The 262886-nt window shown below is 46.5% G+C and overlaps 4 protein-coding genes and 1 pseudogene across 9 annotated transcripts in view; 1 reads left to right on the top strand and 4 right to left on the bottom strand.

Annotated features, from left to right (window-relative positions):
• The first annotated feature begins 4937 nt into the window (after window positions 1-4937).
• LOC133062643 (large ribosomal subunit protein eL20-like) lies at window positions 4938-48040 on the top strand (annotated as a pseudogene).
• FBLL1 (fibrillarin like 1) lies at window positions 11383-12709 on the bottom strand. The gene has a single exon (XM_061149494.1). It carries the CDS (start codon window positions 12441-12443, stop codon window positions 11448-11450), a length of 996 nt encoding a protein of 331 aa, XP_061005477.1. The 5' UTR covers window positions 12444-12709; the 3' UTR covers window positions 11383-11447.
• Window positions 28642-55893, bottom strand: RARS1 (arginyl-tRNA synthetase 1). Its single transcript, XM_061151907.1, has 15 exons — window positions 55801-55893; window positions 54325-54459; window positions 49918-50106; window positions 48702-48810; window positions 48049-48149; window positions 46714-46835; window positions 45267-45387; window positions 43400-43529; window positions 42302-42406; window positions 38656-38834; window positions 38174-38283; window positions 34174-34279; window positions 30068-30240; window positions 29683-29930; window positions 28642-28869 (listed from the first exon to the last, which is right to left on the bottom strand). The coding sequence occupies exons 1-15, from the start codon at window positions 55843-55845 to the stop codon at window positions 28760-28762; spliced, it is 1983 nt and encodes a 660-aa protein (XP_061007890.1). The 5' UTR covers window positions 55846-55893; the 3' UTR covers window positions 28642-28759.
• Window positions 55894-64222: 8329 nt separating this feature from the next.
• WWC1 (WW and C2 domain containing 1) lies at window positions 64223-220175 on the bottom strand. 2 transcript variants are annotated; one of them, XM_061151904.1, is made up of 23 exons: window positions 219889-220174; window positions 144780-144889; window positions 136721-136924; window positions 124579-124655; window positions 122894-122973; window positions 116012-116141; window positions 114277-114423; window positions 113026-113099; window positions 108406-108648; window positions 100970-101059; window positions 99712-100247; window positions 96590-96698; window positions 96159-96239; window positions 95422-95508; window positions 94446-94638; window positions 88577-88729; window positions 87773-87864; window positions 80003-80126; window positions 78512-78676; window positions 71936-72028; window positions 68870-69103; window positions 66596-66717; window positions 64225-65262 (listed from the first exon to the last, which is right to left on the bottom strand). In XM_061151904.1, the coding sequence occupies exons 1-23, from the start codon at window positions 220005-220007 to the stop codon at window positions 65196-65198; spliced, it is 3330 nt and encodes a 1109-aa protein (XP_061007887.1). In that variant the 5' UTR covers window positions 220008-220174; the 3' UTR covers window positions 64225-65195. The 2 variants fall into 2 exon arrangements, with proteins under 2 accessions (XP_061007889.1, XP_061007887.1); XM_061151906.1 differs by lacking the exon at window positions 108406-108648 and having other exon boundaries at window positions 64223-65262; window positions 219889-220175.
• A 31934-nt stretch (window positions 220176-252109) lies between these two features.
• The window catches only part of TENM2 (teneurin transmembrane protein 2), a 1030924-nt gene continuing 1020147 nt past the window's right edge, over window positions 252110-262886 (bottom strand). For all 5 annotated transcript variants that reach the window (XM_061149488.1, XM_061149489.1, XM_061149490.1 and 2 more), the window contains 2 exons: window positions 254517-254647; window positions 252110-252871 (listed from right to left, as the gene is read on the bottom strand). In XM_061149488.1, coding sequence (XP_061005471.1) covers window positions 252110-252871; window positions 254517-254647 — 893 coding nt within the window. The remainder of the gene's footprint in view (window positions 252872-254516; window positions 254648-262886) is intronic.

Genomic DNA, 262886 nt, shown 5'->3' with positions numbered 1-262886 from the left:
CAAAGAAATAGAGGAAAACAATAGAATGGGAAAGACTAGAGATCTCTTCAAGAAAATTAGAGATACCAAGGGAAAATGTCATGCAAAGATGGGCTCAATAAAGGACAGAAATGGTATGGACCTAACAGAAGCAGAAGATATTAAGAAGAGGTGGCAAGAATACACAGAAGAACTATACAAAAAATATCTTCATGACCCAGATAATCACGATGGTATGATCACTCACCTAGAGCCAGACATCCTGGAATGCAAAGTCAAGTGGGCCTTAGGAAGCATCACTATGAACAAAGCTAGTGGAGATGATGGAATTCCAGTTGAGCTATTTCAAATCCTAAAAGATGATGCTGTGAAAGTGCTGCACTCAATATGCCAGTAAATTTGGAAAACTGGATAATATCAGACCACATCTCCTCATGTGACATTTTCTTCCTATTATGGTCATTTCCCATTTCCTTCTCATTTTCTTTTTTATTTATCCTCTCTCCTTTCCCCGTTGGTAACCATAAATTTGTTTTCCATGTCTGTGAGTCAATTTCTGTTTTGTTTTGTAAATAAGTTCATTTGTATCATTTTTTTTAGAGTCCACATATAAATGATATCATATGATATTTGACTTTGAAGGACTCAGTATGAAAATCTCTGGGTCCATCCATGTTGCTGCAAATGGCAGTATTTCATTCTTTTTAATGGCTGAGCCATATCCTATTGTATATATATACTACATCCTCTTTATCCATTCATCTGTTGACAGTCATTTAGGTTGCTTCCATATCTTGACTATTATAAATAGTACTTGTATAAACATCAGGATATATGTATCTCTTTGAATTAGTGTTTTTGTCTTTTCCAGATATATGCCCAGGAATGAGATTGCTGGTTCATATAGTAGCTCTATTTTGAGAGTCTTAAGGAAGCTCCATACTGTTCTCTATAGTGGCTTCACCAATTTACATTCCAGTCAACAGGATAGGAGGGCTCTGTTTTCTCCACATCCTCTCCTGCATTTGTTATTTGTAGACTTTTAATGATGGTCATTCTGACTGATATGAAGTAGTACCTCATTGTAGTTTTGATTCACATTTCTCTAATAGTGATGTTGAGCATCTTTTCATGTGCCTGTTGGTCATCTGTATGACTTCTTTGGAGAAATGTCTATTTAGGTCTTCTGCCTATGTTTTAATTGGATTGTTTTTTGGATATTGAGATATACAAACTTTGTATATTTGAGAAATTAATCTCTTGTCAGTCGCATTGGTTGCAAATATTTTCTCCCATTCCACAGGTTGTCTTTTTGTTTTTTATAGTTTCCTTTTTGGTACAAAAGCTTTGAAGTTTAATTAGGTCCCATTTGTTTATCTTTGCTTTTATTTCCATTACTTTAAGAGATGGATGCAAAAAATTTGCTGCAATTTGTGTCAAAGATTGTTCTGCCTATGTTTTCCTCTAGGAGTTTTATAGTATCTGGTCTTAAACATTTAGATCTTTAATCGACTTTGAGTTTATTTTTATATATTGTTTTTAATTTTTAAAATTTACTTATTTAAAAATTGTAATTTTTTTTCTTAGAAAAAATTGTTACACTCCATTTATAGTTATTTCAAAATACTGGCTTGATTCCTTGTGTTATTCAATACATCCTGTAGCCTATCTTACATCTAATAGTTTGTGCCTTTCACTCTCCCATACCTAAGTTCTCTCCTACTAGTAACTACTAGGTTGTTCTCTCTATATATGAGTCTGCTTCTTTTTTGTAGTATTCACTAGTTCGTGTATATTTTAAGCTCCACATATAGATGATATCGTACAGTATTTGTCTTTCTCTATCTGACTTATTTCACTTTAGCATAATGCTCTCCAGGTCCATCCATGTTGCTGCAAATGGGAAACTTATATTCTTAATTTCCTTCTTAATATCAAGGACTCCTGACCAGTATCCGTGGTCTTAAATTAACACTATTATTTTTCCTAAATAGAATTTTCTCCAGTGACTTTTAATCCACTTTCATTTCAAGGATGGATTGTCAATTTTATTAGTCTGCACTTTTCTTGCTGACCTTGTATATATTAATTAGATTTAGATTTGACTAAGTGGGCTTCCCTGGTAGCTCAGCTGGTGAAGAATCCACCTGTAATGCAGGAGATGATTCCTGGGTGGGGAAGACCCCCTGGAGAAGGGATAGGCTACCCACTCCAGTATTCTTGGGCTTCCCTGGTGGCTCAGATGGTAAAGAATCCACCCGGAGCAGACCTGGATTTGATCCCTGGGTTGGGAAGATCCCCTGGAGGAGGGCATGGCAACCCACTCCAGTATTCTTGCCTGGAGAATTCCATGGACAGAGGAGCCTGGTGGGCTACAGTCCAGGTGGTTGCAAAGAGTTGGACACAACTGAGCAACTAAGCCCAGCACACAGCAAGGATATTAGTAACCTGCAAAATGTGAGGCTTAAATTAGATGCTTATTTTCCTTTTGCATTAACAAAATTTGCATTAATGTTACATTTTGTAACATTAACAGACACAGATTTCTAGGGCTGCCTTAGAACTCTGTTTTATGAAGTCAACACAGACTTTGGATCCTTCTAGCTTTTTACTCTGTCAGCTGTAGCCTCTATTCCCAAGGTCACCTCATGGTCCAAGATGGCTCTTCAGCTCCAGCTTACACGAGTCATTTGACCCACTATGTCACTTTCTTCTTCCTTGCTGGTTGAAATATGGACATGATAGTTGGAACTGAAGAGTCGTGTCCTACTCTTTTGTAGCCCCATGGACTGTAGCCTGCCAGGCTCCTCTGTCCATGGGATTTCCCAGGCAAGAATACTGTTGTGGGTTGCCATTTCCTTCTCCAGGGGATCTTCTCGACTCAGGGATCGAACTCACGTCTTCTGGTTAGCAGGGGGATTCTTTACCACTGAGCCACCTGGGAAGCCCTGCTACAGGATACTCTTGCTTATTTGCATTGTTTAGGACTTATTCCCCTGGTCATATATAATTACAAGGGAGACTGAGGAATTGTCTTTAGTTTGGGAGGCCCTGTGCCTGGCTGAAAATTCTAACCTGCCTGGGAAAATGGATATTTGGAGGAAATAGCAATTTCTGCCACATTCTAATTGAATCATGGTGCCATTGGGAGCTGCCTTCTTGCAGGAACACAGATTCATCAAATAATATTGATCTGAACAGTCTCTGCATGATAACTGCAACTCCAGAATAAAGGCTGACTTCTCAACCACACTGGGACATACAGTTAATTATTACATTGTCAATGCAAAGTCAAAAAACAAAAACTGTCCCTCCACCTCTCAATGTATTTCTTCCCCTCATCATAGTTTTAGGAGAGTTTGCTCTTACTGACTCACTTCCTCACTTCTTGTTTTTATCTTCAACCTTCTCTAAAATGGATTGTCCCTGACTACTTCACTGTTCTTGCAAATACTAACAGTGACCCATGAAGCCAAATTAATCAGGTGCTTTCTGTCATCTTCCTTGGTTTCTCAGCATCTGGCAAAGCTGACACTTCCTCTTTCTTGAAATGCTGTCTTCCTTTGGATTCCATGACACAACATTGTTCCAGAAGCTTTGTGTAAATCTGCTTTGTGTACTTCTCCTCTATCAGAACAGAAAATGGTGGATCTCCTAAGAGCTCAGTTCTAAGTCCTTCTCTCCTCCACAACTATACATAGATAAACTCATCTATTGCAGGCTTTAATTATCACATGTGCTGAAGATCCCCAAAACTCTATCTGTAATTTGATCTTTATTCTGTTTTGCAGTCTTTTCCTTTTCTTTCAGTGTCAGAGTAAACAAGTAACTTGTATTTGACTAGCCAAAGCTGGTTATTATCCATCTGAACGCACAGAAATTTTAAAACACATATGAGCTTGTCAGCAAACCATAAACCGTATGCCATATTAAGACAAAAAAATACTATTATAGCTTATAATCATAGTATTTAGGCTTTCATTTCTTAAACTGTCAACCAATATGGCTCCCTTGTGGTTGAGAAGGTTCATGTGACTGGTTCTAGCCCACTAGTGAGTGAGTTGTGGTTGGAACTACCACGCCATGGCTAGAACACATAATCACCGGCCTGAGACCTTCTGGAGCCATCTTTTCTTTCTTGACAGCCAACAGTATTCAAGATGGTGGCTGGTCTCTTAGCCTAGATCCTTAAGTGACTAAAATTAACTTGGTCACCCCTCTAAACCTCTCCCTCAACCCCCCACAAAGTAATGAAGGTAGTGTAGTATGAGGAAGAAAACAAACTGGTCATTTAGGCACAGACTTTGGGCATTTGTTACCATGACATAAGCCATCTGAGATACCCATCCCAACTGATATAAATGTTGGTACCAGCAGTAAATGCTATTGAACAGAAACCTAAACAAACTTGAGGCGCTGGATTAGGAACTGGCAGCAGGTGGCAAAGAAACTGCTATCAAAGGATGGAAGGATGGTGATTGATCTTGTGAAGAAGTGAAACTTTGGTCACCTGACAACTTGGAACGTAGGTAACATACCATTGAATGTGTGACCTTAGGAGAAGTTGGAAAAGAGTGTTAGTAGCATATACTGGCAGCTGTTTCCATTTGATAATTTACGATGAGAAACAGGTTCAGGAAAGAATTGGCCAGTTTGCCAACAGAAATGCAGACAGGGACAGAACTTTAAGAGAGGAAGTGATTATAGACCATGAAATCAGTAAAGAGGGAAGTGAAGACTTGAGCAAGGGAGTTGAAAGGATGGTGAAAAGACGGTGGGTGAGAGAGTTGGAAGTCCTCAAGGGGTTGAATGATTGTTGAACTTGAGGTTCCTGAAGGCAGTGAGGTGGACAAACAAGTGGGGAGGAAAAGTGGGGGAAGATTAAAATCACATGAAAAGTAAGAAAGTCAAATATGCTCCATAAAAACAACATCAGCTCTTCTGTGTTCTGCCATGCTCAACAGCTACTGCGCACAGCAAGAATTCCTGTGTGATGTTCTTAGGCAGCCAAGTTCTCCAGGCAGAGGCTCGGCTGGAGGCAGTGGGCCTGGAGCCACAGCTGATGATGTGGGGCTTGCTGGCCCCCAGGGAGTGGAAATAGAAGAAAAATGGAAAGGTAAGTTTGGGGGGAAAGAAAAACCCAAACGCTTTTGCTCAAGAAACAGGAAAGACTGGGAAAACTATTCAGAGTTTGGATGAGGATATAGGCATTGCAGAATCAGCTTCTGGTTAAGGATCGATGTGTGATTGATTTTTCAGGCCTGACCCCAGGCGATTAAGAAGGCTTTATCCAGAATACCTGGTGGGACGAGGGAGGAAGCTGCCCTCCCCTCACCAGACCTGGGGCACAGCCTGTGAACTTCTGTTTCTGAAGGCGGTTGCAGTCAAGGACTTAGGGCCATTCCTATCCGTCACTTTCATTCCAGAATGTTTTTTTGTTTTTTGTTAAATGTGAGTGGCATGTGGGATCTTATAGTTCCCCGACCAGGGGGAACAGCCTTGCCCTTGCACTGGAAGTGCTGGTCTTAACCACTGGACCACCAGGTAAGTCCCTTATAGGTTTCTATCTGAGGACCTCTGCCCCTTATGAGCGAAGGGGAGAATCTTGAAAACTTTTCCATTCCCAGACTTTCCCCCTCGTCCCCTCACCAGCAGTGTCAGGATCCATAAAATGCTGGAGCCTTTGGTTCCAGGACGCCTTCAGCAGTAAGACATCCCCATGTAGCTCTGATGCCACTGACTCTCAGCTGGGGTGCCTTTCCATGGAGGAATGTGGAACAGGGGAGCTGGCACTTTCTCAAATTGTAGCTGCTTGCTTATTCCATCACACTGCGTGTGAAGTCACTTCAGTTGTTTCTGACTCTACAACCCTGTGGACCGTGACCATCCAGGTAAGAATACTGGAGTGGGTTGCCATGTCCTTCTCCAGGGGATCTTCCCAAATCCATATCTCTTACATCTCCAGCATTGGCAGGCAGGTTCTTTACCACAAGTGCCCATTCGATCACAGAAGTGATTAAAGACCAAAGTCTCTCATTTTGACTCCTTGCCTTTTGAACTCCTCCCACACCTGGCAGCTCAGCTGAGCTCCTTACAAACAAGATTAGCAGGTAGTCCTCAATCAGGGACTAAAGAGGCAGGAACACCAGTAACTTCATTCACAGACTCCAACCCTTCTCCTCCTGGGAATCTCAAGGGGTCTCCTGGGCTGTCATAGAGACCCCGCAGAAAAGCTCAGCTGTCATCTTCCAGTGATTCAATGTGCTGTCCTAATTCTGCCTTTCCCAATTGACAGCAAGAACTGTATGGGATAAAATAGTCGTGTCAGCCCTGGACGCACATTAGAATCAGCTGGGGACTTACCAAAAACATGCCAGGCCTTCTTTCCCCTAGAACGTCAGGTTTTAATTTCACTGACTTAGAGAAAGAATACAGTTCTTCACAACTGTATTCTCCAGCACTCCTATTCCCAGATCTATTGTATTCCTATATGTATTCCCAGATCTCCTCTTCTCCAGCTCTGTCGAACCTTGGGTGATTCCTGTCGCTTTCCTGACCCTCAGCTTCCTCCTCTGTGATGTGGGAATGATAACCCTTGCCTCCCGGGGGGTGCTGTGTGGCTGAAGTGAAGCAAAGTGTCTAGAGGTACCTGGAACATACCACGGGCACAGTAAATGTTGTCTCCATCAGAACGTGAATCAAGAGGAATTTCCTGTGAGCCCAAGAGCCAGGAAAGACTACTAGGAAGAAAGAGTTAGACTTGCCTCCTTAAGGAGGAACACAGATTCAATTAGGTGGAGGGGCCACTCTCAGATCTGAGCAATCAGGGCCCCAGTCCAGGGCCCCACATATTGCGGGCTGCACTCTGGCCTTCCCCTGTCTGCACCTTGGCCAACAGGGCAAGGAGTCCATAGTGGCTGAGTGCCGTGCCCCCAGGAGCTCACGCCTCCACCTTCTAGATCATGCATCGGGGCCAAGTCTTCCCCAGGCCAGTCCTCCTGAGGGTACCATCCTCCCAGTTAGCAAGTCCAGCCCAAGGGGCTTAATGGAGGCTGTTTGAGGGGCAGGATCAAATCTTGGATTTGAGGGCTGGGAGTCTATTTACAGACATACGTGTGCATTCCTTCAGGTTGTGGGGGCAGAACCAGGGGTGGGAAGAAAAGGGGGCAGGTCACCGGTCAGGGGCTCTTACACGCTCTGTCACTCCAGCAACACAGACGTTTCGAATGGTGCTGACACCAGTATTCATTTTACAGCCAAGATTAATCTGAACATTTCCGTTTCAGTATTTTCTGGTACGTTTGTTCTTGTGATTAATTTAAAAACAACACTTTGCAATCAAATAAGTGCTTTATCTCTATGCCTGAGATATCATAAGTGGTTGATAAATACAAGTGTAGTAGAATTCAAATGTATTCACTGCAGCTCAGATGGGGTTAAAGCATCTTGCTTGGTCGAGGGTTTGCAGCTGGGAGGGAAACTACCACTTGAAAAGAAATTGGTTTCTTCTGGCTTAAAACAGTCCCAAAGGTTTTCTTCTCCCTCCTCATTCTTCCTCCCCTCATCCCCAGAGGCATCAGGGTGGAGGAAGCTGACGGACATCATAGTGAGGGTGTGTGGAAAGCTGAGGTCTATGGGTTCCCCCCACTGGTTTCTGCTGACACTGTTTGCGTCAGGGTCCATCTCACCTGGCCTTCGAGCATCGGCCTCCAGCCTGACTGCCTCTGCTGGGCTGGGCTCAGCCATGGCTCTTGTCACTCCTCATTCTCTGAAACTAGCAGCAGGTTCTACCCAGCTTCCAGCTTGAAGCAATCCCTCTTAGAAGCTCAGCTCATTTCCCTCCCCACCACTGCCACCCCGCCCACCCACCAGCACAGGCTTTCTGTTACACTGACGACAGGAGGAGAGATGGGAGGAAGGGATGATGTGCCAAGCTCTGTGCAGGTACTTCAGCTGTGCACTGCTTTCCACAATCATTTCCCGGAAGCCAGTAAGACAGGCATTTTGACAGGAAGTTCCCATCCAGTCCCTAGCGTTATGGGCCGAATTGTGTTTCCCCAAATTAAAACGTTGAAGCCCTAACTGTCAAATATGGCTTTATTTGGAGATGGGGACTTTATGGAGGTAACTAGGGTTCCAGGAGGTCATAGGGTGGAGCTGTAATTTGACAGGGCTGGAGTGCTCCTACAAAGAGGAAGAGACCAGAGATCCCACCCTCCTCTCCTATCTCTCTCATCTCCCTTGCGCACTCAGAGAAGAGACCATGTGAGGACCCAGGGAGAAGGCAGCCCTTGACAAGCCAAGGAGAGATGCTTCACCAGACACCAACCCTGCTGGCACCTTGACCCTGGGCTTCCAGCCTCCAGAAATGGGAGAAGGTGCATGTCTATTGAAGCCACGCAGACCATGGTATTTTGTTATACAGCCTCAACAGTCTAAGATGCCTAAGCACCCCAAATTTAATGCCTTCTGGGGACCCAAGCAAGTCAGGTGCTACCTGTGTCCTGAACCTTGCCGGCCATGGGAGTTACAGTCCCGTACTTCCTTCCTGCCATTATCCTCCAAAACCAGCTTTCATCTTCCCTCCCTACATTGCCTTAGTCCTTGTTCCCATATTTCTCCTGGGATTTACCATCTCATCCCATTTGCCCAAAGACCAATCTGCGGCTCAGAGACATTCTTTATGAGGATTTTTTTTTTTAATGCCATTTCTCCACTGATGGTCACATGTCAAGCAGCTTCACACATGAACTATAAATTGTTTGTGTATATGTGGGAATGCTCACACCAAGGAAGGAGGCCAAGGTTTCCCTGCCCTGTCCTCAATCTGGAAGGACAGAAATGCTCTACGGAGGCTCTAAAAGCTCCTTATCGAGGCTGAGCTGACTCTGAGGAAGGACTGGACCCCTTAAGATTCTGGAAGCAATCATCCTGTTTTCTGGGAGTCCATTCTCAGCCTGAGGGTTTTCTCTCTCTCTTTCTTTTTTTTTTTTTTTTGGCCACTCTACCCAGCATGTGGGGTTCCCTGACTAAGGATTGAACTTGTGCCCCCTGTAGCAGAAGCATAGAGTCTTAACCCACTGGACCAGCAAGGAAGTCCTCTTTTTTTCTTTCCCTGTTTTTTTTCAGCCTCCAGGTTTCATCTCAGCCATGAATCTGTTAGCTTAGGATTGTAGAAAGGGCTTTTCAAAGTAGAGGAAGCAGCACAGACCTCAGTGGAAAGGCCAGTGATTTTGGAGTCAGACTCCTGTGGGTCTGGTTTCTGGCTGTGAGTCTTACTGGAGGACCTTAAGCAAGTCATGTCATCTCTCCAAACTGCAGTTTCCTCACCTGTTAAATAGAAATGATCCTGGCTTTGCAAGGTTTTAATAGAGTTCACATTGTGTATGGAAATGCCTGGTTTGGGGTTCTGCAGACATTTACTGTATTCACCCTCTTCTTCCTGAGTCAGTCTGGCCAACAAATCTGAACCGTAGCCCTCCCCCTGCATTGTAGCGTGTGTGTGTGTGTGTGTGTGTGTGTGTGTGTGTGTGTGTGTGTGTGTGTGTGTGAGATAGGGAAGCGGAGGGGAGGAGCAGAAGGGGTGGCTGCCATTTAAAAATCTGATTTATATTTTTCTTGTGTGAAGGAAGTGTGTCCTCAGAAAACGCAGACTGCCCATAGTCTCTGTGTGAACACACCTTTAGGAAGGTGGACCCGCTTTCTAAATGATACTTTAGGGACCAGTCATTCCTGGATGAAATGTCCAGGACCTTGGCAATCGGCAGTGGGGAGTTCTTGAATGGATGAGTGAATGAATAAATAAAAGGCCTTTTAAAAGCATGATTTGGAACATTCACAGCTCTCCTGGGATTGTTCACTCTCCTGCTCCCTTTGGACTGATGTGGAGAGCCAGAATTGATGTACTGAACTTTAGGTCTGCAGGAAATGCCTCTCAGAGACAGGTACTTTCTGAGAGTCATTTTCCTGGTTATTTCTCAGACCCTTGGTGATGCCACTTTGAATGTGTTATGCCTTACATTGGGAATACTTTGTTAGGTGGACTCACAGCCTACCTCCATACCCTGTATTACTATTTTGAAATCTAAGAAAAAGGGGAATTCCCTGGTGGTTCAGTGGTTAGGACTCCACACTCTCACTGCCAAGGGCCCAGGTTCAATCCCTAGCCTCAGAACTAAGATTCCCACAAGCCACATGGCATGGCCAAAAAAAAGTAAAGAGTATCATCAGGAGGGAGAGAAAGAACAAAGAAATCAAGAGTCCTGATCCGTGTCTTTGTGTCAGGACTTGTGCGGTCTCTTTAGCATGGGCCCTGTGGGGGCGAGGTAAGATCCTACTGGTGTACAAGAAATAGCAATGGATAAAGAGCTCCAAAGACTGGCAATTGAGTTCCATCTGGCTGTGCAAACTTGAGCAACCAATTTACCTTCAGAAGCTCTGTTGCCTCTTGTGTAAAAAGGTAATGGTAACAAAGCCATCTTGGGGCTGGCATTCTCACTACATGCTGTGTGCTCAGTCACTCAGTTATGTCCAACTCCTTGCCACCCCATGGACTGTAGTCTGCTACGCTCCTCTATGAAATCTTCCAGGCAAGAATACTGATGTGGGTTGCCATTCCCTTCTCCAGGGGATCCTCCCGACCCAGGGATTGAACCCAGGTCTCCTGCATTGGCAGGCAGATTCTTTACCACTGAGCCACCTAAGAAGCCCCATTACACATAACAGCAAATGCAAAAGGTCTTATTTGAAGAGGAAAGTTGTTGTTGTTGTTTAGTTGCTTAGTCATATCCGACTCTTTTGTACTCCTATGGACTGTAGCCTACCAGGCTCCTCTGTCCATGGGATTTCCCAAGCAAGAATACTGAACTGGACGGCCATTTCCTTCTCCAGGGGATATTCCAGACTCAGGGACTGAACCCACATCTCCTGCATTGGCAGGCGGATTCTTTAACAGTGAGCCACCAGGGAAGCCTGAAGAGAAAAGTATTGACTATTTATTATGATTAGAACTCTGGCTTGGAGTCAGACAGATGGTTAGTCCCAGTGCCAATACCCAGTGTCACTCCCTGGAGTCAGGCTTGGTCACATGATGTGGTCAATGTGTAGGAAGTGCTCCCCCCAACTCTACCCCCCCTTCCAAAGATAACTTTATAAGCTCATTTCCCCAGCCCTTGTGATGAGGAAGTACATGTGAAGAGGGGCCCTGAACAGTCAGGATTTTGAGTGGGTGGAGTAGGCACAGTCCCCAAGCTGTTGTTCTTGATTGACCCCTTTCATCAGGTATCTTAGCTATTTTAGGGTTTGGGGGATTTGGAGATGTGGGGATAACTCAGTGTAGCCTCACTGATACACCTGGGTACTGTTTCTTTATGTCATTTAATAGAAAAACAGTGCACGAAGAAAATACACAGTAACACGGAGCACAGTACAGTCTTGGGCACATCTCAGGGACCGCCCGAGCTGGGTGGCTACTTGCCGCCGCTCTTAGGAAGGGGCCGATAGACCCCGACCACCACAGCGTGGTCCCTTTCGTAGGGCTCCAGAGTCAGCTGTTCTTGAGGCTTTAAATTCTCCTGCTGCAACTTCCTCACCTCAGAGGCGAACACCGCCTCGGCCGACGCGGTAGAGTCGATGCAATTGGCCTTGATGGAGATAAGAAAGTGGCCCCCGTTGCGCAGGAAGGTATGGGCGTTCAGAGCCACGATGCGGGACTGGTCCGGCTGCGCCACGTCGGCGAAGATCACGTCCACCATGCCGATGAGCATGCGGTACTTGAGCGGGTGGCGCGCATCTTCGAGGACCGGGATGATGTTGGTTCGCTTCTTGGCCACGTTGACGAGATCGCGGCCGGCGCGGTGGGAGAACTCGACCGCGTAGACCAGGCCGTCCGGGCCGATGATGTCGGAGACGTGGGACACAGTGGTCCCCGAGGCGGCACCCAGGTACAGCACTTTGGACTTGGGCTTGATGTGAATCTGGTCGACCCCGCCCAGGATGGCCGCGGCCAGCTTGGAGCGGAAGGGGTTCCACGTGCGGTATTCCAGCTTCTCACCACCCTCGGTCACCGTGACCCGCCGCTCGCCGTACACCGACTGGCCCGGTACCATGTTCAGCGTGACCAGCGCGTCCTCCGCCCCGCGGTAGATGAAGACGCCCTCGTGCCGGTGCGGCTCCACCGACACCGTCAAGACGCTCTTCCTGCGGCGGTTCTTGCTCTTGGCCACGCCGCGCAGCTGCCCGCCGCCTCCGCGGTCCCCCCGGCCGTCTCCTCCGCCGCCACCGCGCCCCCGGCCCCGGCCGCCACCGAAGCCGCGCGTCCGCGCCCCGAAGCCGCCCTTGCCTCCAGGGCCGCCGTCGCCTCCTGCTCCCTTGCCCGCTCCGCCTCCGCCCCCGCGCCCTCCGCCCCAGCCGCCACCTCCACGGCCGCCAGACCCACCACGACGCAAGCCCACCGTCGACTTCATGGTGCGCCTGGGGACCAAGGTGGGGGTGGGTGTGGCTGGTGGCGGTTGTCAGGGGTTACCGATGGCTTGGAGCAGTTGTCTGGGACTGCTGGTACCTGGGCGTGGTTGTCAGGGGTCACCTGTGGCAGAGAGAGGTTTTCAGGGGTCGCTGGAGGTCCCAGGCGGTGGTCCTGATGCCGGAGGAAGGTTAGCAGCAGCGATTGCCTGCTGGCTTAGCCGCGGCAGGCTGCAGGGGCGAGGTGGGCGCGGGCGGTGGGGACCAGCTCTGCCGCAGTGCCTGCATCCCTGGAGCCGCCCTTTGACGCAGCGATGGGCGTCATTGCATCACACTCGCTATGGCGACCCGGTAGCCCCGGAAGCCCCTTTTCCCAGCCCTCTCCCGCTGCCTGCTTCCTTGGAGGCATCCCTTTCGCACTTCCCCATCTCTGCTTTCTCAGGGACCCCTGGCAGTTCTCCAGGGGTGCAGGAAAGGGGAGAATCTCCTTGGCAGGAGAAGGGGAGACAAACATCGGTTTCTGTCCTTGCTCTGCCGCTAGCTTGCTGTGTAGTCTCAGAAAGCTTTATCTGACCTCTGAGCGTCTTATCTGAACTTGAGCTAGTGTCTTGACATACCTGGGTCTCATTATTCCATCTGTAAAGCAGAACCTACCTCAAAGGTTTGTTTTGAAGCACTGCAAACCCTTGCCTCAGCTATGGTATGTTAAGTGCTCTATATAAGCATTAGCATTTTCTTAAAATCTTTTTTAAAATTAATATTTATTTTATTTTTGGCCGTGCTGAGTCTTCGTTGCTTTGCTGCTTTGTGAGGGTTTTCTCTAGTTGCGGTGAGCAGTGACTTCTCTTGTTGCTGAGTGCAGGCTCTAGACAGTATGGGGGCATCAGTAGTTACTGCAGACCCACTCTTAAGAGTGGGGCCTCAGTAGTTGTGGCACATGGGATAGCTGCTCCCAGGTATGTGGATTCTTCCCTGACCAGTGATTGAACCTGCATCCCCTGCACTGGCAGGTGGATTCCCATCCACTGTGTCACCGTGGAAATCCAGCATTAGCATTTTAAAAAAGATTTTTAAAAAACTTTTGGCTGTACCATGCAGCTTGCAGGATCTCAGTTTCCTGATTAGGGATTGCATCCAGTCCAGTGCAGTGAAAGTGTGGAATCCTAACCACTAGATCACCAGAGAACTCCCTGTTTAGTTTCTCAGTGTACTGAGTTGGCCAAAAAGTTCATTTGGGTTTTTCAGTAACATGGAAAATCTGAATCAACTTTGTGGCCAACTTGTATTTCTTTCGGAGAAGGCAATGGCGACCCACTTCACTACTCTTGCCTGGAAAATCCCATGGGCGGAGGAGCCTGGTGGGCTGCAGTCCATGGGGTCACTAAGAGTCGGCCACGACTGAGCGACTTCACTTTCCCTTTTCACTTTCATGCATTGGAGAAGGAAATGGCAACCCACTCCAGTGTTCTTGCCTGGAGAATCCCAGGGATGGGGGAGCCTGGGGGGCTGCCGTCTATGGGGTCGCACAGAGTCGGACACGACTGAAGCGCGCAGTCGCAGCAGTATTCCTTTTGGTTGATTTTTAATTGAACTGTATTGCTGGTAGTGCTTTTGCCACCTAGAAGTGGCTCTGGCCCTGTTTTATGAGGTTGGTGGAAATGCTTCTTGGTACAGCTATCAAATCCTTAAACAACACACCTATACTTCGCTTAGTTATTCCACTTGGAAGTTTTTATCCTAGAGGGATGATTCCAACAAGAAGTGATGGTAAGTAGAAGCAGGGGAGTGGGGGTGTCTGGTAGTGTGATGATCATCATTGTCATGGAAGTGTTGGTGGAGGTGATGAAGCAGCCTAATCTAAGAGCTGTTTAGAAGATAGACTCCACAGGACTTGCTGCTGGAAAGGAAATGGGAAGTCAAAAAGAGGACAGTTCCAAGCCAGGGATTGCCAAAGGAATAGTGGCTCCCCTGGTGTGATTAATAGGCTGCAAGCTACAGCCCTGGTTTCTCTTTATTTAGTTCCGCTCTTTTCCATCAGCTGTGCTAAATCCTAAAACCTGTTCTGAGAATATGGGACAAGAAAATATTGACTCTTCAGCATGAATGGGGACACATAGGCCAGAGTCCTAAATCCTGTAACACATTGTGTGGAATCACTTCAGTTGTGTCCGCCTCTTTGCAGCCCTGTGGACTGTAGCCCTCCAGGCTCCTCTGCCCATGGTATTCCCAAGGCAACAGTGCTGGAGTAGGTTGCCATGCCCTCCACCTGGGGATCTTCCCGACCCAGGGATCACACCTGCGTCTTTAACGTCTCCTTCATTCGACAGCACCACCTGCGAAGCCCCTATAATACATCAACAGGAACCAAAATCTCATGTTTATAGTTGAATTTTAGTCTGTGTCTCAAAAATCTGCTCTTTAAATGTGCAGCATCTTCCTGAGCATAAAAAAAGAACCATTAGGCAGCACCACAGACAGCAAAACAGGTGTCAATGCAGAGGCATACTCGTTCTATCAGAACCATGGACAGCAACACCAATGGGGCCAGTTAAGCTACTGGAGCTGGCTTCGGGCTCATCTAGGAGCCATGGGAGATGGCGTAGGTAGGTGGTGTAAGCAACCAGTGGACCTCTCTATGAGTGGGACTAAATGTTTGGTCCAGCTAGAGACAAAACGTACCTGAAAATTAAGGCAACTGTCAGGCAGGGTGCACACAGAAAAGCTTTCATTTCATCCTGGATCAGGAGTCTTCGTAATTCAAATTCATGGATAGCAACACCCACAGGTCTGGTTTTCTCTTCTGGTCAAAATGCCTCCTGAATGTGGGCTAGAAGTCTGTGTGCTGAAATGTGGACAAGGAGTCAGAGAGTGCAATGTATGGTTCCTAAGATGGATGGTTCACATAAAACACTCTCCTTAGAGGTTCCTACTCTTCTCACAAGGGGTGTTTGTCCAAATTGAATCTTCCTGCATCAGGGATCAAACCCATGTCCCCTACATGGGCAGGTAGAGTCTCAACCACTGGGCCACCATGGGAAGTCCAGAAAGGAGTCATTATTGAGTGGATTAGCACCGTGCATGATTAGAGCTCAGTTGTTCTGATTACCCTCTGAAGAACTGTACAGGTCATCTCAGAATTGTTCCAGCACAGGCTGGGAGGCTGGGGCAGTCATCCACCATTCTTCCTTCCCCCATTGTCAGGAGTTGTTTCTGAGGCATTAACTGTCTTATCCTTTGAGTTGCTCCTGTGCATGGTTCAGCAGATTCCCCTGATGCTTCAGACAGCCCTCAGGTGGGGAAGCCAGCATTCGGAGTGGGAAGCTGCAACCATACTGGAAGCTGCTTACCACCCACAGCTGCAGGTGAGCTCCAAGGTGAGTCTAGGCGATATTAGGCATCAACAGTGCCTGCTTCAGTTGGCCACCGCATCTCAAATACAGCCAGAAGTTTGTTGTGCAAACAGAACTTGGAAGAAATACGTGACTCATAAAGCTTATTACATCAGGAGATACTATAAATGTCATACTATAAATATACTGTCTGTAAAATAGGCTTTCAAGTTAGCAACACGAAGCTCTCATCAATAAGCATTAATATTGTCCCCTCTGGCTCACAGTATGATGAAGGTATGCAGTTACACCTGAATAGCTTATTCCTTTTATTCTCTTTTATTAATATTTGGGGGTGCTAAAGCCCAGTCTTCCACAATGAACCCTCTCCACTATGCCGCCAGGCTACTGAAGGAGATCAGAATCCAACACAAAGAGATCTGCCAAACTTGTAAATAGTTTAGATAATTCTGTTTGCCCCTCCAGGTATAAGCCTTTGAGGGCACAACTTCTGACACGTTCTGACTTTGTCATATCACTTTCTGTTGTGTTGTCATTAATTCTCCTTTACCACAATACCAGCATCTCCTAGATGCCTGTTCACAGCCTCTGTTTTAAATGAACAGTGCACCTGCTATTCATTTCAGAACTGATTTTGTTGTTGTTCAGTCCATAAGTCATGTCCCACTCTTTGCAACCCCATGGACTGTAGCATGCCAGGTTTGCTCAAACTCATGTCCATTGATTCAGTGATTCTATCTAACCAGCTCATCCTGTGCCACCCCCTTCACACCCTTCAATCTTTCCCAGCATCAGAGCCTTTTCCAATAAGTTGGCTCTTCACATCAGTTGGCTTTTCAGCTTTAGCATCAGTCCTTCCAGTGAATATTCAGGGTTGGTTTTCTTTTGGATTGACTGGTTTGATCTCCTTGCAGTCCAAGGAGCTCTCAAGAGTCTTCTTCAGCACCACAATTTGAAAGCATCAGTTCTTCGGTGCTCAGCCTTCTTCATGGTCCAACTCTCATATCCATACATGACTATTAGAAAAACCATAGCTTTGACTATGTGGACATTTGTTGGCAAAGTGCTTTGCTTTTTAATACACTGTCTAGGTTTATCATAGCTTTCCTTCCAAGGAGCAAGTGTCTTTTAATTTCATGGCTGCAGTTACCATCAGCAGTGATTTTGGAGCCCAAGAAAATAAAATCTGTCACTGATTTTACTTTTTCCCCCTATATTTGGCATGAAGTGATGGGACCAGATGCCGTGATCTTATAGTTTTTTGAATGTTGAATTTTAAGCCAGCTTTTTCACTTTCCTTTTTCAGCCTCATCAAGAGGCTCTTTAATTCCTCTTCACTTTCTTCCATTAGAGTGGTATCATCTGCATATCTGAGGCTGTTGATATTTGTCCTGGAAATCTTGATTCCAGCTTGTGATTCATCCATTCAGCATTTTGCATGATGTACTCTGCATATAAGTTAGATAAGAAGAAAGAAAAGAAAGAAAAAGTCGCTCAGTCATGTCTGACTCTTTGCAACCCCATGGACTGTAGCCTACCAGGCTCCTCTGTCCATGGGATTTTTCAGGCAAGCGTACTGGAGTGAGATAAGCAAGTTAGATAAGCAAGGTGACAATATACAGCCTTATTCTCCTTTCCCAATTTTGAACAAGTAAGTTGTTCCACTCCATACTGGGGTGGTTTGCTATTCCCTCCCCCAGGGGATAACATTTTGTTAGAACTCTCCACTATGACCCATCCATCTTGGGTGGCCCTGCATGGATGGCATGGTTCATAGCTTCATTGAGTTACGCAAGCCCCTTTGCCACGACAAGGCTGTGATCCGTGAAGGGGTCGGAATTGATACTCTCAAGCAATTCATGCATTCCCACGTGAGTCCATTAAATGGAATCAACTGGGAGGAGTGGCTTGTGATTACAGTAAATTCTAAATCTAATGATTTGTGCTTCCCTGGTGGCTCAGTGGTAAATAATTCACTTGGCGATGCAGGAGACATGGGTTCGAGCCCTGGTCCGGGAAGATCCCACACACCCTAGAGCAGCTAAGCCCGTGTGCCACTAGAGCCCAGGAACCACAACTACTGAGCCTGCCTGTCTCAACTGCTGAAGCCTGCAAGCCCCAGAGCCCATGCTCCACAACAAGAGAAGTCAGCACAACGAGAAGCCCATGCACAGCAACTAGAGAGTAGCCCCTCTCCCCACAACTAGAGAAAAACCCTCATAGCAACGAAGAGTCAGCACAGCCAAAACAAATCTAATGAGCAACATCTTCATGAATTTAGAGTTGTTCTTGGGGGAGAAATTACTTTAAGCTAGCCACAGGAGTGTGCCATCTTCCTGGGATGCCTATTTTCCCAGGTTTTGTTGGTCCACCGTTCTCCCTAGATTTTATACCGGGACTTGAAGCAGTGATAGTTTCCCCAGATATCTTCCTACCCCTTCCCTTAGCTGCCCACCAGTTTCTTTACATTACTGATAACATGTTCAATAATCAGCTGTCGGTTCTAGCACCACTCTCCCTTAAGGTATGCAAGCCTAAGGTGGCTTTTTCAGGCTTTTCCCCACTGCCTTATTGCTGTTGACAGCTTCGGAGATATTACAAACCAAGTTTTCACATCTTGCTTCTGATCAGAGTCACCTTTCCCCAGGGTGATATTTGATGGCTCCCACAGAGATCTTTTCTGCCTCCTGGCTTTGATTCCTACCTTGCATTGCCTCTCTCTGTTGTTACAGGCTCTCTGTTGAGATGCTCTAGCCTGAGAGCACCCATCACCAGCAAGACTTTCAGCCCAGTGGGACATGTTCCACTTCTCCTGGGCATGACCCCAGAATGCAACCAAGGCAGGGACTCATGACAAGCACTGGCATCATAAAGAGATTGAGAGGTCAAAAAAACAAAAAAGAGCTCTGCCACTCAAATTTCATTTGGGGCCACTGATAATATTAAACTGTGTCTCATTTCCACAGGTTCTTTAGTAGTGGATCTTACCTGCTCCAGAAATTTATTTCTTTTTATTATGTAGTTTAATCTTTGGCTGCGCCGGGTCCTCATTGCTGTGTGCAGGCTTTCTCTCACCGTGGTCTCCCTCGTGGTCCATGGGCTCCACAGCGCATGGTTTCACTAGTTGTGGTCCATGGGGTTAGTTGTTCAGAGGCTGTGGGATCTTCCCTAACCAGGGATTTAACCCATGTCCCCTGCATTAGCAGGTAGGTTCCTAACCACTGGATCACCAAGGGAAGCCCCAGAAGTTTCTTAAAGGGATAAGTTGGCATTGTGATCCACACACTTCTCTCTGATAGCCAAGAACAACTATAGTCACTTCAACTTTTGCTTACCATTGACGTATTATTCCGGCATGTATGCCCTCTAATGATATTCATAATTTTATCTTCAGTAGTAACATGGAGTACATCAGTCCTACCCATAGCCTTAACAAGATATATGAGGAACTTTGCTCTATTTCTCTCACACAACATTCCAAAGAATTGCCTAAGGATGACTAGTCATGACTGAGGTAAAACCAGCTGGAAGGTTGTGCAGCCCCATCCCCAGTCTCATTGGTACTTAAGTGTTCATGCCCAAAGAGGCTTTTAGAAGCCATGGTTGACTTCCAAGAATGACTCCAGGGATTTCCATCTCTACCCCCCAGAGATAGCTGCAGTTGTATGTGGTGGAGATGGACTGGGCTATGATGCAGTAACATATTACAACCCCCAAATCTCAGTGGATTAATACAACATTTCCTACTTTCCTGTGTTTCATGTCCATTGAAGACCTATGGAAGGTTTGTTCTACAAAGTCACTTGCGAGGCTCAGCACCAACATCTTGTGGCTGTAACCTGAGAAACAAGAGGGTTCCCGTTGTTACCACACTACGGCGAGGGAAGAAATGACATGGAGAGCTCACTTCCCTTTTCCTGTGTTGTGTCCCGGGGCTTCACACAGTCATTTCTTCTCACAGCCCATTGGCCAGGACTAATCACATGCCCTGTCTAACTGGTGGGTGGGGTCTTTGGTGAATGGGAAACCTTTTGGCCACAGGTATCTACTGTAGAATGTCAGTCTGGCACACCTGAATCAATGTACCCACAAAACATCACAGACAAAATTTACTGTTAAGTGTGCATATATATAAATGTATTCTTCAAGGCAAATGTAATACCTTTTACTAACACATGACTAAAACCCAAAGTAGTACTCAATTCCCAATCACATATCTAATATAACATGTTAAGTGAAAAAGAGAACTGTCTCTTGTTTTAGTATCCGGGCCTTGGAGAATGATTCAGTTCCTTTAGTTGGGATTCCACTAATGTTTGCTCACTACCTCACTGGGTGAAGAACTTCATCTCTCACTCCATTCCCCCTACAGAATTAGTGACTGACACTCAAGAAATTCTCAAAAAGCTTTTTCAGTGTTATTCCAGAGAAGCAAGTTTTCTCACAGTTCTGGAGGCTGGAAGTTCAAGGTGAGGGTGCCAGTGGGTTTGATGGTTGGTTTCTGGTTGACCACCAGAAAGAGAGCTGTCTCTTTCTGGCTTGTAAATGACCACCTTCTCACCTTGTCCTTAGCTGGTAGGGAGGGAAAACAAGCTCTCTGGCATCTTTTTTCTTTTAGTTTATTTTATTGAAGTGTAGTTGATTTACAATGTTGTGTTGATTTCTGCTAGACAGCAAAGTGATTCAGTTATATACGTTCTTTTTTGTATTCTTTCCTATTATGGTGTATCATTGGATATTAAATGTTGTTCCCTGTGCCATACAGTAGGAGCCTGTTGTTTATCCATCCTATATATAATAGTTTGCGTCTTCTGATCCCAAACTCCCAGTCCTTCCCTACCCCACCCCCACCCACCTTGGCAACCACAAGTGTGTTGCTCTGTCTGTGTGAGTGTTTCCGTTTTGTGGATAGGCTTGTTTGTGTCATACATTAGATTCCACAGATAAGTGATATCATATGGTATTTATCTTTCTCTTTCTGACTTATTTCACTTCGTGTGATAATCTCTAAGTCCATCCATGTTGCTGTAAGTGGCATTATTTCATTCTTTTTTGCGGCTGAGTGGTATTCCATCACACACCTTTATCCATTCCTCTGTCAGTGGACATTTAGTTTGCTTCCGTGTCTTGGCTATCATGAACAGTGCTGCTGTGAACATACGGGTGCGTGTATCCTTTCCAATTATGCTGTTGTCTAGATACAGGCCCAGGAGTGAGATTGCTGGATTCTATGTCAACCAAGGGTTCCTTTGTTTCTTTAAAAAATTAATTTATTTGACTGGATCAGGTTTTAGTTGCAGCCCAGGGGATCATTGCAGCACACGGACCCTCTAGTTGTGGCTCGGAAACTTAGTTGCTCTGCTGCATGTGGGATCTTAGTTCCTTGAAAGTGAAAAGTGAAAGCTGCTCAGTCGCATCCAACTCTTTGTGACCCCTTGGACTATACAGTCTGTGGAATTCTTTAGGCCAGAATATTGGAGTGGGTAGCCATTCCTTTCTCCAGGGATTGAACCCAGGTCTCCCACACTGCAGGCAGAGTCTTTAACAGCTGAGCTACCAGGGAAGCCCAGGGATCAAATCCATGTCTCCTGCATTGTAAGGCGGACTCTCAACCACTGGACTACCAGGGAAGTCTCCCCAGAGGGTTCCTTTTTAATGGCTGAATAATATTCTTCTGTGTAATAACTTCTTTTTTTAATATATAGTTTTATTTATTTATTTATTTTTGGCTATACTGGGTCTTTGTTGCTGCATGGATTTTCTCTAGAGAAAGTGTCCGACTCTTTGCAACCCCATTGACTGCAGCACTCCAGGCCTCCCTGTCCTTCACCATCTCCCAGAATTTGCCCAAGTTCATGTCCATTTCATCAGCAATGCCATCCAACCATCTTATCCTCTGTCGCGCTCTTCTCCTGCCTTCAGTCTTTCCCAGCATCAGGGTCTTTTTCAATGAGTCAGCTGTTTGTGTCAGGTGACCAAAGTATTGGACCTTCATCCTCAGCATCAGTCCTTCCAATGAATATTCAGGATTGATTTCCTTTAAGATTGACTGGTTTGACCTCTTTGCTGTTCAAGCAACTCTAAGGAGCCTGCTTTAGCACCACAGTTTGTAAGCCTCAATTCTTCAGCGCTCTGCCTTTTTTTATGATCCAGCTCTCACAACCGTGTGTGACTGCTGGAGAGACCATAGCCTTGACTATATGGACCTTTGTCAGCAAAGTGGCTTTTTAACACACTGTCTAGGTTTGTCATAGTTTTCCTGCCAAGAAGTAATCGTCTTCTAATTTCAAGGCTGCAGTCACCATCTGCAGTGATTTTAGAGCCCATGAAAAGAAATTCTGTCACTGCTTCTACCTTTTCCCCTTCTATTTGCCATGAAGTAATGGGGCTGGATGCCATGATCTTAGTTTTTTTTTTTTTTTTAATATTTAGCTTTAAGCTGGCTTTTTCGTCCTCCTCCTTCACCCTCATCAAGAGGTTCCTTAGTTCTTCTTCACTTTCTGCCATTAGAGTGATATCATCCACATGTCTGAGGTTGTCGATGTTTCTCCCGGCAATCTTGATTCCAGCTTGTAACTCATCCAGCCTGGTGTTTCGCGTGATGTGCTCTGTGTACAAATTAAATAAACAGCCTTGCCATACTCCTTTCCCAGTCCTGAACCAGTCAGTTGTTCCATACAGGGTTCTAACTGTTGCTTTTTGACCTGCATATAGGTTTCTCAGGAGACAGGTAAGATGGTCTGGTATTCCTGTCTCTTTAAGAGTTTTCCACAGTTTGCTATGATCCACACAGTCAAAGGCTTTAGCATAGTTAATGAAACAGAGATAGATGTTTTTCTGGAATTCCCTTGCTCTCTTTGTTATCCAGTGAATGTTGGCAATTTGCTCTCTGGTGCCTTTGCCTTTTCTAAACCCAGCTTGGACATCTGGAAACTCTCAGTTCATGTAATGCTGAAGCCTAGCTTGAAGGATTTTGAGCATAACCTTATTAGCTTGGGAGATGAGTGCAGTTGTCTGGTGGTTTGAACATTCTTTAGTACTACCCTTCTTTGGAATTGGGATGAGGACTGACGTTTTCCAGTCCTGTGGCCACTTCTGGGTTTTCCAGATTTGCTGACATATTGAGTGCAGCACCTTGATAGCCATCTTTTAGGATTTTAAATAGCTCTGCTGGGATTCCATCACCTCCACTAGCTTTATTGACAGCAGTGCTTCCCAAGGCCCACTTGACTTCACACTCCAGAATGTCTGGCTCTGGGTGAGTGGCCACACCATCGTGGTTATCCGGGTCACTGAGATCTTTTTTGTACAGTTCCGTGTATTCTTTCCATCTCCTCTTGATCTCTTCTGCTTCTCATAGGTCTTTACTGTTTCTGTCCTTTTTTGTGCCCATCTTTGGATGAAATTTTCCTTTGATATTTCCAGTTTTCTTGAAGAGAAAGGTACACCAAACTAAATGCAGAGTTCCAGAGAATAGCAAGGAGAGACAAGAAGGCCTTCTTCAATGAACAATGCAATGCAATAGAGAAAAACTACAGAAAGGGAAAGACTAGAGAGCTCTTAAAGTGACCATTACCACCACCTAAAGTGAATACATTTTTATCATCCTATAAAGAGAGTATATATCCACTAAGCAGCCACTTCCCATTTTCCCTCTGTTTTTAGACCCTGGCAACCACTAATCCCCTTTCTGTCTCTGAATTTGCCTATTCTGGACATTTACTATAAATGTAATCATATAATTTGTGTCTGGCTTCTTTCATTTAGATAATTTTTTCAAGGTTTTTCCATCTTGTGGCATGTATCAGTATTTTATTCCCTTTTATGGCTAAATAATATTTCATTGTATAGATTACCACATTTTATTTATGTATTCATCAGTTGATAGACACTTGGGTGTTTCTACTTTTATCTATTATGAATGTTGAATAGTGCTGCAGTGGTATAAACATGCATACAAGTTCTTGAGTGAGCATGTTTTCAGGTCTCTTGAATATATACCTAGGAGCATTATTTTATGGTATTTCTGCATTTAATTGTTTGAGGATAAGAAGGTTAGGTAGCATCACTGACTCAACGGACATGAATCTGAGCAAACTCTGGGAGACAATAGAGGATGGAGGAGCCTGGCACGCGATGGTCCACGAGGTCACAAAGAGTTGGACATGACTTAGTGATTGAACAACAAGAACAGTCTAGTTATTCCAGCACCATTTATTGAAAAGATGTCTTTTCTCCATTAGTACGCTTGTTGAAAATCAATTAACCGTAGAATATGGGTTTATTTCTGGACTCAGGTCAATTCCATTGATCTATGTCTATCCTTAATGCCAGTCCCATGTTGTTTTGTTTACTGTTAATTTGTAGTAAGTTTTGAAATTGGGAATTGTGAGTTCTCCAACTGTTCTTTTTCAAGGTTTTGTCTAATCAGGGTCTCTTTCAATTCCATATGAACTTTAGGATCAGCTCGTCAGATTCTCCAAGGAGTTAGCTAGGGTTCTACTGATCATGAGTAGGCTGAATCTATAGATTAATTGGGGAAGTAATGCCATCTTAACAATAAGTCTTCCAAACCATGAATATGAAATATTGTTCCATTTATTTAGACGTTTTAAAAATTTCTTTCCATGTTTTGTAGTTTAATTCAGCATACAGGTCTTACACTCCCTTGGCTAAATGTATTACTAATTATTTTATTATTTTTGATGCCATTGTAAATGCATTTCTTAATTTTTGTATTGTTTGTTGTAAGCAATACAACAAACAAAATAGGAGTACAACTAATTTTTGTGCTTTGACTTCGTGTCCTGCAACCTTGTTGCTTTTACTAGCTCTACTAGTTGTCTTTGTCTATATGTGTATGTGTTCTTTAGGAAGTTTTTAAATATATAAAATAATATAATCTGTGAAAAGAGAATTTTACCTCTTCCTTTCTAATCTGAATGTCCTTTAGTTCCTTTTCTTGCCTAACTGCCCTGTGGCTAGAGTTTCAGACCAAAGCAGATTTCCCTGTCTTGTTCCCTATCTATTGATATATTCATGTGGAGTTTCCCCACACCCTCAATTGATTACTATGATGTATACTTTATTTTCAAAGGTTGAACCATTCTTACATTCCTGGATAGTCTCATTTGCTCATGATAACTTTTCTAATTTTTCCCAGTTCCTCCTTATAGTTTCTAGTTCCTTTTTACAGTAATCTTCCAGAGAATAGCAAGGAGAGATCAGAAAGCCTTCTTAAGTGAACAATGCAAAGAAATACAGGGAAATAACAGAATGGGAAAGACTAGAGATCTCTTCAAGAAAATTGGAGATACAAAGGGAATATTTCACGCAAATTTCTCCCAATAGCCTTTCTTAATTCCTTCAGTATTTTCATTAACCCTTTTTGAACTCAGTGTCTATTAAGCTTAAGAGGTCTGTTTCATTGTTCTTTCAGGGAAATTCTCCTGATCTTTTGTATTTGGGAAAGGTTCCTCTGCTTTTTCATTGTACTTGTATTTCTCTTGCTCTATGAGTTTAGGAAAAACAGTTATCTACATTGGTCTTGGAGGTCTATGCTTATGTGGGAACACCCCTGTGTAGCCTGCGTAGGTTTAATATTTCGGGTGTGAGGACTGTTTTGGTATGGATGGCTGCAACCTCTCAGTGTGGGCCAGCTGTTAATCCCCTTGATAGGAGGTGTGACTGGTGCTGCGGTGACCAGACCCGCCCTGGTGGTGGGAGGGGGCCTTCTCTTTGCCCTGTGGCTGTCACTACCCTGCTAGGGGCAGGGTCTGCTCTTTAGTTGTTGGGGCAGACGTCCCCAGATAGGTTTCTGCGCTGTGGTGCGAGGTGGACGGGATGGGAGCATTCCTACTGGGAGGGGCCCGCTGAGCTGTTCACCGGGGAGTGTGCCCTGCTGTGTCCCATGTCCCCCCAGAGTTCACAGTCGCGGGTACTGCCTGCTGCCCACCCCACCCGCCCGGCCATGGGCGTGTTGGCAATCAGCCCTGGTGTCGCTCAAGTCTCTGAGTTCCCCAGGACTGCAGAAGTCCCGCCCCCGGACCTGACGTGGGAGCCCACAGCTGAGATCCTGGCCTGGCCCAGCCCCCGGTGCAGGCACCCTCAGAGCCCGCAGCTTCGGGAGCACCCCTCTGCTCGGGTGTCCCTTAGGCCTCCGTTTTCAACTGTGCTTTCCACCCCACCCTGCACGTGGGCAGCCCGCTGGCGTCTGCTCCCGTGGTGGTGAGCCGGACCTGCAAGCCTGCCCGGGCCGGGCACACTCTCCTGGAGCCCAAGGCGGAGGGGGCTGACGTGTGGATAAAAAGGCTGTAATGGGCCCCTTATCACTGGAGCTTCACTTCTGTGGTGGGCCGGGCTTCTACCCCTGGTTGCGGTCAGCTGTACCACACTCCAGCCCCTTCAGGATGTCTCCAAGCAGCCAACACCAGTCCTCTCCCCAGGTCTGTCCTCAACCCTGTTTTCCAGCCCGTGCCTTTACCAGCGGATGCGCATTAGGCTGGGGTCACAGGGCGGTGGCACGGGCCACCTCTGTCTGTTCTGCCTTCCTCAAACTACCACGCCCTCCTGTGAGCCACTGAAGCTCCTTTTCTGTCCCAGCTCTCTCCCCACTGGTGAGGGGTCGTCCTAGGGTGTAGCAACTTTTCCTTTCTCCAGCTCCCTCCCAGGGGTGCTAGTCCTGTCCCACTTCCTCCCTCCTCCCACCCCCTTTCTTCCTACCCAGTTGTGTGGAGATCTTTCTCATCCTTTCAGGTGTTTGAGGACTTCCATTGGTGTTCAGTAGGTGTTCTGTAAGAATCCATTTGTAAATGTATTCTTGATGTATTTGTGGGAGGAGAGTTCCATGTCCTACTACTCTGCCATCTTGACTGGAGCCCCTCCTTTGCTCATAATTCTTTTAAAATTGTTCAATTTGATTTCTAGTACTTTTGAGGTTTTCTTTTCCATTTGTATTCACAAGGGATAATGATCTGTGCTTCTCTTGCCATGTTTCTGGCTTCAGTATCAGGGTGCACGCATGTGTGCTAAGTCGCTTCAGTCGTGTCCGGCTTTGTGACCTTATGGACTGTAGCCCACCAGGCTCCTCTGTCCTTGCGGTTCTTCAGGCAAGTATACTGGAGTGGGTTGCTGTGCCCTCCTCCAGGGGATCTTCCTGACCCAGAGATTGAACCCAAGTCTCTTACATCTCCTGACTGGCAGGCAGAGTCTTTACCACAAGTGCCACCTGGGAAGCCCTTGATGCTGAGTGGTTTACAGAACCTGCCTGCCAATGCAGGAGACCCAGGTTTGACTCCTAGGTCAAGATTCCCTGGAGAAGGAAATGGCAAGTCACTCCAGAAGTTTTGCCTGGGAAATCCCACGGGGTCACAATCAGACACACCTGAACAAATAAACATCATGGTAATACTGGCCTTCTAGAATGAGTTAGGTAGTGATTCTTCTTTATTTTTTGGAAGTTTGAGAACTGATGTTAATTCTTTTTATCAGAGAAGTCACCTGACCTTGGAATTTTATTGGAATTTTTTTGGTATAATTGACTCAATCTCTTTGTTTTAGGTCTACTCAGATTTTCTATTTCTTCTTCAGTCAGCTTTGGTATTTTGTTTCCATATTTTTTACATTTCACCTAGGCTGTCTATAATTTTTTTGGCATGCAACTAGACTATGTACAGTTATAATACATTTTATAATGTAAGGTTAGTAGTAATAGCTCCACTTTCATTTCTGATTTTAGTGATTTGAGCTTTTTCTTACCAGTCTAGCTATAAACGTTTGTCAATTTTGCTGATCTTTAGAACCAAATTTTCTTTCGATTCTATTGTTTCCCTATTCTCTATTTCATTCCTCTCCAGTCCGGTCTTTATTATTTCCTTCCTTCGGTCTTCAAAATGTTAACTAATTAGGAAAATGCAAATCACAACTGTGATACCACCTCACACCCAACAGGATGGCTACTATCAGAAAGTGTTGACAAAAATAGAAAAATGAGAACCCTTGTGCACCGCTGGTGGGAATGTAAAATGGTAGAGCTTCTGTGGGAAATGTGGCAGTTCCTAGAAAAAATAATTACTGTGATTTCTTTCTTGTTGCTTTCAAAGTTTTCAATTTGTCTCTCCACAGATTGTTTTAAAAAGGCTTTGTTTTTATCCTACTCGGAGTTTACTACACTTCTTCTATATGTACATTAAAATTTTTCATCAAATTTGAGAAATTTTTAGCCATTATCTCTTCAAATATTTTATGCATCTTTCCTCTCACCTGGGACTCCTGTTATACATATGCTGGTACTGCTGATGGTGTCCTAAAGGTCATCTTAGTCTCTCTTCATTTTTTAAAAATTTCATTCTAAGCACTGATGTAATTCTTTCTCAGACTGTCTAATTTAAATTTGGCCTCTCTTCAAGTTCCTTTTTCTATCTGCTCAAATCTGCTGTTGGACCCCTCTAGCAAATCTTTAATTTCAGTTGTACTTTTCACCCCTAGAGCTTCTACTTGGCTTCTTCATAATTTGTCTTCTTATTGCTATTCTCTATTTGGTTAGATATTTATTCCCAAGGTATCCTTTATGCTGTGGATACAGGCTCTGTACAGACCAGTTTGTAAATGGTAGCTATGGTCATAATTCATTAAGATCATATCCAAGGCTCCTCTGAGCGTGGAGACCCTTGGAAGCAGCATGGTGCAGTAACATTCGTATGTATATTAAGCATTTGTTTCTCCAGAATAAATGGCAGTGAAGGTTGTGTTCTTGGGGACTACATTAGGGCTTAATAAATGGGATTCCTTATCTAATTAAAGTTAGTGAAAGTACTTTTCAGAAGTTTAGTTGTGAGAGACAAAGAACCACAAGTTCTATAGATAGTTGATAAATTCCTTTTACTTGTTCTTGTATCCACATGATTGTAAAAAAGCAAACAATGCTAATGGCCACTTTGGTGAAAACACACAGTGTTCAGACCTTAGGAGGATTACATTCTTTGGACAGGTTTTATTCCCAGAATATCAAACCCCTTAGCCATGACAGCAGCAACTGCTTCACATAGCAGCATACGCCACATGTTCACCTTCAGTACTTCTCCTGAGAATACAGAGAAAGACAGTAATTACTTCTTCTACAAATCACTGTTAAAGAATACGCTTTTTCTGGACTTTACTGAGAAGTAAATAGCCTAACTCAGATGTTTTGGGGGCTTTAACTAGAATCATCTTTACTTAAACTGTAGAGAGAGACTCTAAGAAAAAAGGTGTTCTGTTCAAGAAATCTGTTTTTAACTGATAAGAGATATAGAGCCTGAACTATTAGACTGTAATTTTATCTTTTTCTTTTTTTTTATTCTGTTCTAGGCTTCATGGTCTGAATTAACTTTAAACACCATAATGATTTGTTTTCCTAATGAAATTTTAAGTTCTCAGGCATGATTCTCAGAAATGCCTACTTGCTGTATTATTATTAATCATTAGTTCAGTCTATTTCATTAACTATGTAACACAATAGAGCAAAAAGCCTAAAGGAGGTATTATTTCTTTCCTCCAAGGGTAGTTTTCATTATCAAGAACTCAAAGACTCACTCTGTGACTATCAGTCACACTGCTTTTGTTGGAAATGTCCTACTCCTAGTGACCTTCCAATTATTTGGAGTTTTATGGTTCCATCCCATGTGCCTGAGGGTGGGGAAACGAGTCTGTTTGGGAATGGGAAGAATTCCATTTATGCTTGTATTAGAGTCAGTGCAATTCTGTCTGTTGTATATGATATGGATTACTGTGTAACTAGGGGGAAATTGGGTGTGGGGGGTTTCCATAAATAAATTGAAAATTATCCACTTTCAACTCAAATGAATGCCTCTGTTGGTGCCCAATCCCCAACATGACTACTGGATGAGCCACTTACCACTCTGCCGATCTTTTTCCACACAATAGCAGCTATCATAGAATTCTGTGAAAGTAGTTGCCAGCTCATAGATATAATCACACAGAGTGTGGAGAAGTAAGTCATCTAGAATCTTCTGCAGAACCTCAGGGAACCGCAAAATGCACCGGCCTAGTTTCCATTCCTTCTCGTGGTCCAAAATGATTTTGGTCTCTTGAGCGGCTTTCCGGAGCATCTCTTCATCAATATTGGCCAGACGTGCAATCGACCTGAAAAATTAGGTAACAGCCATCATTCCCCTTTGTTAAGTATATTCTTCTCCGTTGAAAACATATAATAAGGAATGACTGATCCAAACTAGAAATCATCATTTGACTCAAAATAAAAAATGCTGCACTCCAATTACCTGATTCTAGTGAAGGCATACAACAAGTAAGCCGCTGTATTTCCTCTGTCATCCAGCATTTTGTCAAAGGAGAAGATATAGTCATTCAGCCGGTTATGGGAAAGATCAGCATATTTGATACAGCCATAAGCAACAGATGTCTGAGCAGCCTTCAATTCCTCTGTGGTTAAGACCTTTTGGAAAAGCAAAAAATACTTAAGTTACCAATCTTTGTTTTGTTCCACCATCTCACAGACAAAGATGGTGGTAAGAAGCATCTAGGGTGGCGATGGTAGTAAAGAACCTGCCTACCAACGCAGGAGATACAAGAGACGCAGATTTGCTCCCTGGGTCAGGGAGATGCCCTGGAGAAGGGACCGACTACCCCCACTCCAGTGTTCTTGCCTGGAGAATCCCATGGACGGAGGAGCCTGGCAGGCTACAGTCCATGGGGCTGCACAGAGTTGGACACGACTGAAGAGATTGAGCACGGCACAAGGAGCATCTAACGGTGCGCTTTAATCAATATCAACACTGAGGCAGGAAAACATAGACCACTCTACACGGAAGGGAATAATGAAAATAAAACTCATTGGCTCTGCATAACAAAGAATGCTTCCATGAGAAACCTGATTTATAAATATGAAGTGTCAGCTTGAGTACTTTTTTCCCAGTGTATTCAGTAGATATGAAACCAAAGCACCAACTGTTAGTTTTTATCTGCTTCATTCCATAGACTATTCTGAGGTGGGTTATAGGAAACAAAATTAGGGTCAGGTAATTAACTGGAATGAAAACAGGGTGTCAAGAAGTGGAAAAGAACTAACACTGTCTTGGTAAATTTGGTCATATATTCTGAAGCATTATTAGGTCAAGTAAGTAAGTAAGGATTTCTGGTCTGGACATGATGCAGTAGCTTGAAGCAGACTAACCCCTTCCACCAGAATCAACTACTTAAAAGCTGAATAAATTATAAGAAGCAACTGTTTGAAGTCTCCAGAGAGCATCAACACAAGGACATCATTAAGACAACTAGCTGGTGTGCTATCTGTCAGCCAGAAAACTTAACTAGGAAGATGACATTATCTAGAACTATTACAACTTTTCACCCACCATGTCAGATGAAATGACTGAAAAACCCAAGGAGGTGAGGTAGGGGGAGGGGGAACAAGACAATACAAACAACAGAAACACAGCAACAGCAACTTTAAAGACTGCAACTGGAGTTTCCCTGATGGTTCAGTGGTTAAGAGTCTGCCTGCTAATGCCGAGGACATGAGTTCGATCCCTGGTCCAGGAATGGACAAGCTGTGCAAAACTACTGAAGCCCACGCTCCCTAGAGCCTATGCTCCACAACAAGAGAAGCCACAGCAATGAGAAGCCCACGCACCACAACGAAGACCCAGCGCAGCCAAAAATAAAATAAATAACACATCTTTTAAAAGTCTGGAATCATTTAAAGAATACTTATTAATTACAAAGAGGAAAAACCGTAACTTCACAATGGAGAAAACTCATAGTATCACCGTAACAAAAGTGATCAAAATGAATGTTAACAATCATGAGACATATCAACATCGTGTGCCTCCTGAAATGAATGTTAACAATCATGAGACATATCAACATCGTGTGCCTCCTGAAATAATTATGTGAGAAGGAAACTTGTCTTCCTAAGACTGTATAACTTGAATTTAATCACGAAGAAATACCAGATGAACCCAGCTACAGGACATTCCACAGAAAACCTGACCAAAAGTGTCAAGATGATGAAAGAGAAAGAAAGAGCAAGGAACTGCCCAGATTAAAAAAAGATTAAGGAGACATGAAGACTAAATGCAACATGTGATCCTGGACTAGAAAAAGGAGACAAATGGCAAAATCTGACTCAGGTCTGCAGATTAGTGAACTGTACTGTAGCAATGTTAATTTCCTGGTTTTGAAATCATACTACATCTATAGGATGTTAATATTTGGGGAGGCTGATACAGCAATACTTTGTACTATTTTATAATTTTTTATGTCTGAAATTATTTCAAAATGGAAAACTATGATTAAGGTATTTAGAATATCCAAAATAAAGCATATAGAGGAGAAAAGTGGAAAAAAAAAAGTGAAAAACACTCTGGGACACAGTCAAAAGTTCTAACATAATATATGTACTTAGATTCCACAACAGAACAGGGCAAAGATGCAATGTTTGAAGAGACATGCCTGAGAATTTTCCTAAACTGATGAGGAACCCAATCCTCAGAAAACTCAGCAACTCCAAGCAAGATAAATACAAAGGGAAGAAGGAAACACTCTACCTCCCTCTCCAAACCACACCTAGGCAATTAAAAACTGCAAGGAGGAATAAAGTTCACAGCAAAGTGTAAATATGTGGATAAATATAAATGGATGGTCTAAAACAAACACTACGCAAAAGACTTGAACATATCATTCACAAAAGATACCCAGATGATCAATAAGCAACAGTTAACATAACTACTCATTAGAAAAATGCAAATTTTAACCCGTGAGATGCTAATACATATTCACCAGAAAAGCTATTAAAATAAGACTCACAAAATCAGTTATGTGGAAAGATAGAGGGCAACTGGAACAATCCTATTAGTAATGGGAGTATATAACGCTTGTAACTCTCTCCTTGGCATTTTTTTTTTCCTCCTTGGCAATTTTTAATACAGTTAAATGTAAGCCCACCCTACAACCCAGAAATACCATTTGTAGATATACATCCAAGAGAAAAGTGCATGTACCCAAAAAGTAGCTTGAACAGTAATGCTGAAATTATTAACAGCTTCTTATTCGTAACAGTCAACAAACAGAAACAACCCTAATGTCCTTCAACAGAAGAAACACATTAAAACTATTATCTATTTTATCTATCAGTAAAAAGAAATGAACTACTGATATACCTGGAAAACAGCACATACTTTATGATTTCACTTAAAGTCCTCAAATAAACAAAAATGATCTATGGTGATAGGAAACTTTCTGGGGTGATAAGAGATATAACTTGATTGGTTGATGTTAGCATGTATACACGTGTGTAAAAATTCATCAAGCTTTACATTTTACTCTATATAGATTAAAAAATAGTAGCTGAAACGGCCAAATAAAGAGTTAAAGCAGTTTTTGTTACCATGCAGACTAAACAAACTGATTAGTGACTAAATTTTCCACTTTTCATCTGACTTTGCCACTTATACCTAGGCCAGGACTAAAAGGCAAAACTGTTCTGGAGATACCAACTGGGTATACTTGACAACCACCAACTGGAAACAGAATAAAAAACAACTTCATGTTTCACTTTGGAACAATGGAAATGGAACAGGTGGGGAGAATGTTCCCTTAGAGCCTGCCTTCATGCTCTCTGTATTATCAGTGATCTGCCCAAACCAAACCAGAGTATGTCCTCAAAGAACCTTTTTTTGTTTGGCTCATTCATGTCTACATTTAATCCTAATCTGTGTCTCTTTCTATAATTTTACTCTTCTGTTTATAGTAGCTTTGTTCATTCCATTTGACTGCTGGAATGGAAAAGACCTAAGATCCGTTGACTCACTCTCTAACCTCTGTTTATTTCTATATGAAAAAAAATTTTTTTCCCCCATTTTGATGCAGTTCCTCCAAATTTCACACAAATCCAACCATAGTCCTTTCTAAGGGTGCTATGAAAGGCCATCATGTTTGCCTACTCTGTGGGCTCACGGGAAGCCTCGCGTGGTCAGTGTTTACTGCTAATGATGACTCTTCAAATGCTCCCAGAGAAAGCTCAACAGATGTACACTCTAATGTAGGGATTCACTCAAACCGCCTCAGTCTTCAGTATTCTCCTATCATTGGTTCAAAGCAGTGACAGGTAAACTGCCAAGAAGCAGCAGAGATTCTATGCCACATTAACAAAGGAAGAAAAGGCCATGGTCTTTTGAAATAGCTAAGAACTATATTTTCACAATAAACACTCAGCAATTCAAGAAACAAACTGTGCAATAAACCTGAGATATAAGCCTGTCAGAAGTTGACTGACTTATAAACCTTCCCAGTTCTCTCAATAAAAACAAAAATGAAAAACCACAGCAAAATGCATGGTACACAATATACAAGTAAGTCTTTGGATTACCTTGTCTCTTTCTTTTTCCTTCAATTTGTCCATGGAGCGTTTTAGTCCTTCTTCCAGGAGGTCAATGAGGCGCACTGTTTCACCTGATCGTGTTTTAAACTTCTTCCTAATAAAATTTAGATGTCCTAGTTAAACAGGTTTTGAAGCAGACCTTCCAACTTAGAAATCTTTAAAAGTTAAGTCTGACACCACCTTATTCAGGTGATAACCAGGGAGGATGACAAAAGAAAGCAGACACTTCCAAGTGTCTATCATCTATAACCCTCAACTCCAAGCATTCTATGCTTTAGGCTCCTAATAGCATTCTCTACATATCCATCTTTAATACAGTCCCTAAAAGGGAAAGAAAGAAGGCATCTGTTAATTTGTTCATTTTCCTGAACACGAAGTCTGGGTCAGTTGTTTTGCCTTCTTAGAGAATTATTAATTAATAATACTTTTGCTTCTAGAATTGTTTGGGAAGAAATTCTTAACTGGAATCTCACTTGCATTTTCCTAACTAGTAATTCCACCTTTTTAGTGGTAACCAAGCCTAAGAACATATCAAAATCAGCCTGAGAACTTTAAAACTGGATGTCAGGGCCCCACCCATACCCACTGAAATCTTTGTGGATGGGTCAAAAGTACTGATAAGCACTGCCCTGGGCAACTGCACTATTAAAAAGCATCTCATGAAAATTGGATTTTACCTATTAAATAAGTTTCCAAGATATTTAATGTCTTTTTCTTTCTTTTAAATTAAAAACACTGTTCGATCCCAACAATGATACAAAGGAAGCATGCTTTTCTATCTAACACAAAGTCAGCCAAAGTGACTGTGATACTTCCTGTTCAAGTTGTATGCTCAGAGTTGCCTTTAAAAGGGATCATCTTGCCCTTTATTATGGAATTAAAACTCCTTTATTATTCCAAAACTACATGATTTCCCAGCCTTTCCTTATGTAATCCCCTCCCATCCTTGAGAATCCAACAAATTCCAAACCTCCTGTGTGATGAAATGATACCCATCATAAAGCCTAGGCAAAATGCTAAGAAAGCCTTCCTTGATGTCTCCACTTGGCAAAACCTGGTCTTTTCCGTTACTCCCTACCTGTGCCTGCCTTGAGTCTTTATTTCTCGTGTGTGTGGGTCCTCTCCTCTCACCTGTGGTTCTAATGAGAGGGATGCACAGCTGAGTATCAAAAAGAGCTTTCAAAAACAGATGCCTAATACCCACCGCAGACCTAGAAAGTCAGTAACTATTCTGGGAGGGCCTGGCATGTGTATCTTAACAGGTTCCAAAGGGAACTGCTCTGCTTTAGAGGACAGGCTTCTTCAGGAAAGAGGACGTGCTTTATGTTATCTTCATGTACACACTGTGGAGCACCCAGCCAATGCCATGCACAGTGGGTGCTCAATAAACAGGAAGATGATAAAAAAATGATAAATTATTTACCGTAAAAAGCCTTAAAAAAAGAAAAATTCACTAAAAAAATAGATGGCAGAATCTGAGCATTTTATTTTTTTTTTTGGCCGCACTGCACGGCATGTGTAACGTCCCTGACCAGGAAATGAACCCATGTCCCTGTAGTGGAAGCATGGAGTCTTAACCACTGGACCACCAGGGAGGTCTGAATTTGAGCATTTTAATATCAATGTTTAAAATATGGTAGGATGCCACTGGCTAGCTATCACTGATAGTTTTCTTTTTTATGGTGTAGGACACCATAATTATATAAATGCAGATATCTAAAATAATACCACCAGGGTCGGAAGAACCAATATTGTGAAAATGACTATACTACCAAACGCAATCCAAGATTCAATGCAATCCCTATCAAATTACCAATGACATTTTTCACAGAACTAGAACAAAAAATTTCACAATTCATATGGAAACACAAAAGACCCCGCAGAGCCAAAGCAGTCTTGAGAAAGAAGAGTGGAGCTGGAGGAATCACCCTTCCTGACTTCAGATTATCCTACAAAGCTAGTCACGCACCTCTGGGTACCTTATCTTTGACAAAGGAGGCAAGAATATACAACAGGACAAAGACAGCCTCAATAAATGGTGCTAGCAAAACTGGACAGCTACATGTAAAAGAATGAAATTAGAACACTTTCTAACACCATACACAAACATAAACTCAAAACGGATTAAAGACCTAAATGTTAAGACCAGAAACTATAGAACTCTTAGAGGAAAACATAGGCAGAACATTCGATGACATAAACCAAAGCAAGATCCTCTATGACCCACCCCCTAGAGTAATGGAAATAAAAACAAAAGTAAATAAGTGGGACCTGATTAAACTTAAAAGCTTTTGCACAGCAAAGGGAACTATAAGCAAGGTGAAAAGACAACCCTCAAAATGGAAGAAAATAATAGCAAATGAAACAACTGACAAAGGTTTAATTTCCAAAATATGTAAGTAGCTCATACAACTCAAAACCAGAAAAACAAACAACCCAATCAAAAAGTGGGAAAATAACCTAAACAGACATTTCTCCAAAGACATATGGATGGCTAACAAACACATGAAAAGATGCTCAACATTGCTCATTATTAGAGAAATGCAAATCAAAACTACAATGAGATATCACCTCACACCAGTCAGAATGGCCATCATCAAAAAGTCTACAAATAATAAATGCCGGAGAGGGTGTGGAGAAAAGGGAACACTCTTGCACTGTTGGTGGAAATGTAAATTGATATAGCCACTACGGAAGACAGTATGGAGATTCCTTTAAAAACTAGGAATAAAACCATCATATGACCCAGCAATCCCACTCCTAGGCATACACCTTGAGGAAACCAAAACTGAAAAAGACACATGTACCCCACTGTTCACTGCAGCACTCTTTACAACAGCTAGAACATGGAAGCAACGTAGATGTCCATCGACAGGTGAATAGATGAAGTTGTGGTACATATACACAATGGAATATTACTCGGCCATAAAAGGAACACCTTTGAGTCAGTTCTAATGAGGTGGATAAACCTAGAACCTATCATACAGAGTGAAGCAAGTCAGAAACATAAAGATAAATATCGTATTCTAACGCATACATACGGAATCTAGGAAAATGGTACTGAAGAATTTACTTACAGGGCGGCAATGGAGAAACAAGACTTGTGGACATGGGGAGAAGGGAGGAGAGGGTGAGATGTATGGAAAGAGTAACACAGCCAACGGGCATCTGCTGTATGGCTAAGAAAACTCAAACAGGGGCTCTGTATCAACCTGGGGGGTGGGGGTGGGAGGAAGCTTCAAAAGGGAGGGGACACATGTGTACCCACGGCTGGTTCATGTTAAGGTTTGACAGAAAACAATAAAATTCTGTAAAGCAATTATCCTTCAATAAAAAAATAAATAAATTATATAAAAACAACCAAAAAAAAGAAAACCAAAACAAAACAAGAAAATAAGATCCTATAAAGCAATACTCAACTCATGCGTTTGATTTTTAGCACTTTCTTAGGATCATGAATGTTTAAGGGCCAGGTGTCTTCCAGTTACAAAAAAAGTGCAGCTATACAGAATTATATGTTTGATCTAAGGTATTTTGTCTGCATATAACCTTACATCTAAAATAAATACCCTGACATTTATTTGGGTAGGGGCTAGGCCTTTTATATGCTTAGCCTGCCTTTCATATGCTTAGTTAGCCCTTTTGCACATTGGCGTGTTAAGCATCTTAAGTTACTTCATGAAGCTTTTAGAAACACCACCCACATTTATGTGATGGTAGAATCTAGGCCATGTCACCAAATCAAAAATGATATGGTAATTAAATAACTAAGTGATCCTAAGACAATATTAAATGGAAGATGTAAAAATTTCTCTCAATTCTTCCTAAAAGGCTACACTCTCTGGCAGTGATAAGACACAGGTACAAAACAGCTTGGCTGCATACATACTACAGCATATGTAGACTATGGCATCAAATCAAATAGTCTCTATTAAAGAACTCTGGCTGTCAGGTATGTTGTTATCACCTTCACATTTTCCAGACTTACTTGTCTTCCCCCAGCACCACGCCAAATCCAGCATGAGACACTCGAGTTACTTCAGGGTCATACCAACCAATCATTTGAGCAGCACCAAATATTGTCTGGAAGTGTAAGGACTACAAAGAAATAGAAAGAGAAAAGTTACTTGCTAAACTTTCTAACTTAAAAAATGACTTAAAGCTCTTCTACTTAGGAATAAAGATTTGTAAAATTCAAATCACTCACTAACCTTTTAAGGCAAGTAAAGTTATAGAAGCTCTTCTTTATTCCTTATATATGAGAATAAGGGAACATCCTTCCTAGTTTATAGAGACAAGTGGGAAAACTGAGAAGTGAACAAGTTTGGCCAAATCCAAACCCTGCTCTCTCTCTCATATCACTTTTCTGTCTTTGAAGAAAATTTAGAGGGTTTTTGAATGCCAAATGCTTCACCATACTGCCTTACCTCCAATCAGACAATGCAAATTGATACAAATGTACAAACTTACTTGTCCATTGTCCACCACATAGATGATCATATCTGCTTTTTCCTCAAATAGTCTTTGTTTAATGGCAGCCAGGTCAGATGTATCATAGGTATAACCTCCATCCGATTTTACTATGGTTAATGGTACAGAACATCCTGGAACAAACACAATTTTTCTGCCATCGTCCACTTGCACAAATCCTAGAAGAAAAAAGAAAAAGAGAAAATTGTTGTCTGGGCACCCAGGGTGTGTTCCTGGTAGCTTCCCAAACTAACACGACACCTGGCTCCCAAATTCTTCATACAGCATTTCATTCTATGAGGAGTCCACCTGCTCAGCAGACACAAAACATGGAAATCTGTGCTTTGTTTTCAAGCAGGAGCCATAGCCTTCCTTTGGGAGAAAGATGCAATTTCTTTCATTACCTCTTAAAATGTATTCATTCATTTACAGTTTTCGAGTTACAGCTACAACAGAGTTCAGGGCACAAACATGGCAGGATTCAGCATTGGAATGACTAGTAAAATGGAAAAATAAAATCACGTTCATACACTCATGATGAAAAAGGCAAAATTCTTGGATGCAAGAAGGGACAATAAGGAACATGATGGTAAAAACAGCCATATTTCAGTGTGTGCTGCTGCTGCTAAGTCACTTCAGTCGTGTCCAACTCTGCGACCCCATAGACTGCAGCCCACCAGGCTCCTCTGTCCCTGGGATTCTCCAGGCAAGAACACTGGAGTGGGTTGCCATTTCCTTCTCCAATGCATGAAAGTGAAAGTGAAGTAGCTCAGTCGTGTCTGACTCTTCACAACCCCATGGACTGTAGCCCACCAGGCCCCTCTGTCCATGGGATTTTCCAGGCAAGAGTACTGGAGTGGGGTGCCATGTCCTCCTCCTCAGTATGTGCTACTATATGCTAAATACTATATTGAGTCTTATTAAATTCAACCTTCACAATAACTTTATGCAGTAAATACTATTACTAATGCCTTTTCCCTTTCTTTTTTTAAACATTTTAGAAAACTTATGCTTGGTAGGGTGAAGGCAGTATAAAATCCTGGTTAAAAACAAACTCTTGACTTAGCAGTTATTAGCTATGTAACATTGGGAAGTTACTAAATTCTTTGTGCTTTTCTTTTTTTAATGGACATTACTTTTCTTGTTATGAGTACAAAATAATTACACAATTAAAGTGTTTCTCACATTATGACAATCTGGATTCTCATCTTCCCCTCACAGCAAGGAATACAATACAGTTTCCCTCCAATATCCTAAACTATTTCTAAGGACCCCACACTTGCTTTGCCTTACTTTGTTGAATTCCTCCTTTCTGCTAGCATGGCTAACATGGCCAGCTTCTTTTCTCATTATTAAAATTTTTTTACCTAAGTCTACAAATAACAAATGCTGGAGAGATTGTAGAGAAAAGGGAACCTTCTTACACTGTTGCTAGGAATATAAATTGGTGCAGCTATTATGGAAAACAGTAGGGAGGCTCCCCAATAAACAACAACTAGAGTTGCTGTATGATCCATCAATCTCATTCCTGGGCTTATATCTGGATAAAACTGTAATTCAAAAAGATGCATGCACCCTTGTCTGCACAGCAGCACTGTTCATAATAGCCAAGATGTGGAAACAACCTAAATAGCCATTAACAGATGAATGGATAAAGACGACGTGGTATAAACATACAATGGAACACTACTCAGCTATAAAAAAGAATGAAATGCCATTAACAGTAACATGGATAGATCTAAAAAAGACTGTCATACTGAGTGAAGTAAGTCAGACAGAGAGAAACAAGTATCATATGATATAATTTATATGTGGATTCTAAAATATGACACAAATGAACCTATCTATCAAACAGAAACAGATTCAAAGAGAACAGACTTGTAGTTGCTGAGGGAGGGAGGGGAGTCTAGAGTTAGTAGTTGCAAACTATTATACATAGAATGGGTAAACAAGGTTCTATCATACAGCACAGGTAACTAAAATCAATATTCTGTGATAAACCATAATAGAAAATATGAAAAAAAAATTTATATATATAATTGAGCCACTTTGCTGTAAAGCAGAAGTTAACTGTAAATCAACTATATCTCAAGTTATAATAATTTAAAAAAATTCCTTATCTTAAAAGTATGGTCCCCAGATTCCAGAATGTGATTAGTAAGTATCATTTTCTCCTTCAAGGAACTAAGTTTCCCTGGAGATAACAGACTGGCTGAATCCACAAGTGAGGCAGGAAATGTACAAACTTATCCTGAAAACAAGTTTGTGTCCAGAAAACAAGTAAACTATCAAAAACTGTAAGGGTCAAAGGGGAAAAAAAGGAAAGCCACTTGAGACTACCATTAGCTAAATACAAGACAATTTGAGTATTAAAAAATAAAGGCAAACAGTTGGAAAACATAAAATACCTAATTTACAATAATGCTAAAAATAATCCAGTTGTTACATCTGGAAAATATTAAGAAACTTATTTATTATTCTGAAAATTGGTAAAGAAAAATAAGGAAAGAACCAAGCATTTATACTGTTTGCCTCCTATGAACCATACCTCAGGTTAAACCAAAATGATTATGTGACAAATTTCTGCACAGAATTCCAGGTAACAAACAAAATAAATGACAGAATGCTACATTTCCCAACCTCTAATAAAATAATGGAACCAAGTCATGATCATCAATAGCTGCTACAACCACTAGAGAAAAGTCTAATGGAGAAATTAAACGATAGATCAGGCTGACAAGACCTGAACCCACTAATTCATCTTAACATCCTAACAAGAGAGCCAACTAAAAATTGGCATTCTCACAAATAGACAAGACAAAACAAGTGAAGAAAACAAAACACAAACCAGAGTTTAATCTAGCCTCTTTAGAAAATACAGATAGAGGAATTACGCCACACACCACCATATGGAAATCTCTGTAGGACAAATGGCCTAGTTTCTTCAATAATAAATGAGTAAGAAGTATGGGGCTATGGAGAGGAACCCATGACTTAAAAAATTTTATATTAAACAAATGTAATGTGCAGACTCTGAAAAAAATACTCAAGATGAAAAAATATGAATCAGCTTGGAAAATCTGAACTCATGACTTGCAATTAAGAAATCACTGGGACTTCCCCCTGGTGGTCCAGTGGTTAAGAATCTGCCTTGCAATGCAGGGGCATGGGTTCAATCCCTGGTCAGGGAACTAGGATCCAATCCTTGGTCAAGGAACTAAGATCCCACACGTCACAAAGCATCAAAGCCAGCAGGCCACACTACTGAAGTCCCCATGCCACAAAAGAGTCTGTTCACGGCAATGAAAGATTCCACGTGATGTGACTGAGGCCTGACAGAACCAAATAACAAATGAAAAAAAGAAAGGAAGGAAGTATTAGTTGTCATGGACTGATAATGATATCATGGTTTTGGGGTGGGATGAAGGGTCTGTTGTTTCAGAGACAAATCAAAGCAGTCACAGAAGAAATTATATAATACAAGCAGTGTACACAGGAAGGTAACAGACACAATAAGGTCTGCCTGTGTTCATAACTAAGTTGGTGACTAGCACATGAAGCTGGGAGGTCACTATAATACTCTCTCTGTTTTTGCCTATGTTTGAAAATTTGTATAATAAAGTTTAAAAAAAAGTAGAGTGCTTACCTCTATCTTCAAATTCCTTTACAATATCATGCATCTTATCTTGATAGAAGGATTCTCCCCTCTCTATTAAAGAGATGTCCAATGCCTCATAGATTTTATTAAACTCTAGGGAAAAAGTCATAAAGAGAATGTATAATTTAAAAAGAGACACGCCTCTTACCTTCAAAGAAACTTATTATTTAATTGAAATATTTGGAAGAAAATTAATTACATTAAAATGTATGATACAGAATATATACATATTGCCATTTTCAAAATGTGAAGAAAATATTGCAAGATACACATCAAAATTATTAACAGTGGGTAAGAATACAGCTAACTTATTTTCTTTTTTCCTGTCTACATTTTTTTTCCCTCCAAAGAAATACCTCATGTAATTTTTAAAAAATGCACTTAGAAAATGTAAATGATAAGGAAAAAAAAAAAAGCCTTTCCTATTTGGAGATCAACTGTTCACTGAATTTTCTTATAGTTTTTCCTAATTGGTACCATTTATTTTTTTGTCTAGCTGCACATTAGTGACACGATAACCTACAGCAACACAACACATTTTACTGCCTAGTGTGGCAAAACAGCCTTTTCCAAACACCTACTGGCTATTTTTTCCAAAGATCTACTGGCTATTCGTGTTCATCTGTTCTTCAAAGTGACCTTTCAAATAACAGTCAAGTCTGTGAACACTCAGAACTGTTTTGAAACCACAAATGAATATGGAGAACAAGGGGACTCGGCATGACACTCTACCCAAACACTCTGTTCCACCCTGGCGTGTATTTCCCTTCATTTCAGCCCTACACATTTCTGGATAGAATTATCTGAAAGGATTTTATAGCTTTGGATGCTTAATGTGAATAGCATCTTTTTCCTTTCTACTTTTTTTCTAACTAATTTTTCCTGACTTCTAAAGAAATTAAAATTTGCACCTGCCTGTCTTTATAAACTTTCTTTGTAGTTTCAATTTCAGAAAATAAGTAAGAAAAAAAAATTGATTTGCTAGCCCTTGAAAATGTAATACATCATTCAAAGTCAATTCTGAATACTCAAGAAACTACATGCAATAGTATTCGCTGGATAAACAAACAAAGCCCAGAAGTTTACCTTGGCGGGAGACATCACAGATAAGTTTCCAAGCTTTTATGATGTCTGGATTTTTACTCTGGAGCAAAACAACACACTGATATGCTCGCTTCTTAAATTCCTCCTCAGTATCAAATCTCTTCTTGGATTCCTATATTAAAAAAGGTAAGGTTTGTAAACAATCAGCCCTATATTTCTAGATAAAACACATTTCTTAAAAAAAAAAAAAAAAAAACCGGAGGAAGTAAAAATTTAGATCTGTTGAACAACAGAACAAGTGTTCTAACTCAACAGTCAAAGACGTTGTTACAAATGAATGTGCTAATAAAACCCAATTATTGCTTCTGAAATAATTTTCCTTAAAAAATGTAAAATTTGCATCACAGTGCTACCTCTACCTTTCCAGTTCACACTAGTGCTTGTGTTCCAAGAGAATTACAATGTACAGCTAACAGATGAGGCTGAATTTTCCAGGCTCTATTTTCCACTCTGAATAATTTTTTTTTGTTGTTGTTATTAAAAATAAAATCGTGGACTTCCCTGGTGGCACAGTAGATAAAAATCTGCCTGCCAGTACAGGGGACACAGGTTCGCTTCCTGGTCTGGAAAAACACCACATGCCGTGGGGCAACGAAGCCTGTGTACCACACCCGCTAAAGCCCAATAGCCCAGAGTCTGGACGCTGCAACCAGAGAAGCCAGTGCACAACAACCAGAGAGTAGGCCGCTGGCTACAACTAGAGAAAGCCCTTGTGCAGCAACAAAGACCCTGTGCAACCAAAAAGATTGCTTTCACTGGTTCATATCTACTTTGAAAGCAATAGGTGCTTATCAGAAAAATATTATTGTTAACCCTATCCCAGACTAACCAGCAATAACATTCTGATGAAAATTCTAGATATTTCTTTGCAATCACAGATCTGTATGTTTTAAAAACTATAAATATATGGTTTTTCTTTTATCCTTGGTATTAAAATTCAGCAGTGTATTTTAAATATTTTATGGCATTAATAGATTTGCCCATTCAGTGTACAGAATCCCAGCAGATTACAACAGCTATTTCACCTAACTGATATCAGTAAACGATTTTTAATTTTTTCATTAGAAAATACACACCAAAAGATAAAAAAAAAAAAAAACCTCTAAAAAAGCCAATTACCAACCAACCAAAAAAAGTTTTAAGTACTATATTATTTCTTAATACAGTAATCCTATTCTAGGACTCTATCATAAGAAAACAATTTTAAAAGCAAGAAAACCTACATGTAGAAACACGTAGATACAACCTACAAGTAAACCTACAAGTAAAAACATGACGTTACTTAGTGAGCATCCCCAAAATGGGGGGGGAAAAATCCAATAATAAGGAGTATACACTTTGGTCTACAAATCCAAAATAAGATGTGGTCACAAAGTAACATGAAAGAGTATGATAAAACTTTAAATAGGTACAATACAAAAATGATATTATAACCACAATTGATATAATAAATGTTTATATATGGATAAGTGAAAGAGTCAAAGACTGTTTACTACAGTGATTGATTTAAAATTATGGTTTATGGTAAATTTGTCTTTAAAAAACTGTTTATACTTAACTAATGCTTTCAAAATATACAGAATCAGGAAGATAACAACAGCATCAAAATTTTTAAAAACTAAAATGTATTTTGACTAACAAACTCCTAAATTCATGTAAGAATGGGTAATGCTGTAGAATTAAACTTTTAGCATACACTGATAAAAGCAAACATGCTATACTGAGGAACAGAGGATGCAGCAACTTTTATTTAACCCCATCATAGCTTCAAATACCATTTAAAACTCCCTAAGGAAAACTATGATAACTGATAGACACACAAATAATACAATAATAAATGGCACCAAACCTTATAAAAAGCCTGAAGATCCCCAATGGGAGGCGAAACTGTTAGGTAATCTGGAAATTTATCTTGCAGGTGAGCAATGAGCATGCCAAACTGAGTTCCCCAATCTCCTACATGGTTTAATCTAATATCAAACACAGAACAAAAACCACTTAAAAATGATAAACATGAACTGGACTATAAAGAAGACTGAGTACCAAAGAATTGATGCTTTTGAACTGTAGAGTTGGAGAAGACTCCTGAGAGTCCCTTGGACTGAAAGGAGATCAAACCAGTCAATCCTAAAGGAAATCAGTCCTGAATATTCATTGGAAGGACTGATGCTGAAACTCCAATACTTTGGCCACCTGATTCAAGGAGCTGACTCATTTGAAAAGACTTTGATGCTTGGAAAAGACTGAAGATGGGAGAAGGGGACGACAGAGGATGGGATGGCTGAATGGCATCATGGACTCAATGAACTTGAGTTTGAGCAAGCCCGGGAGTTGGTCATGGACAGGAAAGCCTATCATGCTGCAGTCCATGGGGTTGGTTGCAGAGTTGGACACAACTGAGCTACTGAACTGAACTGATATTCCGTTAGGAACCACAAACATTAAGTGCCAATACATCATGTTTAGTATTGTTCTTTTTATGGAGGTGTTTCCTCATCTGGTCTGAGACAAAGACAAGGTCTGTTATGTCTGTCATTAGATACCCAGTAATGGAGCCTGCAAACACCTGGCCTACAGGATTTGCTGAATGAAGTTCCTATGAATGGACTGTGATCTGTTTGTTGCGTAGTTAACTGGGACAGTGGCAGTCAGGTCAATGTTGATCATTACCATAATTTTATGAAAACCTAACTCTTCAACCAATTATTTCAGTATAATTTAGTAGTTCCCACATATCAATGGACAAAATTCTTCAAAATATATCAATACAATCACTTCTCATTCCTCACTGCTTTCATCTAACCTTAAACCATCAGATCATCTCTTGCCTGGATTATTAAAACAGACTTCTAATTAATTACTATAGTTCTTTTGCCCTTCTTTGCCTAGTTTCTTCAAAGTAACCAGAGTAATCTCTAATCATATTATATGCCATACTAAGATTCTCCAAAAGCTTCCCACTGCATTTAATAAAATCCCAATTTCCTATCATGGCCTACAAGGTCCAGTACAATCTGTTTCTTGCTTACCTCTCCCACTAAAATATATACTTCTAGTATACAGAAAAGGCACTCAAGAAATATTTGTGCAATAATGAAGGAGCTTTTTCCTTGGTTCTACATCCACCCCAAGTCTAAATAGCTATTAGTCCAAAGGAGGGGCCAAGGACATAATTTAAAAGCCTAATGGGTGATTATGAAGCAGACACTTAAGAACCACTGATTTAGTCAAAGATTCTTTCTCTAATGACATTTTCTCTTCTATAGAAATCTCCAAAGAAAGACAAGAGTACATACCTCAGCACATTATATCCTGCGAACTCAAAGAGGCGGCACATGCTCTCGCCTATGATTGTTGACCGGAGGTGGCCTACATGCATCTCTTTAGCTATGTTGGGAGAGGAAAAGTCAACTATAACCTGGGATAAATAATAAAGATTTTTTAGAGGGGGGTATACGTATAAATATTTTCTTTTGCTAACACATTCATTAATAACATTTAATAATAAACAAGGCTTAAACATTAGCTTGGACTGTAATTCAACTGTTAGGATTTCTGATGGAACTTGTCCATCATTAATTGAAAAATAATCAAATCTGTTTAAATAAGTTATCTATTCTTTATTTCAGAGACAACTCATAAATATCAGCTGGCAACCTCAAATGACTTGGGGAATGAAAACAAAAATCACATAGCAATCAAGACCCAGGGGAGCTTTCTCAAGGGTGCTGGCGATCGTGGGCAGAGCGCCATGAAGGCCTCCGGGATGCTTCGCGAGTGTGAGGTGGTGGGGTGCTGCCTGCCGACCCCAAATGCCGCTCCTCTATCGTAGGAGAATTTTTGCGTCTAATCACGCTGTTGCCAAGTCCCACTCCTGGTACTTTTGTGTCTCCACTGAAGACGATGAAGAAATCCTAGGGGGAAATGGTCCACTGTGGACAGGTGTACGAGAAATCCCCCCTGCAGGTGAAGAACTTCGGCATCTGGCTGTGCTGTGACCCCCACAGCAGCACCCACAGCATGCACCGGGAGTACGGGATCTGACCACAGCCGGTGCCATCACCCAGTGCTACCGAGGCGTGGGCGCTGGCACCGAGCCCGGGCCCTCTCAATCCAGATCATGAAGGTGGAGGAGATCGCAGCCAGCAAGTGCCACCAACCAGTGGTCAAGCAGTTCCAAGCCTCCAAGATCAAGTTCCCACTGCCACACCAGGCCCTCCGTCGCCAGCACAAGCCACGCTTCACCACCAAGAGGCCCAATGTCTTTTAGGTGCAGGCCCTCTCTGTCCCCAGGTCTGCCCAAATAAAATTCAAGTGGGAAAACAAAACAAAAAAAAAGACCCAGGGGAAGGGGGACTTTCAAGATAGCAGTGGACTAAGATATGGAGATTGTCTTCCTCCCCACAAATACATCTGCATGTGGAGCAACTCCTACAGATCACCTACTGAACGCTGGCAGAAGATCCCAGACTTAAAAAAAAAAAAAACGACCCAGTGGAAAGGTTACTTCACAGCTATGTTCATAATCTCAAAATATGACTAAATCTCAATATAAAAAGTGAAAACCATTCTTAGCTACAGCTAATAGAATTCTAATGTATTATGCTATCAATCAAAAAATATACATATACCTTTTTGTTCTCTCCAATGGAAGGTATTTTAACACCATTCACCAAGAGATTGGTCAACTGTTGTGATACAAAGCCCTTTCTTAAGTGGATATTAATAAAACCTAAAGAAAAAGAGAGAAGAGAAAAAAATCAGACAGCCTCCAAACTTGAAGATTGCTCACTCCCAAAGCACTTCTCAATTTCACTTATGCTGGCTCCAGAACCCTAGTATGGCTCTGATAAAACTTTTCAGGCTCCCAAAACCACTTGGGGCCTTGGCTTGAGCCCTCTTATAAGCTCCCTATTTCCAGATCTAGTTTCACCACTTTCCTGAAAGCTTCCTACTTAATGCAGGACCCCTTCACTCCCAGCCAATGATTTGTTTAATTCTTAACAGAAAAGAAACGATCCTTTTGCCACAGAATATCTGCCATCACTTACCTCCTTTTTGCTGATGAGAAACTGAGTGACAAGGCAATAAAGTAACTCATCCACAACCAGGTGAGTAAGTCTAGTTTAAAACCTCCATTCCCTAACTCCCAATCCAAGGTGCTTTCATCATCTTGTTCAGTACATGAGTTTTAACCTTATATTTAAAATGGTTTTCTTTTCTTATTTCAAAAGGACTCAGCAATCAACAGAACTACTTAAGAAAAGAGTACATTATGACATACCAGGACCAGCAATTTCAACTTTCTCAATATATTCATTGTCTGGGAGGTGTTTGACAATGTTTTCAGCAATTTCTCTTGGATTAACTTTCTGTTCCTTGGTTTTAAGCATCTATAAAACATAAATGATTGATTACACAACAGGTCTCAGCAGATTACTAGGAAATGTACAGCTGACAAAGCATCAGATTCACCTGACATTAAGACTCATCAAAAGACAGAAGCAGAGCCCAATGACCTTGTAAAGAGAAATTAAAGCATCAAATAGCAACAGTGCCAGGAGGAATGGACAAGTGCCAAAACCACAGCATCTCTTTTCAGAATGAGCTGCCACAACGATCTAGAACTTCTTAATGAAGACTTTTAAAGTCTTTAGTTATAATGCCTGTTTCCAGGACATTTACATTTGTAATTTTCAAATCATGAAAGTGTGCAATATTCAGATTTGAGTAGTAAATAGCACCCTCATAAACCTAACTCCAGCACAGACACACAAAAATTATCTAGAAAAAAATCTGATCTCTTTAGATGAAGCCTTTCTATTCAACAATGAAAAGAAATCAAAAAGTCCCAAACCAAGGGCAATAAACTACTAACACATTAGCTATTAAAAACAGGGAACTCCTCTGACTGAATATGAAATACACAAGCCTATCTCAAAGACACATCTCCATCATATATTTGATGGGAATGCTGGTGCTAATTAGCTAACTTCTAATCCCTCAACAATAACTCAGTTATCCTGGACACAAAAGGAGGAATGTGCCAAAACAAAACAGTATCAGCTATTTCCTTAAATACTGAGTATATATAATTTAAATATTAAAATTTGTGCTTTTTAAAAATTAAAACCATACATTCCCTTTCCTCAAGTTTTTCAGAACTGTGGGAAATGTTTTCATTGAGGATACAAGGCTCTATTATTTATGTAAATGATAATGATAATTATGGGCTTCCCAGGTGGCTCAGTGGTAAAGCATCTGCCTGCTGATGCAGATGTGTGGGTTTGATCCTGAGTCAGGGAGCTCCCTGGAGAAGAAAACAGTAATGCACTCCAGTATTCTTGCCTGAGAAATCACACGGGCAGAGAAGCCTGGCGGGTTACAGTCCATGGGGTTGGAAACAAGACAGACACGACTGAGCATGCACTCAATGATAGTTGTAACGCTTAAGAAAAATCAAACCACAAAGAATGCTTTATAATAAATAATATAATCACCTGACAGATGCCCATAGCACTATTACACTGATAGTCCCCAAACTTGGGCTGCTGACTTGGTGTCACTATCAGTGGAGGATTTTCCAAAACTGGATAGGCAGCCTTAATGGCACAACCAAAGACCTCTTCCAGGCAGCTATTGATGTTAATCATATTCTTGGTTGGTTTGTTCCTTTCTGCCTGAAGACTCTGTAAGAAAAGAATGTAAATGTTAATAATCTTTAAATTATATAAAAATTCCTCAAATATTTTGAGAAGCCTTCAAGTACCTTGAAACTGAAAGGTAACACACACTCATAGTGTAACACTCTCGTATTTAGGATGTGCTGAGAAGCATTAATAGGACAAGTCTGTCCCACAGCATCTAAGACATACATGTAAAAATACCCCATGTACGTTTTACTACAGATATTTAACCAGAACAGAGGCCAGCAATAGGGAGTAAGGGACTGATGATTTTCTCAGCTTCCTAAAGTACTGAGAAAATAATATAAAATCAATCCTAAATAACTTCCTATCAAATGCAGGAACTGAAAGCTCTATGGACAAAAACAACAAAAACATTTAATCTCTCCATTAAAATGCTGACCCTTTCAAGTGTGAAATGAAACAGGTCAAAAATACTGATGAGTACTATTAATATATCAGAGTAACAGACTGTTTTGTCTTACTGCTAAATAACCCTGTGGTACTTCCTATTTCTTACCTTCTCAGAAATGGAATACACTCATTTAAGATGGTATATAATCAATCAATTACCTCCATTATTGCACTTTTCATACTTTCTCCAAATTATCTGCCTATACCACCAGACTTCTGATTGCAAAGAAAGTGTCTATTATGGTTCTATCCTGGTAGGCGACAGTCCATGTGGTTGCAAAAGCATCAGACATGACTTAGTGACTAAACAATGAAACAAGTCCTGGCACCTAACACTGTACCTGCCATGCAGCAGGTCAAGATGACTGGTGACTGAACAGATATGCTCTTAAAGGAACACAAGTGAAAATGCTGTCTACACACTAATCACGAATTTACATGAGTAAAACATCAATGATATGTAATAAGAACGGCAACAATCACGAGAACTATTATTCGAGCAGTACTGAACTGGGTACTCCTGAGTGATTCACGTGTCAAGAATGGAGTCAAGTGCTTTATTTATGTGCATTACCTCACGTCACCTACATAACAAAAACGGACGTCATGACTGCCATCACCATTTCCCTGTGGGCTAGAGATTAAGTAAGTTGCTAAAGATGATAAAGGCAAGAGGCAAAGCCAGGATTCAAGGTCAATACTCTTTTCTCCCCTAAAATGTTAAGTTCCATGAGGTGAAGAAATACTACATGTGGTACAAGCATCTTTGCTACAACTCAATATAAACATTCTGAAACTTCACATTATGCAAAAAAAAAAAAAAAAAACCCTAAAACACCCTTCTAAAACAACAGAACTTATACTAAAATCAGCATCAGAAGGAGATAACTCAAAATCTGAGAGTTTGTAACAAAAGCACCATCACAAAGCAACCTTAACATTGTCACTGATGAAAAAATGTACCTGTCATTCTAATAAATACTAATGTTAAGACTTAATCTTGGGGGAAAAAAAAAAAGACAGCTCAATGGGAGGGGGTATAAAGAACAGTTGAGGCTGCCAAGTTAATGAAAACAAGGGCAAAATGCATCTCAGACAACCATCCAAGACGTGTTTTTAAGTCAGGGCATGTGGCCAAAGTGAGCCAGAGGAAGAGGGTAGGGGGAGAATGGGCATCCTACACGACTTATTCTTCCATGGCTTGCTGTTTCCAGTTGTTTACCTATCTTGTGTTCAGTGCTGTTACTCAGCAGGGCAAAATATCTGTGAAGAAAACAATATGCCTTCCACATTACGCTGACAGAATTCTCCTATTTACACACTAGAGCTAGTGTCCATTATGAAAATGTGTACTAAAATAAAAACAAAAATAAATGGGAACTAATTAAACTTAAAAGCTTTTGCATAGCAAAGGAAACCATAAACAAGAGGAAAAGACAATTCTCAGAAAGGGAGAAAATATTTGCAAACAAAGCAATGGAGAAAGGATTAATCCAAAATATACAAACAGCTCATGAAGCTCAGTATCAAAAAAAAAAAGAATAAAACTCCAATCAAAAAATGGGCAGAAGACCTAAATAGACATTTCTCCAAAGATGACATGCAGATGGCCAAGAGGCACATGAAAAGATGCTCAATGTAACTAATTATTAGAGAAATGCAAATTAAAACTATAATGAGGAACCACCCCACACAGGTCAAAATGGCCACCATCAAAAAATCTATTAAAAAAGAAAATCTACAAACAATAAATGCTGGAGAAGGTGTGGAGAAAAGGGAACCCTCTTTCACTGTTGGTGGGAATGTAAATTGATACAGCCACTGTGGAGAACAGTATGGAGGTTCCTTAGAAAACATAAAAACAGAACTACCACATGACCCAGCAATCCCACTACTGGGAATATACCCAGCCTGAAAAGGTTAGTCGCTCAGTCGTGTCCGACTCTTTGTGACCCCACAGACTCTAGCCTGCCAGGCTCCTCTGTCCATGAATTCTCCAGGCAGGAATACTGGAGTGGGTTGCCATTTCTTTCTCCAAGGGAGCTTCCTGACTCAGGGATTGAACCTGGGTATCCTGAATTGCAGGCAGATTCTTTCCCGCCTGAGCTACCAGGGAAGCCCACGTACCTGGAGGAAGCCCTAACTGAAAAAGACACGTGAACCCCAATGTTCACTGCAGCACTATTTACAACAGCCAAGACATGGAAGCAACCTAAACGTCCATCAACAGATGAATGGATAAAGAATACTGCATTCCATAAATACAACAGAATATTAGCCAGCCATAAAAAGGAAAGAAATTGGGTGATTTGCAGAGATGTGGATGGACCTAAGTCTGTCAAACAGAGTGTAGTAAGTCAGAGAGAGAAAAACAAATATTGTATATAATGCATGTATGTGAAATCTAGAAAAATGAACCTAGTTCCAGGGCAGGAATAGATAAGCAGAGGTAGAGAATGGATGTGCAAATATGGAAGAGGGAGGGTGGGATGAATTGGAAGACTAGGTTCAACATAAATACATTTCCATGGGTAAAACAGATCGCTAGTGAGAGCCTGTTGCGTAGCACAGGGAGTGCAATTTCTCCATTGTGTACACCAACAACTTACTCCTAACTTGTCTAATGCAGGGGGGAAAGGACAGGGTTTGAGTCCTTTTATCAAATTTCAGAATCTTCACTAACAAGGATTTTTTAAAAGACACTGTAATTTAAATTGTGGGATGAAACCAAAGCCCAGAGCACTCACTTTTTGAAGGGTCTAACACGTGTTGTAAAGCAGAGGGTTGGAGGGGTGGGAAGGAGGTCCGAGAGAGGGTGGGTATGTATACACACAGCTCATTCATAGTCGTTGTGCAGGAGACACTAACACAACATTCAGCAATTATATTTCAGTAGAAAAAAAAAAAGAAAACACTTCCTTTTGTATCTTTTCCCTCCTAGCTTCCAGCACGTATCAGGTATTTAACAATAGTTCTGACTTGAAATAAAGACAAATGAATATAAATAAGTGCAGAATGAATGAGATGATCAGAAGGTGAGATATGTTGGGGAAAATTCCCTGGAAAAGGAATTTTTTTATTTTAGAAGACTCAAAGCTTTTTCAAGCATAAGAGATCACAGTAGGTAATAAAAAACGACTTCATGGCAGTGGGGCAGGCAGAGTCTAGGACAAATAAAGAGAGTAAGCTTTGGAAAAAGGGTATAATGCCAGTGCAGCCTGCCTGAAAGTAGTGGAGCACACACAGAGCAGAACAATCATGGGAGTGAGGCCATCACCCAGGATGTGTCATCAGCAGACCTGAAAGGCAGGCCAAGAAATTAAAGCCCCAACGGAAGCACGCTCAATCTTTGACAAAATCGATAAACACTGTTAAGATTATGAAGTCATGAAATAACCAATACAAGCTTCATGGGAAAAAAATGTTCCAAAACATTAAGTGGAAAAGAACCTTCCCACAAATATGACACCATAAAATACAAAAATAAAACTGTAAAATAACCAACTTAAAGCAGAGAAGGATTGTGGGTGTAGTTAAAAATATTTTGATTTGATATAAGCAATTACTGAAAATTAAGGTGGCTAAACAACTTAGTATGATGAAACATTTCAAAGGGTCCCAGAAGGAAAACAGCAATTTCTCTATTATCTGCACCAACAACTTACTCCTAACTTGTCTAATGTAGGGGGAAAGGACAGGGTTTAAGTCCTTTTGCCAAATTCCTTTCAGCATCTTCTTTAACAAGGATTTTTAAAAAAGACACAATAATTTAAATTGTAGAAGGAAACCAAAGCCCAGAGTACTCACTTTTCGAAGGATATTCAGTCGATACTTTAATTTTAAATTTTCTTCTCGCAAATTCTCCAAATCTGAAGAAGCTTCTGAACAGCTGTAGTTTTTCAACCGGTCAATTTCAGCAGTCAGAAACTTTATCTCTTTTTCCTAGGAAAGAACAGCCACCTTGGTCCATCATGACTGATGACTCCCAGATGTGATAAACTGAACCATAAACTTACTTCCTCATCTCCCCTCCTCTCCACCTGAGCATGGTAGAGGTATAGCAATTAAGGACTTGTGGTTTTTGATAACTTGTGGTTTTTCTTTGAGTTTTTTGATGACATTATCGATCCTATCCCTCGTAAGAAAAAAGTATTTGTGTGTGTTGGAGAGGAGAAACAGGGGTGTTAAGCCTGCAGTGGGATCACCTTCAGATCGCTTGTTTCTTTGGTTCAAGTCCCTCTGCTTATGCCTTTTCTGAGACAAAAGGACTTTCCCCTTTAATCCTCTTTGTTTCCAGTGTCTTAAGTCCTAGATCAGATGTTTCACTCTAATACCCAGAACCAAAGACATGTCAATTCAAGAGAAATAAAGCTACCAAACTGCGTTATTCAAGGAAAGATTCCTCACTTCACATTTGATTGTTTACCTGGGCATAATTACAGCAGACAAAAAACACAATATGCCATAAATGAGCATACTGTGCTCCAGGCACAGAGCTAAACACTTTTCAGAAATCATCTCTATTATTCTTATCACAACCCACTGAGAGTATACCTATGTCCCTACACTGAAAAAGACCATATGACTCGAAACAATAAAGAACGTGACAATTTACTTGACCAACTTGTAACGGATCTAGCAATGAAGCGGTCCCCATCCTCCCACCCCGCCCCACCTGCACCTAGAATGTAAGGAAACTGTCACTTCTTGACAAGCTCTTGCAGTTCTTTCCCCACGAATACTGATGGCAAGAAGCAAGCCTCAGCTTGATAATCGGCCCCTGCACGGGCCGAGAGGAAAGAATCTCCGGATTCCTCTTGCACAGTATCGTGGACAGAACGGGGTGCTGAGCGGCAAACAGGGCCCAGGGCTCCTGCTCTCACCCTACCCTCCTCTGTGTGTGTTCCCGCGCTTCCCCCCGACAGAGCGCGCTTGTTCGGGAAAGGACACTGGCCGAGGCGGGTCTCGACACGCCAGGCTTCAGCCCCCTGTAGATGCTGGCTTGGGGGTGTCAAAGAGAGGGGGATCCTCCGTCTCGCTGGACCTCACTGTCACCCGGGCCTAGGAACGCCGGGTTCTTCCTCTCCCATCTCTTGGAAAGCGTTCCTGGGAGGGCATTAACCTCCGAGGCAGCGCAGGCCCGGGAATCGGGACCCCGCTGCCCCTGTCGGAGGGGCGCAGGCCGGTCCCCGCCTCGCGGCCGTTCTTTGAGTGCTGCCCGGGCGGGAGCCGGGCCCTAGGGCCTCCCTTTCAAACCTTCCCACCGGCCCCACGCGGTACTACCTGCTGCAGCAGCCGCGCGGAGCAATGAGCAACTAAGGCGTCCATCCTCGCGTCAGCGCCCTAACCTCCAAGTCGCCGGAAGCGGAAGCAGTGAGCACTCTCGGAAGCGGAACCCCTCCCCTTCGGCCCTCGCCGGCCCCCCAAGCCACGCTGGGCTGGCTGGGTGTCGTTGACTCCGCCTCTGTTGCCCCCTGGTGGAATTCTGGAGAAACTGCAGGGAAAACTCGCGGGGAATTTTCTGCCTGAATGAGGCTGCAGCCTCCAGAGTCTCATGTTCGGAGAAGAGCAAAGAATTTGAGGAGCATCGGACCAGAGCTGCTCTGTGCTCAACGGATTTAGAGAGAGGATCTTACGAAAGCCTGTGTCTCTTAAGGGCTTCATTTAACTCTCCGTGAAATGGGTACTGGAGAAGGCAATGGCACCCCACTCCAGTCCTCTTGCCTGGAAAATCCCATGGGCGGAGGAGCCTGGTGGGCTGCGGTCCATGGGGTCGCTAAGAGTCGGGCACGTCTGAGCGACTTCACTTTCACTTTTCACTTTCACGGATTGGAGAAGGAAATGGCAACCCACTCCAGTGTTCTTGCCTGGAGAATCCCAGGGACGGGGGAGCCTGGTGGGCTGCCGTCTATGGGGTCGCACAGGGTCGGACACGACTGAAGTGACTTAGCAGCAGCAGCAGCAGAAGTGGGTACAGAACCAACAAAACTAATTCATTTACCCAATAGCGTTTATTATGCACATTAATATGCCATCACGATGGAGAAACAGTGGAAACAGTGGCAGACTTTATTTTTGGGGGCTCCAAAATAACTGCAGATGGTGACTGCAGTCATGAAATTAAAAGATGCTTACTCCTTGTTATGGTTATGTTAGATTATGGTTAGGTTATGACCAACATAGACAGCATATTAAAAAGCAGAGTCACTACTCTGCCAACAAAGGTCCGTCTAGTCAAGGCTATGGTTTTTCCAGTAGTCAGGTATGGATGTCAGAGCTGGACTTATAAAGAAAGCTGAGCCGGGAGGAATTGATGCTTTTAAACTGTGGTGTTGGAGAAGACTCTTGAGAGTCCCTTGGACTGCAAGGAGAGCCAACCAGTCCATCCTAAAGGAGATCAGTCCTGGGTGTTCATTGGAAGGACTGATGCTGAAGCTGAAACTCCAATACTTTGGCCACCTGATGTGAAGAACTGACTCATTGGAAAAGACCCTGATGTGGAAAAGGTTGAAGGCAGGAGAAGAATGGGCTGACAGAGGATGAGATGGTTGGATGGCATCACTGACTCAATGAACGTGAGTTTGAGCAAGCTCTGGGAGTTTGTGATGGACAGGGAAGCCTGGTGTGCTGCAGTCCATGGGGTGGCAAACTGAACTGGACTAGCTGCCTAAAGAATTTTATTTTTTACCAGCTGAACCACCAGGGAAGCCCTAGAGTTGTATTTATTTAAAAAAAATATTTGTTTATATGGCTGTGCCAGGTCCTGGTTGCAGGATGTGAGATCATGAGATGTGGCCTGTGGGATCTAGTTCTCTGACCAGGGATTGCACCTGGGCCCCCTGCATTGAGAGTGTGGAGTCTTGGCCACTGGACCACCAGAGAAGTCCCCAGCTCCCTAAGGAATTTAGATAAAGGGCCTGTTCCTGGCATAGAGCTACCTCCAGTGAACTCTGCAAGGAATATGGGCTAGGTGTGCTGGGGGAAACTTGGCAGGGTCTAGAGATCACAGTCCACACTCATCTCAAATGTTTACTTACCCAACACTTGCTTTTCCACTTCCATGTGAATTGCTTTTCTCTGAACTCCCAAACCATGACTCCCAACAGCCTCTTTTGTCTTCAGCTGAAGGTGGTATTTAAGGTGAGGGTTTGGGCCATTTGGGGAGTTCCTCATTTCTCCTGAGTCTTTCCCATGTATACATATTATTAAATGTTTCTGTGATTTCTCCTGCTAAACTGTGTCTCTTTAATTCTTAGACCAGCCAGCTCAAAGAACCTAGAAGTGAAGTGAAGTGAAAGTCACTCAGTCGTGTCCGACTCTTTGCGACCCCATGGACTATACAGTCCGTGGAATTCTCCAGGCAAGAATACTGGAGTGGGGAACCGTTCCCTTCTCCAGGGAATCTTCCCAACCTAAAGATCAAACCCAGGTCTCCCGCATTGCAGGTGGATTTTTTACCAGCTGAGCCACCAGGGAAGCCCAAAGAACCTAGAGGGTAGAGGAAAATCTCTTCCTGACAAAGTGTACCTTGTTCAGTGCCTGTTAGTTTACACCCAGGGCTGGGGAAGGAGTGTTATGGCTTTCTCTGTGGAAAGAGAGCTATAAAAAGAGAATCAGATAACTGAATTTGCAAGCAAAAATTTTTTTAGAAAGGAGTATACAAAAACTCACAATCTGTAAATAGATTCTTCTTATGTGTCCAGGCCTTAAGCCTTCTTAGAATGTCTTCCTACACCCTGAATTACACATAACTCAAGTTTGTCACAGGATGTTGCTAAAAAACTTTTTCTTAATGTAATGAATAGGAGGGTTGTGAATGAAAAATGTCTCCTGCCATATCAGTAAATAAAGGATGTTGCAGCCATCAGGCCATCACAGGACAGCCACCCCGGACAGTGAACCCTGAGGGAACTCAGGATGCAGGGGACACAGGTTCTATTCCTGGTCCGGGAACTAAGATCCGAGATGCTGTAGGGGCAGCTAAGCCCCCCATGCCACAGTGAAGATGCAGTGCGACCAATAAAAAAAAAGTTTAAATAAAAACTAAAAACTGGACTTCCATGTGGGTATAATTGGATAAGAATCTGCCTGCCAATTCAGGGGGCATGGGTTCAATTCCTGGTCCAGGAAGATTTCATATTCCGCAGAGGAACTAAGGCCAAGGACCACAGCTACTGTGCCCTAGTGCTGCAACTACTGGAGCATGTGCGCCCAGAGCCTGTGCTCCGAAACAAGAGAAGCTGCCACAATCAGAAGCCCACCCACTGCAACAAACAGTAGCCCTCCCTCTCTGCAACTAGAGAAAGTCCACATGCGGGTTGTGCTTTTCTTTTCTCCAGTCAACAGGGTTCTAGGCAGAGCGGAAAGCAAATGCAAATAGTTTCGGACAGGAACCAGGTCTACTGGAAAGCAGAAAGAGGGATTGGGTGTGAGCAGATATGGAAAGATTGGCCAAACCAAAGCCCATAGGAATTTGTAAGTGAAGGTGAGAGGGGTGGGGGCCGGTTTCATTTTGTTCTAAGCAGAAAGTGAACCATTGGATGGTTCTGTCTTTCAAAAGGAAGTTGAGTTGTTGCAGGGTGAATTATATTCTCTCCCGAATCCATATGTCAAAGGCCTGACCCCTTAGTACCTCAGAATGTGGCTATATTTGGAGGTAGGGCCTTTCCTTCCCTTGTAGCTCAGTTGCTAAAGAGTCTGCCTGTGATGCAAGAGACCCGGGTTCCATCCCTGGGTCGGGAAGATCCCCTGGAGAAGGAAAGGGCAACCCACTCCAGTGTTCCTGCCTGGAGAATCCCAGGGACAGAGGAGCCTGGCAGGCTACAGTCCATGGGGTCGCACGAGTCAGACACGACTTAGCGGCTAAACCACCACAAGGGCCTTTATAGAGGGAATTAATTTAAATGAGGTCATGAGCCTAATCCAATATGTTCGGTGTCCTTATAAGACAGGACACACACACAGACACACAGACACAGACACACAGACACACACAGAAGGAAGACTGCCATCTACAAGTCAAGGGGAATGGCCTCAGAAGCAATCACCCTTGCCCACAGACCCTTTGGTTTCAGACTTCTAGCCTTCAGGACTATGAGAAAATAAACTGTTGGTGAAGCCTCCCTCACTGCCTGCCTCCCCGCAGTCTTTGACAGACCATTATGGCATCACTAGCAAACTAATACAGAAGGTTTGCAAGTGATCCAGGTGAGGGATAATGAACCCAAGTGGTAACAGGGAAAAATAAAATGGATAGATTCATGATAAATTTTGGAGGTAGAACTGATGGAACATGCTCTTGGACTAGGAATCCAAAAATAAAGGTATGGGGAATGAGAAATAATGAACTAAGTATGAGCAGAAAGAAATGAAGAAGGTTATATAGGGAAGGAAAAGATGATTGGATCTTTGAATTTTCCTTCCTGGAACAAAAGTTTAATGACCCAACATACTTCGTTTCCATAGTGAATAATATTTACTTCAACCATCTCCACTGTAAATGCTGTTAACGGTTCTTAATTTTCAAATCAACTCATAATAGGAAGCTGGATGATCATTGCAGAGGAGCATGTAAATGTGACTGTCTGTTTTAAACTACATAAAAAAATAACCATGTAACTAACAAAAATTAGGTGTTGCTAAGGAGAAAGGGAAGTATGTGGCAGAATCTCCTCATCTTTATGGCAGGGAGGGGACAGCTCTTGCCTGCAGATGATGAACAGGGAATAAAGGTCAATTATTTAAGTGGAAACCACCTGATTAACAATTATTAATTGTAGATTCCAGAGGGTAGGGTGTCTTATTTTATATCTTTCTGTAGCATTTGAGGGTTTTTTTTTTTTTAAACCTATAATTACATAGTAACTGAAAACAAACTGAAAATTCTAAAGTGAAAAAGATCAGGCAGCAAGCAGACTGAAACTCTAGGGGGGGCAGGCCCCCTTTCTGAGCCTCCACCTCCCAATGAGTGCTGCCCCGAGCACAGAGTGACTGGCTTCTGAAAAGGAGAGGAGGGGACTAAGACAAAGTTCTGACCCAGCAGGAGGGGAAAGCCTCTCCGTGTCTTCTCCCTGCTGTCAGAGAGATGGTGGGGAAGTCATCGAGGGTCCCGGGGTCCCTGGTCCTCATCATCCCCACCTGCACAGCACCTGGGTCCAGTGTCACACCAGCCTTAAGCCAATACGAAGGCCTTTTACTGTGTGTAAAAGCAAGGGGTTGGCAATAACACAAATATCCATCAATTAGTTCAAGTTATTTAATCCATTTCATTTAGTGGAATACTATATGGTTGTTGAAAAGTAGCTTACAGATACCTAGCACCATTCTAGACATATTGACTCAATCATTGTCAGATAAGTTTCTTTGTTGATTATGTGATTTTTAAAATTTATTTTTTTTGGCAATGCCACTAGGCTTGCAAGCATTTAGCTCCCTGTCCAGGGTTTGACCACTGCCCTCGTCAGTGAAAACACAGAATCCTAACCACCAGACTGCCAGGGAATTTCCTAAGATAGGAAATTAAATTAAATCATTTTTTAAATCAATTCCTTTCTGAATTTAAATGCTTGTTCATCCTCATCCTCAGGAGTAGTAGCTGTGAATTCAGGAGTTCGATGGCCAAGTTAAAATAAACATATGATTATAATTATACGAAATCCACCGAGGCACACTCTAACAGTGCCTCCTGTACTATGCTTTGGAAAACTCTGCATGAAACCATTGGTTATCAAGACAGCCTGTCAAAGGGTCAAAAATCCCTGAAAAACAAACAAAACACAAAAAATCCCCATGAACAAACAAAAAATAAAACCGCTGGAAATTTCCCAGGTTCATGCTATTACTTAGCAGGACTGCAGTCCGAACTTTGGTCTTAGACTAATTCATTCACAGAACAATTGTTTGAAGCTCTGCCATCCGTCCAGACTGCTCTGGCCCAGGGGCTAAAATGGTGCACAAGACAGGCATGATGCCTGCTCCTAGGTGTCCAATACCTTCATGATCACAGGTTCAAAACCAAAATATGAACTACGTAAATGCAAGTGGCAAAAACTATTATAAGGTTAAGCTGAGGTCATTTTGTTATTTCTGATTAGCTTCATGTATATTTATGGTTGGGAAGTCTTAGAAATATATGACCTAGATAAATGTTAAACCAGTCCCAAGTGGCCTGGGAGAAGCCTTACTGGTGGTGTAGGGCAAACGTCTACCGTTAGTTATTCCCAGGAGCATCTAGAATACAGTAGGAATATAATTTCTACTGGAATATAACAAGTTCCCTACCATTCATTAATGACTGAATTCTGTTCAGTGCCTATAATGTATTACGTCCTTGATCTTCATGCCACCTAATAAAGCCAGCAAACATACTGAGAAGAAATGACTGAGAGGCACTTTTACAGTTTTATGTGGAGCATTTGAAAAATGCAGGTAATAAGACACGAAGCCTCAGTGTCCATTGACACAGGAATGGATAAAGAAAATGTGGTACGTACATACATACAATGAAATACTATTTAGCCATAAAAAGAATGAAATAATGCCATTTGCGTCAACATGGATGGACTTGGAGATTTTCATTCTAAGTCAGACAGAGAAAGACAAATATGTTATCACTTATATGTACAATCTAACAAATGATACAAATAAACTTATTTACAAAAAAGAAACAGACTCACAGTATGTAGAGAATGAACTTATGGTTGCCAGGTGGGGAAGGATAGTGGGGAAGGGAAAGTTAAGGAGTTTGGGATGGACATGTACACACTGCTATATTTGACATGGATAACCAACAAGGACCTACTTTATAGCACAGGGAACCCTGCTCAATGTTACATGGCTGTCTGAATGGGAGGGGATTTTGGGGGAGAGTGGGTACATGTATATGCATGGCAGAGCCCCTTGCTGTCCACCCGGAACTATCAAAACACAATCGACTATACTCCAATATAAACTAAAAAGTTAAAAAAATTAAAAACATAGGTGGTAATTTATCTACAGATACTTTCATAAACTTGTGAAAGGCTAAATGGAAAAGAGAGTAATTAGACGCTGTAAAATCAAGGAATTGGCAACAACATAAATGTCCCTCGCTTCATTTGGACATGCAGTGGAATACTCTGTAGTTGTTAAAAATAATGAAATTTCTTACGGATATCTTACTAAGTGAGAAAAGGCAAGGTTTAAAATAGTCTGGTTAGTATGCACTTTCAGGTAGAAAAAAAGAATACATATGTAAGATTGTATATGCATTGCCTATTTCTGGAAAGACAGGAAAAACTGGCAATACAGGATGCCTTCAGGGAGGTAACTAGCTGGTGGGGACAGAAATGTGAAGACGTGTCACTGTGGTGAGGAGTCTTAAGAGTACACTCTAGGTTTATTCCTAGCTATACCACTTACCAGCTGTGTGATGTTGGGCAAGTAACTTAAGCTGGAATGATCTAAAATAGTAATGACCATGATACTGTCTACCTGAAAGGGCTACTGTAAAGATAAGTGACTTACAAATAAGTAAGGCTTCAGGACCATGCCAACACCTGTAGAAGTGGAAGGCTTTGCTACCACAGTACTTGAGTGCCCTTTGGACTTTGTCGGACTCAGTCCTGTCCGACTCTTTGCGATCCCATGGACTGTAGCCCGCCAGGTTCCTCTTTCCATGGGATTCTCGGGGCAAGAATACTGGAGTGGGTTGCCATGCTATCCTCTGTGGGATCTTCCTAATCCAGGGATTGAACCCGGGTCTCCTACATTGCAGGCAGATTCTCAACCATCTGAGCACCAGAAAGGTTCCTTCTACATAAGGGATAATACACAAGCAGCAGCCAGGTAAGGAAGTGGGGGAGAGCCTCTGCAGCCAAGAGGGGGAGGGGGGGTGTCCACTCTATCACCCCTCCAGCAGTGGTCCTTAGCGGCCTGGAGAGGGTCATTCCCATTAGCGTCCCCTGTGTGACTTTCTGCTAGGATGTGGAGCTGCTCCACTCTGCCTCTGCCTGGGATTCATTCACATTAAGCCAGTGGGTCCCTCGAACTTTTTATTGTAAGACTGACGTGGGAGTGTGGATAAAAGCAGGTCTCTGGGCCATCCTGGTTGAGGGAGGGGTCCAGGAGTCTGTATTTTCTTTAATTTTTATTTATTGATCTCTGGCTGCTCTGGGCCTTTATTGCTGCATGGGTCTTCTCTAACTGCAGTGAGCGAGGGCTGCTCTTCACTGTGGTACCCAGGCTTCTCAGGGCGGTGGCTTCTCTTGTTGTGGAGCATGGACTCCAGGCAAATGGGCTTCAGTAGTTGTGGGGCTCGGGCTTAGTCGCCCCAAGGAATGTGGGATCTTCCTGGACCAGCGATTGAACCCGTGGCCCCTGCCTTGGCAGACGGGTTCTTAACCGCTGGACCACCATGGAAGACCCCTGTAGTTTTAAAAGATATTATTTACTTATTTGGCTGTGTCAGGTCTTAGCTGGCGCATGAGGGATCTTCATTGTCTCATGAGGGATCTTCTGTGGAGGTGCATGGATTCTCCAGTTGCAGCACGTGGGTTTGGTAGTTTTGGCATGTGGGTTTAGTTGCCTTGAGGCATGTGGGATCAAGTTCCCCAAACAGGGGTGGAACCCGCGTCCCCTGCATTACAAGGTGAATTCATAAGCACCGGACCCCCAGGGAAGCCTGCTGGCCCAAGATTCTGGTGTGGCGGGTAGCGTGACCTACTCTGAAGACAGCTGCAGCGCTCACTTCAGAGGAAGGGAGGAGGAAGAGATTCTGTGACTGGGGTGTTGAAGGCTGACCTCGGATGTCTGCAGCAGTCCCCGCTCAGCAGACATTTGCTCCTTTCATGAGCACGTGAGAGAACAAAAAGGAAAGAAAAAAAAAACAACTCTCCTGGCCTGGGGATGGGTTGGGAGGGAACGAGTGGGAAGCGGAGTTTCAAAAAACCAGGGGAACACGGATGAAGGGAGGGGTAGGGGAGAGAAAGCGAGTGAGGACGTTTGTTCAGAAAGGCCACTTTATTGATGGAGATAAAACTGAAAGGTGTTCTCCACAGCCCTCCCTCACTCGCGTCAGTGCTTCACTGGGCATCAGACCAGCGTGGGCAGGCCCGTCACCAGCCAGCCCCATGCTGCCCGCTCCACGTCAGGTGGCCACATAAAAACACATCACAGCGCGTGAAGATTCACGGACGCACCTCAGAAGCCCTGCACAGTTCCCGTGCATCTTTTTAAAAAGAGTGTACAAAATACGTTAAGTACGAAAGGTCAGCTGTGCTGTGACACCTTCAGGACATCCTTTGAGGATTACTGTCCCCCAAACATTACTTCTTATTGCAGTGAAACCTCTAGTAGGTAGATCTGTACAAAAAAAAAAAAAAATCTAAACAACTTTAAGAAGAGCAGCAACTTAATACTGCTTTAGTTCATTTAAATTTTCTTTCTCAAAAATACATTCCTAAATATACAAACTATACAATCTTGTCATTATAATGCTGGTTTTTTTTTTTGTTTGTTTTTTGGTTTTTTTTTTTAATAATAATAGAACCCAAACTAAAAAATTCTGTTTATCTTCAAACGGATAAGAGTGCTAGACGACTCATGACTTGGTACCTTCATATAACACCACATAAATAACTTTAGCCACAGTCTACGTTCACAGCGTGATCAGTGGGACAAAAGAAATACTTTTCTGGCGATTAGACGTCATCTGCAGAGAGGGTCGGGATATTCATTCGAGGCCGCGTGAAAAATGCCATCTTCTCCCTGTAAAAAAGGCCATTCCTTTATGTATTTTTTTTTTCCATCCTCGCCATGAGGCATGCAGACTCTTAGTTCCCTGACCAGGTACGTGCCCCCTGCGGTGGGAGTGTGGACTCTTAACCACTGGACCACCAGGGAAGTCCCAGGCCATCCCTTTAGAGCAGGGCTTTTCAACCTCACTTTATAGATATTACGGACAGGATAATTTCTTCATTGTGGGGCTAATCCTGTGCAGGTAGGGTGTTAAGTAGCATCCCTGGCCTCTACCCACAAAACATCCGAAGCATCTCTGCCAGCCCTCCTCTGGTTCTGACAATCAAAAATGTCCCTGCTGCTGCTGCTGCTAAGTTGCTTCAGTTGTGTCCGACTATCCGACCCCATAGACGGCAGCCCACCAGGCTCTGTTGTCCCTGGGATTCTCCAGGCAAGAACACTGGAGTGGGTTGCCATTTCCTTCTCCAATGCATGAAAGTAAAAAATGAAAATGAAGTCGCTCAGTCATGCCCAACTCTTGGCGACCCCATGGACTGCAGCCTACCAGACTCCTCTGTCCATAGGATTTTCCTAGACATTGACAAATGCCCTCCCTAGAGGCTCAAGTAGCCCCCTGGCTGAGAATCTCTGCCTTGGGGGAACATCAGCAGGAACAGTCACCTCCAGTTCCAATCAGGGGCCTCTGAAGTCTCAAAGGGCCCTTGGCCATTTCCACTGGTGGTCTGTTTTAGATTCCCAGTTGGTTAAGAATGAAAAGATGTCCAAGTGTGGTTAGACAAAAGATAGTATATTTCACATCTTTATATTCCACAAAGGGATGCATTTTAGTACATACACAAACGTGAATACCTTTTCCAAGAGGACAACACAAGCCTAAATGCAAAACCCTCTGTGAACGGGGAGGCCCAGGACACGCCTGGGTTCGGGGTGGCAAGAAGGCATCTCCCCAAGATCCTGGCAGGTGGCAGGCAGTACCAGGGAGGCCCAGCAAGCATCTGTCAGTCCCAGGCTGATTTATCCCTCAGCCAATCCTCCGCAGTTACCGGTGATGGGAACACTAAGAGGAAAGGTCGGAGCAGGTGGCTCATCCATTAAACAAAAGGATCTAACAAATTAGGTTGAGTTGTGTGGGGACCGATAAAGACAGCCGAGGGGAAGCACCATGGGGCTCACAGATCATAGGGGAAGACTCGGCAGAGGACAAACATCTGCTACAGAGAACTGGGGCTCAGCTCCGGCAGGGCGCACGGACAGGGAGCAGAAAGACGGAGAGGAGGAGACCGAGGCTGGGAGGGCAGGGTGGGAAGGGAAAGGCCGCCTGGCCCGGCGCCCACTTTCTGACCTGAAAGACTGCACCTCCGGGGGCTCCTTACAGCTCTGGCCTCGAAGCCTGTGCACGTCCTTGGCGGCCGACCTCATCATCTTGTCTGTCTGAAGCTCTCCCCTGTGCTCTGCTCGGTCCATCTGGAGGGCAGAATGAGGCAGAAGGGAGTCCTTAGGGTCTCTAGAAGTGGGTCAGCCACGGAGACCCTTCTAGCATAAATGAGTCTACTGTGGTTAAAAGGTTTGAGGGTCATGGGACAGACACTGTGATGCTTCCTGTTCCTCTTTATTCTGAATGATGATGAAGGGAAGGGATCCCAAGATGTGTCAGACAGGATAGGTTTTCGGGGCCAGGGAACTGAATACCTATGTGCACCTGTCAGAAGAAAGGCAACATGGTCTACCTGGTAAAATGCATGTTACCTCACTGCTCCTCGGGGCCACTTAGGAAGGTAGGCTTTATAACAACCTCTATATTACAGATTTGGAAACGAAGCCTCAGGCATGTTAAGAAACTGCTTTAACGGCATACAACTAAGAAATTGTAGAAACCCAATTTCAAATCATGCAATTATGGTCAAGGGTTTGAGGAACAATACAGTTTTCCCTCCTGATACAAACCTAAGGAAGCACTTTAGAGAACAAACCAGAGAGCCCTCAAATATCCATGTTCTACATACTTGAAAACATAGCAAGAAGACAGAATTTTGGCTAGTGAAGCTATACCGTTTAAATGACTCTTTAACAGAATCATCATTAGATAGTCATAGATTTACTATTAAAAAAAAACATCTATTTGAAAGGTCAGGTTTTCTTGGTAGGTGCTTTCCTAAGGCAGGACACATATATACTTGTTTGCTTACCTCTTTTTGCCTTGGCTACTAGGAAGCTCCAAGATAAATGTAATAGACAGCTACCATTAGAGACATATTTGGTTCCTTCTCTTCCTTAAAACTTTCTCTAATTTTCTATTTTCTCTTAATGCTGCTATTATAACTCTGATATAAGTAATAAACAAGAAAGAAAGAAATGTTTGGGGAACTTATGATTTACCAGAGTCAATTTGAGGCTCCCAAAAGTCCAGACCTAAGAAGCCCAGCACCACCTTCCTGCTTTATGTTCTCATCACCTGAATTGAGAGCTGGAATTTCAGCTAATGGCCCTCCCAACAATCCAGTGAGGCACCTTCTGGAAGGTGCTCTTGCATTGCTTGGCTGTGTGCAGAGAAAACTAGCAAAAGCTTGCCATTTCTGCCATGGACAGCCATCCTGGCAGGTATGAAAGGAATGAGTCAGAGATGGCCTCTGTGTGTTAGTCCTATGGTGTTTATTTCTTCACCACAGTCTGGGATGTGTTAGCTCAAGAGCCCACTGGTGTTGAAGACAAATTTTTACCCATCCAATTGTTTTAAATGAAGCTCAAATAGCAGTTGTGTTTTTTTTTTTTGTTTGTTTGTTTTTAGCCTTTTAGAGCCTGCCTGTTACGTATACCCCCTAAAACTGCACCCAAAATCTGCTAGCCATAGATGTGTTAAACCCCAGGGCTATAAGAGACCCCAAATTCCTGCTGCTTTGGAGTTCTCCAACCCAAGACTCCTCATGGTGCTCCAAGTGATATCATCTCCATGTCTAGGTCCCCTCTCCAACCCCCTTTTTCCCTGGGAGTTCGCCTGGCCTCCTCCCCTCTAGGTAGTGGCGCCAAAACAGCTGCCTTTTGGAGGCTGGGGTTGGGGGTGTCTCATGCAGTGTGAGACCTTCCCAAATACACACGTGTGAAAGCAGCAGCCACCCAAATCCAACTCATCGTCTGCTCTGGCCCCTTTGTGGTTGTATCTTTTTCCTTGAGCAGCGCTGAGATGGCTCCAGCTCATTACGCTAGAGATGAGACGCCAGCAGGCTTGTATCTTCAGGCGTCTTCATCAGGATAAAGCCCGGCCAGGACCCACTCCTCTCCCCTTTGGAGAAATGTGCTCTGTGGGACTGGGTAGGCAGGCACGAGGGCAGGTCAGCGTTTGTATTTATTCTGTGCATGTGTGTGCCCCAGCGTAGATAAAGTGTCCCCCAACATGTCTGCTGAAGGACCAGCTGGTGGAATAAACGTGTGAGTAATAAAGGCTTGCACGCAAACACTGGGCGTGCAGCAAAAGGACCTGGCAGCCAGTAAACCGTGAATTAACTTTCCTGGGGGAGGATGATGAGCTTGAGGGGCTCTGGGAGCACGCTCCGTGAGTCACAGAACTGCAGGACCGGTTCAGAGCCCTCGCGGCCCGCCCTCGCAGCTGCGCGCCACTCACCCGCTTCTCCAGCATCCTCAGCAGCAGGCGGAAGCGCTCGTCCTCCCGCACCCACTGCGGCAGCTCCTTCTCCCCGTGGCTCTTGGCTTGTTCTAGCTGCTCCTTGAGCTCCTTCAGCACCGAGATCTCCTGAGTCAGCTGGCTGTGCCAGGTCCTGGTGGCCTGCAGGTCCAGCTCGAGGTCCAGCGAGGTGCGCGGCAGCCGCTCAGCGCGCAGGGACTTGACGGACGAAGGCTGCGGGGGTGGGGATGGTGTGGACTGGTTAGCACCGGGCCAGGTCCAGGGAGCCGCGCTCTCCCCTGCCCTGGAGCCCAGCTACCCTCCTTCGTTCATCCGCGGGCTTCCACTGCAAAAGTGGGGCTCGCCCAGCCCCTGGGAGCCTGTCTTGATTTTTTCCATGTCCACCCCTCTATTAGCATTTTTATGTCCCAGTCACGGTGCTGGGCGCTTTACTTCCGTTACCTGAGTCCATTTTCATGACCCTGTGAGGTCCTGACTGTTACCATGTGCACAAATGAGGCTCCCAGAGGTTAAATCACACAGGTCATAAGCATTGAAGCCGAGACTCCACCCAGGCAGCTGACTCCAGATCCCACCCACTCACTCCCTACACGCAGTTGCTTCCCTTACTCTGTCTTCTATCTGCTGCCGGAGCTCTGCCTCTCTCTGCATCCACATGTCCAGACAAGTTTCTGAGACTGGCCATCGGCCAGAGCAAAGCAAATGGCAACCCATTACGGTATTCTTGCCTGGAGAATCCCATGGACAGAGGAGCCTGGCGGGCTATAGTCCACGGGGTCACAAAGAGTAGGACATGACTGAGGATAGTACAGGGGCAGCAGAGCTAAGCAAAATCTTCACGTGAGACCTGGAGTCACTCAGATCACTCAGCTGGATCTCCCGGCCTTGCTCATTTATAAGCACAGACTAGACAATGGTCACCCTAGGAAAGCACAGAACCACTACATTGAGTGGTTTCCCATCCCCAAAAGCATGCTGGCCAGCTTGAAGTGAGGGCAGGTCTCATAGTTAATGTCTTTTGTATTAATACCATTTTTGAAATCACTTTATTGGGCGTTGTGTTGGTTTTCTGTTACTGGGCATCCCTGGTAGCTCAGGCGGTAAAGCGTCTGCCTACAATGTGGAGACCCGGGTTCAGTCCCTGGGTTGGGAGGATCCCCTGGAGAAGGAAATGGCAACCCACTCCAGTATTCTTGTCTGGAAAATCGCATGGACTGAGGGTCCTGGTAGGCTACAGTCCATGGAGTCGCAAAGAGTCGGACATGACTGAGCGTATCATATATATATATAAAACAAATTATACAAACTAGCAGCTGAACATAAAGCAAATCATCATCCCACACTTTCAGTGGATAGGAGTTTAGCACACAGGTTGGCTGAATCCTCTGCTCAGGGTCTCATGAGGCTGAAATCTAGGTTTTGACCGACTGAGTACCTATCTGGGGATTTGACAAGGGGATGATTTGCAGCCAGGCTCCCTCAGGTCCTGGGTAGGGTTCGTGTCCTTGCATTTTCTCACTCAGCTGCTGACCAGGGGCTGCTCACGGCTACTAGAAGTCCTCTCAGGCCCTTGCCAGGTGGCCCTCTCCACAGCATGCATTGCTCAGGCAGCTAGTGGAGGAGGCTCTGCAGTGTGCATGGGTCCTGGCCTCCTCTGGACACCCCTGTTCCTCAGGACATAGAAAGGACCTGAAGGGAACATGGGCTCAGGCCAGCTCTCAAGGGTCCCCTTTGCAAGTCATCCCCTTGGCTGAGGGGAAGAGGGGGTGAAGAAGCAGGAACTCCTGTGGGGCTTGCCTGCGGGTAGGGAGTTGTAAGACGTGTAGTGGGGACCGAGCAGGAACTCCTCGGTGTCACTTCTCCAGGAATGGATCTCGGAACACCTGCTCCAGAATTCTCGGAGGAGCCTATAAAAATGCTGCTTCCAGGGCCCCACCCCAGCCACCTGGATGAGGCGGTCTAGAAGCACACAGCCTTGGAATCTGCATGATCAACAAGCTCCCAAGGTGACTCAGTGCTCCGGGGACTGGAGTACCGGCCAGCCACAGCAGGCGGGGTGGGGCCGGGGATGCCCCCGTCACTTGCAGCCATGTCCACATTCTCAGATAGCCAGCACTCTCTCCTTTCTGGGAGAGAGCCTCTTCGGCACTGCCTTCTTTCTCCTGCTGTCTCTGGTTCTTTCTGGGGGACTTGTGGGGGCAGGGTACGGCCAGGCACAGGACCACTCCCGAGGCCGGCGGTCAGCAGCAGGCCTGCCAGAGATGCTAAGGGGCTGCCCCTACATGGGGCTATCAGCACGCTCTCCTTTCTCTGCATTTTTGCTTCGCTGTCTCTGCTTCTCTTTCTGACATTCTGACTCTTGGGTTTTTTCTAGTTCTGTAAACTCACCAGAACTGTTGTCGAGTCTGCGCTGAAAGCCCAAAGTGGGGAGGGCCCCCTGCCCCTCCTGCAGCCCTGACTAGTGAAAGTCCCTAGCAGGAGTCGGGCCTTGGCCTAAGGCCTCTTGCCAGCCCCCATCCCGCAGCCACCTTCTCCGTAAGGAAAGGCCAGGTTGCTCCGCAGGGACAGCTTGGGGCCTCTTCCCTGGGAGTTTCCAGCTGGATTGAGTCCTGTTCGCACCTCCTTGCTCCCAGGTCAGCTCTCGGTGGGGAAGCGTGGGGGGCAGGGGCACCTGGCTTCTCTTTCCGCAAGGAGGCTGTTGCAAGGGACCTTCAACTGCTCGGTCAGTTGGACACAGGGAGCAGAGACCTGCACGAGGCAGGCTCCCAGCGGTAGCTGTGATGTCTTGGGTTGATTGGTTCTTTGTGACTTTGATTTCTACACAAGTATGCCCACTCCTGACCTAACTTATTGGTCACAAAAACTATGTTACATTGGCACTTTCCCCCGTGCCTACCCAGGCCTTACAGTTCACCAACTTCCATTTGCAAATACCACCATGCTTTCAAGTGCTTTCTTCCAACCAGTGGCTGAGGAGAAACGGTCAGGCGTCAGGGGATGTGCGTGTAGGACACCAGACTTGGGGAAACAAAGGGGCCGTCTTACCCGCTTCATCCGGACGCTGCGCCGCTCCAAGGAATTTCTAACAAAAGGTGGCTTCTTGGACAGGGTGGAGCTGTCGCTATCACTTCGGTTCAGCTGCAAAGAGAAGAGGCGTGGGATGCTCATGAAGGTGCGAGCGCATTCGAAAGGCTCACTGGGGCCAGGAGGGTGGTGGGGTCCCCAGCCCAGTCCTTCCTCTCTGTGTTCCCCGAGGGGACTGCGTGCAGGAGGCAGGTTTCATTCGACCTTCTTTTTCTCTCTGGGTGAGCATTCACTGAGTGTGTATTCAACAATGCACGCCCCTGCGTGCTAAACACAAGACTTCATTCATCCTTCCAACAGCCCCATGGGAGAGGACATCACTACTTTACTAGTGAGAAGACGGCAGGTGAGGGGCTACCCAACTTGCTCAAGGTTGGAGCTGGTAGCAGCCTGGTGGGGTGGACACCAGACACGGATGACTCCAGGGGTCACGGCCCCCCTGATCTCCTATGCTAAGGCCTGTTTGGATCAACTCTTTCCTGTCACCCATAAAGCCCACCTTCAGGGCTCGAATGGAGCCCCTGTCGAGACTGACACATACGTGAGAAGGCAGCCCACAGGCCAGGCCTGGGGACCGTATCCTTGGAGAAGATGGGGAAGACAGGTTCTGTGAGGGCTGTGCTGGTCACAGCTCTCTCCTCGTCAGAATCCGTTCAATCCCACAGTTATCTAGACTCTCCCTGGAGGGCTAACATTCCTCATCTGTGGCCAAAGATCAGGGCTACGGTCAAGCGGATGCTTTTCTACTGACAGCTCGTGTCCCCAGCGGGAGGACGGGAGAGGGAGGGGAGACGGGGGTCTCTCTCTCTGGAGTCATATTTCCAGGTCAGTGGGATCGTCACAAGCTGATGCTCCAGAGTCTATTTATTCCGGCAGCTGTCAGCTCACTGAGGTGGGTCTCCTCTGAGAAGCTGTCCACACTGTCATGTTTGTGGTTATTAATAATTATTAGTAATAATGATATTAATAGTCCTGCTACATTTATGAAATAGCTACTGCACTAGGCAGAGTGTCAACCAGAATGAGAAATAGATGACAGTAACAACAAAAGCCACACTGGGACTTCCCTGGCGGTCCAGTGGCTAAGACTCTGCACTACCAATATAGAGGGCCGGGGTTTAATCCCAGGTCAGGGAACTAGATCCCACATGCTGCAACTGAGAGTTCACACGCCACAAGGAAAGATCCTGCATGCCACAACTGCAACCCGGTGCAGTCAAATAAAAACAAACAAACAAAACAACAGCCATATGGACAGAGCCCCTGCTATGTGCCACGGGCTTTACTGACAGTTTCATTTAATCCTCAGACCATCCTAACTGAGGGGACTGAGGTTGGGAGAGATTACCACACTTTTATAAGCCATACAGCTGGTAAGCATCAGAACAAGAGTTCAAGGTCCCATCCAAGGCCACGTCCTTTTCAGGATGCATGTAATGCTCAGAGATGAAACTAATATAAAGACAGAGCAGTGGACAGTCTTGACTGGGGTGGATTCATACAAATGGACTGGCTGGGTATCATATCAGAAGGGGGCTTTATTCTGCATTGTTTCAATCCAAAGGTGGCACTCACAGAATATAAGTCATACCAACTAGAAATACGTGTCAGGACGATTGATACTTAAGTCACAGTTGTTTATATGTTAAAGACCATGTTATAAAAGAGCGATGAAAGTTACATTAAGTCCTTGAATTTAACTTTTTCTTAAAGATGTTTTAGTGCATTTGATCTCAGACATGGTAGAGAATATTGTTGCCTTTTTGTTATCTCCATTAGAGGGAAATTGAGGAGTAGAGAGGTGAAATAACTGGAAGTCAGAGGGATCTACTTGGAAATGAGAGTTTTGGAAGGACTGTTTCCTTCCGGTCAAAGTGAGCCAACCAACACATGTGACCACGCTGCTGATGAGTATGCAGGTGTCAGAGACACAGGGCTTGTGGGGAGCTGTGGAGAGTAAAACACACTGTCCTCACTCCTCATGACTTAAAGTCCAGTGGGAGCCCAAGGCCAGGAAACTCACCAGGTCACACAGGCTGTGCTGAGGACCAAAGAAGGGGACACCCAGCAGAGGGCTCTTGATGGCCAGGAGAAGGGATTGCTTGTGTTCACAACAAAGTGCCCTGACTCTCTGCATCTATGAAATGGGATTAACGCCACTTGCCTTACAGGGCTGTTTGTGAGACTAGATGACATAGGAAAAATAGGGATTTTGGGGGGGTGGGGCAGTGGTGGGGGATGCTCACCTAATTAGCATATGAAACTCCATCCTCTTATGACTCTCAGTGGGAGACAAAGTCCACTTTCCACTCCTGAGGCAAAAGTACCAGAGTCTTGCCTTCATGGCCTCCCTTGCAGCTAGAAGCCGGCACAGGACTCAACTATGACAATTCAGTGCAACCGCCCTGGTCTTTGAATCATAACCTGGTCCGCTGGACCAAGTCTCTGTCACTGTGCCTCTTGGACTCAGCCAGGCCATTCTCTTCTGTTCCATGCTTGCTGGTTGGTTTGTTGCATTTGTGTTTGTTGGTTTCTCAGGGAGAAGCAGCCATTAGTGGTGATAGTGGCGGTGGCAGCAGCAGCTAGAACCGTCCTGGCCTACTGCAGTGTCAGGAGTCTGGTGGGGGCATCAGTGCTGAACCCCAAAGGCAGCTGCAGGACCCGCGGGGGCCACGCTCTACAGTGCACTTGTGTCCTCACCTGTCTTTATGGTGGCATTTTGGCTGTGGTCTGGCCCGCCTTGTTCCTGCCTGATTTCTGAGGTTGCTTCCACAGCCTTCTAATGAATCTGTGAACTACTCAATTTCCTGTTCAAACATTTCTTCCGCACATATACTGCTCCCAGTCTGTTTCTGTTGCTTGCTGTTAAGAACCCTGACCAGCATAGGACTTGGTACTAGGAAAGTGGAGCGCTATAAACCACGGGCTGGAAAACAGGGAGCTGGCTGTGTACTGGAGGTGGGGGGGGGCACAGCACAGACACATATTCCCTGCTGGGAATTTGAGAATGCTCATTTTATGGGTGAGAAACAGAGGGATACATTATTGTTACCTGTTGAATCTTGACAGGCAGATTGCACACCCCTACAGAGTTTTAAGGGAAATGACAGGAAAAAAAAATTCAAGATGTTGTACCATTGGTTACTTCCTGTAACCTTAAGTGAGAATCTACCAGAAACAGATAAGCTTGGGCTGAAGTGTAGTCAGAAAGCAAAAGAAGAAAAAATACACATCTTTGCTAATAAAGTCCTTTTTTGCCTGTGGCAGGTGATCCATGCAGATGGGGAATTTCTTTACCTTCAGCCCTGAGGTTGGAGACTGGTCCAGGGAATAAAATATGGGACGGGCTCAACATAGTGTTAGTTGTGTTAAAAATGCTTGAGACATGGGACTGAACCTCTTTGTTATCAGGAATGCCAATTCTGGGAAAGGCCATTTAAAGTTAATTCATTTACACAGGAGACCAGAATTTTATAGTAAACATTGGGGGAAAAAGTTTGACTTTTTAGTTGGAAAAGAGTAACACTTTTTAAAAGATTTATATTTCATATCTTCCATTTGACAAAATTACAACTGCATTCTAAATCCTGATGACAAAGGATAAATCAAACATTCATTTCTTTTGCTGTGATTTTTCCAACAAGTAACATCCTTCATTTTGTGTTGATTTCCACTGCGCGTTCATAAAGGCAGTAATTTTGCCAAAGACAGATTATCTATTATCCTGAGGGCTTTTCTAAATCCTTCAAGTTATTCACATTTGAAACATGGATTGGGTTTTTCTCTTCTTCAGCTGTGAGCTGGGATTAAGCAGGATTCTTCACTTGTGGTTCAGGAAGTCCCTTGCATTAAAATCACACTCAGTGACTGTAGGAAACCCTGTACCTTTTGCAAGATACACAACTATATTACATGTACTCACACTGTCTTTTCAGACGTTTAGAAGCTCAAACATTAAGTAGAGACTTCACACAGAGAGGAGAAGTTCACATTATTTCTGGGAGGTACTGCAGGGAGTGTTCTGGGGTGGGCACTAATTTGAAAAGTAGCTGGTGCATTTGTAAAATTGCCACGTTATGAAAAAATTAACTTCACTACTACTAGCTTAGCAGTAAAGAATCTGCCTGCAATGCAGGAGACGCAGGAGATGCAGGTTCGATCCCTGGGTTGGGAAGATCCCCTGGAGAAGGAAATGGCAACCCACTCTAGTATTCTTGCCTGGAGAATCCCATGGATAGAGAAGCATGCAAAGAATTGGACACACCTGGGTAACTGAGCACACGCACACACACACACACACACACTCAAGCTTATAACTGGAAGCCTTGGATACCAGATAGTAGATGCTGAATCCCCCCATAGCCCCTCCCTCTGTAACAATAGACAAGTGGATGTCAGTTTGATGAGGTGTTCCAGAGGCCTCTCCTGCACAACTTAACTGGAACACAAGGCAGGAAGGTTCTGTTTATTATTCTAGTTATTGCTTGCTCATTTTGTATGGTAGGAGATAAGGAAGGAGGTCAACGTGTCATCTGAACCTCAGAAACAAGGTCTTGGTTCTGTAGCCCAGCAACTGGCATGACTCCTCAGATGGGGTAGACTAATTGGATAGAAGGCAAGGGGATCCAGAAGCCACGACCGCTGCACGGCTTCTAAATCTTCCATGGCCTGCAAGAGCAGGTCATTAAGTCAAATATGTTAAAGAGGGCCAGGTGGAGGCCACAGTGAACTTGAAAAGGCTGGTCAATCCCTCCTCCAAGGGCAGTGGCCCTCACTGCTGAGGTCCAGCCACTCATCACTGTGACAGAACGTGTAACCCTTGGGGCCAGACAGTCTCCCTCCGCCCCGCCCCCCTCCAGAGAAACTGGAGTTTTATGTGAAATCGCTGCATTTTAAATTTTATTTTTAATTGAATTTCTTAAGTTTTCAATGGTAGCCAAAAAGTTCGATAAAAAAAGCCCCTAAACCCATGGCTAAGTAATCCAGGGCTGTTGCTATTTTGCAAACTCAGTCTACATGCTGCCATTGCCCTGGAGTGGGGGGAACTGTCCCTCAGGGACGGTGAGGGTCAGTCCGATCTCAGCAAGGGGTGAGGAAGGGCAGGGCCAGGTGTAAACAGAGTGGAGAGTTGGTTGGAATTATAAACAGTTCCAAATAGGAAAAGGAGTATGTCAAGGCTGTATGTTGTCACCCTGCTTATTTAACTTATATGCAGAGTACAACATGAGAAATGCTGGGCTGGATGAAGCACAAGCTGGAATCAAGATTGCCGGGAGAAATATCAATAACCTCAGATATGCAGATGACACCACCCTTATGGCAGAAAGAGAAGAGGAACTAAAGAGCCTCTTGATGAAAGTGAAAGAGGAGAGTGAAAAAGCTGGCTTAAAGCTCAACATTCAGAAAACTAAGATCATGGCATCTGGTCCCATCACTTCATGGGAAATAGATGGGGAAACAGTGGAAATAGTGGCAGACTTTATTTTTCTGGGCTCCAAAATCACTGCAGATGGTGATTGCAGCCATGAAATTAAAAGATGCTTACTCCTTGGGAGAAAAGTTATGACCAACCTAGACAGTATATTAAAAAGCAGAGACATTACTTTTGCCAACAAAGATCCATCTAGTCAAGGCTATGGTTTTTCCAGTGGTCATGTATGGATTTGAGAATTGGACTATAAAGAAAGCTGAATGCCAAAGAATTGATGCTTTTGAACTGTGGTGTTGGAGAAAACTCTTGAGAGTCCCCTGGACAGCAAGGAGATCCAACCAGTCCATCCTAAAGGAGATCAGTCCTGGGTGTTCATTGGAAGGACTGATGTTGAAGCTGAAACTCCAATCCTTTGGCTACCTGATGTGAAGAGCTGACTCATTTGAAAAGACCCTGATGCTGGGAAAGATCGAAGGCAGGAGGAGAAGGGGATGACAGAGGATGAGATGGTTGGATGATATCACCGACTCAATGGACATGAGTTTGAGTGAACTCCGGGAGTTGGTGATGGACAGGGAGGCCTGGCATGCTGCAGTCCATGGGGTCACAAAGAGTTGTACATGACTGAGCGACTGAACTGAACTGAACTGATAAACAGCCTTGGCTGCAAATTTCCTGGTGGCCCAGTGGTTAGGACTCCTCACATTGATAGCAGGGGGCACGGGTTCAGCCCCTGGTCGGGCACTGAGATCCCATGTGCCATGTGGTTGGGTAAGTAAGTAAATAAATACACATATTATATTTATATAATAAACAAGTAAATAAATATATATGCTATAAGTAAGTAAACAGACACACACACATGTAAAAGTGTTGGCCATGTACTGGTTACTGAGCCGTTCCCACGCTTTAGCCAGTTCAGCCCTTAGAGCAACCCCATAGAATTGGTCTGTTAACTCCATAAGGAAACAGGTGTTAACATGCCAAGAATGACTGACAACAGGGGCAGGACCAGGACTTGGACCCAGAACCGCGCGAGGCCCAGGGCTCTCAGCTGCAGGCCGAGAAGCGGGTGCTCTGGGGAGGACGGCTGTGCGGCTGCTTACCCTGCACACATACTGGCTCTGGGGGCCTGGGGAGAAGGTCTTGGAGCGGATGATGGTGCTCCCTCGCAGAAATGGCCCCGGGGAGGGCGTGCCCACCCGCCGGTCCTTGGGCCGCACCACCGTGGGAGATGGGGCCGGGGTCTCTGTGTTGGTCTCCTTGTCCACCTGAGGAAGAAGGCACGGCCGTGAAGCTGGGAGAATCCAGAGTCTCCCTGAGAATCCAGCCACCCACCCTGAGACTCACTGAAGCTGCTCCCCGCTCCGATCACCTCGCCCCTGGCCCTCAGACACAGCCGGGGGCTTCCGCAGACCCAGGCCTGCCAGCATGGCACCCGAGGCCCCGTGTGCTGGCCCCCAGTCCTGCCTGGCACCTGCGCTTGGGGTCAGAGGGAGATACTCAGTCCCCTAACAAGCTCACATAAGCAGTAGAGGTACGTCAGGCACGGATGTCCTGGGCCTCACCCCCTCAAGAATAATGTGCCAACCATATTTTGACAAAGCCACAGCCAAGGCTTCCATCACCCCAGCCAAGAACTGCAGATGTTTTCTTGGAGTCATGGAAGCAACTAGCAAACCTCGTTTTTTTAAAACTAGGTGATCAACATTTCTGTTGTCCTTTCACAGTAATTACCAGTAAAGATCAACAAATAAAAACACCCAAATGAAAAGCCTTGGTTAGCCTAAACAGTGCCTTTGTGTGCTTTTGAAAAAGGCACCCCCTTTGGGTGCCTTTCTCCCCTTTGGCTGGAGAAACTGCAGCAAGGTTTCCTCTTGGTGTGGAGTAGTTAGAAGGCAGGCCCAGATTCTTCTCCAACACCCCTACCTCCCCCGACCCTGGTCCGGGGGCCAGGCACCTTTGTGCAGTGTACAACCTGTACCTCCACCCCTGTGTACTACACTCCCAGAGGTCCTGCAGGTGAAAGAACATGGAGATCTCTCTCTGTGGAGCATGAAGCCTCTTATAACATGTCACCCTAGTGCAGCAGCGGAGCAGAAGGCGACAGTGACTCAACTAGACCCCCTTTCCTACTGTCCTTCAGGTAGACCCAAATGGAGAAATCCACTGCTTTGAAATCTTCTAGCCCATCTTCAAGGCTGACATTATGTACCCATTTTAGAGATAAGAAAGCCAAGGCTAGAGAGGGATGAAGTCATTGGTCTAAGGCCACCCAGCTAGGTAGGAGCAGAGCCAGTATTTGAATCCAGGCCAGCTGACTGCACAGCCTGGGGTCTGCCCAGAGAACTGAGAACCACAGAGGGTGGGAGAGAAGAGAGGGTCAATCAATTCCTCTTGATTTTCTGTCACTGAAATGACTCCAATTCCAGGCAGGGACACCCCTACACAGCCTTCTGCAGGTTATCCCACTATGAAAGCCTGTCCCCTGATGCTTGGGCATGAGACTTAGCCCCGAGACTTTTCTGACTGCCCAGGTTCAAGACTTGAGGATTATTTCCCCAAAGACAGCCCTTCCCATTCCCGGCCCTCCCTACCTTTAATGCTGGGCACCCGTCCATGTCAGGGGAGGCCTCCTCTTCCCCTTCCTCCTCCTCTTCTTCCTCCTCCTCCTCCTCCTCGGCTGCGGCCTCATTCTCGCTGGTCCCCTCCTCATACCTCCTTGATGACAAGACACTTTGATTACCCACAGCACCCACTCTCATATGCTCACTTGCCTTTAAGTGCATCCAGGGCAGGGTTTCCAAGCGTTTTCCGGATTGAGGACACTTATTTTTAAAAAATAATCAATTTTAAGGAGGTATATTTACATATAACAAAATGCATTTCCTGTAATGTTTGATGAGTTTTGACCACTGTGTTCCCCCTGTAACCACTACCACACTCAAGAAAAAGAATGTCCCATTGCCTTGAAAGTTTCCCTTATATGATTTCCCAGTTTATCTCCCCCCACCCTCAGCCCATCATTGATCAGCTTTGCATGACTAAAGATTAAATCTGATTTTTCTCGTATTTCACAGAAGTGGAATCAGATGATATATGCTCTTTTGTCTCTGGCTTCATTATCTCAGCATCACATTTGGCTTACAGTATCAATAATTTACTCCTTCTTATTGTCGAGTCATCTTCCACTGGATGGATGGACCACAGTTTGCTCGTCAGGTGATAAACATATGGGTTGCTTCCATTTCTTAGAAATTATGAATAAAGCTTCTGTAGACATTCACCTACAATGCTGTGCAGAAATAGGATTTCATTCGTCTTAAGACACTGGATTAGTTTGCTAGGGCTGCCGTAACACAACACCACAGACTGGGTGGTTTGAACAACAGAAATGTATTTCCCACAATCCTGGAGGCTAGTAAAAGTCGAGATCGAGGTGCGGGCAGGCTTGGTGACTTGTAGATGGCCACCTTCACGCCGTGTCCCCATCTGGTCTTTCCTCTGCGTATGCGTCCCTGGTGTTTCTCTGGTGTCCCAGTGTCCTCTTCTTACAAGGACACCAGTCATGTTGGATTAAGGCCACCCTAACTTCAACAGCCTCATGTTAACTTAATCAGCTCTGAAGACCCTGTCCTCAAAAACAGTCACATTCTCAAGCACGGTCAGAGCTTCAATACCTGTAACTGGGGGAGACATAATTCAGACCATAAGATATGTATACATACTCAGGAGTAGAACTGCTGGGTCAGACAATAAGTATAAGTGGTGAACTGGTTTACCCACGTGGTTATATCATTTTATGTTTCCATAGCAATGTTATGGGAATTCTGGTTCCTCACCTATGCTTGGTAATATCCATCTTTAAATTTAGTCATTCAGCTGTGAAAGTGAAAGTTGCTCAGTCGTGTCTGACTCTTTGCGACCCCATGGACTATACAGTCCGTGGAATTTTCCAGGCCAGAATACTGTAGTGGGTAGCCTTTCCCTTCTCCAGGGGATCTTCCCAACCCAGGGATTGAACCCAGGTCTCCTGCATCGCAGGCGGATTCTTTACCAGCTGAGCCACAAGGGAAGCGGCCATTCAGCCGATGAGTACTCAAACCTATTGTGGTTTTAATGTGTACTTTCCTGTTGAGAATTTCATTGACCATTCAGATTTTCCTTTGCAAGATTTCCATTAGAATTTTTAGCCCATTTAAAAAATGGGTTGTCTTTTTATCACTGAGTTGCAAGAGTTCATTATTTATTCTAGATAGGAATCCTTTGCAGATATTTTCTCCAAGTCTGTGGCTTGCCTTCCCTCTTCTAAATGGTGTCTTTCAAAGGACAGAAGCTTTTGATTGTGACAAAGTCCAATTTATCCCTTTCTCTCTTTAATGCTTTGAGCTTTTTATGCTGTACCTAAGAAGTCTTTGCAAAGAATTTCTCTTGTACTTTCTTTTAAAGGCTTTTTAGTTTCAGCTTTTATGTTTAATACTATGATCCATTTCAGATTAATTTTTGTCCATGGCACCCAACATTTATTTTTTTCTGTACGGATATCCAATGGGCTTGCAGCACCGTTTGTTGAAGAGACTTTATTTTTGGTGATATTTTTCATAATTATCCTTTCCCCTTGGACTCTGAGCCTCGAAAGAGTTGGTGTGACAAATGGATGGCATTTGTTAATTAGTAATTTATCTCCATTCCCATCTTTACTTTTCAAAGACATACAGAACCGCCAGGCTTCCGATCAGCATGAGGCGGTATTACCATACTGAGCTGAAGGAATTTCAGCCAAAAGCAGAGAGTTTGACATCTCGTTAGCTGGCTCAGTGAGACTGTGGATAAACACAAAATCTCCCTTAGGATTTTCCCAACAGGGAAAACAGATCTTGGCTCTCCACCCTCAGCCCTGTGCTGAAAACCTCCCTGGCACTTAGATGGGGACTCTCACTATGGAAGCGCCTCTTCTTTTCCTCCTCTGCCTCTTGATCCACTCATGAAAGAGCCACTAAACATGGGTACCAGAGGCTTCCCTGGTGACTCAGAGGGTAATGCAGGAGACGTGGGTTCCATCTCTCTGTCGGGAAGACTCCCTGGAGAAGGAAATGGCAACCCACTCCAGTATTTTTGCCTGGAGAATCCCATGGACAGAGGAGCCTGGCAGGCTACAGTCCATAGGGTCTCAGAGAGTCGGACATGACTGAGCAGCTAACACTTTCACTTTTCAAACATGGACTTGATGACCTGCAGGTGCCATTCTGAGCCCTTTCAACAACTGAAAGCCACTCTTGTCTCAGAGAGTGAGTAGGCCTTGCTCAATGGTGCAGCCAGGTTTCCATTCCATGAAGCGCTCAACCGCTAGGGAAGTCTCTTCTTTGTGACTAAGAAGCTGATCAACATATTTTCCAGGAAAGGGGAAAAAAAAAAACCAAACCCTCAATTGCAAAGAGAAAAATAATTAGACACATCTTTTCACTCTTTGGAAAAGTGGCCAAAAATAAATAAAAATTTAAAACTATGTATTTGATATTTGTAATATGTATTTGATATCAAGTGAGGATTTGGGAAAAAGGTGTATCCCTGTGGGGAGTGTTAATTACAGCAGCCAATGAATACTGTGAAGTCAGTTTAGCAGTACCTGCTAGAAAAAAACATGTACATGTTCTTGATTAAATACTGTTAGATTATATTGTATCAGAGAGGACGTAGCTTTAGGGGCACTCTCAGTCACTGCTGGTGGGAGCATTTACAATCTTGTTTGAGAACGATGCTGCAGGACCCGGTAAAATATAAACCACATATGCCCTGGGACCCAGCAAGGCCACTTCTCAACCTTTGTCCTAGACAAATACACGTAAGCTCACAAGGAGGTAAATACAAGGGTTTTCACTCTAGCATTGTTTGTGATTATATTTTCCTGCGTGCGTGTGTGTCTGACTCTTTGAGACTTTATGGATTGTAGCCTGCCAGCTCCTCTGTCCATGGGATTTCCCAGGCAAGAATACTGGAGCGGGTTGCCATTTCCTCCTCCTCCAGGGGATCTTCTGGTCCCAGGGATCGTCTCCTGCAGCTCCTGCATTGCAGGCGGATTCTTTACTGGTGAGCCACCGGGGAAGCCCCTATATTCTCCTACATTTTCTAATCCTCTGAGAGTTTTGTTTTGTTTGTGGATCTTAAAAAAAGATCAAGTCTTCTGATTAAACGCATTAAAGAAACCCAAACAAATGAAAGGAGGGAAGAACAGCGGCCTCCTCCCCTGGGCCTTGGGTGCGGAGGGAGGAGAGGAGATGGGAAGAGAGGACCAGTCTGCGGAGCCCTCCACTCCAGAGCTGAGCGGGCAAAGCAGAGCTAGTTAACATTCCGGGACCAAAAGAAGCCTCCAGTGTTGGGGGAGGGGGGCTGCAGATGCAGTCACCCCACTACTGCAGCAGCTCCGGGGGATTCCCAGCCCTCTTTGTAAGTCAGTGTCTGGGGAAGTTTGAATGGCCAAGGGTGGGGAGAGAGGGGGCCACAAAGGGTGAGAGAACAGAAGGTGGTTGCTAGGAGACAGTGTGAAAAGCCTCAACACAAGCTTGGAATTTGGTGGAAAACCACTGATCTTGTGCCAGGGTTTTGGAAGACAGGTCCCCGGCCGATTTCCGGCATTGGGACCTTTGCAGAGTGTCAGAGGGCGGGGAAGAGAGGGAGAGAGAAAGGGGGAGAGGGAGGGAAAGAGAAGGGAGAAGAGAAAGGCACGGGAGGGAGGGAAGTGGGGAGGGCGGAGGGAGGAAGAGGAAGGGGAGGAAGGAGAGAGGCAGTGGGGAGATAGGAGGAAGCAGGGAGGGAGGGGAGGGAAGGACAGTGGGGAGAGACAGAGGGGGTGGGACAGAGAAGAAAAGAGAGAAATTGAGGCAGTCGAGAGAGAACCCTAAAGCAAACATAAACACAAGAATTCAGGAACCTTGCCCTATTCTTTATCACGTGGAGGAAGAGTCAAGAACTGGAAGGCAGGAGTCAGCCTAGGGGCCAAACCCAGCCCATTGCCTGTTTCTGGACAGTCCAAGGTCCAGGCTGTGAATAGTTTTTATATTTTTAAATGGCTGGGGAAAAAAAATGAAAAAGAGAGTGATATTTCATGACATGTGCAAATGATGTGAAATTCTAGTTTCCGTGTCCATAAATGAAGGTGCAAGGACAGAGGCACGGTTGGCTGGTGTGCCTCCTGTCTGTGATTGCGGTCACACAGCGATGGCAGAGTTGAGTAGATGCCACAGAACCTGCCTGGCCCACCAAGCAGACATTTAATATCTGGCCCTTTCCAGAAAATACCTGCTGACCCCGGGAGTAAAAGCTATTAAGGAAAGACTTCTTGTCAGACCAGACGTAAAACTTAGGGCTGTAACAGAGAAGTCCCTTCATGCTGTCTGTGGGTCAAGGTCTGTTTTGAGGGCTTCCCATGCATAATTTTCAGAGTCTACAAAATACCCCATGTGTATTGTGTAATTTCTTCAATCTCTATTTCACAGATGGAGAAACTGGGTTTGGAGCCTGGTTCTCAGCCCAGGCTTCATCTTAGAATTACCTAGGATGCTTTTTTTCCCTTTTTTCCCAAATTAATTTATTTTTGACTGCCCTGGGTATTTGTTGCTGTGCATGGGCTTTCTCTAGTCGTGGCCATCAAGGGCTACTCTTCGTTTCGGTGCATGGGCTTCTCAGTGTGTGGTGGCTTCTTTTGTTGAGGAGCACAGGTTCTAGGCGTGCAAGTTTCAGTAGTTGCAATTTGTGGGCTCAGAGACCAGGCTCGGTAGTTGTGGCGCCCAGGCCCAGTTGCTCTGGGGCATGTGGAATCTTCCCAGATTAGGGATCGAACCCATGTCCCCTGCCTTGGCAGATGGAGTCTTAACCACTGGGACCACCAGGGAAGTCCTCCCAGGATGCTTTTAAATGTACTGATGCTTAGGCCTCACCCAGACCTAGGATCCCACAAGGAGCTGGCTGAGCGAGATTTTGTGAATTCACATTTGTCTGGATTCAGAGCACATGCACTTAAGCACAACTACACACACTTCCTCCAAATGGCAAGGTTCTGAGACTGTGCTCATTTCCGAGATGGGATTTGCTGTCTCCCTTTCCAGCTGGTACTTAAGCCGTGTTCCTCCTCCATTTCCTGATAAGAATCTCTATTGTGTCTTGCGTGTCTACTACAAGTTTTGCCCTTATACTTCATCAGTGGCTGGTCCTTCCATCTCTTCTGATGAGCCTTCACAGTCAGTGTGATGTCCCCACTTTTGAGCCAAGGATCAGACAGGGTCAGAACGACTTGCTTAACAGTGGCTGCTCTTGAGGGGGCAGGCATGACCGGAGGAGACATGGTGTGGGCTTCTGGAGAGCTGGTGATGCTCCTCAGTTTGGACCCACGGGCAGTTTGGCTTCTGAAAATTCACTGAGCTGTACACACACATCAGCTTTTCTGAATGTGCATGATGTTGCAATAAAAAGTTAAAAAACGCATTGCCTAAGGTTACACCAAAAAAGATAAAGCTAGGGTGTGAACCCTAGTCTACATCACTGTTTCCTAAAGTGTGTGATGAGACCTTCTGTGGACAGACAAGGGACTAAAGGGCACTGATCACACAGTGGAAAAGCTGTGTCCTGTCCAATCCTTCAGACTTGATTACATCAAGAAGGAAGTCTCTCTTGGGCAGTAGCATGTCTTTAACATTGCTGACACATGGACCTTTTTTTTTTTTTTTAAACTGGAGTATAGTTGCTTTACAATATTGTGTTGGTTTTCACTGTACAGCAAAGTGAATCAGCTATTGTTGTTCAGTCACCCTGTCGTGTCCAACTCTTTGCCACCCCGTAGACGGCAGCACGCCAGGTCTCCTTCCCACTGAGGTCCCCAGAGAGCAGTGAGCAGTGTTTCCTGTGCTATACAGTAGGTTCCCATTAGTTATCCACTTTATACACAGTAGTGTATATATGTCAATCCCAATCTCCCAGTTCATCCCCCCATCCCTTCCCTCCTTGGTATCCTTGCATCTGTTCTCTACGTCTGTGTTTACACAGATGAACTTATTTGCAAAGCAGAAATAGAGACACAGAAGTAGAGAATGTATGACCTTCCTTTTTAACAGTAGGAGAGATCTTAGTCTTAGAACCTTGGCAAGCAATATATCCAGGTAGATTTTAATATTCTTGTTATATTTTTATTACATTTAATCTTCCACAGTTATCTTCTAAGGCAGGCTTGGCTCATGACCTACTCAATATCCACTCCTACATTCTTCCTTAGTAACAGAATCTTCAATTTTATAACAACTAAGAGACCTCATTTCCCAGCTTCCTTTAGCTACTGGGTAGGCCAGGTAGCTAAGCTCAGCCCATGAAAAGCAAGTGGAAACTGCTGGGTGGGACTTTCAGGAATGCTTGTTGGTTAAAAGGCACTCATGGAGACTCTGTTGTCTTTCCTCTTTCCTGATGCCTGCCTGATGGCTGGTGACTCTGCAGCCATTCTGTGCTTAGCAGCCTTGATGATGGAGGTCACACAGTAAGGACAGCAAAGCAGAATAAGAAAAACAGCCTGGGTTCCCGGTAACATCATGGGGCTGACAGATGAGCCTTGGATTGCCTTTTTCCAAGTCTTCTTTTTTAAGTAACAAAGAAGTAAAATTCTATCTTGTTTAAGTTTGTTATTTCTGCTCCCTATTCCTAGCAGTCAACTGAAATTCCTTACTGAGGAATTTTCAATTTATGGCAAATTGTACTTATTTCTGCTTCCCTTCTGGCTCAGCTGGTAAGGGATCTGCTTGGAATGCAAGAGACCCCAGTTCGATTCCTGGGTCAGGAAGATCTGCTGGAGAAGGGATAGGCTACCCACTCCAGTATTCTTGGGCTTCCTTGTGGCTCAGCTTGTAAAGAATCCGCCTGCAATGTGGGAGACCTGGGTTTGATCCCTGGTTTGGGAAGATCCCCTGGAGAAGGGAACAGGCTACCTACTCCAGTATTTTGGCCTGGAGAATTCCAAGGACTATATAGTCCATGGGGTCGCAAAGAGTCGGACACAATTGAGTGAGTTTCACTTTTGTGCTTATTTCTACTTCTGGTAATATAAAGCTTCTTAGGAATTTTTTTGAACCAAAATAAATGTAAGTGCATCATGATAAACATTAACATGTGAACCAGTATGAATAACTGCTAGAACACAAAATCACAAACTGGGAAGGGACTTGGGAAACACTGTACCAGACTACATACTGCCTTGTTGCCTATAGAGAAGCCATGAGAAAGGATCTCTGTTTTCACAGGGGAACACTTCTCTTGGTTGCCCTGGTGTCTGAGGATCTCAGCTCTGGGCTCAGATCCAAACCAGGTCAGTTCCCAGGGGCAGCCTCACTTACCAGTTGTCCTCCAGGGTCTGTGTGCTGCTCCTCTCCTCCTGCCTCTTCTCCAGCTCCACGGCCGTCTGTTCCAGCAGAGCAGACACGGCATCCTGTGGAGACAAAGGCCGATGAGTCCTCTGTGCGTGGCAGGCAGAGCCCCCTGGGCAGGAATCAGACCCCATCACCCTCACAGCGAATGGAGGATAAAACTGAAGACCAGGGTGTCTTGCCATAATATTACATCAACTGGAAATATTGTCCCTAGTTCTTCTAACTGGCAGTTCTACTGAAAATAGCCTCTGTATACATGGACAAAATTTGGAAGATGAGGTTAGTGTTTGCTTGAGACAGAATTACAGGTCTATAGCTATAAGGAGATTATCAAGTAGTCACGGAGACGGTCCCACTGAGTGGTGTCCATGCTGAGGAAGCCTGTGTGACATGAGGAAATTATTTAACGTCTCTGAGACTCAGTTTCTTCTCTAATAATTACTCCACATCTGATGTCCATGCTTCCCTGCTGGCCCAGAGGGTACAAAAATCTGCCTGCAGTGCAGGAGACCCTGGTTCAGGAAGATTCCCCTGGAGAAGGACATGGCAACCCACCTCAGTATTCTTCCTGAATACTGGGGTATACCCCTCCTGGGGTCGCGCAGAGTCGGACACTGAGTGACTGAGTGACGTGCGCGTGCACACACACACACACACACACACACACACCCTGATGTCCAGCCATCTCCAACTCTGCGAGAGGCTTTCCCTTCCAGCCAGCCAGGTGCTGCCTTTTATGGGAGAAGGGTGCACAGCGGTGGTCCAGCTCACCGTGCCTGCAGGCCCTGGGGTGGGGGCCGTGGCTCCCGCTGGCCTGGGCTCCCGGCTCTCTTTCTTCAAGTATTTGTAGCTCAGGAGGTTGTACCAGCGAGTCGACCTCTCGCCAGACCGGCAGACCTCAGCCAGGCTGATCTGGGCGCCTCCCTGTGGAGGATGGAAAAAAGCATAAGCAGGGAGTGACAAGGTATTCTGGGGAAGGTAGGTGAAACACCACTCCAGGTGAGAGAGAAGCTTCCTGTGAGGAAGAAATGGCTGGGTACTGTTTTCTAATAACTCACTCATTCACCGCCTTATTTGTTCACCGAGTTGTACAGGTTAAGATCTATTTAAATATTAATTTTAAGGATGGGTTCTCTGATGGCTCAGATGGTGAAAAATCTGCCTCCAATGGGGGGAGACCCAGGTTCGAACTCTGGGTTGGGAAGATCCCCTGGAGAAGGGAATGAGCACTAACTACAGTATTCTGCCTGGAGAATCCCCCTGGACAGACGAGCCTGGTGGGCTATAGTCCATAGGGTCGCAAAAGAGTCAGACATGACTGAATGACTAACACTTTACTTTCATGGGTTGTTTAGATATTAACTCTTTGTCAGATATACAATTTGCAAATATTTTCTTCCATTCAGTAGGTTGCCTTTTCATTTTATTGATGCAAAATGAAAGTTCTGCTATGCAGAAACTTTTTAGTTTGAGGTAGCTGCATGTGTTGTTTTTTGCTTTTGGTATTAGAGTTGAGAAAGATAATCGCCAAGACTGATGTCAAGGAAAACAACTCAAAGCTCTAGCAACAGGAGACTGGGGGAATAAACTATAACCTATATCTATACAGTTATTACATAGCTATGTACAAAAAATAAGGAAGATTTCTAGGTACTGATGTAGAGAGCTGTCCAACAAGATACAGTCTAATTCCGACAAGATGCAGTCTACTGCAGCCACGAAATTACAAGACTCTTGCTCCTTGGAGTAAAAGCTATTGACAAACCTAGACAGCATATTAAAGAGCAGAGATATTACTTTGCCAACAAAGCTCCATATGGTCAAAGCTGGGTTTTTTTAGTAGTCATGTATGGATGTGAGAGTTCGACCATAAAGAAGGCTGAGTGCTGAAGAATTGATGCTTTTGAACTGTGGTATTGGAGAAGACTCTTGAGAATCTCTTGGACTGTAAGGAGATCAAACTAGTCAATCGTAAATGAAATCAATTCTGAATATTCATTGGGAGGACTGATACTGAAGCTCCAATACTTTGGCCACCTAATGTGAAGAGCCAACTCATTACAAAAGACCCTGAAGCTGGGAAAGATTGAAGGCAAGAGAGAAGGGGATGACAGAGGGCAAGATGGTTGGATGGCATCACCAACTCAATGGATATGGGTTTGAGCAAGCTCCAGGAGATGGTGATGGACAGAGAGGCCTGGCATGCTGCAGTCCATGGGGTCACAGAGAGTCAAACACACCTGAGTGAACAACAACAACTATTTGGGGCTGCCTCATAAGTATGAATGGTCTGCCTCGTAAACTGGATGCACTTCGACAGCATCTATGCATTCATTCAATCATTTATTTGACACACACACATTTGCCCAGTTGCCTCTATGTGTCAGACACTGTTCTGGGTTTTGGGAACACAGGAGGATTTAAGGCAGAGAAAAATCCCTGCCCTCCTGAGTTTATATTCCAGTCTGGGGGAATCAGATAATCAGTAAGTAACTTCTATATTGTGTCTCATAGAGTCTAAGATGCCATCAATTATAGAGTGTACTATTATTTCATGTATCACTAAGAAAGAAAAATAGTTACCAATTAGGCTATGGCCTGCCAGCTAGTACACACTGAATCTTGATTTCAGAGATGATAAAAATGTGAAAATAACAGGCTCCCTAATACCTATGATATGGAGAAATATTAGGTGATATAAAGCGCTGCAGAGAAAATGATACAGGCAAAGTGGAGAGGTGGGGATAAGAGGGTGGAGGGGGCAATGTGACTTTATGTAGGGTGGAAGGAAGTCCTCGCAGAGAAGGTGACATCTGGGTCAAGAACAGAATGAGGCGAGAGAGTGACTTTTGCCCATCAATATCCAGGAGAAAAGAATTACATTCGAAAAGGATAGCAGTGAGAAAGGCCGGAGAAGGGGTGTGCTGGGGTATTCAAGGGGCACAAGAAGGCTGGAGGAAGAGTCTCAGGGGTTAAATCTGAGAGATGACAAGGAGCAGACCTCAGAGGACCTGGGGAGAGCAGGCCAAGGCCCAGCTGTTGACTCTGGGTGGAGACAGAAGCCTTCCTGAGGATTTAAAGAGAGGGCTGGATGGACTCACCTGCGATTTAATAGGATCACCCTGGCGACTGTGTTGGGAAGAGATGAAGGGCGGCAAGAACAGAAGCAGGGAGACCCAGTAGGGGATTCTGCAACTATTGGGTGAGAGATGGTGCTGGTCAGGAGCATGGGGAGAAGTGGCTGGAATCTGGAGATCTTCTGAAGGCAGAGCTAGGAGTTCCTGAATGTGGGGTATGAGAGGAAGAAAGGGGTCCAAGATGACCTTGTGGTCTCTCTCTGGCTTGGGCAATGCATGAATGAATGGGGTTGCCTTCAGCTGAGAATGAAGACATGGAAGGAAAGCTCAGGGTGTGCTGTGGACACATGACTGGTGATGCCGACTGGATATGCAAGAAAAGATACGGAAGAGACAGCACTGAGATGAGTGGGGAGGCCCAGGATGGCGCTATTACATGGAATGGTGTTTGAAAGCCAGGGGATAGGACAAGATCAATGAAGCAGTGCATGCAAGTAGAGAAGGAGAGGAGAGCAAGGCCTGAGCCCTGGGGCCCTTGGATGGGGAGAGGTCAGGGAAATGAGCAAGAATCCACAGAGCAGACAGACAGAGAAGCCAGTGATGGGAGAAGGTGGCTAAGAGAGTGAGCGGTCCAGGAAGCCAAGTCAGGATAAAGGATGTCGAGGAAAATGAAGTGAGCAACTGATCCAACCACAGCAGACAGGCCAAGAGACTCGAGGATGGAGAGAGCTGGCCACTGGATTTAGCAACGAGGAGGTCCCCGATGACCTTGATGAGCACATTTTTGGTGGAACGATGAGGGCCAGAGCCCATGTGGTCTGAGATACAGAGAGAACACACACACCTCGTTCACGTGTTGCTACAGAGAAAACAAAAGAAGTAATGTAGTAGCTGGAGGAAGAAATGGGGTAAAAAAAAAAATTTTTTTTTTTACAGCATGGGATTAATAACAGCATATATATGGAGAAGTATATCGAGAGATTCAATCTTGCGGAAGAGGGAAAATTGGAGACAGAAGACAGAGCAGAAGGGTGAGGGTTGGCATGACGACATTGAGCAAGGATGGCCATGGATGGGAGTGTGGAGGGCCCACCCTCCCACCCTGAGCTCTGGGAGGAACCACAGAGCCTGCAAGAACAGCTAACTGTGGCGGGGAAGCTATGGGGACTCCCTTCTGGTTCCTTCTACGGTTCCAGGATTGGGTGTAAAGTGAGGGCCTCCGCAGAGGGACAGTAAGGGTGGGGAGAAAGGAGAGGATAAGAATTTGGTTCTGGGAGTGCTTTCCTCCAATGGCGTGGGCAGAAAGGAGGGGAGAGTTCACTTTGACAGGGCTGGGGTCTGGCCAAGTGTGGATGGCAAAGTGAAAAAGGAGCAAGGGAGGGTTATGATGGTTAGCTCTGGGGTATGAGTGGGCCTGGGCAGTGGGCCGCCTTCACAGAAGCTGCACGGTTGAAGGGTGAGCAGCCAGCACCTGGCTGGAAAGCCTGTGACCCTGTGATACCACCATAAAGTGACTGTAGAACTGCTGCCCATGATATTGGGGAGGGTAAGACACATATTCCATCCAAACCCATAATCCAGTATGGTAGTGTGCTGGCTCCCAGGTGGCACAGTGGCAAAGAGTCCATCTGCCAATGCAGGAGACACCAGTTCAATACCTGGGTTGGGAAGATCGCCTAGAGAAGGAAATGGCCACCCACTCCAGTATTCTGGCCTGGGAAATTCCACCAACAGAGGAGCCTACAGTCCATGGGGTCGAAGAGTTGGACTTGACTGAACAACTGATCACACACACAGTGTGATGGAGACATAAGGAAGTTGGAATCTGTGTTCAAATCCAGACTTCTCTACCTACTTACTGGATGACCTGAGCTGGTTAATTAGCCTTTCTGGGCCTTGATCCCTTACCTGCCAAATGGACCTAATGCTAATATTGCTTCCCTGTTATGAGGATTAAATGAGATATTGCACTCAAAGTTCTTAGCCCAGAACTAGACACACAGACGCTGCTCAGAATGAGTACTGGTGTCCTTGCCCGGCTGGTTACGTGGCTCAAACCAGACCAGGGATGCCACCAGCTCAGCGGTGCAGGGAGACAGCACGCGGGAGCCGACAGCCCTCACTCCACGCGTCTCACTTCCATGCCTCCTCCAGCCACCAAAACGACAGCCTGACACTCCACGTCCCCATGGGACATGGGAGACGGAGGCTTCCGGTCGGCCATGGATGGACACAAGCCACGGTGGGATGAGCACTTTGGCTGCTGCCATGGCAACCAGCAGTGGCCAGACTTCAATTAGGAAGGAGGAATAAAAGGCATCCAATTAGGAGGATAAAACAGGGTTGAGTCTCTTCTCATTTAGGAATGCTCGGGGCTGAGGAAACGCTTCACTGGAGGAGCCTGGATTTTTTTTTTTTTATATTGTATTTAATTTCTATTCAATCCTAAAGGATATCCTAAAGAATAGAATAGAAATTAACATTATAGAAATAAATATAGAGGTATATTTTTGGGCATGCCATGCATCTTGCAGGATCTCAGTTCCCCAGTCAGGGATTGAACCTGGGTCATGGCAGTGAAAGCCCAGAGTCGTGACCATTAGGCTAACAGGGAATTTCCTGGGGGCTGGATTTGGAAAAGCTTTCTGCTCCATCCTTCAGCAGCACCCACCCTGCTTGCCAAATCCTTGAGTCACCATCTCATGGATTGGGTCCCTCCAAGGAGCACTGTGCTGGCCCAGAGAAAACTCCAAGGTCTGACACGAGTGGGCCCGCCTATGTTCTAGCTCTGCTCTGACCTTGAGAAAGTTATTTGTGCCTCAGTTTCCCAACTGGTGTAACAGTACGGTACCTAGTTTATAAGACTGTAGGGAAGATCATCAGAAATAATGCAAGTAGGGAGTTCAGTTCAGAGCCCACCATATAGACTGCATCCAACTAATACAAGCTGTTGCATTACTGCCAGTAATAACAACAACAATATAAGTGGCAATGAAGCTGTTACGAACTCCAGCTGAGCAGGAAGGTGATGGGAAGTGATTTCTAGCGAGAACCAGTGTGCGCAGACACTTCAAGTCTTCACATCCTTGCTATGGGAACCAGAAGCACCGGCATTGCCTCTGAGTTTGAGAGAAATACAGAATCTTGCTGCCCAGACTTGATGATCAGAATCTGCATTTTAACCAGAGCCCCAGGTGACTTGTGTGCACGTGAAAGCTCGAGGGGCACTGGTTTAGCACTTCAGTCTCCCGAGAACCACCTGTGAAGAAGCCAGAGTTAGCTGGTTTTACAGATAAGAAAACTGAGGCAATTAAAGCATCTGAGGCCACATGGTGGGGAAGGCTGGTGGCTCAGCTTCAGGCACAAGGAAGGGATGTGGCCCTGCAATTCCACGGCAGATAAAGGAGCTCCCTGCTCTCTCTTGCCTGCTCCCAATAAGTCTGCCTAGAACCCATGAAGAGCTGGGCTGATACCGCAAGCTGTGTTTGCCCCAAGCCTTCTCCCTGAAGTACAAAGGTGGATCAAGAAGGACAGAAAGCTGGACAGACAGACAGAGCTCTCACCAGGCACTCCTCCAGATGGCACCTGTCGGTGGTACAGACGTCGACTCTTAAGGTCTTTTGGTGAAGGGCTGGGTAGGACATGGACACCCAGAACACCTCGTTGAACACCAGGGTGTCCGCGGCATCCAGGGGCCGGGTCCGGAACAGGCAGGTGGTGCTCTCGGAGCACGGAAGGATAGCCGCTCGGATGTTCCTAGAGGGGCAGGCATGCACAACAGCCGGTGTCAGGTCAGCCCGGGTCGGGGGCTCAGGCCTTAGGCTACACGGCTGCTGCAAATCCCCCAGGAAACCACAGAGGACAAGAGTTTGTCATTTCCCCAGTCGCTGTGTGTCCAATCTCGTCTGCCTTCTGTTTTGCCTGCTTTCGGGCCTGCCTTCCTCCTTCCCACATGTCACACCCCAGGCGCTGGCTGGGTGCAGACCACAGAGACAAGCTCATACTGCTGCCCTCGAGGCCTACGGTCTAGCACAGGAGGGGCATGGAGGCAGATGAGCTCAATGAAATATAAACCTGTCTGCACCGGGCAGAGAGGCTGACAGTGCAGGTCTCTGCCGTATTATCAGCGGTAGGGTTAACACCCATCACAACCTGCCCACAGAATCACGCTGATGGGAACTGGCTCTTGAGAAAGGCAGGCCTGGCTCTTTCTGCATGGAACACTAACGCTTACAGCAGACAAAAGGGGCCGTGACCTCCTCCTTCACCAGGCTTCAAGTTCACAAGGACGGGGTTTGCTCACCACCCCGTTCTTAGTGCTGGCACCTGGTCGGAGCTCAGGACACATGTGGGAAGCTGTCTGGGGCGCTCCTCTTTATACTGAGCCTGTCTTGCCACCCTGCCTGCATCCATGCTCATGTGCACTAACCACCCACAGGGGTCTAGGGGGCCCATGGTCGGAGCAGGGCAGTAAGGAGAGTGTCCCCTGGGATGGGCGTAGGGGGCTAGAGGATGATACACAGTCAGCTACACACTCACACTTTCTGGTCTTGCTGCAGCAACAAAGCAGAAAGGTTGCTCAGCTGGATGATGAATATTGCAAACTGCTTATTCTTCTCATCATACCTGAAATGAAAAGGGGGCATACAGAGCACCTGTTGGTAACCCATTTATCTCTCTCTCCCTTAATCATCATGGATGGAGCTGCGACTGCTCTGGGACCATGGTGAGCTGGAGATCACAGACCCAGTGTTTGTGGCCATGCAGGGACACAGGTCCAGAGCTGTCAGTCTGATTTTTTAAAGGGAAGCCAGAGGCTGTGTAAAATTTCCTGAGAGCTAAATGTAGGCAATGAATTCCTATTTAAAAATAATCAAGATCATTCCCCATCAAGAGATGACCAATAACAGGAAATCTAGGCTGTAGCCCCCTAGGGGTTGACTTCAGTCCAGATGAGATGATAAGACAGAAGCTGTAGTAATGATGATGACCAAACACATCAAGCGGCAGGCGGTCTTGGTCCCTGCCTGGCTTGGCCACTGCCCAGCTCAGTGACACTGGGCAAGGTACAAAGTCTTCAAACCTTGTTTTTTTCTCTTTTGTGAAATGGGGAGCTGGGAGGCATAGAAAGAGACCCCCACCTTTAGTTAGGAGCCCACAGCTGTCAGCGGGGCCTGCTGGTTCTGGAGGAGGGTAAATGCTGGACACGCTGCAGAAAGGGGAGGAGGGCACCCAGTGCAGACCACGCCCCCTGCCCCGCCCTCCCTGCCACTTACTTCAGGGCGACCTGAACCCGGGTGGCACCCACTGCTTCTGATTCATCACTGTCGAAAGCAGCGGCTTCCGAGACACCCAGCCTGGAAGGCAACACGGGGAAGACAGAGAGAGAGGGTCAGGCTGGCCTGCAGTGACCTGGGGCCAAAGTCATTTTCCAGAGACAGGGTTCTCTCTGGGAGGGAGCAGCAGATTCTTGAGGAAGAAGGTTTGGGTCTACTGAGCCTCCCTGTGGACCCTGCCTGCCCAGAGCGACTCCGGATCCCTCTCTCGAGGGGGCTGTTCTTTCCCCAATACTTGCTCCCCTGGCCACACGACCCTTGATGGCACTCAGAGAAACCGGCAGTCTCCCAGACGTGAAACTTCTCCTGCCCCCCACCCTCCTGTGGGTCCCTCCCACACGCCGGAGCAGACCCAGGGCTCAGGGACCCACCTCTGCACGGAAGCCTCATACACACCACTGTCCCCAGCCACGGATTCATCTGACACGGCAGCAGAGACACAGGCCACTTTCAGGCAGCACCCCTGAGCCGTATTCACAGCTGGAGGAACAGAGGGGGAAAAGGCAGGCTTCAGAAATCAGGATACTGTCATCCCAACATGTAACTATGGATCCCCTGTTGTTTTAAGATGGTCCCCCCAAAATCCTACAACTCTGACCTTTACACAAGGTCCTGCGTGTTTTAGGGTGAAGGAAAGGGTGGCGTCTAACACCTCAGACTCCACAGGCAAACCACCTGGGTTCAAATCACACACTGCTTTATGACTCTGGGACGCTGATTTATTCCCTCTAGGCCTTGCATTCCCTATCTCTAAAATGGAGATAATAACACCTACTTTGTTGGAAGGACACAATAAGATGATATAGGGAAGTCCTTAGTATAGAGACTAGGGCAGGGGAAGTGCTCTAGAAACTGTACTGCTATCCTTAGTTACTATGACTACCATTCCCATCACTATAGTGATGCCTTCCAGATCAATTCCTACACACTTGGGACAATAACACAGACCCTGGGCCCTTGCGGGAGGACAAAAAGGGGAAGAAGGATTTAAGCACTGGCTCTCCTACTTGCCTATCCCGTTGCACTCCTAAGTCAGCTCATCTCCCCTGCCCTTGACAGAGGCCCCCTGAAGTCTCTGACCCGGGACTCAGACTTAGCACACACTGCACATTCCTTCCCTCCCCAAGTAATGGGCGCACACAGTGTGCCAGGGCCACTGCCAAGTTCAGAGCTGCCAAGATGAATAGGACAGCTCATGACCTCCACGCAGCACAAGAAGGACAGATTCAGGTGTTCCAACCTCAGGGCCAACACTTCTGAGCACCTGCTGTGTGCCAGGCACACAGGTGGGGGGGTGAGGGGTGTGCTGGCTGGGCTTGGGGATGGTGACCGTGACTGGGCGTGGTTTTCCCAGCCTGCATCCCACATCTGCAGCCCTGGAGCCCTCCTGCCTTCAGACCCACCCCGCTCCACCCTCCACGTAACCACTTAAGGAGATTAATTTGTCTGCTGACTGGACAGTGGCACTAATCGCATAACCTGCTTAGCGTCTGAGCTCAGTCTGGCAAGGCTTCTGGAGATGCCATGAAGAAACGCCGGCATGAGACGTGAGTGGCCCCTGGCTCCCAAGCACTGACGCTGTGGGATGGGGGTGGGTCTAGGGGAGGGGTCACTCCCCACACCCCACTGTGGTCCGAGCATCCCTGATCCAGCTGATCGCAGCCCTTTAGACAGGGAGCACCAGGAACCCTTCTTGAGCCTCATTAGAGGTTCCGCCTGCACCCCCTCCTCCCCAGGGAACAATTTTCTGAAGCTTTCCACCTGCTGCAGTAGGAGGCCTGTTTTTATTTTTGTTTGAGAGGACTCGGCAAGACTGCCTTCCTGATGAGGGAGCCCCAGGGATCTCCCAGCTCTTCTTCTAAGGAAGTGGCTGGCATGCACCCAGCAGAGCCTTTAATTAACCAGGAAATCGTGTTGCTTCTCCCTTGCTCCCAGTGGCCCTTGTATATGAAGGAACTGATATGTCTGGGTGCTGCAGCTGTCCCCGCCCCCATTCCTGGAGCTGAGATGGGTTGAGCTTCTAGCTGGCTTCATGGGAGTCAGAAGCAGGAGACCTTTGCCAACACTGCTGGCATCTGGCTCAGTGTGGGCTCTGGATAGGTGGTCCTGGGGCCAGACCTGACTCTCCTGCCTTAGCGCAGTGACACTGACCTCAGACAAGTCACTTAACCTCACTGAGTCTCACGCCTTTCAGTCTGTAAGATGAGGATAAAATCAATACCCACCTCATAGTGCTGTTCTGAGGTTTACATGAATCAGTATGTGCGACAGTGCCTGTATCTTGTACACCTGAACTCAATAAATCATCCTGCTCAGTCCTGACTTTCATACCATATGCGAGATGGGATCAGCAAGCGTCAGGGTATCTTAGGAATAAACACACAGAGCTGCATCATGTCCTAAGGGGACCGTGGTGATAAAGAGGTTGGGCGCTGGGGTCAGAAAAACCCAGATTCCAATCCCACCTTCTCCACCTGTTGGCAAGTGATAGCACCTCTCTGAGCCTCTGTCTCCCCATCTGTGAAATGGGTATAATAGAAGGAGCCTATTTCACCATATCAAGCATATTGCCCACCACATCAATGCACCCCAATAAATATTCACTATTATAATTTATTATGTGGTTGCTGTTACAGATGAAAATTTTTCTAATAAACCTAAGCTGTCATTATCAGCATCATCTTTTACTTTGAAGCTTCTGACCTGAATCTCAGTCTAGACTACAATGCCCTTTTTGACCTCATAACAGGAGTGATCTTTTTTCATTCCCTGGCTTCAATCACAAGGATCCTTGCTGCAATTAGCATAAAATGTAAACTCCTTACCTTACACAATTCGTTCTCTGCCTGATTCTCTGCCTTGTTGGTAACCCCCCCGCTCTGGTCTCTCTTGCAGCCCCTGTTTCAGCCTCAGACACTTTGCTCTTGCTTCTCTGAAGGCTGGCTCTTTCTCACTGTTCAAGTCAAATGTCACCTTCCTTCACCACCCAGCCTGAAATGGCAGCCCCACCCCAACCTGAAAGGCTCCATCACACCCTGTTTTATTCTCCTCCTAAGTGCTTTCCCCCGGTCTGCTTGTACAGTTATTATTTATGCCTTTGTTTGCATGCAGGCTTCATGGGAACCAGGACCTTGTCTGTCCTCCACACTGTATCCTCGTGACTAACCCACATGGCCTATCTGTCAGATGAAAGAATGAATGAATCCATGCCTACCCATTAAGACATAGTTTCGATAGGTGCTTAACATCTGTTGCATGAATGAACCCACCATGGAAAAACCCTCTGCTCAGGATCTAGACAGTAGTAAACACATAATAAATACCTACTGCATGAATGAATAAATCGATATACCGTGTATAGATCTGGCACATAGAAAGCAGTAACTGTTGCCCATAACTGTTGCCCGACCCCACAATTATCACTGGGGTCGGAACTCGGGCCTATTGAGCACAGTCCCCACCTCCCTCCCTCCTGGGATGCAGCGCTCTCTACCTTGGCCCAGTGGCTTGCCCTCTAGGCCAGGTTCCTCCAGCTGGTATCTCTGCCGCGTGCTGCCGGCAAGGCTCAGCTCGCAGAGAGCGGCACTCAGCTCGGGGTCTTCAAACTCCAGGTTGCTCAGGAAGGCGTCCCCAGCCAGGAGGGGGTCAGCGATGAGAGGCGAGCAGGGTGGGGACGGGGAGGAGAGTGAGGAGCGGGGGGACAGCGAGGTCATGGACTTGGGAGTGCCCGACAGGGAGCGCAGGGCCTGCAGGCGGCCGCCCCCCTCCGCCCTCTGGGTCTTGGCCACTTCATCCTCATGGATGGTGGTGATGCAGCCGGAGGGCCGGAAGCCCGTGGCCCCCTCCAGGAGCAGGAATTCCACCTTGTTCTGCAGCTCCGAGTCCAGCTGCTCGAAGGGGTCATAGTAGAGGTCGGTGAAGCTGGCTGAGGCCGAGGAGTCCAGGCTGGAGGCCACCAGGGAGCCCCGGCTGGATGTGAGGGATCCTGGACTGCTGCCGGAGGACAGGCTCTGCATGCTGCCGGAGAGGCTGGGGCAGGGAGGGAGCGGAGGACACTGAGGGGGTGGGCCGCCGGGAAGCTCCCCCAGAAAGCACTCAGGATCCCCCTGATGGGGTCCAGGGCAGACCACCCACCCCCGCTTCACTGATGGGGCTATCCAGAGAAGGCCGTGTAATCAGGAGCTGGCAGAGTTGGGATTCGAACCCAAGCCAGCTGCCTTCTGAGTCCACTTCCTCCTCTGTATCCCTGTTTCTCAAACCTCCACCAGCTGCACTCCATTTTCCTATTTTTCCATATTTGAATCCAATGCCAAGTAATGAGGCTTAATATTTTTTTCCAAATCAACTCACTTTTTAAACATTAACATAGTTATCTTCAAAAGGAGCCTTTATATCCTAACTGTAATTTGAAAAGCCCTGTCAACTGATAAAAATATCTGATAAAAACAAAATGTTGTGATAAAATGCCGGCCACACTGCCCAGCAGGGCCCTGGCCTGAAGCCAACTCACTGTGTCAAGCAAGTTGGCTGGCAGGGGTGAGGGATGTGAATGAGACTCACTAGAACCCAACTGGGGCCTTCTGTGAGCTGTCAGAAAGGCTGAGGAGGCTGCGGTCTGGGGAGGTGAAGGACCCTGCCCTGGGCCACACCTAGCCAGCACAAGCCCCCGCAGGCCATCCACGGACCTGCTGTGCACTCAAGTGCATCTGGCCATTCCCTGGGGAACACTTACCCCACTGCCCACCACTCACCTCTTCAGCTGGGAGTGCAGGGCCGCGACCTGCCGGGTGGCTTCCTCCAGCTCCCTCACCAGTTGATTCCTCTTACTGTTTAACTTCAACCTGAAGGGAGCAAGAGAAGGCATGAGGGGGAAGCCCTGGGAGATCCAGCCTCTATCTCCCTGAGAGAGGAATCGCAGGTATGTACTCATGAAGATGTCCACAGGCCTACACACACACATACACATACACACACACACACACACAAAGGAACATCCTGGGAACATTACACTATAATGTTTGGAGAGAGATGGTCTTTATGTGCAATCTTATAGTAACTGCTATATGCATCGCCTGCTCTATACCAGGGGCTGACTAGGAGACTTATGTTGTTGTTGTTCAGTCGCTAAGTCGTGTCCAGCTCTTTGCGACCCCATGGACCGTAGCCTACTAGGTGTCTCCGCCCATGGGATTTCCCAGGCAAGAATGCTGGAGTGGGTTGCCATTTCCTCCTCCAGGGGATCTTTCTTTCTCAGGAATTAAACCTGCATCTCCTGCACCTGCAGGAGGATTCTTCACCAAGGAGCCGCCAGGGAAGCCCTGATATTGCCTTAAATGGTTTGCACATGTAACCCTTCTTGGTAAGAATTTTATTGTCTCACTTTATACCTGAGAAACCTGAGGCTCTTCGAGCTAAATGGTTTACTTAAAGCTAGAGAGTGAGTGGCAGAGTTAAGACTCCACCCAACCATCCCTTCCTGTGGAGTGCACAGGTGTGCAGAGAGAGAGAGACGACCACGTAAAGATGTGTAGATGACCATGTGCAGGCCCAGAAGCCAAGGAGAGAGGCCTCAGAAGAAACAACCCTGCCAACACCTTGACCTTGGACTTCTGGCTTCTGGGACTCTGAGGAAATATTTAATACATTTTCATTGTTGAAGTCACCCTGTGTGTGGTGGTTTGGCAGCCCTAACTAACAAATGTACCATCTTAGGGCAAAATATAGAAGGAACAAAAAAAGGTAGGGTCCATGACCAAGCTCTGAGTCTAAACAGCATCTCAAGGCTGAACAGGCAAGAAGCAGTCAGCAAAGGAGCTTAAGAGAATGGTTCCAGAGCACCTGGGGAAGATCCTGGTGAGTGTGATGGAGCGTCACAGAGCCGGGGAGAAAAGGCCTGCACCCAGGCATGCCGACAACAATGCTCAGTTCTGCAACTCCCTTCCTGAGGGAAAAATCCTTGGGCTTTTATTTATTCTTATTTTTTGGCTGGTACAGTACAGCTTGCGGGATTTTAGTTTCCCGACCAGGGATCAAACCCAGACCCTTTTAGCAGTGAAAGCGTGGAGACCTAACCATTGAACAGTCAGGGAACTCTTGGGCTCAGGAACATGCATCTCTCTTTTTTGGGGGGGGCCACGCCACTCAGCATGTGGGATCTTAGTTCCCTGACCAGGGATTGAACCCAGGCCTTAGCAGGGAAAGTGCCAAGTCCTAACCACTGGCCCACCAGGGAATTCCCTGGAATCTGCATCGTTATTACCTATCCCAGGTGACTTTTTGGCACATTGCGGTTTCAAAGTTGCTTCACTGGCTTAGTATTCTAAGTCAGGAGCTGTGCCTTGCTCTCCCAGCCCCGAGGACGGTGCCCACCACATGGATGAGTTTGAAAAGGCATCACTGAAGGGAAGACGCCTCCCCAGTTGACACAGGGAAAGCTCCTTTGCTCTCCTGAAAAGACCCAGATGTTCAATCTCCCTTGGGACTCCTCTGGTGGCCCAGAGGTTAAGAAGCCACCTGCCAATGTAGGGGTCACAGGTCTGTCAACTGAGTCCGTGTGCTACAACTACTGAGCCCATGCTCTAGATAGAGCTCGTGCTCTGCAACGAGAGCAAAGAGAAGCCACAACGAAGAGTAGCCCCTGCTCGCTGCAACTAGAGAAAGCCCGGGTGCAGCAGCAAAGACCTAGCCCAGCCAAAAAGTAAAAAATAAAATAAAAAATTAATCTCCCACGGACAGATCTTCATATCCCCTTATGCCATCCTACTGGACGAGGAATGACTGACTCATTGCTCCCAAAGCACATCCAATCCAGCCTGGGGCATGGGAGAAACAGTCATTCCCATGGAAAAGCTAACCATGCCACCCCTCCACCGACATGCCCAAGGCCCCCAACACAGGCCCTGCCATGAAGACCAGAGACACAAGTGGAGGGTGATGAGAGATGGGCAGGATCTGTCACTGGGGAGCTGGTCTTGTGAAATTTCAGAAAAGACCATGGGAACAGCGGGCGTAGTGGCCTCGGCATGGTTCTTAGCCAGTTCAACCCCTGGCGCTGTTATTCCAGAGTCCTGTCTGGGGCTGGGGGTGGGGGCAGACAGCAGGCCGGCAGATGGAGCCAGTAATGAACAAAAGCCCGGTTTTCAATGGATTGGACAGGACTGTGGAATGTGACCCTCTGTAAGAGCAAGACCTTGAAAGGGTGTGAGATCTGGGGGGCGGTGGGAGGGGGTGCCAAGGCACAGCTGGGGGTCACCATTTCTACCTTCGTTTTCCTCTCCTCTGGGAGGAGATCACAGCACATGCACTAGGAGTAAAGGCAGGTTCCGCGGCCCCGGAGGCCCAGCCGGAGGCTTAGGGGACTGGGAGCCAGGTGGCCTTGACTTCGTAAGCACAGGGGTTTCGCCACCAGTAACAGCATGCAGGTGCCGAGGCCACCTCCCAGAGGCGACGGGCTTCGGTGGCCATATGGCGTTTGCGTGTGATGCCCGGCACATGCTGGGAGGCCAAGGACACATCAAGCGTGGAAGCACGCAGAGGACCCAGGGGGTGGGGCTGGAATCCCCACAAGCTGCAGCTCAGCACCTGGGGTGCTGGTTAAAAATGCAAGAGCCTGGGCTGCGTCTCAGGTCCAGGAGGTGGTCCTTGGGGTGGGGGCAGAGACCCCACTCTAACAGGCACTGCAGCTCTCTGAAGTGGGGGGGAGGGTCCACAGGAAGGGAGGCGGGAGTAGGGGGTAGGACAGGGGTTGTTGGGGGGAGGTTTGTGCCTCTCACTGATTCCTGATGGGGGTTTGGCAGGCCCTGTGGTGTGCTGTTCCTGGATGTGTCTCTTTCTGGCCTAATCAAAGCCATCTTGAACAGAGAGGCTGTTGTGTGCGGGTGAGGAGTACAACTATTGTTCAGCTGCTAAGTCATGTATGACTCTTTGTGATCCCATGGACTGCAGCACACCAGGCCTCCCCATCCTTCACTATCTGCCAGAGTTCACTCAACTCATGTCACTGAGTCGGTGATGCCATCCAACCATCTCATCCTCTGTCCCACTTTTTTTAAATTTATTTATTTAATTTACTTGGCTGTGCCAAGCGTTAGTTGTGGCATGTGGGATCTTCAATCTTTGTTGCAGCATCCAAACTCTTAGTTGTGGCATGTGGGATCTAGTTCCTTGACCAGGGATCGAACCAGGGTCCCTGTACTGGGATCCCAGAGTCTTAGCCACTGGGAAGTCTGCTCTGTCCCACTTAGAGAGAGAGAGAGAAGAAAGAGTGGAGCATGGCTTCCCTGGAGGCTCAGTGGTAAAGAATCCAGTGAAGGAAACACAAGAGACATGGGTTCAATCCCCAGGTCAGGAAGATCCCCTGGAGAAGGAAACGGTGACCCATTCCAGTATTCTTGCCTAGAAAATTCTATGGACAGAGGAGCCTGGTGGATTACAGTCCACGGGGTTGCAAAGAGTCGGACATGAATTTAGCAACTGAGCATGCGTGCCTGAGAAACAAAAAGAGAAAGAAATCTAGATAGAGAACAAGAGAGTCAGAAGATGGACACAGACAGTCAGAGGGCTGGAGGCAAAGAACACAGATGAAGACTTAGGGGTGGGCTTTTTCCTCTCTCTCCTTCCGGGGCTCAAGCCATCAGTCCTGTCCTTCCCACGGCTTTCCCCTGGCTTCTCTCTGTGTGACCCAGGGGACCCTGCCCTCTGGGACCTCAAGTCGCCTGCTCAGCAGCTGCCATGGATTGGAGGTTCTGGCTTCCCTGTGCAGGCTGTGTGAACTCACTGTTCTAGGAGAGCAGTCAGACCTTTGAAAGGTGACGCTGAAGGCAACAATAAAAGGTCTTCTAAGTGGGCAGCAGCCTGGGGAGTAATCCCCGCTCTGTGCCTCAGTGATATTGGGTGAGCCTCAGCTTCCTCACCTATGAAATGAAGATAAATCTCAGGGTTGCTGGGAGGCTTAGATGAGATGATGTAGGTTACAGAATCTGGTACATAATGGTTCCTTTTCATGTAGTATAGGCTTCCCAGGTGGCGCTAGTGGTCAAAAACCCACCTGTCAATGCAGGAGACTCTTAAGACACAGGTTTGATCCCTGGGTTGGGAAGATCCCCTGAAGGAGGGCATGGCAACCTACTCCAGTATTCTTGCCTGGAGAAACCCATGGACCGAGGAGCCTGGTGGGCAACAGGCTATAGGATCACAAACAGTCAGACATGACTGAGCGACTAATATTTCACTTTAGGGAGTTCTAAGAGCATATCCAATCCTAGTTTCAAGAAACTGAAGTTGTTAGAGAAGAGCCTCAGTTCACAATCTGGTCTAACCACCGGCCTTCAGAATATATAAATATTTGTATATAATGTAATTATCTTGTTTTCCCGCCCCCCATTAGGCAGTTGAAGTCCATATGGTCAATGACTTGCTCAAGGTCAGTGGTAGGGAGGGTATTTCTACTGACCCACCAAGGAGTAAGGCTGTCATGGATCTGTTCTTTTCAGCTGCTGGCTGTGAGCATGATGAATAGCTGAGGGCTTCCCAGTGATAGCTGTAGGGCCTGGGAGCAAGTCAGGAGCCCAGAGGACCAGCAGACACATCAGGAGATACATGCAGAGGCCGGTAAGGGTCTGCTCAGGTTGGCTAACCATTTATTCTTTCAAATGACACTAAAGGCAAAAAGGTGTCTTGTCCCCAAGCTGCACAGCTGTGGGGAAAGGAGGACAGGGTCTTGGCACTAAAGGAGATTTCTAGAAGGCGCTTCCTGGGGCTATAAACCACCCTTTCCTCCTTCTCCCACCTGCCTGGTGGTGTGTCAGCAATCAGCCACTCCTTCCAGGGAAAGGAAAAGGCGAGAAAAGTGACACATCCCTGTGAATAGTTCTGACAAGGGGCTTGGTGGGGAAAGGTTTCCCACCACTGACAGTCAATGGGCTCTTTGATGTGCTTACAGGAGGCCAGGCAGAGGCAGTCAACTTGACCCATCTGGCACCCTGCCATATGCAGACAGAGCTCACTCAGTTACCAGGGGGGGCTGCAAGCAGGGTGCCTTAGCACAGAGGAGGCTCCCTGAAAACATCCTCGCCCCCATCATGGGGTGATGCAGAGAGCACACTCAGGCACCTAGGACACCTGGCCTGCTGCTGGCCCAGACAGCTTCATCTGCTTTATACACTGGGCTTCTGCCTCTGATTACACTGGAAAGAGGAATGCCCCTGCTCATCCCTTCCCCTCGTGCCTAGGCCCACCCCACAACAAGTTTGAAAATCACTGTCTTCAATTCTGGGCTTCCCTGCTGGCTCAGACAGTAAAGAATCTGCCTGCAATGTGGGAGACCTGGGTTCGATCCCTGGGTTGGGAAGATCCCCTGGAGGAGGGCATGGCAACCCACTCCAGTATTCTTGCCTGGAGAATCCCATGGATAGAGGAGCCTGGTGGGCTACAGTCCATGGGGTCGCAAAGAGTCGGACACGACTGAGCGACTAAGTACAGCACATCTTCAATTGTAGCTCCTTAAGGGCAGGTGGTGGTGCTGGTTTAGTCACTAAGCCATGTCCGACTCTTGCTAACTGTAGCTTGCCAGGGTCCTCTGAATATTCATCAGGAGGACTGATGCTGCATATTCCTGAATATTCATTGGAAGGACTATTCATTCCTGAATATTCACTGGAAGGACTGATGCTCAAGCTGAACCTCCAATACTTTGGCCACCTGATGCAAACAGCTGACTCATTAGAAAAGACCCTGATGCTGAGAAAGACTGAAGGCAGGAGGAGAAGGGGACGACAGAGGACGAGACGGTTGGATGACGTCACCAATTCAATGGACATAAGTTTTAGCAAGCTCTGGGAGATGGTAAAGGACAGGGAAGCCTGGTGTGCTACTGTCCATTCCATGGGGTGGCAAAACATTGGACACGACTGAGCAACTAAACAACAGGCTCCTCTGCCCATGAGATTAAGGGCAGGGACTTTGTCCAATAAAGTCTGCTGCCAAAAAAAAAGTGAAAATAACTGAATACACTTTAAGAGTATCAGAGCAGAGATCATGACCTATTCACTTCTGGATCCTCCAAATTGCCTTGCATGCAAAATATGTGCCACAAAACCTCTCTTGCATGAATGGAGAAGCTGGGGGTTGAAGGACCAAGTGTAGGACTCTGTGAACACAGAGATGTGCTCTGTAGTGTGGGTGTGGAGGCTGGTGAGACACTAAAGGATTAAAGTCTATTGTGGCTCAGACGGTAAAGAATCTTCTTGCAATGCAGGAGGCTTGGGTTTGATCCCTGGATTGGGAAGATCCCCTGGAGAAGGGAAAGGCTGGCTACCCACTCCAGTATTCTGGCCTGGAGAATTCCATGGACTGTCTATGGGGTCGCAAAGAGTCGGACATGACTGAGCGACTTTCACTATACAGTCTAAACCGGAGAATGTAAACCGGTGGCTTTCATGTTAAATCAAGCCCACAGATGAAGCTAATTTAGCCTCTAGGGTATTAAAATTTTTTTTGGATTAGTTGCCAATATTAAAAAAAAAAAAAAAATCAAAAGAACTCTTTTCTCGAAAAATGGGACCTCTAGCAGCCTGGGGTCTGTGCTCACTTCCTGGAGGCTGCAGATAGCACCTGGGGTCTGTGCACTGCAGTCTAACATGGCCCACGGCCAAGCGGCCCCTGGCATTTATATCACCTGCCTCACCCCTATAAGCTTCTCAGTTTGCAAGCCCATCTAAACCAGTGTTTTTCAAACTGCAAATTGCAATTTCTTAACATGTGGCAAAACCAATTTAGTGGGCCATGACCAGTGTGAAGAGAGACGCAATATAAAAGAAACTATCAGAGGACTGTCACACAGAAAGACTACACACTGTTTCATGAAACTTTTGTCCATTAGGTAATAATATGTGAGTCACTGTCACAAAGCTGGAGAACAACTGCTCTAAATTACATAGAGCTTATCTCAGAAGAGAATTTCTGAAAATCTGCATGTGAGCAGACGTTTTGGTAATGTGATTCCCTCTGGTAAAATTTTGGGATGGTTGGCTGGTGAGTCACTTCCCTAGATTTGCTATTCTGGAAAGTAATGAGCTCTCTAAACTGTGCTCTCAGTGGAGGCCCCGGCGTCCCAGGTTGTCCCTCTCGCTGTGGGGCTGGAGGATGACGAGCAGCAGGGAAGGGCCCCATGCCCCCAGCCCAGCCCCACCTCTCGGTCAGCGCCTTGCTCTGGGTGTCCCGGGCTGCCTGCAGGTCCTTCTCTAGCCGCTTGCGAGCCATCTCCAGCTGCTCCACCTCCCCTTGGGTCCACTTCCGGGGGCTGATGAAGCGCATCTCCTTCAGCAGCTCCTCCTTCTCATTGATGAGGATCAGCCGGTCCCTCTCGGAGTCGAGTACTCCAGGCCAGGCCTCGCTGTCGAGCTTGGCGAGCTGGATCTTCAGGTTGGCGATCCTGCGGGCCAAGAGGGTGAGCACTGACTGGTGTGTTCAGTGGCAACCCAGGAGCAGCGGGACAGACTGTGTCACCAAGGTTACATGGTCCGAGGAGCACTGCCATTCTCAGAGCATCCTCTTTGACCCTGACTGGCTTCCTTTTGATCAGTGTGTGGTCTCTAGGAACAGATTTTTATCTAACAAACACACGTGGTGCCTACCACCTGCCAATCCTGGCTCGGCAGGGAGGAGGGTAGAGGCAGTGTCCTTGCCCTGAGGGACATGAAGCCTGAGAGAACAGAAGAGGATCCATCACCAGGCAATAGCCTCCTACCGCTAGCTATGTGACCTTGGGCAAGTTGCTTCGTCACTCTGCAGGGAATAACAAAACCTCCTTCCTTGTGGGGTAATGGTTGCAGGTTTTAGGACATAATTCATAAAATGTCCAAGCGCAATATTTGGCACATACTAAGCCAGCACTCAATGAATGTTTCTGCTGCTACTGCGCTCGTTCCCTGATTTAACCACTTCTCAAGCGTGTGATGTGGGGCACACCCCCTGAGCCTTGCATAGAGGAAAACAGTTACTTCTGCGTCAGAATCGGTGTGAAAATGAGCAATTATGTGTTCTGTATGTCTGGCAAGTAAGTGCTGAACCAATGGCAGTCTCGGGCCCACTATGCTGACAGCAAATACTGCTGTTGCTACCCTGCTGTTCTCAGTCCAAGCACCCTGTGAACAACTGCAGACTTGAGGCCAGAGGCTGCCCGTTAGAGTCTTGGCTCTGACCTTCTTAAGAAATCATTTAGGTAACGCAAGCTGCTAGCGCAGTGCCTGCTACACTGCAGGCCATTAAGAAGTGTTATGGGAAGGAGCTGGGAGCCCTTTACTGCTTTGAGACTCAGTATCCTCATCTGTGGGCTTCCCAAGTGGTAAAGAACCTGCCTGCCAATGCAAGAGACCTGAGAGACGCAGGTTCATTCCCTGGGTGGAGAAGACCCCCTGGAGGAGGGCATGGCAACCACTCCAGTATTCTTGCCTGGAGAATCCCAGGGATAGAGGAGGCTGATGGGCTACAGTCCATGGGGTCACAAAGAGTCAGACAAGACTGAAACGACTTAGCACACACGCATGTGTCTTCATCTGGTGGGGATGATACTGGTACCTGCAAGGTGAGTTGTGAGGACCAAATGAAAACATATCATTAAGAGCTCTTTACACAGATGTAAGTGAACCCTTTTAAAATTAATATATTTTTCAAAAAATTGGAACAATCCATTCCTTTAAAGAAGACTTGAAAAAGAAAAGAAGAGCTCTTTATACAAGGCCAAGTGCTACATAGATATTTGGTATGATTATTATTGGATCAAATTAAAATTCACAGTATTGCTAAGAGTATTGCTACAAATACTTAAAAACAATCATGTGTATTTTTATTAATAGGTATCACTACCAGGCTCCTCTGTCCATGGGAGTCTCCAGGTAAGAATACTAGAGTGGGTTGCCATTCCCTTCTCCAGGGGATCTTCCCCACCCAGGGATCGAACCCAGGTCTCCCGCATTGCAGGTAGATTCTTTACCATCTGAGCCACCAGGGAAGCCCCTTCACTCTCCTACCCTGGGGTGGACAGGACCTAGTGGTAATCCTGTGGGACAGGTAGCCAGAGAGGATACGGTTCCCCTAAGACTGCAGGGTCATACAAATGACCAGTATTTGTTGGGGACCCAGGCCTCCAGACCCTCAGTTTAATCTTACCTGCAAACCATGTGGCCAAATTCTTATTTTACCAAAAACACTGTTGGAGACGAGACCTCCAGGCTGTGTAGTGAGAAGTTCACATGGAGAACCACATCTCCATTTGCTCCTTCCCAGCCAAGTGTCTCAGCAGGGACTCTTAGAGTGAATTAATCTTAACCCCATACTCACATATACAGCAGTCCACCAAAACCGGCTTTGGGATAACTGTAGCTGTTATCCAGCCAACTGCTTGAGAATAGGGTGGTGTGGCCAAGTCAGGGGGTGGGGGCACTTTACTATACATGGGGCATTGAAGGGGTGACTGATGCTTCTTTTTTTTTTTTGTCCTAGATCCACCAGGGTCAATCTCCGTATCTTTTTAAAACATATTTTAAAAGTCTTTATTGAATTTTTTTACAATATTGCTTCTGTTTTAGGTTTTATCTTTTGGCCAAGAGGCATGTGGGGTCTTAGCTCCCCAGCCAGGGATCAAATCTGCACCCAAAGCATTGAAAAGACAAAGTCCTAACCACTGGACCACCAGAAAAGTCCTTAAAAAAAATGTTTTTTTAATTTCAGTATAGTTGCCTTACAATGTGGCATTAGTTTCTGCTGTATAGAAAAATGAATCAACTATACATATATACATATCCCCTGTTTTTTTTTATTTTTCTTCCCTTTTAGGTCGCTAATTGAAGTTTTCTTGAATGTACTTTCTGGTGGTGCTTTCCCTGTGTCAGTGCTCCTTAATGATGGGCCACACATCCTTAGGAGAATCTGAAGAAATCTGCTAGACTCACTCCCAAGAAAGGCACACGTGACCAAACTTGGCAACAATCAGACCTTGCGTTACGGCCACCTACCCTCCCTGCCTCAAGCCACACAGCCTTTGCTTCCCCATTCAGCAGGCTACTTTATTCTTTGTCCTTAAACTACTTTTAGGTGAAAGAGGAGGCACAATGTTGGATAAAGGTAGATGAGTCAAAGGCTCTGTAGTGAGAAGTTTAGTGGTGCAACCCTAAAGGAAAGATTCCAGCCCTTTCATGTCTCCATAACTGATCATCTAAGATAGCCACCACTGCAAACTGCAATATATACAGAGTTCAGAGGGGCCAAGAAGTGGTTGTCCCAAGCAGAAGTCATGCCGTTCTGCTGGATCTCTAGGGGGAGCTGAAATAGTGCACAGGCTGTGTTTTCCCCCACCTGGACAGTATCCACTTTCTGCTTCTTTTGTTAACAGTATTCCAAGTTTTCTTTGGGAAACTGAAATGTCCTCTCATACTTTCAGGTCACTTGGTTCCCACAGAGCTGATTTCAGTCCTCTTCCTATAGTCGGGCACATGACTCACGTCTGGACCTTCAGAGAATTCCAATTCCTCCCACCCTGCGACAATGACTGGCTCTCCCAGAAAAGCCAATGAGTCTCAAGCCCAAAGCTTTGTAAAACTGTATGGGGAAGGTAGGCCCTATTTCTGCTGGGATTGCTAGCCTGGCAGTATGTAAGTCTAGAAGAACAGGGGTCATTTTTTGCTTTGACAGAAAAACCTGTTGACACAAAGGCAAGCAGGAAGGAGAAAAGGAGATTGAGTTTATGTGACATCATTTGAAACGCTGGATCCAGCTGTGCCTGAAGCTAGATTACCCCTGCACTTTGCTTCCAGTTTCTATAGGATTCCTGTCATTGCTGCCAAGGGTTTCTGCTGCTCACTCGTTGTTGGCAGAGGGGCAGGGCTGGGTATTGCCACACTCTCCCTGGCCTGACTTAGAATGTCCACGGGCTGGGCAATGTAGCCTAAGGAGGAATGGATGCAATGTGCTTGGTTTCATTTACCATCAGACCTTGAGAGTTTTTTCTTAGAAATACAGGCTCAGTGTATAGGAAGACCATGGACTGTCCAGTTCAAATTCTGAATCTACCTTGAAAAGTCATGAAACATCTGAGATCTTACTTGTCTCTTAACATGGAGAGAATATGAGAGAAGCTATGCTATAAGGTTGCTTTTAAAATTAAGTGAGATGATGAATATACAGATGTTTTAGCACACTGTCTGGACTGTTACAGATTCTCTAAGAATGTCAGCTTTGATTACTATTTTATTTGCGGTAGTGGAACCCAACTGCCTAGGATTCTGTGAAGTCACAGAATATCTAAAGTCCCTGGTGTCTACACAGTTTAAAAGCACAGCTTGTTCCCAGTTGGGCAGGAGACACTGAAGTGGGTGGTAACAGGTTCTAGCCTATTGCTAAAACCCCAGGTGTGCTCTTTCACACACAACTATTTACATGATTGTTGGTAAGCCTTGATTTTAGAGGTTGATTTTTAGGCAGGCAAGTGGAAAGATTACTAGGTTTGAGGTTTAAAGTATGGTTCAAAGCATAGTTGCACTCTTTATCTAAGTGTCCCTGGTTCAGTCATTCCCAGAATTTCAGAGAAGACTAAAGTATGAAGATGATAATACTTACTTCACAATCTTTGTGCGGATTAAACATCAAGAAGTGTGTAAAAAGCAGGCACAGAGCAGACACGCTACAATAGTACTGGGTTGGCCAGAAAGTGTGTTTGGATTTTAAGTACTTACAGAAAAACCTGAACAAACCTTTTGGCCAACCAGTTATTATTGTGGGACCATCCTGCCCCCAGGCCCCAGCCTCTAATTACCTTCTCTTGGCCTCTTCGTATCGAAGGCGCAATCTGACCTTCTCTGCCAGCTGATTGTTGCTGCTGGTACCGAACTGGAGGAAAGAACAGGTCAGGAATTACATGGGTATGCTGGCCAGGGCTGAGCTGGGTTTCGGGGGCTCCTGGGAGACTTGACAGCTTGTGTGGGAAGGAGCTAAAAATAGTATCCCATTATTGAGCTGGCTGGGTGAATCGCAGGGAAGCTAGTTAGGAGAAAAACATTTTCTTTCCTTCAGGCATGGGAAGAGCCCCCAAAGCACACATTTATTACTTCGAGAAGAGAAGCCGAGGGCTCGGAATATCATCTTGCAGCCCCAAAAGGCTTGGAGCTCATTCAGGTCGTAGGAGTCTGGCGGCCAGCTGGCCAGGAGGAAACGGGCACGGCCACCACACAGGAAAGCCACTCTGGGCCCGCTGGGGAGGGCTCCACCATACTCAGGGAGCCTGCAGTCAGCAGTGCAACACCCAGTGACAAGAAGGTCCTAGAACTTGGAAGAAGGCACACGGTTCCTTCACCACAGGTGGCCTGTAGCTGGACAATGGGTAGTGTGAGGATGGAGGGGGCAGCCCCACTGGCCATGCCAGTTTGTCAAGAACTACGAGGCTCACCCCATCAGACATGAATGGAGCTTCTCCTCACAAGTGGGAACACGACTGTAGAAACCACATAGAAGAGCATTTAGCCACGGAGCCTCGTTCACTCCATGTCACCTGCTCCAAGAAAACGAAAGCTCTTCAAAGTTGCAGATTGCCGTGGGTCAGTCCTGCTCTGAGGCTTTCAGAAGCCATGTCTGGACAGCACTTGTGCTATTCATTACTCTAACCAGGGCTGAGCTTTTGAACTGGGAGGCGAGCAGCTGTCTGAAAGCCACATGCATTGCTCTGGGCTGAACAGGAGGGAACTATCTTCTGCCTCTCAGCTGGTGAGACGGAAACAGAATGGCGCTGCTAATCCGCACAAGGAAAACCTGAGAAAGATCCCCTGGTCCTTCAAACATGCTTTCTGTGCAGCATCTAGAGATGCATTCCCGTGACCAGCAAGTCAGGGCTGGCTACCCCTCCACGTCGTCATCTCATGTCATCAGGAGGCCAAGAGGGCTGCAAGAGAACGCGCTCTGGAAGGCTGGGGCAGCACCCAGGCTCAGAGAGAGCCCCGGGCAGCTCCTCGGGCGAGTAACAGGAAGGGTACTCTGTCTCTCGGGGCCCCGGTGGCACGTGATGTGTACTCACGCCTCCCGAGATGTCCGTCTGGGAGCTCACGTCCAGGTACTGTTTCGGCAGTGGGAAACCCGAACTCTCCAGGGAGCTGCTGCTGGACCACAGGTCAGAGTGGGAGCCTCTGTCCGTGCGGAAGCCGTCCTTCAGCATGGCGAGGCTCTGGAGCAGGGAGGGCAGGCTTAGCAACACCCCCTCCATGGAGGGTGCTCTGGGTCTGTCTCTCTAGGAATCTACAAGGGGCCCTGACACCCCACTTCTCCTGTAAAGAGCTACCAGTGGGTGGGGGTATCAACTAGGTGCCAGGCACTGTGCTGGGCCCCTTACAGGGGAGAAACTAGTGTGGACAATGGCTTCGGAGCTGCATGGCCTGAGCTGGGATCCCCTGCTCTGCCACTTCTAGCTGTGTGCTCTGACCTTGTTGATTAACCTCTCTGTGCCTCAGTTTGTTTTCCTGCAAAATGGGAATAACCATGGGTCCTATCTCATAGGGTGATCATATTGACTTTCATATTGTTCAAACAAGATGACCAGTGTAAAGCACTGATTTAGTCAATACTTAATAACTGTCCGTTTTACCATGATCTCATTTAATCCTCACTGCAATCTTACAAGGAATAACCTGTGATTATCCCCATTTGGGGCTTCCTCGGTGGTGGCTCAGTGGTAAAGAATCTGCCTGCAGTGCAGGAGCCGCAGGAAGCCCGGGTTTGATCCCTGGGTCAGGAAGAATCCCTGGAGAAGGGCATGGCAACCCGCTTTAGAGAATCCCATGGACAGAGGAGCCTGGTGGGCTACAGTCTATAGGGTTGCAAAGAGTTGGACACGACCGAAGTGACTGAGCAGGCACGTGTGCACCCCCATTTTATCCATGAAGGAGCTGTTACCTGGAGAAGCTGGCAACTGACAGAGCCAGGATTTGGTCCTGGTCTGTCTGACTTAAGGCTTGGCATGCATAACTGCTCGGCATGAATGGAACATGCCTCACTGTCCACTGATGCCTGGGTTCAGTGTTTGTGCTGGGCTGCGGTCCTGGCAGGGGCTTTGAAATTATCCTCTTTGTCAGAGTGTAAAGCTTCCCTCATCAAGTCATTTACAACACCCTGAGCTTAATTGCTCATCTGCCCGTGGGACCGAAGATAGAATATCTCAGAGGTCCAGGCAGTTCCGCTGAGGGTGGGTGGGATGTACAGCGGTTAAGAGCATGGGCTTCTGAGTTAGGTGTTGACAGGGTTGGATCTTGGCTCTAGTCCCTACTCTCTGATCTGCGCGTCTTTTGCTGTATGCTGGGGATAACCTAGCACTGATATAAGGGGAAAGTGAGGCACAGTACATCACCGCTATCCCCATTTGTCAGTTCCCAGCACAGAGTCGGAATACGCAATGAAATGCTTACAAGGATGCCACATTTTGATGCCAAGGTTAGCGATGTTGAAGCCAGCTCCCGCCATTTGGTTCTGTAAACCAGACGGCTAGAGCTGGTGGCCAGGATGTGACCTTTAAACTAGACCAGAGGGCTTCTGTTCTGGCTCTGCCACTGACACTGGCTGTGTGACCTTAGGCAAGTCACTTCATGCTTCTGAATCTCCATTCTCTTCTCTATAAAATGAGACTAAAAGCCCAAGAGAACTACAGAAGAGAACTCAGGGATCTGGCAGCACATGGAAATAGCCCACCTGAGTCCTGCTTGGCACAGAAAGGTGCCCGGGAGAAACTGGGATGGGGCCCCCGTCACTGGGAGGTCTTATACCTTAATGAGATCTTGCTTTTCCTTTTCTCCACAGGTGATGGCCTTTTTGATGGCTTTTGTTTCTCTCAGAACAGCCTGAGCTTCATCCAGTTTGTAGCTGCCCTGAGCATCTGACATCTTCTTATCGATTCTAGGAGACAGTCAGGGGGAAAGGTCAGACAAAAATAGGGTGATGGATGGGGTTCACCCAGGGAAGAAACACAGACCACAGAGCTTTAGTCCTGAAAGAAGTCTCCTCTCTGCCCCTTCTTCTTCAGGTCCTGCCTATTGGATAAAGCACAGAAGGTCCCTGTCAAATTGCAAATGTCAGTGTTAGGCTGCAGAAGCAACACCATTCTTGAAGTCAACTCTTAGTGAAAGCCTTCCCTGATCATCTCCCTGAGTCTCCAGGCTGGGCTAGATGTTCTCATAACATATCTTGTAGAGCTGTGACATTGCACTCAGTATGTTGTGTTATAATTAATAATTTATGTGGTGGTGTCATCTGATAAGCTTGAATATGTTTGAGTAGTTTTATTATATAGCACAGAACCATACTTCTTTTTTTTTTCAATGTGATCTTCTTTTCCAAATATTTATTTATTTGGCTAAACTGGTTTTAGTTGAGGCATGTGGGATCTAGTTCCCCGACCAGAGATAAAACCCAGGTCCCTGCACTGGGAGTGTGCAGTCTTAGCCGTTGGACCACCAGGGAAGTCCCTTTTTTCTCCTTTTAACATTATTTTATTTTACTGAATGAAAGTCTTTCAATTCTACAGTGCTTTACAATTTTCAAAAGGGTTCACTCACACACATGATTTCATATAATCCCATAATAATGCCTTTTTGCCCTCTACCCCTATGCTGTCCCTTCCCCCTTCCCTCTCCCCGCTGGTAACCACAGTTTTTTCTCTATATCTGTGAATCTGCTTCTTTCTTATTATGCTCAAAGTTTGTTGTATGTAATATCATATAGGATTTGTCCTTCTCTGTCGGACTTATTTCACTTAGCATAATGCCAAGTCCATCGGTGTCATTGCAAATGGCAAAATTTTATTCTTCTCTATGACTAATATTCCATTGTATATATGTACCAAATCTTTATCATTTATCTGTTGATGGATACTTAGATTGCTTCCATATCTTAGTAATGGTAAACACTGTTGCTATGAACACTGGGGTGTGTGTATCTTTTTCAAATAGTGATTTTTAAGATATATATCCAGGAGAGGAACTACTAGGTCATGTGGTAGCTCTATTTTTAGTTTTTTGAGAAATCTTCATACTGTTCGCCATCGTGGCTGCACCAGTTTACATTCCCACCAACAGTGTACAAGGATTCCCCTTTTTCCACATCCTCACAAACGTTTGTGTTCTTTCTGATGATGACCACTCTGACTGGTGTGAGGCAATCCTTTTACATTTCCCTGAAGATTAGCGATGGTGAGCATCTTTCTGTGTTCCCTAACTCAGGTCTCTCAACCTCGAGGTTCCTGGGGCGGGATCACTCTCTGTTGTCGGGGCTGTCCTGCGCACTGTGGGATGTTCAGTAGCACCCCTGGCATCTTCCCGCTCGATGCCGGCAGCGTCTGGACCTTGAGTCATGACAACCTGAACCTGTCTCCACACTTGACCTAATGACCCTTGGATGGAGGAGCAAAGTCACCGCTGCTGAGAACCACGGCCTTGAACAAGCATTTCTTGGGTTTCCCTGGTGGCTCGGGTAGAGAATCCATCTGCCAGTGCAGGAGATGTGGGTTCGATCTCTGGTATGGGAAGATCCCACATGCCACGGAGCCACAAAGCCCATGTGCCACAACTACTGAGCCTGTGTTCTAGAGTCCAGGAGCTGCAACTACTGAAGCCCGTCCACCCCCGAACCCGTGCTCCGCAACAAGAGAAGCCACTGCAGTGAGAAGCCTGTGCACTGCAACTAGAGAGCAGCCCCTGCTTGCCACAAAAAGGGAAAAGCCAGTGAAGCAATGAAGACTCAACATAGCCAAAAGTAAATAAATAAGTAAACTATTTTTAAAAGTATAATGATAATTTTAAAAAAAAGCATTCGTTGAAGTTAATGGCCACACGAAGGAAAGGTTAGAAGGATGAAGAAACCCCCTGCTACCACTTAGTAGCATGACCTTGGGCATGGCCCTCATGTACACGGAGCCTCAGCTTCCTCCTCTGAAAAAAACCTGGATAATGCCATATGCCTCGCCCATGTTCACCGAGCTGTGAGCCATGTTCAAAGGGAGAAGGTTGGAACATGAGGTGAGGAGCTAGGAAGTATAAGACAAATGTGAGGGGTTATAGTACTTCCAGACTGGGGAGTCTGCCGGCTCATCCAGGCCCTACACACAGGTTCATTTTGATAGAGGAAGATGGGGGTGAAGGGGAACAATGCCATTTTCTGAAGGTCAAACGAATCCTATTGGTGGGGGGGCCCAGCCCTCTTGGAGAAGGAGAGCTGTGCCGTGGACAAGGCTTTGAGCGCAGAGAGAAATGTTAACTGCTTCACACCTTCAGCAAAATCCAGGGCGGAGGCTTAGGTTCCCAGTGAAGAAAAGGAAGTTTTGTAGTCTGAGGGAACACCACAAACCCATTATTTCAGGATGAGAAACCACTCCGAGGCTTCTGACCTTCTAGAGGCCGAAGTGTCCTGGACTAAAAACAACCTGAGTGGGGAATCACAGGTTCTTATCCTGGCCTCCTTGTCTGCAAGCGGGGAAGGGTAAGGAGACTTGTCTCACGGCCCCATCCCTTCAGCTTCCTCCTTGGAGGAAGACAAAGCCCCAGTTATGTCTCCCCGCTAAAAATAGCCTGTCTATGCCTTTCGAGGACTTGGGCCTGGGTGAGCCTGCCAGGTCAGCTAAGACTGGTCTCAGATCGAGTTTGAAAACTTCGTCTACAGGGAGCGTTCCTAACAGAGGCCTGACCAACATGCTTGGTGGAGAGGAGGCTCCCCCTAGAGCTGAATGTCCCGGGGCCAGAGGTGGCCCTGTCCCAAATGGAAAGGGGGTGCAGGGGAGATGTTGTATTGTCTGAACCTGGCCGGGGGCTGGGGGCTCTGGGCAGGGGGCTGTGCCCAGCTGTCCCCTGCCAACCGGGTGAGGGTGGCTTTGAATCCTCAGCAGGAAGAGACAGAAGTGGTCTGTCTTCGGGGCCTGGGGCATGTCACATGGCTTCTACCTGACTGCTCTCAGGGGCCTTAGCAACCCAGGCTCTGGAATTTGGCTCCAGAGAGGAGCTCGGACTCTCGGGGACTGGGGAGTAGGGGGAGTGGAAAAAAGGGTTACCATTATGCACTCAGTGAATGAATCTTTTTTTTTGTTTGTTTTAAAGGGAAAGAAAAGTTGCTTGGTTGGTGGGAAGGAGAGGGTGTGTATGTGCTGGGAGGGGTGGGGAGCGGGCACGTGTGTTTTAGGATTTCCAAATTACACGGCTGTCCTTTTTCTAAGCACTTGAGACAGTCACACCCGGCAGCCACAGAGAAGCAGGGCAAAGGCTCTGATGGTAGCCGGCTCCTCTGGGTCTTTTCCAGACAACTCTCACTGGGCAGGGTGGCTCTGGGGAGCAGCAGAGAGATGCTGTCCTGCCCACCGCCCCCAGGGATGGTATGCCTAGTCTTCCTTATTTACGAGGGCCCAAGGCAGCTGATGGGGCCAAATCCCTGGCTTTGGTCCTGATTTTTCTTTTCAGTCTTTTCTGAGAGGTCTGCTTCCATCCTCAGCAACCTTTTTCTCTTTTTAAAATTGGGTTTGCTGACCATGTGTGTGTGCTTAGGCGCTTCAGTCATGTCTGACTCTGACACCATGAATTGTAGCCCGCCAGGCTCCTCTGGCCATGGGATTCTCCAGGTAAGAATCCTGGAGTGGGTTGCCATGCCCTCCTCCAGGGGGTCTTCCTGACCCAGGGACTGAATCTGTGTCCCTTGTGTCTCCTGCATTGGCAGGCAGGGTCTTTACCACTAGTGCCATCTGGGAAGCCCCTTGCTGACCATGAACCAAATGAGTTTTAGCTTCCTCCAGGTTCCACAAAGAGATGATGCTAAGTGACTGGACAGTTCCCCAGTGGACACTGAATGCAGTCCCTTGGGAGAAAGAAAGGGGCCTGATGTTTTCGGGGCCTGGGGGGGTTATCTGGGATGATGCCAGGAAGGCAGGTATAAGGACGTGAGTTTCAAAACCCAAGAGTCCGAGGTCTAGCGCCAACACTCTCGAGCTGGGCTCTATTTGCAGCCCCATCAAGTACCCTGGCCTATAAAAAGAAGCAGAATAAAAGCTGCTTGAGTAGAGACAATGGAAGGAGGTGACTGGTGCCCAGGGCGAAGACACAGTTCATGTGAGTTCCTTCCCAAGTCCCAACAGCCAACTAGCGAGAGGTCACCACCCCCTTCAGCTCACTGGGTTTTCCCTACGTGCCAGGTACGGTCATGCGCTTGACGCAGATTTTCCAATTCAATATTTACAATATCCTATTTTTCAGATAAAGAAACAGAAGCTCAAGGGGATGAAGCAAACCACTTTTTCATGTTCCCTGGGAACTAAGACTTGAACCTAGGCCATCCGCCCCTGGCAGCGACATTCCTAACCCTCTCTGCCAAGGTGCGCATTAGAGCAGAAACCTTCCTCCACTGGGAACACGGGGGCGGCTTCCGGCCCAGGAGCCCTGAAAGGCGGTCTTATCTGGGCCTGATATCAAAGGGGTGGGGGTGGGCTGGCTGAGGGAGGGGGAGAAAAGGAGTCTTTTCTTTGGGGTTTCAGCGTCAGCTTACCAAGCAATAAGAATGATCAATGCTGCTACAGGGTGACAAAGTGGTAAAACAGGTTTGTGGTGGCTTAGAGAATAATGGCAAGTGTTTTAACCAGAAGCTCCAGAGCACCTAGGAGTTGAGGGGGCGGAGGCGCGGGCACGCGGTGGTGGGGGAGTCATTGGAGGAGGGGGGAGGGAAGGAAGGAAGAGGAAGGGGGAGGACCCCTGCTCTGAGAGTGAGTAGCCCTTAAACTATGTGCTCAGAACCTACTCCACCGCCTTGGAAGATTCATGAGGCTATTTGCTTTACAGGAATTTTCTGAACTCACATTACTGCCCCCGATTGCCCTTGGCACCACTGGAGATTACTAAGAAGCATGAAGTGTGGCCCCTCGTCCTAATGAGACTAGAAACTGGCTTGAGAAACAGGACTGGCATATGTATATACACACACCCAAACAATATTTATCTATATAAACACAAAGCCATAACACATAACACAAAAAGGTACTCAATGCAATCTATAATACAGAGCCCTATTTCCTTATATCCTGGTGGCTCACCTGGACAATAGGGGTCTGGGAAGTAGGGATATGTGAATAGGAACCCACCGGCCCCTTTGGTCAACTCCCCTCAAGAGTTGGACTATAAAGAAAGCTGAGCGCCGAAGAACTGATGCTTTTGAACTTGTGGTGTTGGAGAAGACTCTTGAGAGTCCCTTGGATTGCCAGGAGATCCAACCAGTCCATCCTAAAGGAAATCAGTCCTGAGTGTTCTTTGGAAGGACTGATGTTGAAGCTGAAACTTCAATAATTTGGCCACCTGATGTGAAGAACTGACTCATTTGAAAAGACCCTGATGCTGGGAAAGATTGAAGGCGGGAGGAGAAGGGGACGACAGAGGATGAGATGGTTGGATGGCATCACTGACTCAATGGACATGAGTTTGAGTAAACTCTGGGAGTTGGTGATGGACAGGGAGTTGGTGATGGACAGGGAGCCCTGGTGTGCTGCAGTCCATGGGGCTGCAGAGTCGGACACGACTGAGTGACTGAACTGAACAACTCCCCTCGATTCATAGGGCTTGGGGCTGTGGCCAAGAGTAGTGAGAGTGGCTTGAGGTCTGGAGAATGAGGAGAAGGTCCAGTCAGTGAGAGTGAGACGGCAGTGTCTGGAGAAGATGCTGTCTGTGTACAGGTGATCTCTCTGGGAATCTAAGTGGATAGCCCTTAGAACAGAGACATCTACTGACCGCCCTCTTTGGAGCTTCCAGGAGGGCTGTGAGGCACCTCTGTAATGACTGTCCCATGAGCACGTACTAAACGTGACTCAAGGCACAAGTCTCAATGATATGAGTGGTTTAATAACAACAATAAGCTGACACTCAGGAACATGGACTAGGTGCTTCAGTTTCCCCATCTATACAATGGAGTCAGCTAAAGCACATTCCTTACAGAGTTGTCACAAGGGGTCACCCAGATAGAAACACTGGAAGTGATCTCTGGCATGGACTACCTGCTCAATAAATCTCTGCTAGTATAATCATAAAAGTGACAAGGAGCACATCTTCTCTAAGGAACAAGAGAACTGCATGTTCGTGGCTGCAAGTCAGTCTCTAAAAGGGAAAACTACATGTGGTCAAAGTTCTGGAAACCTCTTCAGTCACCTGCAAAGCACAGTGTGCATGGCATGGTGCCCACTCTTCCAGAAATCCGTTTGTTGTGGAAGGGATCCTTGTTTCTTCTGGGAACGCACAAGCCAGAGTCACTGCTCACTTTGGGGGCCACGGAAAGAGCTGGTTTTGTCCGTGTGCGTGTCAGGTTCTCCCCCATCTACAGCAGGGGAGGAGTCAGGTACACAGACATGCCTGGCGATAACTCATTTCTGTGGCTGGCAAAACTCAACTGAATGGAACAGACTTTAACGACTTCTGGAATGCAGAGGACCATGAGAACCTGAATCGGAAATGATTCCCCTTTTCTCTTTCTAAACTGCAGCCTTGGGGAACAGTCTTCAGTAGAATAGAACTGGAACTGAACAATTAGAAAGCCCCGTTTCAAGGAGGGTAGAGAGAGAATGAGGGAGAGGGGGACAGAGAGGGCGGGAGGAGAGCACAGACGAGGGTAGTCCCCACACCCTGTACAAGATGACTTACTTCTTCAGGGTCTGAAAGCCACGCTCTTTGAACTGAAGCTCCTGTTGGAGATGAACCATCTCTCTCTTCAGCTTGTTAACCTGGATGGCAGAAGACCACACGGAGGGGCAGAGGTTGATGTTGACCCAGAGCCCCCAGCTGCCCCTGCATATGACTCAGGTCAGCATCCCCTGGGCACCCCTCACTGATGTTGCTGGGGTCTCAGCAGCTGCCCACTTGGTCGGCCTCCCAGTCCAGTGGTCCTGGAGGTCCTTCCTAGCCAGCCCTCGCTCCGAGGAAACAGGAAGTTGACCGGACCTGGCTGACCTGGGCTACAGTCTGGCCTTCCCCCTGACTACTTGGCTGGTTTCTCTTGGGTCATGTCGTTGCTTCTGTGAGCCTCCCTTTCCTGTTTCTGACAGAGGACGATAAGGGCAATTTCCTGGGTTGGGCATTACTTAAAGCAGGTACTGGACTCACTATTGTAGGGCAGGGAGGCGAGAGGCAGCATAGTAGCTTTATAGGCACGACCTGGCCGGGAAGCCAGCTGTAGCCTGCAGAAATGCTCTGGCTTGCAGTCTTACTACATTTTTAAAAATTAGTTGCCGATGGGTGTCCCTGGTGGCTCAGTGGTAAAGTATCCACCCGCCAAAGCCAGGAGACACAGGGAGCAACTAAGCCTGCATACCATAACTACTGAGCCCGTGCTCTAGAACCTGGGAAGTACAAGTACTGAGCCCACGAGCTTCAGGGTGCAATAACTGAAGCCCCCTCGCCCTAGAGCCCATGCTCTGCAACAAGAGAAGCCCGTGCACCACAACTAACGTGTAGCCCCATTCGCTGTGACTACAGGAAAGCCCGCGCAGACCAGCATAGCCAAAAATAAATAAATAAAAATTTTTAAAAATTTGTTGCTAATAATTAAATATTGAGCTATTTCGTATAGTAGGCCTAGATACACAATATTCTTCAAAATACTTGAAGATGTGCCAATGCAGAGCCCATGTTCCAGCATGGGCACAAGAGCTCAGGGCTAAAATCCCACTACTCCTTTAGACGAGACATACCCTCCTAGGCTACACAGGCCTCTACTGCCTCATCCCTAGCCCCTTCTCCCCTTTCATATTTTCTTACAGGCATCTGGATTTGTAGACCTAAACCCCTGTTCACAGCACTGACTTCACCTTGAGCAAGTCATCTAAGTGCTGGTCTTCAGTCAGTCAGTAAAGGGGGACTAAAACCATCTGTCCCCTAAGGTAAGCAGGAAGTAATTAAATACGACAATGCAGAACAAGCAGTGGTTAGGAAGAGAGCACCGTCCATGAAGAAATTTGGGGTAAGCCTGAGTCCACTGTGACCTTGAGCAAGTTACTTAATCCCGCCAAGCCTCTGTTGGCTCATCTTTAAAACACAGATAGTGACAGTGGCCACTTCACAGGATTGTCGCGAGGGCATGAGGCGTCACTCATGAACCACTTAGCACTACGCCTGGTTACAGTGACTGCCTGTGAAAGGGTGGCTGCTATCAACACAGCTATTAGTAAAACGAGGGCTACTGCAGCCACTGCTGTTGTCATGTAGGGGCTTCTTAGTCAGCACCAGCTGTCACTGCCTGGTTGGAGCATCTACTCTGGTCTGGTGGGTAGGCTCTTAGCCAAAAGCTGCCTCCGGGACCCCCATCAATAGCATAAGCAGAGAGGACCTACCCGGGATTTTGCTGTGGCAATTTCAGCCTTCAGAATCTCAGGGTCATACTTAGAGCTGGATGACGAACCAGAGACCACTGCAAAAAGAGAAAAAGGAATTCTGTAGATGAAACATTATTTTGGTCAAGTTGGCTTATTTGGCCATCTAGATAAATCCAGAAAGGAATGACTATTAGTGAACAACCTAAATGTCCAACAAAGGGGAACTTGTTAAATAAATAGGGTATACATACAAAATGAGGACTGTACAACATAAGTGATTTAAAACGATGGTGTAGGGACTTCCTTGGTGGTCCACTTGGTGACGACTCTGCACTTCCATTGGAGGGGGTGCAGGTTTGATCTCTGGTGGGGGAACGAAGATTCTTCATGCTACTTGCATGGCAAAAACCAAACAAATAAATGATGGTGCTAAAAATAAAGGATACTAAATATTTAGGAGATCCCCAAAGTTACTGTTAAATAAAAAACAGTAATTTATGAAAAACTATAAAGAAAGAATAAATTTGAAAATATACAGAGGTAACACACACACACATATGTGGAAGAAGACAAGAAAGAAATAGACTAAAAAGATAATATTTATATTTAGAGGTTTGGGGGATGAATAAAATTAATTTTCATCTTTGTATTTTTCTATCTTTTCTACAATTTCTAACACAAACATAATTTTCTAATCAGAAGAAATGACTAAAAATATCATTTAATGTACTTTACAATATTAATGTACATTTGAAAAGGAAAATAAATTACCTGTAACCCTATCATCCTAATACAATTATCTTCTCTTCAAGTTACCTTTCAATGTTTACCTACAGTTCTGACATACACAGGTATACCTCAGAAATATTGTGGGTTTGATTCCAGACTCCCATAATAAAGGGATTATCGAAACAAAGCGATTATCACAATAAAGTGAGTCACAAGAATTTTTTTGTTTCCCAGTGCCTATAAAAGCTCTGTTTACACTATTGCAATCTGTTAAATGTGCAATAGCATTATGCCTTAAAAAATGTACATACTTTAATAAAAAAAAAATACTTTATTGCTAAAAAAAGTTAACCATCATCTGACAATGCCAGGTTGCCCCAAACCTTCGATTTGTAAAATCCACAATCTCTGTGAAGTGCAATAAAATGAGGTATGCCTGCAGCTGTAATCTTAGTGCATTTTAAAAATAGAATTTCTTTGTGTCTTGATAAAGGATTTTAAGGCTTACAAAAATGGACACAGAGTGATCCATCTAAAAGGAAGGAAAATGAAATAAACGTACAGCAAGAGTGAGGAAGCCAGTGGCGTGAAGCTGGGCTCACTGCATGGCATGAGGTCCCATTTCTGACCCGCCGCTACCACAGACCTGGCTCTGAGCTTCCTGCCTGCTGATGTGAAGAGGAAAATGGGCCCTGAGCACGACTCATGGTGTCTTTAAACACAACCCCGCTGTCCAGGAAAGGGACAGGCACTGTTTAGGAAAAGGTCAGAGAGGCCAGAGCAGCGTTTCTCCTGAGTCCTTAATCTTACCTTCTGAGCAGTTTCATCACCTCCCCTTTCCGTTTAACATCACTTGCTGGGACCTGGATTTTTCTGAGGCTAAAGAGGCTTATTTGGAGAATGCAGGCAATTTTCAGGGTATGGCAGTAGAAGGAACAATCATGAAGGGTCTGCTGCTCTGCTCTTTGGACCTGGTTTAAATACTGGAGTGGACCTTTTGATTTGCTGCTGTTGTTGTTTAGTTGCTAAATCGTGTCCTACTCTTTAGTGACCCCACTGACTGTAGCCCGCCAGGCTCCTCTGTCTACAGAATTTCCTAGGCAAGAATATTGGAGTGGGTTGCCATTCCCTTCTCCAGGGGATCTTCCCGGACCCAGGGATTGAACCTGTGGCAGATTCTTTACTATCTGAGCCACCAGGGGGACCTTTTGATTATGCTTGTGTAGCGTGAATGCTCAGTCACATCCAAATGTTCGTGACTGCATGGACTGAAGCCCACCAGGAGCCTGTGTCCATGGGATTTCCCAGGCAAGAACCCTGGAGTGGGTTGCCATTTCATTCTCCAGGGGATCTTCCTGACCCAGGGAACAAAACCACACCTCTTGCATCTCCTGAATTGGCAGATGGATTCTTTACCACTCCACCACCAGGGAAACCCCTGATTATGCTTTTCAGTTCAGTTCAGTTCAGTCGCTCACTCATGTCCGACTCTTTGAGACCCCATGAACCGCAGCACGCCAGGCCTCCCTGTCCATCATCAACTCCCGGAGTCCACCCAAACCCATGTCCATCAAGTTGATGATGCCATCCAACCATCTCATCCTCTGTTGTCCCCTTCTCCTACTGCCCTCAATCTTTACCAGGATCAGAGTCTTTTCCAATGAGTCAGCTCTTCGCATCAGGTGGCTAAAGTATTGGAGTTTCAGCTTTAACATCAGTCCTTCCAATGAACATCCAGGACTGATCTTCTTTAGGATGAACTGGTTGGATCTCCTTGCTGTCCAAGGGACTCTCAAGAGTCTTCTCCAACACCACAGTTCAAAAGCATCAATTCTTCGGCACTCAGCTTTCTTTATAGTCCAACTCTCACATCCATACATGACCACTGGAAAAACCATAGGCTTGACTAGACAGACCTTTGTTGGCAAAGTAATGTCTCTGCTTCTCAATATGCTGTCTAGGTTGGTCATAACTTTCCTTCCAAGGAGTGTCTTTTAATTTCATGGCTGCAATCACCATCTGTAGTGATTTTGGAGCCCAGAAAAATAAAGTCAGCCACTGTTTCCCCATCTATTTCCCATGAAGTGATGGGACCGGATGCCATGATCTTAGTTTTTTTGAATCTTGAGCTTTAAGCCAACTTTTCACTCTCCTCTTTCACTTTCATCAAGAGGCTCTTTAGTTCTTCTTCACTTTCTGCCATAAGGGGGGTGTCTTCTGCATATCTGAGGTTATTGATATTTCTCCCAGCAATCTTGATTCCAGCTTGTGCTTCCTCCAGCCCAGCGTTTCTCATAATGTACTCTGCATATAAGTTAAATAAGCAGGGTGACAATATACAGCCTTGACGTACTCCTTTTCCTATTTGGAACCAGTCTGTTGTTCCATGTCCAGTTCTAACTGTTGCTTCCTGACCTGCATACAGGTTTCTCAAAAGGCAGGTCAGGTGGTCTGGTATGCCCATCTCTTTCATAATTTTCCACAGTTTATTGTGATCCACACAAAGGCTTTGGTATAGTCAATAAAGCAGAAATAGATGTTTTTCTGGAACTCTCTTGTTTTTTCAATGATCCAGCGGATGTGGGCAATTTGATCTCTGGTTCCTCTGCCTTTTCTAAAACCAGTTTGAACATCTGGAATTTCACGGTTTACCTATTGCTGAAGCCTGGCTTGGAGAATTTTAAGCATTACTTTACTAACGTGTGAGATGAGTGCAATTGTGCTTTCGGAAAGTTAAAATGAAACACTGAGAAGTCTGGGAAATAAAATTGCTCTGCGTAGAAGCTGACAAGATGTCCTGCACCACGGGCAGCATTTCACCTCTGCTGAGTTTGGAATGATGGTGATGATGAGGATGACGGTGACTGAGGCTGGACTTTCTCAGAAAAGATGAGTGGCAGGAACACCTGGATAGGAAGGACCTCACAGCCCTTGTTGTGAGCATGGAACAGGGATACACGTTGTGTTTCCAGTTTGAAGCTTTCACTTCCTGCGCTCTAACTTCTTTAACTCCGCTGGACTTCGGAGTTTCCGGAGAGAGACCTGGTTGGATACAAAGCTGGAAGCACTGATTTAGGCAAATTGCCCAGATAGGCACTTCCGGACAAAATTTTAAGGTCATTGACAATCTTTGTTACCCACGGATGGTGAGTAAAAACTTGGTGAAAAGACAGGAGAGTCATCAGTGAGGAAACAAGATACGCTGAAAAAGGAGTGTGCCTGTTCTGTGAGCACCCGATCCTGCAGCCACCCTGTTCACCTGCACTGCTGGGCTTGGCCGTCATTGCGGGAAGGGTTAGGGGAGCGTGGTAGCAGCCTGGGAGAGCCCATGAAACACAGCAAGTCCTGACCCTAACAAGGAGAGGGTGGCTGTGCGGACCAGTGCTGCCAGGGCAGATTGTGGAAGGCGGGAGTTCTTCCATGGGAACTCTCAGAAACCCTCGAGGGAGGACCCGAGAAGGATGAGACTCTGCCAACTGGCTCACCAGGGGTAGGAATTATCACCCTCTGGAGAATCACTGTGACATGCCCTGTTTCTGTCCAAAGCTGCTGAAATAGGATGTGGCTTGTTATTTTTTAAGCAGTCTTTTTGCTGAAGTAAAAAAAAAAAAAATACATATAGGAATGGAAAAGTGCATATATCATATGTGTGCAGCTTGGTGGACTTTCACAAAAGAAACACACTCAAGTGACCAGCACGCCAATCAAGAAACAGGTCATCAGCTTCCTTTCTGTGTCCATGTCCCCTCAGTTACTCACAACAAAATAATCTCATATTCAAAGAAACCGTAGTAGAGATTGCCTTTAAGATCACCTCTTTTTTTAGTTTTTTTTTAGTTTTTATTCAAGTTATATATGAACACTCTAACAGTCTATATAAAATGCTACATATTTTATACATCCCAGATTTGCTATAAAAAAAGAGCATTCCCCAATCCGCTTATCTCACTAGCAAAAAAGGAACCATTTCAACAGGTTCAGCCAGTTTCTTGGGTGTCCAAACCTGTGTGTCTGATAATATGCAAGCATCACTGTTTCTTGATTTTTTTTTTTTCCTGCTTTAGGCATCATTTATTCATTTCTCTCTGGAGGATGGAGTGTTAGCCTCACTCCTTTTCCCAACCCCTACCCCACACAGGGCAACCCCTCTCAGCTCCTCATCTTCCTTATAGATAACTCTGGACGGAGACACCATCAGTGTTTGTATTACTTTTACTCTGTGAACACTATTCAGGGCCAACGCATGTAGCCAACTTTGCTTACTTTTTCTTTCCAGCCCATTTTTGGGGTTGTTTGTCTTAAAGTTAATAATTATCATTTTATGTGTGCTTACTTTCCACAAATTCATCACTGACCAACCTCACCCTTGGCCAGTTATCTAAGTCTCCTCTCACTGAGCTCCTCTCTTGGGCTCTGTCTCACTGGATGTGTGTCTGTATTCTCCCTGCATGGCTGGCATCCCATGGCTGGACTCCCCCATGCTCACCCCCACCACCTCTCTCTCTCCTCCTTCCTAAATTCTATGTCTTCCCCCCTGTGACTCCCTCCTCATTTTGGTAGAATATCACTTCTAGGAGCTTCCTGAGAAAGGAGGCATGAAGGAAATAACACTTGGAAAGACTTGTGTGTAGAGTCAGACATGACTTAGCAACAGAACAACAACAAGGTCCATGATTAGAGGTAGTTTTGCTGGATATAGAATTCTGGGGCGGAAATTACTTTCCTTAAATGTTTGAAGGCATTGCCCCATTGTCTTTTAGATTTCCAGTGTTACTACTGAGAAGCCAGGAGCTATTCTGAGTCCAGATCATTTTTGTGTGACCTAGTTTTTCCTCTCCAAAAGCTTTTAGAATCTCGAATCGTTCCCAGTGTTTGAAGTTGCACAATGATATGTCTTTGGTATGAGTTAACTTTTATCCACTGTGTTGGGTGCTCACTGAGCACTTTCAATCTCCTCTATCAGTTCTGGGAAATTTTCTTCTAAATTATGTCACTGATGCTTCTCTCCCTATGTTTCTTCTGGTCTATGTGGAGCTTTCATTACTCGGATAGAGTTCTTGGCCTGATGCTCTTTTTCCATCTCACTGTATTTTTGTTCTGCTTTTTAGAAAACTTCCTCAGTTTTACCTTCCAGGCTTCCTGTGGCTTTTTCATTTCTACTTTCATAGTTCAATTTCCAAAGGCTCTTTTGTGCTCTCTGAACGCTCCTATTTATAAAATGTAGCATCCTGTTTTACTTTCACGGTTGTGAGCTTTTCTCCATGTTTTCTTCTCCACACACACTCTCCACTTCCTACAGGGCCTCCCCACTGCCAGGTGTTTGTTTCATCTCTACTGTTCTTGTAAGAGGCTTTCCTTAGATGTCCAGAAACTCAGCCGTCCGCTCACACTTAAACTGGGGACCCAAAAAGCTGGCTGGAGCAGAGTTTGTGGGAGATGGGTTACAAGATTCACTGTGGGTTATGTGGTGTATGTGATTTAGCTGGACCGTTTCATCTAAGAATCCTCACTGTCAGTGTTTTCACATCTTTTCTCTTTATTTTTAATGTTATTGATTTACTTATTTTGGGCTGTGCTGGGTCTTTGTTGCTGTGTGGGCTTTTCTCTGGTTGCGGCAAGCAGGGGCTACTCTAGTTGAGGTGCCTGGGCTTTTCATTGCGGTGGCTTCTCTTGCTGTGGAACACAGACTCTAGGGCTCACGGGCTTCTCTAGTTGTGGCACATGGGTTTAGCTGCTCCCTACCACGTGGGATCTTCCTGGACCAGGGATTGAACCCATGTCCTCTGCACTGGCAGGTACATTCTTAGCCACTGCGCCACTAGGGAAGTCTCATCTTTTCCCTTTATATCTCTTTTCTCTGAAAAGAAGAGACTCAGATTCCCCAGATTCTTCTACTGGCCAGCCTGGCAGGCAATAGCCTGGGATTCTTCTGGGAGTCAAGTGGTACACGCCGGCTGGGGTCTCAATCCTCAAGTTCATGTTCACTTGAATATCATGTTTTCAGTATGGTGCACCTCAGTTTTGAACTTGCCTGGTATCCTGTGGTCCAGAGACTCTGTTTTACTCTCTCCTAAAAATAAACCTCCAGTTTTTCATCAGGTTGGAGATGAGCAGTGACCTGGGTCTCGCTGATTTGGGGAAGAGATCTGGTGGCTTGTGTCTCAGAAACAACTTTCCTCCAGTCTTCTTTGAGGGCCTCCTAACTTCACTCCCATGCCACAGAGACAGCCAATGCTTCCAATTCCTGAGGCTTTTGCATGTGCTTCAGGTAGACCAGAGGCCTGTTTTTCTTCACTGTCAGCCCAATTCCTCTTTTCTCTGGTCTATCCAATAGGTTGCTATCTGTCTTTCCGCCTTTAAGTCTCCACATTTTATTGCTGCCTTTTCCTCCAAGTCTCCTTGCCCTTGTGCATGTATGCCTTAAAAATCTTTTATCTGATATTTTCTTAGTTTCAGGAATGAGTGAAAGCATGTAGGTGGTTCAACTGACATTTTTAGCAGCAAGGCGCCCAGTGACTGATTTTCCAAATGGGAAACCAAGGCCCGGAGGAGGAAGGAGTGTGGTGAGGTCCCAAAGAACCCAGCTCTCCTGAGCTCTCATCTTTCAGAGGATGGAAGAACCCCAGTGCAGCCCTCAAACCTTAGAATTTGACTGGTTGACTTGGGTTAAATAAAGAGAATTGGTTTTGGGATCAGATACTTATAGGTATAAAAACTAGTTCTGCCCCTTTTTAACAGTGTGAAAACTTTGGGGAAGCTACTTTCTCTCTCTAGGCCTCAGTTGTCTTATCTGTAAAATGGGAACAACAGTATCTTGTAGGATTTTGTGTGTGTGTGTGTGTGTGTGTAGCAAGGTTATTTGATACAACATATGTAGAGTGGCCAGCACATCGCCCTGCAGAAATTCGATAGATGCATGTTAAATGAGAGTTCTCTCCTCATTCCCCACGGGGTGAGAGACTGTATCAGTGATGACAACAAAGCCTCCTTCCCCAAGGCAGAGCCCCACCTGTAGCCAAGCCCTACGCACTCAAGGTCAGGTGGCAAAACTCTCAAGCCCTAACAGGCCATCTGAGTTAGAGGGAGGCATGTGACCTCACCGGTCTATCAACATGCCAGAGACCTTGACTTGGAAGGCAAACCTGGCTTGTCAAACCCTAAGAAAGTCATGAGGAGCCTTGGGTCATGCCTGTTTCACTGGGATGCTTGGGCTGAGGGACGCCCCCATTCTTTGCTGATTTGTATCCTAGAACTAGTGATCTGAGATGATTCTCTCTTTTTTTAAAAAAAATTTTAACTGGAGGATAATTGCTTTACAGTGCTGTGTTAATTTCTGCTATACAACAAGGTGAATCAGCTATAACATACATACATCTCCTCCTTCTTGAGCCTCCCTCCCACCTCCATATCCCACCCCTCTAGGTCATCACAGGTCACAGAGCTGAGCTCCCCACACTATACAGCAGCTTCCCACTAGCTATCTATTGATTCCTTCTTTAACATTCAAAATGACGGTGTCTTTGAACCTGATGGAGCACTCAGTAGTAGCACTGAAGTCATACGACAGGACTGCCTCAATTACTTTCTATAAGGAATTGTCTATTCTTACTGGTTCCAGGGATTGGTTAAAAATATTGGTCATTTCAATGCCAACAAATTAATAACATCAAATAAATATTGATATTATCTATCGTGAGCTTAAGAATATGATAACTAGTATTCCAAGTACAAGCCCCGTAACACACTGGTGGAAGGTAACACTATTATTATGTCAGTTTTATACTTATTTTTGGCTACACCATACAGCATGTGGGATCTTAGTTCCCCAACCAGATGCCCTGCTGCATTGGAAGCACAGAGTCTTAACCACAGGGAAGTCCCTGTCAATTTTACAGATGAAAAACTTCATGCAGAGAGAAGCAGCATCACTTGTACAAAGTTGAACAGCTAGGAAGTTGCATATCCTGGATTGGACCCCAGCAGTCCAGCTACAGAGTCCACATTCTCAAAAGATTATGTAATGAATTTCTTATCAAGAGAATATTTATTGAACTATTAATATGTTCTAAGGGAACTATGCTAAGTGGTTTACCTAGACCAGTGGTTTTTGGCTGGGGGCAACTTTGCCCACCCCGGGGCAGTGTCTGCACTCATTTTGGTTATCACAACTCTGAGTGGGAGATGCTATAGGCAGAGCCCAGGACTGCAGTTAAATATCCACAACACACAGGACAGCTCCCACCAAGAATGTGTCATTCCTGCCACTTGGCTCTTTTCCCTACCCTAAATTTTTATTTTCAAAACTTTGTATCTACTGGAAATTTGAAAGCATAATGAGATGAATATTGATAGATCCTTCACCTAGATCTACCAGTTTTAGCATTTCCCCACATCTGTTTTGTCTATCCCACCCTCCACTCTTATTCTCTCAGTAGGATGCCTGCCTGGATCATAACAGCCCTCAATATATGATTATTGGGAAAAACCCATCCCATATCCAAAATGTGACCATCAATGTGTTACTGATCTCACTTAGGCTGACATCATAGTTTTTTCATTCCCCCTCCCCCCCCAGACTTTTTTTTGGAATTAACTTGCAGACATGATGTCACACGAATGTCTTAGGAACAGGACATTCTCCTACACAGCTACAAAGTCATTATCATACCTAAGAAAATCCTCCAGTTGCCTGAGAATATCTTTATGGCTGCTTTCCCCTCTATCTATGGTCTAGTCAAGGTGCAAACACTTCATTGGGTTTATGTCTCCTTAGACTTTTTTCGTTTTGTAATCTAGAACATTGCCTCTCTTTCTGTTTTGTTCACAGCACTATTTTTTGAAAGTGTATAGGGTAATTATCTTGTAGGATACTGTGCAGTATGGATTTGTCTGGTTGTTTCTTCATGATTTGATTGAGAGTAAACATTTTTTGTCAAGAATCCTCGGTGATGTTTTTTTACTGCATCACATCAGAAAGTATACAATGTCAGTTTGCCTCATTATTGGTGGTGCTAATTTAACCCCTGTGTGAGGCGGTGGTGGCTGCAACTCTTCAATATAAAAAATAAGTTTTACCCCCCAAAGTTAGTAAGTTATTCAGGGGGTGATACTTGGGGTCCCTGTATACATCCTGATCTCCAAAACAGGAAGGTTTGTTTTTCTACACACTTGTCACTATTTCAGACTAGAGAAAGAAAAAAAATTATCTATTTGAATCTGAATTTCACTAGGGATATTAATATCTCCCGCCAGGGTTCTGGTAAGAATAATGCTATGGACTGAATTGTGTTCCCCAGAAATTCATATATTGAAGTCCTAACCCCTATTGTCGGAGAAGGCAATGGCAACCCACTCCAGTACCCTTGCCTGGAAAATCCCATGGACAGAGGAGCCTGGTAGGCTGCAATCCACGTGGTCACGAAGAGTCGGACACAACTGAGCGACTTCACTTTCACTTTTCACTTTCATGCATTGGAGAAGGAAATGGCAACCCACTCTAGTGTTTATGCCTGGAGAATCCCAGGGACAGAGGAGCCTGGTGGGCTGCTGTCTATGAGGTCGCACAGAATCGGACACAAATGAAGTGACTTAGCAGCAGCAGCAGCAGCAGCAACCCCTATTATAATAGTATTTGGAGAAGGGGGCCTTTGGGAGGTAATTAGGGTTAGATGAGGTTATAAGGATGGGGCCCTCATGATGGGATTAGTGACCTTATTAAGAGACACCACAGGGCTTGCTGTTTTCTCTTCTCTCTCTGCCATGAAGACACACTGAGAAGACAAGAAGAGGGTCCCACCAGAACTCAACCATACTGACACTCTGATCTCAGGATTCCAGCCTCCAGAACTGTGGGAAAATAAGTGTCTGTTGTTAAAGCCACCTGGTCTGTGGTATTTTGCTATGGTAGTCCCAGGTGATTAAGACAGATTAAGTGCTAAAACCCTCATGACGGTCTCTAGGACGTTATTTGACCCAGAAACAGCTAATGAGTGTAATGCAGTTCTTCTGTATAATCTGAGATTCTGGGTTTTTCCCTGAGTTGCCAAGGAAAAGGGTAGGGCTGGGACATTGAGTAACCTACTCACTGTCCTCCTCCCAGACCAAATTTCTCAAAGCGGGGGCTTCATACAGCGGGAGTGTTGGATGACCCAGCCAAGGCATGGACGCCCTGACACCATGGCTTAAAGCTGGCCCCTTGGTCCAAACTGCAGATGCTGGGGGAGAGGACTGTGTTTGCAACTTATCACCTGTCACCAGCTGTAAGACCCTGGGTATACTATTAGTCTTTTCTATGCTGCAGATTTTTCATCTGTTACAGGAAGATATTAATTGTGCTTCCCCACAGAACTGTTATGAGAATTAGCTGAAATAACATATTCAGACTGTAGGTGAGCATTTAGTAAGCACTCAGTAAACATAGAAAAGGATTAGTTATTAAAAATAGTGGCAGAAGATAAAAAAAAAAACAAACCCTCAAAACATCAGAAAAGGTCAATGGGCTCTTTGCGAGCTATGGATCTGGCATTTCCCTACACTGAGAATGAAGGACTGGGGTGCCTGTTTTCCTCCTGCAGATATGAGGGTAACAAGGGAAACAGGAAATTTCCTCCACTAGGAAATTCCAACAGATGTATAAGCAGATGCACTGTGATAGTGCTCTGAACAAAATAAACAGCCATTACAGAGGCTAATGCTGGGGAAGGGCATCTGAGGATGGAGTTGTCAGAAGCAAGCCTCCCGGAGGAGATGACTGGAAGAGTGAGGAGGAGCCAGCTGTGCAAATGGATCAGTAGAAAATCTTTCTAGGCAGGGGAGCAGCAAGGACAGAAGCCCTGAGGCAGAAAGGTGCAGGGCAGGCTAGGGGAGCAGAATGGGTGTGCTTAGCACATCTAGATCCTAGTGACTGGGAGCATGGGCAGAGGTGGGAGTGGCTGGCAGGAGTCTGATCACATGGGGCTGTGTAAGCCATGGAAAGAGTGATGCGAAAAAATACACATAACATAAAATTTACCACTCTAACCATTTCAAAATATACATTTCAGAGGCCTTATGTACATTTTTACTGTGGTGCAGCCATCAACACCATCCACCTCCAAAACGTCTTCATCTTTCCAAACTGAAACTCTATACATTAACCAAAAACTACCCCCGCTTCCCCCACCCACTAAAGGGCTTCAAATAAGGAGACAGGTAACTCAGCTGGCATTCTGAGAAGAAAAATCAATGAAAGGAAATGGAATGAAAATGGCAGATGAATCATAGCAAAGCACAAGTAGGAGCAGGAAAAGGGTGGTGGTTTGTCCCAGAAGTGAGAGGAAGAACACAGGTAGGTCTGAGAAGCATCGAGAGGCAACACGTGCAGGACTCAGTGTGGCCATTTCCTCCTCCTCGAGGTGATGTTGGTGGGGGTGCCGGTGTGGGAGGTACTCACAGCTGACCTGGGAGCCAAGCTTGTGCTCCCAGACGGCGTGCAGCTGCTGATACTCCTGCTGCGCCAGCTCCAGGCGCTGCTGCTTCACCTGGTAGATCTCCTTCTGCGCACTCAGGGCCTCCTGGGCCACCACCAGGTAATCCTTCAGCATGTGCTCCTGCGCCCGCCGCCATTGCACCCGGGGGTCCTCAATCTGAGTGGTTTCTGGAACAGACCCCAGAGACCCGACATTAGCACCTCAAAAATGTCACTGAATTGGTGGCCTGTAGAATCTACCAAAGAACAAAAAGTGTAATAAATATAAAATCACAATAAATGTAAATGGGTTAAACTTGCCTATTGAATAGCAGAACTCTTCATATGGATTAAGCAAACAAACATACACAAAAAACCAGCATCAACTTCCAAACCTGCAGTTAGTCAGAGAATAGCCAGAATGATCAGATATGAATTCCGATGTAAGACAGAGAGGCTCAACGATATTATAGACGCTTAAAATCATTCATTTTGGTAAATAGTAAAGGAAAATAAAATAACTGATATTTCAAAAGATGTGTAGACATACTGTGTCCACACAGTATGTAAACTAGAACAGCCTTCCTAAAGGGCTATCTGACAATGAAAACCAAGAGACTTAAAATGTTAATACCCTTCATCCAATAATTCCTCCCATAGTAATTTATTACAAAAAGTAATAAATTCAGGCAAAGATGCATTTGTATAAAATCATCTTCATCATAAACAAGCACTTATTTAATGTTTACTCTGTGCCAAACACTATTATATTTACTTTGTATCTATTTACTCCTCTAATCCTCACATTAACTCTATAGAGAAAATTCTTTTATTACTCTGGTTAAACAAAAGAGAAAACTGAGACATAAAGAGGTTAAGTGACTTGCTCAAGGTCACACAAGAAATTACTGCTTGAATACGTATGCTATATTTACACAATACACTAAAACAGCCATTAAAAATAATGTCTTTGGAAAAAATTTTGAAAAAAAAAAAAAACAAACAGAAAGGTGCTTACAATAAAAAAATGGGTGTAAGTATTGAGGTCTCAACAGAATTGGAGACAATTTAGCAACTAAACAATAAAAAGAGCTGGGTACAAAATTGCATAAATAGTTTTATATTTATCAAAATACATATGTACATTCTCAAACAGATTACGAGGAAACAGCAAATTATCGACAGTAGATATGTCTTGTTGGTAGAATGCTTTTTCTTCATTCTTCTTTATGTTTTAAATTATGTATCCAATAAAAATACACAGTGGGGGAAAAAAAAATACACAGTGACAATTCAGAAAAAAGGAATAGGACAAAAAAGTGTTTTTAAAAGGGTAGCTGGCAGCTGAGCAGATATGGAAGAGGTCAAAGCAATGTTAATGTCAAAGAATCAATGCCCATCGACTGCCAACTCCTCAGTCATTTCCCAGCTGGAAGGTGGGGTATGGGATGACGGACACACCAGAAATTATATAATCACAGCCATATGGTAAATTCAGCTTGCAGGTAAGTTTTGCTTAGCCCAAAGAACTTTAGTAATTTTGAATTGATTACTGGTATATAAAAACAAGGAGTTTTTTTTTGTATTCATTTTTAATTTTTTAAAATTGGAACATAGTTGCTTTATTGTGTTAGTTTCTGCTGTACAACGAAGTAAATCAGGTTTGGAGAATTAGTTGCTCAGTTGCGTCCAACTTTTTCGGATCAGGTATGTGTAGACATATAAGCCCCCCTCTTGAGCCTCCTTCCAAGCCCCGCCCCCACACCTCCAGGTCACCACAGGGCACTCCGCGAGCTCCCTGCGCCCCTCGGCAGCTCCCCACTAGCTCTCTGTTCTTCGCGTGGTGCTGTACATACATCGATGCCGCTCTCCATTCATCCCAAGCGCTCCTCCCCTACTGGGTCCACAGATCCGTTCTCTACATCTTGGCCTCTTTCTGTCCTACCATTTTTCTAGATTAACAAGGAGTTTTATACATTAAAATCTTGATCTCTGGTTTTTCTTGATCATTCGGAAGATTTGGCCACCATGGGTCCACAGTCTGTCCGCTGCATTCATTGATGTCCTGTGTCTGGCTCCCGGCGAATAGAGTCAGAGCCTCCGCTCAGAGGTCCTTTCACTCTCGGTCCTCTTGAATAGGCCCCAGTGAGCATTTCCAACGAAAGGAAGAAGAGACGGGAGAATGATCACTGGGGTAGCAGGGCCGTGTTCGCATGCCTGCCAGTGATCACTGTGTTACAATGGGCAGGCTACTTAACCTCTCTGAATCTACTTTTCTGATTATTAAAGAGAACAAGCGGCCCCGCCTCACTGCTTCCCTGGAAGCTATAGAGCACTCACCCAGGTAAAGCAAACAAACGATGGTGAGAGTAAAGCCAAAACTATTCACTGAGGCCAGTGTTTGAATTATCTGTGAATAGCTGTTCTTCAAGCTCTCCTCCTCCCTTTTTCTGGGAAAGAAAACAAGGTGTGAAGATGGCCTGTTTGTCCTGAACTAATCACACTCTGAGGACATCCTCCCACGCCCAGCCCCATCTATGCTCACTCTCCTTCCTTAACTTCCATCTCACCAGAATAGATAACTTTACACCAGGGCAGGTTCTTAGAGACCCCCTTGGTCGACTATTTATTTCCTTGTTTATTTATTTGTCTGGCTGTGTCAGCTCTTAGCTACATCATGTGGGATCTTCCGTTGTGGGCACAGACTCTAACTCTGACTTGAGGGCTCAGAGCAGCACGTGGGCTTATCTGTTCCGTGGCACGTGGGATCCTAGTTCCCCCACCAGAGATCGAACTTGTGTCCCCTGCTACGCAGGGCAGGTTCCCAACCACTGGACCACCAGGGAAGCCCTTGGTCAACTATTTTTCAGTTCTTGTTTCTATTAAAGTTAAACATGGACATAGTTAAAGCATTCAGCATGTCACAAAATCAACTCCGTACAAAATCATCCCTTCATCCCCATCCCCTTCATTTGCTCTCTCTCTAAAAGGTAGCTACTTCCAACAAACGTTTAACTGATTGAATACAACCATCATTGAGACGCAGTTCTCCTTCCTCCCCCAGGCCCCAAACCTCTATCTACAAATACACCGCACCCTTTCCACACAGCTCACAGTTCACGGGCTTCACATCCTCCCCACCCCACCACACGCCTGCCTTCTACATGCACCACACAAGCACCCCTGTGACTAACACTACTGAATTCTCCAAGGGCTTGAATTACAATTGTCTTAAAAACAGCTGAACATCTGGAGAAAGTCCAACCTTGTTGCTATGCAAAGGAATGCAAATGAAACACAATGAAGTAACAGTTTAAACCTGTGATGAATTGTATCAAAAGTAAAGAAGTGAAATTAGTCATATACTGATCAAGGTATGAGGAAAACAGTACCCTCATTGCTTGCAGTAATACAGATTGACTCGACCTTTTAGAAATATTATCAAACTAGGAAGAGTTGCTAGAAGTCTCACAAGTGTCCATAACCTTTCACTTGGTGACCCTACATTTGGAAATGTGACTCCAGGAAAGTATCATAGAAGAATAAAGCAATATGCTTGAAGATTCTCCCTCCAGTGTTATTTTTTTATAACAAACAAATGGAAAGAACCCAAAAGGTCAGTTGTAATGGGTATTACGCTACACTCATTTTATGTGTTATAATATATTGATGCATCTGTTTCATACATTAAAAATGGCAAATATGAAGACTATGTAGCATCTCTCAAATATTCATGACGTAGTGTGAAGAGAAAACAGAAAACACAATTTGATCACTGATTAAAACTATCTAATCATGATAAATAAAATCAATGCAAAAACATGAAGCTACAATCACTGTAAATTTGAGAAATAAATGCCTACAAATTAACAAATAAATATTTAATAAATACATGAATACTCTCTATATGCCAACAACTCCCAAATGCCTACCTTCAGCCCAGATCTCTTTTCCAAACACCAGATTCCTACATTAAACTGACCAACATCTTCTTTCAGATGGATAACAGGCTTGGAAGAGGTGACCCATCCCACCAAGCCCTTGTTCTTCCTTCCTAAACATATCACTCCTCTTGCAGTTTTCTCCATCCAATGATGGCAACTCCATCCTGTCACCTGCTCAGAGAGGCTCATTCATTCCTTTTTCTTCCACACCCCACAGGTAATCTATCAGGAAGCCTTGTTGGCTCTGTATTGAAAACTCCTCCAGCCTCAGGCCACTTTTCACCACCTCCACCACTATAGCCTTGGTCTGGGCCACTGTCCTTTGTCACCTGGACTACCACAATATTCTTTCACAAGTTTCCCTATGTCTGTCCTTGTTCCATTGTCTAGTCTCAGCAAAGCAGCCAGAATGACCCTTTTTAAGACATAAAACAGATCACACCACTCATCTGCTTAAAATTCTCCGTGCTAAGTCGCTTCAGTCATGTCTGACTCTTGGTGACCCTATGGACTGTAGCCCACCAGGCTCCTCTGTCCATGGGATTCTCCAGGCAAAGATACTGGAGTGGGTTGTCATTTCCTCCTCTAGGGGACCTTCAATGGCTCCCATCACGTAGAATAAAAGCTCAAGCCCTTCAGGTGGATCGCTGCCCCATTCAGGCCCTGCTACCACCTGGCCTGATGCCCTCCTCCCCACTTCCTCACAAATTCTGCTGTATGCACACCTGCCTCCTTGTCACCCCTTGAAAAGCAAAACGTGATCACACATTGGAGTTTTTGGTCAATCAACCCTCTCTACTTGAAACTCCCCCCACCTCCTTCAAGTCTTAGTTCAGAGAGCATTCTCTCAACACTGTCCCTCCCCTGCCACCCACAAATGCACCCAGCACACCTCAGCCCCATGCTCTGCTTCCCTCTTTTCTCATAATCCTGATAATTTTAAAATATACTACATAATTGGCTTACTTATTCTGTTTATCTTCTGCTGCTTCTGCCAAAATGAAAGCTCTCTGAAGGCAAGGATCATTGCCACCTTGCACTCTCATCTACCCCATGCTCCCAGTGCAGTGCCTAGAACATTGTAGGACGTTGATAAATATTTGCTGAATGAATGAATGCTTGATGGTGGATTTAATTTGTTGTTCAATTCTACCGTGTCTGTAACTCTGTAACAGTAATCTCAGGGGCTTTCCCTGGTGGTTCAGTGGTAAAGAATCTGCCTGCCAATGCAGGGGACACAGGCTTGATTCCTGGTCCAGGAAGATCCCACATGCCACAGAGCAACTAAGCCTGTGTGCCATAACTATTGAGCCGGTGATCTAGAGTCCAGAAGCCGCAACTAGAAGCCTGTAAACCTAGAGCCAGTTCTCTGCAACAAGAGAAGCCACCTTAATGAGAAGCCCGTGTACAGCTAGAGAGTAGCCCCTGCTCACCACAACTACAGAAAAGCCCATGCAGCAATGAAGACCCAGCACAGCCAAAAATAAATAAATAAAATTATTAAACAAAACAAAACAGTCATTTCAGTCACTCACAGAGGATTGGCCCGAGTCCACAGCTCTGAATGCGTGGGCCTTGATGGTCACTTGCATACCACCATTTGTACCACTGGCTCCGTCCTCTAGGAGTGGTAGAAGTGGTGCCCTCTATCCAATGGGCGCACTTTCCAGCCAAAAGAAACCCTGCAGCCTGACAGCCGGCAAAACTACCAGAGAGAATTCTTCCTATCGGGGTTGTCATTTGCTCACCTTCCTATACACACCCCCATTTCTGCCACCATCCCCTCAAGAATACACTCTGCTATTGCATAATCCTCTTTCCATCTCTGCAACGACTCCCAGAAGCACCTGAAAATCCCACTCCTGCCATCAAATTTCAATGAGGGGGATTCACTCAGCAATTAGAGACAGGAAAGGATTAGTGAGGGTTCCTGTACATCAGTGTTTAACCCAATATACCATGCAGCCCTCCAAGCATTAACCTCCTTCCCCATACACAGTCAGTTAGACATATTTACTTCTCATTATCCAACATGCAATCATGAGTGCTAATAAAAACCTTTGCTACCCCCAACAATGCAATTAATGTCACTAGCTGTCTCTCAGAAACTCCTATGCTTTGGTGCCTGCAAGGCTGCTCGCTTACCCATTTAGTCATGCATTCATGCATGTATGCCCTTTTCTAGGTAGCAAAGGTCGAGTGCACACCTACTGTGTGCCTTGCCAGGCAAAAGGTCTGGGGAACCGCCCTGACAGGTAAATGTTTATACTACAGAATGGTGAGGGGCACAGCGGAGATTTGACCAGGAGCTGCAGAAACTCAGGAGAGGAAGTGGATGGAGAAGCCCAACTCCACTCCCAGGACGAGTTCAAATCCCAACCCTGCCTTGCTTTGGCTCAGACAGTTGGGCAGTCAATTTCTATCTCTAAGTTCCATTCATGAGACAGAGTCAATCATCCTAGTGCTTCCCAGGTGGCGCCAATGGTAAAGAATCTGCCTGCCAGTGTAGCAGACTCAGGTTCAATCCCTGGGTAGGGAAGAGCCCCTGGAGTAGGAAATGGCACCCCACTCCAGTATTCTTGCCTGGAAAATCCCATAGACCTTGCCTGGCAGAGTCTCAAAGAGTTGGATACAACTGAAGTGTCTTAGCACGCACTCACAGACGCACCAGTGGAAGAACCAGGCTCTTTCCCTTCTGGCAGGCTATAGTCCATGGGGTCACAAAGAGTTGGACATGACAGAGCACACACACACAGTCATCCTAGCATCCCACAGGGGTGTTGGGAGGGTTGCATGAGAAGATGCCTAATCAAGTGTCTTGTCCATCACATGGCGCAGAGTGCATGCCCAGGAAACAAGGGCCACTAGGCTTCAGTGCCCTAATCTCAACCTTCGGACACGTGCCACTGCATTCCATTCTCCTCTTGCCTGAAAGGACAAGAGGAATCCCACAGTTCAGAAGGCTGAGATCGAGACAGAAAAATCCTCTTTCCTCTATTACACATGATCAAATAGGGCAGCGAATTCCCGAGGACAGGAATAATCTTGGCCAAGAAGGTGCACAATGGATGAGGCCCAAGTACACATCAACTCTCCCTGCCTGGAAGACCTCAACCTGGGTTCTTCCACCTGTCAGACAACATGCTTCTCCCCTTCTCAACCTATACTTCCATCAAAGTCCCAGAGACAAAGACACTAGGAATCTTCATTCTGGATCAGGATATCCAAATTGGACCACAGATCCAAATTGAGGGTGGGCTGACTGGTGTGATGGGCTGGAGATACATACATACCTCACTCAGACCATCCATTACAGACACATGCTGTATGCTGCTGGGGACTTGCCCTAGGGGCAGTGGCTGCTAAAAAATAATCTGGGGACGACACGGACACATCTACCTTCTGTGAAAAAGATCTGTATGTGTGAACCTCCCTCCCACCATCCCTGCCCTCTAGGTCATCACAGAGCACCATTTTGAGCTTCCTGAATCATATGGGAAATTCCCACTGGCTATCTATCTTATATACGGTGCATGGAAATCAATGAAAGTGAAAGTGTCAGTTGCTCAGTCATGCCTGACTCTTTGTGACCCCATGGACTGTAGCCTGCCAGGCTCCTCTGTCTATGGAATTCTCCAGGCAAGAACACTAGAGTGGGTAGTCATTCCCTTCTCCAGGGTATCTTCCCAACCCAGAGATCAAACCCAGGTTGCCTGCATTACAGGCGGATTATTTACCATCTGAGCCACCAGGGAAGCCCTGTGGAAATCAATATACGTTAAAAAAAAAAAAAAAAGAATATATGTACATGCACACATGACTGGGAAGTTTCTGGAGTGATACATAAGAAATGGCTAGCAGTGGTTACTTCTGTAAAATTGGGGAGATGGGTTGTGAGACATAGAGTTCTAGATTCTATTTAAAACTCTTCTAAGCTGTTATTTATATATGAGCATACATTATCTATCTATATCTACACTGACATCTCTATCCAACTCTGTGTGAAAAGAAACACAATCTGGCTTCACAAGCCCCTGCTGGTAGCTCTTCCAGACGTGGGGGCTGGCCAGGAGGTGGAGGGAGGGGTAGAGGGGACTTACTGGTGTTGTGGTCTATGAAGTAATCTCCGACCTGTGGGTCGTACGCCTCTTCCCATCCCAGTGGCAGCTCGTCGCTAATGCAGTCGGCAAAGGTGAGCGGTTTGGTATACCTGGCAAGGGAGAGGAGAAAGAGACTCCGTCAGCCTACGGTCCCCAGGGAGCTGCATTCGTGGCTGCCTACAGCCTCCCTGCCCCTCTGGGCTGGCCCGCCAGATGCAGAAGCTCTGCGCCCTGGCCCCGTTGTCCCCGGGAAGATGAACGCATATCGGAGCAGCAGGATAAGGTCACCTGGGAGGGAGGCGGGGAATCTGCTCTGGTCCCAACTTTGCCACCAACTTGGAAGGGATTCGAGAGAGTCGCCTGCCTTCTCTGGGCCTCACTGCTACGCCTCTAAGTGAGGGGTCACAGGGAAGGGCTTGAAGGTCAAGCCTGGCTTTTGGACTCAGACTCGAATCTCTCTCTGGCTTCTCCACCTGCAGGGCACTTGGCCCACTCCAGCCCCAGCCGTCCTTCAGGCTCTGTCCATGTTTGTCTTACCTATTTCCCCTCTGAAAAGCTAGCTCACTACAGCATCTAGAAGAACAGATGTTCCCTCTCTGTGAGTTTGGCCAAATGCAGTATTTTTTTTTTTTTTTTTGCTTCCTGGGCCGGTTCCCAGATGCCTGTACCCACTGCTGTCCTTCTCTGTACAATCCAGGCCAAACTGATCTTTTAGCCATAACCACCCTCGAAGTCCCCATACTGGGGCTTCCCAAATGGGGAGTGAAGTGGTGGTAACCACTCAGTCTCGGCAACTGCGTCAGATAGACAAACCACCCAACTAAACGGACGAAGGTTTGTCAGGGCTCAAAAGCATCACAAGCCCTTGGTTCAGCACTTTAGCCAGCATGCAGGGAGCAGGGAATCTAGATACACTGAAGTCAGCCTGAGTGGCCCCTTTGGATGGCCCAGTTAGCTTCTTCCCATCACTGCATCTGCCTAAAATACACACACATAATATTCTCCCTGGAGTGCTGCAGTCCACGGGGTTGCAAAGAGTCAGACACAACTTAGCAACTGAACAACAATATTCTCCCTCTCCTGTCTGCTCCCGTCCCCTCCCAATTCTGGAAGACTGAAAGGCTGTGCTTAAACACTCTTTCGACAGACTGGCAAACTGAGGTACAATGCAGCAGGAGGAAGGATCAGTGGGATGGGGTCTAGGATTCCTGGTCAAGAACTTCCCTCCAAGTCATAGGAGATGACTCTCCTAGCCCATGCAATCCCCTTCCCTCTTAAACCCAACCCAAATCAAGCTGAAAGCAAAATATGTGCTGAGACTTCCCTGGTGGTCCAGTGGCTAAGACTCTGTGCTTCCAAGGCCAGGGACCCGGGTCCAATTCCTGATCAGGGAACTAGATCCTGTCTGCTGCAACTAAGACCCAGCACAGCTAAATAAATTTAAAAAAAAGAAAGAAAGAAAGAAAGAAAAGCAAAATGTGTCAGGGAAAAAAGAAACACTGAAAGAGCCCCAGGTGGACAGATCTAGTGTGTTCACATACCACTATATATCCAGGGTCTGGTAGACTGAGAACAGCATCTACCGACTGAAGGAATGAATAGCCCCAAAGCTGTGTTAATCATGCTGCTGTATTGTGGGAGACAAGAAGGATGAGGCAGAGGTCTATATGATATACAACAGACTAAGCCCTATCCAATAAGGATTCAGTAGGCATCACTTATTAGCTGTGTAAGTATGGCAACTTAGTGTCCCTCTCTGAGCCTCAGTATTTTTATCTAAAATGTGGGGATAATAACCCTCCAAGTTGTCAGGTTAAATAAAGTCATGATTATAAAAACATTTATATCCTGGTGCGCATGAATGCGCAAAGAACTCTTCTCCATTTCCCAGAAGGGGAAACGGAGACTAAGAGAAAGATGAAACAACATTCTCAATGTCTATACCAATGACATTCAAGCAAGGCACTCTGCCTTCAGAGCCCCTGCTGTGAACCAAAAGGTTCTCTGGAAAATTGACATCTTCGGCTGAGCCCCAATGAAAATTACAAGCCACTGTCCTAAGAGTAAAAAATGAAGAGCTGGGGAAGACACAGGTGATTTCTTTAGGCCAGAAGGCTCTTCATTTGGGAGCACCTATGCCAACCTGGATAAAGTTTCTAAAAAATTGTCTTCAGCCCAACCCGCCACTACACCTCAAGCCCTGCCCAGACTTCAGAAGCAAGAGATCATGTTCCTCAGTGCCTCCTCCTCCTTCTCCTCAAAGTCCTGTAAAAATGGTTCGTTCCCTCTTCCTTATGGAGAATGAAGACCAGTGACCAACAGTGAAATCTCATCCAACATCATTTCATCTAACACATCACTGAAAAGGTCTCTGAAGGAAAACTCTGCACGCAGGCCTACCCCTCCACAGCAGGTGACTCTGTTACTGAAGACAGATACACCTGGGGAGGGAACGGGCGTGCTTGGGCCAACCACAGTCAGGTTCTTCTGCTTCATTCCTTTCCCTGGGCGCAGCCCTGAGAAGCCTCACCTACCAGCCTGGCCATGAAGATAGGAATCTTGTTATTTACACTTTGCAACCCAGAAAACCAAGAAGACAAAAATATGTTCCCTCGCCACAGCTCCCTGAATCCACGTGTGGATCAAAATTCTTTCCCCTCTCCCAGGGTGGGGGGCGGTGAGGTGGGGAGGAGAGGAAGGAGAACTTTCCTGGTGGTCCAGTGGATAAAAGTCCATCTTCCAATGCAAGGGACATGGGTTTGATCCCTGGTTGGGGAACTAAGATCCCACATGCCATGGGGCAATGAAGCCCACGTGCCACAGCGAAGACCCAGGGCAGGCAAAAAAATAAATAAATAAACGAAAATCTTCCATGGGGATGAATTAAATGATTTCATCAATGGTGCATATAAGCAATAGAATCTTATGTCCCCCGTGATCGGTGATCAATAAATATTTGTGGAATGGGTGAATATGACAATAAATATCTAAGAACAAAAAATAATGGTGTGTTTTATATTTTGCTAACATGGAAGAATGTTCTCAACATACTATGAAAAAAATGACATTGTTGAACAAGAAACGCTATAGGATATTGTTTTAATACAGTATTTTTGCCTGAAATGTGTGTGCATTTGTAGACGAGAAGCTGGAAAGATATACATTAAAATACTATCTTGGTAGAGGGATTTTAGCAATTTAATTTTTTTTTCTTTTTAATCTTTTTAATATTAGTTTCTCTGTAATATTCCTATCTCAGTTGTAATCAAAACAATTAATGATGGCTAAATCGAGGCCTAGAAAACAAGTTTGTTTGTTCTCTAGGCAGCAGGTGCTTTTCCTCTATTTGATCAGTGAGAAAACACACCCAACATCTTGCAGTTGGCAAACACCAGAGGTATAACCTGAAGCCCCACTGCCTCACTCCAGTACCTGAGCTTTGCTAATAAAAACCGACAAGACCAAGAGAGTCTCAGAATAATCTATGAAGCTAAGAAACTATGCCTGAGATACAGATGTCAAAGCTGGGCTGGGAGGAAATCAGAAGCAGGCAGAAGGCACCTGAGCTGCAGCCTATTTGCACCTTCAGTTTTCTACATCTTGGTGCAAAGCTACTCAATACATTTGGATAATGCACAATTGTTTCATGAAAAGACAATTAATTGTTTTAAAGTCATCCTGACAAGTGATTCACTGAGCTCTCTGTGTGAGGCTGGAGATTGGGGGAGGAGAGGCAGGTCTAAAACACCAAAAATGCATTACTTTTCCAGAAAACCACGAACTTTACTGCTTGTTCCAGGCTTGGACATCAAGAAGTCAGACCTGAAATAAATGTTAGCTACAAGCATCAGTCATGTACCTGACACTGGATTTCCTACCAAAGCTGAAATGCTGATTCCCGCCTATGGTGAACATAGATCTTGTGCTCAACAGGTATAAAGAAGAGGGATCAAGAGGACCCAGTGTTAGCCAGAGGGGGCAAGGGGAGACAGGAAGGCTTTGGGTTTGATATTCAGGCTTCCCTTAAAAGTGATCATGGGGAAAAACAAGAGGACTGACATTCTGACTCCTACAGCTCTTCCATGGGAAAGAGAAAAGCTTCTATTGGAAGACTATACAACTTACAAGAAATCTGGACAGCGAGATTCTCTGGAACAAGTGCCAAGAGGGGGATGAATTATTCAGTGTGCAGGGACGTGTCATTCAGAGAATCAGGATGAAGAGAAGCATTTTTAGCTGTACAAGGATTTAAACACACACATACACACACGCACATGTATATGTATGTGTGCACCCACCCCTCATCCCAGAGAGAGGAACTGTCCGTTTAAACCAATCCCCTCTGGGAAACTGTGGGTGCTTCTCTGGCCTGCCGTGTTTCCCCTTGGGCAAGTGCCAAGAATGTGAGCTGGGAAGAGACGTCTGCTTTCAGATGCGGCCAGGACTTGGGGGCCTGCCTGCAACGCACAGCCCCCATCCTCTGATGATGAGATTCACCCCAGTCCTGTCCGGTGCAGTCCCTGCCTCCAGGCTCCAAGTCCTGGGCTGCTGAAAACCCAGATCGTGAAATCAAATGACCCAAATGCTAGCTGGGTGAGGGGGAGTGAGGGAGGGAGCCAAGAGAGAACCAGTTCTGCCTCTTCTTAATTACCAATCTCTGGAGGAACACAAACATTCCTGAATGTTTCACAACAGGCTCTCCTGGAAGAAGGGGCCTGGATGTGTTGCCTTGGAGACAGGTAGTGCTGTGTGGGATCACCTGTCCGGGAACGCGGGCCCCTGTCCTCTGTCCAGCTCCATGTCCCCACGACTGGCTGGCATTCGGTATTCAGACAGTGCGTCTTTTCTAAGGAGGCAGCTCAGAGGAGCGGAAAGCCTTCTGCCAAGTCTAACACTGGGTGGTGATTCTCTTGGGCCTGAAGAACGCGTAGCATATCTTTCATGTTCCTAGTGCCTCCCGAGCAATCTGAATGCTTCCCACAGTAACCTCTTTATGGCCAGCCAGCATGATGCTGGCCCCCGACCGGGCTCTCACCAGGGCCAGCTGGGCAGGACCGCTTTCTAAAGGGCCCTGAGGACTACATGCCAAGAACTGTCCAAACTTTCAGCTGAACCTCTCCTCTCAACCCCGGGCACAATGGCCAGGCCGGTTCTTCCCACCCTGGGGTGTTTCACATGCATAGTTCCCATAGCTCAGGATTGCACAACTCCTGAGGACATGCAGCCATCTCCCAGACTGCGGCAGAGCCCCAGGCCACACAGACCCTCGACTTCCACACCTGCAAGGCTGGGGTGGCTGCAATCGTTGAAGCTCTCCTTCCTTCCTTGAATTCCATTTGGTTCAAACACCTTCATTCATTCCTTAAACAAATCTAGGGATGAAAATAATCACTGTCTCATACTTGCTTAGGAGGGTTGAGCAGAACAGAGGGCCTGGCCAAGCAGCTGAGGTTTACACTTAAAGCAGGGAGTAGCTCATCCCTGTGACAGTATGTATGGCAGTTATGTTACCTTAGGCTGCGAACTGTGGGCAATGAGAGGATGCAGAGATAGTTAATAAGATGCTAGGTCACAGGCTTCCCTGGCGGCTCAGTGGTAAAGAGTCTGCCTGCCAAGGCAGGAGACAAGGGTTCAATCTCCGATCCGGGAAGATCCCATCTGCCATGGAGCAGCTAAGCTCATGGGCCACAACTACTGAGCCTGTGCTCTATAGAACCAGGGAGCTGCAACTACTGAACCTACATGCCGCAACTACTGAAGCCTGTGTGCCCTACAGCCTGGTCCACGACGGAAGAAGCAACTGCAATGAGAAGCAACGGGAGCGTAGCCCCCACTCGCCACAACCAGAGAAAAGCCCTTGTAGTAACCAAGACCCAGCTCAGCCAAAAATAAAAATTAATTTAAAAACAAAAAGATGCCAGGTCCGCTGTACAGATGTGAAAGACAAAAGGGTGGGAGAAGGGAGAGACTGAGAGGATGGGGCGTAGTCAGGGGAGGCTGGAGAAGGAAGCAGTCCATGGAGGATGGTGGTCAGCTTTGAGGCTAATAACGAGGTAGGGTAGCTGCTACCCACATAGGCTGAGGAAGTGACGCTGGGGTGAAACCCACACCCTGCCTCTTCCACGGCCACAAGTGTGTCACCTAACCTTGTTAGGAGTTTCCTTCTCTGCTTAGAAGAAGGTCCAATCTCATAAGGGTGTTGTGGGAATTAAACGAGATAACCCATGCAAAGTGCTTAGTACAGGGCCTAGCATGTGATAAGCCCTCAGTAAATGTGGGCTGTTACCGTGAACAGCGGAGAGACTTCCGTGCTCTCCGCTGTGAGAATTGTTTTATCTTTCATCTTCAGTTTGTTGGATATGTTAGCTATCATTGTTCTCATCATCGCTGTCCCCATTTTTCATCTCAAGAGATATGAGTGGTGGTTAAAACTCACAAGCTCTAGAGTCAGCCACCTGGGTTGCAAGGCAGGCGGCATCACTTACTCTATCCCGTTGGGCATGAACCCCTAACTTGCCTGAACCTGCTTCTTCATCTGTAGAGTGGGGATACTCAGAGTGACTACCTGGTTAAAATGAGCTATGCTGAGCCCACGGCACACAGGGCTCCACCCACATTCACTTTCTTAGCAGTTAGGTTGTACATCCTTTTCTGAAATTAATTTTTTGGGGAATGTATTTGCTTTATAATGCTGTGTTCATTTCTACTGTGCAGCAAAGTGTATCAGCTATATGTGTACACATATCCCCTCATTTTTGGTTTTCCTTACCATTTAGCTCACCACAGAACCTTGAGTAGAGTTCCCTGAGAGGTTTTATATTCCTTTCCATGATGAGGTAAAAACCTGTCCATGCTAATAGCTGTTAAATCCTGAACTGTATTCCACCACCTCCCTCCCTAGAGGAGCTGGGCTTGATTAAGTGCCCTGGTTTTTTGGAAATTAAACCAGAGAAAGTTAAGAGATGACAGCTGGATTGGCTTTGGCTCTCAAACTGTGTACTCCGAAGAAAGCCATTTACACCAGCTATTTCCAAGTTCTCTTTCTCTTAAACCCCTCCCTCCCTCTACTCCCCAGACACCTGTCTTGACATTCTGGTTATCCAACCCCCAGACTTCCTTCCTCCCCTACTTTGCTTGGGCTGGTTTATCCAGGCGCTTTCTTGGTCTGGACACTCCCTCCCATTCCTGGAATTCTATGGGGAGGGGAGGTTCTAGACTGTTCCCCCGACCCACCCTAGTCTTCAACCCAGGCTTCAACAAACCAGTGGCTCACCTCCCCCTGATAAATCTAGCCTTCACTCTGCCCTACCCCGCACCGAGTTCTTGGGATCACACGCCCCCGCCTTGGGTCTTCCCAAGGCTTCCTTCGCCTCCATCCCCATGTCTCTATGCCTACTCATGCCCAGATACCCTCCAGCTCACTGCCACGGTGGTGACTGTGCTATTCCTCTGCATCTCACTTGCTGGGAATTTAAGATTAAGATTCTGAGAAGCAAATTACAGATTAGCAGGGCCAAGTTTGGCCTATAGATATGTTTGCTTGTCTACTATAATGCTGTACTTTAAGAATGGAGTTAGCGTGCCTTTTGAAGTCAGGCCCTCACTAGTTGCACAGTCCCCTCTGCTCTCTAACATGTTTCTCTTGCATCTTGTCTCATCAAGAGGCAGCCTGTGTGCGTGCTCTGCTGCTAAACTGTGTCTGACTCTTTGCAACCCCATGGACTGTAGCCCAGCAGGCTCCCCTGTCTATGGGATTTTCCAGGCAAGAATACTGGAGTGGGTTGCCACTTCCTTCTCCTGGGGGTCTTTCCAACCCAGGAATCAAACTCGAACCTCCTGTGTCTCCTGCATTGCAGGCGGATTCTTTACCACTGTTTCACCCAGCAAGCCCAACAAGAAACAGCACAGAGAAGTCATCAGGAGTACTCTGGAGCCAGACTCTCTGGGCTTTGACTCTGCCAGTTTCTAGCTCTGTGACCTTGGGCAAGATACTTAAACTCTCTTGGGCTCAGTTTTCACACCTGAAGAACAGGAGAAATAATAACATACTGATGGAGCATGCGTTCTGTGCCAGAACTGTTCTAAGCCCTGTACACATATTGAGTCACTTGGGCCTCATACCAACGCCTTCAAGTAAGTACCATTCAGACCCACCTTAGAGCGTTCTCTGAGGATTAGATGAGCTAATGGATAAAAGAGCACTTTGGTACACAGTACGTGCTCAATAAATGTCAGCAACACATTATTATTTTCACTGCTGTTCAAATGAGGCACCTGATGCAGGAGTATTAAAGAATGCTAAAACTGAATGGGATATCTTGGGTCTGACAAATCAAATCCTTGTCTCATTGGTGAGAAAACTGAAGCACAGAGAGAAAGACTTGGCCAGAGCCACCCAAGGACCCAGTGGCAAGACTGAGACTAAAACCTGGGGACCGACCTCCGGCCTGCATCACTCATGACACCAAGAGGTCAAGTCGGCCTGGTGCTAAGTTTAGCTCCATTTGAGATGCAGTGATCACCTGAACAGCCCTCAAGAAACAGCTATTGGTAGTATTGCCCTATCATACTGAAAGGAGAATGATCGCTGGGCCAGAGCCCATATTTAGCCATGGAGTTCCCATTCGTGGATAGATAAGGGCTCTAGTAGTATTGAATGAATTAGTACCTGGGAACAAGTCAGCAGAGCCCTTGGCATGTGATGCTGGGCAGGCATGCAGAGCTCTTCCTTTTCGATTTGTTTTCAAATTTTTTGCAAGATCTTAGTTCCCTGACTAGGGATAGAACTGTGTTCACCCTTGCCAGGGAAGCCACAAGAGCTCCTCCTTTATGAGTGTAGGGCCCTTAGAGCACTCAACCCCCAGCTTTGCCCCTTTCCAGTCTCAAGAACTGGGTGTCCAAGGGTCCTCCCAGGGGCTGGTCTATCCAGGAGCTTCCAGCTTGAAGGACAGAGGCCACCACCACCCTTCCCTGGAATCTGGCCATTCCTGTTCCTTGAGTTCTGACCCTCACCCCAGCCGTGCAGCCCGAGGAGCTGGTCCTTCCAGAAATGGAAATGGCAGTGAAGGTTTCTCTGGGATCTTGATCTGTGGCTCCTTCCCTAACTACACGGTTTAGGCAGAGCATTGGAAAGGGATCTGGGTTTCAGTCCTGACACGGCCACTAGATGAACCAGGCCCTTAGGCAAGGCACCGACCCTCTCTGGGCTTCCCATATGCAAAACAAAGGAGTTGAAATGTGATGTTTCTAAGGCCCCCTTTGCAGCTTCAGCATTCATAAGTCCACTGTCTTGCCAGTCCCCAAAGTCAAGGGCATTGTGAGGTTGCAATGAAACAAAACATCTTCCTGGACCATGTGTTCTAAGTGAAATAAATCAAGCCCTTTATCTTCACATTTCTGTGAGGCATATAGAGCCACCCTTATTTGACCACCAGGAAACTGATGTTTCAGAGTCATGAAATAACAATAATACAAGCTAAATCTCCCTGGGTGTTTACAAAGTACAGGCACAGTTCAGAATCCCACACACAGACTTTGTCTCAATGATTCTAAGCTGCACATTTTAAAATACATTTTAGCATTTCTGAGACTGGGATGTATGTGAGCACTGCTGACATCTTTCAACAGTGTCAACCAGGCTGTGGTCCTGATGGAGCTGTCTCTGCCCATGTGTGCGCAGACATCAAAGGTGTCACAGGCTTGGGATGAAATCCCAAGAGACAATAGTGGAGCACTTTTAACCCCTAGGAACCACAGGGTTGTGGAGAAGGGTGGAGGAGGCAGTGAACAGACATGTTTAGCAACATTCCTAAAGCAGGCGTGCAAGGGAGGCTCCCTCTGCATAATTGCCATGCTGGCCACAGGGCCAGCACCAGAGCCTTTGAGCTGTTCTGTGGGTCCTGTAACAAGGCCGCATCACCAACACTCAAGGGCATGAAGGACGAGGACATTAGAAGCACAGACGTCAATAATTCTGAGTTAAAAAATGACTCCAAAGAATTCGATTCAAAGTGAGAAAATGTATTAGGAACACTTGAGTTTTACCTTTCTTTAGGTATTCCTTTTTATTTTTGTATGAAAAAAGCAGTATGTGAGTTAAAAAAAAAATCTGAAAGATTTGAGAAGTATGAAATAAACATTCTAGTTAATTTTAAAACATTGGGTCATAATTTAAATGGCAGCATTTTTCCTTTCTTCACAAAGATAAAATAATGGCACATCTTAAAATCAGTGCTAAGTTGATTAGTGTTAATAACCCCAAGCTGGAAACAGTCCAAATGTCCATCAAGAGGGGAATGGATACCTAGCTCAGTACATGTGTACACTGGAATATTACTCAGTAATAAAAAGGAACAAACTATTAGCACAAACAATAACACAGATGAATCTCACAAACATATTGGGCAAAAGAAACCAGCAGGGGAAAGAGACTATTCTGTACAATTACATGTGTGTAAAATTCTGGAAAATACAAACCAACCTATAAAGACAGAAAGCAGATCAGTAGTTGCCTGGGGATGGGTAGAGGGAGAGAGGGGTTCAGGGCACAAAGAAAGTTTTGGGGGTGATGGGAATAGTTGTTACACTGATTGTGAAAACAGGCTCACGGATGTATGTGCGTGCCTGTCAAAAGTCATAAAATTGCACTCTTTAAATACATACAAGTTAGTGTGCTTCAATAATTCCTCAATACTGTTGTAAGGGGAAAAAAATACAAGAAAATCCCATATTTGATGTTTTGATGCTACATATTATCTTGTTTAAAGTAATCTAAGTACTATTATTAGCTCCATTTTACAGATGTGGAAAGTGAGGCACAGGGAGGCAAGCTGGCACATCCTGGGACACTCAGTGTTTCAAGGGGCAAATCTAACTGGCTTCAAGTCTCAGCTCTGCCACGGAGCAACTGTAGCCAAGTCTCTGCCTCACTCCATTCCCAACATAAGGAGATGACACAGTGATTGATCACTAAGGGACCTTTCAGGACTGGGTTTCTAACACAGTGACCTGAGGACTTGTCCAAGGTCACACAGCCGCAGAGGAATGGTTCCTCCTGGCACCCAGGCTTTCTGACTCTCCTCGATCCCCTGGTTCATATGCACTTGTTCCCTGAACACTCCTTCTGACACCTCCTTGTGGCATACAGCAGTGATCCTCAGCCTTGAGCTGCAACCCAATCCCCTGGAGAGTGAGGGCTTGTTAACTCACACAGAGCTTCCTAGAGAGCTGTGACCCAGAGTTTCTGAATCTGGGATGCACTGAGAATCTGCATTTCCAACTAGCTCCCAGGGGATAACGATGCTTCTGGTCCCAGCACCCTACTTAGGACACACTAGTGTACAACATCCCCTATCTCATAATTTCAGAAACTTTATTCTTCACTTTTTTTAGGGAATTTTTATTGGTGTATAATGAATCTGCCTGCCAATGCAAGAGCCACAGGAGACCTGGGTTTGATCCCTGGGTTGGGAAGACCTCCTAGAGGAGGAAATGGCAACCCACTGCAGTATTCCTGCCTGGAGAATCCCATGGGCAGAGGAGCCTGGTGGGCTACAGTCCCTGGGGTCACAAAGTCAGACATGGGTGATTGAGCAAAAGCATACAGCACAGTAGCTTTACAACGTTGTGTTTGTTAGACAGCAGAGCGAATCGGTCAGATGTACACATATAACCCTCTTTTTAAAATTTCCTTCCCATTGAGGTCACCACAGAGCACTAAGTAGCATTCTCTGTGCTGTAGTTTCTCACTAGTTACCTATTTTGTACATAGTAGTGTACACACGTCAACCCCAATCTCCCAATGCCCCTTCTCATTCCATAGGACCACCCGCAGAAGCTCTTTCAGAGCTGAGCCATGCGTTTCACACTGAAGGAATCGAGCCAGAGCCCCGTGGAGGACACGCACTGGACCCCCTAACTATTCTATGGGCTGTTGACGCAGGGCAGCCCCCAGGTTATTCATGCAGGCAGGTCAGTGAGTGAGTAAGTCTCTCAGTCGTGTCCGACTCTTTGCGACCCCGTGAACTATCCAATCCATGGAATTCTCTAGGCCAGAATACTGGAGTGGGTAGCCTTTCCCTTCTCTAGGGGATCTTCCCAGCCCAGGGATCAAACCCAGGTCTCCCATGCAGGCAGGCAGGGCCTTCCCAATACCTGCCCTAGATGCTGCGGCTGGGGAAGCACAAGACGGCATAGCCTGGCCACGTCTAAGGAGCTCAGAACCTGCAGATGCCCAGGTGTTTGCCGACTGCATCACAGTGGCTGGCGGACCCAGCCCAGAAGCTCGCCTCGCCTGTCCACCTGACTGCTATTTCTTTATTCTCCAAGACCGCAGAGGCCTATGGTGACTGATTACAAAGGAGCGCTACACGGAAGTTGAAAAGAAAATGGTTTTCACCTCTGAAAAGTACAACTTGAAGGGTTTATGTTTTCCTCCCATCGTTTCTTCCTAAACAAGAAAATAAACCGTTGTTCCCTGAAGGGAAGCCCTACCTGCGAGTCAGCGTTAAACACCAGAGGAGGAAGGTGCCTTCAGAGCTGAAGGCAGCTGAATTAAAGTCAGCAGCGAAACAAATAAGCAATTAAAATAGCTATTTTGGGAAGCCTTGGAAAGCAGCAGATACAATATGAATTATTCATTCACGCTGCCAGGATGACTTCAGGGCACTGTCCTCTGTGCTACTGTTCCCTTGCTCTTATTCATTCGGCCGTTCAAGCACACACAGGTGACACAATACCCTGGCCCTGGGACATGGGCGCGAACGAGTGTGTGCGCATGTGGGCACACACACACACACACACACACACACACACACACACACACGTGTCCTCCACAAGGAGGCCAGGTGGCTACTCCAGATGGTGAACCACATGGAAAAGAAACCCATAGGTTGGCAGACACCTTCAGCTCCCGTGCCAGGGGAGAATATATGAATTTCCAATTGGTCCAAGAGGTGTGTGAGTGTGTGAGTGTGTGTGTGTGTGTGTGTGTGTGTGGTCGCACAAGCACATATGGCATGGGGAGTGAGTCATAGGCGATCACCTGTGCAGAGCAAGAGAGAATGCATACAGTGTTTCTAATACTCCACAAGCTTCCCAGCTGCTCTGGGGTTGATTTGGGGACTCAGGAGGCAATGGGTGGGATCTGGACAATTAGTTGCGCATCACACTGGGCCCACCCGAGGTCTGGACATAAAGGAAGAGTCCCCCAGACTTGGTGGAAGGACTCTATCTGGGCTCTGAAGCCATCAGCCCCCTCCTGCTGCCTGACCATAGAAATAGTGCTGTGATCTCATACCTTATACCCATGCAGGAGACCTTGGACAAGTCCCTTCCCCTCTGTGGGCCTCAGCTTTCCCATCAATGAAACCAGGGATATGAACTCCACCTTAACTGATCCTTCCAGGTTTGACATTTCATGGTACCATTTTGTCACAAAAATCTAGCATCTCAGAGATGATTTGCATGCTCCTGTTTTGACCCTTTAGCAAGTCAAAGCTTTTAAAGAATAAGATCACTAACACACAGTACTTTACATGTGCTACTTGTCATTCAATTCTGATAGCAATCCAGTTAAGTGGTTCCCATGATGATCTCCCATGGCACACATGAGTACATGGAGCCTTAGAGAGACATGTTAAGAGACTGACTGAGAATTTGGATTCAGGACTTAACTATGACTCAGAAAGTGAGTGGAGATAGTGACTCTACATAACTGGAAGGACAGAAGGGGGAGTTTTTTAAATACCATGGGATTGAAAACTACCCCCTATAGCTTTAAACTATAAAGTTTGGTAAGAAGGGAAAATTAGAGGGCTATTTTTGCTCTGGCTACAAATTATTAGGAATGGATATTAGGAATGCTGTGGGTGAGGCTATGAGAGAGGGGGTGGTTGTCTGGGGAAGATAAAGAGAACAAGTTTTCAGTCAAAGTTTTTAGACAAAAGTTTTAGACAAATTTCTAAAAGTTTAGACAACCCAGGAGCAGAAGTCACAGCTGACAAAGGACAGGAGCAGTCAGAAGCATAAAAGACAAGAGGCCTCTTAAAAACTTACAAACTTAACCCACTGTCTTAAAGACAAATACACAAATGCTCCAGCGACCAGCTGCTGTTCTGACCCGACCCAGGTGGGAAGATTTACACTCAAAGATGTTCAAGGCAATGCTAGTTATCATAGGAGAAAAAAAATGTGCACAGCCTCAATATCTATAGGGAATGAACAGGTGGAAAATTTTGGTTATAATCATTCAAGTAACTGTTTGAAATATATGCTCAGGAAGCATTTTGAATGATAAAAGGGAGAAGGCTTATAGTACAGAATTGAAAAGAAGTTTAAAGAGCAGGATACAAAACCGTGCATGTAGCACAATCTTACCTGCCTGCAACTAAAAAGGAAAATGACTATAAGGAAAAATGCCAAAATGTTGACAGTGTTTGCCTTTCACTGGTGGGGATGGGGTTCAGGTTGGTTGGTTTGTTCATTTGTTTTTGCTGCTTTCATAACCAGAAATAAGGCAAAAATCCCTAAAAATACCAAGTACATTTTTTCAGCCCTACTATCCAGAACCTCTTACTCCCTCTTCATAAAAAAGTCATTTGAAAATGAATCCTAATTTTCCTCTTATAGACAAGTTCAGAGTATAGGAAAGCACTAAAATAGTGAATGCAGACAAACATAAACAGTAGTTTTGTGATTCCTGTGTAGAAGCAGGGCCACTTCTCTGCACTCTCAACGCTAGGGGCCCAGGTTCGACCCCTGGTCAGGGAACTAGATCCCACATGCCATAACTAAGACTTGGCACAGCCAAATAAATACTTTTAAAAAAGAAGAAGAAGTGGGGCCATGAAGCAGCATGGAGGCCAATGAGATACCCCAGCACAGCCCTGGTCCATCAGCCAGGAGACAAACAGAGGCAGCCTCCTGGGTCTCCTCTCTAAAGCCGGAGACCCCAGAAGGGACCAGCCTGGGAGCTTGTCTAGGGACTGATGTGAAAGGCCCTAAGGATATGGGAAAATCATTAGTAGATACTCTCCCTGCCAACACCTGGGTATGAAGAACCTTGGGGGAAAAACCGAACCATTACCAATCACCCGGAGTGAAGTTTTGCTGGAGGAGGGCTAGTAGAGAATAGTAAACAGGGGGCAGCTTGGAATACTTTGTGTGTAGAATAGAAAGTCGACAGAGATCAGACCACAACCTGTGATAAGACCACGGTTAGAATACTCAGCAGCAGGGGCTGTTAAAACAACCCTCACCCCAGTCTCTCTGCCCCGAGAATGTTCTGGCCAAAGAAAAAACTGTAGCAGCTTCCTGCTGCTGCTGGTAAGGACACAACTCCCAGATCACTCCGTGAAAACTGCATGCTATTTCACGTGTTCCATGACTTTGTCATCGCTGTTCCTTCTGCCCAGAACACTCCTTCTTTCCTTCCTCCCTTTTTCTCTCCCTCCTTTCCCCACTCTCCCCTCCTTTTTAAACAATATATGTACTTCTATTATTTGTTTATATGTCTGCCACTTCCAAAAGTTTCATGAGGACCTGAGCGGTGTCTTATTCATCGCCGTAACCTCAGCATCTTACATGAGTAGACACGGAGTGAATGTTCACTGAATGAATAAATGTACTTACAAAAGAGCAAACGAAGAGCGAAATGGTTCATGGGAATTCCCCGCAGGGTTCAGAGAGAGGTTTGCCAGGTTCCAAGTCAGGCTTGACTCAACAAAGGAATTTGTGAGCAGGTCCTCAGAGTGCCTTTGCATTCTTGACCCTATTTGATTCTCAAATAGCCATCACAAAAGCAGCATCGTTACTATCTTGACTATTCCCCCATTTTATGAAGGAGCAAATCAATACTCAGAGACTCTCCTCAACCGACAGGGCTCCCAAGACCCTGGTTTGTGCCAGGATCGGACCTGGCCCACTGCTCAGTCCCCTCTACCCGGACCTGTCTCAATGGCTCCCTCCACTCATTCCCAGCTGGTAACTGGAGACGTGTGGCAACGGCTAATTCTCCTTCTCCGCGGTAGTGGGTTACTCACTGGGCAGCCAAGGGGGGCTCCTACCCCTGTGTCACTCTCCTTAGCGAAATCATCACCAGGCAGAAGCAGAATTGCCCCCGGCACATGCAGGCCTTGGAGGGCTCTGCTCAGAAGTCCTGGGAAAAAGGTGAGCCTCGAGGGTGGAAACGAGCCTGTGGATTGTCTCTGAGGGTTGGTTATTCAGGAGCCTCTGCTGACTCCATCACTACATACGTTCCCCAGGTCAGAGCTGGGGTCGGCGGGCAGGGGGGTGGGGGGTGGGGTGGCCTGGGAATGTTCCCATCAGCTGACTTAGAAGACCCTTGCCTGATACTCAAGTACTTCAGTTACTTTTCCACAGACATCAACACAGTGGCCCAGAGCCTTAATTAGGTCAGGGGAGAGGGCAAGGGTTTGGGGACCACAGAGGCTTGGGTTCCCAGTTGGGAGATCTCCTGCCAGACTCTTCACCTCTGTGGGCTGCGCAGAGCTGGCTCCCCACCATTCTGCACAGAACAGGGCTCAGGAGGTATGCACTCCATCGCTTCTCTCTACTTCTTCTCCTGAGTGAAGCCTTCCAAGAAAGATGCTTTTTTAGCTATTTAACAAGTCTGATCAGTAGAAATCATGCGGCAAGATTTCATGGTGGAAAAAGAACATATTTGGGTCTAGAATCAGTGGAAGAGGGCTTCCCTGGTGGCTCAGATGAGAAACAATCCGCCTGCAATGTGGGAGGCCTGTGTTCAATCCCTGGGTTGGGAAGATCCCCTGGAGGAGGTCGTGGCAACCCACTCCAGTATTCTTGCCTAGAGAATCCCACGGACAGAGGAGCCTGGCAGGGTCTCAGAGAGTTGGGTATAACTGAAGTGTCTCAGCATGCACGCACAGACGCACCAGTGGAAGAACCAGGCTCCTTCCCTTCTGGCTCACTCTCCATGTCTTACACGGATGGGGAAACTCATCCTTGAGTTTCGAGCTTTCATAGGCCATGACCTAGACCTTCAGCAGCTGGATTTCCGAAAGCCCCCAGATTGCGCCCATTTGTTCTCATCGGGGTCTCCAAGGAAACCATCGCTTTCTTGCTGTCCCTCTTTTCTCTGGCCCTTAGCTCCCCACCCACCCCTCCCTGCCTCTCCCCTTCCCACACCACAGTCCCCTTTCCTCACTCCTCCAGCTGTTGGCTTCCTCAGTTCTTCTACTGTCTCCTTCCTGCTCACCCCTCACTCCATAAAAAACTCCAAATAAGTCCAACCTTGCCGTCTACTGCTTCAATCCCTTGGAAGTCTGGCCACCCAAACTAGAAAGAAACCCTAACTTTGGCTACAGCCCAGCCCCCTGCCTACCTCTCCAGCCTATTCAGTTCCCAGAACTCAACAACCTAATTCCCGCCTCTCAGCCTCGGCTCACGCAGCACCCTCTGCCCTGGATGCCACCGCCTGTCCCTGTCCACATGTCCGTCCACCGTTTGCCCGGCTGTTGCCTTCCACAACGCCGTCTCTAAGACGCCTTCCCAGGCAGCCTTTGACTGTCTGTCTGCCTGTCTGTCCCACTCCCACGGAGCCAGTCTGTGCTCACCACTGGCTCCCTAAGGTGGAGCAGAGTTAGCTGATGGCCCTATTGTCTGCTGAATGAATGAGACAGAGGACTTGTGAGCATCCCTCTCTCCCCAAGGGGAAAGGTTTCGAGTTTATTTTTTTGTCTTTGTTTTCCTTTACCCTCCCTCCAGAGGCACAGTCCCTGAGCCCAACATTTACCAAGCCAGCACCCGGACTCCTGCAGAGTTCCAGGGCCCCCAAGCACATGGCCCCGCTCCAGGGGGTTATAGGTTTACCCAGGAACCTCAGTGCCCTGCGCACAGCCCATAGCTAACTGGACATTGCCCAAGAACAGGCCCTGAGGACCCTCTTTGAGAAGGCTTTGAACTGACAGGGCCAGAACAGTCCATGAAGGAGAAACTCGCTGATGGAGGGGATGACATGGGCCTCTGAAAACGTCTCTCTTGTGGACTGGCAGAAATCAGATCCTCAAATTGGGTCCAGGATGAATACCTGAGGGTCCTATAAACTTCAGGAATTGTGATTTATTTTTGTACCTACTGCTCATGTTGGGCACACCCTGGGCTCTCATAGGATGGAGGAAAGAATTTTTTTTTTTTTTAAAGTAGGGCTTCCCAGGTGGCACAGTGGTAAAGAATCCGCCTGTCAATGCAAGAGACACAAGAGACGCGGGTTTGATCATCCCTGAATTGGGACAATACCCTGGGATAGGAAATGGCAACCAACTCTAGTCTTCTTGCCCAGAAAATTCCATGGGCAGAAGAGCCTGGCGGGCTATAGTCCATGTGCATGTGTGCCTGCTAATTTGCTTCAGTCCTGCCCAACTCTTTGCAACCCCATGGACTGTAGCTCACCAGGCTCCCCTCTCCATGGGATTCTCCAGGCAAGAATACTGGAGCAGGTTGCCATTTCCTTCTCCAAGGGATCTTTCTGACCCAAGGATGGAACCCATGTCTCTTATGTCCCCTGCAATGGCAGGCAGGCTCTTTACCACTATTGCCACCTGGGGCTATAGTCAATGGGGTCGCAAAGAGTCTGACACGACTAAGTAACTAGGTATACAAGCTAAAATATATTTCAGAAATTTATCAAAATCGTTGAAACGTTACTTTTCCCTAGAGAACAAGCAAACCAATGTAAAAGGATTCAACAATGAACCCTGACTTAAGTCTCCTCGATGGTATTGATATTGAAAAACAGAAGAAAACACATTAGCTTTTGGAGGAGCCTAAGCTAATGAACAAATATCTTTTTACACAGTTATTATGTGCCCAGCACTGAATACTGTATATGACCTTACGTGTGTGTTGTGCTAAGTCGCTCCAGTCATGTCCAACTCTTTGCGACCCCATGGGCTGTAGCCCCCTGTCTGTAATCCCCTCCTCTGTCCATGGGATTCTCCAGACAAGAATACTGGAGTGGGTTGCCATGCCCTCCTCCAGGGATATGAACTTACAACCAGCTGGAAATAAACACAAACGTTCATTGACACACAATAATATATATGAAGGCATGACAACAACGAAGACATTGTGTAAAATGAAGCTTTCATGAAAGGGCCACAGGATTCAAAGAAAGAAGAGCCCCGCGGGCTGGCAGCTCCAAGGAGGTTCCCAAAAGGAAGCAGGAAGTAGCCTGGGTCCTGAAGGGCAGCACTTGGAGTAGGCACAAGTAAATAACAAAGTAGATCTTCAGCCTTCACAATCAGACAGGCAAGCGCAGCAGAGGAAACAAAGGCCTCGAGAGGGGCTGAGGTTGGCCCGAGGGCACACAGCTAAGGAGGAACAGCCCCCAGGCCAGGAGGCTTCTGTAGGGGAGGTGCAGCAGCCCTAATTCTTTGGGGTGGAATGATGGAGCAAGGTCAGAGCAGGGTGACGCCAAGAACAAGGCTGTCGCATGTTTGCACATCAATAGCATCTTGTCTCTTTGCTTAAGAAGTTTACCTGCAAAGGGCAAGACCTACATTAGGGTCTGGAAGAAAATTCTGGAAGGAAGAGCCAGGCTGGTCACGGGGCTGCTCTAGGGAAGCCCAGGGAGGAGGAGGAAAGGCAGGAGAGGGAGGTGAGCATTCCTGCAGAGGTGAGCCTGGGGTGCCCCAGGGATGAGAGGCCGCTCAGAGGGGGCTCTCCTGAGCCCTCTGCTGCTGCTGCTGCCAAGTCACTTCAGTCGTGAGACCCCTCTGTGAGACCTCTGTGAGACCCCATAGACGGCAGCCCACCAGGCTCCCCTGTCCCTGGGATTCTCCAGGCAAGAACACTGGAGTGGGTTGCTATTTCCTTCTCCAATGCATGAAAGTGAAAAGTGAAAGTGAGGTCACTCAGTGTCCGACTCCCAGTGACCCCATGGCCTGAAGCCTGCCAGGCTCCTCCGTCCATGGGATTTTCCAGGCAAGAGTACTGGAGTGGGGTGCTATTGCCTTCTCCGCCTGAGCCCTCTAGAAGGGCCCAAAATACATGGAAGGGTTTCCATATGGGAGCGAGGCTGCTGACAGAATGGATGGGGCGTGGGTATCAGAGCCCACAGGTCTGAATTCAAGTGTAAGTTCACTCATTGATCCATTGGTAAGTAACGTCACCTCCTTAATAACAACAACAACAGTTCTCATTTATAGAGCATAACTGTTTGGCAGGCATTGACCTACGAGCTCCAAGTGCGAACTCAGTTTAATTCTCCCAGCAATCCAGTGAGAAGATACTATTTGGAGTCCTTAAGGATTATTGTCTATATTTTAGATGGAAGCTGAGGCATGAAGACCTAGAGCCAGTTACTTGAGGTTCTACAGCTGGAAAGCAGCGGAGCTGAACCCAGGCCAGCAGGTTCTATGCTCATAACACCAATGAGTAAATCAGGGAGTAAAAATATGAACACCTTTGCAAAGCTACTTTGACAATCAGAAAAAAAGTCTGGAAGACTCAGGAATCAAGTTGGAGCTCAATGATACTTGAGCAATCACCAGATAAACCGAAAACCCAGGTAAGGCCTGGGCAAAGAAAATATCTGCCAAGGGATACTGTGGTTCTCTGAAATAAATGTTACTTCAATGGCTGGGAGAATATCCCATTTTTCAGATGATGAAACTGAGGCTCAAGCAGGTTAACGTGCTTAGGGTCCCAGAGTCGGGAAGCAATAGGAATGGGAGGCCGACTGTGTCTCCGCTGTAAGTGCATCCGGAATGATATTTTTCAAACCATGTCGGTTAATGTTTATTGAGTGCTTGCCTGTGCCAGACCGTGTGCTTAGCGCTTTTTCTGCATTGTCTCACCTTACACTCCCAGCTAGCCTCCAAGTTAGGTACTCGGACGACCGCCAATGCACGGGGGAGAGGGGCCCTGGGAAGGCACAGCTTCGGGTTCTGAATCCACAGGGGCTTCTCTAGCTACACCAGCGGCCCCTCCAGAACGACTGGGCAGAGAGCATGGCGCGAGCCCGGGTGTCCTCGGGGAGGAGAGACCAGACAGCCTGGTCTCAGCTGGGAGGGGGGAGCTGGTAAACACCGCCATTAGGATCAGGACCCACGTAAACAGGACCCATGGCTGGGCAGGTGGCACTGGGCACCCGCATAGCATGCCCGTGGGGGGCCTCCGTGCTGCTCTCCGACCCCCTGCCCCTGCTCTGCCTGCAATGTCCTACTCCCACCAGACCCCGAGGGGCACACCCTCCTCTCAGCTCCCACAGCTCTTCATCTGAACCCCTCCTTCTGTCACATCCTGCCTTGGAGCACTTTGATTTGCGCCTGCTGTCTCTCCCACTAGACTGGAATTTGCTTCAAGGCAAAGTTTGCATTGGATTCCTTCCTGAATTCCACCAGTATTTCACTTTTCCCATGTGTATACAATGCTTTTCTGGCACACAGGACAGTGTTACGTGGCACACATCAAAGGCAGGACTAGGCAATGGCTCTTTCAGTGAGAAGGTGAACCCCTTCTCAATCCCCTTTCAGTTTTCCAGATTTGATCAAGAATAGAGTCTCAAAGAGCTACCATATGACTCAGCAATCCCCTTCCAGGGCAGATACTCTGAGAAAACCACAATTCAAAAAGATACATGCATCCCAATGTTCACTGTAGCGCTACTGACAATAACCAGGACATGGAAGTGACTTAAATGTCCATCGACAGAGGAATGGACAAAGAGACAATGGAATATTACTCAGCCATAGAAAAGAAAGAACAGTGTCATCTGCAGAGACATGGATAGACCTAGACACTGTCATACAGAGTGAAGTCAGTCAGAAAGAGAAAAACAAGTATCATATAGCATCACTTACATGTGCAATCTAGGAAAATGGTACAGATGAGCTAATTTGCAGAGAACAAACTTACAGATACCAAGTGGGGGAAGGAGGGGTGGGATGAATTGGGAGATTGGGATTGACATATATACAGTACTGTGTATAAAGTAGATAACTAATGGGAACCTACTGTATAGCACAGGAAACTCAACTCAGCGCTTGGTGGTAACCTAAATGGGAAATAAATCTAAAAAAGAGGAGATACACGTATATGTATAGTTGATTCATTTTGCTATACAGTAGAAACAGACACAACATTGTAAAGCAGCTATACTCCAATAAAAACTTTTAAAAGATAGCGTCTCAGTCTGGTGATACAGTGTCTTTAACAACTCTAATACCTGGCAAGCTTCCCTTTTAAGAAAAAGAGATCAAATACAGGTTCAAACCTCTCAGCTAGGGACTGATAACATAATTTTGCTTCTATTGGCTTTTGCCAACAATTGAGAAGTGGGAAACTGCAAAGAGAGCACACCTATGACTGAACGACAAACTAGAAAGACGGCAGGCTAATGACTGAAGCTTGAGAAATCCCGATTTAACTTGGTGCCTGAGATGTCTTAGATGTTAATAAACATGTGTTGAGCAAATAGTTGAGAAATCCAACGGGCAGAGGAATGAGTGAATGGATGAGTGAATGATCATAATGACAGGCTCTCCTCCACTTCCCTACCTCCTGTCCTTGGTCAGAGATGGTTCATCTTTGAGTGGACAAGAGGAGAGCCTTTGCTGGAAAGGCGGGATCAGGGGACGTGGGAAAGTTAGTCCAGAAGAGAACTCTCAACTTCTGTCCAGGTGCCCATCTGGCCCATGGAGGCAGCCTCCTTGTGGACCAGGCCCTAGGGACCCCGAGGGGAAGGCATGGAGGACAGTTGGAGCTTTACCACTAGGCACCCATTTCTACCTTTTTAGTGGGTATATTGCAAATTTCCTGGGGAAATCACCTCTCTAGGATTCTTAGTCTGTGTGCTTTGTTGGGGAGTTGATTTCAGCCAAGCTCCAGAGATAGGCATTTGATGTGGGCCTGACTGAACCCCATTCTATGCCCCTGAACGTTGACTCCTGGTTCAGAGATAGGCAAGTAACCCTCCTGTTTGAGCCAGCATGATTAGATCCCAGGACTCTGTCTGAGCGAAGGAAAAAGATTCTTTATGTACTTGTCTTGAATCCTAGAAGCCCGTCATGTGGAAACTGACAATGAAGTTAAGAGGGTAGCAGGTGCAGTCAGGAGACAGAGAGAATCCAAGTCCTGAGCCTTGGAGCTGACAGCCTCTTCTCCTGGATCTTCCCAGTACATCCCCAATCTACCCCTATAGTATTTAACGTCCAACATGGCTGAGGGCCACCACCTCCTGGAAGATCGACCTGGAGGAGCAGGTATTAAGCAGCACAGGTGGACAGCTGACATTTGGAGGGCCTTGCAAGATGGGGCCCGTGTCCTTTCTGCAGGTGAAATGCTGAGTACTGCTTTGAGGAAGCAAAGGCACCAGGGAGGATGCTTCTGGTCACCGAGTTGGGGCTAGTGGAGCTGCTGGTCCAGACCAGCAGGAGGGTTTGGGAGAGCTGGCCCAGTGGGTCGGAGGTTGTCAACCCCACTCCCTACTCTGCCTTCTGTCTGCAAATAGAAGCCCAGGAAAGAAGAGCCAGTTAAATGCAGGGGTGGGGAGGGGGAGGAGAAAGTCACACTCCTTGAGCACCTGTCACGTTTGTAACAGCGGACTAGGAGGTACGTCCCAGCTTGGAGCCACCATCCACCGACTGTGTGACCCTGGGCACGTTCTGTGCAGGTGCTCAATAACTCAGAGGCCTGGTACTGCCTGCCTACGGGCCTGTGCTGGAGGCAAGGCTGCTTGGCAGAGTGGGATGGGAGGCAGAAAGCGTTTACAGAGAAGAGGAAAAGGGGGTCTTTGAGCTTGATGTTGGAAAACATTTAAAACCAAAGCAAACAAAACAAAAATAATATCTTCCCTAGGGCCTTCCCTGGAGGTTCAGTGGCTAAGGCTCTGCTCTCCCAATGCAGGGGGCCCAGGTTAGATCCCTGGTCAGAGAACTGGATCCCACATGCCACAGCTAAACTAAGACCTGGTGCAGCCAAACACATATTAAAAAAAAAAAAAAAAAGCAAAACACCTCCCTAGGTTTGTAAGGTAGGAGATGCTGTATACAGAAGGAGCGTTCAGGAGGCTGGCTCAGCAATAGGTGTGCAGGGGAAGACTTGGGCAGGGGTGTCAGAAACCTAGGTGCCCAAGAGCACCTGCCCTCTGAGTGAATGAATGACTTTGCAGGTCCCTGTGACACAGTCATAGGGCCTCAGGAGCAAAAGGACTTTTAGAAAGCATCATGTGCAGGCCTCTCATGTGGAGAAGGTGAAAACAACGCAGAAGGAGTGAAAGTGACTTGGCTATGGTCACTCGACGGTAGAGCTGAGAGGAGCCAGCTCATTTTTCCAGTTACCAGTCCTAGAACTGAGGGCAGGTCTGTTAGCTTCTCCATGCCTCAGTTTTCTCTGTAAAATGGGAATAACAGTAGTCCCCCCTCATGGGGGTACTGGGAGGCTCACAGGACACAGTGTGTATAATACTGGGCAGTCGCTCAGTCGTGTCCGACTGTTTGCAACCCCATGGACTGCAGCATGCCAGGCTTCCCTGTTCTTCACCATCTCTTGGAGTTTGCTCAAACTCATGTCCACTGAGTCGATAATGCCATCCAACCATCTCATCCTCTGTTGCCCCCTTCTCCTCCTGCCTTCAATCTTTCCCAGCATCAGGGTCTTTTCCAATGAGTCAGCTATTTGCATCAGGTAGCCAAAGTACTGATGCTTTAGCTTCAGCATCGGTCCTTCCAAAGAATATTCAGGGTTGATTTCCTTTAGAATGGACTGGTTTGATCTCTTTGCAGTCCAAGGAACTCTCAAGAGTCTTCTCCAGCACCACAGTTTGAAAGTATCAATTCTTTAGCGCTCAGCCTTCTTTATGGTTCAACTCTCACATTCGTACATGACTACTGGAAAAACCATAGCTTTGACTATATAGACCTTTATTGGCAAAGTGATGTTTCTGTTTTTCAGTACGCTGTCTGGGTTTGTCATACTGGTCATTAGGTCTGGCATATGGAAAGCAGTTGAGGCACATTAGCTATTAGAATTTTCAGACTACTCAGGAACCTTCCACCAGGAAAGAAATTCCTTCCCACATCCCCAAGCAAAGAATCCAAACTGAAGTTTGGGGACTAGCCACCTCCAGCCCCTCTCCCAACCAGATTCCTTTCAGGCCACCTTCAGGAAGGGCCCTTTCCCGAGTGGGTCATTTCTGTCTTTCTTTGTGTTTCCCAAGTGGACCCTAACCAGACAACTCCTCCTTCATCCTCCTGGTGCCCAGCTGTCCGTGGGGAGCCTCTGCTGTTTCCTCCTTGGAGAAGCCCTTGTTTGTGATGGCCGTCACCCCCGGCTGGCAAGTCGGCGACGCTCTCCTCTGGCCATCCGATGTTGAGGTGGGATAAAGGCTGGCCTGTGCTCCCAGCCAAGCTCCCACCCCACCCCGGAACTTGCTGAGAGGTGTGCTCCACGAGAGGGACAAAGCTGCGGGGCCCTTCCCTCCGCCAGCAGTGCCAGCAGCTCTTCCCATCCGGCCGTGGATTAAAGGAACCTGGGTAAGTGCCCAGGCGGAATAAAGCCTGCAAACATCCTGGGGACGTGCCCCCTCCTTGGCAGGAAGACAGGAGAGGGGGTGAGGATGACGGCTCGGGTCTCCCTGAGCGGCACCCTCCCCCCCTACCCCATCCCAACAGCGCAGACACATCCCTTCTGCTCAGGACCAGCCCTGCAGTCCTAAGTGTGCCCGACACCCATCCCTTCATCACAGCACCACCCACCTGTCCCATGTGGCGACAGGAGGACCTCGCTCGTGAGGATAAGGGAGCTCAGGCTTGCCATGTGTCTGCACCGTGCCTGGATACAGCAGGCGCTCAAGACTCTCTGGTGAGAGGTATTTTGAATGCTTAAGTCACCACTGCCTGAACATCACTCCTCTGACCCTCCAGACCAGGTTAGATCCCAGCCTGACCTCCAATGACTCACACTGTTTCCCTGGGGAGGGTGACCTCCCAAGGGCAGGCGCCCGGACAGTTCAGACCGCTGCAATATCCCCAGCGGAGCATACAGAGTGAGGCTGGTGTGTATGATGACTATGCATATATAGGGATTTGATTTGAGGGACTGATTTTGCTTGGCAATGACTACTGAAAACTTGCCATCAGATTTCACCCAGGCTAATAAATGAAATGGAATCCCACGTGGATTCCTCTGCCCTGCCTTGATGTTTGAGTGGAGGGTGTACTCGGGAAAATGAAGCCTGTGTTCAAATCAGGCCATAAAATGACAGAATGGCAAAAAGGGGGTTTTTAGGTCCACTTTAGCAGGGGATCCATAAACAGGTCCCAACAGAGTGAGCAAGGACTTCACAGGACCTTTATCTCAGCAGCAGCATCTCAACAAAAGGTGTGTGGAGACCCTGGAATCCAGGGCACTCAAGTCTAGGCTCCCTCTCCAGGCAAGACAAGGGTGGGCGCTGAGGGAGGCAAATGGGAAGTTGGGAAGGGACCCCAACATGGTGGGCTGAATAAGCAGTCCCCGTGGAAATGCTTCTCCCCTGGGGTCTGCCCCGGAGGGAGTGTGACTCAAACCTGTTAAATCAAGAACTCCCCGCATCCCAGATCCCAGGAAACAGTGCTCAGCCCAGGGCTCCAAAGCTGCCATCTGTCCTGGGGAGGACCTGGCCTTGGTCCCTGGGGAGGACCCTTGTCACTCAGGGGCTGGTCCAGGGGGTTGGGGGTAATGACCAATGCCTGGGGGTGATTTCAGAGGACCCAGCAGGAAAGGAAGGAGCACTCTGAATACAAGCCCAGTGTCACAGATCCAAGCACTCTGCCTGCACAGCACCTCTTACCCTACATCTCCACTCCCTATCGCCACTGCCCTGGGACTCCCATGAACATTTAGAATGTGTGGCCAGTGCCCCCCAGTCAAAGGAAAAGCATCTGGGATGACACAGTGCCTGACTTAACCACACGGCACCTCTAGTATCCTTTTACAGGGACTCACGATCCACTATCACATTAAAAAAATAAGGCGCGTTTGGCAATCACTTCTAAACCACCACCAATTTATGGAGCAGTCACTCAAAAAGCATAGCAAACTTAGACCCTGGGAGGTTCCCAGCTTTTTAACTAATTCTCACTAGCCGCACAGGTTTCTCAACAATGGGAAAATGAAGCCCTTTGAAGCCAGCTGAATTTGTTTGCTCACAGCAAAACAGGAGGAATTCCAGGGCATTCTGGGTATATTGATTCTCACAACAAGGATTCTGGGCATGCCTATGGCACGCAAGGTGTGTGTTGCCTCTTTGCAGTGTTTCTGCACCTCCAACATACAGATGCCTAGCCTACCTGGAGCCCTGCTGGTATCATTCTGCAAGAACTTGTCCTTCCCATATATCCTTTTCCTTTCTGCTGCTTCCATCGGACACAAGGCACCTGATTAATTTCACGAAGCAGTGAGCTCCAGGGAACTGGAGAGCCAGGTCCAAGGCTCCTGAAGGTGTGTGCCTCCCCTGGCCATGGGGTTCTATTAAGAGACGGGTCAGTCATTTCTCCCTGCCAAGGTGCGGTTGGGGTAGTCTGTCACACCACAGAGTCCTGAATGCTGGCAACACTCTTGTTCCCATCCTTGAGGTGGTTCTCCTTCCTGCTGTAACCTTGTTTACATTAGACCCTGGACTTGGATGTGGAGTGTCACTAACGTTGTGAACTGCATGCAGCTCCATGGGAAAACTCAGCCACAGATGAGAAAAAAAATTCTGGTGAAAATCATGAACAATAGTACTTGGTAATAATAGCAACACCTACAGTAAATTCCAGCCACTAAACCAAGCTCCTTACCTTAACGATCTTGTTTCATCTTCATTAAAAACCCTATGAGTTAGGGGTTATAACACTGTCCTTTTTACATAGGTGGGAAAAACTGAGACTCTGATAATGATCTTATCAAGGGTCACACAAATTGTACCAGTAAATACTGAGATTTTAACCCAAATGCTGGGCACACCCCTGGCAGTCCAGTGGTTAAGCCTCTGTGCCCCACTGCAGAGAGCACGCATTCAATCCCTGGTTGGGGAACTAAGATCCCACATGTCATGCAGCACAACACACGCCCTCCCCCCGCCCCCCCCAAAATACAAGTGCTCTGACTCCACAGCCCACACTCTTAATCATGAGAAACTGGATTTTATCTCAATATCTGTACACAGAGGGGCTTTTCAGGTGGCTCAGTGGTAAAGAATCAGCCTGCCAATGCAGGAGACACAAGAGATGTGGGTTCAATTCCTGGGTCGGGAAGATCCCCTGGAGGAGAACGTGGCAACCCACTCTAGTATTCTCACCTGGGAAATTCCACGGGCAGAAGAGCCTGGAAGGCTACAGTCCATGGGGTTGCAAAGAGTCGGACACGATGGCACAGGGCAGGGTACGTAGATGACCAACTTGGGAAGCGAGAGTCATCATGATCTGAACATTTAACCCATGAACTGAGCACTTATAAAATCAGTGCCTACTTAAATATCAGTCCCCATTTAACATCCATGTCCAGCACAGACCTTAACATTTCAAGTCAGCAACCTACTGGGTTAGTTGGATGTTGACAAAGCGATGCAAGTATAGTGCACAGCATCTAAAGGGGAAATAACTAATATTCTAAATGATGCAGCATTTCATGAAGTCAGTGAAAGTGATTCGGAAGAACTACTAGAGTTACACCCAAGGAGTGGCAAAGTCCCTGGGTTAACAAGTGAGGGGAATATCCAGCAGGATGAAGAAGAGACAAGAGGTTCTTCAGAACAGGAGAACTTTGATGACAATAGGGATCCGATGAGACTCTTGGGAAATTGCTGGAGCTCTTGCCAATATTTTGCAAAAATGACCTTCCTTATGCATCTTCTGGGAAAGTTAAATGGGAGGAGAAAGCTGTCCCTTATAGCTATTGTTAATCATGTCAAAACAATTACACAAAAAATAAATCAACATTTTATTTGTACTAAGAACTGGGGCATGACTGCAGCTGCAACTTAAATTTTGTTAACCACAACATAAAATCCACTGGTCGTCCAAACTGTTTTTTGTCCAGATAAAGACCTAATAAAATCCTTTTCCTTCAATATCCACTATAAATTTGATCTCTGTTTTAAGTAGTTTCTCTTCTAAGTGAAATCTCTCCTTGAACTAGGAATCCCTAGTCAAGCCCTGCTGACCTCCTGCCTTGGGAGACCCATCGCCAAGAGCTGAACAACAATCTCATAGCCTCAGAGATGCAGAGAGTTTCTCACTCTTCAGACAACTTTCCCATCAACTGTTTCATCTAATGCCTTCAAGAACCCCAGAAACAAAGTAAACTGTACACTGTTACTCCACACGCGTATATCCACTTTATAGTTTACAAAACTGATCACATCTACGATCTCACCTTAACCAACAGGAAAACTGTGCCAGGCAAAAATAACACTCACACATTACACGTGAGAAATGGAGGTTTAGATCAAAAGAACATGCTTGAGGCCCCCTAACTCACTGGTGGCAGCTCCAGGACTGGAATCCAGCTTTAAGCCTCTTATTCTTTCCCACACGACACCTGGTTCTTGCAAACTTAGAAGGACAAGTAAAAATTCTGTTGGCTAGTGAACAATGTTTCAGGCCAGTGAAGTCTTTTGAGAAACTATCTGCTTTAAAACACCCAGACATATCTCCTTTCCTTTCACAGAAACAGCCCAAAGTCTTAAAGCAGAACAGTGACAATGAACACATTGCCACTGCTTTATCAGGACTGTTCTAGGTGGGGAAAAAAAAAAAAAAAAAGAACCAGAGGAGCTCTAATTCAAATGCTTATCAGAATTACCTTGGAATTTTTTGAAAAATACAAATGCCCAGGTATTGCTTTTTTTTTTCCTCCAAAGCTCCAGCTGTGTTTCTAATGAGCAGCCATGTTTAAAAACAACCGGGCTCTATGATGACCTTTTACTTTTCTCTAGTTTGTTTCACTTTTTCTATTTCATATTCAGTGCTCCCATTTCATTTAGTTCCTGTTCTCCAATTTCTCCATCTCTCTCCTTTTTTTTTTTGGATGTTCTTTGTCAAGCCTTTAACAAGCATAGTAGAAAAACTTCTGTATACACATACATAAAAACAGTATGTATAATATATATATATTTTAGAAAACTTATGAATTTTTGCCTAAGAAATTTATGACACTTTGATTCCACTTGTTTGACTTGGTGTGAATAGAACGCCAGATTTCTAATTTAAAAAAATAGATATGTCACAAGCAACAAAGGTTTATTGTATAGCACAGGGACCTATAATCAATATCTTGTAATAACCTAGAGTGGAAAATAATCTGAAAAATAATATATGTGTATATGCATAACTGAATCACCTTGTTGTACACCTAAAACACTGTAAGTCAACTATACTTCAGTAGAATAAGTATGTTAAGAAAGGAAATGCTGAGGATGCAGGGACCTTGCAAGTCAGTTATAGGCAGAGGTAGCAATGTTCTCAAATTCCTAGCTGTGCCAAAGGAGAAGCACATGAATTACTAAGAAATGCCCACCAGTGGAAGACTGAGTCTTCTACTTGGGTGTTGGCAAAACCTCTGAGGTCTAAACCTTTGAGGACAGGGAAGAAACACACGTGGTCACCAACATCTTTGCAACCAGTTGTTTGCTGCTGCCAACAAGCACCTTGGTTCCATGACCTTGGGTAAGTTACTTCCCCCTCTGAGGGTCAGTTCTTCTCATCTATAAAATGGGGGTCAACACTCACCTGTTTGAAAAGCATATGAGATAATGTGAGACATGCAGTGAGCCCAGGGCTTGCTTTGTAGTAAACGCTCAAAGCACAGAGGCTGTCATGACCATAGCCAAGTGCCGAGTAGATGATAGCACTCGATAAATGTTAGGCCTCTCCATCAAGAAGGTATTTCTGTATCCCCTATCAAGGGGGCTCCATGACCTTCAAAACCATGACTACAGGTCTGTGCAAACAGAACAGGGGACTAAGGTTGGGCAAGTCGGGGACAGGAGTCTCATCCCTGCAGTGGGAGGTACATGCAGGGCCCCCCGTTTACAGGCCGAGGGAGCCAGTCATTTCTTGGAGGATACAACAGGGAGAAACTACTCAGCATTGGAACTGAAATGCTCTTTGCTTCTTGCCTGGGCCCAGGGACAGGTTCTTGGCAGTGGGCACCTGAATAAGTCTGAGTGCCCAGAGGGCAGCAATGCTCAGGGGCTCCGCACAGTGCCCTCGATCCATGCACAGCATGGTCAGCTCTTGGCCACGCCTGCATCCACTTGTTCTCAGCTTCCCTCCCTCACTGGTTTCCTTAGCTGAGTTTCCAGGGCTTTTCCTCATCTACCCTTTTGAGTCCTTCCAGAAGCCCCCTCCTCCATGCAGCAGAATCTGGTCACTGTGTCCCTTTCCTGCCTCAGCGTCTTGACCTCTGAAAGCCTTCCCCAAACCCTCGGCCTGCCGGCGACCACGTCAGGGTTGGCCGTTTTAGAAGTTGTGCAACTTTCAGTGCCTCCACTAAGTCTCCGGGAATCTCCTCCTGCTTGAACCTGTCAGCACAAATTGAAGCCCATACCTTTATGCATCACTGGCTGAACTGCAAGAACCTCTGAGGCAGGGCCCGTGCCACCTGCCTCTGGGATTCACGCAGTCCCTAACACCGTGACTCAGACCCCACCGACTGCCTGCCACGCGCCTGCTCAGCTGTGGATGCCCTGAGTCTGGCTCAGTGATTCTCCCCTCCAAGATCTGTGCCCTGGTTGAGCCTCATCAGTCCCAGAAACTATTACCATGATCTGATTCCCCTCTCCCTTCCTCTGCTCCACACAATTCAGAGGAAAACCAGGCCAGCTGGACTGGAGCTGCGTCTGATCTTCCCCATGTCCGAAAGTCGCTCACAGCAGACCCCCACGGTTCCCCACATGCCTCCACTGACACACGCCCGCATGCAGAGGGGGCCCATTCCATGGTCTGATGAAGCACTTGGATCCAGCGCCCTGGGGACAGGGAGCTGCTTCCTCCCATTAGTTAGTCTTAGTGGCTCAGTCGTGTGCAACTCTCTGTGACCCCATGGGCTGTAGCCCACCAGGCTCCTCTGTCCATGGGATTCTCCAGGCAAGAATTCTGGAGTGGGTTGTCAAGCCCTCCTCCAGGGCTTCCTCCCATTACACAGGTTGGAGTCTGACGCTGGCAGGGAGCAGCAGGGCTGTGAATGGGCCTGGTGGTCATAGTTAACTAACCCCACCTAATCCCTGCCCACCTGGAAGAAAGGAGTGTGTTCAAACGCTGCCAGTAAGAGACGACAAGGGCTTTCTTCTGCCGCCTGTGGGTGAGTCACCCAGTCTTCTTCTTGGCTCACTTAAGAAGGAGTCAGGGGGGCACCTGGCTGGCCAAACCCCCAGCGAGGCGTATATATCTGGTGACTGACAACTTCTTTTTTCCCCAACCCAGTTTTCATCAGCCCACAACCCCTGGACCCCTTTGAAGAGGAATGGCTCTTCTCCCCCATGTGAAAGGCCAGTTATTGGGAGGGGAGGAGATGAAAACCACCACCCCAGGTTTAGATCTGAAGCATCTCAGCCTTTTGATGTTTCAGATGAGAGGTGGGGACTGAAATCTGGGTCTCCCCGACTGAGACATCAGTAATATCCGAGCAGGATGTGCTCATGCCTGGTGTTTGAGCTGGAGGGAGTTTTCTCAGTCAGCACTGTCCCTGGGGCTTGATGTCCATGGAACCCTGAGCCTACTAAGAGGGCTAAATAAGCGCTAAGTAAATGCCTGGCCTCTGGAGGATATATGCTCTACTGGCCCTACCCTGGAGGACTCACACCCATTCAAGGCTGCCCTTCCCTTCCCTCCATCTCTGCCTGGTTAGCAACTCTGCCTCCTGCAGCTCTTAGCCTATGAGGACACATAGCCTTAGCCTTAACCCCCGGCGAGGACACATCCCAGGACCCGCCAGCCCGCCCACCAGAACCTGTAACTCCACTGTTACAACTGCCACACTCCTTGTTCTGTGCATCTTTGGTTATTGTACTGTGGTTTCCCAGTAAGCTTCATAAGGGCAGAGATGTGTCTGGTTTCTCTGGCTCCTTTCATAGTAGTTGCTACGTGGACGCTCTCTATGGACCTCCTCTGGGGCTAGGTTGCCTGAATTCTGGCTGCAGCTCTGTTGCACCCTAGCTGTGGGACCTAGGCAAGTAACTTAACCTTCCCATGCCTCAGTTTCCTTACTTGTAAATTGAGGTAAGAGTAGTATCTACCAGGGACTTCCCTGCTGGTCCAGTGGTTAACAATCCACTTTCCAATGCAGGCGACGCAGGTTCTATTCCTGGTCTGGCAACTAAGATCCCACATACTGCAGAGCAACTAAGCCCATGTGCAACAACCAGACAGCCCACACCCCGCAACTAGAGAAAGCCTGCGTGCTGCAATAGAGACCCAGGAGAGCCAAAGGAAAGGGGTAGTACCTACCGCATATTCAAAAGAAATTCAAACTTCTATATACCCCCAAAGCTTGTAAATGAACATTCAGGGCAGCATTATTCATAATAGACAGAATGTGGAAATAACCAACTAGCTATCAACTGATGAATGGATAAATGTAAATCCATACAGGGGAATATCATTTGGCAATAAAAAGAATTAAGCACTGACACAGGACTTAACAATTTGAATGAACCTTGAAAACTTTAAGTGAAAGAAGTAAGACACAAAAATCCACATATGGTTCTATTTAGATGAAATGTCCAAAATGGATAAATCTATAGAGACAGAAAGTAAATTAGTGGCTGCCTAGGCTGGGAGAAAGGGTGGGAAGAAATTGATGGGGTGATGGCTAAGGGAAGCTGGGTTTCTTTTTGGGGTGATAAAAAATGTTCTAAAGCGACCGGGTGGTGGTTGCAGAACTCTCTGAACACTTTAAAAGTCATTTAATTGTACATTTTAAATGGCTGCACTGTATGGCATTTGAATTACATCTCGGTAAAGCTGTTTAAAAAAAAATCATAGATACTATCTCATAGTATTGTTTAGGCGATTAAATGTGAAAGTGTTACCTAAACTAACTGCATAGTAACTAATACTCATTAAACCTTGATCATATCCTAAGCACTTTACAAAGAGTACCTTGTTTCAACCTCACAGCTTGTTCAGGAAAATGCTCACACACTTGACAGATGAGGAAACTGAGGCTCACAGAGATTAAGTAATTCACCTTACATGGCTGGTAAGCACCAGAAGCAGGCGAAACCCATGTGCCGAACCATCACATACAGACAGAGCAACGTTTCCTAAACCCTGGGGTTCCGTGAACTTGAAGAGGGAAACCACTTGGCAAAAACTAACAGCACCGACATCAAATGAGAGCCCCACAGGCCCTGAGAGCTATTCGCTTGCATCTTCTCCCCGGCAGGCAGCTAGCTGTGGGGCAGGGCTTCCACCCCAGCCCCGGCCCTCTGTTCTGGGGGAGTCTGCTTCCCCCACTTTCAAAGCATCTTTGTTCCTGTAACTCCAGGTGTCCTCACACCTGCCGAGCCTCTCTGGTCAAGGCTTCCCTGGAGCCCTTGGACCTTCCGATGGACAGGATTGGTTTCTTAGCACCTCTCAACATTTTTTTTAAAGTCTTTATTGAATTTTTCTACAATATTGTTCCTGTTTTATGTTTCGTTTTTTTGGCCACAGAGCAGGTGGGATTTCAGCTCCCCAACCAGGGATTGAACTCTCACCCCCTGCCCTAAAAGGCAAAGTCTTAACCCCTGGACCAGGGGAGTCCCTCCACCTTTTTAAAACTGGAAAAACCCCTTCCAATTCACACTTGATAAATCTTAAAAAAAAATAAACAAGAGCATGCCGCGTCCCTGTTACAGGCTTTCCACAGCTTCTCACTGTGTTTAGAACCAAATCCATTACCCTCTTGCCCAGGTGTGAAGACCCCTCCTGGCTGGTTCCCCAGCCTCCTTCAGCTCCTACCATTTTGTCCAAGGCATCCTCCACTCCTCCAGCCTACACATTTCAGATCACTTCAGAAATCACTCCTCCTCTTTCTGCTTGGCTAGCTCCTGGGTCTCCAGGCCCCAGTTTAACTGTCACCTTCCCAGAGAGGGCTCATCTGACCAGAGCCATCTTAATTAGGTCCCCCTATTTATTCTCCACCAGGGCACCATTTTATTTTCTTCCCAGAACTTACAATAATGGGCAGTTATATGCCTGTTTCTTTGCTCAGTCATTAAATCCCTGTCCCCCACCCCCAAACGCCCCATGACACACTGTAGACTACATGATCCATGTGGACAGAGACCAGGCCTGCACCATGGGTGCTTAACATAGATTTCAGGGTTCCTTTTTTTAAAATTTATTAATTTTAATTGGAGGCTAATTACTTTACGATATTGCAGTGGTTTTTGCCATACATTGACATGAATCAGCCTTGGGTGTACATGTGTCCCCCATCCTGAACTCCCCTCCCACCTCCCTTCCCATCCCACCTCTCAGGGTTGTCCCGGTACACTGGCTTTGAGTGCCCTGTTTCATGCATCAAACTTGGACTGGTGATCTATTTCACATATGGTAATATACATGCTTCAGTGCTATTCTCTCAAATCATCCCACCCTCACCTTCTCCCACAGAGTGCAAAAGTCTGCTCTTTATATCTGCGTCTCTTTTGCCATCTTGCATACACAGTCATCATTACCATCTTTCTAAACAGGGTTTCTTGACTTTGGCCTTCACCAGGAGCCTCTGCTGACATCTGGGCCCAGATAACTCTTCATGGTATGGGAAGAATTGTTTTGAGCATTATAGGATGTTTGGAAGCATCCCTGGTTTCTAGCCATTAGATGCACCCTCCCAACGTGACAACCAAAAATGTCCCTGGACATTGCCAAACATTCCCCAGGACAGGTGGGAAAAGCTGTCAAAATCTTCTCTAGTTATGAATCACTGATGTAGCTGTTGAAAGACAGAAGTCAAAAGTAAAGATAAAAACCATTCATCTCAAGTGCCATATGGTTTGACAGCAGGGTGTTTGGATACTCAGCAGGGATGTTTACCACCACACATCAAAGTATATGGGGTAGGACTTCCTGGGTGGTCCAGTGGCTAAGACTCTGTGTTCCCAATGCAAGGGGCCCTGGTTCAATCCCTGGTTAGGGAAGTAGATCCCACATGCCACAACTAAGAGTTCACAGGCCAGGATTCAATGCAAGATTCCATCTGAAGATAGGGCTCCACAGCTAAAAAGTGTTTGAAAACCCCCAATGAGAGTCCAATGTCCTTGTTTATAGATGAGGAAACTGAGGAGCAGAGAGAGGCAAAGGGATCCAATCTAAGACATACAAACTTCCCAGGCCCCCTAGGGGCAGGAAATCAGGGACTTTGCAGGAGGATGGAAGTGGGTTCGAATCCTGGTTCTGTTGCCTGATGAAGTTCTCCAAGTCCCAGTTAGGTAATTGGAGACGGGCGAGTGATCATATCTTCCTCGTCAAGTTTTGTCAACAGTTAGGTGAATGGTTGTGAAGTACTAGGAAGACTATACCTGGGCAGGTGCTAGCTGCAACTTGGAGACAGCACAGGGGTTAGAACAGAGATGTGGAAGCTCCAAGACAGAGCTGTGTTCACATATGGGCACTTCCACACCCAGCTGTGTGGACGAAGGCAGTTCTTTCAATTCTTTGGGTCCTAATTCCTCATCTGTCTAACGGGCATAATAATCTCTTGCTTACAGGTGTGCTGGGAGGACCAGATGAAATGAAGCAGGCGAAGTGTTTAGCACATTTCCTGGGGGGCATAATAGATGCTCAGTAAACACCTGCCATTATTATCAGCCTGCTTTTTTTTTTTTTTAATGTCTGTGATACCTCATTTGGGAAACTGCAGCTGAGATGTTCTGCAAGTGCCCAGGGAGTATGCTCCTGCAACCTCACCTCCTCCAGGCTATGTGAGGCCAATAAGTTTTGGAAGGCACACCTGTACCAGAAAGAAGTAGTTTTGGGTGATGAATGGAGCGTGACTTAGAAGCTCCCACCTCGCAGCTCCCTTAGAAAGAATGTGTTGCATGATTGCCTCTTTTACAACAGAGGGGGGCAAAAAAAAAAAAAAATACAAGCAAGAACTTCAAGGTCAGGTTCACTTCCCTGCAGGCTCCTCCTGGGCTGAAGTGAAATTTCAAGAATGCAGCCTCTGGGCCCAGTTTACATTCCCACCCTCTGGCGTATCCAGGATACCAGAGGGACCTGTCGCATTCCATCCCACCAATCAGCCTCCTCGGTCACATCCTGCTGGGGGCAGGGCCAGCCACTGGCTCTTGGGAGAAGCATCACTGTCTAGCAGGAGGGTGAGCCATTCATTTGTTCACCATATGTGTTCAGAGCTTATCAGGGCCAGGCACTGAGGATGGAGTCCTATGGAAAAACAGCCTGACCCCTTGCTCTCGGGGAGCTTACAAGCACCTCAGAGAAGACAGTCAGTCACACAAGTACTGTGAGCAGGTCTACGAAGCGGTAGCACACAGTGGCATGAAATGGTGACTGTCTATGGGGGTCTGAACTACTCAGCAATGTCAGAGGAGGCTCCCTTGAGTAAGTGGTGATTAAGCATAGGGCTGAATGGTAAGTAGGCATTAAAAGGTCAAGTGAGGAGAGAAGAAGAGTCTGGGTAGAGGGACTAGAGCTTGCCAGTAATGCAGAGTTGCCAGGCCTTGGCGTATCTGTGGTCAGAGTGCAATGCGGGGTGGAGGGGGGCAAGAGGGGGCAGGAGAGGCAAAATCAGGGCCAGATTTTTGTTCCATGTGCCATGGTAGAGCATCAGCATGTCTTGTTTCTTTCCATTTTTTGTTTTTTGGGGCTGTGTCATATAGCATGCTAGATCTTCCCTCACCAGGGATCCTCTGCATTTGGAGCTCAGAGCCCTAATCACTGGACCATCAGGGAAGTCCACACCAAAATGCTTTTAATGCAGGGATGGCATGATCAGACTGAATTTCTGTAAAACAATTATAGATTACACTATATATATATATATATTACTATCATATATTAAGATCACCTTGGACAGTGGAGTAAGGAGAGGAGAGAAGCAGATTTATCAGTTAGGGAACTTTAGTAGCAGCGTCCAAGTCTGCAAAATGAAGGGTCTGGGCTAATGGTTTGGGGGAGGGGTGGCCAGGGGCTGTGCAGGTGGGGGAGAGGCTGTCCTCTTCCTCCATGTCCCTCTCCTTCTGGAAAGCCCTGGCAGCCACACCAGCACTGATCTCCTTCTAGTCCTTCTAGACTGACATCACGTCAGAGCAGCCTCTCAGGGTTGCCAAGATCACAGAGGCGCTGCCAGGCATCTGGAATCTGATAACTGATAAACCTGCACCTGGCCATCCATGCATCAGGATCACTCCAGGGAGGAGAAGCCTCCACACTGCGGGCAGGGGCTGGGGGGTCACAGCATTGAGGGCACATCCTCAGACTTAAAGGTTCTAGAGAGATGACAAGGATTGTAATGACAAACATGTTTTGTAGGCACCTCTAGTGCAAAATGGACATCCCCCTGCAGCTCTACAAGGAAGTCTGGAAGGAGAGAGTCTGTAGAAGCCTGTTTGAGGCTATACACAGGAGAGGTGCTCAAAAAACATCTGAGGAAGCAAGGGGGAGGGAGGGGGGAAAGGCAACAAGATAGTTAATTAGTGATTTCCCTGAAACCCTGATGAGCCTCAGGGGATGCTTGATCTCCTGACTGGGGGGGTGGGGGAAGATACTGGCTTTCAGCCTGGTTAGATGGATAACTGAACCTGGTTGTCTCCCCTGCCCCTGGGGTCCCATCCCCAGAGATCAGGAGGTCAGGAGGTCTGAGATGGGGCTCGAGACTTCAGAGGTACTGCTAGTAAAAAAAAAAAAAAAAACAATTAACAAAACTAAAAAAGCCAGAGAAAATATAGTGAAAGTATTAACACAAAACAACCTGCAAATACAGGCAACAAAAACCTTTCCCCTCCTCACTCATGGATGCAATCCCCCCAAATAACAAGAAAGTTAAGATTTCCTTCCCAGTCATACACATGTAGACAAGAGATCAGTAGTTGCCTGTGGTGGGAGTGGTGGGATCAACTGGGTAATGGGAGTCAAAAGGTGCAAGCTTCCAGTTATAAAACAAAACAGTCATAAGAAATAATGTACAGCATGGTGACTACAGGTAACAACATGTATTGCATATTTGAAAGTTGCTAAGAATAGATCTTCATTTTTTTATTGACATAGTTGATTTACAACATGTTAGCTTTTGGTGTACAGCAAAGTGATTCAGCTATACATATAGAAATCCATATTCTTTTCCACTATAGGTTGTTACAAGACATTAAATATAGCTCCCTGTGCTACACAGTAAGTACCTGCTGTTTATCTATTTTATTCATAGTAGTTGTGATAGTAGAACTTAAAAGTCCTCATCCCAAGTAAAAAAAAAAAAAATTATGTAAGGAGATAGATGCTAACTAGATTTACTGTGGTTATCATTTTGCAATACGTACAAATATTGAGTCACTATGTTGTACACCTAAAACATATGTTATATGTCAATTACCCTCAATTCAAAGATTTCCTGTATGTCCTTTCAGAAATATTTTCATGGACATACCAGCATGTGTATATACCCAGCATACACACAACACACATCCACTTGACTGCATCATACCTAAGAGAGCAAGCCTCACCAACAAAAGTTTTATGATGTAAACAAAAAAGAAAGAACAGCACCGCCAATCAACCATGGTCCCAACGCTTTATCTCGGAATATTTACTTTATATGTATTAAAAACGCTCATTTAGGCTCCTTCAGATATGGACTTAATTACACGGCTCTCTTTTCCATACATGAAATGAAAAACACAGGCGAATGACGTTAGCTCAGGGATTGATAAGACTGCACCCTCCCGAGCTCTGACTCACCTGTACCTGTGGCTTCCACCGTGCCTTTCTTTGTGCTGGGCACTGTCTGATAATGCCTCTGATTTTCTCCCAAGCTACTGAAAATTACTTTGAGTTTGGGTTCTGATGCTTTCATGATTTTAGCAGGAGATGTCAGAGACAGATTTTTTGATCAGAACAAAGGTCCCTCCACAAGAGATCTTAAGTCATTTAGGGCTGAAATAGAGGAGTCATAGTACCAGCTACATTTGTAGGAAAAGTAGAGTTTGTGCATGTGTTGGCAATGACCACGCCAACATTTCTCAGATGCAGCCCCAATTTGAAGGTGGCAACATGTTAACATTTGAAGACGTTAACATTTTGTTTTTGTAAAACAAGCAAACAAAAATTAGTCATTTCATCAAACTGACGGGTCACACTATGGTGCAGGTTCATACACAAGCTCCCTCCACTCTCTCCGTTGACTGGGAGCTGCAAACTCAGATTACAACATGAGTCAGGCAGGTAACTGAGTGAAGTGGGCAAGGTGAGGCTGTAGGAATAGAAAGTAGTAGAAGGCAGAGATGCTCAAAGGGTGATGCTGGACCAGTGGCTATTTTTGGGGGCAGAGCAGGGGGTTCTCAATAATTTTATTTTTAAAATTTGCATTGGAATGTAATTGATTTACAATATTGTGTTAAGTTTCAGGCGTATGGCAAAGTGAATCAGTTATCTGTATACATACACCCACTCTTTTTTACATTCTTTTCCCATAGAGACCATCACAGAGTATTGAGTAGCGTTCCTTGTGCGCTACAATAGGTCCTTATCAGTTACCTATTTTACATACAGTGGTGTGTTTTCACCCTGTGTGGGCCCAGTGTTCCTGCAGAATACATGATACTTTGGAGCCCCTCTATGAGACTCAACTGCATATGGATATGTATTTTTAACCCCATTTTTAAACACAAAACATACTTTTCTGAATCTTGCAGTCTGCTGAACCATACATCCTGGAATTCTTTCCATAACGGCACACATAGTTCTGTCTCACTGTTAACTGTATGGTGCCCCACTGTGTAGATGCTCCCCAGCTTACGTAGGCAGCTGCCAGCGTGAGATGTTTAGTCTACTTCCTGGTTGCTCTCAAGCTCAAGGCTAAAGGAGGAAGGGGCAAAGCTGTGGTTTGAAGCATGACCCCCGCAGTGTGGGAGAGGGGGTTCTGATGGCCCCAACCTAGGGAAGGCAGTGAGTCACCCAGCTCACTTCCTGACAGCTCTGCCTTGAGGTCAACTGCAGGCTCTAGGGGAGGCGGGGAGGGATTGGAGGTCCAGGATTGTGGAGGCACCAGCTGCTTCCTAGAGTTAGTGAGGACTCAGCAGGATGGGACCCCATTCTTTCCCCATCTTCCTCTTACGGAACTGCAGAGCCCTGTAGCCCCCAAACCCAGCCTCTGCCTGCCAACGACCTCACAGCATCCTTCTGCTTTGTGCTCTGTCCCTCTCCCTCCCTACCAGCCCCAACCCCTTCTAGAGGAACAGAGGAAAGAGAAAGGCAAAAGGGGTCTCAGGGAGTGTGCGCACGGGGAGGTGGAGGGAGGTCCCCAGATGCCCCTCCTGCTAAGCCACCCCTTCCAGCACATCCCACACCCGCAGGATGGGCTCTGCAGTGGTGAGGATAGCAATCACGACTACTGAATGCCAGAGCGAACACCCACAACCATAATGAATCCTCACCTCTCTGCACATGTCAGCTGCTCAGAAGACGGAGTCCAGGAGAAGGCGGATGCCTTTGCCCAAGTTGCACAAGGTACGTGTGGCCTCCCTCCACACAATGGCCCAGGTTTTCAAGGGCTTCTTCCAAGGGGGTATACATTAGGCAGCAAATTGGCTTTTGTTTTTGTTTTTTAACTTTTTATTTTGTATTGGAGTATAACCGATTAACAGTGTTGTGACAGTTTCAGACGGACAGCAAAGGGACTCAGTCATACATATGCATGTATCCATTCTCCCCCAGACTCCCTCCCACCCCAGATTTAAAGCAGCAGATTGAAGTCTTTTTCCCGGAGAGTGTAGAAATAAAGTGCAAATCACTCAGTCGTGTCCGACTCTTTGCGACCCCATGGACGATACAGTCTATGCAATTCTCCAGGCCAGAATACTGGAGTGGGTATTCTTTCCCTCCTCCAGGGCATCTTCCCAACCCAGGGATCGAACCCAGGTCTCCAGCATTGCAGGTGGATTCTTTACCAGCTGAGCCACAAGGGAAGCCCTTGGGTGGGTCCTAGGCCAACTCCCCAGACCCTCCTATTCAGGGAGGGTATTATGTTCCTGTGTGTGGTGAGGGGGACTTGGCCGGGGTGGCAGGAAAGTGGATACTTCTTTTAATAACTGTTTGAAGAATTGACATTTCAACCAAAGAAGAAAGAAAGGAAGTTAGTTGCAGAGTTGTGTCCAACTCTCTGCGATCCCATGGACTGTAGCCTGCCAGGCTTCTCTGTCCATGGAACTCTTCAGGCCAGAGTACTGGAGTGGGCTGCTATTTCCTTCTCCAGGCTGCTTTCCGACCCAGGGATCAAACCCGGGTCTCCTGCGTTGCAGGCCGATTCTTTACCAACTGAGCTACTATGCTAGTTGTTACCGATTACTGCTCTATATCATTTCACCTTCCCCTTTATCTTTCTACCCTTTTAACTACTGTCTTGCCTTGTTCCTCCCATATTCATTCACCGACCTCCCCAGCAGATGTTTCCACCTGTGAGTCCTGCTTTCCTAAACTCTCTCCCTTTCCAGGGGACCACAGGCACAAAGTCCAGGAATTTGCACAACTTGGCAAAAAGGTTCTGTCTCCAAATCCCTGTTCATTAGCATGGCTCGTTAATTATAAACGCTCTGCTCCGCAGCCACCCATCTCCCCAAACACCCTAAAGAGCAGATTAAGTTTTAACTTTGGCTGGCAGGACACCTGCTTCTGAAATTCCTCCCCACCTCCACCTCACCTCCTAGGATTTACAACACAAAAGCAAACATTTACACTGGTTAAGATTTACCAAAAGGAAGTGTGGCCTGGAATGTTTCCTTTGAAGTTCTGTCTCAAAAGAAGAAGGAGCCCTTTTTAAAAATATATAAAATAAGAGACCTCAAAGCCTTCTCGGGGGTGTCTGGCAGGCACTCCGCATAACCAGACCCTCTCAATTTTTCACCTGAGCCTTGACGTCAGCACATGGTAAATTCTGAGCATAACTCAGAACTATGGGTCCCTCTGCTCCAGGGTAAATGGAGTTATCAATCAAGTGGCTTCCTGGAAACTCTAGGGTAGGACTTTCTTCCTGAGATATCACCAAGGAGGGAAAAAGAAAAGGGTACCCTATGAAGGGGGAGCCAAAGTCGAGGCAATGTTCTAGGCAGGAAGGGGGTCTGAAGTACACCTGCTTGCTCCAGACAAGCCTGATGCTCTCAATGAGGCATGTCTGGTTGACTGGAGGTGGGGAAGGGGTTGGGGCACAGCCAGCCCAGGGTGGATGCTGACGGAGCTGACGGAGTAAGCGCCAAATGCCATGGCAAACATGAGGTCATGCAGATACTTTGGGGGGAAAGGAAGTGAGAAAATTCCCCAAACCTACCCCACCCCACGATTGCCTGGTGTGGCCACTGGAAAAGCGCTAACAAGAAAAGCAAAGAGGCTGCACTTGTTTGGCTTTTGTATCCAATCAGAACCTTCTATTCCTTTAGGGAGCACACATCGAAGGTGTAATCGACCAAGAATCTTGACCACGTGGGGCAGACCCAGGTGATGGTCGTAAACAGCACGCGAAGGAAGAGTTGCTGAAGCACAGCTCGCCAGGAAACAGCAGCATCAACAGCTGACTCCGTCCTGGGCGCCTGCCGGCTGCTCAACCTGACTGCTCTCCAGTCCTCAACACGGCTGCTGCTGCTGCCGCCCAGTCGCGTCAGTGGTGTCCGACTCTGTGCGACCCCAGGGACGGCAGCCCACCAGGCTCCCCCATCCCCGGGATTCTCCAGGCAAGAACACTGGAGTGGGTTGCCATTGCCTTCTCCAAGGCATGAAAGTGAAAAGGGAAAGTGAAGTCGCTCAGTCGTGGCGGACTCCTAGCGACCCCATGGACTGCAGCCTACCAGGCTCCTCCGTCCATGGGCTTTTCCAGGCAAGAGGACTGGAGTGGGGTGCCATTGCCTTCTCCTGTCCTCAACGACTCAGTGTATAAGGGTTCTTATACACGCCCTGCAGGTGAGGGCACTGAGGCTGGCTCACCTGGCCAAGACTGCAAGTGATGCTCAAAAGCCCATGTTCTTCGCACTGTACTACAGACCTCCAACTGGAAGACGTGGATTAAAAGCAGCCTGCATGAAACGCCAGAACCACTGGACCTAGACTCCTAAATTGTGGTTGGCCCAGTTCAGCATTTTTTTAGCTGAGTGACCTTGAGCAAGTCCCTCAACACCCCCACTCACCGTGGCTGTTTCTGATTTCTCTTCCGTCCTCAGCTGCAGCATTTCCTCAGGCAGCCCCATTGGAGGAAGGAGTCAGCATCCACCCACTTGTTCCAACTTCCTCACCCATCCAGCTGAGCATTCAGAATTTCACCAGCATGAATGCAACCTATTTTGGTAAGACTTTTCCTTACTCCTGGGTTCCCTATAAAGGGAGAAGCATATTCCTTCCAACATGAGCTTATATTCTCTCTATATATCCTTCCAAAGTTGGAAAAGCGGCCAACTTAATGCTCCACTAGGCGATTTTACATTCAGGCTTTCACTAAGCGGACATCTACAAGCACTGACCTCTCATGGTTCTTCAGGTAAACTCAACCCCAGCAAAAATTCATCTTTACTTGGCGAAAGAATGCACCCAGAGCCCCCGAGCACCCTTATTCTTGCTGCCTTGGGCTTTCCAGGATCTCATAAAGCCACAGTCTTGCTCAGAGGAACGGCATGGTTCTGATTCTGAATTCAATTCAAGGACCAACATTACAATTCATTTCTCAACAGTTCTAAAGCTCAACTTTCTGGTTAGTCGACTGGGGAGTGAGACAATTTACCGCACAAGGTTATCCCTGAAGAGCTAATAAGACTCCAGGTAAAATTCATTCATCAGAAACATTCCAGCACTTCCTGTGTACTGGGCCCTTTAACACACCATTTCAACACGTCAATATAAGAAATGCATATTGGAAACATTCAGAAATACAGGTCACAGGATGAACAAATAGACCAATCAATAAATGAGGGAAATGGAAGGAGGGAGAGGGGAGGGGCCTCAGAAGGGCAGTGGGGCCCTGAGTCATGCTAAGAAGTTTTGGGGTTTTCTATGGGCACTGGAGAACCATGAGAAGTTTCTGAGAAGGGGAGCAATTTGCTCTGGAAAACCCTGCGGAACAAAATTCCAGAAGTAGTTGCAACATGAGTTGCGGGAAAATGATCTTGGAACCTGGCCACCCTGTTACAAAAGCCAAAGCAAGACATGACACCTTAACTGTGACCACAGGGACCACAAAGTGCCAAGGATGGCCGGAAGAGCGGGGACGGACTTTAAAGCCCTCAACTAGCAAAGGTGTCGGCAGCTCTGTACCATCAAATACACAGATTCGCAGGGCTAGACTCTCTCGGGCGCTCATTTTTGTTCTAAGTTACCCATGTCAAATAAGGCTGTCAAGGGTTCTGAACCACTAATTTCTTATTTTTCTTTTTAAAGAAGGTGGGATAAGGAGGGGGAAACGGTGTTGAATTTTATTTTTTTATTTTTTTTCTATTTTTTGGTCATGCCACACTGCACTTGGGGTCTTAGTTCCCTAACCAGGGATCGAAACTGCGCCCTCTCCAGTGGAAACATCCCAGCCACTGGATTGCCAGGGAAGTACCTGAACCACTAACCTCTAACCCTGCCTTCACCTCATTACCTTAACACAAAGCAAAATTACACAAAAAGGAATCATTGCTCTCTACTCATGTTCCGAGCAGCAATATTCACAAGAGCCCAAAGGTGGAAGCAAGTCCAGCGTCCACTGACAGATAAATGGATAACAAATGTGTGGTATGTGCATACAATGGAATATTACTCAGCCTTCAAAAAGGTAATTCTGATGCAGGTTACAGCATGGATGGACCAGGAGGGCATTATGTTGGGTGAAATAGCCAGTCGTCAAAACACAAATACCGCATGATTCCATTAATAATAATACCTAGTACAGTCAAATTCATACAGACAGAAAGTCGAATGGTGGAAGCCAGGGGCTAGAATGAGGAGCTAATGTTTCCATGGGTACAGAGAGTCAGCTTTGCAAGATGGAGAGAATTCTGGAGGTGGATGGTGGTGATGGTTGCATAACGATGTGAATGTATAATACTTAATGCCTCTGAACTGCACCCTGAAAATGTTTAAGATGGTAAATTTTATATTATGTGTACTTTGCCACAATTTTTAAAAAATTTTTTATTATTTTTTTTTTTTCACAATTTTTTTTTTTTTTTTAAGTTTGAAAGGAAGGAAGAAAGGGAAGAAGAGGGAAGGGTAAGAGAGGAAAGGAGAAAAATTATCGCTGGACTGTCAGCAAATGGGACAGAAAATGATGCAATTTCTTTGCCAGCCAGGCACACCCTATCTGGAAACCTCCTCCTCCTCCCCTTCCAGGCAACATTTCGTTATTGCTGAAAAATTCCCCTAATCCTGTCCCCTGCCCCACCTGCTGCTGACTCAGCCCCTTTTCAGAATCTCAACGCCGGGAGCCAGCCTGAGAGTAGAAGACACGGCCACCTTCTCCTGTGTCCTGGGACTCCTGGCGTTCCCCGTGACCAACCCTGACCCCATCCATCACTCCGGGACCCCAGTCTTCTCCAACCTCAGGTGCATGGCCTCTAGGCCTGGCTGGCATCCCATGTGAGGGCAGCAGGTTCCAGAACGCTCTTTATGGCAAGAAGAGGTGAAGCAGCCTGTGGGAACTCTCTGCAGGGGCTCCCAGGGGACAGCCCAGGGCCTGCCTTCTCCGAGGCACTCGAGGCACACGTGGGCACCAGGCTGAGCGCAGAACCAGCTGTGGAGTCAGCCTGCTCCTGCCCACTCCTGTCCTGTCACTGACTCGGAGGAGACAGGCCGGGAATGAGGAAGTGTCTCCATCAGCCCTTCCCCTTGCGAAGAGCCAGCAAGCTTGCTCTACTGGATCCAGTCACTTACTGATGCATGTATTTTGAACTCAACTATTACGCGTGTACACATCTAGGATTATTATGTCTTTCTGATGAATGGGCTTGTTATTATAAAAGCTTTCTCTTTCTGCCGATTCTGTTTTGGATATACTCTGTGTGCCAACATTATAGCCATTCCAGTTTTCTTCTGATTAGTATCTGTATATTACCTTTTCCATCTTTTTAACTTTTTTATAAACATTGTTAAAAAAAACATTTTTTTTTTTTTAAGTACAGTCTATCAGCTCAGATGGTAAAGAATCTGCCTGCCACACAGAAGACCTGGGTTCGATCCCTGGGTTGGGAAGATCCTCTGGGGAAAGAAATGGCTACCCACTCCAATAGTCTTGCCTGGAGAATCCCATGGACAGAGGAGCCTGATGGACTACAATCCATGGGGCGGCAGAGAGCCAGACACGACTAAGAGACTAACACACACATCATATGTAAGTGAGACGAGGTTCCACTCTGCCACAGATGCATCTGAGAAGTGGAGCCTGATACCATCCAGCTGGTGAACATCTGAACCACGTCCCACCTCTCAACGCAGCCAGAGTTCACCCCTTCCACGCTGTTCCTCTGCATTGACTGCTGCCAAAACCAGATGACCAAATAGTCCTTTGTCCTCAAAGTAAGCTCAAACCAGAGCTTCCCAGGTGGCTCAACAGTGAAGAACCGGCCCACCAATGCAGGAGATGTGATTTCTATCCCTGGGTCAGGAAGATCCCCTGGAGGGCATGGCAACCTTCTCCATTATTCTTGCCTGGAGAATCCCATGGACAGAGGGCCCTGGTGGGTTACAAAAGAGTTGGACATGACTCAGCAACTAAACAACAACAACAAAAGTTCAAAACAGTTGGTTCAGGCATTCCAGCATCCACACACCTCCTAAATACCAGGGAAATCACAAGAGGAATAAAGCCCCAGTGGTTGGCAAACTGGCTTCCCTTGAAAAGTTTTTTTCTCTTTTTAAAAAGATATTTATTTATTTGGCTGTGCTGGGTCTTAGTTGAGGCATGAAGGGTCTTTCGTTGAGGCACACAGACTCTCTAGCTGCAGGACACAGGCTTAGTTGCCCCACGGTGTGGGGGATCTTAGCTCCCCAGCCAGGGACTGAACCCGCATCTCCTGCATTGCAGGTGGATTCTTAACCACTGGAGCACCAGGGAAGTCCCCATCCTTTTACTTTTAACCTACCTGTGTATTCATATCAAAGTGCATCTAGTGTAGGCAGCCTGTAAACTGCAGTTTTGCTTTTTTCCCACCACCTGACAATATCTTTTAACTGGCATGTTTAGTCTGTTTACTTTTAATGAATAATTAATATAGCTAGACTGAAGTCTACTAGCTAACCAGTTGTTTTCTATTTGTCTCAGCTGTTCCTGGATTCTCTTTTCCTGCTTTTTAACAATTTTCAATAAAAATAATACATGTTTGCTTTAAATAGACAATTATCTTTTAAAGAAATTAAGGAAAAAAATTTAAGTCTTCTGTATTTCTGGTGCTCTTAATTTCTCATGTAGATCCAAGTTCTCATCTGATAGCATTTTCTTTCACCCTGAAGAATTGCTTTTGACATTTTTTATTGTATAAGTCTGCTGGTGAGAAATTTTCTCAGCCTTTATCTGAAAATAAAGGTTTTGACTTTACCCTCATTTTCAAAGGATACTTTTGTTGATATAGAATTGCAGACTGGCTGTTTTTCCATATCTCAGCACCTTAGAGATATTATTCAATTAATTTTTGGCATGCATTGTTTCTGATAAGATAACAATAGTTCTTATTGTTCTCCTACATGCAGTATCTTTTTATCCTCTGGGAGATTTTAAGATTTTCCTCTTTCTCTTATGTTTTCAGCAAGGTGACTACAATGTATCTAAGTTTAATTTCCCAAATGATTATTGTGCTTTAGGGTTCCCTGAGCTTCTTGGATCCATGGGTCAATATTTTTCACCAGATTTGGAACTTTACAGCCATTATGTTTTCAAGCATATTTTCTTTTTCATTCTCTCTCTCTCCTTTCCTTTTGGGAATCTAAATATACATTTGTTAGACTGATTAATAACATCTCATAGAACACTGAAGTTCTGACCATTTTTTTTCAACATTTTTTTTTTTTCTGTGATTCAGTTTGGATATCTTCTACAGCCCTGAATTCATGTTCAATGATCTTTCTTCCTGTAGTATCTGATCAACTGTTAAATCCATCTAGTGAAGTTTTCATTTCAGATATTGTCATTTTCATCTAGAATCTTTATTTGGTTCCATTTCCCTACTGACTTATTTTCCTTAAAAATCCTTAAACATATCTATAGTAAGTATTTTAAATTCGTTTTCCACTAATGTTGACATTAGTGGAAATGCCATTCTGCCATTCCTGGGTCTGTTTCTTCCTAAGTCTAGTACCTTTTCTATTAGATGTTAGACCCTCTGAATGCTACACATATCTGGATTTTATGTTCCTTCTTTAAAGAATGTTAAGTTTTGTTCTGAAGGGCAGTTCATTTATTGGCAGATCAGCTTAATCTCTTGAGGGTCTAAGTTTGGTTGGGCCATGAGGTGAGCTTAATGAAGGAAGTCACATGCTAAGAATGGCACCAGAAAGGTACAAGGAACCTGTGTCCCTGGAACCATCACCCTGGCCCTAACTGGCCTGTCTCTTGATTTTTTTTTTTTTTTAATAATGTGCTAAAGAAGTCAAGATCTACCTTGATGTTATTAAATTCAATAAGTCACTGTTATTTTTTACTTGGATGACCAGCCGCTAAACACTATTTCTGTTACAATCCCTAAGCATCTACTAAGTAGTAGGCCCTGTTGCGGATCAAGCAATTCACTGATTAGATGTGGTTCCTGGCATTTTGGAGCTTATGGTCTCGAGCAGAAGAGGGCAAAATATGGCCCAGGGGCCAGACTCACTCATGCTTGTTTTTGTGAAGAGAGTTTTCATTGGGGCACAGCCATGCCTATTTGTATACACATTATTTATGGCCACTTTCATGCTACAGAATTAAACAGTTAAGACAGAGAGGGTATGGTCCTCTAGTCCTTTATGGAAAAAAGTTCCTAATCCCTGTTTAGGGCAGCGATTCTCACTCAAATCTTTTGGTTTCAGGATCCCTTCACACTCTTAAAACTTGAGGACCCCAAAGAGTTGTTGTTTTATGTGGGTTTTTAAAAAATATTTATTTATTTATGCATTTATTGATTTGGCTGTGCTGGATTTCGATCTTCATTGCAGCATGTGGGATATTCAGTTGCATATTGCAAACTCTTAGTTGAGGCATGTGGGATCTAGTTCCCTGACCAGAGATTGAACCCAGGCCCCTGGCTTGAGGGCACAGAGTCTTTGCCACTGAGACCACCAGGGAAGTCCCTATATGGGTTTTATTGATCAGTATGTATTATACTAGAATTGAAAACAGAGAAAACTTGAAAATACTTATTAATTCCTTTGAAAATAAAAATAATAAACCTATTGCACATTAACACAAATCAGATTCTTAGTTATTATTCTCCAAGCTCCCCTCCCCCACATTGTGAGAAGAGTGTCAGTATGTCACATTTTTGCAAATCGTTTTAGTGTGTGATTTAACAGAAGACAAGGGCTTCCCTGGTGGCCCAGATGGTAAAGAATCGGCCTGCAATGCAGAAGACCTGACTTTGATCCCTGGGTTGGGAAGATCCCCTGGAGGAGGGCATGGCAACCCACTCCAGTATTCTTGCCTGGAGAACCCCATGAACAGAGGAGCCTGGAGGGCTTCATTCCATGGGGTCGCAAAGAGTTGGACACAATTGAGCAACTAAACAAATAATAACAGAAGACAATTGGGTCCTAAGAGCTGCTTTTGCATCGGTCTGTTGCAAAACTGCATGTCATATAGCCTCCAGGAAATGCCACAGTCCTCTAGTAACAGGTGGAAAGTTAAAAAGGCAGATGACTTCTTTGGATTATTATGCAGTTTTGACTTTGCAGACCTTCTGAGAGAATCTTGGGGACCTTCTGGGAATAGACTTTGGGAATGGCTGGTCTAGAAAAGTCCAAGGCTGACATTAAACAGAAAAAAAAAAAAAAAAGGTGAGATCTTAACTAATAATAATTGAACCTTTGATTTCAAGGGAAAGAATACTGCTCTGTGAGGAAATGTGAACACTGGCACCATTCGGGGAGTAAGAGGATGATCCCTTGAGGAACTGAGGTTAAAAGCTGGGCCCTGAGAAGGAGTTAACCAAGTAAACTGGCAGAAGAGGTGGAAGTTCCCCTACCTTCAGTGTGTTTCCTAAGGAAGCTGGGTTAGGCTTCAGAGAAGGCTCAGAGATGAGGATTACTTTCCCATGACTCCTTCACTTGGGCTAAGTGACCAAGTCAGAGATCTGTCCTGGGAAGTGGAGCCCAGGGGCCGTCTGACACTCCTGGAATTTACCCCAGGGACAGGCGATACCCTAATCTCTCTGGGAGGAGGCTGACATCCTATGGGTGGGGCACCGCAGGGAGGCCCAAAACCCAGGGAGGACTAAGTGTGTATGCCTGTGGACAGTTCTCCAGGTGGGTCTGGGCGCAGTGTCCCACGAGGACACATGCAGGAACACAAACCCTAAGCCAGCCGCCTTACTTCAAGGCAGTGAGGAGCCATTCCTCATCCACGTGGTTATCAGCTCTAATAGCTCTTGGCCAAAGGAACCAGAGCAGCTACTTTTGCACTGGATTCCCAGGAACGGTCCATTTCCTGGCCTCCAGCTCTGCAAGCGCTCACCCTCAAAACCAGATGCTGCCGACTTCCAGGATGGATCTCCCCCTGACATGCCCAACCTCAAGTCCCAGCTGCCATCTCACCTCAGATTCCCAAGGCTCCTACTTGGAAAAGACTAGGCAGAGAGGAAAACCAGCCCTGGAGGCGGGACGAGCAACAGATGCTACTCTGTTCACTCAGAGCGATGAAGCCCAGTACTCAGCAGACACCTTCATCCCGTCTCGCACTTTCCATGAGAGTGATCTGTATTAGATCACGGAATCCTCCCAGCAACCCTGTGAGACAGCTTGCTCATTACCCCATTTTACAGATGAGAAACTGAAGCAGACAGAGATACTGCAAGCGACCTGCAGTTACAATCAGAAAGAAGCGGAGCCAGCATTAAAGCAGGCAGTGTGGCTTCTCAGATTCAGCGCTTGAACTGGACATTTTACTGCCTTTAGCTTTGAAATACTGGGCTTTCCTGGTGGCTCAGATGGTAAAGAATCTGCCTGCAATGTGGGAGACCCTGGTTCGATTCCTAGGTTGGGAAGATCCCCTGGAGAAGGGAATGGCAACCCACTCCTACAGTCCACAGGGTCGCAAAGAGTCGGACATGACTCTTTCCAGTGGTAAAGAATCTGCCTGAGTGACTAAGCAGGCATAGCCTTGAAATGATAGGAGAAGTTAGTTTTTTAAAGAAATATCTGTGTAGATGCTCAGCATCACTAATCAACTGGGAAATGCAAATCACAACCATGAGATACCATGTCACACCCATTAGGACGGCTACTATCAAAAACAAAACAAAAACGGATACTAACAGGGTGTTGGTGAGGGTATGGAGACACTGGAACCCTATACACTGCTGGCGGGAATGGAAAATGGTGCAGCCACTGTGGAAAACAGTGTGGTAGTCCCTCAAAAAACGAAAACTAGAACTACTATATGACCCAACAATTCCACTTCTGGGTCCGTACACAGAAGGATGTGAAGGCAAGTATGTAAAGCAGGTGTTTGTACACCCATATTTATAGCGGCATTATTCATGCTAATCAAAAGGTGAAAGTGTGTCCACGAATAAATGAATGGATAAACAAAACATGGTGTAAACATACAGTAGAATAGCATTCAGCCTTCAAAAGGAAGGATGTTCTGACACATGCTACAGCGTGCAGTGGTAAAGAATCTGCCTGCCAAGGGAGGAAAGGCAAGAGACTCAGGTTTGATCCCTGTGTCGGGAAGATCCCCTGGAGAAGGAAATGGCAACCCACTCCAGTATTCTTGCCTGGAAAATTCCATGGACAGAGGAGCCTGGCGGGCTACAGTCTGTGGGATCGCAGAGAGTCGGACACAGCTGAGCACAATGCTCGCGCACACTCACACAGGATGGATGGACCTGGAGGACATTATGCTAAGTATAATAAGCTGGTCAGAAAAGGACAAGTCCTGTATGAGTTCATTCATATGAGGTACCTAGAGCAGTGAAATTCACAGAGGCAGAAAGTAGAATGGTGGTTGCCAGGGACTGGGGGAGAAGAGAAAAGGGGGAAGTTAGTGTTTAATGGGGATAGAGTTTCAGTTTTACAAGAAGGAAAGAGTTCTGGAGACGGACGGTAGTGATGGCTACACAGCAATGGAATGTACTTATGGCCCCTGAACTCGCACACTTAAAAATGGTTAAAATGAGACATTTTGTCATGTATGCTTTGCCCAGTTGAAAAAGTTTTGAAAAAAAAGAATAAGAAAAAATTTTTAAGGTGAACTAAAACAAATCTCTACTTAATAAAACTCAGAATGTTTATTGTAATTATGATGAGAATTATCCTGAATAACAGTCTAGTTGTTTTTTTTTTTTTTAAATTGGGGCTGACAACACTTTTGAATTTATGGACCTGAGAGAACAGATTACAAGCCATGGCCTTTCCTTGGTCCACATGCCAAGCTAAAGAGGTGATTAGCAGACTTAAACTACTGATTGCTAATCAGAAAGTCTAAAAAAAAAAAATCATTCTTTGTCAAAGAGAACAGGAACAAGGGGCCAATAAACTCGAGGTTATACAATAAAAGCTGGCTTATGCCTGGTAACCAGGCCCTTCCATCTCATCTCTGTATTCTTGCCTGTGAACATATTCTCTCCCAAAGCCTGGATTTTCATGACATCATCGGGCTATTGCATTTCACTGATAACACATCACTCGGCGTGGCGTGGCCCCTCAGAAAGGCGGGCGGCACCCCTGACGGCAAACGGGGATGTTCGGGAGCCAGACCTTCTTCTAGGATGATGAACAATCGCGTCTAAGTTGTTCCCATACACTTGCCTCTCGCTCCCACACAATCCTGCTTTTCTTTCTCTCCTTTCTCTCGAGTGAGCGAGGCTACCAGGATGCTGGGAGAACAGAATTCTTTCTGAAAAGGTCTCTGTGCTCACCTTTCCAAACAGCTGTCGAATCCAGGAGGGCAGGTGGGAAAGAGGGAGATAGGAGGGGAGGTGCTGGGAGGCGGAGGGTACCTGGGAAGTGACAGGGAGCACATGGCCCGTTGGTCATCATGACCTGGCTGCTGGCTCCCCCAGTCACAGGTACAGATCTCTCATCCTCACTGCCCTACCAACTAGGGTCTATGGGATCTGACTGCCTGTGGACTCTAGGAAGGAGGCAAGGAGTCTAGCCACTGCTCCCTGGAGAGTGTGAGAGCTTAACTAATCCTCTAACCAGGACGTGTACACAAAATGCTCTGAGGAATGGTGGAGAAATGGTCAGTGATGTTACATCCCCAAGCACCAATGACCTCTATGAGACAACCACGCAGCAATGAGAAGCACCTGGGGCTGTAGAGTCACAATGCCTGCATTAAAATCCAACTGTCTCGCCAACTTGCTGTGTAACCTGGATAAACTCCCTAGCCTCTCTGGGCCTTAGCTGCCTCCTCTGGAAGGGAGGCACAAGTCAATCAGTAAAATTCCCTAGTAAATGGCAGCTGTCACAACCTCCAGCTGGGGTGGCAGGTGGAGCGACTGCTGAGGCATCAAACAAGATTTTTGAACTTGTATCATTTTTTGAAAGTGAACAAACAGTAACATCATCCTGTCTTCTTCCTGGAAGCTATCCAAGTGTAATCTGAGGAGATGAGAGGAGATAGAGAGGGCATTCAGAAATAACATCCTTCTGGGACTTCCTTGGTGGTCCAGTGCCTAAGACTCTGTGCTCCCAATGCAGGGGGGCTGGGTTCGATCCATGCTCAGGGAACTAGATCCCACATACTGCAACTGAGTTCAAATGCCCTGACAAAAGATTCCTCATGCCACAAGGAAGACAGAAGATCCTGTGTGCTGCAACTAAGACCCAGTGCAGCCAAATAGATAAATAACATTTTTTTTTTAAGTATGAAAGAAATTCAGTAATGACCTAAAAATCCTATCATACTGATGCCTTCATGGAATTTCAGTGTTGACTTAAAAAATATTTACCACCTAAAAGTTGAGAAAGTGAAGAAGAACTAAAGAGCCTCTTGATGAAAGTGAAAGAGGAGAGTGAAAAAAGTTGGCTTAAAGCTCAACATTCAGAAAACTAAGATCATGGCATCCGGTCCCATCACTTCATGGCAAATAGATGGGGAAACAGTGAAAACAGTGGCTGACTTTATTTTTCTGGGCTCCAAAGTAACTGCAGTTTGGGATTGCAGCCATGAAATTAAAAGACACTTACTCCTTGGAAGGAAAGTTATGACCAACCTAGACAGCATTTTAAAAAGCAGAGACATCACTTGCCCACAAAGGTCCGTCTAGTCAAGGCTATGGTTTTTCCAGTGGTCATGTATGGATGTGAGAGTTGAACTATAAAGGAAGCTGAGCGCCGAAGAATTGAAGCTTTTGAAGTGTGGTGTTGGAGAAGACTCTTGAGAGTCCCTTGGACTGCAAGGAGATCCAACTAGTCCATCCTAAAGGAGGCCGGTCCTGGGTATTCACTGGAAGGACTGATGCTTAAGCTGAAACTCCAATACTTTAGCCACCTGATGCAAAGAGCTGACTCATTGGAAAAGACCCTGATGCTGGGAAAGATTGAGGGCAGGAAGAGAAGGGGACAACAGTGGATGAGATGGTTGGATGGCATCATCGACTCAATGGACATGGGTCTGGGTGGACTATGGGAGTTGGTGATGGACAGGGAGGCCTGGCATGCTACGGTTCACGGGGTCGCAAAGAGTCGGACATGACTGAGCGACTGAACTGAACTGAAAAGTTGAGAGTTATGTTTTATTCGGTAGGAATTTTTAGGACTTCAAGCCCGGAGGACAACATCTCAAGTAACCCTGAGAGAACTGCTGCATGAGGTGAGGAGAGAAGCCAGGTTATATAGAAGCTCTACAACAAAGAACAGGTAGTCTGAACGTTGAAAGATTACTGTTGACTAAAGAAAACCAGATAACCCAGATTAAGGAATTTAGTGCTTTTCTACACAAGGGAAGATGCAAGAATCTGGGCTGAGGTGCACATGAAACCATTCCTTTGATGTGCATCTCAGCTATCAGGGGCCAGTATCTTGTATTTTTTACATTCTGAGCTTCCTTGGGGCTCAACGAAGGGAATGGCTACAGTCTGATGGCTGCCAGATGGCAGGTATTCTTTTACTTTCTGTGTTCCCTTAGGGCTCAACGGCTTTCACTGGAGGGACGCAATCGCTGACGACCGGACATCCTTGTTCACTGATAGGGCAGGAAATACTCCGTGTCTCATCAGCAACTGTCTGAAGGATTCCAAGAGCCCCCACTTAACACTGGGAGCTCCCCCTCAGCTGCTCTGCCCAGTCACCTACAATTCAGCTAATCCTTTCTCTTCAAAGAAACAAGGAAAGTTCCGACTGGACCGCGGTGACACGTTAACAAGTCAATCTGCCTGCAGGGCTGAGGTCCTGTGGTCACAGGCGTCTGGGCTGACCCTAGAGTCTCACCAGGCCAGGTCTTTTTCCAAAGCCACCCTGTTCCCCTCCCTACCCCACATATACACGGACAGGCAGAGATCAGAGGAGGTGCCCTGGACTGGTAAAGCAGGTTTTCGTGGTGCTCAAGTTGTTAAGAATAAGGAAATGCATTTTGTTTTTCAGAGAGAGGAGATGGGCCACATTCTTCAGCTCACAGGCCCCTGTCTCTCCCTTCACCGACTCCATGAAGGCAGACGGTCTGGGGCTTCTATCTTTGTGCGATTTCTGCTGGGTCAACATTTCCCAGTTTGGCAAATGGCAATTTGGAGCCTCACACTGAAAACGGTGGTAGTGATCTCTGAGAAAGGCTGGGGGAGAGGACTGACTCCTGGGCGTTTCATGGTCTGATAGCTCTATTCTTTGACCCATCCTGCCTTACAAGGTGAGGGGGTGTTGAACATTCTAGAGGCCTGGGGTATGGGGTCAGGCTTGGGGCTGGCAAACCATACTTGAGTCATTTTTCTTCTGCATCACACCCCCGCCCTTTTTTTTTTTCTGCTGGAGTTTTTCTAAAATGTAGATAGGGAGCTAGGCTTCCACTGGGGACACCCCAGGCCCACATGGGTGGGCTGTGCCCCAGGCCAGCCAGAACCCTGAACTCTCCTTGGGTCCAATACTTGTTCTCTGGCTCCAAAACTTAATTAACTGAGGGCTTCAAATTGGCAGAGAGGAGAATCGGAATATGGCAGCTTACTATTGGGAAGTGTTGACTTTTCACCCCTGCTCTGTGGCTTCATCAATCCCTCTCAGCTGCCTTCACATATATTCAGGCATTTATTAGTTCTAATTATGTACACAACTTTGTGTTGAGCCTGGGGAGATTTGACGGGATGCTTTATCATTCAGTAGAGAACACAGATATGAAAAAAACGACACCGATGCAGCAAGAGCCGTGTTAGAAGGGGGGCATAGTGGCCCCCCTACATGATCTGGGACAAAGATAGCAAGGCGGGCTCCCAGGAAGGGAGTACCACCAGCAGGCAGAGAGAGGACCTGCCCCATGGGCGGTAGGAGGAGAGGTTTCCAAGTTTTCAAGTTTAAGGTGGATTAGAATTGGCTGGGGAGCCTAGTAAGAATGCAAATTCTGGGAAACCTCACTGAGATTCTAATTCAGTTGTTTTCAGGTGGGGGCCCAGGAATCTGCGTTTTATAAGCTTCACAGGGGAGGGAGGGAAGATCTGTGGACCACACTGAGAAACTCTGCTTTGAAGGAATGTGGCAAAATAGCCATCCCTGGCTTTGATGGGATATTGGTTCATTTTTCTGGAATGTCCCCAAAGGAACTTTGGACGGCCCACTAATGACTCGTCCTTCAGTCATCTTACACAGACACACAGACAATATCCAACAAACTGGAAATGAATGCAGGGAGGGCGTCAGGGGCCTCGCTGTCCCGGAGGCACTGGCACTGAGCTCCCAGGATGCTGGTGGGCGGTTATCTCAGGAATGCGTCGGGGCAAGGTCCACGCTTAGGCAGGAACACTGCTCACAGGTGAAGCTGGGTCAGGGAGCAGCGATGGGAAAGCCCTCTGGGATCCTGCCAGGAAGGTGAGGCAGTCCTCAGCAGCCTTGTACAGACTTCTCTGCAGCCTGAGGCTGGCTCCCTGCCCCTCCCACCCCCGGGGGCCCCTCAGGGAGACTGCCTTCTCCAGCCCGGGCGCCATCCCACTCAGGCTGGTCCCAGCCAGGGGCTGCACTGGGAGGGGCGGGGGGTGGGAGGGAATGTGTGTGGAGGGGGTGATGGGCGCTGGCTCAGTTGGCCCCCAGTTTTGGCCCTCAGCACTGTTTCTACTAGTCCCCACAGGGCAGCATCTCACCCTGTTCAAAGATAGTTCCAGGGACAGAGTTGCACGGAATCTGCTGTTTATTTCGCCGGCTCATGCCCCTGTCTGGGAAGCTTATCTGGGACCCAGACCTCCCTGCCTTGCTCTTGCCACTGTTGTCTAAGGGCTGGAATCCTGCCTCTGTGGTTTCTGCCAGGTGCCTGCTGGGCTACCTCCTCATTCCTTGTTACAACCGAGGGACACTGCCCTTGCCACCAAAGTTCCCATCTTCTGACTGTCCCCTCTCCCCCGGGGGCCACAGTGGTGGACTGCCCTGTAGCCTGCATCGGTTCTGACCTCTGACCCTGCCGCTGGGCATGCTACAGGCTCAAGACCTTTTCTCAAGGCCTTTTCTCAGCAGGTGTGATCCTCTTTCCACTGAGCCCTCCCCCACCTCCATTTCCAGATCCAGCTTCAATCCCTTATCCCAAGTGGAGTTCCAGGAACAGGCTGAGAAGCTCCTGGTCCTCGGTAGTGTTTATACCTGGATGCGAGAACCCACTGCTTACTGATACTACCTGCTACCTGCGTCTAGAGGCAGAGTCAGCTACAGAACAAAAGAATAAAACAGGGCTATGCAAACATCAGTCGCGCTGGCCAGCCAGTGCTACTCAAACATTAACCTGACGAAGGACCACTGGGGATCTTGTCAAAATGCAGTCTCGGGGGTCTGAGGTGGAGCCTGAGAGTCTGCGTTTCTAACCAGCTCCCAGGAGATGCTGGTGTGCTGGTCCACAGTCCCCACTTCCAGGAGCACGAGTCAGGGTCACGCAAATGAATGGGAACTTGTCACAAGGGGGATGAGGCCAAAAGCGGGGCTCAGAATGGAGCATGTGCTCAGAGAGTAACCACTGGGTCCCCGAACTGCCACAGCATTCCAAAAAATGGACTCTGGGGGTTCTGAGCAAGAACAGTCTCGGGGTGCCAGCAGCCTCCCCTGAGTGGACAGCTCCCGTGGGGGCACATGACCCCTGAGCCCTGATGCGGTCTCCTGTAACCAGATGAGCCCAGTTCAAGGCCGGCTCTGTCATCTTCCCAAATCAGCGTCTCGCAAGAATCTGAGCTGGGGACATGGAGTTAGCTGTGGTTGCTGAGGTGAAGAATTACGAGACTGGCTGGCGCTGCGAAGGTCATGCGGGTCACCTGCAAGCTAATGCTGTGATGATGTCATGACTGTTAGCATTCTTAAGTAATTATTCTGGGTCTTGCTCTGGGCTGTGTGTCCTAAATAAGAGAATCCGTGCTGTAATTCTCACAATAACCCTCACAATGAATGGCAGTCCAATAGCATGAGCTCTGGGGCCAGAGAGCCCGAGTTTGAATCTTAGCCTTGCGACATTCTAGCTGTGTGACCTCGGGCAAATTACTTATCCTCTCTGTGCCTCCATATCCTCATCTATAAAGAAGATAGTAATAGTACTTCCCTCAGAATGTTAGTGTGACAGTTAATTGAGTTAATAAATGTAAAGCGCTTAGAGCGGGGCTTGGCACTCAATAAAATCTGGGCTATTATTTTATTACTCTTAGCCTTATTTGTGTAGAGGAAACTGAGGCTCACAGAGATAAGTAGCTTGCCTGGGGGTCACACAGCAAGTTCGAAGCAGAACTAATTAATAACGTGGTTTATGAATGTATGGACAAACTTTAGGTCTGTATAGTCTGTATAAAGGTCTCAGGAGGTAGCAGAAACCATGACTTCAGGGGCGGGGGGGCAACAGGAGGGAATAGAGAGGCATGTATAGAGATGCTGTTTTTCACGGACGCCACCTGTAGCTCCTGCCAGTCCAGCGGTGGGGGTTGCCATGACCTTCCTTAAATTCCAATGAAACCGCAAATCTCACAGTAGCCTATTTCCTAGAGCCAAGCAACATGTGGGCCTCTGTTGCTTTTTTGACTAGAACAGGCCTGACTAAAGTAGATCCTCTCCAGCAGAGCAGCCAGGGGAGATGACAGATGATGAAGGCTTTGTGAAGCAAGTGGTGTCCCAAGTGGCCAGTGAGGGAGGTGGCCCTTCAAAGGACAAGGTGGGCGTGGTTTCCATGGCCACCAGCAGGTGTGGCCTGTGGGGAGGTGGGGTTTCAATAGACACAGGTGGGGGTGACTTTGATGGGCCCCAGTGGGCAAAGCCATTGGTTGAGTCAGAGACTGGATTCAACTTTAGATCTGTGGCAGTTTGAAGTGCTTGTCTGGGCAGAGAAGTGATATCCAGCAGGAAACTGGAAATGGGCACCTGAGGTTTCACTGCACAGGAGGTGGCTGAAGGCTTGGGGACACAGGCCACCACTAGGGAGAAGCTAAGGAATGAGAAAGACCGCCGGTAAAGGCAGAAGTTGGCAACACTGCTAGATGCTACAGGGAGGTCAAGGAAGATGACATGCATGTCGTCTGGTGACACTTCTGGAGCTTTGATCAGACGGAAGACTTGAAGACTTACTCTTGGAAAGAGAACACCTGAGCACTAGAAACGTCCATAGACGTCTGAAGAAAGGAAGAGATGTCTTGGATGTGAGGGCCGAGAAGCAGGCCAGGTCATGGGGAGAGGCTGAAGGGATTCTAGTCCTGGTTGGGTCTCCAGAATGATCTGGGACAAGTCTGTTGATCATCGCTTCTTAAACTTCGGATGGTATCAAAGGTTCATCAACAGAGGAATAAAGAAAATGTGATATACATGTACAATGGATTACCACTCAGCCATAAAAAAGAATGAAATTTTGCTATACGCAGCAACATGGATGAACTTTGAGGGCACTTTGCTAAGTGAAATAAGTCAGACAAGGAAAGAATGATGATATCACTCACATGTGAAATCTAAAAAAATACAACAAACTAGTGAATAAAGCCAAAAAGAAGCAGACTCACATATATAGAGAATAAACTAGTAGTTACCAGTGGGGAGAGGGAAGAGGAGAGGGACAATACAGGAGGCGAGGGTTAGGAGGTTAGGGGACCATATGAAATCATATGTGTGAAACTTTTGAAAGTTGTAAAGCACTATAGAATTGAAAGAATCTTTCATTCAAAAACAAAAGAAAGAAAGAAAAACACCTCTTGTTGCCACTACAGTGAGTGCCATGATCTTCGGAATAGAATTAAGAAAACTCGGTTGAAGAGGTCGCATGGTCATCACTATAGATGAATAGTGATCCATCTTTCTTTTTTTTTTCTTCTTAAAGCTAAAAGCAAACAGTTTTTCTGACTACAGAACTTTTAAATTCTATAACTTGATGTGTGGAGTCATTTACAAGGCCTATTAGTTTTGAACACAGCATCCTCTTTATTTCCCCAATCTGTAAGGATTTGGTTCATGCCCTCATTATGTGTCTGTAAGCTTCATGAGGAATGATGTCTGTCTGTGGTCACTGCTGTACCTGCTTCTTAGCACCGTTCTCACCAGGAATGAAACACACCAAAGCAATGCATTCTTTGCTCTCAATTCTAGCCAACATGCAACAGAAGTGGAAAGTAATTCATGCACGGCTGGAGCCACTTCAGACCTGAGATGACCCAACTGACTTCTAGGGAACCCCAAACAAACATCCTGACGGATGTGCCACTGGGCAAGCAAGAATGCTGCAGGCCAAGTCCATAGGCCCTTCAGATACCAAAGTGTCCAAGGTAAATTTGATTCCTGATAAGTCTTTTACGCTGAAGTAACAAGGGATGGGGCTCCCTTGACCACAATGGTCTGTGAAGAAGGTGAAGCAAAGATGCTGATCACCACCAGGGACAGGGGAATGTCAGCTGAATCTTGATGCAAAGATGTCAAGTGACGATGACACCTAGAGCGAGAAGTGCAGAGGTCCCGCTTGGACAATAAGTATTTGAGGGGACTTCCCTGATGGTCCAGTGGCTAAGACTCCATGCTCCCAATTCAGGGGGCCCAAGTTCGATCCCTAGTCAGGGAACTAGATCCCACATGCCACAACTAAGACACAAATATATAAATAAATATTTTAAAAAAGAAACAAGTGTTTAGGGGTTGACATAAAAATGTTTTCAGGATGATGACCACCTCAACGGGCTGCATCTACCTGTACTTGGAAGGCTCTTCAACCCTGGCCAGATTTTGCCGGCGACCACCCACAGAATACCTTACGGCATTCTGGCTACAAATGTTTGGCCAGTAGTTTCCAGACTTCAGGGGGCAGCAGAGTCCCCTAGGGTGCTCCTTGAAAGACAGCTCTCAGGGCTCCCAACCATCCCCCACCCCCCACCAGAGTGTCTGATTAGTAGGTCCAAGATGGGATAGGAGAGTCTGCAGATCTAACAAGTTCCCAGGTGAAGCTGATGTCCTGGCTGGGGACCACATTTTGAGAACCACTCAGGCCTGGTGACCAGTAAGGAGGCTGAAGAAACACCCAGGTCCTCCACTAGCAGCTGGCAAATATTTGTTTCATATCAGCAGTGGGAATAAACCACTCAGGTTGGTTTGAAATGTTTTGAGTTATTAAGATACCCCTCCCAGTCTTTGTTGACCAGGAAGATGTGTATATGCTTAAGTATGATCCTTTTTTTTCCAGAGAAATGAGAAATGGCTTATATCCAAAAAAATCCTGGTGCTCAAAATACATGAACTGAGCAGAAACTACCAAAGTATAGATAAAGCTAGCAAGGAGACCTTAATCACCGCACTTAGAACTATACGGACGGTGACCTTGAATTTGATTCTGACCAAGCCTACGAGGTAGGTTCTAATGTATTCCCATCTTGTAAATGAAGAAACTGAGGCTCAGGAGGCTTTAAGGGGTGTAACCAAGATTGGTGAACTAGCCAGTGACAAGGCTGAGATGGACAGTCCAAATCATGGTCAAGGGGAAGAGCAATGGGCAAGACCTCCCTAGAGGATTCTGTTGGGTGCGGGACCTTGCCTCTTCCTAGACTTGGGATAGGAGAGCTGCTTGGCACAGGTACCCTGGCTCAGCCCAGGGAGGAACAGGGAAGACTGTTCCTTCTGCTCCTCTCTGTGACCATGGATACGTGACTCCACACATTCTTGGATAAACAGAATGTCCTCCCTGGATCTGCTCAGTCCTCTCGCTTCCCTGTGCTGTATTTCACAACGTGGGAGGAAACCCTACTGGACTGTGCCACCACTGAGGCTTCGGGTCAGCGAAAGAACCAGAAGAGAACTGCTCGTAGCATCATAGGGATGCAGGTAAACAGGGCTTGCTCCTGAAGTCACTTCCTTTAGCCCACTTAGCATAAAAAAGAGGGCCAAGCTACCTCATCTGCCTTCTTTGTTTCCCTGTTTGTGAAACAGGGATTGAGATGGTGCTCCCCTACTCTCCCAACTTCCAGGTTACTGTTGAGGAGTCAATAAATCAACTGTTTGTGGTGTGCAAAACACAGGGCACAAACCAGCAGTATCACCCATTGGAAACTCAAATTTCCAGGCCCCTTAGCAGCAGTAAAGAATCGGCCTGCAATGCAGAAGATGCAGGTTCGATCCCTGGGTCAGGAAGACCCCTGGAGAAGGAAATGGCAACCCACTCCACTATTCTTGTCTGAGAAGTCCCATGGACAGAGGAGCCTGGCGGGATATAGTCCATGGAGTTGCAAAAGAGTCAAACATGACCTAGTTACTAAACAACAGTTGACTCAAACTAGGGGCAGCGGTGGGAGCAGAGAGGTGGGATTGGGGTTAACAAGTCCTTGAGGTGATTCTGATGCTTCCCAAGTGTGACGATCACTGCTCTAGAATGTAAACTCCATGAGGACAGGATTTTTGTTGGCTTAATCACTTGCTGAATCCCCATTGCTGGAACAATGCCCAGCATATTTCAGATACTCTATCCATTTACAGGCGCTCCATAAATATTTTTAAACTGAGTCCAAATGAAACAGGAGAGGAAAGAAACCAAGGTTCAGAGAGCCTGAGATTTCTATTTGCACAGCTTGATGACTATTTCTCACTAATTTGTAGTAAATGTTATGAGTTGGAGATGCTCTTGTGTTACCCTTGCATTCCTAGCACTTAGCCAGGTGACCAGCTCATCCTCATTGGCTATGGGTAACACTCTATCTATGGAAGGCACAAAGGTCTCTCAGATCCAAATCTAAGCTCACACCACAACTACCAACTGGTGTCTAAGACAGGGTCTTCCCTCCATCTACCCAAGATGGGTCAAATTCTAGCAAATACCAAGCCCCTGGTCATAATGTAATTTACCTGTTTAACTGTTTGCCCATCTCCCTCACCCGAGGGTACACCCCATTGTAGCAGGGACTTTGCTCTGATCCTCGGCTAGGGCAACAGGGCCAGAAGCCCAGTAGGCACTCAATAAATACCTGCTGAATGAATGGCCAACCCCAGGCTGGGTGGGACGCGATAAATACCAATGCCCTTCTGTACCACCTCCAAGCAGATTCTCAAACGGCTCTTCAGCAGGGCACGGGGAAGCCCCAATGAAGGACAAGGATATCAAAGCAGTTATCAATGAATTCCAGAGATGCTGCCCGCCCCCCGCCCCCCGCCCCCCCCCCCCCCCAGCAGCCGTTTTTGCTCAGCTATGACCACTGCAATTCATTACCCCTGCCTTACACACCGCCCTAGTGCCAGCTCCCTGGCAAGAGTCACTTCACTCCAGAAATTCCAAAGAAGGGCTTGTCTCTGATAAGACCAGGGGGAAAAGAATTTATTGGTTTATTTATACAATGAGTGCCCCAAGGTGGTTTGCAAACTCTGATGTCAACGTGGCTCAAGTGAACCCTGGTTCAGCAGGAAGAAACTTGAATTGGAAAGGAGGCGACAATGGTTCTTGTTCCTCTACCAAGGCAAAGAAGGGTAAACTCGCCTATCTAGTCCCAGCTCCCATGTGAAAATCTGGTGTGCAGCAGGCACTGCGTGAGACCTGCCCTTCCTCTCCCCATAACCCTCAGGGGTAGGTAAGCCCTCCTCTTACCTGTGGTTTACACAATTGAGAAGGGATTTGTTCAAGGTGACCAGTCTACCTGGAAATGACAGAGGCAGACTTGACTTAATAGCCTCTGGAGATCCTTATGGGGACCTTATCCACTGCAGGGAACTGTATGATATGTCAAACCAGAATTGGGCTGGAGCCGCACATTTTCCTCCATAGTGATATATGCTAATATACGCTAATAGGTATATATGCGTGTTATCTCTGTAGTTAAAAAGGTCCCTTTACCTTTGCTCTCCTCCCCTCTTCCCTTCTTCTCTCCAAATGCAATGAAAAGGTTGCAGCGGTGCAAAAAGTAAGGCTCTGTAATCAGACAGACCTAGATTCAGATTCCAATTCTGCCCCTTTCTTCCTGTGCAACCTTGAATTTGTCCCTTGGCCATTCTTAACCTCAGTTTCCCCATTAAGTCAGAAAAATACTATGCGCAAAAGACTGTGCTTGGCACATTCCAGGTACTAGATAAAGATGACTAAATATAACCATTATCATCGTGATTGCCAGGGGCCGGTTATGGTTCTCACTGTGACATAAATGCACGTGGAAGAAATTCCTGGGCTGCACAGTGCCGCACTCACAGAGCCCTAACTATCCAAGAAAAGCCACTTCAGATGCAGGATCAGAAGGCTGTCCCAGGATCATCTCATCCGAACAGCCACCTGATGCCCGGATCTTGATATTTTATCCTTCATAGTCAGGCACCAGTCAGCGGATCCTAAGGGCAGCCCAGAGACAAACCCAACAAGTGACTGCCCCTGGGCAAGGAGGAAGCCAGCCTGGGGACAGCCGGGCTGCCATCAGACTGGGCCCAGCAACAGCAGGCAGCCGGCTGGGGAAAGTCAGCAGCTGCCGTTGGCCTGGTGTCCTGGCTGCCAGAGAGTGATGAATGGAGCAGGGGAAGAAAAAAGCCAACAAAGGTGTCCCTAATCTTGATGCAACTTCATTTTTTTTTTTTTCCTGGCCAACCATTGAAGGAGAACTTAAGCCTCGGTCCTTTTTCTTTGGCAGACATTTGAAACTGAAAGATCCCGTTTCTTTGCAATGGTGAGATGTCACGGGTAGAAGCACTGAAGAAGCGATGGGGGTGGGGGTGGTGGTGAAGGGACGTAACCCACTGCACTAGTCCTTTTTTTCCCCCTTCTCTGCTCTCTTCTCCACCCCCTCTCCCTGGTCCAGCATCTTTATAGAATGTTCTATGTTCTTCCCACACAACAGTGAATGCACCCCCCACCCCCCCCACCCCCCACCCTAGCCCCGGCCCCGTTATTTTGGCAGGAGATTTGCTGCTCAGGAGCCAGAGGCTTAATGGCCCGCTGGTGAAGGTTAAATAACAAAACGCCACTGTATCCAGTTTCTGAGTTTTCTCTTCTTTTATCTCAGTCTGAAACAGGGATCCAGGGCAGCTGAGAAGCTTGTCAGCAGCAGCAACCAGAGCCTCTAGCTGTTCCACCTAAGGGTGTGCGGCTGGCCGGCTGGCCCCTCTGTGCTGGGAGAGGCAGGGCGTGTATTTTTCACCCGGACTCAGCCCCTATCCAGCCCTCTGCCCTGTCCAAGTGGAAGCACAAGGAGATGCTACCCAGGCCATTTCTCCAAGGGAAGGGGGCTTCTCCTATCCTGGGCCCCTCACTGAGCTGGGGGCAGATCCTCATTGCCTGAAGGCAGAATGTGGCCGGAGAGAAAGCTCCAGGCGCACTCGGCATGGACAGGCGAGTGCCGTGAAGTTGGCACCCTTGCAGATGCGGCCAAAACCTGACCGAGGCTTCTGCAGCAGCAGGCCGGACACCTTCCACCTCCCACTTATTCTAGCCTCGTCTCTCCTTATGTGCACCTGAGCTTGGTGTTCCAACCTTCCCAGTAACTAAGGCAACCTGACTCTCTTTTCTTCAAAAGGGCCGTGTTGCTCGGCTCCCCTGACTCCCAGGGGAGTGGGGAATCAGGTCAGTTTGGTGAGGCCAAAAGCAGGAGGGGCGGTAACAGCGAGGAGCTGCCTTAGTGGTTTACTAAATCCCTGGCTTGGTAAAAATGCTTGGGAGCATTTACCCAAGCAATTTGGGAATGGCTTTGAACTCTCCACATACTGCATCCTTCAGAGTTTCCCTGCCTCCGTCTCTGTTCCCTGCCTCCCTCCCAGAGTTCTGGTTGGCTGGCTGCTCCCAGAGGGTAGCCTTTGTGCCTGCTGGTCTCCCAAGCCACCATGTGGATTTCACTGGCTTTTCTGATCAAGCCTCCTTGCCAGCATCTTTCCCTGAGATCCACAGCAGGCTGGCCTCATTTTAGGAGTGAATGGTAACCTTCCAGCCCAGTTTGTCGACAGAGCAGTTGGAGTCCTAAAATGGCTACAATAAGGAGGGCATGGCAGCCCCTCCAGTATTCCTGCCTGGAAAAATCCCCACGGACAGAGGAGCCTGGTGGGCTACAGCCCACGAGTTGGCAAAGAGTCGGACACGACTGAGCGACTAAGCACACAGCACCATCCGAGTGTGGATTCAGGAGTTCAAACACCTGGGCTCCAACCCTGGGTGCATCACCTCGTGGTGGGGACCTTGAGCAAATATAAATTCGTAACCTTTCTAAGTCTCTGTTTCCTTATCTGAAGATGGAGAGAGTAACACTATTTACCTTACATGATTGGCAAAAGGATTAAATGAGATCATAATATAAAACACTTTGTGTGCAGCTCAGAGTACATATTAACATTTGTCATTATTCATTTGTGGATTCCAAAGCCTCTTACTTCTTCCTGTTAGCTAGACTAGTGCCTTTTAACCTTATTTCTTTCTTAATGAATGACATAAGATACTCCCATGCACTGCAGATGCCCATGAGACGCGTAGATCATAAATTCAGGCCTTGGAAGGAGAAGAAAAGCCCTCTCATAATTGTAAAGGCCCAAATAAAGGTATTAGTGGATCATTAAGAGCAGAAGCATGGAGAATAGAGGCTTTGGGTAAATTCCCTGGCAGGCTGGTTATAATTCCCGCTTAAGAAAGCATGTCAGAATGTAAATTGGTGGAAAGTGACATTAGTCTGACAATAACCTTAAATCTATTTAAATTGATTATAAAAATAGTAGTGCACTTCCAATTGCTGTACTTTGCTCGACACATAACACATTCCTATGACACGACTCACACATGATTGTGACGCTATGAAAGAAACTTGCTGGTCATCAGCACAGCCAAAAAGGATTACAGAGAATAAACCACAACCATAAAATACTCTCAAATTATTACAGTGGATGAGGAGAAACTGGGTCTGATTTTCAAGGAAAAGTTTACATAAGAGAAAGAAGAAAGGAGGCCTTTCCCTGGTAGCTCAGTTGGTAAAGAATCCACCTGCAATGCAGGAGACCCTGGTTCAATTCCTGGGTCAGGAAGATCCCCGGGAGAAGGGACAGGCTACCCACTCCAGTATTCTTGGGCTTCCCTTGTGGTTCAGCTGGTAAAGAATCTGCCTGCAATGCGGGAGACCTGGGTTTGATCCCTGGGTTGGGAAGATCCCTTAGAGGAGGGAAAGGTTACCCACTCCAGTATTCCGGCCTGGAGAATTCCATGGGCTGTATGGTCCACGGGGTCACAAAGAGTCAGACACGACTTAGCAACTTTCATTTTTCACCAGAGACTCAGGGTTGACATTTGCTGTGTGACCTGGGACAAGGCATTGGTTTCAGTTTCATCAAGTGAAATGAGAGGGCTAGACATGACCAGAAAGGTCCATGCTAGTGGCAAACTGCTACAGAGCTGGAGGCTATTGATATTTCTCCTGGCAATCTTGATTCCAGGTTGTGCTTCATCCAGCCTGGCATTTCACATGTTGTATTCTGCACATACGTTAAATAAGCAGGGTAACAATATACAGCCTTGATGTACTCCTTTCCCGATTTGGAACCTCAGATACGCAGATGACACCACCCTTATGGCAGAAAGCGAAGAGGAACTAAAGAGTCTCTTGATGAAAGTGAAAGAGGAGAGTGAAAAAGTTGGCTTAAAACTCAACATTCAGAAAACTAAGATCATGGCATCCAGTCCCATCACTTCATAGCAGATAGATGGAGAAACAATGGAAACAGTAAGAGACTTCATATTTTGGGGCTCCAAAATCACTGTAGATGTCAGCTATGAAATTAAAAGATGCTTGCTCCTTGGAAGAAAAGCTATGACCAACCTAGACAGCATTTTAAAAAGCAGAGACATTACTTTACCAACAAAGGTCCGTCTAGTCAAAGCTATGGTTTTTCCAGTAGTCATGTATGGATGTGAGAGTTGGACTATAAAGAAAGCTGAGTGCTGAAGAATTGATGCTTTGGAACTGTGGTGTTGGAGAAGACTCTTGAGAGTTCCTTGGACTGCAAGGAGATCCAACCAGTCCATCCTAAAGGAGATCAGTCCTGGGTGTTCACTGGAAGGACTGATGTTGAAGTGAAACTCCAATACTTTGGCCACCTGATGCAAAGAACTGACTCATTGGAAAAGACCCTGATGCTGGGAAAGATTGAAGGTGGGAGGAGGAGGGGACAACAGAGATGGCTGGATGGCATCACTGACTGGATGGACATGAGTTTGAGTAAGCTCCGGGAGTTGGTGATGGACAGGGAAGCCTGGCGTGCTGCAGTCCATGGGGTCGTAAAGAGTCAGACACGACTGAGTGACTGAACTGATCTGAACAGAACTGGATGGGGACTTGGTCTCCATTTGACTCAAGTATTTTCTAGGTGAAAGTGTTAGTCGCTTAGTCAGTCTGACTCTTTGTGACCCCATTGACTGGGCTCCTCTGTCCATGGGATTTCCCAGGCAAGAATACTGGAATGGGTTGCCTTTCCCTTCTTCAGGGGATCTTCCGGACTCTGGAAGATCCTGTATTGTAGGCAGATTCTTTACTGACCTCCTTGTAAAAGCTAAAAGATTTGACATTCCCAAGTGTCTACTGTTACATGAGGCTCTATGATAGTTTCCCTGCCCAATTTAACTTACTTCATGCTCATAATGCTTCTTGACAGCTCATGTATACCATCCCATCCTAAAGAAGACAAAACTGAGGCTCAGAGAGAATACATAACTTATCAAGGTCACTCAGGTAATAAGCAGCAGATCAGAGATGTCAGGATTCAAAGACTCTTTCCATTTTCTTTTGTTTTTTAATTTTATCTTTTTGTTTATTTTTGGTCCCGCCACGTGGCTTGTGGGACCTTAGTTCCCCAATCAGGGATTGAACCCACAATCCCTGCGGTGGATGTGCATAATCTTAACCACTGGACCACCAGGGAAGTCCCCTCTTTCCATTTTCTACACTGCTCTCTGAATAACTGGCCTGGCCACACCGGAATGGCAGCAGGTAAGTGAAATCATGCCTGTCCGGGCTCCATTCCCCAAGGGTGAATTCCTTAGGCAGTAGAGCAGAGGTTTTGATTCTGCAAGGGATTCCAGGCAGCTGAGTGGTCAGAAATGTGGGTTCTGGCATTCACATCTCAGCTCCTCAGAAGCTGAGTGGTTTTCTCCAAATTTAGGCCCCCTAAGCCCCGAGCTTTCTCAGGTAGATAATCTACTCCCAGGGTTGTTAGGGGGATTAAAAGAAATCCTCCATGTAAAGTGCTCAGCAGACTGCCTGAATACAGTCAGGGCTCAATCATTATGTCTCAGCTAAACAGGAGGGCATACAGGTAGTGATGAGCAGTTTCTAAGCTAATCCATGGCAGGGGTTATGACTCTGGGGTTGGTAAACCCCCTGAAAAGATGTGCCAAAAGCCCTGCTCATGCTTTTCTTCGAGAAATGTCCTTAACCTCTGCTGGAAGCTTCTAAGGGTCTGTGACCAGAAGGAGATTAAGATCTTTTGCCTGCTGTAAAGCCCAACATCTTACACTGTGAATTGTTCCTGTAATAACAGGGTTGGCAAAAATTCCTCTGCATATCATGAGAGAAGTTGCTGGGTTCTCTCAACAAGGCCTGCCAGCCACGTGGGCCTCCAGCCCTGATCACACAGACGCAGAGACTGTTCCCACAGAGCTCCCAGGTGAAGAAAGTCTGAACACATCCCCCCCCACACACACACCAAGGAGCAGGAATTAGGCTTCAGGAACCTTCTCTGGCAGCGCCAGTTCCAACAATCCATTCTTCCTCGGAGAACAATCAGTGCGTTTGTTGTTGCATACCACTAAGTTAAATACACCCGGAGTGCTGGCCCTTGGCTGGAAGCTTCCAGAAGCATCTGTGGTTATTCTGCTGAAGGGGTACTGCTCCGTGGCCAGATCGGCAGCACCTGATTCCCCACGGACCTGGCACCTTCTCTAAGACCAGCCCGACCTCGGGAGGAGCCCGCGGAGCTTGGCGGAGCCTTTGGCCCAGTCGGCAGGGCCCCGAGCTGCCCACTGGTCCCTCTCTGGTTGTTGGGACAACCGTCCTCAGGAATTTCGGCCTCCCAGTCTTCCCCTGAGTGAGAAGGGGAGAGAGTTGGCAAGGCTGGCTGCCTGGCTGCTCTTCCAACCCCCTGGTGAAAGGGGAAGCTGAAAACTGGATTCCCTACCCCCAGCAGCCTCCATGGCGGACAGCACACAAAACAGCTCAGGCCGGAGGGAGGAATGTGCCAAGACATTCTTCAGGGTTGGTAACCCGAGACGCTATTTTGTTCTCGGTGGCTAAGAAATCACTTTTCTAACTGAAGGACCATTTGACTTACTTCTTTTAAATTCAGGGGAATGGGCAGGCATATCTCCTTGATTCAGATAAGAAAAAAAAAAAAAAAACGACAAATGCATGCACACACAGACATACAGACAAACACACACCCAGCAGAATCTTTTTTCTTTTATGTGATATTTTGTGTCATAGCATTAACCAGCTGCAGAGATCCAACCACCCTAATTTCTGCTCCCCCCCCCCCCAGACCCCACCACCTCAAAGAGTCTGGCTCTTTTTTAGCTTTCCTCAATTTTTTTCCTCCTCCTTACAGCTCCCTTACCTTTCTGCCTACTGCCCTCCTCCCAATTCTGCCATGGAATCAGGGGGGATAAGGTGAGGCCAAACCCAAGTCCATGAGATCATATCTGAGAACTGGCAGGGGGCCTCAGAGACCATCTCATCAACTTTCATCTCTCACCAAAGAAGCGCTTGCACCTCAGAGAGGTCAGGAGATTTGCCTGAGGCCACACAGATTGGGTGAGAAGGTCGACCTCCCTTCTGGGGTGTGCGGGAGGGAATTCCAGGGAGGCAGAGGTGGACACCCTCTGTTCAGCTGTTTCCCCAAATATTCAAAGTTGGCTCACTGCAAGAGTGAGCTCAGAAACCCTCAGCATCCCAAGATCAGGGGCCCCACTCCAGGCTGGTGCAGGTGGGCTGACCGGAGATACAAAGGCACAGAGTAAAACCAGTGAACAGCAAGGCAGAGAAAGTGAGCAGTTCCTTAAGCGCCAGTTATACGTTTTTAATTCCTCTCCATTGCTTGCCAATCTGCCTAAAAACATAGGCTGCGGAGGCCTGTTGCTGGGGCCGTGGACTGGCCACAGGAGTGAATTCAAATAGAAAGGCACTCCCCCCCACCCCCCACCATTGTACTTTTTAAAGGTTTCTTTCTCTTTGAAGCAATAGATATTGCTAGTTTCCCATTTGCAAAAGTGGCTAAAAAGAATTCAGATTGGGTAGATTCAATGTCAAGTATTAAGTCAGCAATAACACAAGTGATATAGCAAAAAAGGTGGTCTACATAATACTGAAACTTGGGAAATTATGCCGTAGCCAAGTCAGTTTTCCAAGGAAGCTATACTGAGTGCCCTCTTCCAAGGGTAAAGAATGACCGCTGCTTAAGCCGCTTTCTGCAGCTGTGTTATCCTCTCAGTGCCCCAGAGAAGTTCCCAGATACAGGACCTGGGGTGAGTTAGCAATGCCCTCGACATTCAACTGCTGACAGCACACTGGACTCCGTAGAGGCGGGGATCTAAATGGGGGAAGACACACAAACTTGAACTTGTGTCTGTTTTAGGCAAGGACAAGGGACTGTGGAGGCGAGAACTTCAGAGCTGGTAAAGAATTTGGCAAAAGGCAGAGTGGTGGTGAGAAGGTCAAACCCCCAAGCACATCCCACCTCCGGATCCCAAAGTTTGTCTCATGTTTGAAAATGGGAGCTGGGCCCTGATTGTCCATATCCCTTCCACTTTCAAGAGTTCCACTATTACCCTTTCCCTTCCAAGCAAATCATTTGTCTGACAAACAGGCAAATTGAGGCTCAGAGGTTAAACAGCTTGCCCATGGGACACTGAGCTCTTCAGCATTAAAAATGTCTCTTTCGGATTAAATTGATGAGACATTCAGCATAGTACTGAACTCAGAGGCGACACCCAGTCCGTGTTGAATGAATGAACCAAAGTGCTCACAGAAACTATGAGCAATCTCAGTTCACATTTTCTTTCTTGCTTTTTCTTTTTCTCAACTCTCATCTTGATTACACACCCCATCCTAGACTTCTGGAACCTCCATTCCCACCCCACAAGATGAAGCAGCCAAACAATTCAACTTCATTGCTTTACAAGCACCTGACACCCAAGGTCACAATTACCAGGTGAAAATTCCACATTCCTGGGACACTGACCACAGAGATGACAGAAAAGGACAACCAGCGGTCCCAGAGGGTGGTCCTCGACACCCCGCCCCCAAGATATTCAAGGAGAGAGGGTGCTGTGCAAAAGAAAAAAAATGCCAAGCAGTCAAAACCAGGAGAAAGTCTGGATGCTAAGAGCCACACCAGCCATCTCACACTCCACCTGCCTCAGCAAAAAAAAAAAATCCGGTGCTCCAACCGGCGTGGGGCCCACCAAGGTCAGGACGCGATGGTGCAGGATTGAGGAACCCCGGTCCTCAGAGGAGAGGAAGGCGGGGAGGAGAAGAGGCGATGGGCAGGGCTTTGCGGCGGCCTCTCACCTCCATCTACATCCTAACAGCTTCCAAGTTGCCGTGAGATTCCTGGAGAACCAGTCTCCCCGATCAGCCCTCCCCCGCTCCTTCCTCTCCTTCCCACAGTCGGCCTCCCGGCCCCCAGAATGCCGCTGCGCCCCATCACTCCGAGCCTGGGAGGCACCTGTCAAAAATCACACTCCGGGCTGCCTTCCCCAGCACGCAGTGTCCTTCCTCCAGCAGCCTCCCGCTGAGTCCTGGGTGCCTACCACCCCCTCCAAACCAGATGCTTTCCCATCCCCCGCTTCTCCCCCCCACCCCACCCCATCCTGTGCTGGGGAAAGCCTCCCCGGGAAGCCCCAGCATCCCTCGCTTAGATCGCTCCCCCAACCCCCGCCCGACCTAACTAAGGGGGAGGGGGGACGGCGGGAGGCGGGGCTAGAGCTTAAGGTCAAAACTCCCGGCAGGTGCCGGCGGGGGAGCTGAGTCCTCTCTCAGAGGATGGCGCGGGGTGTGGGGGTAGCCTGGACCAACTCACCGGCCGACCCCTCCTCCCAGCAGCTCACCCGGCAGGAGCCAGCGATCCGGAAGGGCACGGGCGGTGGGGGGCACACTGAAGACAGCGCAAGAGGCTCGCAGAGCTCCCCGGGGTCCCCCGCCACGTCCCGGCTGGTGGCCCCTGGGGCAGGAGCGGGGTGGGGGGTTCACACGGGGTCCTACCTGTCCCGCGGGTCGATCCAGCTGGTGGTGCGGCTCGTGTGGTCTATGTAGTAGACCTTGCCGTCGAAGTCGCGCGCCTCCTCCCAGCCCTCCGGCAGGGGCAGCTCCGGCCGGGGCATCTTCTCGAGCACGGCCCGCGCTCCCCCATGCAGCTCCCGACCGCCACGGGGGCCCCCCGGCTCAGCGGCTCTGGCCGGCTCCTCTCGGCTCGGGCGGCCGCCGAGGCACCATGATCGGGGTGGTGGGGAGGGAAGGTGGCGTCCGCGGACTGGGGGCCCCTAGCGAGGGCCGGCCGGGGTGGCGGCGCTGTCCATGCGGCCCTGCGGCCCCGGCCCGGCGCCTCCCGCTCCTCCCGCCGCCGGCCTCTCACGCTGCCATGTGCGCCCGCAGCGGCGCGGTGCGGGCCCGGGTGCGCGCCCGGCCGGCGGGGCAGAGCGAGCCGAGCGCAGCTGCCGCCTGTCCTCCTCCGCGGCGCGCGGCGCCCTGCAGCCTCCACGCCGCCGCCGCCGCCTCTCGCTGCCCCAAGCCGGGTGCTGTCCCCGCTCTCCCTCCGCTGTTCAGCGCTCTCTCGGTTTGCGACTCCTGCCTGCGCCAGGTGCGGCTCGGGCCGTGCAGGTAACCGCGCTGCCCCGGAAACTGGAGGCGGAGCGCGGGCGCCAGGGTTCCCGCGTCCCCTCCCCGCGCCCAGCGCCGCGAGGGCGGGTCCTAGGGCCCGAGACGCGCCCCCTCGTGGGACAGTCCCAACCGCCGGCCGCCCCTTCGCGGCTTCTGCCGGGAGGAATGGGAGCCCGCCCTTTACCTGGGTCCCGGACCCAGGCTGGGGCCCCGGGAGGCGCGAGCCAGCCCCGTTCTGCCTCGGCTTCCCGGCGCTCCGGGCTGTCTCCACCCCAAGTGGCCGGGCTCTTGGCACAGGTGTCCGCAATCTTATAACTCCAGGCTTCCCTCTTGTAGAATCAGGAGTCAGGCAAGAAGTGGTTAAATGGAAACATTCTTGCAAATCGGGGAACATAAGTTTTCCAGGATCTCTGATCCCTTCCCCCAACACACACACCATCTGTCTCCCTCTTATTCTATTCTTTCCGCGCCTTGTTTCACCCATCCCCCCACCTCTCTTACTTGCAAGTGTAGCTGGCTCTTCCCTGGGTCCCTAAAATGAGGAGTGCTAGGCATCTCCCACCCCCAAACCCCAAAGACCTCCAGTGGGTGTCGGGGAGGCACTTTGTAATAGTAATGATGATGTTGTTCGTTAAATTGAATAGGTAACCTGTCCTAGGCAGCCTCTCCTGCCTTCTTCGAGATATTAGTTGATCTGTCATGGCTTTGGGGGGGTAGGGGTTATAAAAAAGGAAGCAAACAAAGCAAAATTCCATGTTGAAAAAATGAGAAATTTTAAAAATCAATATTTCCTGAGAAATGAAAGATTTGTAATTATTTAATTACAGTTAAGAATCAGCTGTCTGTGTCTCCTGAATGTCTTTAACTGTTTTCTTTTTCTTTTTTTTTTTTTTTGCCCTGGATGTATAGCAGGGAGCTGGACTGGAGGGATGAAGCCCAGCCTGCTGGATCCTTCGTCTGGGTCCCACAGTCTCCCAGAGGAGCCAGCGTCCTGTGCTGATGGGCCAGGGAGTGCCGAACACAGGGGAGAAGCCCACGTTTGTGGTCTCCTCTGCTCTTGGTACAGAAGACCTGTCATGGCAGCTTCTTACCTCCAGATGCCTTCTGCTAAGCCAGTTACTTCCCTAAGGCCAGGCCCATGGGCTCAGTATTTGACCTTTCCCTCCCTCCCTCATTCCATAGATGCCATGCACAAAAGTCCAGAAACACAGACCTCAGGTTGGCCTCAGAATACCTAGAAGTAGGAGTTCACCCTCCTACTTCTTCTGGGGAGATTCCCACTGCCCTCTACAACTCACTCCTCAACTTCACTGGGTGTAAAATACTACCATTAATGATGAGGGCAATGCACGCATGCCACTGGGTGCAAAATAACTCCCATTAGTGATGAGGGCAATGCATGCGTGCATGCATGAGGTCGCTCAGTCGTGTCCGACTCTTTGCAACCACATGGACTGTAGCCTACCAGACTTCTCCATCCATGGAATTTTCCAGGCAAGAGAACTGGATTGGGTTGCCATTTCCTTCTCCAGGGGATCTTCCCGACCCAGGGATCGAATTCAGGTCTCCCACATTGCAGGCTTTACCATCTGAGCCACCAGGGAAGCCCCGATGAGGGCAATAACTCAGAATTAAAGCCAACATGGTGCTAGCTGCTTCACAAGCATGTCTCACGTAAGCTCACACCACCACTCTGGAATAAGGAATACTACTTATTATACCCATTTCACTGATGAGAAAGCCGAGGCTCCAAGACGCTATATTGTTGGCCAGGGATACAAAGCTAATAAGTGAACCTAGGTCTGACTTCAGTACTCATGCTCTCCACTATTAACCTATTCTTTCTTTCTATTTAATTACTCTGAAACTCCTGATCCTACCCAGGGTCTGGATCTGGAATATTACAGATGCTGATGACTGTTTGTCTCTTTGGATGCTTGCTTTGTCATTATTTGGCTGAAAAGCTAAAGCTCTGGAATCAGTCTGTTTGGGTCTTAAACCCTCCCTCTTTTCTAACTGTGTGACCTTGAGTAACTTGATCAAATTTTCAGTCTCAGGTCTGAAACACACCATAATCATATAGACTCTGTAGGGCTTGTTGTAAGGGCTACAGATCAGAAATGTAGGGGGCTTGACACTTCACAGTACGCCATCATCTCAGGGTTCTCCTTGGGGTACATACAGAACACCATGTACTCATGTGAAACTGAAGTATTTCCTGTGTCAAACACAAGCCCATGTCCTTTCCCCTCCTGAAAATTGTGTGTGTGTGTGTGTGTTTGACAAGCTTCCTAATTCCTGCTTTCATTTTCTGTCTTGTTTTGCAACCAAGACTTCCCACGGCTGATGTTGGTAGTGAAGGGAAAACCCCTTTTAGACCTCCAAATCCAACTTTCTTGCCTAAGCCCTGGAGTTTCCACATGACTTGTTCCTGTAGATCTTTTGACCTGAGCTGGAAAGTAGGAAATCGAGACCAGAGCAGGAATGGACTCCTGAAAGCCTTCCTCTGTCTGCCTTACTTCCATCTGCCCTCCCCCACTGTCCCCCCCCCCCCCCCCCCAGAACAGAAGAATCCTAGGTTATCTCTCAGAAGCTGCAAGAAGGGTGAGGTAATAAAACAGATGACTGTCTGCCCCATGTGATGGTGGGTGAATCATCCCCAGGCATTCTTTGAGGCTGAGGACAAACGTGAAAAGGATTAAAGGTAAAAACCAGCTCAGCCACGTGATAGGGCAAATTGGACATTATTCTACAGGTGAATGAACTGCAGGAATCTGAAGCGAAGAAGCCCAGCCTTCCTCCTGGGGTTGCGTGAGCCTGCCCAGGAAGTTGGAGGCACAGTCAGTTGTTGGAGCCAAGCAGAAGTGACCACAGGATAACCCTCTCTTGGTTTGCTTTCACAGCCAGGTTGCCCATTGGACACACCTGAGCCTAAAACAGATGGTCTTGTATTTTTTTTGGTTTTGTTTTTTTAAGACACCCACTAAAATCCTTTCCCTCACTGCAGCAGCAAAGGAGAACACACACTCATTTCAGAGAATTTCAGAGCGGCTGGGTAACATATTTTATGAAGACGGTAAGGAGAAGAAATTAGCTTAGAAAAAAAAAAAAAAGGGAGCAGAAATACCAGCAGTACTTTCCTGTTAGCATCGACATTCTTCAAGGAAATGGAAGAAACCTCTGCGGAGATTTTTTTTTTCTGACTCCATGACTGTTCTCCCTACATCATGCTCTCCCTCCTACGCACCCTGCGGGATGCACAGTTGCATTTCTGTGATGGAGCCGATAATGTGCCCTTTCTTTAGTCATGCATTATGTGCGATTCATAATTGGGCCCATGAACTATTTTCTTTCAATAATGGGAAAACAAGTCGTAAGCCAGGGAAAATTAGGGTGCAGGAAACCTTGGCAATATGAGAGCTGAGACAGAAGTGGAGATAAATAGAGACCTATTTGTCTCTAGGTCTTCAGTGTTTAAGGCTTCCCAGTTGGCGCAGCTGGTTAAGAACCTGCCTGCCAATGCAGGAGACGCAAGAGATGTGGGTTCGATCCCTGGGTTGGGAAGATCCCCCGGAGAAGGAAATGACAACCCACTCCAGTATTCTATCCCATGGACAAAGGAGCCTGGTGGGCTACAGTCCATGGGGTTGCAAAGAATCAGACATGACTGAAGTGACTGAGCACACACCTCAGTGTTTAATAGCTTGAAAATACATCAAAATAAGTCTAGCATAGTCGATTCATTTTACAGATTGACGGAGTGTCTTTGAATACTGACTCATTGCCCTGGTTTCTTATTAGTCCCATTTTACAGATGTGTAAACTGAGACTCGAGAGGCAAAGTGACTTTCCTCTAGTGACACGGTAAATAATAGAGCCAAGAGTCCAACTCAGTTCCTCCCAGTTGAGTTTTTACCTCTGAACTCAGGGCGGTGTGTGCTCCAGAATGTCAACGAAGAAGGGACTTCAGGTTATAAACAGTCTAGTTGGAAGGGGGCAGAGAGCAGCCAGGAGACTACTAGTCTATGCTTTCACTCAGATTGCATATCTGTTGGAGGTGGGAGAGGGCACCCTGAGGTCATAGCTGAGTTTACAATGAAAGGGCAGAGTTGAGGTGGGGGCTCTGAATTCCAAGCTGAAGACAGACCAACCTGGTTCTCAGCCTCCAGCAACGTGTCAACAGGACCCACCTGGGGTTTAGATAGCTGGGGTTTTAACAGAGGCGCTGTCTCCGTGGAAGGAGGGGCACTTTTCTCCCTATGCAGCCTGCCTCCCTACCTCCCTGCCTTTTTCTTGCTGCTTCATTCATTAGCTGAACTGGATTTCTTCCCGATGGGAGGTTACCCCGGGGCCACCAGGAGAGGTTTCCACTCTCCCACCCCAGAGGCCTCTGCGTCCTGGGGGCTGGGAGCTGTTTTGTCTTTCACCAATGAGAAAATGAATTATGCACCATAGGAGGAGGTGGAGATGAAATCTCAGTTTCAAGGGCGGGGGTGTGGAGAGGAGAAAGAAAGAGTGTGAACGGAGGGACAGAGTTCCTGCAAAGCAGTGCTTTCCTCCACCCCCACCCCAACCTCTGAAGAGGAGCCCTGGTGGGAAACAGGAATGGAGGTGCAAGCGCAATAACCAACAGGCTGGCTGAAAGAAGCCTCTCTTGGGTATTTATAGGACTTGCATCGCCATGGTACCCAGGCACTTATAGTCCACCCCAACTGCTAGTGGTAAAGAACCTGCCTGGCGTTGCAGGAGACGAAAGAGACATGGGTTCAGTCCCAGGTTTGGGTAGATCCCCCTGGAGGAGGACCTGGCAACCCACTCCAGTATTCCTGCCTGGAGAATCCCCATGGACAGAGGAACCAGGCGTGTTATGGTCCATGGGCTTGCACAGAGGTTGACCGAATCGACTTAGCCTGAAGCACAACTGCTTAGAGACTGGTGGAATGAAGTACTCTGTACCTGTCCACTGCTCAAGGTTCGATACCTCATTCTCAGAATTCTAGATGAGCAAACGGACTGAATTTTATAAGATACTATCAGGAAGAATATAGGGTTGGGACCTAAGCCCAGATAACCTGCCTGAACAGGGTGGCTGGGTGGAGTGGTAGAAAATATATGGGCAGGAAAGAAATATCTGTTTGTGCCATGTGGCTCTGCGTCATGGTGGATGTGTGACTCTGGGTATGAGACAGTACCTTTTTGGGCCTCGGTTTTCTCATCTGTGAAATGAGAGCCACTGTACCTACCTCCCCGTCAACTAAATGAAGTGATGCAAATAAAGTGTTAGCTCAGCCCCCGAAACATAGGAGTTCATTTAAAGGTACGTCCCTTCCCTCCTCAGCTATTTATTCATTCACTCAACAAGACTCTTGTCTGAAAAAAAAAAAAAAAAGACTCTTGTCTGTCAATTGTAACAGACAATGGGTCAAGCCCTCAGGACAGAGGGTGGTTTTTGGTCTCAGAGAGAGTACAGTTTAGTATCCCTGGTATATAGAGATAAACAAATCAACAAACAAATATTTGCTTATTGAGACTGATAAGAAGAAGACAGCATGCTATGAAAAAATATAGCATGGTCGGGTGGGTGTTGGGCTTCCCTCATAGCTCAGTTGGTAAAGAATCCGCCTGCAATGCAGGAGCTGCTGCTGCTAAGTCGCTTCATTGTGTCCGACTCTGTTTGACCCCATAGACGGCAGCCCACCCGGCTCCCCCGTCCCTGGGATCCTCCAGGCAAGAACACTGGAGTGGGTTGCCATTTCCTTCTCCAATGCATTAAAGTGAAAAGTGAAAGTGAAGTTGCTCAGTCGTGTCCGACTCGCAGCGACGCCATGGACTGCAGCCTACCAGGCTCCTCCATCCATGGGATTTTCCAGGTAAGAGTACTGGAGTGGGGTGCCATTGCCTTCTCCGGCAATGCAGGAGACCTGGGTTCAATTCCTGTGTGCGAACATCTCCTGGAGAAGGAATAGGCTACTCACTCCAGTATTCTTGGGCTTCCCTTGTGGCTCAGCTGGTAAAAAATCTGCCTGCAATGCAGAAGACTCTGGGTTCGATCCCTGAGTTGGAAAGATCCCCTGGAGAAAGGAAAGGCTACCCACTCCAGTATTCTGGCCTGGAGAATTGCATGGACTGTATAGTCCATGGGGTCGCAAAGAGTCAGACACGACTGATCAACTTTCACTTTCTTTCTTTCGGGCGGTTGTTAGTGGAAAATCTACTTTAAATATGCCCAGAGGAGAAGGCCTTTCTGAGGAAGTGATATTTAAGCAGGCTTCCCAGGTGGCGCTAGCAGTAAAGAATCCGCCTGCCAATGCAGGAGACAAAAGAGACACAGGTTCGATCCGTGGGTAGGGAAGATTCCCTGAAGGAAACATGGCAGCCCACTCCAGTATTCTCGCCTGGAGAATCTCATGGACAGAGGAGCCTCGTGGCAATAGCCCATGGGATCACACAGAGTCAGATACCTGAAGTCACTTAGCACACACTCACACTGATGTAGCTAGCAATGTAAACGGGCAAAGAACGTGCATTCCTGGTTAAGGGAGCAGCAGATAGAAAGCATGCAAAGATTTGGTGTGTTCAACACATCAAAAGAATCCTGTTTCTATTCCTCTGTAAACCATGGGAAGTTGTTTTTCTTGAGGGATTCGAGCTAGTGGGTGGTTGCCCTAAAATCTTACAAGGTTCTCTAACTCCAATCACGTGTCTTCCTGCACTGTCATTGACATCCTGATTCAGGCTAAACAGAGTCCCTGCTCCCTGGTCCATGTTCTTCAGCTGCAGAAGCCTCTAAAAGTTGAAGACAGCCTAGTAAAGTTTGGGTACTTTGCTTTCTCTGTCTTTACTTTTAGACGTTGTTATATATCATGATGTGAATTGGAACAGGGTTGGGGTAGAGGGACAGTTATCTTCTTTGACATTTACAAATCAGCTTTTTGAAGCTGTAGTTTGATGATTCCCATCAAAGACCCTTTACCCCTGCAATGCAAGATGGATTCTTAACCACTGGACCACCAGGGAAGTCCCTCCACTCTGCCCTTGAACCCAGCCACTGAGCTTTTCATTTCAGTTGTAATAAGTTGTTTAGTTCAAATGTTTCCATTTGGTTCTCCTTTATGTCATTTGTTTCTTTGCTGAGATTTTCTGTTTCCATGCTGAGGGTGTTTCTCCATTTTTGTCAAATGTGTTGATAAATAACTCATTGAAGCATTTTTATCATGGCTGCTCTAAACTCTTTGTTGGATAATTCTAAATCTCTTTTTTGTTGTTGTTAGGGGTGGGGGTTGATCTATTGACCACTTTTTTTTTTTTTCCACTCAATTTGAGGTCTTCCTGGTTCTTGGTATGATGAATGATTTTTGACTGAAACCAGGATATTTTTACATGTTCTGAGACTCTAAATCTTATACAAACCGGTTTTAGTTGGTTTGTTCTGATACCATTCCAGCAGGGGAATGAAGGGTGGGGGGGGAGGGGTACATTGTTACTGCCAGGTAGAGGTGGTAGTCATGGTACCCACTTGGGCCTTGTTGACACCTGGAGGTGGGGGGTCCACACTGCTCACGGGCCTTCTCTAAGGTCATCCAGGGGAATGTTGGGCACCTCATCACAGTCTCTTGAGGGTGAAAGTTTAGAGTCCCTAAACTTTCAGCCTTTGCCTATGTAAGTGAAAGTATGCCCACATTTTTTTCCCCTCATGGTATTTAGCTAGAGTAGGGTGACTATTGTCTGAAAGTTTTTTGTCTGCTAGTCTACCTCTTTTTTAGGTCTTAGCTAGAGAGAGCAGGCTTTTGCTGAACTTACTTTTGTTGGGACTGTTGGTGTTTGTGGGTTTCCATTTCTCCAGCACCCAGTCTAGGATATGTAGCAAAAAGAAAGCCCAGAGAACTCCCCACCATACCATTCATCAGATCCTGAGGTCCCTAGCCATCTGCCTTCCTCTCTGCACTTTCAGAGTCTTCTTGGGTTTTGTGTATAACATCCAAAGTTTTTTTTGGTTTTACTTAATGGGAGGAATAGGAAGAAGTATGCCTACTGCATCATCCTGGAAGCAGAAGTTCATTGTTTACTCTGAGCCAACAAAACCCAGTGTATCTAAGCTGGAATTCACTTTTTCTCAAGCCAGCATCTCTTCCTCCTGTTCCTCCTCCACTCTCTGTCTCCTTATCGCCATTCATGTTCCTCACAGCTATCTAATACTAAACCGAGGATCCTGCCTTCATGGCCTCCCTTATGTCACTTCCTTCCTTATTAATGTGTGCCCTGGTGCAGATCCTTTTATCTGATTCTTGTCATTTTAATGGTCTCTTAACTGATCTCACGACTGGTACTGTCATCTGTCTTTACCATTTCAGTGTAGCTACTCATCTTATTTTTTTTTAATTTATTTTAATCTTAAAAAAATTTTTATTTAGTTATTTATTTGGCTGTACTGGGTCTTAGTTGCAACATGCAGGATCTTCTCGTCGTGACAAGCGGGATCTATTTCCTTGACCCAGGATGGGATCAGACCTGGGGCCCCTGTGTTGGAAGCTTGGAGTCTCAGCACTGGACCACCGGGGAAGTCCCCCTCCTCATCTTTCTAAAGCACCTGTCCCCAGGGGCTTCCCTGGTGACTCGGTAGTAAAGAATCCACTTGCCAATGCAGGAGACACGGGTTTAATCCCAGGTCTGGGATGATCCCACAGGCTGAGGAGCAACTCAGCTTGTGCGCCTCAACTCCTGAAGTGTGTGCGCCTAGAATCCGTGCTTCCCAAGAGAAGCTACTGCAATGAGAAGCCCACACATCGCAACTAGAGGGTAGGCCCTGCTCACCGCAACTAGAGAAAAGCCACGTAGGAACAAAGACCCAGCACAGCCAAAAATACAATAAATAAATTATTAAAGCAAGTGTCCATAGGTGCATTCTTCAGAGTCAAACTAAGAAATAGTCTGGGAGCAAATGAATTTGGGAAATATTGACTTTAATAAAGAAATTTCTTTACTATGAGACTTCTCGGAGCTCTCAGTGTACCTACATCTGGGGTAAATAGTCAAGAAAACGACACAGTATATGAATGGCCTAAACTTATTTGACTAAAACATCTTTTTGCTTCCTGAGGCATCTCTGGAACACAATGTTTATAAAGCAGGGGAATGCAAACTTTTTCTGCAAAGAACCAGACAAGACATATTTTGACTTTGCAGGCCATATGGTCAGTCTCTGTCAGAAGGACTCATTTCCTCCGTTGTAGCTGCAAGCAGCTTTAGACGATACGTAAATAAATGGTGGGGCTGTGTGCCAATAAAACTTTATTTCCAAACAGGCCACTGGCCCTCAGGTTTTAACTTGCCCACCCCTGTTTCAAAACTTCATTTGAATTACAGAATAGGCCTTGTCCTTTTCTTTACTCCCTATGTACATTCTATCTATTCTATTTGGATCCTATCTCCAAAATATTTGTCTGTTATCACCTCACATCAGTCAGCATGACCAACTTCAAAATATCTACAAATGACAAATGCTGGAGAGTGTGTGGAGAAAAGGAAACCCTCCTACACTCTTGGTGGGAATGTAAATTGGTGCAGCCACTATAGAGAATAGTATGGAAGTTCCTTAAAAAACTAAAAATAGAGTTACCATATGATTTTGCAATCCCTTTGCCAGGTATATATCTGGAGAAAAATCTAATTCGAAAAGATACATACACCCCAATGTTCATAGAAACACTATTTGCTATAGCCAAGTCATGGAAGCAACCTGTGTCCTTTGACAGAGGAATGGATAAAGAAGATGTGGTATAGTGGTATATATACACAATAGAAGATTACTCAGCCATAAGAAGAATGAAATACTGCTATTCACAGCAATGTGGATAGACCTAGAGATGATCATATCAAGTGAAGTAAGTCAAACAGAGAAAGACAAATGTCATGTCACTTATATGTGGAATTAAAAAAATATGATACAAATGAACTTTTTTTACAGAACAGAAATAGACTCATAGACATAGAAAATGAACTTATGGTTACCAGAGGGGATAGTAGGGGTGAGTGGGGAGGGGTAAATTTGGAGTATGGGATTAACATATACACACTACTATTTATAAATTTAGGAACAAAGTTAGTGAAGGTGATGGAACTCCAGTTGAGCTATTTATATCCTAAAAGATGATGCTCTTAAAGTGCTGCACTCAATATGTCAGCAGATTCGGAAAACCCAACAGTGGCCACAGGACTAGAAAAGGCTTGTTTTCATTTCAATCTCAAAGAAGGGCAATGAAAAAGAGTATCCAAACCACCATACAACTGCAGTCATTTCACATGCTAGCAAGGTTATGCTCAAAATCCTTCAACCTAGGTTTCAGCAGTACATAAACTGAGAAATTCCAGACATACAAGCTGGGTTTCGAAGAGGCAGAAGAACCAGAGATCAAATTGCCAACATTCATTGGATCATGGAGAAAGCAAGGGAGTTCCTGAAAAACATCTACTTCTGCCACGTTGTCTATGCTAAAGCCTTTGACTGTGTGGATCACAATAAACTGTGGAAAATTCTTATAGAGATGAGAATATCAGACCACCTTACCTGCCTCCTGAGCAACCTGTATGCAGGGCCACAAGCAACAGTTAGAACTGGACGTGGAAGAACTGACTAGCAGAAAACTGGGAAAGGAGTGCGTCAAGGCTGTATATTGTCACCTTGCTTCTTTAACTTAAATGCAGAGTACATCATGCGAAATGCCAGACTGGATGAATCACATGCTGAAATCAAGATTGCTGGGGAAAAATAGAAACAACTTTAGATATGCAGATGATACCACTCTAATGGCGGAAAGTGAAGAGGATCTAAAGAGCCTCTTGATGAAGGTGAAAGAGGAAAGTGAAAAAGCTGGCTTAAAACTCAGTATTCAAAAAACTAAGATCAAGGCATCAGGTGCCATCACTTCATGGCAAATAGAAGGGGAGAAAGTGGAAGAAGTGACAGATTTTATTTTCTTGGGCTCCAAAATCACTGCAGAGGGTGACTGCAGACATGAAAGGAAAAGACTCTTGCTCCTTGGAAGGAAAGCTATGACAAACCTAGGTAGCATAATAAAAAGCAGAGGCATCACTTTACCAACAAAGATCCGTATAGTCAAAGTTATGGTTTTTCCAGTAGTCATGTACAAATGTGAAAGTTGGACCATAAAGAAGGCTGAGTGCTAAAGAATTGATGCTTTCGAATTGGAATGCTAGAAAAGACTCTTGAGGGTCCCTTGGACAGCAAGGAGATCAAACCAGTCAATCCTAAAGGAAATCAACTCTGAATATTCATTGGAAGAACTGTTGCTGAAATTGAAGCTCCAGTACTTTGGCCACTTGATGCCAAGAGCTGACTCACTGGAAAAGACCCTGCTGCTGGGAAAGATTAAAGGCAAAAAGAGAAGTGGGTAGCAGAGGATGAGCTGGTTAGATAGTATCACTGACTCAATGGACATGAATTTGAGCAACTGCCAGAAGATAGTGGAGGACAGAGGAGCCTGGCATACTGCAGTCCATGGGGTTACAAAGAGTTAGACCACTTAGCAACTGAACAACAACAACATATTAAATAGATAATCTCTCCCAGACAGCTCTACTGGTAAAGAAGACACAAGAGATGTGGGTTGATCCCTGGGTGGGGAAGATCCCCTGGAGAAGGAAATGGCAACCCATTTCAGTATGCCTGCCTGGATAATCCCATGGACAGAGGAGCCTGGCGGGCTACAGTTCATAGGGGTCACAAAGAGTCAGATACAACTGAACATGCATGCATGCATGTGATACGAGAAAAGAATCTAAAAAAGAATGAATATATGTATATGTATAACTGAATCACTTTGTTATATGCCTGGAACTAACACAACACTGTAAATCAACTATACTCCGGTAAAATTAAAAAAAAAAAAAAAAAAGATAATCAACAAGGACCTACTAAATACAGAGGGAATGGTATTCAATATTTTGTAATACCTTGTAGTGGAAAGGAATCTGAAGAAGAATACATATATATATATATATATATATATATATATATATATATATATAACTGAATCACTTTGCTCTATATCTGAAACTAGCACAGCATCATAAATTAACTATACTTCAATTAAAAAAAATTTAAAAATACAAAATCTGTCTGTTTCCCTCTGTCCATCTCCACTTCCACTGTCTTAACTGCAGCCGCTCATCGCCTGTTTCTGGTGCGGTTTCCCAGCTGTGGTTCCTCTGCCCACTTGCTCATCATGCTGGACAGTGCACCAGGACATCTGGTTGTGTCCCACCCCTCAATGGCCCTTGACTGGTCTTAGGATAGATTCCAAGCACCTTACTATGTCTCGTAAGTCTCAGTTTAGGTGGGCCCTCATCACCCCCCACCCCTGCTTCAGCTTGTGGCTTAGATGAGACCTCTTCCCCACCCTCCAGGCTTGAGTTACGTGTTCCTTCATCTACTTTACCCAGAAATCCAGCCTTGTCATTTTTCCCTCTCTCTCCTTGTTGTTTTTCCCTTCCCCAGTTAGACCTGGGAGGCTTCCCTGGTGGCTCAGATGGTAAAGAATCCGCCTGCAATGCAGGAGACCCAGATTGGAACCCTGAGATGAGAACATCCCCTGGAGAAGGGAATGGCTACCCACTCCAGTATTCTTGCCTGGAGAATTCCATGGACAGAGGAGCCTGGCGGGCTACAGTCCATGGAGTCGCAGAGAATCGTCGGACACAACTGAGCGACTAACACTTTTACTTTCAACTAGACCTGAAGCCCTGTGAGGGCAGGCTTGTTTTTCAAGCAGGCACCTCTCCAGTGCCTACTACAGGCCTCCACTGACATGGGCTTGTGTCACAGAACACAGGCTAAACCCTGATCAAGACCTAAGACTCCCCGACACCACATTTGAACAGTTTTTCCTCCTCATAGCGAGCAGATGGCATTAAACTGTTGGAATAATTAGGAGTCCATATGCCCCTCTAAGAAATAATCTGCCCATCTGTGGTGAAGAACAAGAATTATGCAGCATCCAAGGGTCCTTATGGACAGATTTGTCTTTTTAGTTGAAGTCTCAAAAGTCTTTATTGGACAGCTCTAACTCTTTCTTTACATCCATCAAAACATTAGGAAGAAGCCAAATGTAGTGCATGATCCACAAGTATATCCTGGATTGCTTTTAAAAAAAAAAAGCTACAAAGAACATTCCTGGGATCCTTGGGGAAATGGGAATATAGAGTGCATTTTAGACAATATTATCATGTTGGTGTTAACCATCTCAGGATGATGGTAATATTGTAGTTATTGCAGAAGAATAATCCTTGTTCTTAGGAGACAGAAGTTGAAACATTCAGGGGTTAAGTGTCATGATGTCTACAGCTTACTTCAAATGGTTCAGTAACTGAGGATTTTGGAGGGATAAAGAGAATGAAAATGTGGCAATATTGTTAAAAATCAGTAAATAATAGAAAAAAAGGTACTATATTTTATGTTTTATTCAACTCATCTCAGTACAGTGTCTGCCATGGAATTTTGTTGTTGTTTAGCCGTTGAGTCATGTTTGACTCTCTGTGATTCTATGGCTTGTAGTCTGCCAGGCTCCTCTGTCCATGGGATTTTCCAGGGAATGGATTGCCACGCCCTTCTCCAGGGTATCTTCCCGACCCAGGGACTGAACCCAAGCCTCCTCTTGCCAGTCAGATTCTTGACCGCTGAGCTACCCGGGAAGCCCCCGCCATGGAGGACACCTCTGTAAGTGTTGGCTGAACTGCAGTAGCAACCACTACTAGGTTGTCTGATGTGCATTGAGTTGCCTAAGGTGATCTGTTCACTTCCTCCCTTTGAACTTCTCACATTGGGCTTTGACAACTTTATAGTCAAAAAGCCTGGCAAACAGCCATCTATTTCCTGGTGAGCCAAATGACTTGAACTCCAAATAGGTTTCACATAGCTTATCATTTTTATTGTAAAGTCTTTATAAAGGAAAACAAACAAAGTTAGGGGAGAAACTTCCTCACCGTATTTCAAATAAGGAAAAAGAAACCTGGGATTGGATGTGACCATGGGTCACCATGTCTCACCTGATTCAGAATACAGAGGATGGGGCTTCCCAGGTGACGCTAGGGGTAAAGAATCTGTAGGGATAAAGAACATGTCTGCCAGCAGAGGGTACATAGACTCAAGTTTGATCAGTGGGTCAGGACAACCCCCTGGAGGAGGGCATAGCAACCCACTCCAATATCCTTGCCTGGAGAATCCCATGGACAGAGGAGCCTGGTGGGCCACAGTCCATAGGGTTGCAAAGAGTCCAACACGACTGAAGCGACTTAGCACATACATATGCACACAGGATACAAAATTAATATGCAGATTATGGAGGATGGAGACGCTCTCTGGCTCATCTTCCAGGACAGCTCCCTGGATGTGCCTTTAAGAGCTTGGCTGCTGGTGCATTGCAGCCCCTCTGATGTCCAAATGATCCAGCTCAATGACTGAAATTGCCTGGAAGGTTGAAGATTCGCACCTGCATGAAATTAACAGGGATTCATGGGCTTTTCCCAGCCCCAGTCTCTTGGTATCTTATGTTTTCATTTCATGGTGATCAAACATAAGGTCCAGCCCAGAAGAGGAAAGCCCTCACATATGGCAGCTCTGAAGGCAGAGTGTCAGGGGCCAGAGGATGGCCCAAGAGCAGGTGGGTGATGGGTTTGCCCTACACAGAGCCTTCAAGGGGGCTCATCTCGTAGACAGGAGCTTCCCTAGGGTTGGCAACAATAGTACTGACAGTGGCCGTGGATTGAGTGGGCATCCTGAACCAGGCACCGAGCTGGCACTCCCCACATCCAGCTGGGGCTGGGGGTCGCAAAGGGTCAGACACGATGGAAGCGACTTAGCAGGCACGCACATGGAGAGGCTAGGGACCTGTAGAGCCAATGTAGGGGCTTCCTTGGAAGAGGGGCCTCACAGTGTGTTTTGCTGGGTCGGGGGGTGGGGTGGGGTGGGAGAAGCAGGGGGAGGAATCAGACCCAAGCCTGCCTGACATTAAATTCCAGTCTGCACAGTAGCTAGTGTTAACATAAGACCTCCCATCTCTGGGAATACAGAAGATTCTCCCAGCACATGAGATCTAGCATCTGAGTGCTTGGTGAAATTCTAGATTCATCTGAACGGTGAATGGCATGACTGTTACCCTAAGGGCACAAGGACCCAGAAGCCTTGCCCTCCACAGGTTTTCCTCCTCATCTCATCTTCAGTAGCTCAGAGAAGAAATCAATTTCCAATCACCAAGTTAACGAGTAACACGGTTGCCCCCACCAGGGGCAAGGTTCAGGCATGAGCTCTCACTGAATGCTGGATTGGGCAGGAGGATTGTGGGGGAAGGTGGGAGGCGAATTCTGCCTCTGTGTGGAGCCACCAGCATGGATGTGGTCCACTGCCTGGAGTTTGTTCAGTAGAGCCCTCTGGTCGGCAGGGAGGCCAGGAACTCCCTTGTTCCAGGTGGTGAGGAGACTCCCCATCTGTGTAGCATCCTCTTGTGGAGAGTGAGCTGGGGCTCGCCTCACACAGGGAGCTTCCGAGCCAGCAAAGATGGCAAACAGTAAGTGCAGTGCGTCTTTGGGGGAAATGAATAAATGGACTCATGTGGGAGCGAGTGACATGTGCTAGAGGCTGGGATTTACCTGTGACCAGGAGCTGATCCCAGAGCCTGATTTTCAACTTCACCTCTTGCACTCGAGGTGAGATGGGCTGAGTTCTCTCCATTGCCACTGAAGAACCAGGCCTGGGAAGGCGGGCTGTGTGTCTGGGGCTGCGTGCATTTTGCGCCTGCAGGTAGAGAGGGCGTGTGTTTCTGCACACTCAGATGCGTTGTGTAGTTATCAGAGCAGGTGGCTGTTGTCTCAGAGGTCCTGGGTGTTGCTAAACTCAGCAAGCAGGTGGCATTCTTTTGCTTCCCCACCTCTTGCCATGCCCTTCAACAGGGGTGGAAAACAAACAGCAGCAGAGGCGCGCGAGCGCACACACACACACACACACACACACACACACACACACACTCTCCATCATGCTCCTCCCCCTACTTCTCCCATCCCACCCCCAGCAAAATGCATTGTGAGGCACCTCTTCCAAGGAAGCCCCTACATCGGCTCTACAGGTCCCTGGCATCTCCACATGTGTGCCTGCTAAGTCGCTTCACTCATGTCCGACTCTTTGTGACCCCATGGACTGTAGCCTGCCAGGGTCCTCTGTCCATGGGATTCTCCAGGCAAGAACACTGGAGTGGGCTGCCATGCCCTCCTCCAGGGAATCTTCCCAACCCAGGGGTCGAACCCTCATCTCTTATGTCTCCTGCGTTGGTAGGCAGGTTCTTTACCACTAGTGCCACCTGGGGACCCCCTGCACTTGTGGGACAGCCATGCACAAGTCCTCACTGCAAAGAACCACCTGGGGTTGGGCACTAGCTCTCCTGGGCAGTGGTCTCTTTACAGGGAGATGGGTAGGGCGCATTTTAGGATGAGTTCCCTGGGAGAAGATTCTGGGCTGAAGATTTGAGTGCAGGAAGCTTCCTAGCATGCCAGGAACAACACCTGGGAGGGAGGGAGGGATGCAGGGTTGGGCGGAGGCGGAAGTTGGGCTGCAGTGCCACAGGAGCCCTGGGCTGGGCCAATCCCGTTGGAGCTCTGGAGCTGGGATAACTCTTCAGGGATGCTGCTCACCCAGGGGAGCAGCCAGGCCTTTGAAGCTTGGGGTGGACTGGTCCCTGGATGTCAACTCCCCACCGGAGTCGGGGATGGTGTGACCTTGTGCCCCGCAGCTCCCTTCAGAGAGGGGTTCGTGAGGCTTCTGCAGGCAAGGTTCCCAGCCTGGGGAGAACCAATGCCAGGAAGCTGAAGGCAGGGATCTTCACCTGCGCCAGCAGGTGGCCTGCACCACGGTCCAGGCTGTATCATTATCAACTGGTTGCACACACCCTGAAAATGTGGAAGAATGCAGAAAATGTCCTTGTGCTGCTTCAACCACAGTTGTTATCAGTAGTTAATTGTTGATTTGTTTTAGAATGTTGCCAGGCCTGAGTTCTTCGCCTTGGGTGTCCAAGTGCTGTATCCTTGAAGTCAAAAGACAAAGCTTTCACCTTTAGGGATGCTCTCTCCCCAATTCTCTCTCTCTCTCTCATTTTTTTTTTCATGTTGTAAATGGTAGGGATTCCTTTTTCCTGTTTTTAAAAATTTTTATTGGTGTACAGTTGCTTTACAAGGTCATGTTATTCATAGTGGGTTTCTACTGTACAGCAAAGTAAATCAGCGATCTGTATACATAGACCCCCTCGTTTTTGGATTTCCTTCCTATTTAGGTCAATACAGAGCACTGAATCCCTTGTGCTATACGGGAGGTTCTCATTAATTATCTATTTTATATTCAGTCGTGTCTGACTCTTTGCACCCCCGTGGACTGTAGCCCACCAGGTTCCTCTGACCACGGGATTCTCCAGGCAAGGATACTGGTGTGGGTTACCACACCCTCCTCTAGGAGATCCTCCCGACTCAGGGATCAAACCCACTTCTCTTACGTCTCTGGCCTTGGCAGGTGGGTTCTTTACCACGAGTGCCACCTGGGGAACAGCATCAATAGTGTATATGTGTCAGTCCTATCTTCCAGTGACTCCCACTCTCACTTCCTTCTTGGTATCCATATGTTTGTCCTCTTAATCTCTCTCTCTCTTTTTTATTTTTGGCCCGGCCACATGGCTTGTGGGATCTCTGTTCCCGAACCAGGGACTGAAGGTGGGCCATGGAGTGAAAGCCCAGAATCCCAATCAGTTGGCCACCGGAGGCGGCCTGCAGAATGGCTCTTTGATGCCTTTATCCTTTCTTGCATTCCACCACCCCAACCCACCCCAGCCTCATGGAAATTTGCTCCCATGCATGGTGTAGCTATCCCCTCTATGGCCCCTGCCAAACTACCAGTGTGGTGTCACTGAACACGGGGTTGGGAAGGACGAGTCATCTCGGGAGTGGGTTCCAGCACCTCCCTGGTGCAGGAGCAGAGGGAAGGGGCTGGGGGTGGGGTCCCCGAGGCCACAAGCGAGGCCTGGGAGAGCTGGCCTGCTTCCCTCTACTCTGACAGCCTGACCTTGCCTGGGTGTGCAGTGGCTTAGACTTGGTCTCCACCCGGTTTCCCCCGGGGCTTTCCCATCCACAGGACGTGCTTCTGAACGGGACTCTCTTCCTTTCTCTGCTGGTCCTCAGTTTCCCCTCTGCCAGATCTCCAGCAGGACGACACAGGGGTTTCCAGCAGGGGTGGGGGTTACAAAGAGGGGGAACGGGGCCTCCAGGGTGACGCTTCTGCCTTCGGGTCCGTCAGCTGAGCCCTTGGCAGGGCCAGGTTCTCTGTCCTGCGGGCATTGTTGAGATGGTGCTGTCTTCTGTATCCTGCATTAACAAGAGCCAGCACGTGGGACGGTGGCATCTCCGTGTGAGTGCTTTACACAGAGTGGGTGTCAGTGGGATCTCGTAATCCCTGCAGGGGGCATGCAGCATCAATTTCTCCACTTCACAGAAGAGGCTGCTAGGTCTCAGGGAGCTTGTCTGAGGCTTGGAGCAAGTACATAGTAGAGCGGAGTTCAACCTCAAATCACTGACTCCAAAGCTTGTGCCAGGAACCATTTCACTGTACACCTTCTCGAGTGTAGAGACTGTCAGATGTCAGACTGCCAGATGTCCTGTCCTACAAGGTCAGAAGAGGAGCATGAAGTGGCCACCCCACTGTACATCTGTATACAGAGTCTACATCTGTGCTGAGAGTGATGCCACACAAACTTCCTATCTTTCTACACCAGGGCTTCTGGGACTAAGGACTGGTCTCCGCCCCGCGTCTCTCCTTCTGGGATCCACCACCTAGGAGATACTACTCAGTAGCTAAATTCATGAGCCAAGTGTGGAGGAGAGAATGGATCGCTGCCCCCGCTCCCAGGCCCTCCCCTGCCCCGCTTGCTCCCCCTGCTAAAAGGGAGGCAGCGACCTGAACACTGCAAATGGAGTGGCGGCAGGTCTGTTTGGGCGCAGCTCCCGGGGTCCATTCCAGTGATGAACGTCAGAGCCATCCCATTGAGAATGTGACAAGTGGGGAGGGTCAAGGGTCCTCTCAAGGGTCCTCCTCTGGAACCTAGGCAGGATGCTGGGGCCTGAGATGACTGGGTAATGTTGTATTTCCTCCTTCCTCCCCTGTCCTGTTCCAGGAGTCCCTTGAAAAGGGGCATCTGATGGTGATTAATGATTTCCAGTGTTTTCCGGACGGGGCTGGGCATGGTGCCGTGTCATTTCTAGAGAGAATATGAGTCAGTGTCCATCTGCGCCAACCTGTAAGGCTTCCAGGGTGGCTTGCAGGAGGTGGTGTTTTTCTCAGGAGCACGAGTCTGCCAAGCTGTTGCCCTTCCTATTATTGTGGGAACCTCCACTGGTCAGGAGTGTCTTGACTCTTTCAGCTCTGGGGGTTTACCGGACATCCTGATGCCAGTGACACTGGCGTGAAGAGCGAGAAGACGGGTTAGGGAGAGGCATGTCTCACTTAGTCTGCCCAGAAGTGCACAGCAGACCGTGTTCTGAGCGATGGGGTGGAAGGCCCAGGGTCTGCACCAGGTGCTATGACCTGTGTGTGTGTGTCTGTTGAATCTCAACACACATTGTGTGTTTGCCCGTGTGCCAGGGGGCATGTGGTGTATGTTCAGAGGGGCATGGGTCTGTGACTCAGGCCTGATTTCCAGTGTGGGCCACATGGAGGAAGAACATGTGTGTCACACACTGCAAGGTGCTGGGGAGGACTACACGGGTACCAGGACCCTGGGAGTGAGCCAAGGCGTCACACAGAGCACGTGGGCGGTGGCCTGCACTGTGCAGGGGATGTGTGTAACTCGTGAGAACGTGGGAACGATGGAACGTGCAGAGCAAGGGGGTGCATGCGGGAGAAGCAGCCCACCCTGGATGGATTTGGGTGAGTACTGACAAGTGTCTGCTTAGCAGGAGCTAGCCTGCCTGACCAGGGGGCTGGAGTCTGGGGTGGAGGGGAGATGAGGGAGGGGGTTCTCAACGGAGGGTATTTCTCCCCACCTCCAGAGGACAGCAGGCCATATCTGAAGGTGTTGTTTCGGGGTCATCACCACTAGGCAAGGCCTCCCAGGTGGGCTCTAATGGGATAGAACCTACCTGCTAATGCAGCAGACGTGAGAGACATAGGTTTGATCCATGGGCTGGGAAGATCCTCTGGGAAATGAAAGGGCAACCCACTCCAGTATTCTTGCCTGGGAAATCGCATGGACAGAGAAGCCTGATGGGCTCCAGCCCATGGGGTTGCAAAGAGTTGGATACGACTGACGCGGCTAGGCACGCACACAACTAGGCATGGGGAGCTGTCTAGCGCACGGAGGCCAGGGATGTGGCTCAGCCTCCTATGTGGTCAGGGCAGCCCCACGACAGACCGCCCGACCCTGAGTGCTGGTGGTACTTGGCAGGAGACCTGTGTGGCATGGCAGAGACACTAAGGGGAGGTCCGGCTCCCGTGTGTGGGGGGAGGGGGAGAGGAAGTGAAGGGGCAGGAGGGATGTCCAGCCCTTCCCCATCCCCAGTTCTGCCCAATGACAGGTTCTCTAGGCTGGTGTTGGGAGGAGGTTCCCTGCCTTCACAGAGGACTGGAAAGACCCACGGTGGGCAGTGGCAGGTGGTGGGGGAGGTGGATAAGGACCTTAGCAGAAAGACTTGATGGGCTTGGTACCTGTTTGCCCATTAAGTTTCAGCCTAGATCTGCCCAACGTGGTACCCGTGCATGTGTTTCTTTCTTTTTGATATTTACTTATTTGTCTGTTCTGGGTCTTAGCTGCGGCATGTGCTATCTAGTTCCCTGACCAGGGATTGAACTTGAGCCCCCTGTACTGGGAGCGCAGAGTCTCAGCCGCTGGACCACCAGGAAGTTCCTATGTCCTTTCTCCCAAATCCCCATCAGTGCTGAATTAACTGTTCCCCGCACCATGTTCCCATCATGCCCAGCATGGTTCTCTCCCCAGCACTTCTGTGTTGCATTGTGATTGTTGTTTTGTGGGTTGGCATTCCCCACCAGACTGCTCCCAGATGGCTGTGTGTTGATCCTTGGATCCCCAGCCCCTGACCCCACCCACCGAGCACCTAAGATGTGTGGGGATGCTTTGTTGACAGAATAGACAAATGGTGTGGTTTCAGTGGATACACCAGCAGCTAGCATGTTTTTGTCTAAGCACTTATCTTTCCTGGGGGAAACCACCTTTCCCCGCTCTTTATGGCTCCAGAGTTCTGTATTTTTCCTGTTGAAGTATAGCTGATTTACAATGTTGTGTTAATTTTGCTGCATGGCAAAGTGACTTAGTTATATACACATATATGTATACGTGAGTTTTCATATTCTTTTCCATTATGGTTCATCACAGAGTATTGAATACAGTTTCCTGTTCTGTGCAGTAGGAACTGTTGTTTGCCCATTCTATTAATATATATACACCAGTTTGCATCTGCTAAGCCCGAACTCTCGATCCATCGCTCTCTCACTCCCCCTTCTCCTTGGCAACCACCCATCTATTCTCGATGTCCCTGATTCTTTTTCTGTTTTGTACTGTGTCATATTTCTGTCATGAATTAGATTCCACATACAAGTGATGTCATATGATGTTTGTCTTTCTCTCTCTGACTTACTTCACTTAATATGATAATCTTCATATTATGATATGAAATGATATTTCATGTGATATTAATCATATTTCATATGATATTAATATGATAATCTTCATCCATGTTGCTGCAAATCTATGGTCCCCAAGTGCCGGTGGGATTTGAGCCTATTCAAGGTCTTCTGTGGGTAGAGGGAGGGCTCTCTGCTGTTTCCATGGGTGCTGCAAGGCTATAGGTTTGGGGCTGTTAGCAGTCATTGTTGCCACACATGGAGAAAGCTTACTCGGGAATAAGGCCACTTCTCATGGGAAACAGAGGTGGAGGTGGGGCAACGACATCCTTTGAGCCCCCGGATCCGACCGTGTCTGAAGTCAGTCATGCCTTTGGACCTGCCAGTTTTCGCTTCGTGTCAGGGTTCTGTCACTTAGCATCACAAGTGCTCTGATTAACACAGTGATACTGCCTGGGGGCGGAGCCAGTCTGGGATCTTCCTCTCATCTCCCCTCCCCACTCCAGCCTTCTGCATGACAGATGTGCACCTAGCTGACTTCAACCCATGGGGCAGAATCCTTCTGGCCAATGGCTTCTGTCTTAGAATAAATCCGTGTTTGACTGAGATCACACGAAGGTGAAACGTTGTTGAGGGAGGGGCCTGGCAATGAAAATAATGAACCATAATATAATGAGATAGTAGACCAAGAACAGGAGGATTTCCAGACACTAGAAAGGGTCTGTTTTGTTGTGTGACTTCATCTGGTCACTTCCTCTCTTCGAGCCTCAGTTTCTCAGCTGCTCCTGACTGTCTCACTGGGTAAATGTAAAATTCAAATAAGATCAATTAATTTAGGTAAAAGGGTTTTTTTTTTTTTTTTGAGGTGGACCATTTTTAAAGTCTTTATTGAATTTGTTACAGTATTGCTCCTGTTTTGTGCTTTGGTTTTTTGGCCAAGAGGCATGTGGGATCCTAGCTCTCCTGTTCAGTTGCTAAGTTGGGTCTGACTTTTGCAACCCCATGGGCTGCAGCAAGTCAGGCTTCCCTGTCCTTCACTATCTCCCAGAGTTTGATCAAACTCATGTCCGTTGAGTCAGTGATGCCATCCAACCATCTCGTCCTCTGTCCTTCCTGACCAGTGATCAAATCTGCACCCCCTGCATTGGAAGGCAAAGTCTTAAGCACTGGACCACTATGGAAGTACCAGGTGAAAGCATTTGATAATTTCACTGGGTTTAGAGAGTGAAGGGGACCAGGGAGGAGATTCATTGGAAAGTACAGATAAGCAATCGCTAAGGGGAAAGGATGGAAGAGAATGCTTCATGGAAGTGGCAACCCACACGGAGGACTAAAAGTGGGTCACTTCAGCTCAGTTGTGTCCGACTCTTTGTGACCCAATGGACTGCAGCATGCCAGGCTTCCCTGTCCATCACTAATGCCCAGAGCTTACTCAAACTCATGTCCATGCAGTTGGTGATGTCATCCAACCATCTCATCCTCTGTCGTCCCCTTCTCCTCCTGCCTTCAATCTTTCCCAGCATCAGAATCTATTCCAAGGTGTCGTTTCTTCACATCAGGTGGCCAAAGTATTGGAGTTTCAGCTTCAGCATCAGTCCTTCCAATGAATATTCAGGACTGATCTCCTTTAGGATGGACTGGTTGGATCTCCTTGCAGTCCAAGGGACTCTCAAGCGTCTTCTCCAACACGACAGTTCAAAAGCATCAATTCTCAGGTGCTCAGCTTTCTTTATGGTCCAACTCTTACATCCATACATGACTACCGGAAAAACCATAGCTTTGACTAGATAGACCTTTGTTGGCAAAGTAATGTGTCTGCTTTTTAATATGCTGTCTAGGTTGGTGATAACTTTTCTTCCAAGGAGCGAGTGTCTTTTAATTTCATGGCTGCAGTCGCCATCTGCAGTGATTTTGGAGCCCCCCAAAATAAAGGTGGGTGGGGCAAAAAGAGAGGTTGTCTGTCTTGCTCAGACTGGAGCCCTGATGAGGACTGTGTACCCGGCCAGGTGCCAGGTGATCACTCCCTACCTTCACTACCCTCCTAACTGAGAACCTGGGTAACGGACCCCACCAAGATCCTTCTATTTCATTCTCTGGGAAGGTGACCACTGGGTAGAATGTTCCTGCGGGGGTGCAGGCATAGCTTCTTTTCCTCTTGCCCCAGGGTCTGCTAGCTGAGCGCATGTTTATTGCTTTCTGTAGTTTATGTGTGGGGTGGATGGAGAGGAGAGTGGTAATGTTTGCTCTTTGACAGGTCAAGCTTCAGGACTGGGACCATGTTTAGCTAGTCTCAGGACAGGGGCTCCATCTTCAGTCCTCAGAGGCTAAGAGTAATCATGCTTCATGTTGGATGAATAGTCATCCCCATTTGCCATGCACTAAGCTGAGTGTTGGCTCAGAGGTTAAAGCATCTGCCTGCAATGCGGGAGACCTGGGTTCAATCCCTGGGTCGGGAAGATCCCCTGGAGAAGGAAATGGCAACCCACTCCAACATTCTTGCCTGGAGAATCTCATGGATGGAGGAGCCTGGTGGGCTACAGTCCACGGGGTTGCAAAGAGTTGGACACGACTGAGCAACTTCACTTCACTTCAAGCTGGGTGTTAGTTACAGCATCTCCCTGTGAGATGGGATCATCATACCCATTTCAGAGGGGAGGAAAGTGGGGCTTCAGAGGTTAAGTAAAGAGCCCAGGCTTAGCTAAAAATGGGGGCAGTGGGACTTAAATGATAAAATGCTATGAAAGTAAAACAGGGCATCATTTTGGGGTTACGGTCTTTGGAGTAGAAAATAAAACTTGAGAGCTTCCCTGGTAGCTCAGTGGTAAAGAACCTGCCTGTTAATGCAGGAGACATGGGTTCCATCCATGATCTGGGAAGATCCCACTTGCCATGGAGCATCTAAGTCCATGTGCCACAACTACTGAGCTTGTGCTCTAGAGCCTTAGAGCTGCAATGACTGAAGCCTGTTTGTCTAGAGCCTGTGCTCCTCAACACAAGAAACCACTGCAAAGAGAAGTCCACATACCACGAGAGTAGTCCCCACTCACTGCACCTAGAGAAAAGCCCGTGCAGCAACAAAGACCCAGCAAAGCCAAATAAATACATATAATTATTTTAAGAAAAAAGAAAATTTTAAATCCCAAGTTTGCACTTGCCAAGTACTTCGTATTTATTATTTTTGTTACTCTTTTCAAATAATCCTATACAGTAATTCCCCCCAATTTTGCACCTGAGAAAATGGGTTGCTCAGGAAGGGGAAGGTTTGTATGAAAATCTCAGGGAATACGTGGTGGAGCTAGGCTCTGAATCCAGTCTGGCTGTTCCAGGGCGAATATTCTTTGGAATCTTGCTTCCTGGAACTGATTCCAGGGGCCTCTTTGAGGGCACAGGACTCTTCTCTGGGCCCAGGGCTTACTTGGCCGTCTCTTGATTCTCAGAGTGGAGCTGCCTAACATTTTCGCTAAACCAGTCCTGGGTGCCCAGGCCCAGATCCAGGAAGATTTCGTGGGAAAGGCTGCCACCTTGTGGCCAGACAGCAAGCATGTACCAGGAGGAAGCAAGGGCTTAGGAGGGTGGGGCTTGGGCAACAGGTGAGGTCAGTCTCTGGAAAGACTCCAGCTGGTGCAGATTTGGTCTTGGAGGGCTGCCCCGCAGTCGGAGGGCCAGCTTGGGCGTCAGAGGGAGGGTTCAGGCTTCCCAGAGCGTCAGGATGGATGGTGGGGCTTGGCTGTGGGCACACTGGATCAGAATGTTCCTGCAAAGTCTTGACGTGAGCCCATCAGAGGAATCCTGAAGGTAAGCCTAGGTTAGACTTCTCCTTAAGCCCTTCTCCTGAGGCATTGGTTCTTTTACCCGTGTGGAGAGGCCATGTTGGTGTCTGTGACACTTCCCCTGCAGGACACCCTCTGAGCTTCTGGACTTAATCCTGCTGAGCTCGACCCAGTACCGACACTGCCCCCAGCTGTGAGGGAGATACAGAGCCTCCTCCTCCCTCCAAAACCTAATCCTGTGTCTCCTCATCATCTGGGCTGTTACACGGGGGCTGATGCAGCCTCCCAGACTGTTCTTTCTGCTCCTCTCCTCTCTCCACTTTGCTAGTCAAAGGATCTCCTAGTAATATTTCTCCCCAGGTGCAAGAGCCTCGAGCTTCCCTGGTGGCTGAGACAGTAAAGAATCCGGCTGCCAAGCAGGAGACGCGGGTTCAGTCCTGGAGTCGGGAAGATCCCCTGGAGAAGGGAATGGCAACCCACTCCAGTATTCTTGCCTGGGGAATTCCAAGGACAGAGGAGCCTGGTGAGCTACAGTTCATGGGGTCGCAAAGAGTCAGACGCGACTTAACGACTAGACAACAAGAGCCCCATTGCACACTCCTCATGGTATGGAAGAGGATGTCCGACTTCTTGGCCTGGTCTTCCTTCCTGCCTCACTCCGACATGGATGTCTGAGGCCACGTACCTCCTGCTAAGGCTCCAATCAGTACTTCTCCCAGGGCTGCAGGTTAGTGTCCCCTGGGGAGCTTCAGACTCCGCCCCTGGTAACCACGCCCCCTCGAGGTCCTGCTCTGATTGGTCTGGCCCTGGAAGTTGCGGGCGTGTTCAGAGAGCTCCACGTGGTGGGGCGGGTCCACGTGCATAGCCATCGCTCTAGCCTTTGGCAAGGTCTCCATGGTCAGCTTATGACTTTCTTCTCACTCCTGCAATCTAGTTCTTAGTCTGGGCAGCCCTCTCACCTCCTCGTCCCCACGTTCTCGTCCCTGTGAGTGCCCAGCTCTAAGCTCGTGGACAGAACTTGTGGTCCTCTCCCCCGCCTTCACAGTTTGGGCCATCACTTCTGTGCCAGCGTCGGGCCTGCTCTGTCCCACAGATTGGCTTGTGAGTTAGTCCTCACGCTTTAGACGGTGAGATTTTGGACCATGTTTTATTTCTCTTTGTAGTCTGAGCTTCTGACGGTGCCCGGGACGACCCTGTTCTAGGTGGCTGGGAATGTCGACGAATGACTGAATGGACAGCCAGACTCCATGTTGCTGAGATCGAGCCTTTCCGAAAAGCCGCGAGCAGCGCTCGCATCCTGAGGTACATGTTCTGTGTCCTGGGCCTAGGAGGGAGGAGGGGCACCCCGAGCAGGATTTGAGGGCCAGTTTTCTCCATCTTCTTCACAGCTGCATAAAAATCTCTTTCCCCTAGGATGAACAGGTCATGCCTCAAGTTCTACTTTTAGAAACTCTGTGCTTGGAGCAAAGATTTAGAAATAATAAAAGCTAGTGTTTACTGGGGACTTACCATGTGTTGGTGATATATGCAATCAAATTTAACCATCTGAGCAGCCCCGTGTTTATCAGCCCTGATTTACGGGTCAGGAAACAGAGGCTCATAGATGCTGCCTTAGGTGGCAACAACTGCTTAGACTCATGAACATCCAGTCTCCTCTTCCTGAATTCCTAGTCAGACTACATTGTCTAAGTGTCCTTTGCAGTAGAAAGGTCCATGGAACCCCTCATGGAATGTGAGTGGAGGGGATGAGTATACGCCCAGGTGTGGCCCATTAAAAATAAAGTAGTTATACATGTGCTCTTGGCTCTACTTCAAAGATTCTAAGGACCTAGAAGAAGGTGGAGCCACAAATGGAAGGAGCCTGGGGCCCTCACTGGAGCAGAGCCATTTCCACTGCAGGCCCACAGTGGACAACCACACAAGTAAGGATTCAGCATTTTCTGTGTTAGCTTATATTGGGTATATCTCTTTTTTTCTCTCTCTCTTTTTAAACTTATTTGGCTGTCAGGTCTTAGTTGAGGCATGAGGAAGTTTTAGTGGTGGCATGTGGACTCTTAGTTGTAGCATCTGGGATCTAGTTCCCTGACCAGGGATTGAACCTGAGCCCCCTGCATTTGGATGGAGCATGGAGCCTTAGCCACTGGACACCAGGGAACTTCCTAGGTTTATCTCTTAAAGCAGCTAATGCTGTTTACCCCAATTAATACATGTAACTTCCCAAAGGGCTTCCCTGGTGGCTCTGATGTTGTTGAATGAAAAAGAATTAGGATTGAATGAAAATATTGTGTGTAGAGCACATAACATTGTTCTTGGCATGTAGCAATAAAGAATCTACCTGTAATGCAGGAGACACGAGTTCCATCCCTGGGTCAGGAAGATCCCCTGGAGAAGGCAATGGCTACCCTTTCTGGTATTCTTGCCTGAGAAATCCCATGGACAGAGAAGCCTGGTAGACTATCATCCAAGGGGTTGCAAAGAGTCAGACATGACTTAGTGACTAAACAGCATAAACCTTCCCAAGCCCTGTGTTTCATGAGTGGTCAAGTTAGGATTTGTTTCCATCAAGCTGACTTCAGAGTGTATAATCTTGTCCCCTGAAAGGCCTTTCTGGAATTGTCTTTCATTTTGCAAACACTGAGTTGGCCGAAAAATTTGTTCAGGCTTTTCTGTGAGATGTTATGGAAAAAGTATGGCCAACCCATACTTTTGGAAGAGGTGAAACATTTTATGCTGGTCATTCTAGGTCTGGTTCAAGGAAAGACAGAAGTTGTTTTTTTTTTTTTAAACCCAAGACCACCTCCTTCTCCTGCATTATGAGTGTGCATGTTGTGAGGGGCTCGGCTGGCCTGGGTGTCACAGGGCACTTATGGATAATTCAAAGATGGCGGGCATAGAAGAGGAGAGTTTCACATTCAAGGGAAACTCTGGTGACATGTGACTGCCTGTGTGCTGCGCTGTGAGCCCACCCTTTTTAGTCTGCCTGCCCCCCTCCCCCACCCCCCCATGAGGCTGGTGAGGTTGGGCAAGCTTCCACCGCCTTGTTGCCTGAGATCCCCTCCGTCTTGGTGGCCCCACTGGCTGCATCTTCCCTGGAGAGACAGGGCACAACAGTTGGCCCCCATGTGGTTGGGATTCAGCCTGGCTTTATGACCAACTGGAGGCTGTTCTGTGGGTACAGATCCAAGGGGTCCTGACACCAGGCAGATTAAACAAGGCAGCTGGACCAGGCACGGAGGACCTGTGCCCTGCTTCCTGTTCTTCTAAAAGAAAACAGGGAAAGAAAGCTTTACATGTGCTTCTTTTTTAAAGGTATTTAAAAAATATTCATATTATTTCACTGCACTGGGTCTCAGTTATGGCATGTGGACCCCTGGGTCATGACATGTAGGATCTAGTTCCCTGATCAGGAATTGAAACTAGCCCCCCTGCATTGGGAGTGCAGAGTCTTAGCTACTGGACCACCAGGGAAGTCCCTACACATGCTTCTGAGAAGGAAATTCTCTGGTGTATTTTTGTTCTCCTGTTTGATTCACTCATCACAGCTTGCTCTGCTGATAAGAGGGTCATGGGATCTGATACACCATGGCCTCTCTAGCCTGGCCTCTCCCCATCTCCTTCCACCTGGGGAAGCCACCCCTGGTCAGGCTAGAGAATTGAAAGGCAGTGGTGGTTCAGAAACCTTGAAGGACTCGGGGTGACATGCCACCCAGATGTGCTGGAGAGGTTTGGGAATCAGCCGCGGCTGGGCTTGAATCATTCTACCACCTCCCAGCTTGGTGAAAAGCAGCCTCGGTTTCTCCACTTGCTAAGTGAATGATACTAGGAGCTTGTCTTTGCAATCTGTCCACTCCATTTACTTCTGTTTCCTCCCTGATGGCCAGCAACCTTCCTTGTTATCTTACACAGATGATCACGTCAGCTGCCCTGCCTGTTCACACCACATTCAGAGCACTTGTTGATGAGATTAAAGCAGACTCCCTGTTTGTAATGACAAAAAAAAAAAAAAAATCCAGTCTTTAATCAGGGTGTTTTCTGAACCTTGGAAACCTCTTCTGTTTTCTGGCCTGACTGTGTGACCACTGTCCCTTTGCACGTACTGTTTTCTGGGTCTGGGATGCGTTCACTTCTTTTCATCTGGTTAATTCCTCCTTAACTTTCAAATCTCAGTACTTCCTTTGCATTCTCAGTCAAGGCCACATCCCCAGTTAAGTGCTTTTATAACTTTGTAAATCTCTCCTTCTTGGTATTGACTCCTGTCATTTTACTTTACAGTGTAACTACTTGACTGTTGTCTGCATCCTTGGCTGTAAGTTTCATGAGATTAGTGCCCCTATTCATGTCACCTCCTTTATCCCCAGAATTTAGTAAAGGGCCCAGCATATGGTAAGCTCTCAGAATGATGTTGAATGAAAAAAAAAAAAAAGAATTGAATGAAAATATTGTATGTAGAGCACTTAGCTCTGTTCTTGGCATGTAGTTAACATCAAAAAATGGGGCTTCCATGTTGGCTCAGACAGTAAAGAATCTGCCTGCAATGTCGGAGGCCTGGGTTCAATCCCTGAGTCAGGAAGATCCCCTGGAGAAGAGAACAGCTGCTCACTCTAGTATTCTTGCATGGAGAATTTCATGGACAGAGGAGCCTGGTGGGCTATAGTCCGTGGGGTCTTAAGCGTCGGACGTAACAGCGACTAAGCATGCACACACACCCTTTTCTCCAGAACTTTTGACCTTGCCCTCACCGCAAAGCATTTCCACAGAAGACCAGTGTCCACAGGAGTTTTAGAGACTTTATTATGTATAAACAATTTAAACACTTTGCCATAAATTATCTTTGCCTGTCCCTAGTCTTTGCTTAGCAGCAAATTAAAATTAATATAAAAACTCGATGAACAAGTCATACATGTATATTACAAAAAAGTTCCTGTACCAAAGTTCTTATTAGACATTTTTTTATGGTTTTTTTTTTAAACTTTTTTTTCTTGTTTTTTGTGGGTTTTTAAAATTTTTTATTTTCTCTCCTCGTGGTGACTGTCATGTGATTGTCTCAGTTTCTGGACCAAACAAACACACTAATAATTGTAAATCTCAAACAGTGATTGTGCCTCGAGGCTTAGGTATGTACAGGGTGATCTGAAGTGGTGCCCGTTTAGCAAAAGAGTGTCACGATGCCCACACCTCTACTGCAACTGATACCCACGAACTACGGAATCTAAACAGACTACACCCTGTAACTGCGTATTACTGTCCACAATGGAATCTTCAAAGACAAAAGAGTATGAAATTGATCTGTAGTGATTATAGCCACCCTTGGAATTAAATTTTACACTCTGCGCTCAAATAAATTAGCTCAGGCCAGACTAAATCAGGACCTGAGAGTTAAGTGCTGAACGGTATTATTTCGCTTCGATTTTTGATATTAATTTCCTTTTTTTTCTTGTGTTTTTCTATTTTTTTTCTTTAAAAAGTTATTTCCAGTGCTCACTCTTTCACTTTTATCCCCCCCCTCCCCAGTCGCTACACACAAATCACCCCCAAAGTCGTGGTTTAAATGCACCTGTATTTGTTTAAACGAAAACGTCTGTAGTATCTATCCAACGAGCAGTCTGAATCGTGGTCCTTAGCTGGTCGTGGGATGCCGGCCCTCACGGATATCTGTGTGTCGCTCACGTGGGAATGAGTGAGGTAATAGAACATGAGGCCTTCTCATCTTCACGTCTCTGCTTTTCGCTCGGTGTGTTTTTGTTTTGTGTGTGTGTGTATTTTGTTTGTTTCCTGTGTGCACATGTATGTTTTGTTTCTTTTGAACATTTTGCGTCTCTTTCCGTCTCTTGGCTGCGTAGACCCTGAACAAGTGGGTCATTATTTTAGGGGAACTTGGAACATGGTTGTGTGTTTGTCCACTTGTCTGTTTTGTGTTTTGATTGTTTGTTTGTTTTTTTTCCTCAGGAATTTTGCCGCCGGGCTTTAGTCCACTCCAGGAGGTGGGACTTCTCATGTGGACAGTAGCATTGGAACTCAAAAAATGTGAGCTTTCTTGCCACTTGGTCTCCTAAAGCAGCCCGGCCGTTAGTGCCCCGTTAGGTCTTCATCTCCTTAGGAGAGGAGATAACAGTGACTCCTGCTGAGCCATCCAGGCGACGAATGGCAGGAGACGATTTTGTTACCTCTTTCCCATCTCGTTCTGTCTTAAAAACTGGATGTTGCTGCTACTGTCCGCCAGCTCAGGGTACTGCTCGACGGGGAGCACGTAATAGCCCTCGTAGCCCTGCACGCGGCCCGTGCTCAGCAGCTGCTGTTTCTCACCCTCCGTCCACAGGCGGCTGCCCTCGCGGCCGTCCCTGGCTCTCTGCTGCTCCTTGGCCCAGGCCGTGCCCAGCGCCCTCTGCCTGGCCTGGTCCAGGACACGGGCCTTCTCTTCGTCCAGGGTGTCGGGGGTGAGGCCGTAGCGGATGCTGAGTAGCAGCGTGGAGTACTGGAACTCGATGTTGGTGAACCTTCGAGTCCTGCCGTTGACCAGCAGCGTGGGCTGCGACACGGTCACGTTCACCCCGCTCTCCAGCACCTTGCGGCCGATGGTGGTGCCCAGGGTGACCAGGTCGGCGTCGGCCGCGCCGATCTTCACGAAGTAGTGGGTGTCCTTGCCCTCGATGCTGTAGTGCATCTTGTCCAGGTAGTAGGCGTTGTTGAGCACGGACGCCACCTTGCGGCTGTCCTCGCTGGCGATGCTGGACACGCCGGTGGTCACCCGCCCCTCCTTGATGGCGAACATGATGCCTTTGCCGATGATGGGCGTGGTGGTGGCGAACCAGTGGCCTGCTTTCTCGCGGATGCTGGCGTGGAGCTTCTTAGAAATGACCTGCCCTTCAAGAGCCAGGAAGGCCTGGTTGTGCCTCTCGGTTGTCTGCTGGACACCAGTAATGAGCTGTGGGCAGAAGAAAACACAGAAAGCTGAGGAGGTGGGCTGGGCCCACCTCGTGCATGCATGGGCTGAGTCAGAAAGAGGGTCAGAAAGAGGAAGGCTGGGACACCCCTGCAAGAATACGTATTGTGTCTGTCATGATCAGAACTAAGAGAGCCCTAGCTTTTGGAACTAGGACAGGCTGGCTTGTTTCCAGTGCTCTGATGGTATGGCCTCCCCACCTTGTAACTATAAATGGGAGTGCAGAGGCATACTGCCTGACTGGCATCTATACCCAGGCCTATGCACTTACCATGTCCCTCCATCACTGCAGAAAAGAGAGTCATTTTGCCTGCTAATGGTTTAGCAGCTGCCTTATACACATATAGGGGCTTCCCTGGTGGTAAAGAATCTGCCTGCAGTGCAGGAGACCTGGGTTCGATCCCTGGGTTGAGAAGGTCCCCTGGAGGAGGGAATGGCTAGCCCCTCCAGAAGGGGATGTTCATTAACTTCCTTGAGTTGGCACTGTGCTACTCCAAGTGTGGCTAGGAGCAGAGGCATCACCAGGACCCTCCCTGTTAGCAAAGACTAGAATCTCAGGCCTTCCTCCTGACCCGGCGAGTCAGAAGCTGCATCTTACCAAGCCCCTCTACCTGGTCTGCATGCATATGAAGGTTTGAGAAGCACCAGGCTAAAGAGATTCCAGCTGCATGGGCCAGAGGGAACATCCCTGGGCTTTTTGAGCCACTTGCTTTGGATCCTAGCCCACTTCTGCAGGGGGACGAAATCCCCATTATCTCATTGGCCTTGAGTTTTCTACTTACAAATTACAACTCATCTCAACTGGTGGTTGGGGGACAGGCTGGGATAATGGAGGAGGCTGTGTTGGGGAGGTAACGGCACTTAGATAAATGAGCGAAATGATGGCTATTCATCCAGTGAGTGGTCCCCACGGGGCAGAACTGTGAGAACGCTGTTCTCAATTACCCGGCAGTTCCTCCTGGTCTCTCTCTAGTGACAGTCTGGACAATTATTCAGAACAGCTGAGACCTTTCAGAGGTTGATCATGCCAAGCACGGGTTCTGCAGCAGGAGAAATCCAAACGCAGATGCCCACCCCTCCCGTCCAGTTGTGGCCGCGGTCTCAGCTGCACCCAAATTGAAACTGACCACCTCTCGGTCATCACCAAGAAACTCAAGCACAGATTATGTTCCGAAAACTCAATCTGTGTACGTTTGGGTCATAAAATGCTGAGATTTTATGTGAGGCATAAAAATGTTCTTTAATGGGACAGAAACTGCAAACCACCGTTTTATTATGTCCCATAAAAGCCAAAAGGGTTATGATCTTACAGGCAGTGCAGATGGTGGGTTGCTGCTAGATATCTCAGTGCTGTTGTTAATCAAGGAGTGACTCAAGGGTATACACTGAACAGATAATGATACCACAATTAAGGTAATAATTGAGGTTGGGAAGAAATATGTGCTGTGCCAGACAAGTGACAGCACTGATGTTTGCTGTCTTGTGAAGCCACCAGGTTTCATGCCCCTTTTATACCCAGCTCCAATGTTTTCTGCTGCTGCTGACATGTCCTTGGACCCGACATGGTTCTGTTTGCCAGAGGGAGGGATGATGATCTTTCGGATTCTTGGCAGGGACCTCCGCTTACCTGTCCGCTCTCACTTGCTTGACTCTCTGACAATTCATAGGGCGGAGGCACGAAATACATTTTGGCTCTTGGGAAGCCAGGAATTATGTTGCTGAGCTGAAATCCAAACATCACAAGCCAGCTTTTCACATCTATGGTGGAAACAGAAATAAAGACTTCTGAAATCATGATGGGTGGAAAGCCAGAAGGGGATCTTGGAGAGAGAATGAAATAAAGTGGGATGTTGAGTATGGAGTCCAACAGGAGAGGGAGGCAAGAGCCTGTGAGGGTCTCCTGGTCTGGACCTAGAGCTGCTTTATCTGGGCTCTGGAAAACAGATGTCCTTCCAGACTTGGTCAGTTGACCCCCACCCCCGCTCCACGTGGTGATTTAGGACAGTGCTGGAGAAAGCTAGATCTCCCTTTGGATGCCCTTGTTCTGTGACCTTCGGCAAGCTCCTGGCCCTTTCTCAGCTTCAGGCTCCTCAGATATAAGCTACTAATGTCATCGGGCTGTCATGAAGATTGAGGGAGAAAATTCACGTGGAGGGCTTATCATGGTGCCTGGTATGTGGCTTGTTCAGTCACAATGAATTCCTTCATCTGGCAAGTATTTCAGTATTGATGGGCCAGTCAATGTGCTTAGAAGCTAGAGACACAATGATCGGAATCGTGCAGAGATGGTGATTAACACTGTGCAGGACCTCGAGGCAGGGGCTGCTGCTCCGAGCCTGGCTCGTTATGAAAGGGGGCATGCAATGCAGAGTGAGTGTATGCCTTGAGTGTGTGCAATGCAGAGTCTCCTGGCTCCTGAGACCCTTTCCTCAGGCGTCTACTCTTCAAAGAGAGGTCGAGAGAGAACTCGTGTGTGCTCAGAATACAACTGCCCTTTCCTGCTAAGGCCCAGGGTTGGGTTGGCGCCATTGTCATGCTCCAACTCTATTCCTGAATTCCTTCCTTGTGATTTCATTATACAAGGAGTCAAGCCTTCCAGCATCCTGGCCTCTTAGTTTTTTGGTGATCCTCTGCTTACTAACTCTCATGCTCATCCTTTGGAGCTGTGATCATCAGTAATTCTACCTCAATTTCAGAGACATCGCCCTCTGACCACCACCTGGACTCTCTGTAGTTTACTCTTTTTTGTAACCTCACCCCCCCATACTCCCAGAACGTCTCCCTTCCCTAGGACCTTCAACCCAACCTAAACTACTTTTCCCATCCCTCAGCTTCTTCGTCTTTCTTCTCTTCTTACCTAGCATGCATTCCACAGTCAGTCATTAGAATCATTCCCTTGTGTAAATCCTCAGATCCTTTGCCTCTTTCTCACTTCACTTCTTGGTGAAATCATGGAAGCTCCTGTGTGTCCCTGTTGCAGCTGAATGTGGCAGCAGAAATGAAGGAAGCCACACTGACTGGTGTTAAACTCCTGACCATGAACCCCAATTGTGCCTTCCTGATGCCTGGTAACCTGACCATATCCCCTTTTCCCATTCAGTCCTTCTCCCATTCTCCTGGGTGATTTGCTACTTCTCATCTCTCCTAAAACATCCCACACCTTCCTCACTCTAGCAGCTGACCTTTAATTCCTATTCTGAGAAAACGGATGAGATCGGGGGGAATTTCCATAAACGCTCATCATATTTACCAGCCTACCAGCCTTAGTACCCATATTCTCACTTTCCTTCTGTTACTCGAGACGAGCTGCTGGAAAAAACCCTCCACTGGTGTAACAGGTCACCCCATCAACATACAAACATGCCACTAAATACACACCTTCAAAATTCTTCTCTTGTCTGTCCTTCTCCCTTTAGCCACCATATGTGTCTCAACCCGTTTATAAGAACTTCTCAAACTCAAAATAATTCTCTAGACACAGTAACTCCTATTTGTCTCCTTTGAATCAGGCTTTGCTCCCAAAGATGCATTGAAACAACACTTGTCAAGGTCATACATGACCTCCATGTTGCTAAGTCCGATGCTGTGGTCCTCATCTTACTTTGACCCGTGAGAAGTCTTTGGCAAGCTGAACGCTCCTGCATCTCTCTCTGTCTTAGCCTGGTGGACAACACACTGTCTTGTCCCTCTCCCACCTCTGTGGCCACCTCTTGTCCCTCTTTGGTTCCTCCTCATCTGAATGCTGGGATGTCCTAGACTCAGCCTGTGAACTTCTTCTCCACCCTGTCTATCCTTCCCAGACATGGTGATCTGATCCAGTCTCAGGGCCCTCAATACCATTGTTTTTCCTTCCAAGTTTGAGATAATATTGACATACAGAACTGTATAATTTTATGCAGCATGATTTAACTTACATCATGAAATGATTAGTACATTTAGTGAATACCCATTGTCTCATAGAGACACAAAATAAGAGAAAAACATTTTTTTCTCTTATGATAGAAACTCCAGGATGGAAAACATAGATCAGTTTTAGCTATATTTATCATGTCATACATTCTATCCCTAGCCCAATCTATATTCTAAGCCAGATCACCCTAAATATACTCAGAGTTAGCAAAAATGCACCTGGTCATTTTCACATGGTACCTTAATGGGTAGGAGAATGCCTAAGAGAAACACTTGTCCATTATTTGATTTGATTATATACAAAAGGATTCATATAAGGGCGTGTTTGTTTTTAAACAATGTATTTAGTTTTGGCTGCACTGGGTCTTCTGCTTGGGCTTTTCTCCAGTTGTGGCGAGTGGGAGCTACTCTCTAGCTGCAGCGGCTTCTCTCGTTGTGGAGCGCAGGCTCGCGGGCGCACGGCTCCCAGGCTCTGCAGCACAGGCTCCAGAGTTGTGGTGTGTGGGCTTGGTTGCTCCACAGCATGTGGGATCTTCCTGGACCAGGGTTTGAACCCATGATCCCTGCCCTGGCAGGCAGATTCCTTACCACTGAGCCACCAGGGAAGCCCCAGGACATGTTCTATTTGCACCTCAGTACCACTTACATGCTGATGCCAACTCCACAGTTTATGTCTCCCTCTAGGACCTCTCCCTCAATGCCCAGCCCCTGTCCAGACCTCAGCTCCTTGTCCTCCTCTCCACATCTGTCACAGTAGCCTTCTTCATCCCTGATTATGGTAACTCCATTCTTTCAGCTACCATCCTGGACCTCTTTCTTTTTCTCACTCTCTTTCTCTCCATCCATAAATCCTCTATTTTTTTTTTAATTGAGGTAAATCTCATGTGACATAAAACTCATCATTTTAAAGTGCACAAGTCAGTGGCTTCCAGTTACATTCATAATGTTGTACAATCATCATTTCTGTTGAATTCCAAAACATGTTCATCATCCCCTCAAAAACTGCATCACTATTGGTAGTCATTCTGTATTCTTCTTTCCCCTCAGTCCCTGACAACCACCACTACTTTCTAGTCTCCATGGATTTGCCTTTTCTGGATATTTCATATAAATGAAATCAAAGACCATGTCGCCTTTCATGTCTGGCTTCTTTCGACTAGCACTTCATTTTCAAGGTTCATCCACGTTGTAGCATGTATCAGTATATTATTATTATTTATGGATGAATATTCTGTTGTTTGGATATATCTCATTTTGTTTACTCATTCATCAGTTAATGGATATTTGGGTAGTTTACACTTTTTTTTAACTATTATGGATAATGCTGTTATGAATATCCATGTACAAATTTATATATTTTTTCATTTACTGTCAGGGTTTTATTATTATTTTAGGATAACATTGAAAAAAATGAAGTATAGTGATTTACAGTGTTGCATTAGTTTCAGGTATAGCAAAGTGATTCAAGTTATGTACATGCATACATACATATTCTTACTTTTTATTTTATAACTGATTCAGTTATCCATGTGCACATAATCATCCTTCTTCATTTTATTTTCCTATATAGGGTATCACGGAATATTGAGTAGAGTTCCCTGTGCTATACAGTTGGTCCCTGTTGATTACCTATTTTATATATTAAAGTGAAGTCACTCAGTCATGGCTGACTCTTTGTGATTCCGTGGACTGTAGCTCACCAGGCTCCTCTATCCATGGAAACTTCCAGGCAAGAATGCTAGAGTGGGTTGCCATTTCCTTCTCCACGGGATCTTCCAGACCCAGGGATAGAACCTGGGTCTCCCGCATTGCAGGCAGATAATTTACCATCTGAGCCACCAGGGAAGCCCATTTTATATATAGTAGTTATTTAGTTGCTAAGTTGTGTCCAACTCTGCCACCCCATGAACTGCAGCACTCCAGGCTTCCTTGTCCTTCACCGTCTCTTAGAGCTTGCTCAAACTCAGGTCCATTGAGTTGATGATGCCATCTAACCATCTCATCCTCTGTTGTCCCCTTCTCCTCTTGCCTTCAATCTTTCCCAGCATCAGGGTCTTTTCCAATGACTTGGCTCTTAACATCATGTGGCCAAAGTATTGGAGCTTCAGCTTCAGCATAAGTCCTTCCAATGAATATTTAGGGTCTATGTCCTTTAGGATTGACTTCCTTGATCTCCTTGCTGTTCAAGGGACTATCAATAGTCTTTTCCAGTACCACAGTTTGAACGCATTAATTCTTCAGTGCTCAGCCTTCTTTATGATCCAACTCTCACATCTGTACATGACTATTGGGAAAACCATAGCTTTGAATAGATGGACCTTTGTCAGCAAAGTGATGTCTCTGCTTTTTAATACACTATTTAGGTTTGTCATAGTTTTTTTCCAAGGAGCAAACATCTTTTAATTTCATGACTGCAGTGATTTTGGAGCCCAAGAAAATTAAAATGAAATCTGTTACTGTTTCCACATTTTCCCCCATCTATTTGCCATGAAGTGATGGGACTGGAAGCCATGATCTTCATTTTTTGAATGTTGAGTTTTTTTTTTTTTTCTTTTTTTTTTTATTATTATTATTTTTTTTTTTCCAGTGGGTTTTGTCATACATTGATATGAATCAGCCATGGATTTACATGTATTCCCAATCCCGATCCCCCCTCCCACCTCCCTCTCCACCCGATTCCTCTGGGTCTTCCCAGTGCACCAGGCCGGAGCACTTGTCTCGTGCATCCCACCTGGGCTGGTGATCTGTTTCACCATAGATAGTATACATGCTGTTCTTTTGAAATATCCCACCCTCACATTCTCCCACAAAGTTCAAAAGTCTGTTCTGTATTTCTGTGTCTCTTTTTCTGTTCTGCATATAGGGTTATCGTTATCACCTTTCTAAATTCCATATACATGTGTCGAATGTTGAGTTTTAAGCTAGCTTTTTCACTTTCCTCTTTCACCTTCATCAGGAGGCTCTTTAGTTCCTCTTCACTTTCTGCCACTAAAGTGGTATCATCTGCATATCTGATGTTGTTGATATTTCTCCTGGCAATCTTGATTCCAGCTTCATCAAGCCCGGCATTTCACATTGTCCTCTGCATGTAAGTTAAATAAGCAGGGTGAAAATATACAGCCTTGACATACTCTTTTGCCAATTTTGAACCAGTCTGTTGTTCCATGTCCAGTTCTAAATGTTGCTTCTTGTCCTGCAAACAGGTTTCTCAGGAGACAGATAAGGTGATCTGGTACTCCCATTTGTCTAAGAATTTTCCACAGTTTGTTGTGATACAGTCAAAGGCTTTAGCATAGTCAATGATGCAGAAGTAGATGCTTTTCTGGAATTCCCTTGCTTTTTCTATAATCCAAGAGATGTTGGCAATTTGTTCTCTGGTTCCTCTGCCTTTTCTAAACCCAGCTTATACATATGGAAGTTCTCAGTTCATGTACTGCCGAAGCCTAGCTTGAAGAATTTTGAGCATAATTTTGTTAGCATGTGAAATGAGTGCAATTGTATGGTAATTTGAGCATTCTTTGACATTGCCTTTCTTTGGGATTGGAATGAAAGCTGACCTTTTCCAGTCCTGTGGCCACTCCTGAGTTTTCCAAATTTGCTGGCATATTGAGTGCAGCACTTTAACAGCATCATCCTTTAGGATTTGAAATAGTTCAGCTGGAATTCCATCACCTCCACTAGTTTTGTTCATAGTAATGCTTCCTAAGGCTCACTTGACTTCACACTCCAGGATGTCTGGTTCTAGGCGAGTGACAACACCATCATGATTATCCAGGTCATTAAGAGCTTTTTTTGTACAGTCCTGTGAATTCTTGCCACTTCTAAATCTCTTCTGCTTCTATTAGGTCCTTGCCGCTTCTGTCCTTTATTGTGCCCAACTTTGCATGTTCCCTTGGTATCACCCAACAATCCCTAGTCCCCTTCCTCATGCATCCCGCACCGCCAAAACTGTAACCACACTTTAACATGTGTCTCATATGGTTATTTATTGCATTCATTGTTTATTGTTTGTCTCCCTCACTGAGAATGTAAGCTCCACCAGGACAGGGAATTAAAAGTCTATTTCATTCACTGATGTCTCCCCAGGGCTGGCACAAAATAGGTGCTCAGTAAGGATTCATGGTGTGGATGAATGAACAAACACTGAGCATATGGGGCAAAAGCCACCCTGACTACTGTGTGTGACAGAGGAGCTACCTGTCCCTGCCCGAGAAGATGCTTCTGAAGGGGCTAAATAAGGTCTACCCACCGCCTGCCCTGGGGCTGGTATGAGGGGCTTAATGCAACTTCGCTACTAAACATATAGGCCTAGAAGACCCTCTAATGAGAGAGTTTCTGGGATCCGTGGTGTATCCATCAGCCTTAGGTTCAGACTAGGTATTAAATGACTTGGTAACTATACTTATTAAGGACAGTCCATTTAAGACTCATTAACATCAATAATCATACATGTGTACATGCTAAGTTGCTTCGGTCGTGTCTGACTCCGTGTGACCTTATGTAGCCCACCAGGCTCCTCTGTCCATGGCATTGTCCAGGCAAGAATACTGGAGTGGGTAGTCATGCCCTCCTCCAGGGGATCTTCCCAATCGAGGGACTGAATGGGAGTCTCTCAAGTCTCCTGTGCCAGCAGGTGGGTTCTTTATCACTAGCGCCACCTGGGAAGCCCATTTAAGAGTCATTAACATCAATAATCATAAGAGAGATGCAAATAAAAACCACAGTGAAATAGCACCTCACACCTCTCAGAATCACTGTCATCAAAAAGACAAGAAACAGTAAGTGTTGGTGAGGATGTGGAGAAAAGGGACCTCTTACGCACTGTTGATGGGAATGTGAATTGGTGTAGCCACCATGGAATACAGTATGGAGGGTCCTCAAAAATTAAAAATACAACTTCTATATGATCTGGCAAGTCTACTCCTGGGCATTTATCCAAAGAAAACACTAATTTGAAAAGACATATGCACCCCTATGTTCATTGCAGCATTATATATATTAGCTAAGACATGGAACCTAAGTGTCCATGGACAGATGAATGAGTGAAGACAATGTGGTATATATACGTCTGTAGTGGAGTATTACCCAGCTATAAAAAAGAATGGAATCTTGCCGTATGTGACAACACAGATGGACCTTGAGGCTATTCTTAGTGAAAGAAGTTAGCGAAAGACAAATACCATATGTTTTTATTTAAATGTGGACTCTAAGAAACAAAACAAATGAACAAATATATAAAAAAATAGAGTCAAAGATACAGAGAACAAACAGGTGGTTGACAGAGTGGAGATGAGTGTGGGAATGAGTTAAACAGATGAAGGGGATTAAGAGCTACAACTACCAGTTATAAATAGGTCACAGGGATGTAATGTACGACTCAGGGAATATGGTCGATAGCACTGTAATAACTTTGGTACGTAATCTATAAAAATATTGAATCACTATGTTGTACACTTGAAGCTAATATAATATTGTAAGTCAACTATACATCAATAAAGAAGTCATTTAAGAATACAAGTTTGAAATTGCCTTAAAAACTGTGTCAGCATCCCAGCAGAGAGAAGCCTGGCTTTAGTCCACCAACAGTCATATACCCACAGAGCACCTCTGTGCAAAGTACTAATAGATGATGAGTGCTGTGCAGTGGGGATTTCTAAACTGGGTATTCCTGGTCACCCGTCATGATCACCTGTCAGGATTGTTCTGCTATATCTAGGTATTATCTTACTGGTATTTGCTATCTAATTAAAAAATTGTTTTGCTTTGTCTACTTAAGGAAATCCATTTAAAAAAAGGAGAGACTTTATGTCACTACCATAAGTGGGAAAGCAGACTGGCTGCAAACAGAAAATAACTGTAAAATTAAAACAAAGCAATGCAATTAAATTGGAGCATGATTTTGTTACCTGCTACCGGGGGAGTCTTCAGACCTGCTCTCTCCGTTAAAAAGGGAGATTAGAAGTGTTAATGAGGTGTTAAATACACACCAGCATCAACGGAAGGCTTTCTCCTCTGCCGATTTGGGAGAATAAAAAGAGCATGGAAAGAAAGTAACTTTCCCCATTTGTGTTGCCATGCTATTTAATAC

The sequence above is a fragment of the Dama dama genome, chromosome 9 (genome assembly GCF_033118175.1).
Source record: "Dama dama isolate Ldn47 chromosome 9, ASM3311817v1, whole genome shotgun sequence".
NCBI lineage: Eukaryota > Metazoa > Chordata > Mammalia > Artiodactyla > Cervidae > Dama > Dama dama.
The sequence above is the reverse complement of the archived record's forward strand: the minus strand, read 5'-3'. Positions and strand labels throughout refer to the sequence as shown.

Bases quoted from the DNA above. Each gene is read 5' to 3' on its own strand.
- FBLL1 (XM_061149494.1), bottom strand. From the start codon at position 12,443: ATGAAGTCGACGGTGGGCTTGCGTCGTGGTGGGTCTGGCGGCCGTGGA.
- RARS1 (XM_061151907.1), bottom strand. From the start codon at position 55,845: ATGGACGCCTTAGTTGCTCATTGCTCCGCGCGGCTGCTGCAGCAG. The intron at 42,407-43,399 runs GTAAACTTCTGG...CTTTTTCCCTAG, and splicing joins CTGTGATGTCTCCCGCCAAG to AGTTTAATAAAATCTATGAG. The intron at 28,870-29,682 runs GTAAGTGGCTCA...CTGTATTCTCAG, and splicing joins GGAAAAAGATCGGCAGAGTG to GAGAAGTACTGAAGGTGAAC.
- WWC1 (XM_061151904.1), bottom strand. From the start codon at position 220,007: ATGCCCCGGCCGGAGCTGCCCCTGCCGGAGGGCTGGGAGGAGGCGCGC. The intron at 114,424-116,011 runs GTATAAGACCTC...TCCCTGCTCCAG, and splicing joins AAAAGCAAGATCTCATTAAG to AGCCTCGCCATGCTGAAGGA. The intron at 87,865-88,576 runs GTGAGCTGGACC...TTGTCTCCACAG, and splicing joins CCCCAGGGCCTGCAGGCACG to GATGCCGTGTCTGCTCTGCT.